This window comes from Bombina bombina, chromosome 10, assembly GCF_027579735.1.
Source record: "Bombina bombina isolate aBomBom1 chromosome 10, aBomBom1.pri, whole genome shotgun sequence".
NCBI classification, from domain to species: Eukaryota; Metazoa; Chordata; class Amphibia; order Anura; family Bombinatoridae; genus Bombina; species Bombina bombina.
Window position 1 is genome coordinate 16,568,744 of NC_069508.1, and position 268,301 is coordinate 16,837,044.

Below are 268,301 nucleotides of genomic sequence, written 5' to 3' on the forward strand. Positions count from 1 at the left end.
ATATATCCTTCACTTGCTAGGAGGCATCAAGAGGGGTGCCTCCTATTGGTCCCAATGTTTGCTGCTAATATATTGACAGAACACAGGTGGCGCTGCAGCACAGCTTTTCCTTTGACCCATGTACTGCAATGGAGAGAAGCGTTCCTGTACCTGCCTCTCCATAGCATTACATGGGGGGAAAATATTTTTTTTTTTTTACTTTTTTTTGTTTTAATTAAAATTTAATTAAGCTTTGGCCACATATGGCAGGGTAGGCACTGCCTCCCCTGCCTCCTATGAGTGCACGTCCCTGACATATACATATATATATATATATATATATATATATATACTGTATATATATATATATATATGTATATATATATATATATATATATATATATATATATATAGAGAGAGAGAGAGAGTAACAAAATACTCCCAGCACTGCTTCTTTTTAGGAAATCATCCTTTATTGAAGTGTCAAAGAATAAAACATCAGCTACGTTTCGGGCCTACATAGCCCTTACTCATGCTGTGGAATACAGGCAAAGAACCTTAATGTATAGCACCTGTGGTTAACAATTTAACTCTTACTTAACATGTACACATCATCTCCTCTAAGGCATACTGCCATCTAAAGGCTGTTAGAAGTAGATACTCCACCTGTAGATTACAATAAAAATTTGTTTAAAAACAATTCTCCTATATAAATTCTAAATTTACAGTCTCTAATCAAATCTAGGAGAAAACAGCAATACATAAGTACAAAATATATATATATATATATATATATATATACATAACATTTCTTTACAAAAACAAATGTAAATCCTAATCCCTATTTAAACCAATTGGATGTAGGGTGCCCAGATTATGGATCCACCATACCTCTCTTTTTTTTTCAAAAAAAGAGTTCCCTTTTACCTCCTCTCCTGAGTTTAGGGATGTGATCTATTACCTGGAACCTTAATTGGCTGACTGTATGTCCTGCCATGGTAAAGTAGGCTGACACTGGCAATGTCATGTCTTTATTTCTGATACTGGATTTGTGGGCACTGATTCTATCTTTTACGGGGCGAATAGTTTCCCCTACATAGCCACGCCCACATGGACACTTAAGGAGATATATCACATACTCTGTATCACATGTACAGAAACCGGTAATCTCCCTTTTTTGTTATCATTAATATGAGCAATACACTTCCCTTTAATCATTGAGTTGCATTGTGCACATCAAAAGCATGGATAAGTGCCTTTCTTAGGAGTGGTTAAATAATTAATACCTCTCAGTTTATTACTTCCCACGTCTGCACGTACTAGTGCATCTTTAAGGTTTTTTACCATTTTAAAAGACTGTATGGGTGGCTTTTGGAATTCAATGACATTAGGTAGAGATTTACCAAATATGTACTAATGTTTTTTAAGAACCGATGTGACTCTGTCACTATATTCATTGAATTCTGTACAGAAAATTAACCTGTTCTTATTTACATCCTGTTCCTTCAATGACACATTTCTATTAAGAGATTCTTGTTTACACTGTGTAACCATCTCTTTTTGGTAACCTCTGTCTAAAAATGTCTTTGACATCTTGTCTAATCTTATATGTTGAAGATCCTCACCCTTTACATTACGGATCGTCCTACAGAACTGACTCTTAGGTATAGCTTTAAAAACCCTTTGAGGATGAAAGCTTTTAAAATGTAACAAAGTGTTACGATCCGTTGGTTTACTATAGATGTCTGTTGTTAAACTATTTTGTTTATACACAGTAGTATAAAGAAAGTTCACCTTTATTATGGAATATTTTAGGGTAAATTTTAAGCTATTGGTAGCATTATTAAGATGTTATACATACTCTTGTAGGGACTCCAATGAGCCCCCCCCATACGCCAAACACATCATCGATATAGAGAAGCCATATCCTACAATTCCTACAATTCTCCTGATATAGATTATGAGTAAAGACATATTTTTTCTCAAATTGGCTCACAAATATGTTGGCGTATGAGGGGGCTACATTGGAGCCCATAGCTGTACTTTTCTTTTGCAAATAAACTGTGTCTTGAAGCAAAAAATAATTTAAATAAAGTACAATGCCCAAAAGATCCTCAATAAATTTAGACTGGGGTGGGGATAGTGTTGATTCTTGTTCAAAAAGTTCCAAAGCTGACTGTATGCCAGCTTCGTGGGGAATGGCTTTATATAAACTGACAATGTCAAGACTGAATAGAATGTCAGTGTCTTTACATGGCATCTCACAGACTTTTGCTAAAAAGTCACCAGTATCTTTTAAGAATGATAATTGTTTAGAGGCTAAGGGGTTCAAGATCTTATCTAAGAAAATTGTTATATTTGAAAAAACTGATTCTGTACCAGTAACAATCGGTCTCCCTGGGGGTTCTTTTAGGTTTTTGTGATACATTTTTTTCTATACATGTGATACAGAGTATGTGATATATCTCTTTAAGTGTCCATGTGGGCGTGGCTATGTAGGGGAAACTATTTGCCCTTTAAAAGATAGAATCAGTTCCCACAAGTCCAGTATCAGAAATAAAGACATGACATTGCCAGTGTCAGCCCACTTTACCATGGCAGGACATACAGTCAGCCAATTAAGGTTCCATGTAATAGATCACATCCCTAAACTCAGGAGAGGAGGTAATAGGGAACTATTTTTGAAAAAAAGAGAGGTATGGTGGATCCATAATCTGGGCACCCTACATCCGATTGGTTTAAACAGGGTTTATGATTTACATTTGTTTTTGTAAATAAATTTTATGTATATATATTTTTTGTACTTATGTATTGCTGTTTTCTCCTAGATTTGATTAGAGACGGTAAATTTAGGATCTATTTTGAAGAATTTTTTTTTGTTTTAAATTTTTTATTGAAATTCGTTCAAAGGTATACAAGGTATACATGTCAACAAAGGTTTTACAGAAAAGTTATTTTCACATATTCACACATTAAGCGCTCGGTTATTTAATCAAAGTGAAATTATATGGCATTGTAAACACAAATTAGGTAACAAAATTAGTGCCAGTATGGCTATGTATCTTCGAAATAACCTTAGAGGCCACTCTTGGGCCCCTTATGACCATATAAACATAGCTAAAGAAGGCAATTTCTGAAAAATAAGGAAACCACTCTTGGGTCTCCAGTAACGAATCTCTATTTTCTGATTTTATAGGGCTTAGAAACTAAAAAACTTCTATAGCAAAATAAAATCACTTCTGGATCTGCAAACACAATCTGAACAAAATAACAATAGATGTACATGGCTGAGACTAGTAAATTTCACATATCACTTATGGTATAAGTCAGGCTATAGCAGGGTAGCTAGAAAGTTATGTATATATAAACTCTGAATATTATCAGAGTCTTAATACTATTGAGCACATATTCTTATTATGTAACCACTATTGTGACCACTAATAAGTTAAAGAGAGCCAGTACTTAAAACTGGTAGTAGTCACTATGTGGTCACCTGTAAAAACATCTGCTGGGGTATTGTGCTTGTTCATTTTAAACAAATAACACATTTGCTCCTTGTGCATCTAGATTATGAAAAAGAATAGGTAATAAAAACATTCACATTATAATAAGTTGAGCAGGATATAAATAGTGACAGTCTCCCTATGAACTAACTGGGAATGCTGCCAACATAAAACATGCAAAGAAAACCCCCAAAAATATCTGAGGAGTAAAAAAATATGCCAAAACGATAACTGTTTATTTGTAACATATTTGAAGCATACAAGCCAGTCTGTGTTATTATATCAGATACCGAATCACAGCTTTACCATGAGAAGAGTCAGTAGTTTAACCCACACCTAACTTATATTGGCTGTAGCCATATATGAGGTAAATCTTCCCTTTCCACTGGTATTGAACACTGTGTCGATTCTTCAGCCAGGTTAAGAATGGTTCGATGCCATGATCTGTGAGCCACTGCGTGTTCCATCTTCTCCCTAATGTGAGGACATCCGGAGTGTTACAGACCATTAAGCCTAGCTGCTTGTCTTGAAAATAGCCCTGCATTGTCCTCATAGCCCTGTTTGCTAGGGAGTCCAGTGCGGTAAATGTCCTAAAGACTGTGCCGACTTTTGATAATAGAGATCATCCGGTGGCGGCAGAACTATCTGGCCATCTACTTCGATTTCCTCCATGTCAGTGTCTTTCTGGGGAGAAGTTGGAGTTTGTCGGAAAGTGCAATCATATGTCTCTGCCTGCACTTCAGAATTATAGCGTGGAAAGTCTGATATCTGGGATCGTTCTGTGCCTATCTCAGTGGTATTTGCAGAGTGTTCTGTTGTTAGCCGAAACACTGACCTGAGTTCACTTTCTATCTGGTTGAGAAGTTGCGTTAGTGAGTTCAGAACCGATTGTTCCCATGTTTCAACGGCCGCCATTATGCACAGCCGTCAGACTCAGTCTCCTGCAGTGATAGTGTTAGTCTGCAAGACAGCCTCAACGGTAAAGCCACCGTTAGGGTCCCTGTTCATATACAGTGCTGAAGCTGTTTAGAGTGTTGCGATCTTTCTCTGTTTATATGAAAAGAAAATGTACCCAGGATCATTCAAATCCTGGGGGGGGGGGGGAATGTGCAGCAGCCCTAGCAGCGTAGGTGAACAGAAGCATGACACAGGCCTCACTGCCATGCGGTCCGTCTCCTCGTCGCTTAGCTGAAGAGCATAGGAAGGATCATCTTTGCGAGATCGGTTCACAAACTCTCCCAGGGCTTCCCAAGAGAATGTAGCTAAAAACTTTGCTGTAGAAATCCGATTATGTGGAAAATAATTCTTTAAAACCTAGTGAGGATCAGGAGCTCCTCTAAAACATGACCTTCCGCAAAAGCTGTAGGCTCCGCCCCCTTTGGAGAATTATTTTTAAACAAATTTTTATTGTAATCTACAGGTGGAGTATCTACTGCTAACATCCACTAGATGGCAGTATGCCTTAGAGGAGATTATGTGTACATGTTAAGTAAGAGTTAAATTGTTAACCACAGGTGCTATAAATTAAGGTTCTTTACCTGTATTCCACAGCATGAGTAAGGGCTATGTAGGCTTGAAACATAGCTGATGTTTTATTCTTTGACACTTCAATAAAGGATGATTTCCTAAAAAGAAGCAGTCCTGGGAGTATTTTGTTACTCTATTTTGCATCCTGGGGACTGCAGGACCCTTTTTGCTCCTGTGCACTTTATACATAAGTTGGACTTGAACTGGCTTTTCAGTGCTGTACCTCTGCTCTTTTGTTGTTATATATATATATATATACTGTATATATATATGTGTGTGTGTATGTATACATATATATTTTACAAAAAATACATTAAACATATATAGAAATATCTCTTTAAACACTAGAATGTAAAATATTCATAACTGCCTTCGAGTTAGCTCTGTAGGTTTAACTCCTGTCAGGTTAGCGTGCAAGTGAAATTGCTAAATAGTGCGTCACTTGTGGTCGTCCCAATAAGTTTTGTACTGGGCAACCCTCTCACATGACTGGTACCATGTGGCGGTAATCATGTTCTATACAGGGCAGAAATCAGACATGGGTACATAAAAATCTGTATTGCACAGTGCAGGGGTGAACCGGCCCTTGTATTGTAGAGTTTAGGAAATCAGACTCTTTATTATACAGTGCAGAGGAGATCAGATCCTGAGTATGTATTGTATAATCTAGGGAATATTAGACCTTTGTACAGTGCAGGGGAAATCAGACTCTGTATTGTACAGTGTGGAGGAGATAAGACCCTGTATTGTAGTGTGGGTGAGATCAGACCCTGTATTGTACAGTGTGGGGAAATCAGACTTTGTATTGTACAGTGTGTGTGTGTGTGTGGGGGGGGGGGGGGGGGGGGGGGTCTTAGACCTGTATTGTACAGTGAAGAGGAGATTAGATCTTGTATTGTATTGTGAGAAGGAGTTCAGACTCTGTATTTTACAGTGTGGGGGAGACCAGACCCTGTATTGTACAGTATAGGGGAGATTGGACCCTGTATTGTACAGTGTAGGGGAGATCAGACATTGTATTGTACAGTATAGGGGGAATTAGACCCTGTACTGTACAGTGTAGATGAGATTAGACCCTGTATTGTACAGTGTAGATGAGATTAGACCCTGTACTGTACAATGTAGATGAGATTAGACCCTGTATTGTACAGTGTAGATGAGATTAGACCCTGTATTGTACAGTGTAGATGAGATTAGACCCTGCACTGTACAGTGTAGGAGAGATTAGACCCTGCACTGTACAGTTTAGGAGAGATTAGACCCTGTATTGTACAGTGCAGATGAGATTAGACCCTGTACTGTACAGTTTAGGAGAGATTAGACCCTGTATTGTACAGTGCAGATGAGATTAGACCCTGTACTGTACAGTGTAGGAGAGATTAGACCCTGTATTGTACAGTGCAGATGAGATTAGACCCTGCACTGTACAGTGTAGGAGAGATTAGATCCTGTATTGTACAGTGCAGATGAGATAAGACCCTGTATTGTACAGTGTAGATGAGATTATAGATAAATGTATCAAAGAAGAAAGAACCCCCACAAGCATAAATATCAATATTCTTGAATGGCAAAATGTTGCAAATAATATAGGCTGAGATAAAACACTATGCACAAGCACCTTTATAAAACAATTGTAGAAAATGTATTGGATATGCGTTAAAAGTCCACACAGAAACTGTGTATATACACACTCACGGATAACTGAAAGACAAGGTTAGGGATAACCTCATCTGACGCGTTTCACACCAGTTGGCGCTATACTTGTGCATAGTGTTTTAGCTCAGCCTATATTATTTGCAACATTTTGCCATTCAAGAATATTGATACTTATGCTTGTGGGAGTTCTTTCTTCTTTGATACATTTACCTATAGCGGACTGCCTGAGTTGGATTTATTCACGCTGAGTGTCGGATCCCCGGATGTGCAGCCTGCCCTACGCTGTGAGGACCACAGCGTTTAGGCTCCAAAGCTAAGTAACTAAATAGCCGTACTTTACCTTAAGTGTTTGTGCTAGATGAGATTATACCCTGTATTGTACAGTGCAGACAAGATTAGACCCTGTATTGAACAGTGTAGATGAGATTAGACCTTGTATTGTAGAATGTAGATGAGATTAGACTCTGTATTGTACAGTGTAGATGAGATTAGATCTTGTATTGTAGAATGTAGATGAGATTATACCCTGTATTGTACAGTGTAGATGAGATTAGACCTTGTATTGTACAATGTAGGGGAGATCAAACTCTGTATTGTACAGTATATATGAGATTATACCTTTTATTGTACAGATGAGATTAGACCATGTATTGTACAGTGTAGATGAGATTAGACCTTGTATTGTACAGTGTAGGGGAGATCAGACTCTGTATTGTACAGTATATATGAGATTATACCTTTTATTGTACAGTGTAGATGAGATTATACCCTGTATTGTACAGTGTAGATGAGATTAGACCTTGTATTGTACAGTGTAGATGAGATTAGACCCTATATTGTACAGTGTAGTAGAGTTTAGACCCTGTATTGTAAAGTGTATATGAGAATAGACCCTGTATTGTATTGTGAGGAGGAGATCAGACTCTGTATTGTACAGTATATGGGAGATTGGACCCTGTATTGTACAGTGTAGGGGAGATCAGACCCTGTATTGTACAGTATAGGGGAGATTTGACCCTGTACTGTACAGTGTAGATGAGATTAGACCCTGTATTGTGCACTGTAGATAAGATTAGACCCTTTATTGTACAGTGTAGATGAGATTAGACCCTGTATTGTACAATGTAGATGAGATTAGATCCTGCACTGTACAGTGTAGGAGAGATTAGACCCTGTATTATACAGTGTAGGAGAGATTAGACCCTGTATTGTACAGTGTAGGAGAGATTAGACCCTGTATTATACAGTGTAGGAGAGATTAGACCCTGTATTGTACAGTGTAGGTGAGATTAGACCCTGTATTGTACAGTGTAGATGAGATTAAACCCTGTACTGTACAGTGTAGATGAGATTAGACCTTGTATTGTATAGTGTAAATGAGATTAGACCCTGTACTGTACAGTGTAAATGAGATTAGACCCTGTACTGTACAGTGTAGATAAGATTAGACCCTTTACTGTACAGTGTAGAGGAGATTTGACCCTGTATTGTACAGTGCAGACGAGATTAGACCCTGTACTGTACAGTGTAGGAGAGATTAGACCTTGTATTGTAGAATGTAGATGAGATTAGACCCTGTATTGTACAGTGTAGATGAGATTAAACCTTGTATTGTAAAGTGTATATGAGATTAGACCCTGTATTGTATTGTGAGGAGGATATCAGACTGGGGGAGACCAGACCCTGTATTGTACAGTATATGGAAGATTGGACCCTGTATTGTACAGTGTAGGGGAGATCAGACCCTGTATTGTACAGTATAGGGAAGATTCGACCCTGTACTGTACAGTGTAGATGAGATTAGACCCTTTATTGTACAGTGTAAATGAGATTAGACCCTGTATTGTACAGTGCAGATGAGATTAGACCCTGACCTGTACAGTGTAGGAGAGATTAGACCCTGTATTATACACTGTATTGTACAGTGTATATGAGATTATACCCTGTATTGTACAGTGTAAATGAGATTATACCTTGTATTGTACAGTGTAGATGAGATTAGAACCTGTATTGTACAGTGTAAATGAGATTAGACCCTATACTGTACAGTGTAGGGGAGATTAGACCTTGTATTGTACAATGTAGGGGAGATCAGACCCTGTATTGTACAGTGTATATGAGATTATACCCTGTACTGTACAGTGTAAATGAGATTATACCTTGTATTGTACAGTGTAGATGCGATTAGACTCTGTATTGTACAGTGTAGATGAGATTAGACCATATACTGTACAGTGTAGGAGAGATTAGACCCTGTATTGTACAGTGTATATGAGATTAGACCCTGTATTGTATTGTGAGGAGGAGATCAGACTCTGTATTGTACAGTATAGGGGAGATTGGACCCTGTATTGTACAGTATAGGGGATGTTAGACCCTGTACTGTACAGTGTAGATGAGATTAGACCATGTGTTGTACAGTGTAGATGAAATTAGACCTTGCATTGTGCAGTGCAGATGAGATTAGACCCTGTACTGTACAGTGTAGATGATATTAGACCTTGTATTGTACAGTATAGATGAGATTAGACCCTGTACTGTACAGTGTAGATGAGATTAGACCCTGTATTTGACAGTGTAGATGAAATTAGACCCTGTACTGTACAGTGTAGATGAGATTAGAACCTATATTGTACAGTGTAGATTAAATTAGACCCTGTACTGTACAGTGTAGATGAGATTATACCCTGTATTGTACAGTGTAGATGAAATTAAACCCTGTACTGTACAGTGTAGATGAGATTAGACCTTGTATTGTAGAATGTAGATGAGATTAGACCCTGTATTGTACAGTGTAGATGAGATTAAACACTGTATTGTACAGTGTAGATGAGATTAGACCTTGTATTGTACAATGTGGATTAGATTAGACCATGTATTGTACAGTGTAGATGAGATTAGACCTTATATTGTACAATGTAGGGGAGTCAGACTCTGTATTGTACAGTGTATATAAGATTAGACCCTGTATTTTACAATGTAGATGAGATTAGACCCTGTACTGTATAGTGCAGATGAGATTAGACCCTTTATTGTACAGTGTAGGGGAGATTATACCCTGTATTGTACAGTATAGGGGAGATTAGACCCTGTATTGTACAGTGTAGATGAGATTAGACCCTGCATTGTACAGTGTAGATGAGATTAGACCCTGTATTGTACAGTGCAGATGAGATTAGACCCTGTATTTTAAAGTGTAGGGGAGATCAGACCCTGTATTGTACAGTGTAGATGAGATTATACCCTGTACTGTACAGTGTAGGAGAGATTCGACCATGTACTGTACAGTGTAGATGAGATTAGACCTTGTATTGTACAGTGTAGATGAGATTAGACCCTGTACTGTACAGTGTAGATGATATTAGACCTTGTATTGTACAGTGTAGATGAGATTAGACCCTGTACTGTACAGTGTAGATGATATTAGACCTTGTATTGTACAGTGTAGATGAGATTAGACCCTGTACTGTACAGTGTAGATGATATTAGACCTTGTATTGTACAGTGTAGAGGAGATTAGACCCTGTACTGTACAGTGTAGATGATATTAGACCTTGTATTGTACAGTGTAGATGAGATTAGACCCTGTACTGTACAGTGTAGATGATAATAGACCTTGTATTGTACAGTGTAGATGATATTAGACCTTGTATTGTACAGTGTAGATAAGATTATACCTTGTATTGTTCAGTGTATATGAGATTAGGCCCTGTACTGTACAGTGTAGATGATATTAGACCTTGTATTTTACAGTGTAGATGAGATTTGACCCTGTACTGTACAGTATAGATGAGATTAGACCTTGTATTGTACAGTGTAGATGAGATTAGAACCTGTATTGTACAATGTAGACGAGATTAGACCCTGTACTGTACAGTGAGGATGAGATTAGACCCTGTATTGTACAGTGTATATGAGATAAGACCCTGTGTTGTACAGTATAGGGGAGGTTAGACCTTGTATTGTACAGTGTAGATGAGATTAGACCCTGCATTGTACAGTATAGGGGAGATTAGACCCTCTATTGTACAATGTAGATGAGATTAGACCCTAAATTGTACAGTGCAGATGAGATTAGACCCTGTATTTTAAAGTGTAGGGGAGATCAGACCCTGTATTGTACAATTTAGATGAGATTAGACTCTGTATTTTACAGTGTAGATGAGAGTATACCCTGTACTGTACAGTGTAGGAGAGATTCGACCATGTACTGCACAGTGTAGATGAGATTAGACCTTGTATTGCTCAGTGTAGATGAGATTTGACCCTGTACTGTACAGTGTAGATGAGATTAGACCTTGTATTGTACAGTGTAGATGAGATTAGACCATGTACTGTACAGTGTAGATGATATTAGACCTTGTATTGTACAGTGTAGATGAGATTAGACCCTGTACTGTACAGTGTAGATGATATTAGACCTTGTATTGTACAGTGTAGATGAGATTAGACCCTGTACTGTACAGTGTAGATGATATTAGACCTTTTATTGTACAGTGTAGATGAGATTAGACCCTGTACTGTACAGTGTAGATGATATTAGACCTTGTATTGTACAGTGTAGATGATATTAGACCTTGTATTGTACAGTGTAGATAAGATTAGACCTTTTATTGTTCAGTGTAGATGAGATTAGACCCTGTACTGTACAGTGTAGATGATATTAGACCTTGTATTGTACAGTGTAGATGAGATTAGACCCTGTACTGTACAGTGTAGATGATATTAGACCTTGTATTGTACAGTGTAGATGAGATTAGACCCTGTACTGTACAGTGTAGATGAGATTAAACCCAGTATTGTACAGTGTAGATGAGATTAGACCCTGTACTGTACAGTATAGATGAGATTAGACCCGGCATTGTACAGTGTAGGGGAGATTAGACCCTGTATGTACAATGTATATGAGATTAGACCCTGTATTGTACAGTGTAGATGAGATTAGACCTTGTACTGTACAGTGTAGATGAGATTAGACCTTGTATTGTACAGTGTAGATGAGATTAGACCCTGTATTGTACAATGTAGACGAGATTAGACCCTGTACTGTACAGTGTAGATGAGATTAGACCCTGTATTGTACAGTGTATATGAGATAAAACCCTGTGTTGTACAGTATAGGGGAGGTTAGACCTTGTATTGTACAGTGTAGATGAGATTAGACCCTGCATTGTACAGTATAGGGGAGATTAGACCCTGTATTGTACAGTGTAGATGAGATTAGACCCTGTATTGTACAGTATAGGGGAGATTAGACCCTGTATTGTACAGTGTAGGGGAGTTTAGACCCTGTACTGTACAGTGTAGATGAGATTAGAACCTATACTGTACAGTGTAGATAAGATTAGACCCTGTATTGTACAGTATAGGGGAGATTAGACCCTGTATTGTACAGTGTAGATGTGATTGGACCCTTTATTGTACAGTGTAGATGAGATTAGACCCTGTATTGTACAGTGTAGGAGAGATTAGAGCCTTTATTGTACAGTGTAGATGAGATTAGACCATGTATTGTACAGTGTAGATGAGATTAGACCCTGTATTGTACAGTGTAGGAGAGATTAGAGCCTTTATTGTACAGTGTAGATGAGATTAGACCCTGTATTGTACAGTATAGAGGAGATTAGACCCTGTATTGTACAGTGTAGATGAGATTAGACCCTGTATTGTGCAATGTAGGAGAGATTAGACCTTGTACTGTACAGTGTAGATGAGATTAGACCTTGTATTGTACAGTGTAGATGAGATTAGACCCTGTATTGTACAATGTAGACGAGATTAGACCCTGTACTGTACAGTGTAGATGAGATTAGACCCTGTATTGTACAGTGTATATGAGATAAAACCCTGTGTTGTACAGTATAGGGGAGGTTAGACCTTGTATTGTACAGTGTAGATGAGATTAGACCCTGCATTGTACAGTATAGGGGAGATTAGACCCTGTATTGTACAGTGTAGATGAGATTAGACCCTGTATTGTACAGTATAGGGGAGATTAGACCCTGTATTGTACAGTGTAGGGGAGTTTAGACCCTGTACTGTACAGTGTAGATGAGATTAGAACCTATACTGTACAGTGTAGATAAGATTAGACCCTGTATTGTACAGTATAGGGGAGATTAGACCCTGTATTGTACAGTGTAGATGTGATTGGACCCTTTATTGTACAGTGTAGATGAGATTAGACCCTGTATTGTACAGTGTAGGAGAGATTAGAGCCTTTATTGTACAGTGTAGATGAGATTAGACCATGTATTGTACAGTGTAGATGAGATTAGACCCTGTATTGTACAGTGTAGGAGAGATTAGAGCCTTTATTGTACAGTGTAGATGAGATTAGACCCTGTATTGTACAGTATAGAGGAGATTAGACCCTGTATTGTACAGTGTAGATGAGATTAGACCCTGTATTGTGCAATGTAGGAGAGATTAGACCCTTTATTGTACAGTGTATATGAGATTTTACCCTGTATTGTACAGTGTAGATGATATTAGACCCTGTACTGTACAGTATAGAAGAGATGAGACCATGTACTGTACAGTGAAGGAGAGACTAGACCCTTTATTGTACAGTGTAGATGAGATTAGACCCTGTATTGTACAGTGTAGATGAGATTAGACCCCATACTGTACAGTGTAGATGAGATTAGACCCTGTACTGTACAGTGTAGATAAGATTAGACCCTGTACTGTACGGTATAGATGAGATGAGACCATGTACTGTACAGTGAAGGAGAGACTAGACCCTTTATTGTACAGTGTAGATGAGATTAGACCCTTTATTGTACAGTGTAGATGAGATTAGACCCCATACTGTACATTGTAGATGAGATTGGACCCTGTATTGTACAGTGTAGGAGAGATTAGACCCTTTATTGTACAGTGTAGATGAGATTAGACCCTGCATTGTACAGTGTAGATGAGATTAGACCCCATACTGTACATTGTAGATGAGATTGGACCCTGTATTGTACAGTGTAGGAGAGATTAGACCCTGTATTGTACAGTGTAGATGAGATTAGACCCTGCATTGTACAGTGTAGGAGAGATTAGACCCTGTATTGTACAGTGTAGATGAGATTAGACCCTGTATTGTACAGTAAGGGGTCTCGGACACTGTATTGTACAGTAAGGGGTCTCAGACACTGTATTGTACAGTAAGGGGTCTCAGACACTGTATTGTACTGTAAGGGGTCTCAGACACTGTATTGTACAGTAAGGGGTCTCGGACACTGTATTGTACATTAAGGGGTCTCAGACACTGTATTGTACAGTGTGGGGGAGATCAGACTTTGTATTGTACAGTGTAGAGGAGCTTATACCCTGTATTGTATTGTGAGAGGGAGATCAGACTCTGTATTGTAAAGTGTAAAGGAACTTATACCCTGTATTGTGAGAGTGAGTGCAGACTCTGTATTGTAAAGTGTAAAGGAACTTCTACCCTGTATTGTGAGAGTGAGGTCAGACTCTGTATTGTTCAGTTCGGGGGATTTCAGACCCTGTATTGTACAGTATGTGGCTGGTGAAAGAGAACACCAAATGTATTGCTTGACTCACTAGCTTTCAGCCTCTCCGGCAGTAAAGGGTTAAATGAGCTACCTTGAGTACAGTATGTCACAGAATATGATTCCCTGGCCCCCACCCATGGCCCTTCAGTCTCCTGCAGGGAGGGATTCAGCCAGAGAACTTTCCTCACACCCAGGGGCAGCACAGAGAGATTTCTAAGGCTGACGATGGGGCACATACACCTGAGAAGTTTCCTTCTCCCACTGCTGATATCTGCTATAGGGGTTGTAAGTAATAGCAATAGCTTTATCCATTTGTATTATTCACATTCACCTGAGAAGTTTCCTTCTCCCACTGCTGATATCTGCTATAGGGGTTGTAAGTAATAGCAATAGCTTATCCATTTGTATTATTCACAATTATTAATAATGATCACAGCAGCTGTTCTTGTTCTGAGAACTGTATAGTGTGTATTGTATCATAAGTGGAGGGTTCAGACTCTAAATTGTACAGTAGATGGGTTAGATCTGACCCTGTATTGCACATTGTGATGTGATAAGACCCTGTATTGTACACAATGGGGAGATCAGACTGTCTACTGTATTGTCTGTGGAGATCAGACCCTGTATTACATTGTAGGTGTGAGATCAGACTCTGTATTGTACAGTATAGGAAGATCAGACTCTGTATTGTACAGCATGGTTGAGATCAGACTGTGTACTGTATTGTCTGGGGAGATCAGACCCTGTATTACATTGTAGGGGAGATCAGACCATGTATTGTGCAGTGTTGGGTGATTAGACCTGGATTGTACGGGGAGATCAGACTCTCTATTGTACAGTAGGGAGATCAGACCATGTATTGTACAGTATGGGAAGATCAGACCCTGTACTGTATTGTCTGGGGAGATCAGACCCTGTATTACATCTTAGATGAGATCAGACTCTGTATTGTACAGTAGGGGGAGATTAGAGCCTGTATTGTACAGTGTGGTAGCTCAGACACTGTACTGTACAATGTAGGGATATCCGACCCATTGCACAATGCAGGAGATCCGATCTGACCCTGTATTATACATTGAAGGGAGATCAGACCATGGATTGTACAGTGTATGGGAGATAATACCCTGTATTGTAATTTAGGAAGAAAATTAGACCGAGCATGGTGCTGTACAGAGGAAATCAGACTTTGTATTGTACTGTATGAGGGAAATCAGACTCTGTATTGTATAGTGTATGGAGATCAGACCCTGTATTGTATAGGGTTAAGGAGATGATGAGATCAGAGTCAGACCCTCTATTATACAGTTTAGTGATATCAGATCCTGCATTATACAGTATGGGAATATCAGACCAGTATTATACAGTGTATTGTTATCAGACCTTTTATTGTACAGTATGGGGAGATCAGAGCCGATATTATACAGTGTAGGGAGATCAGACCCTGTATTGTACAATATAGGGGAGATCAGACCCTGTATTGTACAATATAGGGGAGATCAGACCCTGTGTTGTACAATATAGGGGAGATCAGACCCTGTATTTTACAATATAGGGGAGATCAGACCCTGTATTTTACAATATAGGGGAGATCAGACCCTGTGTTGTATAGTCTGGGGGAGATCAGACCCTGTATTGTACAATATAGGGGAGACCAGACCCTGTGTTGTACAATATAGGTGAGATCCGACCCTGTATTGTACATCATAGGGGAGATCAGACCCTGTATTTTACAATATAGGGGAGATCAGACCCTGTGTTGTATAGTCTGGGGGAGATCAGACCCTGTATTGTACAATATAAAGGAGATCAGACCCTGTGTTGTACAATATAGGTGAGATCTGACCCTGTATTGTACATCATAGGGGAGATCAGACCCTGTATTTTACAATATAGGTGAGATCAGACCCTGTATTGTACAATATAGGGGAGATCAGGCCCTGTGTTGTACAGTATAGGGAAGATCAGACCCTGTATTGTACAGTATAGGGGAGATCAGACCCTGTAGTGTACAGTATAGGGGAGATCAGACCCTGTATTGTACAATATAGGGTAGATCAGATCCTGTGTTGTATAGTATAGGGAAGATCAGACCCTGTATTGTACAGTATAGGGGAGATTAGACCCTGTATTGTACAGTATAGGGGAGATCAGACCCTGTATTGTACAGTATAGGGGAGATCAGACCCTGTATTGTACAGTATAGGGGAGATCAGACCCTGTATTGTACAGTATAGGGGAGATCAGACCCTGTATTGTACAATATAGGGGAGATCAGACCCTGTGTTGTACAGTATAGGGAAGATCAGACCCTGTATTGTACAGTATAGGGGAGATCAGACCCTGTGTTGTACAGTATAGGGAAGATCAGACCCTGTATTGTACAGTATAGGGTAGATCAGACCCTGTGTTGTACAGTATAGGGAAGATCAGACCCTGTATTGTACAGTATAGGGGAGATCAGACCCTGTGTTGTACAGTATAGGGAAGATCAGACCCTGTATTGTACAGTATAGGGGAGATCAGACCCTGTATTGTACAGTATAGGGTAGATCAGACCCTGTGTTGTACAGTATAGGGAAGATCAGACCCTGTATTGTACAGTATAGGGGAGATCAGACCCTGTGTTGTACAGTATAGGGAAGATCAGACCCTGTATTGTACAGTATAGGGGAGATCAGACCCTGTATTGTACAGTATTACAGCATAAAATTGCAGCAGCACCACTGGTAATCTTCAATAGAATCTCTTTATTTTCCACAAGGTGGGAGAAAGTATTAAAGGGACAACATTTCGGGTTACAAACCCTTAGTCATGTATTACTTTGTGGGATTTTTGCAGTAATCCTTTGACAGTGTGCACACTTCTATGGGTTTAGAGTGCTGGGTATTGAACTGTTTGTATGTATTGTACAGTATAGGGGAGATCAGACCCTGTATTGTACAGTATAGGGGAGATCAGACCCTGTATTGTACAATATAGGTGAGATCAGACCCTGTATTGTACAATATAGGTGAGATCAAACCCTGTATTGTACAATATAGGTGAGATCAGACCCTGTATTGTACAGTATAGGGGAGATCAGACCCTGTATTGTACAATATAGGTGAGATCAGACCCTGTATTGTACAATTCAGGTGAGATCAGACCCCGTATTGTACAATATAGGTGAGATCAGACCCTGTATTGTACAATATAGGTGAGATCAGACCCTGTATTGTACAATATAGGTGAGATCAGACCCTGTATTGTACAATATAGGTGAGATCAGACCCTGTATTGTATAATATAGGTGAGATCAGACCCTGTATTGTACAATATAGGTGAGATCAGACCCTGTATTGTACAATATAGGTGAGATCAGACCCTGTATTGTACAATATAGGTGAGATCAGACCCTGTATTGTACAATATAGGTGAGATCAGACCCTGTATTGTACAGTATAGGTGAGATCAGACCCTGCATTGTACAATATAGGTGAGATCAGACCCTGTATTGTACAGTATAGGTGAGATCAGACCCTGTATTTTACAATATAGGTGAGATCAGACCCTGTATTGTACAATATAGATGAGATCAGACCCTGTATTGTACAATATAGGTGAGATCAGACCCTGTATTGTACAATATAGATGAGATCAGACCCTGTATTGTAAAATATAGGTGAGATCAGACCCTGTATTGTACAGTATAATGCACAGAGGATTTTTTTATTTTGTAGAGAAATCTATTTCTGGGTTCTAGATACAATGAGTGATCTGGGGCAGTTTTGCTGTTGCAGGTGGGACATGTGAGTCAGGTGTCCTGATCTGCAGAGTCGCTGATATTGTCATTACTGTACACATCATCATTCTAATTTTATTAAATCAACACTAAGGGGCACCTAGGAATTCACATTCGGAAGGTAGAAAGTTCACTCGATGCTGTGCCAAGTCTGCCCCAGCAGTCTGTCAGCAGAAGGAAACTTTCCTGTGCAGATAAATAGACAGACTGAGCAGTCAGTGATAACCAGCCGGATACATGAACTCATCACCTGGGATTAGCTTCATCTAACTACAAGACAAGGTGCCCCTCTGGTGAGGATGGAGTTAATTAAACTAGCTGCCTCAGGACTAACACATTGTATTGACAGCTCATTAATTCCAGTGTTAATACAGTCCTGTTAGGTATACACAGCAGGCCAACAGTGGTATTGGCATTTTTTTCTTTAATAGATAAAACTGACTCTCATCTTTGGGTGTTGGACTAGTTTAGAAAACTAGCAGCCTATGCTCCACATATGTAACACCAGGATTTTAGCCTTCAGTCCATAGCTAGACAGGTACCTAGGAAGGAATTTGGTGAAGTGCTAAACGTGTAGTCTGGATGGGCTATGCTTAGGAATAGAGAGGACATTTTCTGTTTTATAACACTATATTAACATATCTGGTCCACCAGCATGTAAGTCCACAATCATTTTGACCAATGCACCAAAGTATTGGGTAACTAATACAGAAGGAAGAAACAGCAACCAATTGCCTAGATTACGAGTTTTGCGTTAGAGGCTGTGCGGTGCTAACGAGCAGTTTATGCTCACCGCTCACTTGCAGACAGCGCTGGTATTACAGGCTTTTACAAACCAGACAAGAAGTGAGCGTTGGGCAAAATTTTGCTCATTACCGCACTCCAATACCAGCGCTGCTTACGTTAGCGGTGAGCTGGTGTAACATGCTCATGCACGATTTCCCCATAGGAATCAACGGGGAGAGCCGGCTGAAAAAAAGTTTAACACCTGCAAAAAAGCAGCGTAAAACTCCTTAACACAGCCCCACCCATTGATTCCTATGGGGAAATACATTTTATGTCTACACCTAACACCCTAACATGAACCCCGAGTCTAAACACCCCTAATCTTACACTTATTAACCCCTAATCTGCCGCCCCCAACATCGCCGACACCTACATTATAATTATTAACCCCTAATCTGCCGCTCCGGACACCGCCGCCATCTACATTATACTTATGAACCCCTAATCTGCTGCCCCCAACATCGCCGACACCTACATTATATTTATTAACCCCTAATCTGCCGTCCCCAATGTCGCCGCAACCTACCTACATTTATTAACCCCTAATCTGCCGCCCCCAACGTCACCACCATTATAATAAACATATTAACCCATAAACTGCCGCACTCCCGCCTCGCAAACATTAGTTAAATATTATTAACCCCTAATCTGCCGGCCCTAACATTGCCGACACCTACCTACATTTATTAACCCCTAATCTGCCGCCCCCAACGTCGCCGCCAGCCCTCCACTATATTAAAGTTATTAACCCCTAAACCTAAGTCTAACCCTAAACCTAACACCCCCCTAACTTAAATATAATTAAAATAAATCAAAATAAAAATTGCTATCATTAACTAAATTATTCCTATTTAAAACTAAATACTTACCTATAAAATAAACCCTAAGCTAGCTACAATATAACTAATAGTTACATTGTAGCTAGCTTAGGGTTTATTTTTATTTTACAGGCAAGTTTGTATTTATTTTAACTAGGTACAATAGTTATTAAATAGTTAATAACTATTTAATAACTATTGTACCTAGTTAAAATAAATACAAACTTGCCTGTAAAATTAAAATAAACGATAAGCTAGCTACAATGTATTTTACAGGCAAGTTTGTATTTATTTTAAATACAAACTTGCCTGTAAAATAAAAATAAACGATAAGCTAGCTACAATAGTTATTAAATAGTTATTAACTATTTAATAACTACCTAGATAAAATAAATACAAAAGTACCTGTAGAATAATACATTACCTAAGTTACAATTACACCTAACACTACACTATAATTAAATTATTTTCATAAATTAAATACAATTAAATACAATTAAATTAAATTATCTAAAGTACAAAAACAAACAAACACTAAATTACAGAAAATAATAAACAAATTACAAGATTTTTAAACTAATTACACCTAATCTAATCCCCCTAACAAGATAAAAAAGCCCCCCCAAAATAAAAAAGCCCTACCCTACACTAAATTACAAATAGCCCTTTAAAGGGCCTTTTGCGGGGCATTGCCCCAAAGTAATCAGCTCTTTTACCTGTAAAAAAAATTACAAATCCCCCCCAACATTAAAACTCACCACCCACACAACCAACCCTACTCTAAAACCCAACCAATACCCCCTTAAAAAACCTAACACTAACCCCTTGAAGATCACCTTACCGGGAGAAGTCTTCATCCAACCGGCCGAAGTCCTCAACAAAGCCGGGAGAAGTCTTCATCCATGCCGGGCGAAGTGGTCCTCCAGACGGCAGAAGTCTTCATCCAGACGGCATGTTCTATCTTTATCCATCCGGTGCGGAGCGGGTCCATCTTCAAGACATCCGACGAGGAGCATCCTCTTCATCTGACGGCTCTTCTGGAATGAAGGTTCTTTTAAATGACGTCATCCAAGATGGTGTCCCTTCAATTCCGATTGGCTGATAGAATTCTATCAGCCAATCAGAATTAAGGTAGAGGATTGAGCTGGCATTCTATTGGCTGTTCCAATCAGCCAATAGACTGCAAGCTCAATCCTATTGGCTGATTGAATCAGCCAATAGGATTTTTCCTACCTTAATTCCGATTGGCTGATAGAATTCTATCAGCCAATCGGAATTGAAGGGACGCCATCTTGGATGACGTCATTTAAAGGAACCTTCATTCCAGAAGAGCCGGTACCTGCAATCAGCCAATAGGATTGAGCTTGCATTCTATTGGCTGATTGGAACAGCCAATAGAATGCCAGCTCAATCCTATTGGCTGATTGCATCAGCCAATAGGATTTTTTCTATGTTAATTCTGATCTATGAGGGGTGTAGGGAGAGGATGGGTGATGTGTAAGGGGTGATAAACTATGAGAGGTGCAGGAGAGGGTGGATGATCTGCAGGGGGAAACCTGGCCTGAGGGGTGTAGGAGAGGGTGGTTAAGGGGTGATGATCTATGATGGGTGTAGGAGAGGATGGGTGATGTGTAAGGGGTGATAAACTATGAGAGGTGCAAGAGAGGGTGGATGATCTGCAGGTGGAAGCCTGGCCTCTCCTGGCCTCCTTGTAGCAATGCCACTACTGATTGCAGGGCCAGGCGGACCCTCTAGAGGTTTGTGCCTCTGTAATTATGCCCCTGCCTGTTTTGAGTTAATCTGTTCTCAAAGATTAGCTGTTATTTATGGGTTAAACATATCCTTTGATCACTAAAAATATTACATTATCTGTATCTTTTTCTTTCCAGGTGGCTTCCACTAATACAGGTAAATCTCATTCCTAATAAGGTGAAATTAATTTAAAAGGAATTTAGAAACCTCTTTTTTGTGTAAAATTGTTTTTGTCCCAAACTCTGTAACCTGCAAATGCTGCAAATCAAGTATAAGGTTTATGCAGTTTGCAGCATTTTGAAAACCTAAGTTACGGTTATTGCTTTTCGGACTCTCTCTTAACAGCCCCCTAAATCCCCTCCTCTAACTGCTCCCTATATCCTCTACCCTAACTGCTCCCTATATCTCCTCCCCTAACTGCTCCCAATATCCCCTCCCCTAACTGCTCCCTATATCCCCTCCCCTAACTGCTCCCTATATCCCCTCCCCTAACTGCTCCCAATATCCCCTACCCTAACTGCTCCCTATATCCCCTCCCCTAACTGCTCCCTATATCCCCTCCCCTAACTGCTCCCTATATCCCCTCCCCTAACTGCTCCCTATATCCCCTCCCCTAACTGCTCCCTATATCCCCTCCCCTAACTGCTCCCAATATCCCCTACCCTAACTGCTCCCTATATCCCCTCCCCTAACTGCTCCCTATATCCCCTCCCCTAACTACTCCCTATATCCCCTCCCCTAACTGCTCCCTATATCCCCTCCCCTAACTGCTCCCTATAACCCCTCCCCTAACTGCTCCCTATATCCCTCCTCTAAATGCTCCCTATATCCCTCCTCTAACTGCTCCCTATATCCCTCCCCTAACTGCTCCCTATATCCCTCCTCTACCTGCTCCCTATAGCCCTCCCCTAACTGCTCCCTATATCCCCTCCTCTAACTGCTCCCTATATCCCTCCCCTAACTGCTCCCTATATCCCCTCCCCTAACTGCTCCCTATTACCCCTCCCCTAATAGCTCCCTATATCCCCTCCCCTAACTGCTCCCTATAACCCCTCCCCTAACTGCTCTCTATATCCCTCCTCTAACTGCTCCCTATATCCCTCCCCTAACTGCTCCCTATATCCCCTCCTCTAACTGCTCCCTATATCCCCTCCTCTAACTGCTCGCTATATCCCCTCCCCTAATTGCTCCCTATATCCCTCCCCTAACTGCTCCCTATATCCCTCCTCTAACTGTTCCCTATATCCCTCCCATATCTGCTCCCTAAATCCCCTCCTCTATCTGCTCGCTATATCCCCTCCCCTAACTGCTCCCTATATCCCTCCCCTAACTGCTCCCTATATCCCCTCCCAAACTGCTCCCTATATCCCCTCCCCTAACTGCTCCTAATATCCCCTCCCCTAACTGCTACCTATATCCCCTCCCATATTTGCTCCCTATATCCCCTCCCCTATCTGCTCCCTCTCCCCTACTCTAACTGCTCCCTATATCCCCTCCCCTAACTGCTCCCTATATCCCCTCCCCTAACTGCTCCTTATATCTCCTCCTCTAACTGCTTCCTATATCCCCTCCCCTACTTGCTCCCAATATCCTCTTCCCTAACTGCTCCCTATATCCCCTCACCTAACTGCTCCCTATATCCCCTCCCCTAACTGCTCCCTATATACTGCTCCCTATATCCCCTCCCCTAACTACTCCCTATATCCCCTCCCCTAACTGATCCCTATATCCTTCCCCTAACTGCTCCTATATCCCCTCCCCTAACTGCTCCCTATATCCCCTCCCATTTCTGCTCCCTATATCCCCTCCTATAACTGCTCCCTATATCCCCTCCCCTAACTGCTCCCTATATCCTCTCCCCTAACTGCTCCCAATATCCCCTCCCCTAACTGCTCCCTATATCCTTCCCCTAACTGTTCCCTATATCCCCTCCCCTAACTGCTCCCTATATCCTCTCATCTAACTGCTCCCTATATCCCCTCCCCTAACTGATCCCTATATCCTCTCATCTAACTGCTCCCTATATCCCCTCCTCTAACTGCTCGCTATATCCCCTCCCCTAATTGCTCCCTATATCCCTCCCCTAACTGCTCCCTATATCCCCTCCCCTAACTGCTCCCTATATCCCCTCCCCTAACTGCTCCCTATATCCCCTCCCCTAACTGCTCCCTATATCCCCTCCTCTAACTGCTCCCTATATCCTCTCATCTAACTGCTCCCTATATCCCCTCCCCTAACTGATCCCTGTATCCCCTCCTCTAACTGCCTCCTATATCCCCTCCCCTAACTGCTCCCTATATCCCTCCTCTAACTGCTCCCTCTATCCCTCCTCTAACTGCCCCCTATATCCCCTCCTCTAACTGCTCCCTATATCCCCTCCCCTAACTGCCCCCTATATCCCCTCCTCTAACTGCTCCCTATATCCCCTCCTCTAACTGCTCCCTATATCCCCTCCCCTAACTGCTCCCTATATCCCCTCCCCTAACTGCTCCCTATATCCACTCCCCTAACTGCTCCCTATATCCCCTCCCTCCCCTAACTGCTCCCTATATCCCCTTCTCTAACTGCTCCCTATATCCCCTCCCCTAACTGCTCTCTATATCCCCTCCTCTAACTGCTCCCTATATCCCCTCCCCTAACTGATCTCTATATCCCCTCCTCTAACTGCTCCCTATATCCTCTCCGCTAAACTGCTCCCTATATCCCCCCTCTAACTGCTCCCTATATCCCCTCCCCTAACTGCTTATTAGTGTCACAAGATGTAACAAATAGATTTAGTGTCACAAGATGTCACAACTAGATTTAGTCTCACAAGATGTCACAAATAGATTTAGTCTCACAAGATGTCACAAATAGATTGTTAGTCTCACAAGATGCCACAAATAGATTGTTAGTTTCGCAAGATGTCACAAATGGATTGATAGTCTCACAAGATGTCACAAATAGATTTAGTGTCACAAGATGTCACAAATAGATTTAGTGTCACAAGATTTCACAAATAGATTGTTAGTGTCACAAGATGTCACAAATAGATTTAGTCTCACAAGATGTCACAAATAGATTGTTAGTCTCACAAGTTGTCACAAATAGATTGTTAGTCTCACAAGATGTCACAAATAGATTGTTAGTGTCACAAGATGTCACACATAGATTTAGTGTCACAAGATGTCACAAATAGATTTAGTGTCACAAGATGTCACAAATAGATTTAGTCTCACAAGATGTCACAAATAGATTTAGTGTCACAAGATGTCACAACTAGATTTAGTCTCACAAGATGTCACAAATAGATTTAGTCTCACAAGATGTCACAAATAGATTTAGTCTCACAAGATGTCTCAAATAGATTGTTAGTGTCACAAGATGTCACAAATAGATTGTTAGTCTCACAAGATGTCACAAATAGATTGTTAGTGTCACAAGATGTCTCAAATAGATTGTTAGTGTCACAAGATGTCACAAATAGATTTAGTCTCACAAGATGTCACACATAGATTGTTAGTGTCACAAGATGTCACAAATAGATTGTTAGTGTTACAAGATGTCACAAATAGATTGTTAGTCTCACAAGATGTCACAAATAGATTGTTAGTGTTACAAGATGTCACAAATAGATTGTTAGTGTCACAAGATGTCACAAATAGATTGTTAGTGTTACAAGATGTCACAAATAGATTGTTTGTCTCACAAGATGTCTCAAATAGATTGTTAGTGTCACAAGATGTCACAAATAGATTGTTAGTGTCACAAGATGTCACAAATAGATTGTTAGTCTCACAAGATGTCACAAATAGATTGTGAGTCTCACAAGATGTCACAAATAGATTAAGTCTCACAAGATGTCACAAATAGATTTTGTTAGTGTCACAAGATGTCACAAATAGATTGTTAGTCTCACAAGATGTCACAAATAGATTGTTAGTGTCACAAGATGTCTCAAATAGATTGTTAGTGTCACAAGATGTCACAAATAGATTTAGTGTCACAAGATGTCACAACTAGATTTAGTCTCACAAGATGTCACAAATAGATTTAGTCTCACAAGATGTCACAAATAGATTGTTTGTCTCACAAGATATCTCAAATAGATTGTTAGTGTCACAAGATGTCACAAATAGATTGTTAGTCTCACAAGATGTCACAAATAGATTGTTATTGTCACAAGATGTCTCAAATAGATTGTTAGTGTCACAAGATGTCACAAATAGATTGTTAGTGTTACAAGATGCCACAAATAGATTTAGTCTCACAAGATGTCACACATAGATTTTTAGTGTCACAAGATGTCACAAATAGATTGTTAGTGTCACAAGATGTCACAAATAGATTGTTAGTGTTACAAGATGTCACAAATAGATTGTTAGTGTCACAAGATGTCACAAATAGATTGTTAGTGTTACAAGATGCCACAAATAGATTTAGTCTCACAAGATGTCACAAATAGATTGTTAGTGTCACAAGATGTCACAAATAGATTGTTAGTCTCACAAGATGTCACAAATAGATTTAGTGTCACAAGATGTCACAAATAGATTGTTAGTGTTACAAGATGCCACAAATAGATTTAGTTTTACAAGATGTCTGAAATTGATTTTTAGTCTAACAAGATGTCACAAATAGATTGTTAGTTTCGCAAGATGTCACAAATGGATTGATAGTCTCACAAGATGTCACAAATAGATTTAGTGTCACAAGATGTCACAAATAGATTTAGTGTCACAAGATTTCACAAATAGATTGTTAGTGTCACAAGATGTCATAAATAGATTGTTAGTTTCGCAAGATGTCACAAATGGATTGTTAGTGTCACAAGATGTCACAAATAGATTTAGTGTCACAAGATGTCACAAATAGATTTAGTCTCACAAGATGTCACAAATAGATTTAGTCGTACAAGATGTCACAAATAGATTGTTAGTGTCACAAGATGTCACAAATAGATTTAGTCTCACAAGATGTCACAAATAGATTTTGTTAGTGTCACAAGATGTCACAAATAGATTGTTAGTGTCACAAGATGTCACAAATAGATTGTTAGTGTCACAATATGTCACAAAACAACAATAAAGCAATGTCTTGCTGTTCTTTCAGATATCTCTGTATCCGTATATGATGTGACATCCAGAAGCATCTACGTCAAATGGAGTAAAGTCACAGAAGCAACATCATATAAAATTACTGCAGACCCAGTCATGACTGCAGCGGAGCCTACATTTGCAGTGTTTAATTCAGCCACAACTATAGGAACTGTAAACACTCTGCTTCCCAACACCAGTTATGAGGTCACTGTAGAAGCAATGAACAAATATGGCGTCACTATTGCTCACGCCTATACTGTTGCATATACAGGTTAGAGCATCATGCTAATTTAAAGGGACATAAATCACCTTATTACAAGGCTCTACTGTTGCATATACAGGTTAGAGCATCATGCTAATTTAAAGGGACATAAATCACGTTATTACAAGGCTCTACTGTTGCATATACAGGTTAGAGCATCATGCTAATTTAAAGGGACATAAATCACCTTATTACAAGACTCTACTGTTGCATATACAGGTTAGAGCATCATGCTAATTTAAAGGGACATAAATCACCTTATTACAAGTCTCTACTGTTGCATATACAGGTTAGAGCATCATGCTAATTTAAAGGGACATAAATCACCTTATTACAAGTCTCTACTGTTGCATATACAGGTTAGAGCATCATGCTAATTTAAAGGGACATAAATCACGTTACTACAAGGCTCTACTGTTGCATATACAGGTTAGAGCATCATGCTAATTTAAAGGGACATAAATCACCTTATTACAAGGCTCTACTGTTGCAATACATTAACATACAGGTTGTGTGTGAAAACATTCTAAACAAGTTACTTGTAACACTGCAATGCACTAAACGATTTATTTTATAATACAGCTGTGCAATAACATTACTTTATAATATAGGAATGCACTGAAAGTTTTACTTTAATAAACAGCAGTGCACAAGTTACTTGTAAAGCAGATGATACCTCTAAAAGCTGTTGCTTTGAGGAGATTTCTCTGTAAGTGCAATACTGAGTTTTGAGCTTCATAGTAAATTGTGTTTATGAAATTGTTATTTACTAATGCGCTAGCCAAATCCAGGAGGTGCTTGGCATGAAGTAGGGCGTATTATAGTAGCCCGGTGGCACTGCATTGCTGTCACATGGTTCTAATTTAATGGGTTTGGATCTTGTAATGCTGAACCCTGAATTTCAGGAAGATGAATGAAGTAGCAGCTAATAGTCTGGCTGTAGCACTGACCTTAAAGACATAACACACACAAGATACATAAGAGAATTAAACGTTACTTTATTTGAGAAGTTATTTTAATTCATCTGCTGGTGCCCTAACACTGTCTATGGCCTCATATCTCGCAGCTCCTGATGTCCCTAGTATTGACCAGGCGTACAGCAAGCTAAGCAGCAGCATCACCGTAGAATGGGCTGATGTCCCAGGGGCCACTGGCTACTTGCTGACAGCTCAGGATGGAGAGTTTTTCTATGAGACCATTGTCACACATTCCCCGGGGACCATCACTGGTTTGCAACCTGACACCACCTACAAAATCACAGTGAGATCTGTGAGTTCTGCTGGTAAAAGTCAGCCATCTCCACCCAAGATAGCAAAAACAGGTACAGGGTGTGGGTCTGTGATTGTGGCCATCATTGTCCTAGTAGAACATTTGTCTCTCATTTAATCTTATTCCCCAAATTAGTTCTCATCCTAGTGTATTTCAGCACCACTTCTATGCTACCTGCCTCTTTCCTGCCTCTCCCTCTCTCCACCCCCTCCCTCTGTCTCCATCTCTCTCTTAAATTCTATCCTTCTTTTTTCCTTTCTCTCTCTCTCTCTCTCTCTCTCTCTCTCTCTCTCTCTCTCTCTCTCTCTCTCTCTCTCTCTCTCTCTCTCTCTCTCTCTCTCATTCTCTCTCACTCTGTCTCCCTCTCTTTTACTCTCCCCCTTTCTCTCTCTCTCTCCCCATCGCTCCCTCTTTTTCTGTCTCTCCCTTTCTCTCCCCATTGCTCTCCCTTTCTCTTTACCCCCCCCTTTCTTCCTCTCTCTTTCTCTCTTCCTATGTCATATCTGACTCATTCTCCTTTTAAAAGAGTGCTAAACAATGCATTATGTATTACAGACTGTAGAGTGTAATACTATTTGTTATTGTAGTGATTGCAGGTGTACTGGCTGTGACTCTGTTTCTACTGATTGATGTGTTTTCTCTCTCTCTCTCTCTCTCTCTCTCTCTCAGTTCTCCCAGCTGTCTCTGTGGCTGTGACCTCTCCCAGCAGTGACTCTTTGAGTGTGAGCTGGCAGCCGGTTCCATCAGCCATATTATATTCTGTTTCTGTCATGAGATCAGATGGACTTGGCAACAGATGGAACCAGAATACAACCAGTTTGTCTCTGAACTTCACCATGTTGGACCCAGGCACTATATACACAATCAAGGTGCATGCTTGGGAAGCCAACGGCACACCCGGGGATGATATCACTTATAACCAAATAACACGTAAGCAGTCCACTGTCCTGTATTACGTTTACACCTCTGTGGCCCAAATGTTTTACGTTGAGCTATTTTGTGTCTACATGTAATTTAAGTGTTGGTCAACTTTAATTATGAAAAGTTCCTCATGTGCTTTTTATTTCCATTGCTTCCTAATATAGGCCCTGCACTTCCATCAGACGTTCAGATAACATTCAACAGTGGAGCTTTGGAAGCCACTTTTACTGTAAGCGGAGCTGAAGCTACAACTAACTACACTATTTTTGTTTCTGATGGAGACACCACCTTGAACTGCACAACATCTGTGTTACCCTGCTCTATATCTTCATTATATTGTGGCATGGAGTACGCCGTGTCTTTGGTGGCAAGTAATGAAGCTGGGTCCACTCTGGCACCCAACGCCAGGAACTTCAAATCTGGTATGGATTGGAGTGTGTATTGGAAAACATGTTTCCCTTACCCTTTATTGGTAAAATATATAATTCTTCTTCTTAAAAATAATATACTTGTCTGACCTGAGAAATCTCATTGGTCAATCAAGTTTAAAATGTATTTTCTTGAAACTAATATAAGTCAAATATTTATTTTCAAATCTGACATATTTAATTGGACAAGAAATTTAGACATACTTAACAAATAAACCGTAGCACACCTTTTAGAAAAAAATAAACCAGCAGACACTTGAGACCTTTCATTACAAGGAGTCATTAATAAGTTACATAAACCTCTAGATATCACGTGAGAGCTAGGTGCAATTCATTAAGGCAGATATGTCAGGGGAAAATGGTTATAAAGCTAATAAGGGTCTTTTTAAAGAAACTAATACATTTTGTTGTCTTCTAACTGTTCCTTCTTGATATTTCAGTCCCTTGTGCACCCAGTGGTATCACCATAGAAGAAGAGGTACCTGGGAACCTGTCAGTGTCGTGGTCCAGTGGGACCCTTTCTGATTATTATGTGGTTTTTGCAAAGAGAGATGACGGGTTTGAAGTTCAGTGTAACACGTCCCAGACTCGTTGCTACTTTCCAGGCGATTGTGGCTTCATTTACTTCATGAGCGTTTTTGCCTATAACAAGGCTGGTCAAAGTCCTCTAGGAGATATCTTCAACTATACCACAGGTGAGTACAGGGATGTAGGGTAGTATTTGACTTATCATACACAATACAAAAGAGTCAGTGACCACCACAAGACATATTTGCTGACTTCAACCTATGTCCTCTCTGCATTTAATAAAAAAGGGTCTGAACACAAAATGGGCCTACAAGATACAAGTTGATTCTGATGAAACAAATAGAAATCACAAAAACTCAAATCTCATTGTCTCGTTCAAATTTAAAATGGTGTCACTGGGTAATGTTTACATATTTATTGTGAAGTTAATATAAGTTAGAACACTATTTAAAAAATCTTGTAGAGACAAACGCTAATGAACTTAGTCATTTTAAATTACATTAAATGGGTTAACTATAACACTTTTAATGCTCAGATGACAAAATACATTTCATCAAATGGATATCCTTACTGAGATGGTAAATAATTAGTTTGCACTTGAAGCAACAAGTATAACATGAAGAATATGCGCAGCCTCTCTTTCCATAGAGACCTCTATGTAACCTTAAATAGGAACCACAGATGGTAATAAATGGAACCATGCCCTGACATTTCTTGCTTGATTTACTTGCTCACTTTATATTGTCATTTCACAGCTCCCTGCTGCCCGAGCGATGTCAGTGCACTGTTTGTGTCCAGTGATACTCTTGAAATCATCTGGACTGCTGTCCGAGGTGCTGAAATCTATGAGACAAAAGCAGATGATGGGGAGAATGTTATCCTCTGTAATGACACAGCTACACTGTGCTCCCTCTCAGCCCTGCAATGTAACACTCAGTATAATGTCTCTGTTTATTCATTCAGTGAGAGCAGAGGCAGCAACACGTCATGTGCCAGCAACTATATGAAGACGGGTAAGTTGTTCTGACCAGTGCTCTGACCATAAAGCTTTCTATGGGAGAACTCCAACCTGATCTGTCTGGTAATTTGCCCTTCTACAGTAGCTCAATACCAAAGTTTAAAAAATAAATTTACATTGTACTCAATCATTTTTTATCATTCATATGAAAGAGCATCATTTACACCTACTGAAAAATGTAAAGTAAACTGAAACTAATCCAGCAGTATCAGTAATATACTTTACGCTAAAGCTCATTGGCTGGTTGGCACATTCTACTAATAGCTATTGGCTGATAGACACTGCCTACTAATAACTATTGGCTGATAGACACTTCCTACTAATAACTATCGACTAATAGACACTTCCTACTAATGACTATTGGCTAATAGACACTTCCTACTAATAACTATTGGCTAATAGACACTTCCTACTAATAACTATTGGCTGATAGACACTTCCTACTAATAACTATTGGCTAATAGACACTTCCTACTAATAACTATTGGCTATTAGACACTACCTACTAATAACTATTGGCTGATAGACACGTCCTACTAATAACTATCGACTAATAGACACTTCCTACTAATAACTATTGGCTGATAGACACTTCCTATTAATGACTATTGGCTAATAGACACTTCCTACTAATAACTATTGACCAATAGACACACTTCCTACTAATAACTATCGGCTGATAGACACTTCCTACTTTTAACTATTGGCTAATAGACACTTCCTACTAATGACTATTGGCTAATAGACACTTCCTACTAATAACTATTGGCTATTAGACACTACCTACTAATAACTATTGGCTAATAGACACTTCCTACTAATGACTATTGGCTGATAGGGACTTCCTACTAATAACTATTGGCTAATAGACACTTCCTACTAATGACTATTGGCTAATAGACACTTCCTACTTTTAACTATTGGCTAATAGACACTTCCTACTAATGACTATTGGCTGATAGACACTTCCTACTAATGACTATTGGCTGATAGACACTTCCTACTAATGACTATTTATTGGCTGATAGACACTTCCTACTAATGACTATTGGCTAATAGACACTTCCTACTAATAACTATTGGCTAATAGACACTTCCTACTAATGACTATTGGCTGATAGACACTTCCTACTAATGACTATTTATTGGCTGATAGACACTTCCTACTAATGACTATTGGCTAATAGACACTTCCTACTAATAACTATTGGCTGATAGACACTTCCTACTAATGACTATTGGCTAATAGACACATCCTACTAATGACTATTGGCTGATAGACACTTCCTACTAATGACTATTGGCTGATAGACACTTCCTACTAATACCTATTGGCTGATAGACACTTCCTAATAACACTCATCGGCTGACAGGTACAATAAAGATTTGTACCTATCACCCAGTAAATATTTATCATCCAGTAACTTTACATTTATACATTATACATTTATACAAAAAAATCAACATGTTTAAATGATACTATTTAATATGAATGATAGCATTTTTTTCTCTGTAAAATGTCCCTTTAAAGTAATATTGACACAGAAAATAGCATGTCTGCATAATGTATCTTTTCTCAATACCCATTAAAGTCACATCAATATCTTCTCTGTCTCTGGCAAGATTGAACGAAGCAGATTTAACATAAATGAAATGCAATGTACATTATACAATCTGCTGTATCTCCCAACATATTATATGTTTGTCTGTCTGTGGTTCCCAGCATGTCACAGACATCTCATACTAAAACGTTCTTAATGACTTTCTGCTTCCAGCTCCGTGCAGCCCTGAAATTATAAATATCACAAAACTGGATACCTCCACCTATACGGTGTACTGGGAAGGCAACAATGAAGATGCTACATACTCTGTATCTGCAAAGTCAGACAGTCTGTGGTGGAATTGCACCGGCTCTGGCACCTTCTGCTCTCTGAGCGACATTCCCTGCGGATCTGTGTTTATGGTCAGTGTGGTGGCGACTACAGCCATAGGAAGGAGCTTGCCCAGTTACACTGTGCCTCTGGAGACAGGTAACCTCTGGGGAGTTACTATAACAAATGTCTTTGTAAGATACAATGTTCGCTCATTAAAGACATAGGGGCCGAATTATCAAGCTGCGGATGTAGCAATTTGCGTGCAAGCTATTAGGCTCGCCGGAAACGCAAGTTAAGAAGCTGCGGTCTTAAGACCGCTACTCCTTAACTTATTTGCCACCTCTGAGGCTGCGGACAGCAATCATCCCGATCAGATACGATTGGGATGATTGACACCCCCTGGTAGTGGCCAGGGAATCTGCAGGGGGCGGCATTTAGCGATGTCGGGCGGACATGATCCGCTACAGTGAATCATGTCTGCCCAACACTTGATAAATCGCCCCCTTAGGGGCCAATTTATCATAGTGCGAGCGGACATGATCTCGTGAAATTCTTGTGCAATGCCGCCCCCTACAGATTCGCAGCCAATCATATCTGATCGGGCTGAGGTGGCGGACGAGTTAAGGAGCAGCGGTCTTTTGACTGCTGCTTCTTAACTTATATTTTCAGTGATCAGGACACTACGGTGGTAGATTACAGCATCTGCTGTTCGTTAAATCTACCCCTTTGCCATTCATGGTGTGGTCAACATACAATTAAAAAACAGAGACTACCGCACTTGTAAGTCCATTGATATCTTGATAAGTTTTTAAAACTGTAATTGGCCTCCACATTATATCATGTTATAGAGAAATTATCAAGAATTCTCCTTTTATTTTAAAACTTTATTATTCATAAATATTCCAGACTATTTAATTTACCCCAAATATTTCTGTCATACATATGAAAAAAATCATTATTTAAACTTGCTCTAGCACTTATGCCTGGAAAATGTAAGTTAAAGCTGTTTAAAGTGGATTTGAAGCTACCTCAGTCTCCTTGCTGTTTCCTCTTTTAGCGCCGTGCTGTCCAGCAAACCTCAGTGTAGTCCAAGTGACACAATCAGCAACCAACCTGAGCTGGTCCATGTCCAAGGGGGCGCAGACGTACACGGCAAGGCTGGTGTCACAGAAGGGGGAGGCGAAGTGCCACACAATGCAGGACCACTGCCTGCTGGGATGTATCACATGTGGGACCAATTACTCAGTGACACTGGAACCCACCAGTGACACTGGTCTCACATCAGTCTGCATATTTCATGGATATTCTTCAAGTAAGTGGTTCATTTCCTGTATTTTGCCCCTTGCTTAAATTATTTTTGGGTCCTGGATTTTAGCTTGTGCTGTTTATTTGAGGGTAGTCTAACACTGAATAGAGAATTAGAAGACAGATACCAGCATTACTTATTGAAGGGCATCACTAAAGAGAGGATTGTCTTGCTCCTAAGGTGTCAATCACCAGAGGTAGTCTCACTTTCTGAAGAGCAGTCTCAGCTAGTAAAGTTTATTGTCACTGGCTAAAACTTCCTTGGAATGCCAGACGTACCTTTAGGAAGATATTTTATTGTATGAGAGAACACTGAAAGATGGTTTCTCTCCTGCTATCAGGGATAATTACTTGAGACTCACTGAAGCTCACTGCAACCATCCTTATATTGCACAGGTGCTTGTTGCCCATCTGGAGTGAAGCTATATAGATTGTCCAGCAGCGGAATCCGAGTGACCTGGCGGGCATCATCTGAGCCAACTAACTACAGTGCCAACATGTACAGCTCTAAAGGAAACTTTACATGCACCCCGAGTCCCGGGGTCAACTACTGTGATATCCCTGACATCCCATGTGGGGACGTATACACTGTGATGGTCTCTCCTGTCACCCACGAAGGATCCACACTCTCATTCTGCCCAAAGAAACTCTATACTGGTAATAACTTTTAATATCTCTTTTTTGACTTAGGAACCTCCATCTTGTAACCACTAAGGAGCTCAGATGAAGAACACATTGACCATGAAGCCAACCATGCTCTATAAAGAGGAATATAGTCATGGCCTGTAAACTGAGCGTGGTTCCGTTCATGGAGAATTATTACACATTTTGTGACTTGAACAAAGTTTTCTTTGGCTCTAAACATGACTGTTTTTAAGTGATGCCCCTAGAATCAGACTTAATGAGAGGCAAAATAAGTCAGCTGATCTGTAGTGTAAGAAGTCAGTCTCACTTACTAGACAACAGTTTTGTTCAATACGGAGCATGCACACGGGATGGAATAACAGTCTTATTTACTACAGAGCAGTCACACAGGATATAAGTAAGTCTCACTCATTAGACAACAGTCTTATTTACTACAGAGCAGTCACACAGGATATAAGTCAGTCTCACTCATTAGCCAACAGTTTTATTCACTACAGAACTGTTGCACAAGATGAAAGTCAGTCTCACTCATTAGATAACAGTTTTATTCTCTACAGGACAGTCACACAGGATATAAGTCAGTCTCACTCATTAGACAACAGTTTTGTTCAATACGGAGCATGCACACGGGATGGAATAACAGTCTTATTTACTACAGAGCAGTCACACAGGATATAAGTCAGTCTCACTCATTAGCCAACAGTTTTATTCACTACAGAACTGTTGCACAAGATGAAAGTCAGTCTCACTCATTAGACAACAGTCTTATTCACTATAGGACAGTCACACAGGATATAAGTCAGTCTCTCTCATTAGACAACAGTTTTGTTCAATACGGAGCATGCACACGGGATGGAATAACAGTCTTATTTACTACAGAGCAGTCACACAGGATATAAGTCAGTCTCTCTCATTAGACAACAGTTTTGTTCAATACGGAGCATGCACACGGGATGGAATAACAGTCTTATTTACTACAGAGCAGTCACACAGGATATAAGTCAGTCTCACTCATTAGACAACAGTTTTATTCACTACAGGACTGTTGCACAAGATGAAAGTCAGTCTCACTCATTAGACAACAGTCTTATTCACTATAGGACAGTCACACAGGATGGAAGTCAGTCTCACTCATTAGATAACAGTTTTATTCTCTGCAGGACAGTCACACAGGATGTAAGTCAGTCTCACTCATTAGACAACAGTTTTATTCACTACAGGACAGTCACACAGGATGGAAGTCAGTCTCACTCATTAGACAACAGTCCTATTCACTACAGGACAGTCATACAGGATGGAAGTCAGTCTCACTCATTAGACAACAGTCTTATTCACTACAGGACAGTCACACAGGATATAAGTCAGTCTCACTCATTAGACAACAGTTTTATTCACTACAGAACTGTTGCACAAGATGAAAGTCAGTCTCACTCATTAGACAACAGTTTTATTCACTACAGGACAGTCACACAGGATGGAAGTCAGTCTCACTCATTAGACAACAGTCCTATTCACTACAGGACAGTCATACAGGATGGAAGTCAGTCTCACTCATTAGACAACAGTCTTATTCACTACAGGACAGTCACACAGGATGGAAGTCAGTCTCACTCATTAGACACCAGTCCTATTCACTACAGGACAGTCATACAGGATGGAAGTCAGTCTCACTCATTAGACAACAGTCCTATTCACTACAGGACAGTCACACAGGATGGAAGTCAGTCTCACTCATTAGATAACAGTTTTATTCTCTACAGGACAGTCACACAGGATGGAAGTCAATCTCACTCATTAGACAACAGTCTTATTCACTACAGGACAATCACACAGGTAGGAAGTCAGTCTCACACATTAGACAACAGTCATATTCACTACAGGACAGTCACACAGGATAGACAGCAGTCTCACTCATTAGACTACAGTCTTATTCCCTACAGGACAGTCACAGAGGATGTAAGGCAGTCTCACTCATTAGACAACAGTCTTATTAACTACAGGACAGGTCACAGAGGATGGAAGGCAGTCTTACTCATTAGACAACAGTCTTATTCACTACAGGACAGTCACACAGGATGGAAGGCAGTCTCACTCATTAGACAACAGTCTTATTAACTACAGGACAGTCACACAGGATGGAAGGCAGTCTCACTCATTAGATAACAGTCTTATTCAATACAAAACAGTCACACGGGATGGAAGGCAGTCTTGCTCATCAGACAACAGTCGTATTCACTACAGGACAGTCACATGGAATGAAAGTCTTACCCATGTTAATGAGTTTAACTATTTTCCTATGACTGTACTGTAGGTAACAACAGAACCTGTTTATTGCTTATGATTATTCTTTTTATTTCAGTTACTTGCTCAGGGAACTCACTAGGAATGGGTAAGTGTATGTTGTGTATTTGTGTTATTCTGTCTGAGTAATTGTGTTTTATATTGTATATTTTATTCTGATTTTCTTAGGTTTATTGTGTCAGGGGCTGCTGTAAAAGGCTTGATATTGGCACAAAATATAATATTAATACATAATAAATACTTTAATGTAAAGTTGTGCGTATTCTAGTAAACTAATAAAAACTACTCACCCCCCCTTATCTCCCTCATGTTCTATAGCAAATGAAGTGCATGTGGGATAATGAAATTCTGTGCCATATTTACTGGTACATGTTAATAAGATTATATTTAATTTCTATTTTTTCAGTGATTTATCGCGGAAAGAGAAGTGTCAGATAGAGATATCATGCTGCAAACAGGTGGGTACATAAGTGACATACTGGGCATGTAAATCTGAATACCCCTCTCAAACTGATGTTATATATGACAATACATCCTGATCATATGCAGCACTGCCTGAACCTGTCCTGATAATATGTTGTCACCCCAGTAAGTCACCCCAATTAGATATACACCCTGCACTATCTGAGCCTGTCCTGATAATATGTTGTCACCCCAGTAAGTCACCCCAATTAGATATACACCCTGCACTATCTGAGCCTGTCCTGATAATATGTTGTCAGTAAGTTACCCACATTAGATAGATATTCATCACTGCCTAAGCCTGCCCTGATAATGTGTTGTCAGTAAGTCACCCACATAAGATAGATGCCCTGCACTGCCTAAGCCTGCCCTGATAATATGTTGTCAGTAAGTCACCTACATTAGATAGATATCCTGCACTATCTAAGCCTGTCCTGATAATGTGTTGTCAGTGTCACCCACATAAGATAGATTCCCAGCACTGCCTAAGCCTGTCCTGATAATGTGTTGTCAGTAAGTCACCCACATTAGATATATACCCTGCACTATCTGAGCCTGTCCTGATAATGTATTGTCAGTAAGTCACCCACATAAGATAGATTCCCTGCACTGCCTAAGCCTCTCCTGATAATATGTTGTCAGTAAGTCACCCACATTAGATAGATACCCTGCACTATCTCAGCCTGTCCTGATAATGTGTTGTCAGTAAGTCACCCCAATTAGATATATACCCTGAACTATGTGAACCTGTCCTGATAAAATGTTGTCAATAAGTCACCCCAATTAGATATATAACCTGCACTTTCTAAGCCTGTCCTGATATGTGGTCAGTAAGTAACCCACACTAGATAGATACCCTGCACTGTCTGAGTCTGTCCTGAAAATATATTATCAGTAAGTGACCTACATAAGAAAAATATCCAGCACTCTCTGAGTCTGTCCTGATAATGTGTAGTCAGTAAGTCACCCACATTATATAGTTACCCTGCACTGCCTTAGCCTGTCCTGATAATGTTTAGTTAGTAAGTCACCCACATTAAATAGATACCCTGCAGTATCTGAGCCTGTCCTGATAATGTGTAGTCAGTAAGTCCCTCACATTATATAGATACCCTGCACTGCCTGAGCCTGTCCTGATAATATGTGGTCAGTAAGTCACCCACACTAGATAGATAACCAGCACTTTCTGAGCCTGTCCTGATAATGTGTGGTCAGTAAGTCACCCACACTAGATAGATACCCAGCACTCTCTGAGCCTGTCCTGATAATGTGTAGTCAGTAAGTCACCCACATAAGATAGATTCCCTGCAGTATCTGAGCCTGTCCTGATAATGTGTAGTCAGTAAGTCACCCACATAAGATAGATTCCCTGCAGTATCTGACCCTGTCCTGATAATGTGTAGTCAGTAAGTCACCCACATAAGATAGATTCCCTGCAGTATCTGAGCCTGTCCTGATAATGTGTAGTTAGTAAGTCACCCACATAAGATAGATTCCCTGCAGTATCTGAGCCTGTCCTGATAATGTGTAGTCAGTAAGTCACCCACATAAGATAGATTCCCTGCACTGCCTAAGCCTCTCCTGATAATATGTTGTCAGTAAGTCACCCACATAAGATAGATTCTCTGCAGTATCTGAGCCTGTCCTGATTATGTGCAGATAGCGTTTATTTAATCCTTCTCTTACATGCTTAATAGCGGTTATTTTCATTTGTAAGTACTATAAACTGTGGATATTTCATTCACAGGGTCATTAAATAAACCAGGAATCCAGAAGAAAGCAGAACTCGACACAACAAAAGGCCTTTACTGGACTGTACAACGTTACACTTGCAAACCACAAATGTATATTTGTTATGTTCTATCGCCAAACGTATCAGGGGTTTTTTTTAAACGTAAGAATTTGCAGTTATAGTTTGTGTTATGTAAATGTCTGAGGCTGTAAACTTACAATGAATTCTCACACAATAAATACTCTTCAAAGGAAGATCCTTATTATTGATTTGTGATGTTAATATTTTAAATTGATGATATGGGAAAAAGTGGTTAGAGTCTAATATATTACTCTCAAATGTCAGGTTTTCCTCCCCTCTCTCATGCCTATTTCTGTGGCAAGGACTCAGCTAGGATTGGCACATTGGTTAGGCAAGTCCTGTTTAGTAATCACTGGTTTATTAGCGAGAAACTGAAAATGTCATCATGAAGCATTGTGTCCATTCTGATTGGCTAGAAAATAATTTCATCCAATCAGAATAAACTATTGCATGATGTCAGTTAGTGTCAGGTGACTACTGGGTCACCTCTTGCTGTCCTTCCTTAGTAAATCCAGTGACATCAGCAAGATATAAGGTCCGAGTCAGACAGCAGCCTAGATTTAAAGGGACACGCAAGTCAAACGTTCATGATTCAGACAGAACAGCAATTTTAAACAACTTTCCAATTTACTTTCATTAACAAAATGTGCAGTCTTTTTATATTTACACTTTTTGAGTCCTACTTTGCAGGAATTTAGAATATAAGTATATATGTTTGTGATTGGCTGATGGCTGTCACATGGTGCAGTGGGAGTGGAAATAGACATAATTTTGAAATTTGTTAGAAAAAAAATCTACTAAGTTCAGACTGAAAGCTATTGCATTGTCTTGTTATTATGTATGTGTTGTTTCTGCAAATCTACTGTATTGACTGCTGGTCATTTATAAGACTTGGTTGTGAAATATCCTACTGAATAAAACTCCTGCATCATCACAACTCAAAAATTGTAGAAGTCATTTGTACCTGCCTCTTGTCACAGAGCCGTGTAGTGAGCTCAGTGCTGTTATATTTAGTAGAGCTGCGTCTGTCTCACAACCGCTAACTTCTCGCTACATAGAGTTCTATTGTGAAACAAACCGGCAGCACAGAGACGTCTTTACCTTACTAAACAAACACATTTAAAAAAAAATCTATAAACAGCTGACTCTAACATAAAAAGTAAAAGAGAAATAAATAAAAACATCCAGCGAGACTCATTTACCATAACAAAACACACAATACAATTATAAACACATAACCCATTTTGCTAGTGTTTTCCTAAGTTTTGCTGCTTTAATTATTGCTTCTCTGCATTAATAATACTTCTCGTTTGCTGGCGAGATATCAGGTATTTGGGCACTTAGCACAACTATGTACTTTGGGCCAGAAATCATTTTTATTATGTTTAATTAATAGAAATACTTTAAATTGATATGTTCTTCACATATTTTAAATAAATATTTATATATATTGCATTTAAAAATACTTTATGTGAAGAACATAGGAATTTAAAGTATTCCTAATGTACATTCGGGTTTAGTGCAGTTGGTGTAGCGCGCAAGTGATTTCTAATAGTTTGTTTTTCATTGCGTCACATAGAAGTCCTGAAGTTAGTGCACCTGATTCTTTTGCTTGTGCGCTAACTTTTAACTTGTAATATGCGCACTAATGTGGCCGTGCTAAATGTTTACTTTGTGAGCAGTTAGCGAAAAAAAACAAAACAATTTAGCGCACCACCTATAATCTGGCCCTTTACAAGCAGGAATGCCCACTAATAAAATGCTAGAAAACGCAGACGAAGCGAGTGTCTATGAATTTCCAACATGATGGTACCTTTATAACGAGGCCATTTGGCAGACTCACAACCTTTTATAAATCTAGCTAATTATCTCTAATTCAGTATCTGAATCTAGGTCTCCCTCATTATCATCCTGTCTGTCACACCCGCTATCTCTCCCTGTATCACACTACCTGCTCCTCTCTGTCTGCACCATTTGGGAATAAATTAGACATCACTTTCTGAATTTGATAACAGAAAAGCAAATGTAATTTCAACAAATAAAGCACCAGAACAGGACAAGAAAAGGAGGGAGATGAAAATGTATTTACTGTGGAAATATTATAGCACTTACACATCTGCCATGATAATAAATATGACCTCTCTGCTAAAACCCTATGAGAATTATGTCAGAGTTGGAATTAAATCATTTTTAGTGTAAAGAAAAAAATTGCATGAAATACATAGAAATAAAGATATCAGCATTTCTACTCTGTCGGCTCGTGTCTTTTCTTAGCTACTGATTTAATTGATTTGGTTACAGAATAATTGTATCAATGGTACATCTGGAAATCTGATTTTTTTTTATTTTCAACCACAAAACCTGCCAGATACTTTGTATTCAGACACAGATTAGTATCTAATCCTTTTTCGTACCCTCCTGAAAAGGCATTTTGGCCAGTCTCGCACATCCTACAGATTTTTTCCACTTTTTGCGTGTGCAAATTACACAGTGCAATAAAAAGTTACAAATATTGAAAATCACGCTTTTAAAAAATTTACAGAAATAAAATGTAATCACCACAATGTTTGTTTATGATTGAAATTAGGCTTTTGAATGTTAAAAAATGCTAATAAATATGAACACACAACAATCTGAAATTGGTAATTTTACACATAAGTCAGTGTTATTGGCTAATGGGGTATGGGAGCTAAAATTAAACTTTCATGGTTCAGATAGAATGCACAATTGTTAAAACAAGGAACGTGCACGCTCCTGAGCATATCTTAGTATACTCTCAGAAAAAACAGCTAAATTACAACAAAGTATACCAAGAAAAAAAAGGGACCGAAATAAATAAATCTCCATACAGGCCCTTACAGGTACATTACTATGTGAATAGCTTTTGGTATCTGAAACACCTTAAGGGGACACTAAAGTAAAAAATAAACTATCTTAATTCAGATAGAGCATGGAGTGTGCACAATATACTGTCAGTAAGCTGTCCCTTGTTGTATGGTATCACAAAGTTCATTCTAAAGCCAATTAGAAAGACATACATAGAAAAATATAATGTGACGGAAGATAAGAACCAAAAGGCCCATCAAGTCTATACATATTACATGTTACTTATTACTTAGTATAGCCTTATGTATGTCCCATCAAGTCTACACATATTACATGTTACTTATTACTTAGTATAGCCTTATGTACGTCCCATCAAGTCTACACATATTACATGTTACTTATTACTTAGTATAGCCTTATGTATGTCCCATCAAGTCTACACATATTACATGTTACTTATTACTTAGTATAGCCTTATGTACGTCCCATCAAGTCTACACATATTACATGTTACTTATTACTTAGGATAGCCTTATGTATGTCCCATCAAGTCTACACATATTACATGTTACTTATTACTTAGTATAACCTTATGTATGTCCCATCAAGTCTACACATATTACATGTTACTTATTACTTAGTATAGCCTTATGTATGTCCCATCAAGTCTACACATATTACATGTTAGTTATTACTTAGGATAGCCTTATGTATGTCCCATCAAGTCTACACATATTACATGTTACTTATTACTTAGGATAGCCTTATGTATGTCCCATCAAGTCTACACATATTACATGTTACTTATTACTTAGGATAGCCTTATGCATGTCCCATCAAGTCTACACATATTACATGATAAAGTTTTCTTAGTATAGCCTTATGTATGTCCCATCGAGTGTACACATATTACATGTTACTTATTACTTAGTATAGCCTTATGCATGGCCCATCAAGTCTACCCATATTACATGTTACTTACTACTTAGTATAGCCTTATGCATGGCCCATCAAGTCTACACATATTACATGTTACTTATTACTTAGGATAGCCTTATGCATGTCCCATCAAGTCTACACATATTACATGTTACTTATTACTTAGTATAACCTTATGTATGTCCCATCAAGTCTACACATATTACATGTTACTTATTACTTAGTATAGCCTTATGTACGTCCCATCAAGTCTACACATATTACATGTTACTTATTACTTAGTATAGCCTTATGCATGTCCCATCAAGTCTACACATATTACATGTTACTTATTACTTAGTATAGCCTTATGCATGTCCTATCAAGTCTACACATATTACATGTTTTAGTATAGCCTTATGCATGTCCCATCAAGTCTACACATATTACATGTTACTTATTACTTAGTATAGCCTTATGTACGTCCCATCAAGTCTACACATATTACATGTTACTTATTACTTAGGATAGCCTTATGCATGTCCCATCAAGTCTACACATATTACATGTTACTTATTACTTAGTATAACCTTATGTATGTCCCATCAAGTCTACACATATTACATGTTACTTATTACTTAGTATAGCCTTATGCATGTCCCATCAAGTCTACACATATTACATGTTACTTATTACTTAGTATAGCTTTATGTACGTCCCATCAAGTCTACACATATTACATGTTACTTATTACTTAGTATAGCCTTATGCATGTCCCATCAAGTCTACACATATTACATGTTACTTATTACTTAGTATAGCCTTATGTATGTCCCATCAAGTCTACTTAGGATAGCCTTATGCATGTCCCATCAAGTCTACACATATTACATGTTACTTATTACTTAGGATAGCCTTATGTATGTCCCATCAAGTCTACACATATTACATGTTACTTATTAGTTAGGATAGCCTTATGCATGTCCCATCAAGTCTACACATATTACATGTTACTTATTACTTAGGATAGCCTTATGCATGTCCCATCAAGTCTACACATATTACATGTTACTTATTACTTAGGATAGCCTTATGTATGTCCCATCAAGTCTACACATATTACATGTTGCTTATTACTTAGTATAGCCTTATGCATGTCCCATCAAGTCTACACATATTACATGTTACTTATTACTTAGTATAGCCTTATGTATGTCCCATTAAGTCTACACATATTACATGTTACTTATTATTTAGTATAGCCTTATGTATGTCCCATCAAGTCTACACATATTACATGTTACTTATTATTTAGTATAGCCTTATGTATGTCCCATCAAGTCTACACATATTACATGTTACTTATTATTTAGTATAGCCTTATGTATGTCCCATCAAGTCTACACATATTACATGTTACTTATTATTTAGTATAGCCTTATGCATGTCCCATCAAGTCTACACATATTACATGTTACTTAGTACTTAGGGTAACCTTATGCATGTCCCATCAAGTGTACACATATTACATGTTACTTATTACTTAGTATAGCCTTATGTATGTCCCATCAACTCTACACATATTACATGTTACTTATTACTTAGTATAGCCTTATGTATGTCCCATCAAGTCTACACATATTACATGTTACATATTACTTAGTATAGCCTGATGTATGTCCTATCAAGTCTACCCATATTACATGTTACTTATTACTTAGTATAGCCTTATGCATGTCCTATCAAGTCTACACATATTACATGTTACTTATTACTTAGTATAGCCTTATGTATGTCCCATCAAGTCTACACATATTACATGTTACTTATTACTTAGTATAGCCTTATGCATGTCCCATCAGGTCTACACATATTACATGTTACTTACTATTTAGTATAACCTTATGCATGTCCCATCAAGTCTACACATATTACATGTTACTTATTACTTAGTATATCCTTATGCATGTCCCATCAAGTCTACACATATTACATGTTACTTATTACTTAGTATAGCCTTATGCATGTCCCATCAAGTCTACACATATTACATGTTTTAGTATAGCCTTATGCATGTCCCATCAAGTCTACACATATTACATGTTACTTATTACTTAGTATAGCCTTATGTACGTCCCATCAAGTCTACACATATTACATGTTACTTATTACTTAGGATAGCCTTATGCATGTCCCATCAAGTCTACACATATTACATGTTACTTATTACTTAGTATAACCTTATGTATGTCACATCAAGTCTACACATATTACATGTTACGTATTACTTAGTATAGCCTTATGCATGTCCCATCAAGTCTACACATATTACATGTTACTTATTACTTAGTATAGCCTTATGTACGTCCCATCAAGTCTACACATATTACATGTTACTTATTACTTAGTATAGCCTTATGCATGTCCCATCAAGTCTACACATATTACATGTTACTTATTACTTAGTATAGCCTTATGTATGTCCCATCAAGTCTACTTAGGATAGCCTTATGCATGTCCCATCAAGTCTACACATATTACATGTTACTTATTACTTAGGATAGCCTTATGTATGTCCCATCAAGTCTACACATATTACATGTTACTTATTAGTTAGGATAGCCTTATGCATGTCCCATCAAGTCTATACATATTACATGTTACTTATTACTTAGGATAGCCTTATGTATGTCCCATCAAGTCTACAAATATTACATGTTACTTATTACTTAGTATAGCCTTATGCATGTCCCATCAAGTCTACACATATTACATGTTACTTATTACTTAGGATAGCCTTAGGCATGTCCCATCAAGTCTACACATATTACATGTTACTTATTATTTAGTATAGCCTTATGTATGTCCCATTAAGTCTACACATATTACATGTTACTTATTATTTAGTATAGCCTTATGTATGTCCCATCAAGTCTACACATATTACATGTTACTTATTATTTAGTATAGCCTTATGTATGTCCCATCAAGTCTACACATATTACATGTTACTTATTATTTAGTATAGCCTTATGTATGTCCCATCAAGTCTACACATATTACATGTTACTTATTATTTAGTATAGCCTTATGCATGTCCCATCAAGTCTACACATATTACATGTTACTTAGTACTTAGGGTAACCTTATGCATGTCCCATGAAGTGTACACATATTACATGTTACTTATTACTTAGTATAGCCTTATGTATGTCCCATCAACTCTACACATATTACATGTTACTTATTACTTAGTATAGCCTTATGTATGTCCCATCAAGTCTACACATATTACATGTTACATATTACTTAGTATAGCCTTATGTATGTCCCATCAAGTCTACACATATTACATGTTACTTATTACTTAGTATAGCCTTATGCATGTCCTATCAAGTCTACCCATATTACATGTTACTTATTACTTAGTATAGCCTTATGCATGTCCTATCAAGTCTACACATATTACATGTTACTTATTACTCAGTATAGCCTTATGTATGTCCCATCAAGTCTACACATATTACATGTTACTTATTACTTAGTATAGCCTTATGCATGTCCCATCAGGTCTACACATATTACATGTTACTTACTATTTAGTATAACCTTATGCATGTCCCATCAAGTCTACACATATTACATGTTACTTATTACTTAGTGCCTTATGCATGTCCCATCAAGTCTACACATATTACATGTAACTTATTACTTAGTATAACCTTATGCATGTCCCATCAAGTGTACACATATTACATGTTAGTTATTACTTAGTATAGCCTTATGCATGTCCCATCAAGTCTACCCATATTACATGTTACTTATTACTTAGTGCCTTATGCATGTCCCATCAAGTCTACACATATTACATGTAACTTATTACTTAGTATAACCTTATGCATGTCCCATCAAGTGTACGCATATTACATGTTACTTATTACTTAGTATAGCCTTATGCATATCCCATCAAGTCTACACATATTACATGTTACTTATTACTTAGTATAGCCTTATGTATGTCCCATCAAGTGTACACATATTACATGTTACTTATTACATAGTATAGCTTTATGTATGTCCCATCAAGTCTACACATATTACATGTTACTTATTACTTAGTATAGTCTTATTCATGTCCCATCAAGTCTACCCATATTACGTGTTACTTATTACTTAGGATAGCCTTATGTATGTCCCATCAAGCCTACACATATTACATGTTACTTATTACTTAGTATAGCCTTCTGTATGTACCATCAAGTCTACACATATTACATGTTACTTATTACTTAGTATAGCCTTATGTATGTCCTATCAAGTCTACACATATTACATGTTACGTATTACTTAGTATAGCCTTATGCATGTCCCATCAAGTCTACACATATTACATGTTACTTATTACTTAGTATAACCTTATGCATGTCCCATCAAGTGTACACATATTACATGTTAGTTATTACTTAGTATAGCCTTATGCATGTCCCATCAAGTCTACCCATATTACATGTTACTTATTACTTAGTGCCTTATGCATGTCCCATCAAGTCTACACATATTACATGTTACTTATTACTTAGTGTAGCCTTATGCATGTCCCATCAAGTGTACACATATTACATGTTACTTATTACTTAGTATAGCCTTATGTATGTCCCATCAAGTGTACACATATTACATGTTACTTATTACTTAAGTTAGCCTTATGTATGTCCCATCAAGTCTATCCATATTACATGTTAGTTATTACTTAGGATAGCCTTATGCATGTCCCATCAAGTCTACACATATTACATGTTAGTTATTACTTAGGATAGCCTTATGCATGTCCCATCAAGTCTACACATATTACATGTTAGTTATTACTTAGGATAGCCTTATGCATGTCCCATCAAGTCTACACATATCACATGTTACTTACTACTTAGTATAGCCTTATGTATGTCCCATCATTTCTACACATATTACATGTTACTTATTACTTAGTATAGCCTTATGCATGTCACATCAAGTCTACACATATTACATGTCACTTATTACTTAGTATAACCTTATGCAGGTCCCATCATTTCTAAACATATTACATGTTACTTATTACTTAGGATAGCCTTATGTATGTCCCATAAAAACTACACATATTACATGTTACTTATTACTTAGTATAGCCTTATGTATGTCCCATCAAGTCTACACATATTACATGTTACTTATTACTTAGTATAGCCTTATGCATGTCAAATCAAGTCTACACATATTACATGTTACTTATTACTTAGTATAGCCTTATGCATGTCCCATCATTTCTACACATATTACATGTTACTTATTACTTAGGATAGCCTTATGTATGTCCCATAAAGCCTACACATATTACATGTTACTTACTACTTAGTATAACCTTATGTATGTCCCATCAAGTCTACACATATTACATGTTACTTATTGCTTAGTATAGCCTTATGCATGTCCCATCAGGTCTACACATATTACATGTTACTTACTACTTAGTATAACCTTATGTATGTCCCATCAAGTCTACACATATTACATGTTACTTATTACTTAGTATAGCCTTATGCATGTCCCATCAAGTCTACACATATTACATGTTACTTATTACTTTGTATAGCCTTATGCATGTTCCCATCAAGTCTACACATATTACATGTTACTTATTATTTAGGATAGCCTTATGCATGTCCCATCAAGACTACACATATTACATGTTTCTTATTACTTAGTATAGCCTTTGGTATGTCCCATCAAGTCTACACATATTACATGTTACTTATTACTTAGTATGTCCTTATGTATGTCCCATCAAGTCTACACATATTACATGTTACTTATTACTTAGTATAGCCTTATGCATGTCCCATCAAGTCTACACATATTACATGTTACTTATTACTTAGGACAGCCTTATGCATGTCCCATCAAGACTGCACATATTACATGTTACTTATTACTTAGTATAGCCTTATGCATGTCCCATCAAGTCTACACATACTACATGTTACTTATTACTTAGTATAGCCTTATGCATGTCCCATCAGGTCTACACATATTACATGTTACTTACTACTTAGTATAACCTTATGCATGTCCCATCAAGTCTACACATATTACATGTTACTTACTACTTAGTACAGCCTTATGCATGTCCCATCAAGTCTACACATATCACATGTTACTTACTACTTAGTATAGCCTTATGCATGTCCAATCAAGTCTACACATATTACATGTTACTTATTACTTAGGATAGCCTTATGCATGTCCCATCAAGTCTACACATATTACATGTTACTTATTACTTAGGATAGCCTTATGCATGTCCCATCAAGTCTACACATATTACATGTTACTTATTACGTAGGATAGCCTTATGCATGTCCCATCAAGTCTACACATATTACATGTTACTTATTACTTAGTATAGCCTTATGCATGTCCCATCAAGTCTACACATATTACATGTTACTTATATCTTAGGATAGCCTTATGCATGTCCCATCAAGTCTACACATAGTACATGTTACTTATTACTTGGATAGCCTTAAGTATGTCCTATCAAGTCTACACATATTACATGTTACTTATTAATTAGTATAGCCTTATGTATGTCCCATCAAGTCTACACATATTACATGTTATTTATTACTTGGATAGGCTTATGCATGTCCCATTAAGTCTACACATATTACATGTTACTTATTACTTTGGATAGCATTATGTATGTCCCATCAAGTCTACACATATTACATGTTACTTATTACTTAGGATAGCCTTATGCATGTCCCATCAAGTCTACACATATTACATGTTACTTATTACTTAGGATAGCCTTATGCATGTCCCAACAAGTCTACACCTATTACATGTTACTGTTTCCTTCGGATAGCCTTATGTATATCCCATCAAGTTTATACATATTACATGTTACTGTTTTCTTAGGATAGCCTTATGCATGTCACATCAAGTCTACAAATATTACATGTTATTGTTTTCTTAGGATAGCCTTATACATGTACCATCAAGCCTACCCATATTACGTTACTGTTTTCTTAGGATAGCCTTATGCAACAGGTTTTTCAGATGGCCACCAGGGAATCAGAAGGGGGAGGAAACACAGGAAGGGGCACAAGAGGAAGGCCAGGTCTAAGAAGGGGAGGGAGGGGAGGATGGAACAAATATACAATTTGAAGGTCATTAATTTGTCAAGTGTCACACCAACACCCACTGAATATGAGCTCTTGGGTTTAAGATTAGGCTTTGTTCCCAATAGTAATTTTAATTTGTTTGACATGATAGTGGATGTGAATAAAATTGTGAGGGATCTCACTCTGAGGAAGTTTTTTCTGAAACAAAGAGGAAAACAGAGATAATACTGTAGGGCCAATCAATGAAGCTGTGAATGATATTGACCCTGAGACCCCATATATCTATGACTTAGTGGATTTTAAAGAAACCTGTGATTACATTTCATTACACGAGCTAGGTGAGGAATCAGATGTACAATTGATTCCCTCAAGATCTTCACATGGGGGGGTTTAAGCCCAGATCAGTGTTCTATCTTGTTAAGGATAGGGGCCATTTCTGGAGGCTTTCCACCATAGACTTGAGGAAGATCTTACTTATCTGGCCAAAAATCACATGCGTTTTCAAATCTCACCCTTGATTCAGATAGAGCATGACATTTTAAGTAACTTTCTAATATACTCCTATTATCAAATTTTCTTCATTCTCTTGGTATCTTTATTTGAAATGCAAGAATGTAAGTTTAGATGCCGGCCCATTTTTGGTGAACAACCTGGGTTGTTCTTGCTGACTGGTGGATATATTTATCCACCAATAAAAAAAGTGCTGTCCATAGTCTGAACCAAAAAAAAAGCTTAGATGTCTTCTTTTTCAAATAAAGATAGCAATAGAACGTAGAAAAAATGATAATAGGAGCAAATTAGAAAGTTGCTTAAAATTGCATGCTCTATCTGAATCACAAAAGAAAAAATGTGGGTTCAGTGTCCCTTTACAACTAGGGATGACATAGTTATAAAAGAGTCGGACAAAGGGTTCAGCATTGTGGTCCAGAATAAAGTAGATTACATCAATCAGGCGAAAAGACAACTGCATGATGCAGATGTCTACCAAAAACTACTTAGGGATCCGTTGAATGATTTAAAATTGCAATTGTGGAGCCTTTTGGATGATGGGTTGGAGAATGTTATTTTTGACCAAGATACTATGGAGTTTCTCTTTGTAACAAATCCTATAACCCCTATTTTCCATCACCTCCCCAAGGTACACAAATTCTTGGAGAAGGTAAGGGGTAGACCCATTGTTTCGGGTATAGCATCGTTATTTGAACGTTTTTCCAGCTGGGTAGAGTTCCTCCTCCAACCCATGGTCCATCAGTTGCCCTCCTAACTTAGGAATTTGAAACATCTATTAAACAGTCTCAACAAAGTTACCTGGGAGGAAGATTGCTCCTGGCTAACCATTGATGTAGTTGGTCTATACTCGGCAATCCCACATAGCTATGGCCTAGAGGCAGTTAAATATTCACTGGACCATTACAGTGACTATGATGATTCATTCCAAGAATATATTGTTGGAGTTCTAAGATTTTTGTTGACTCACAATTATTTCCAATTTGATGGTCAGTTCTTTCTCCAGAGACGTGGCACTGCCATGGGGGCTAAATTCACCCCAGCCTATGCTAATATCTTCATGGGCTGGTGGGAGAGGTTCCACGTCTTTGGAGAAACCAACCCTTATGCATTAAGATCTATAAGAGATACATTGACGATCTACTGCTCATTTGGAATGAAACACAACAGAAAGCCCTAGATTTTGTATCATACATCAATCACAATGATGTAAATCTAAAGTTTACATGTTCCTTTGAAAAAAGATAGTATACCTTACCTAGATGTGACTCAAATAGGTAATCATATTTCCAATAGGGTCAGCACCAACATATATAGTAAACCTATTTCATCTAATGCTATCCTGGTGAGGAGTCCTAGGAGCTCCTGTATTTTAGCTATCTGATTATTATGCGAATATTTAACTAGGCTCTATATGGAAGCAGCACTTAACTGCCAATCGATTTAGCACCATGATATGCTAGAGTTAATTCCGATAAACAATCAAACTACTAGTAATACTGATAGTGTCAGTCTGTAGTACATCCATCTCGAGTACTCAAGACATACTATTTTTAACAATTTGAGAACCGAGCTATGTTCTATGCAATGTAACGGCTATATTTAGACAGAAACAGCTTCACCTTTTTGCGTGAGAATAACGCTACGATCAAGTAAGGTTATAATACAGTTCAGTATATAAACAGCTATATAGGCGCCCTTAACCTTGGGGCTACCTATTGTAAATCTGAACACCTTGTACATAATTTAGGTATAACCAGCTGCACCTTTTGTGTGAGAATGCTATGATCTAGTATAGTCACAATATAGTTAAGCATATAAACAGATATACAGACGCTTGGAGAACCTTGGAGAAACCTATTATAAAATTGAATACTTTACACACAATGGATTTTACTAGTCGCACCAATATTGCAGTTTACAAGTTCTAAAAGAGATACAGGTGTTTGTAATTTTGCTCCATCGTATTAATTCGTAAGCGTCACTATTAATATTCAAGCAGCTGTTTATCAAAGACCTTTAGTGTCTGTTGTATTCGAACACCTAACTATTTATTTGAGAGGTATCAAGCTCTATTAAAGCCAACATTAATAATTAGCTCAATTACTACAAATACAGCTACTGACAAATCCAGTAAGGGTATATTGTAGCTGAGCATATAAACTATTGAACAGATGCTCTGAATTTTCGAGCAACTTATTACAAATTTAAATGCCTGGCACATAATACATTTTACCAATCGCACTAATATTAAAGTTTACAAGTTGTAACCTTTAAAATGATACACAGGTTTGCAAATCCTGCTATATCGCATTAATATGTAAGCATTGTTACCAGTATTTAAGCAGCTAGTCAGCAAAGTCCTTCAGCGTTTACTAGATCTGAACACACAATTATTTATTTGAATTGTATCAAGCTTTACTAGAGCAACCATTAAAGGGACACTGTACCCAAAATTTTTCTTTCGTGATTCAGATTGAGCATGAAATTTTAAGCAACTTTCTAATTTACTCCTATTATCAAATTTTCTTCATTCTCTTGGTATCTTTATTTGAAATGCAAGAATGTAAGTTTAGATGCCGGCCCATTTTTAGTGAACAACCTGGGTTGTCCTTGCTGATTGGTGGATAAATTCATCCACCAATAAAAAAGTGCTGTCCAGAGTACTGAAACCAAAAAAAGCTTAGATGCCTTCTTTTTCAAATAATGATAGCAAGAGAACGAAGAAAAATTGATAATAGGAGTAAATTAGAAAGTTGCTTAAAATTGCATGCTCTTTCTGAATTACAAAAGAAAAAATTTGGGTTCAGTGTCCCTTTAACCCCTTAATGACTGAGGACGTGCAGGGTACGTCCTCAGAAAAAAGGCAGTTAATGCCTGAGAACGTACCCTGCACGTCCTCGGTGTGGAAAGCAGCTGGAAGCGATCCTGCTCGCTTCCAGCTGCTTTCCGGTTATTGCAGTGATGCCTCGATATGGAGGCATCCTGCAATAACCTTAGATGGCCATCCGATGCAGAGAGAGCCACTCTGTGGCCCTCTCTGCACCGGACATCGATGGCCGGTATCGTTGGTGGGTGGGAGCCGGTGTGGGAGGTGGGTGGCGGCCATCGATGGCCCTGGTCATGTGGAGGGGGGCGGGATCGTGGGCGTGCAAGTCCGGGCGCGCCGGGGCAGGGACCGGGTGGGGACCGCTGCACTACAGAAAAAAATGTGTCCCAAAAATAAAAGTGGGACCAGTAATTGTTTAAAAAAAACCTTATTCGTTATTTAGGTGGTGGGGGTTGGTCCGTGTGGGGGGGGGGGAAGCTACACTACAGAAAAAATAAAAACAATAAAAAAGAAATAAACATTTGATTGTGCAAAATGGGTACTGGCAGACAGCTGCCAGTACCCAAGATGGCCCCCAATAAGGCAGAGGGGGAGGCTTAGAGAGCTGTTTTGGGGGGGATCAGGGAGGTTGGGGGCTAAGGGGGGATCCTAAACACAGCATATGTAAATATGCTTTTTTTTTTTTCTTTAAAAAAAAAAAAAAAAATCTTTTATTTTAGTACTGGCAGACTTTCTGCCAGTACTTAAGATGGCGGGGACAATAGTGGGGTGGGGGAGAAAAGGGAGCTGTTTGGGAGGGATCAGGGGGTGGGATGTGTCAGGTGGGAGGCTGAACTCTACACTAAAGCTAAAATTAACCCTGCAAGCTCCCTACACACTACCTAATTAACCCCTTCACTGCTAGCCATAATACACGTGTGATGCGCAGCAGCATTTAGCGACTTTCTAATTACCAAAAAGCAACGCCAAAGTCATATATGTCTGCTATTTCTGAACAAAGGGCATCCCAGAGAAGCATTTACAACCATTTGTGCCATAATTGCACAAGCTGTTTGTAAATAATTTCAGTGAGAAACCTAAAATTGTGAAAAAATTAACGTTTTTTTTAATTTGATCGCATTTGGCGGTGAAATGGTGGCATGAAATATACCAAAATGGGCCTATATCAATACTTGGGGTTGTCTACTACACTACACTAAAGCTAAAATTAACCCTAGAAGCTCCCTACATGCTCCCTAATTAACCCCTTCACTGCTGGGCATAATACGCGTATTTTGCGCAGGGGCATTTAGCAGCCTTCTAATTACCAAAAAGCAAAGCCAAAGCCATATATGTCTGCTATTTCTGAACAAAGGGGATCCCAGAGAAGCATTTACAACCATTTATGCTATAATTGCATAAGTTGTTTGTAAATAATTTCAGTGAGAAACCTAAAGTTTGTGAAAATATTTGTGAAAAAGTGAAAAAAATTTTTTATTTGATCGCATTTGGCGGTGAAATGGTGGCATGAAATATACCAAAATGGGCCTAGATCAATACTTTGGGATGTCTTCTAAAAAAAAATATATACATGTCAATGGATATTCAGGGATTCCCGAAAGATGTTAGTGTTCCAATGTAACTAGCGCTAATTTTGAAAAAAAGTGGTTTGGAAATAGCAAAGTGCTACTTGTATTTATGGCCCTATAACTTGCAAAAAAAGCAAAGAACATGTAAACATTGGGTATTTCTAAACTCAGGACAAAATTTAGAAACTATTTAGCATGGGTGTTTTTTGGTGATTCTAGATGTGTAACAGATTTTGGGGGTCAAAGTTAGAAAACATGTGTTTTTTTCCATTTTTTCCTCATATTTTATAATGTTTTTTATAGTAAATTATAAGATATGATGAAAATTATGGTATCTTTTGAAAGTCAATTTAATGGCGAGAAAAACGGTATATAATATGTGTGGGTAAAGTAAATGAGTAAGATGAAAATTACAGCTAAACACAAACACCGCAAAAATGTAAAAATAGCCTTGGTCCCAAACGGACAGAAAATGGAAAAGTGCTGCGGTCATTAAGGGGTTAACAGTTAGCTCAATTACTATAAACACAATTACTGACAAATAGCGACTCAAATACGTAACACTTCTATGTCTACACTAGTAGGTAATATTATGTAACAGTGGCACAGATATATAAGCTGTTATATTTGCTAGAAACTTTTTTTTAGCAATTGGTAAGAGATACTGCTTCAATTATATAACTTTGCTAACTAATTGTTCAACAAACATTTCCAGTGCTAATTCGACCATACACAGTCGTTGCTTCTGCCCACCATATTTGATATTAAAACATTTCAGAAGCCCAAGAGTGTTTTTAATATTTTTGTCTCTCCTATTTTAACTAAGTGTGATATAATAAAAGTTATGTTTTAAATCATACAACTCCTCCACACTTTTAAGTCTATGACCCTTCACATTTTTTGTGCATGTCTCAGACTCTCTCTCTACACAACATGTGCAGCTATTTCAATCAAATCATATAAGGAGTATATCCCATTTGGCCCTTTGAGTGCAGAAACTGTAGTCTTTTTTAAAGATTTGGTTCCTTCACCTTTCTTTAGCCCAAATACACACTACAGAGCACCAACCTCTCTATTCCATATTATCCAATACTCATAATATAATAAGGATAGAATGACTGGGTCATTGATTAAACAATAGTAGGGCCATTGGGTTCTTTCTATCTAGCTACCACCAAAACTAACAGTTGGCTAACTACCAAAGGGCACTTTAAATACCATTATCATAAATGCATAGCATGTGGTTGTACAAAAGTTTCTCGCAGCTTTCCGTTTAAAGTAACACAAAGATTTTATAAGCGTTACAGTTACACAAACTGTCAGACAACATTTGTAATTTACTTGATTGAATGCACCTTTTGTGAGAAACAATATGTGGGTTGCTCTACTAGAGAAGCACGTACCCGCATCAGAGAGCATCTCCCAGGCATTTTTAATTCCTTTACAGTCTTTGTGTTTACCACCTCAATTAGAAGTTTATTCCATGAATCCACCACCCTTTCTGTAAAAAAATACTTCCTTACATTTCTCCTGAATCTGCTACCTTCTAACTTTAGATTGTGAGCCCTTGATTTGGTATTTCTTTTTTGTGGAAAATAATTTCAGCTTCTACTTTATTAAGTCCCTTCATATATTTGAAGGTTTCTATCATGTCACCTCTTTCTCTTCTATCCTCTAAACTATACATGTTTAGATCATAGAGTCTTTCCTTGTACGCATTTATTGTATTTTAGACCATGTACCATTTTAATTGCCCTCCTTTAGACAGTTTCTATTTATATCTTTCTAAAGATATGGCCTCCAGAACTGTACACAGTTTTCCAGATTTGGCCTAACTAACGATCTGTAAAGGGGCATAAGAACCTTGTTATTTCTGCTACTATGGGCTAGATTTATTAAAGCTGAGGCGTACAGGGGCGCGTATACGCGCCGCTGTACGCCTCAGCTTGCCTGTGGGGGGGGCGAAATTACCCGTAGGTATTTTCCATTGCACACGAGCGCAATTTTGTGCTTGCGTGCAATCCCGCCTCCCCTGCTTGCGCACAGCCAATCACGCGCGGGCAGGAGCTGTCAATCTACTCAGTCGGACTCGACCGCGGAGATTGAATTTCGCCACCTTAGAGGTGGCGAAGAGCTTAGGGAAGAAGCGGTCTTGTGACCTTGATAAATAACGGTGAGCAAGTTCTTGTGAGAACTTGCAGCCGTAGGGGCTTGATAAATCGAGCCCTAATACCTCTCCCAATGCAAACAAGTATTCGACTGGCCTTACTGGCAGCACTGCTGCATCATCCATGATTTTGCGTTCAGATCGGTGCATGTCATTCTGTGTGCCGATTTCAGCACATCTATGCGTAGTGTTCTAGCGCCTATTCCGCTATTTAAGGGGCGAAGCATCATTTTGTAATGTTTATTTCTTCTTATTTGAATGACACAATTTACTTCTCTTGTTGTGCCTCATCAGCACAGGACACGTAAGAATGGGACATTTATGTGGTTTACAGTGATATTGTGATTCACTGTTTATCATCTAACTGGGTAAAGATCAGCGACACTTCTGTTCTTCTGGGAAAACATAGGAAAGAAAGCTAAAAAATACTCACCCTATGTCACACCTAGCACTAATAGAGAGGAAACTAATTGTGACCCTGCAACAATGCTAACAACTTTCTGTGTAGCTCAAAAACCGAATCTTACTTAACATAGGAACATTACAGGTCAGGGTGTAGTTCCATTTACTGGATAAGGTTTCATGGATGTTCCTCTTCTATTTAAGATGCCGCTGGTGTTGTATTACATCAGTTTGAAATGACTGTCACTTGTATAAATCATTCTTTTGTTTATTTCCTATTACACATTAATAGTGGAAGATAATATGAATTGTTATTAACAAAGTAACAGCAGATCAGTGTGCTGGTACAGATATGGCCTGGAGCAGTGTAATCATTTTATACATTTCCGTTTTGTATCCTGATATCCTCTTGTACAATTACATCTCAAACCTTCCCTTAGATGTGGCACCCACACGGTGACTTGTGACTGTATAGCTGGTCCCTCTGTGTGCGGATACATATTGTAGTGATTGTTACAATTACTTGTGCATAGTTACATTTTTATTTTTAAAAGTTTTATACTGGATCTTTAGATCAGTATCTGTGCATATTCTTCTTTATAGAAGTATATATTGCATGCAGTTATATGGAAATTGTTGTATACTGTCCCTTTAATAAGGTTGTTTGAAGTCAGGTGTACAAATTACCCTACATCCCCTGAGCCAGGGAAGGTGAATCTATAGACAGTTGGTGCCTATAGGGTATTTTATTATAGTGCATAATAAATGATTTGCATATGAATCCGTGTTATATATCAGCAAGGAATATTTAATTGTTAATAGGTGTTATGTTTTAAAAATAAAAATAAACTTTAATGTTTTGTTAGAAGATTGTTACCATTTAACTCATTGTCATATTACACTGTGAGAAAACAGTAAATACTCTGATTATGTAAATAAAAAGATAATTTAATTGTACTCATCTAAATGTGAGTATATATCTCTTTATCAAAAACAGGCCCTGAATTCATTAACCTCATGGTTGCTAGACTGGGATTTAAAAACACTTCTGTCAGCTAATGGGTTAAGGGTGCAATGTTTACAGAAGAACCTCTCTCAATTTCCCACATCCCATTCTCAGAGGTTTTCTCACTTTCTATCAATGAGAGGTGTGGTTCTTACCCAGAATATCATTTTCAGTGCTCTCTGTGTTAGGATTGGTTAAGAATAAATATTATAGTATTTCCAATCCCAGTCCCAAGTGTTGGACACAAATTCTTATTCTATCTGAAACCTCTTCTCACAAGCTGAGCATGAAAACTCAACGCAGAATACAAGAAATGATTAAATTACACACAACTGTGTTCCTAGTTACACTCTTATGCCAGGTATTTTTATTTCTGAATATAAGTTCTACAGGTTAAATATGTTCAATATGAGTATAGAAACTGTATGGTTTAGTTTAACAGTAAGGGTCAGTGAATTATAATCTCTGCAATAATATATAACATATCCTGCATAATATAATCTCATAGAATTCAAAATGAAAATATCATAGTTGTGCAAAGCTAGAAAGCATTACAGTAATAATGTACAACTGCACACTAATGTTGTAATAATACTGTGTTTTGTTTTAAATCTAAACATATTATCTTCAAAGGATTTGTTCTGTTTTTCCTTTCAGATGTCCTCTGGGCAAAAAGGTAAGTTTATCTATCCAATGTATTTCTTATTCAAACATAATATATATTAACATATACTATTGTTTACCTATCTGTCTGTCTGTCTGTCTGCCTGCCTGTCTGTCTGTCTGTCTGTCTGTCTGTCTGTCTGTCTGTCTATCTATCTATCTATCTATCTATCTATCAATCTATCTATCATCTATCTATCTAACTAGCTATCTATCTATCATTCTCTCTGTCATCTATCTATCTATCTATCTATCTATCTATCATCTATCTATCTATCTATCTATCTATCTATCTATCTATCTATCTATCTATATCTATCATCTATTTGTCTGTCTGCATTTCTGTCTAATATATATATATATAAATTAACCCACACTCTTAAGCCTCCTAACTTCTCAATAATAACCTTTGTATTTTAAAATTTTTTAAAATGAGAGTAATATTTGCTCTCTGAAAAGTAATTTAATAAAAAGTTTTGTATATACGTTCAATTATTTGTAATTATTGTTTTTTTCTTTAGATTCAACATTTCTGCTTTGGGATATCTACATTTATGACAATTACTTTATGCAGTTTGAGGATTTAAAATTACATGATTAATAGATTACATGATTAATAGATTAAATGATTAATAGATTACATGATTAATAGATTAAATGATTAATAGATTAAATGATTAATAGATTACATGATTAATAGATTAAATGATTAATAGATTACATGATTAATAGATTAAATGATTAATAGATTACATGATTAATAGATTAAATGATTAATAGATTAAATGATTAATATCTTACATGATTAATAGATTAAATGATTAATAGATTACATGATTAATAGATTAAATGATTAATAGATTAAATGATTAATAGATTACATGATTAATAGATTAAATGATTAATAGATTAATAGATTAACATATACTATTGTTTACCTATCTATCTATCTATCTATCTATCTATCTGTCTATCTGTCTGTCTGTCTGTCTGTCTGCCTGCCTGCCTGTCTGTCTGTCTGTCTGTCTGTCTGTCTATCTATCTATCAATCAATCTATCTATCATCTATCTATCTAACTAGCTAGCTATCATTCTCTCTGTCATCTATCTATCTATCTATCTATCTATCTATCTATCTATCTATCTATCTATCTATCTATCTATATCTATCATCTATTTGTCTGTCTGCATTTCTGTCTAATATATATATATAAATTAACCCACACTCTTAAGCCTCCTAACTTCTCAATAATAACCTTTGTATTTTAAAATTTTTAAAATGAGAGTAATATTTGCTCTCTGAAAAGTAATTTAATAAAAAGTTTTGTATATACGTTCAATTATTTGTAATTATTGTTTTTTTCTTTAGATTCAACATTTCTGCTTTGGGATATCTACATTTATGACAATTACTTTATGCAGTTTGAGGATTTAAAATTACATGATTAATAGATTACATGATTAATAGATTAAATGATTAATAGATTACATGATTAATAGATTAAATGATTAATAGATTAAATGATTAATAGATTACATGATTAATAGATTAAATGATTAATAGATTACATGATTAATAGATTAAATGATTAATAGATTAAATGATTAATAGATTACATGATTAATAGATTAAATGATTAATAGATTAAATGATTAATAGATTACATGATTAATAGATTAAATGATTAATAGATTACATGATTAATAGATTAAATGATTAATAGATTAAATGATTAATAGATTACATGATTAATAGATTAAATGATTAATAGATTACATGATTAATAGATTAAATGATTAATAGATTAAATGATTAATAGATTACATGATTAATAGATTAAATGATTAATAGATTAAATGATTAATAGATTACATGATTAATAGATTAAATGATTAATAGATTACATGATTAATAGATTAAATGATTAATAGATTACATGATTAATAGATTACATGATTAATAGATTAAATGATTAATAGATTACATGATTAATAGATTAAATGATTAATAGATTAAATGATTAATAGATTACATGATTAATAGATTAAATGATTAATAGATTAAATGATTAATAGATTACATGATTAATAGATTAAATGATTAATAGATTAAATGATTAATAGATTACATGATTAATAGATTAAATGATTAATAGATTACATGATTAATAGCTTAAATGATTAATAGATTAAATGATTAATAGATTACATGATTAATAGATTACATGAAGATGTGGGTTCCTAGGTGAAGCTTCTTCTACTTAATGTGTCTTTCTGTATGATATGATATATAATGTGTGTTTCTGTATGATATAATATATAATGTGTGTTTCTGCATGATATGATATATAATGTGTGTTTCTGCATGATATAATATATAACGTGTGTTTCTGCATGATATGATATATAATGTGTGTTTCTATATGATATGATATATAATGTGTGTTTCTGTAGGATATGATATATAATGTGTGTTTCTGCATGATATGATATATAATGTGTGTTTCTGTATGATTTGATATATAATGTGTTTTCTGTATGATATGATATATAATGTGTGTTTCTGCATGATATGATATATAATGTGTGTTTCTGTATGATATGATATATAATGTGTTTTCTGTATGATATGATATATAATGTGTGTTTCTGCATGATATGATATATAATGTGTGCTTTCTGTATGATATGATATATAATGTGTTTCTGTATGATATGATATATAATGTGTGTTTCTGCATGATATGATATATAATGTGTGTTTTCTGTATGATATGATATATAATGTGTGTTTCTGTATGATATATAATGTGTATTTCTGTATGATATAATATATAATGTGTGTTTCTGCATGATATGATATATAATGTGTGTTTCTGCATGATATAATATATAATGTGTGTTTCTGCATGATTTGATATATAATGTGTGTTCTGCATGATATGATATATACTGTGTTTTTCTGTATGATATAATATATAATGTGTGTTTCTGCATGATATGATATATAATGTGTGTTTCTGTATGATATGATATATAATGTGTTTTCTGTATGATATGATATATAATGTGTGTTTCTGCATGATATGATATATAATGTGTGCTTTCTGTATGATATGATATATAATGTGTTTCTGTATGATATGATATATAATGTGTGTTTCTGCATGATATGATATATAATGTGTGTTTTCTGTATGATATGATATATAATTTGTTTTCTGTATGATATGATATATAATGTGTGTTAATGTATGATATATAATGTGTTTTTCTGTATGATATGATATATAATGTGTGTTAATGTATGATATGGTATATAATGTGTTTTTCTGTATGATATGATATATAATGTGTTTTTCTGTATGATATGATATATAATGTGAATATTATTATTAGTATCTGTGTGTGTGTATGCATGTGTGTGTGCATGTATATCTGTGTGTGTGTAAGTATATGTATGTGTGTGTATGTGTATATCTGTGTGTGTGTATGCATGTGTGTGTATGCATGTGTGTGTGTATGTATATATGTGTGTGTATGTGTATATCTGTGTGTGTGTATGCATGTGTGTGTATGCATGTGTGTGTGTGTATGTATATATGTGTGTGTATGCATGTGTGTGTGTATGTATATATGTGTGTTTGTGTGTATGCATGTGTGTGCGTATGCATGTGTGTGCATGTATGTATGCATATGTGTGTGTATGTATATATGTGTGTTTGTGTGTGTGCGTGTATGCGTGTGTGTGTATGCATGTGTGTGTGTATATGCATGTGTGTGTGTATATGTATATGTGTGTGTATGCATATATGTGTGTGTGTATGTATGTATGTGTGTGTGTGTCTGTGTATGTATGTTTGTATGTATGTATATGTATGTGTGTGTATATGTATGTATATATGTGTGTGTATGCATGTGTGTGTATGTATGTGTTTGTGTGTATGTGTATGTATGTGTTTGTGTGTATGTATGTGTTTGTGTATATGTATGTGTTTGTGTATGTATATGTATGTGTGTGTGCATGTATATGTATGTGTGTGTGCATGTATATGCATATGTGTGTGTGTGTGTGTGTGTATGCATGTGTGTGAGTGTGAATGCAAAATATTTAAAACTGCTTAGAACTTGGGAATAGACAAACTGCATTAATGGACCTTTTTGTGTTATGTTATTTAGACTGCCGGATAGTAATGCTGCTTATTTAATATAGATAGACTTCTTCCAAAATACTCCCCGAGCAACAGCATATGTAATGTGTGTATATGTGTAGAGATGTGTATAACTGTGATTGTTAAGTTCAGCTAGCCAGAGGGATAATATGCTGATGATCATTATACCAGTGGCACATTGTATAGGTGACACTTTTCTTCATTGGCAGATCTCCAGATCACTGGCATAACATGTCCCAACTCCGCTCAGCTTCAGATTTTCTGGAACTCCACTTCCAGTCAGGTGTCATATTTTATGTTGGATTTGCGAGTGGTGAACAATTCAGCCATCCCTGCTGTTAGTATTTTCAGCACTGGGTCCTCTCGGAACAGAACGGTGCAGGGTCTACGAGCAGGAACATTCTACAACGTGACACTGAAATCCTACTCTGCTAATAGTGCACTGCTGGGGACAACCTGGGCACAGTCACAGACAGGTCAGTATATTGCTGCTATACATTGTCTCTATATAGAGGCCTATACATTACAGGGCTTTCAAACTCTTATTAGTTTCTGCAATGAGTTTCATAAGCTCCAAAACTCATCCTAAATGGATGTTATAGTTACAGGAACTTCTCAGACACAAAGATATAAGTAAATACTTGTAGCCATAGCTAAACCCAGCCTGGTACTAACACATATAGGGTCAGATTATAAATGCCACGCTAATCTTGTTTCACTTGCTAACTGCGCTCAAAGTAAAAAATGATCACGTCTCAGATTAGCAGCGTGGGCATTACAAGGTAAAAGTAAAACGTTAGCGAATGAGCGAAAAGACTGAGGTGCGCTAAATTCAGGACTTTGGATATCACTAACACGTTCTCTCCATAGGCTTCTAAGGGGCACACTAAAAAATCTAACAGTTATCGCTCTCTTGCAAACCTGACACTGCGTTAGACCAACTGTTCTAAAACAGAAGTGAATTAGAAATACTTGAAATTCCTATATTCTTCACATCGAAGAAAATCTTATTTTTATTTTTAAATATATATATATATAGCAAGCTTCAACAAATTCAGAGGCAAACCAGGTTTTCTTCAAAACAATTAGTCAAATTTATTGACGTTTCGGGGAACAAAACTCCCCTTCTTCAGAACACAAATAACACACACAAACCGTGCTTAAATAGAGTGAAACACAAACAGGTACCTCCTTCTTCCTGTCAAAAAAGGCGCCAAACTGACATCATGATAAGGGCTATTGGTAGTTTAGTTTAAGGAGTGTTTATTATTTTTTATAATTTTAGATAAAAAATTTTTGTAATTTAAAGTGAATGTAAAGATTCATCAAGTAGTGCCCGGTTTTTAAAAATACTATTAAAAAACAGGTGCACTTTCATTGATGAAACATTACATTGTACCATATTTATAGAAATACTTACCTCTTCGTCTTGAAAGCTGATCCAGCGCTTTGCCAGCCCGCTGCAAGCCTCTTCCTACGTCAGAAATGACGATTCCGGCCTTCCTCTAATAACGGCGTTGCTTTAGGTAATGCTTCCCCCGGGGGGGGGGGGGAAGCCATGATTGGAACATGCCGGAATTGTCATTGCTGACGTAGGAAAAGGCTTGCGACGGCTGGAGCGGCTTTCAAGATGAAGAGGTAAGTATTTCTACAAATATGGTGCAATGTAAAGTTTCATCAATGAAAGTGCCCCTGTTTTTAATAGTATTTTTAAAAACCGGGCACTACTTGATGAAACTTTACATTCACTTTAATGTTAGGTTTTATTATTTTAATTGTAACTTAGTATTGGGGTTAATTTAGGGAGTGTTAGCTTACAAACGCAATTATAGTATAGATATATATATATACTGTATATACAGGCAGTCCCTGGGTTACAGACATCCGACTTAAGTACAACTCGTACTTACAAACGGAGAAAATGAAGCTTTAGCGCCAATCCTTCTTTCCAGCATAACCCAAAATACTCAAAATCAAATCATCACAAGGAAAGAATGTGATGTGAAATTTCCTGAACATGGGCACAGATAGCAAAACAAACTTTTCCCTATGCTATCCAAAACTAGAAAAATGTTTGGCTAGAGTTTCACCTAAAAATAGCGCCTGTTCCAACTTACGTCCAAATTCAGCTTAAGAACAAACCTACAGAACCTATCTTGTTCATAACCTCTATCCCTTTTAACTATTTTAAAACGTTTTTATTAATATTCAAATTACATATTTTTTTTATTGAAAAAATGTATATATGTGTGAAATAGTTTATTTTAATGTGGTTTGGAACATTTATTTACAGTTTACTTTAGGTCTGAAATTACGCTAAATATTTTAGCGCAGTTTTGGTTTTTGCTCGAGCGCAAACTATAACTTGTAATCTGAGAACAAGTTAGCGCATTTGTAATATTCATTAAAAGTATGGACAAGTATCAAGTTGCACGCTAATGTTAGCTCAGTCCAGAGATATTGCGTCCCGCATTATCATTAAAAGCGCTACTTATAATCTGAGCTTTAGTCATTTTTGTTTATTTCAGATTATTATTATTCTAACTATTACAGATTTTTGTTATCTGAAATGGATCACCAACACATTTTTATGCTGGCGGAGAGAGTCACGGCAACCAATAAGGCTTTGCAGGCAGTCTGTCCTATTGTAACAAACATGTTCTTTGTGTTAAACAGTTTTAAAGGGACAGTTTTACCTATTTTTTCTGTCCTTTAATTTGCTCCCAATGATCCAGTTTAGTTTTTAAAGTGTATTCAATTGTTCACAAATAGCTCCTTTGCCTTTATATCAGCATTTGAAATAGCAGATTTTGTCTGTGGTAATAATACCTATACTGAAACTTTTTATACACAAGTATTGGCTATAGAAAAGCTGTGTAAACATAGTTTGCAGAAAAAAACTCCACTCTCTGTGGGTGTGGGAGAGCTTAGTAATAAAATGCAAGTTTTTAATCATTCTCTCTAAGAACTGAGCTTTGGTATACAGACAGATATGTGATAAGGACGCATTTGTGTGTACAGAAAGTGATAAAACAAGATCTGATTTCCCTGCAAGCTAAACCCATTGTAATGAGTTGTGGTTTTAAAGAACAAAACCAGATATTTCATGTACAAACATAAACAAAAAAGAGCAATTTCTCACACATTTTACACTCTGCACATTAAAGGGAAAACAATGTTATAGTACACTGCCCCATAAATTTGACTTAGCTATAAGGGATATGAAACTCAGTATTTCTATTATCAAATTTACTTTGTTCTCTTGGTATCCTTAGTTGAACAGAACACAAGTAGGCTCAGTAAGGTGCATGTGTTCAGAGCACTTTATGCAGAATGCTTTTAACAATGTTGTACACTCATGAGACCAATAGATGGCAGCAGTGTGTGTACAAACAGTTGTAATATAGTTCTGACAATGTGCACACTGCCTACCAATGTATGCTTTTTAACACAGAATACCATGAGCACCTAACATGTTCTATCTACATCATGAAATAAAAAATGTCCCTTTAAGTGATAAATGTTCGGCACCATCTAAAACAAAGTACTTCAGAATGTATCACAGGGCTTTTTAAAAAAAAAAAAAAAAAACAGACGTTCCTGTGCTGAATAAAACTAGTCTTTTCTGTATGAGCCGTCCCTGTCAGCCAATGAACACTAGAGTCCCAGGACACAGTCATGCACTTCCTGTTAGCTTTACATTACATTTAAACAGGTACAGTAAAGTCAGAATTAAACTTTCCTGACCTAAGTATCCTTTGCTAAAAAGCAGACCTAGATAGGCTCAGGAGCAGCAATACTGGGAGCTAGCTGCTGATTGGTGTCTGCACATATATGCCTCTATTAATTGGCTCACCAGATGTGCTCAGCTAGCTCCCAGTACTGCATTGCTGCCCCTTCAGTAAAGGATACCAGGAGAACAAAGCACATTTGATAATAGAAGTAAATTGGAAATCTGTGTATAATGATTTGGCCTATTTGAATCCTGAAATAAATAAATTGTGTTTCAGATCCCTTTAACAACAGAACAAAACTCAGTACATTATTACTATTGGTATTGTGGGTAAGAGATTAGTAATTGTTTTGCCTTTATCTCTCAGTGCCAGCGACTCCCCAGATCATCTCATCCAGTGGTATCTCCAGCTCGGAGATCACAGTCACATGGGCAGCACAGGTGGGAGCCAATTACTACTTTCTGCTGATAACACTGGGATCAGAGAGCATCAATCAGACGCACAGCACCCTCAACTGTACCGTGGTGGGACTACAGCCCTCAACTGTCTACAGCCTGACATTATACGCTGTGAACTCTGCAGGATCAAGCGCAGCCAGTAAAAGCATGACGGCTCTCACATGTATGTACCTGCCTAATGTCACATGACCTATTGCATATCCCTTGATTATCATCATTTTATTAGGGCACCAATGTAGTCAGCTGAGCTAGTACTGACTCTCACATGTATGTACCTGCCTGATGTCACATGACCTAGTCACATGACCTATTGCATAGCCCCTGATTGTCATCATTTTATTAGGGCACCAATGTAGTCAGCTGAGCTGGTACTGGCTCTCACATGTATGTACCTGCCTGATGTCACATGACCTAGTCACATGACCTATTGCATAGCCCCTGATTGTCATTATTTTATTAGGGCACCAATGTAAGTCAGCTGAGCTGGTACTGGGTCTCAAATGGTGATTCATCCACAGTACAGACTTTTCTAATCATTCCTGGGTGCCGCAACCACCGATGGGAACCTATCCATAGTCGCCCCACCCACATCGGGATGTGGTACCCTCTGAATTTAGAACACTAAACTACACCTTTACCAACCTCTCTATAGACTTTACTGTAGTTACCACCAGTTTACAACAACAATGAAGTCTGGGCCAGTATTAGGTGATGTTGTATATCAGTGTAACCATCTGCACATCTCTAGAGAACTGACCAATCAGATTATATCTCTGTTTATCTGTGCAGTGACTCCCCCACCAGTCAACATCACACTAATTCCTGTATCAAGCTACTCAGTGGAATTAACATGGTCAAGTGTCAAGAATGCTCTAATGTATGGAATCTACATCTATGAACAAGGACCACCCAACATGCTGGTTGTAATCAGGAAAACCACGTCAACTAATATAATCCTAACTAACCTGCTTCCCTGCACTAAATATATTTTTGCAATGGTGTCGTACAATTGGTTTTATACAGCTGGGGAGGAAAACCGTGTGCTGCATGTGACCGGAAGTGAGTCTTTTGGTTCATCAGATCTATCTGTCTGTCTGTCTATCTATCTATCTATTTATCTAACTATCTATCTGTCTATAATACAGTATCTATCTATCTACAGTATGTATTTATACAGTATCTATCCATCTATCTATCTATCTATCTATCTATCTATGTATGTATTTATACAGTATCTATCTATCTATCTATCTATCTATGTATTTATACAGTATCTATCTATCTATCTATCTATCTATCTATCTATCTATCTATCTATCTATCTATGTATTTATACGGTATCTATGTATCTATCTATGTATCTATCTATGTATTTATACAGTATCTATGTATCTATCTATGTATTTATACAGTATCTATGTATCTATCTATGTATCTATATATGTATTTATACAGTATCTATGTATCTATCTATGTATTTATACAGTATCTATGTATCTATGTATCTATCTATGTATTTATACAGTATCTATGTATCTATCTATGTATCTATCTATGTATTTATACAGTATCTATGTATCTATCTATGTATCTATCTATGTATTTATACAGTATCTATGTATCTATCTATGTATCTATCTATGTATTTATACAGTATCTATGTATCTATACAGTACATATCTGTATTTTTCTTTTTTTTGTTCCTCCCAGCACTTGATGCCCCACGTGACCTCACAGTGCTCTACTCCAGTAATGTGGCATCTGCAGTGGTGTCCTGGCATTCCAGTGTTGGAGCTTCATTTTACGTGGCCAGTGCCAAATCAGAGCATGCGCATGAGGTGCGCTGTAACACGTCCTCTAGCAGCTGTGAGATTCAGGGACTCCTGTGTGAGCAGAAATACTCAGTCAGCGTCACTGCAGAAACTGAGAGCTGCAGTAACAACATGAGTGGAAACATAACGCTGGCGACAGGTACTTTTATCTGCACTCCAGGTCACTTAGTAGATTCTGTTATGCCCCATGTCATGGGGGGGATACATAGTTCAGACCTATTAGTGACAATATGTTTAGCAGGAGGGAGCACTGTACACATGAGCTACACATTATTTTACACACTGTTTTCTTCTGCTTAGATATAAGGACAAAAATCCCCTCCCAGACACCAATAAGTCAGTGAACACCTCAGGGTAATATGCTTATAATGTTACTGACTTAGCACCTGTTGGGACTGACCCTTTAAATCTGCTGACGGATAACTTAATAAGACCATGTCTCATTGTCTACTCACACAACACGTATCATGTTTGCTTGAGAACCCTCTGTACAATATCTGTATGCTGCTGCGAGAATGTATTAGTCACATAGAAGCTGATGACCTAAAGCTCTCCGCTCCAGCGAGATGATCTAATACGCTTCGTCAGTACCGCGAGGTCCCTGAAAGACTTTTTAAAAGGGAATTTTTTCTTGAGAGTTGTTTATCTCTCTATGCAGAGTTCTGGGTGTGAAGGAGAGACACCTATATTGCAAAATAATGTTCAGAAATAGCCCCAAAGAATTGATGAGATTTCTCTCTATACCGGCGAGTTCTTAATCATCAGGTCCAGTCGTAATGATCACATTATGCTCTGATAGATAACGATGACAGTTGGAAACCCTAGGAGAGAAATTGTATCCTACTACGTATCCTAATGTTTTATTGCACCTTGTATCATTTTAAACTGTATAAATACATTGAGGCCCATTTATCAAGCTCCGGACGGAGCTTGAGGGCCCGTGTTTCTGGCGAGTCTTCAGACTCACCAGAAACAGCAGTTATGAAGCAGCGGTCTAAAGACTGCTGCTCCATACCCTGTCCGTCTGCTCTGAGCAGGCGGACAGAGATCGCCAGAAATCAACCCGATTGAGTACGATCGGGTTGATTGACACCCCCCTGCTGGCGGACGATTGGCCGCGAGTCTGCAGGGGGCGGCGTTGCACCAGCAGCTCACAAGAGCTGCTGGTGCAATGCTGAATATGGAGAGCATATTGCTCTCAGCATTCAGCGAGGTCTGTCGGACCTGATCCACACTGTCAGATCAGGTCCGACATACCTTTGATAAATATCCCCCATTGAAGTCAATTCATGAAGTGCACTGTATATGGGCTTACAACAAAATGAAATAATTAAATGCTACAACTGCCGCTAATTAAATGAAATAGTATGGTGGAAACCCAGGGTAACGCACCAGCATTATTATTACATTGGGCGTTGGTGCCTTAGATCCGTCATTCCTGTTATTGGGCTCAAATTGCTGCTGCAGTCAGATACATAGAAAATGTCATCAAACTTCTAATCTGGGCCTGATTCTCTAAATTTCATCAGCATGGAGAGAAGTATCACGCTGACCTTCGCATGGGTAGTCCTCATTGTGTCTCAGTGATTAGCGAGATGCCTCACATAGAAGTAATGACTCTCTCTGGAATAGAAAATCTCCCAGGGGGACCAAATATGACAGGTAGCACCCACCACTAATTACATTTTTTTACACAAACAAATTTGTGTTTTTTTCTGTGTACTTTACTGAACATTTGCTACTAGTTTCATATACATTTTTTAACCAGTAATTAGTGCATTGTGTATTTTTAAAACAATCTCACCAGCTTACATTTGCCAAGATAAATCAGTGAGATCTGCAGCATAATATGCTTACAGTAAATACAATGAGACCTGTTATACATTTTAGACACGCCCCTGTTCATTCCACTCACATCAGCTGTGAGAATATTTTTTTAATAGAAGAGTAATGTAAGCATTGCTTTTTTTTACCTTCTGGTACAGTGAATACGTTTTTACTGTGTATATTAAATATAATTGTTTTTCATACCCAAACGCCACCAATCACCACATTCGGAGGAGCCAATCTTGGCAGAAAAGAAGGCTAGCCACTCTCACATTTTAGTATAAAGTTCCTTACCATTAAAGTCACTTAGGGAAACACATGTAGCAGGGTTAGCCTTGATAAATCAGCCGTTCTGAGAATAAGAAAATCCACAAGTGCTAAATTACATGAAATGAGGAAAAACATTGTTGCATTACACTTCATGCTTTTTAAACTGCTTATTTAACTGAGCTATATATAGTAATATATATCTCTTTCCATTGCAAACAGAAATGTAGGATACGCACCTTAGCGAGATACACAACTTGCAATAAAAAGTAACATTTACAGATAGAAAATCCTGTGAAAGTCCTGAAAGCCCTGGCGGATCTTTTTAGATAATTTAGCCTTGGCTAAGAGCTTTAGTGAATTGGTACCCAGGTGCAATGTTCATTTAGAAGCTGATTCTGAAAATAAAATTTAACATGAAAAGTTTGCACAAATTATGGTTTTTAGGAGCAAAAACTACAAACTTTCTCCTATAATATATCTTTAATAAAACCAATCATCTTCTGGTAAGTAGAAAAAAGAACAGCCAGTAATGACTTTTTGTTTTAATCATATTGAACAAGTTGTGTCTCATTAAGGGTTTGTTATTCTTTCAGTTGTAGTTGTTTTCGCTTTTTTCTTCTCACAGCCCCGTGCTCCCCGGAGAATGTCACCGTTGTACGTGACTGCGAGATCAACACTGTTAGTCTGTACTGGAATCCAGTTAAAGGGGCCCTTAAATATACAGCGTCTGCGCTTGCCTTGGATGGCAACAAAGTAGAATGTTCCAACCAGGACACCAACTGCTTCTTTTTAAACCTGATGTGCGGAATGGAGTATGTCATGAGTGTTTCTGCCTTTGATGGAACCACAAATGGTACTAGCAGTCCTGGCATCAAAGTACAAACTGGTGAGAAGTGCACATGCGCCACAGTCAAAGCTTAAAGGGACACTAAACCCAAATTTGTTCTTTCATGATTCAGATAAAGCAGCAATTTTAAGCAACTTTGTAATTTAATCCTATTATCAATTTTTCTTCATTCTCTTGCTATCTTTATTTGATAAAGCAGAAATCTACGCAAAGGAGCCGGCCTATTTTTGGTTCAGCACCCTGGATAGTGTTTGCTTATTGGTGGGTACATTTGGCTACTCAATAAGCAAGCGCAACCCAGGTGCTGAACCAAAAATGGGCCTTTTCCTAAGCTTTATATTCCTGCTTTTTAAATAAAGATACAAGAGAACAAAGAAAAATAGATAATAGGAGTAAATTAGAAAGTTACTTAAAATTGCTACTCTATCTAAATCATGAAAGAACAAATGTGGGTTTAGTGTCCCTTTAATCATAGATCAGGATTAAATTCAATATAAAGAGACATTAAACCCCAAACTGAGTTCCCCATAAAATATGTTTTCTTTTTATCCACAGTAAAAATAAGAATTTGTAATGAAATATTGAATATCATTTTAGTTTCATATTATTTTTATGTCATTTATAATGTAATATCACTGCACTGTAGATTTAACATTGTGTTTTAAAGGGACATGCAAGTCAAAATGATAATGTTATGACTCAGAGCAGCAATTGTAACAGACTTTTCAATTTAATTGTATTATCTCATTTGCTTTGTTCTCTTGGAATCCTTTATTGAAAATCACACTTAGGGAGGCTCAGGAGCAGCAATTAGTTGAGGGCTAGCTGATTATTGGTGGCTACACACATATGCACATTGTCACTGGCTCACAAGGTGTGCGCACCTAGCTCCCAGTAAGGCATTGTTGCTCTGTGGCTGGTTTTATCTATGTATTTAACAAGCAATAGAACAATAATAAAATGCACGAGCACATTACAGCAAGTTCTTTAAAACTGAGAAAATTTCAGGCTCTGCTGTTGAGTCGGTATAAATGGAGCCGTAAGCTACCGAAGTGGCCGACAGCTAAAAGTAGTTTACGGCTCAATTTTAGCACCAAGATTCCATAGAAATATTTTGCGCAGTCGCTCTTTTCGTGTATGTGTAAGTTAACATTCCGTTAATGCTTCCAACCAATGTCGGATTCGATAAAAAAAAGCGACATAGCAGGTTTGTTGCTATGGTAACCCGACCTGACACTGTAAAAGTTACATTTAGCACTTGTTGTTGACCAGGTTGTTTGCATTAAGCTGTGGCTTTTAATTGCAACATATATGTATTATATGTTTAAAGAAAAAACACAGATGCCTTTATCATAACTTTTTAGAATTTTTTTTAAATTCTTGTTTTTGGGCCAAACTGCCGGTGAAATATCCATTCATATGACCATTTGGCTCATGATACAATTTTCTCAGGTATGTTCCACCTTCAAAAAACACTTAAGGGCCAGCATATATCAGTCACACACTGGCCGTTTTTCAATTGCTGACTTTTGTAGGTCACAAAACAAAGATACATTAAATTTTTGAAATGTTGTTTTATTTAAGGAAAAACATATTTTTAAATGTATTGATAAATGTAATATTTAGTGCTGCCATAGGCATAGGCCTACATAGAATTCTGGAGATATGTTCTTGATTATATACATATTTATATTTAATAAAGAACTTTACTCCAACTCGTCCAATACCTGGTCCTGCGCTACAAATAACAATAAATGTATACGGTAAAACACTTGCATTGTTTGCAAACTAATATCTAAATGAGAACTAGTTAACAAAAGCTAATTTTTTTCACTTTTACACCCAGTGGAGCATGCCGTAATGTTTGCGAATTTAGCGACAGCTTCTGACAGTGTTTTACCTGTTTGGAAACCGGGTGTAATTTTGCCCTTTGTGGCTTCTATTATTTTCTATGGGACGCATAATTTTTCAGCAGCTGCCAGTAATGGTGGAAAATGCGCCGCTGGAAACTGTCGATAATAAAATGCTTTGTGACAGCAGTTTTTTTTTTTTTTTAGATAGTGTGAAAAACCATTCATGGCTCATTGGAAACGAGACCTAATTTACCTAAAGTCTGTTTCAGTTTTTGGCAGCAGCAGCTTGAGTTATAGACTTTTGCAGCCCTTGGCATTCCCCAGTTAAACTGACCTCATCTGACATTTTTTGTTGGGTGAAAAGTTACAGCTTTGGGGATAGACCTCAGAATCTTTGTTCCTTTATTGCTACAAGAATGGGTTTGGTAACATATCTCAAAACATTGCAACAGTAGCATAATATCTAAACATTGTATTTGTATTACACAGAACACAAATACATAATCATGTAAAAAACAAATATAGGATCTGTGTTTTGCCTTTAAATTACCAAAAATGTTGCATTAAAAAAAAACAACAAAAGACAAATGCTACAAAACCTCAAAGGGACAGTCTACCCCAGAATTTTTATTGTTTAAAATATAGATAATCCCTTTATTACCCATTCCCCAGTTTTGCATAACCAACACAGCAACTTTCTAATTTACTCCTATTATCAAATTGTCTTCATTCTCTTGGTATCTTTATTTGAAATGCAAGAATGTAAGTTTAAATGCCGGCCCATTTTTGGTGAACAACCTGGGTTGTCCTTGTTGATTGGTGGATAAATTCATCCACCAATAAAAAAGTGCTGTCCAGAGTACTGAAACCAAAAAAAGCTTAGATGCCTTCTTTTTCAAATAATGATAGCAAGAGAACGAAGAAAAATTGATAATAGGAGTAAATTAGAAAGTTGCTTAAAATTTCATGCTCAAACTGAATCACAAAAGAAATATTTTGGGTACAGTGTCCCTTTAATACACTTTTTACCTCTGTGATTACCTTGTATCAAAGCCTCTGCAGACTGCCCCTTATCTCATTTATATTAATATATGTTTTACCTCTGTGATTACCTTGTATCTAAGCCTCTGCAGACTGCCCCTTATCTCATTTATATTAATATATGTTTTACCTCTGTGATTACCTTGTATCTAAGCCTCTGCAGACTGCCCCTTATCTCATTTATATTAATATATGTTTTACCTCTGTGATTACCTTGTATCTAAGCCTCTGCAGACTGCCCCCTAATTCAGTTCTTTTGACAGATTTTAGCCAATTGGTGCTCACTCATAGTTAACTCCACGGCGTCAGCACAATGTTATCTATATGGCACACATTAACTAACGCCCTTTAGTTGTGAAAAAAATGTCAAAATGCATTCAGATAAGAGGCGGCCTTCAAGGGCTTAGAAATTTGCGTATGAGCCAACCTAGGTTTAGCTTTTAACTAAGAATACCAAGAGAAAAAAAAACAAATTTGATGATGAAAGCAAATTGGAAAGTTGTTTAGAATTACTTGCCGTATCTGAATAATGAAAGTTTATGTTTGATTAGACTGTCCCTTTAATTTGTTTCAAATCTAGTGCCAGAAATGTATTTAGACATATACTTGCAGGAAAAGGATAGTCCCGATATCCCAGAGAGTATATTACTGTAGTGGGCTGTGGTACTTTTTAGTGGATGTTTATATCAGTACAGCACAATGTTTCCTCCTAGCGGTTCTCAAGACCTGAAGGTCTATTTCTATCTATCTATTGGGTACTTATAGAGCGCAAACTAATCACCCGTGAGGGTCTCAAGGCGCTAAGGGAAGAGGATAGGAGGAGGGGGGAGGGGATGGGCGTTCAGCGGAAGAGCCAGGTTTTGAGGTCCTTTCTGAACTATTTAGCCGGTATAACAGAGAACAAGGAGCCACAGAGCATATTATACAAATATGGCTTTTCTAATGAGATTGAGTTTGTACTTGTTCCTTATATTGACCTATGTCCATTATCCCACACAGCTCCCTGTGACCCCTCTATCCTGATGGCCAATTCCAGTTGCCAGGACAGCAGCCTCCTTGTTTCATGGGCACAATCAGAGGGAGCCCTTTACTATATGGCAACAGCGCTGGGCAGCAGTGGGACCACATATAACTGCACATCACTGAACACCAGTTGCAAGATTATGGGGCTGCAGTGTGGGGAGAGCTTGTCTGTTGCTGTAGTCGCCTACGACAATTCATGTCCGAGCACCATGAGTAACAGCAAAGAGGTGGTGACAGGTAGGGAGAAGCTGTACCAGCCAATACAGAGATGTGTCATTAGGCATAGTATTTATACGTGTTTATAGGGAGGTGTTTTATAGGCAAAAGGAGGAGTTATAGGGAGGGTTATATAGTACAATAGGAGGAGTTATAGGGAGGGTTATATGGTACAATAAGAGGAGTTATAGGGAGGGTTATATGGTACAATAGGAGGAGTTATAGGGAGGGTTATATGGTACAATAGGAGGAGTTATAGGGAGGGTTATATGGTACAATAGGAAGAGTTATAGGGAGGGTTATATGGTATCATAGGAGGAGTTATATGGAGGGTTATATGGTGCAATAAGAGGAGTTATAGGGAGGGTTATATGGTACAATAGGAGGAGTTATAGGGAGGGTTATATGGTGCAATAGGAGGAGTTATAGGGAGGGTTATATGGTGCAATAGGAAGAGTTATAGGGAGAGTTATATGGTGCAATAGGAGGAGTTATAGGGACGGTTATATGGTGCAATAGGAGGAGTTATAGGGAGGGTTATATGGTGCAATAGGAAGAGTTATAGGGAGAGTTATATGGTGCAATAGGAGGAGTTATAGGGAGGGTTATATGGTGCAATAAGAGGAGTTATAGGGAGGGTTATATGGTACAATAGGAGGAGTTATAGGGAGGGTTATATGGTAGAATAGGAGGAGTTATAGGGAGGGTTATATGGCACAATAAGAGGAGTTATAGGGAGAGTTATATGGCACAATAGGAGGAGTTATAGGGAGAGTTATATGGTGCAATAGGAGGAGTTATAGGGAGGGTTATATGGTGCAATAGGAGGAGTTATAGGGAGGGTTATATGGTACAATAGGAGTTATAGGGAGGGTTATGTGGTGCAATAGGAGGAGTTATAGGAAGGGTTATATGGTGCAATAAGAGGAGTTATAGGGAGGGTTATATGGTACAATAGGAGGAGTTATAGGGAGGGTTATATGGTAGAATATGAGGAGTTATAGGGAGGGTTATATGGCACAATAAGAGGAGTTATAGGGAGAGTTATATGGCACAATAGGAGGAGTTATAGGGAGAGTTATATGGTGCAATAGGAGGAGTTATAGGGAGGGTTATATGGTGCAATAGGAGGAGTTATAGGGAGGGTTATATGGTGTAATAGGAGTAGTTATAGGGAGGGCTATATAGTGTAATAGGAAGAGTTATAGGGAGGGTTATATGGTGCAATAGGAGGAGTTATAGGGAGGGTTATATAGTGTAATAGGAGGAGTTATAGGGAGGGTTATATGGTGCAATAGGAGGAGTTATAGGAAGGGTTATATGGTGCAATAGGAGGAGTTATAGGGAGGGTTATATGGTGCAATAGGAGGAGTTATAGGGAGGGTTATATGGTGCAATAGGAGGAGTTATAGGGAGGGTTATATGGTGCAATAGGAGGAGTTATAGGGAGGGTTATATGGTGCAATAGGAGGAGTTATAGGGAGGGTTATATGGAGCAATAGGAGGAGTTATAGGGAGAGTTATATGGTGCAATAGGAGGAGTTATAGGGAGGGTTATATGGTGCAATAGGTGGAGTTATAGGTAGGGTTATATGGTGCAATAGGAGGAGTTATAGGGAGGGTTATATGGTGCAGTAAGAGGAGTTATAGGGAGGGTTAAACAGGGCAATAGGAGGAGCTATAGGTAAGATTATATGGTGTAATAGGAAGAGTTATAATGAGGGTTATATTGTGCAATAGGCAGAGTTATAGGGATGGTTATATGGATCAATAGGAAGAGTTATAGGGAGAGTTATATGGGGTGAGGTGAAGTTATAAGGAGGGTTATATGGAGAGAATACAATTATTTTTGTGACTGAAGCAGAAAATTGTAATAGAAATTATAGCCATAACTCACTTTCCTTGTTCCTAGGTCCTTGTGCACCCAGACATATTACAGCCCTGACTGACTGTGTTGACCACTCCAGCCTCATCCAATGGGAATACAGTGAGGGAGCCATTTCGTATACAGTTCATGCCAATGCCAAAGACTTACCTGAATACACCTGTAAATCATTTGACCTGGGCTGTTCCTTTACTGACCTGCCATGTGGTCAGATATTCAGTGTGTTTGTAACGGCATCTAATGACCAATGTGACAGTGCTCCGAGTCCCCTTACTGAGATCCGGACAGGTAACAAAATCTTCTTCCACAGACCAGACCCATGGGTGCACTATTATATATAAATACACACATAGACATATACACACATGTAGATACATATATGCACTTATAGATACACAAATGTGCATATAATACCTATATACACATAGAGACACATACACCCATATAGATAACACATATGCATATAGATACCTATATACACATAGACACCCATATAGATAAACACATATGCATATAGATACCAATACACACATAGACACACATACACCCATATAGATACAATCATGCATATAGATACAAATATAGGTACACATGCACACATATACACTTATAGATACACACATATGCATATAGATACATATATAGGTACACATACACACATAGATACACTTATAGATACACACACATGCATATAGATACACATATAGGTACACATACACACATAGATACACTTATAGATACATGCATATGTATATAGATACACATATAGGTACACACATACACACATAGATATACGTATAGATACACACATATGCATATAGATATATATTTTCAAATAGACACACATACACACATATGCACTTATAGATATATGCACATATAAACACATATACTTATATAGATAAGCATAAAGATACACAAATGTACTTATAATTACACACATACACACAGAGACACATATACACACATACATATATACACACACATATACATATAGATACACATATGCACTTGAAAATACATTGATACTTATATAAATACATAAATATATATATATATATATATATATATATATAGAGAGAGAGAGAGATAGATGCACCCATACACATATGAATGCACTTATAGATACACATATACACATATAAATACACATATACACATATAAATACACATATACACGTAGAAACACATATAAATATACATATACATGTACAAACATATATACACATATAAATACAATACACATATACATATACATATATATGTAGAAACACATATACACATATATAAATACACATATACACAAATAAATACACATACACTCATATAAATATACATATACACGTAGAAACACATATACACATATAAATACACATATACACATATAAATACACATATACACGTATAAATACACATATACACATATAAATATACATATACACGTATAAATACACATATACACATATAAATATACATATACACGTATAAATACACATATACACATATAAATACACATATACACGTATAAATACACATATACACATATAAATATACATATACACGTAGAAACACATATACACGTAGAGTCATACACATATAGATATACATATATATACATATAAACGTACAAACACATACAGTATACACATATAAATTCACATATACACATAGATATACATATTTATAGATGCTTTAAGTTTAATCACAAACGGCTAGATTTAGAGTTTGGCGTTAGCCGTCAAAAGCAGCGTTAAGGGGTCCTAACGCTGCTTTTTACCGCCCACTGGTATTTAGAGTCAGGCAGGAAAGGGTCTAACGCTCACTTCCCTACCGCGATTAAACCTAACACTACACTATCATTAAATTAATTAAATAAATTAACTACAATTACCTAAAATAAAATACAATAAAATAAACTATTCTATAATACAAACCCCCCCCCCCACTAAATTACAAAAAATAAAAATGAATTATGAGCAGTTTAAACTAATTACACCTAATCTAAGCCCCCTAATAAAATAAAAAAGCCCCCCAAAATAAAAAAATCCCTACCCTATTCTAAAATACAAAAGTAATCAGCTCTTTTACCAGCCCTTAAAAGGGCTTTTTGCGTGGCCTTGCCCCAAAGTAATCAGCTCTTTTGCATGAAAATAAAAATACAATACCCCACCAACATTACAACCCACCACCCACATACCCCTACTCTAACCCACCCAAACCGCCCTTAAAAAAACCTATCACTAACCCCCTGAAGATCTCCCTACCTTGAGTCGTCTTCACTCAGCCGAGCCGAATTCTTCATCCAAGGGGCGCTGAAGAGGTCCATCATCCGAGAGAAGTCTTCATCCAAGGGGCGCTGAAGAGGTCCATCATCCGGCTGAAGTCTTCATCCAAGCGGCAAAGAAGAGGTCTTCCATCGGGGCGATGTCTTCTTCCAAGCGGCATCTTCAATCTTCTTGCTTCAGGATCCATCTTCATCCCGCCGACGCGGAACATCCATCTTCCCCGACGCCTACTCGACGAATGAAGGTTCCTTTAAGGGACGTCATCCAAGATGGCGTCCCTTCAATTCTGATTGGCTGATAGAATTCTATCAGCCAATCGGAATTAAGATAGAAAAAATCTGATTGGCTGATGCGATCAGCCAATCAGATTGAAGTTCAATCCGATTGGATGACCCAATCAGCCAATCGTATTGAACTCGCATTCTATTGGCTGATCGGAACAGCCAATAGAATGCGAGTTCAATACGATTGGCTGATTGGATCAGCCAATCGGATTGAACTTCAATCTGATTGGCTGATTGCATCAGCCAATCAGATTTTTTCTACCTTAATTCCGATTGGCTGATAGAATTCTATCAGCCAATCGGAATTGAAGGGATGCCATCTTGGATGACGTCCCTTAAAGGAACCTTCATTCGTCGAGTAGGCGTCGGGGAAGATGGATGTTCTACGTCGGCGGGATGAAGATGGATCCTGAAGCAAGAAGATTGAAGATGTCGCTTGGAAGAAGATATCGCCCCGATGGAAGACCTCTTCTTTGCCACTTGGATGAAGACTTAAGCCGGATGATGGACCTCTTCAGCGCCCCTTGGATGAAGACTTCTCTCGGATGATGGACCTCTTCAGCACCCCTTGGATGAAGAATTCGGCTCGGCTGAGTGAAGACGACTCAAGGTAGGGAGATCTTCAGGGGGTTAGGTTTTAAGGGGGGTTTGGGTGGGTTAGAGTAGGGGTATGTGGGTGGTGGGTTGTAATGTTGGGGGGGGGTATTGTATTTTTATTTTCATGCAAAAGAGCTGATTACTTTGGGGCGAGGCGCCGCAAAAAGCCCTTTTAAGGGCTGGTAAAAGAGCTGATTACTTTTGTATTTTAGAATAGGGTAGGGAATTTTTTATTTTGGGGGGCTTTTTTATGTTATTAGGGGGCTTAGATTAGGTGTAATTAGTTTAAACTGCTTGTAATTCTTTTTTATTTTTTGTAATTTAGTGTTTGGTTTTTTGTATTATAGAATAGTTTATTTTATTGTATTTTATTTTAGGTAATTGTAGTTTATTTAATTAATTTAATGATAGTGTAGTGTTAGGTTTAATTGTAACTTAGGTTAGGATTTATTTTACAGGTAATTTTGTAGTTATTTTAACTAGGTAGCTATTAAATAGTTCTTAACTATTTAATAGCTATTGTAACTAGTTAAAATAAATACAAAGTTGCCTGTAAAATAAATATAAATCCTAAAATAGCTACAATGTAATTATTAATTATATTGTAGCTATATTAGGGTTTATTTGATAGGTAAGTATTTACTTTTAAATAGGAATAATTTAATAAATTTTAGGAATATTATTCCGTTTAATATAAATTATATTTATGTTAGGGGGTGTAAGGGTTAGGGTTAGGTTTAGGGGTTAATAACTTTATTATAGTAGCGGCGACGGTGCCGGCGGGAGATTAGGGGTTAATAATTGTAGGTAGGTGGCGGCGATGTTAGGGAGGGCAGATTAGGGGTTAATACTATTTATTCTAGTGTTTGTGAGTCTGGAGTGCGGCGGTTTAGGGGTTAATACATTTATTATAGTGGCGGTGAGGTCCGGTCGGCAGATTAGGGGTTAATAAGTGTAGTTAGGTAGCGGCGACATTGGGGGGGCAGATTAGGGGTTAATAAATATAATATAGGGGTCGGCGGTGTTAGGGCCAGCAGATTAAGGGTTCATAGCTATAATGTAGGTGGCGGCGGTGTCCGGAGCAGGCAGATTAGGGGTTAATAATAATATGCAAGGGTCAGCGATAGTGGGGGCGGCAAATTAGGGGTTAATAAGTGTAAGGTTAGCAGTGTTTAGACTCTGGGTTCATGTTAGGGTGTTAGGTGCAGACTTAGAGAGTGTTTCCCCATAGGAAACAATGGGGCTGCTTTAGGAGCTGAACGCTGCTTTTTTGCAGGTGTTAGGTTTTTTTTCAGCCAGCTCAGCCCCATTGTTTCCTATGGGGATATCGTGCACAAGCACGTTTTAGCTGCTTACTGCTACCGTAAGCAACGCTGGTATTGAGGGTTGAAGCGGAGCTAAGTTATGCTCAACGCACCCTTTTTTGAGCCTAACGCAGCCCCTCAGACAACTCTAAATACCAGCGTTGTTGGAAGGGTGCGCTGGGAAAAGAAGCAGCGTTAGCTACGCGGGTCTTTACCGACAAAACTCTAAATCTAGCCGAAAATGTTATGTTCTCTGTATATTTAGTCAGTACAGTAGTTTATTTCTGACCTATTTGCTATTTCAGCTATATCTGCTTTCACCTCCCACATGATAATAATCATTTTATTTCCTTAGTGCCATGTGTTCCACAAAATGTAAGAAGTGAAGTCATTTGTGACCCAAACGTTCTCCTTGTCACCTGGGCACAGGGCGCTGAAAATGTGACATTTGTGGCCTCTGCCCAAGAGAGTGATTCTGTATACTACAATTGTACATCCCAGGAAAACTCGTGTGAAATTAGTAATATCCACTGTGGTCAGATTTATTCTGTGTCTGTCCGTGCGGATAATGGTCGGTGCACTTCACTCTCCAATGAGACAGCTCCGGTTTACTCAGGTAACAAAGAGCTGTTACATTTGCTTTGGTTGAACCTTATATTTGTCATCTCTACATGATACATTCATTATAGTGTACACATTTTTATCTATTTTTTTCCGTTTTTTTTTTTTATGACAAGTCACTGTCTGCCAATAAGTGAGAACCCTGATGATCAGCCAGTGAGCAAGCAGTCCTTAGGGCTAAGTTGCAGTTCCTGTTTATGTAGACATTGTTTTCATGCAAAATGTAATCATAGTCATGATGGATTTTTCCCCAGCAATTTCTGTTTCTTTAGAACTTACCAAAGAAACATAGATATTGATGGCAGATAAGAATCCTAGGCCCATTAAGTCTGCCCATATTTCCTATGAAGTGAAGCTTATTTAGTATGTTTAGATAGTTGTATGCTTATCTCAGGCATTAATTAGTATATAGGATATCCTTATGCTTATCCCAGGCATTAATTAGTACGTAGGATAGCCTTATGCTTATCCCATGCATTAATTAGTATGTAGGATAGCCTTATGCTTATCCCAGGCATTAATTAATATGTAAGATAGCCTTATGCTTTTACCAGGCATTAATTAGTATGTAGGAAAGCCTTATGATTATCCCAGGCAGTAATTAGTATGTAGGAAAGCCTTATGATTATCCCAGGCATTAATCAGTATGTAGTATAGCCTTATGATTATCCCAGGCATTAATCAGTATGTAGTATAGCCTTATGATTATCCCAGGCATTAATCAGTATGTAGGATATAGCCTTATGCTTATCCCAGGCATTAATCAGTATGTAGTATAGCCTTATGATTATCCCAGGCATTAATTAGTATGTAGGAAAGCCTTATGCTTATCCCAGACAATAATCAGTATGTAGTATAGCCTTATGCTTATCCCAGGCATTAATCAGTATGCAGTATAGCCTTATGCTTATCCCAGACAATAATTAGTATATAGGATAGCCTTATGCGTATCCCAGGCATTAAACAGTATGTAGTATAGCCTTATGCTTATCCCAGGCATTAATCAGTATGTAGGATATAGCCTTATGCTTATCCCAGGCATTAATCAGTATGTAGTATAGCCTTATTATTATCCCAGGCATTAATTAGTATGTAGGATATAGCCTTATAATTATCCCAGGCATTAATTAGTATGTAGGAAAGCCTTATGCTTATCCCAGGCAGTAACTATTATGTAGGAAAGCCTTATGCTTATCCCAGGCAGTAACTAGTATGTAGGATAGTCTTATGCTTATCCCAGGCATTCATTTGTATATAAGTTAGCCTTATGCTTATCCCAGGCATTAATTTGTATATAAGTTAGCCTTATGCTTATCCCAGGCATTAATTTGTATATAAGTTAGCCTTATGCTTATCCCAGGCATTAATTTGTATATAAGTTAGCCTTATGCTTATCTCAGGCATTAGTTAGTATGCAGTAGGATAGCCTTGTGCTTATCCCAGGCATTAGTTAGTATGCAGTAGGATAGCCTTATGCTTATCCCAGGAATTAATTAATTAATTAATATGTAGTATAGCCTTTCCCAGGCATTCATTTGTATATAAGTTAGCCTTATGCTTTTCCCAGGCATTAGTTAGTATGTAGGATAGCATTATGTTTATCCCAGGCATTCATTTGTATATAAGTTAGCCTTATGCTTATCCCAGGCATTAGTTAGTATGTAGGATAGCCTTATGCTTATCCCAGGCATTCATTTGTATATAAGTTAGCCTTATGATTATCCCAGGCATTAGTTAGTATGTAGGATAGCCTTATGCTTATCCCAGGCATTAGTTAGGTTGTAGGATAACCTTATGCTTATCCCAGGCATTAATTAGTACGTAGGATAGCCTTATGCTTATCCCATGCATTAATTAGTATGTAGGATAGCCTTATGCTTATCCCAGGCATTAATTAATATGTAAGATAGCCTTATGCTTATACCAGGCATTAATTAGTACATAGGATAGCCTTATGCTTAACCCCAGGCAGTAATTAGTATGTAGGATAGCCTTATGCTTATCACGGGCATTAATTAGCATGTAGGATAGCCTTATGCTTATCCCAGGCATTAATTAGTATGCAGGATAGCCTTATGCTTATCCCAGGCATTACTTAGTGCATGGGTAGCCTTATGCTCATCCCAGGCATTAATTAGCATGTAGGAAGACCTTATGCTTATCCCAGGCATTAATTAGTATGTAGGATATCCTTATGCTTTTCCCAGGCATTAGTTAGTATGTAGGATGGCCTTATGCTTATCCCAGGAATTAATTAGTATGTAGGGTAGCCTTATGCTTATCCCAGGCAGTAATTAGTATGTAGGATAGCCTTATGCTTAACCCAGGCACTAATTTGTATATAAGTTAGCCTTATGCTTATCCCAGGCATTCATTTGTATATAAGTCAGCCTTATGCTTATCCCAGGCATTAATTTGTATATAAGTTAGCCTTATGCTTATCCCAGGCATTAATTTGTATATAAGTTAGCCTTATGCTTATCCCAGGCATTCATTTGTATATAAGTTAGCCTTATGCTTATCCCAGGCATTCATATGTATATAAGTCAGCCTTATGCTTATCCCAGGCATTAATTTGTATATAAGTAAGCCTTATGCTTATCTCACGCATTAGTTAGTATACAGTAGGATAGCCTTATGCTTATCCCAGGCATTAGTTAGTATGCAGTAGGATAGCCTTATGCTTATCCCAGGAATTAATTAATATTTAGTATAGCCTTATGCTTATCCCAGGCATTCATTTGTATATAAGTTAGCCTTATGCTTATCCCAGGCATTAGTTAGTATGTAGGGTAGCCTTATGCTTATCCCAGGAATTCATTTGTATATAAGTTAGCCGTATGCTTATCCCAGGCATTAGTTAGTATGTAGGATAGCCTTATGCTTATCGCAGGCATTAATTAGTATATAGGATATCCTTATGCTTATCCCAGGCATTAATTAGTACGTAGGATAGCCTTATGCTTATCCCATGCATTAATTAGTATGTAGGATAGCCTTATGCTTATCCCAGGCATTAATTAGTATGTAAGATAGCCTTTTGCTTATACCAGGCATTAATTAGCATGTAGGATAGCCTTATGCTTATCCCAGGCATTAATTAGTATGCAGGATAGCCTTATGCTTATCCCAGGCATTAATTAGTATGTAAGATAGCTTTATGCTTATACCAGGCATTAATTAGCATGTAGGATAGCCTTATGCTTATCCCAGGCATTAATTAGTATGTAGGATAGCCTTATGCTCATCCCAGGCATTAATTAGTATGTAGGATGACCTTATGCTTATCCCAGGCATTAATTAGTATGTAGGATGGCCTTATACTTATCTCAGGCAGTAATTAGTATGTAGGATAGCCTTATGCTTATCTCAGGCAGTAATTACTATGTAGGATAGCCGCATGCTTATCTCAGGCAGTAATTAGTATGTAGGATGGCCTTATGTTTATCTCAGGCATTAGTTAGTATGTAGGATAGCCTTATGCTTATCCCAGGCATTAATTAGTATGTAGGATAGCCTTATGCTTATCCCAGGCATTAATTAGTATGTAGGATAGCTTTATGCTTATCCCAGGCATTAATTAGTATGTAGGATAGCCTTATGCTTATCTCAGGCATTAATTAGTATGTAGGATAGCCTTATGCTTATCTCAGGCAGTAATTAGTATTTAGGATAGCCTTATGCTTATCTCAGGCAGTAATAAGTAAGAAGTGTAGCATTATGCTTATCTCAGGAATTAATTAGTACGTTGGATAGCCTTATGCTTATCCCAGGCATTAATTTGTATGTAGGATAGCCTTATACTTATCTCAGGCAGTAATTAATAAGTAGTGTAGCATTATGCTTATCCCAGTAATTAATTAGTATGTAGGATAGCCTTATGCATTATACCAGGCATTAATTAGTATATAGAATAGCCTTATGCTTATCTCTGGCAGTAATTAGTATGTAGGATAGCCTTATGCTTATCCCAGGCATTAGTTAGTATATAGGATAGCCTTATGCTTATTCCAGACATTAATTAGTACGTAGGATAGCCTTATGCATTATACCAGGCATTAATTAGTATATAGGATAGCGTTATGCTTATCCCAGGCATTATTGAAGACTCCTACAGTGTTTATCATTACCACCCTTTCTGTGTACAAGTGAAACTACCGACCTTCAGCTTGAGATCATGACTCCCTTCTTCTGGTGTGGTCTTGTTTCATTCCTTAATATAATGCTCCCTCTAAACTAAAAGTGATAAATTACAACTCAGCATTTCCTTTTTTAACAAGCAGATTAAGATAAAAAATATACATCTGGTGCATGAAGCTTTAGTCATAAAAAACGAGTACACAATGGTATCTGTAGACAAGTAATGCAGCAAATAAAACAGCAGCAAAAGCCAAGAAGAATAAATGATTTTACAAAAATCAGGAACAAACTGCGCTGCTAAGGAAATTAGTTTGTTTCTTTGTTATTGTGCAGAATTATATTTTGGGCTCAGTTAGATCTATTGTATTTTTCAGATTTTCTATATATATTTTAGATGAGAAGAGATAATAAAATCAGAATGAAAAAGTTGTTGTTCTTGATAAAAGAAGCCTTGTCTTTGTTAGCATGAGCAATAATGAGTAAATACTTAGCATGAGTGCTGTGAGAGTACTTTAGCTTACATATAAATCAGTTTTAACTTTTGTAAAGACTTACTAAGTAGTAACAGAAGGTTTATAAATACCCTATGGGCTAGATTACAAGTAGCGCGCCAACAAGCAAGCGATAAGGGGTTTATCATGGCTCCTTGCATGCATTGGAAATTCCGTGTGTATAACAAGTTGAAAGTAAACGTGATCATTTGAGTGCAATTTAATATAATGTGCGTCAGGATAGCGCGATTTCAGAGCTCTGGTTAACTGTTACGCTTGAATAATAAGCTGCACAAAAACCATTAAAATTACATTCAAAAGTACTGTTAAAATCATAATAACGTCTGATAAAAAAATATTGCAATAAATAAGTTATAAAGGCTCAAAGATATGAGGTCTCAGGTGTTAGAAAAAAGAAAAGCCCTACAAAGGACTTTAACATAAAGATTTATACATATTTAAATATGGATATATATATATATATATGTACATATGCATTTATGTATTTATATGTGTATATGTATGTACAGGTATTTATACACATATAAACACATAAATACATATGTATACACATATAGACATGTATGTGTATATTTTATATATATATATATATATATATATATATATATATATATATATGTATTTATGTATTTATATGTGTATATGTATTTACAGGTATTTATACACATATAAACACATAAATACATATGTATACACATATAGACATGTATGTGTATAATATATATATATATATATATATATATATATGCAGTATATATATATATATATATATATATATATATATATATATATATATATATATATGTGTGTGTGTGTGTGTGTGTGTGTAAGTGCATAGGAGCCCTTTGCAGTCAAGTAGTTTAAAACCTGTAAAAACATATTCATGCAATATTCAATAAAGGTTTTAACTATGTATTTACTGTAAATATTTCACATTCTAATGTTCTGCACATAGCTGAATATATTCTAAGTATTTTTAAATAGATATCCTACATATTTTTGTACATATCTATACCTATATATAATATTCTATATATAGTTATAAATATATATTTGTGCAAAAATCCATCATATATATATTTAAATATCTCTTTAAGAAGAAAAAAACAAACATATTCTGCTATGTGCAGAATATTGGATCATGAAATATGCAATATTATCTTATGTTGTGCTTTTAAATAACTGCAATCGTGTTTGAACAACATTTTTTTTGTCTCCATTGAAGTCTATGGGGGAATGTGATTTTGCGTTCACGACTTCTCAAAGTACATTTGTTACCGCAACTTTGCGAACGCCAGAGCGCAAACTTTTTACTTTCCACAGTACGAGCACAGATCTCTGAGTGCAAAATCTTACTTCTAGTGGTTTTAAAGTTCAAACTTTTCTCCTCAAATTCTCTTCTATGCAGTTTGGTGCTACTGGTGGACACTGGACAGTATTATTGTAGTTCAGGTGAATTTTGTGTCTATCAAGGTTCAGCACCCCTTTTATAGGGTATAGGGGTCAGCAAACACAAAGAATTATTTAAAAGATGAAGAACAGAAAATGTGCAGGATAGCTCTATAATCTCAGGGATTAGAAAACGCAAACACAGCTCATATGTTAATAGATGATGTGATGTCACAGTTGTGTGATGTCACAGTTGTGTGATGTCACAGTTGTGTGATGTCACAGTTGTGTGATGTCACGTTGCTGTTACCTCTTACTCCACTAATACTTCTGTTACAGCTCCTTGCAAGCCCACCCAAGTGACAGCCAGAAACATGTACACAAACGGCACTGCTGAGATTTTTTGGAGCAAAAGCCAAGGACTTGGAGTAGAAATGTATGTGGCCACTTTGCAGAGTCCCGAAGGGTCACTTCTGATGTGTCAGTCGGAATCAGAACACTGTATAATCCAGGGAACTAAGTGTGGACAATCATACTTGGTAAATGTCACCGCTCTGGGTACAGACTGCCAGAGTCCCGCCAGCACAGTCTTTGTAGATCCAGGTATGTTGGGCATAGAAATAAGGTGCATATCATGTATACAACTAACTGTAGACACTGCATAATGTCATTGTCTTGTCATAAAGCCTTGTATTGCATACGGAGTGCCTAAGTGTTGGGTGTATCGTTACATTGTATGTGTAGTGGTATAAGGTAAGTTGTATCTTCTCCAGTGATTCTGCAGACCACAGTAGATCATGTAACCCTCTAAATCACTCAGGGTCTTTGTGAACCAATCAACCACCAGGGTTACTTTGACACTGCTCTGGGGTCATTTTGATTATTTAAGATGTTACTCAACTGAAGGAGAATATAAGTAAAATCAAACCCAGATACTATTGACAATAACAATGTGTTTGTGCTCTGGTTATAGTTCCTTGCTCTCCAGGAAGTTTGGATATCCATATATCTCCTGGTCTTGTGGTTGTGACCTGGGTGGAGACACCAGGAGCTGTGAATTACACTGCAGAGATTATAGGAGCCGGTGGAGATACACACATATGTCAGACATCAAATACGACATGTTCAGTGACGGAACTCTTATGTGGTCACCAGTACAATGTATCATTAACCGCTATTGGACTCCAAAGCAACAGTAACACAAGTGACACAGTGGCATTTCACACTGGTGAGAAGATGACATTTATGTGTATAGACACAATTCTAAAACTATTTTAAGTATGACAACTCTAGATCCTTACTGAGGGCATCGCACATTACTTGCATGAACCTATGGATATTGAAACTTCAGAAAAATGAGCTTCTTGATATTGTTTGCCATTTCCAATAGATTTTGACAGCAACTAGAACTACTGACCCATGTTTTTATTTTTATTTTATTTTTAAAGAAACTAAATAATGACTTTGCAATCAAATTCTTTAAATGATCTTTATTTAATTTCTACAGCTCCCTGCACCCCCCAAAATGTCACTGTGCAGCTGGATTATATAACAAATATTGCAACCGTTTTCTGGGCCAGCAGCCAGGGCCAAGAGATATATACTGCAGTAGCAGTGGGCACGAATGGGGATACATTCATGTGCAGCGCCACTGACACATCTTGTGATATTACTGGCTTACACTGTGGGTATTTCTACTCTGTATCTGTACAAGCAACCAATGAGAATAGGAAGAGTGAACAGAGCCTGCCCATAGAAATACAGACCGGTAAGTCTTCAGTGTTTTACAGCTAGAATATCACCCAGGACATGTGAATATTCTATTCATGCTTACAAACAACAACTACTTTATACATTTAAGTATAGAGATACTAACTTAAAAGATATCTTATATATAAGTATCCATGTTTCATTCTTTCTATATCTTTTCAATATTCCTAAATAATAAATTGTTTTAACTATGTATTTACTGTAAATATTTCACCTAAGGGAATATGATCTAAGTATTTTTAAATAGATATTCCTATATATATCTGTATATATTTCTACCTATATATAATCATATATATATATATATATTTTAAGAATAAATAGAACATATACTTCTATGTGAGAACATTGGAATGTGAAATATTGGTATTTCATGTCAGGTTAGCGCATTTGAGTTAGGGCGAGAGAAAGGGTGTTAGGTTTTTTTTCAACTTTTCGCACTCCATTGAAGTCTATAGGGGAATATGTTAACATGTTCAAGATATTCGAAGTTCAGCTTTTTGCACGCACCAGGTTAGCGCTCATGTGCATACTTTTTACTTTCAACTAGTAATACGAGAGCAATCCTGATGTTCCCAAAAAAGTCTCTTTCTAGCGAAGTTAACGCACAAGCTGGAGTGCTAAGTTGCACTCCACTCATAATCTAGTCCTATATAGGATAAAGCAGATGTCGCCAGTAATTCATTATCCTTCCATAATAAAAGTATAAAAGTTAAGCAATGATGCAGAATAAAATTATTATTGTACAGACAGTGATGAAGAGGAAGAGGCTTAAGCTGATAAGGATGAGGTTGAAGATATTAATTTGAATAGTCATGATAAATAGAAACATAAAGATGATGTGGATAAGTTAACTTATGAAGAAGCTGGAGAGGATGATGATGAGGATAAACATGAGGAGTGGGAGAATAAAGATAATGATGATGATAATAATTAGTATCATGCTGAAGAACAAGATAAAGATGATAAAGATAATGATGAGGAGAATTAAAATATTTAACATGATGATGATGATTCTTATGGTGCTGTGGAACAAGATATCTATCTATCTATTGGGTACTTATAGAGCACAAACTAATCACCCGTGAGGATCTCAAGGTGCTAAGGGAAAGCAGATAGGAGGAGGTGGGGGGAATGGGCTTTCAGTTGAGAAGCCAGGTTTTGAGGTCCTTTCTGAACTTTGGAGGTGGATTGTCTGAGGTGCAGCAGGAGGGTGTTCCATGTCTTTGCTGCTATGTGGGAGAAGGATCTTCCGCCCACTGTGGATTTGCTGATGCGGGGGATGACTGCGAGTGCTTGGTCGGCCGATCGTAGTTGTCTGGTGGGGGTGTAGAAATTTACGCGGTGGTTTATGTATTCGGGTCCGATGTTGTGTAGTGCCTTGAACGCATGGCTAAGGAGCTTGAAGGTGATTCTCTTGTTGATGGGGAGCCAGTGAAGGTTCCTTAGGTGTTCGGTGATGTGGCACTGGAGAGGGATATCGAGGATGAGTCTGGCTGGGGCGTTCTGGATATGTTGGAGTCTCTTTTGGAGTTTGATGGTGGAGCCGGCGTAGAGTGCATTGCCGTAGTCCAACCAGCTGCTGACAAGGGCATGGGTGACTGTTTTCCTGGTTTCTGTAGGGATCCACTTGAAGATTTTTCGTAGCAGGTGGAGGATGTGGAAGCATGTTGAGGTGATGGCATTGATTTGCTGGTTCATGGAGAGTAATGAGTCCAGGATGAAGCCTAGATTTCGTGCATGGTCGGTTGGGGTTGGAGGGTGACCGAGGGCTGTGGGCCACCAGGAGTCATCCCATGCGGATTTATTGGGTCCGAGGAGGAGGACTTCAGTTTTGTCTGTGTTCAGTTTGAGCTGGTTGTTATTCATCCAGGTGGCGACTGCTGTCAGGCCTTTGTGGAAGTTCTTTTTGGCTGTGGTGGGATCTCGGGTGAGTGAGATGATTAACTGGGTGTCGTCGCCATAGGAGACGATGTTGAGGTTGTGGCGTCGGACGATGGCTGCGACGCCACAAGATGATAAAGATGAAGATGAGAATTAAAATAATCAACATGATGATGATAATGATTATTATGTTGCTGAGGAGCAAGATACAGGGAATTATGATGAGGTTGAAACTGAAAAGGAGGATTATGGTAATCATAATTATGATCGGTAGAAGACAAATGTGTTGATGAGAGTAATGAGGTGGATTAAAACGATAATAATGATGATGAACATGATGATGGGGTTGATAAAGATTGTGAGGTGGATACAAATTATAATAATGATGATGATGGAGATGATAAAGATTTTGAGGTAGATAAATATGATAATAATTATGATGAAAATGATGATGGGGGTGATAAAAAATGTTAGGTGGATAAAAATGATGACGATGATCATTAAAAGGATAAAGATGATTATAAAAATAAAGGATAATAGGATAAAGATGATGAGATGGAAGATAAAAATGATAGAGAATAGGTGGATAAATATGGTAAAGGTGATAATAAGCATAATGATGTGGAGGGTGAGGTAGACAAAGGTGATGTGAAGGATGATGGTCAGATTGAAGATAATAATGAGGATGAGTCATAAAAGGATAAAGCTGATAATGATGATGAGCTGGATGATTAATATGACTGTGATGATAATGAGGAGTTTTGTAATTATGTGGTTGGACAACAATTATGATTATGATGTTTATTTTCTGCTTCCAGCACCTTGCTCTCCATTGAATCTAGATGTAAATGTCTCTTCTGGCCTTGTGATTGTGTCCTGGGAAGAGGCACTGGGAGCAGTGAATTACTCTGCACAGATAATGGGGATTGGTGGAGAGACACACACATGTCAAACATCAAATACAACATGTTTTGTGGTGGACCTCTTGTGTAGCCATCAATACAATGTTTCTATAAGAGCCATTGGAAATTGGAGCCAAAGCAACACTAGCGACACTACACAGTTTCAAAGTGGTGAGAAAATAATATTGCTGTCTATAATTGAAGTTCTAAAACCTTTTGTGATAAACCCCAAATTCAGGAGATTCAAGGCACAGCTGGCATAGAATTCCCACCACAGCCAAATGCCACCTATCAATGCAGAACCCATATTTAACAAACTGCAGTATTGTGTCACAAGAATTATTGTACTCTATGCCTTAGACAGAACATCCTGGGATATATTTTATAAAATTACAGTTAACTAACTAACTACAATTTCCATACAAATTTGTAGAGAAAATCTAAAATAGATCAGTGATGGTTCTAGATCATAATATTTGGGAGTGCTAAGTAAGAGGGTCATAATGATATATATCAAGGATATATGGTGGTACTGCTGTTGCACCTAATCTTATGCTACCCATTAAATGCTTTGTTTTGAAAATAGCCTTTCTTCCTCTATTTCCTATTGCCTTCTCATTGATGAAGCACTAGATATGTAAAAAATAATCTGCCTTGAAAATGTTGGGTGTTTCGTGGTGCTTAGAAACCCCAGTGTACCCCAAAATCCTAAGTGACTATATTTACTTTAACTCAATTTAAACATTTTTCTTTTTCTCACAGCTCCCTGCACCCCTGAAAATGTTACAGTGCGGATGAATTCTCTCGCTAATATTGCAACTGTTTTCTGGCACAGCAGTGAGGGACCAGAGAACTATACTGCAATAGTGATGGCAATGGATGGGGAGGAATTTATATGTCATTCCTCAGATGCATCTTGCGATATCACTGGATTAAGCTGTGGGCAGATATACTCTGTATCAGTACAAGCAGCCAATGGAAATAGCAACAGTAAACCAAGCATCCCAATACAATTACAGACAGGTGAGTCTCCAGTGATCTGTAGGCATCTCATCAACTGCATGATATGAACCAGTTCCTTTTTTATATCACTTCTTGCTCCACTCTACTCTACTTTTCATCATTATTGAGTCCCAACCATCTAGAGTTCCCTCAGCCAATATTATGCACAGTTCTTCTATAGCTCCCTATAAAAATACATCTGAGGAAGCCTCTCGTTCATGGTTTGGCAATATTATTTACTCCTCTGAGACCTATGTTCTTGTATAATTATATCTAGAGTTACCTGTTACTATAGGACAGAGAATCTCCCCATATATATTACACAATATCCCTATCAGCTCTGCCTTTGACATCATAAGAAATGATTCTTACCAAATTCTTTCTGTTTGTATTGTAGCTCCCTGTACCCCAGTTCTACAACAACCACAACTGAGCTGTGAGATTAACACAGCCTTTCTTGCCTGGAACCCAAGCAGAGGAGCAGTCAGTTATGCATCTAATGCTACTGACACTAAGGGACGGACTCTTTCCTGCAGTACTGAAAACACCAGCTGCATTGTCAGTGAACTACAGTGCGGCCAGACATACAATTTCACTGTCATAGCAGCCAACAGCCAGGGCTACAGTCCAGCTAGTGCTGTAGCCACCATCCGAACTGGTAAATCTGCCTGTACTACATTGTGTCATTCTGCCTTCTCTAAGAATTCTGCATTAACTAATCCATTTCATAGGAATGTATCTACAATTCATTTCAACCCTTTTATGCTCATAAAGTATTAAGTTCCAATAAATATATTTTCTTTTTTGTGACAACACATTATTTCACAAGTTTATTTATTGTCTTATGAACTAAATGTAATTATAGTAATTGTAATGATAAAAATATATCCATATGATCAAATCAAAGGGAAGTGAAAGTTTCCTATAAAAGTCGTGATTGCGCGACCCCCTTTTTAAAACCTGATTTTAAAGACGCCAGTGCTGTTAGTGACAATAACAACAGTGCAAGTGTGACTAACAAGCAAATATTAAAATTAAAAATAAAAAGACCCCATTTGTATACAGTGTGGTCTAGAAGGGACTTTTCTTGCAAACCCCTTAGCTGTGCAGCAGGATATCAAATATGTGTATATGAAGCTATACGTATGTAAATGTGTACCCTGTTGACTGTATACAGCCTCTCCAATAGGTTTTAAATGAGCTTTAATGAATCGATAAACCTCTATAATGTATCCTATGGCTATTTCAAAGTGTTTTAGATAATAGACTGATGCACATAGCTGTGAAATAGTTGTCCAAAATGGCCTTTTAAGGACTTATCAATTACCTAGAGTTGTCGAATTTGAAAAGGCAAAACTGGGCTCAAAAAGTTGTTCAAAAGCCACTTGAAAATGTATTGTGATCACTGAGAACTTTTCACAAATAGGGCGTTTAGCCAGAATGCAAAAACCTGCTTGCAAGTGCGTGAAAGAGCTGAAATTGCGCTATTATGATCGTGTTGAAATGAAAGGTAGCCCTTTCAGATAGAAAAAGAGCCAAAAAGGCTGCTGATAGACTGTGATTGAGGCCTATGTTTTTATCTCTGTAAGGTGTTACTAAACAATGCAGGTAACAGAAAGTTAAACTAAATTCAGAACGTTTATCTGTAGTCCAGCAGTAATTGTAACGCACTGTAAGGCCTTTTGGTAAAACCCTTTAATAAGTGGAATATAATCTCTTCCCTTGCTCTAAATTTACATACAATTCCCTAAAAAAACCCATAAACTCTATAAGGAATAGTGTGCAACCCACATTGTGTTTACAACCTTATTTTCCTGCCATTTTACCAAATTTGCATATTTAAACTAAATACACAAGCGTTTTAAACACTGACACCATTTTCTGCTGCCTCTAATTTCAGCCATGCCAACAAATAGCTCCAAACAGACCTGCTTGGGGCACAAGATTACCTAGAATTGGTGCATATTTTTACTGTGGATGTAAAGAGGTTTAGACTTATAATATTATATTTTCTTTCTAGCACCCTGCCAACCTCAGAATGTGGTTGCACAAATGGATTGTGGCAGCTCCATGACCAACTTAAGTTGGGAGGAAGCCCCTGGGGCAGAGGGTTACATAACTAGATTGTGGTCAACGAGGGGAGAATATCTGGTGTGTAACAGCTCAGACTTGATCTGTGAGGTCAGAGGACTTCGGTGTGGTCAGAATTACAATGTGAGTGTGACGGCATATGACAATCACTGTGAGAGCAAAAGCAGTTCCCCAATGCCGGTATACACAGGTGAGTAGGGCTGGTGTCATATATGCTATGTGGATTATAGATACTTGTGAGCTAGAACAGCCAAGGGTTACATTCAGATAAGGGAGATTAGAACTGAGATAGATGAAGGTTATTTCTGGAAAGCACAGGTGGTTTAAGTTCACATAAGGTGAATCTCAGGTAAACTGGGATAGTTCCTGGTTACACATTGGGAGATCATTTCAGATTATGTCAGGTGACCATGGCTAATTTTAGGGAACATCCAGGCCATCGATGATGTCACCTACAATTTATAAATGTCATTGTTTTTTTTCTGCTTCTTAGTGCCATGTGTCCCCACTGATGTGCAGTTCAACATCAACTGTGAGTCTAATATGGTGACATTGTCATGGGCGTCAGCACCTGGAGCTGAGAATTACACCTCGGTGCTAACAGGACCTCATGGGGAGAAACATTACTGCCAAGCAGAAGACACCTCCTGTACTTTTGACCAACTCTCCTGTGGTTTGGAGTATGATGCTGTGGTTGGCGCAGTGGGACGCACATGTAACAGTGACTTAAGCACCCCCATTAAAGCTTATGCTGGTAACTAATGGTGAACCGCTGTTTATAATTACATGTAGTGTGTTTAGTGGTGCAGTAACATGCAGTATACACAGACCCTTATGTCTCTTTCTGTAGGGTAAAATAGTAGCTAAAAGAAATTTGCCACTAAATGAAAATATGAAAGTTCTACAATTTAAAGCCAATACACTGGTGATTTTCATTTTAATAAAAGTGACAAAAGAGTAATCAAAGGATGTAAGATTCCTTTAAAAACACACGGCTAGATTACGAGTTTTGCGGTATGAGTTAAAAAGCATCGTTATGGCTCTTTTTCACTAGCGCTGGTATTACGAGTCTTGCAGGTATAGCTGTACCGCACACTTTTTTGACCGTAACGCAACGTAACTACCACAGCTTTCCAAAAGTCCTTTTTCAATGGGACTTCCTTTGCGCCGGTATTACCAGTCTGCCTGGGAGGCCAAAAAGTGAGAGGTACACCCTATACCGCCAAGATCGATACCGTAAACTGAAAGTCAGTAGTTTTATGCTACAACGCCGTAACATAAAACTCATAACTAAAGTGCTAAAAAGTACACTAACACCCATAAACTACCTATTAACCCCTAAACCAAGGCCCTCCCGCATCGCAAACACTATAATAAAATTATTAACCCCTAATCTGCTGCTCCGGACATCGCCACCACAATAATAAACATATTAACCCTTAAACCGCAGCACTCCCGCTTCGCAAACACTAGTGAAATATTATTAACCCCTAATCTGCCGTCCCTAACATCGCCGCCACCTACCTACATTTATTAACCCCTAATCTGCCGCCCCTAACATCGCCGCCACCTACCTACACTTATTAACCCCTAATCTGCCACCCCCAACGTCGCCACCACTATAATAAAAATATTAACCCCTAAACCTAACCCTAAATCTAACCCTAACACCCCCTAACTTTAATATAATTAAAATAAATCTAAATAAAACCTACTATTAATAACTAAATAATTCCTATTTACAACTAAATACTTACCTATAAAATAAACCCTAAGCTAGCTACAATATAACTAATAGTACATTGTAGCTATCTTAGGTTTTATTTTTATTTCACAGCTAAGTTTGTATTTATTTTAACTAGGTAGACTAGTTAGTAAATAGTTATTAACTATTTACTAGCTACCTAGCTAAAATAAATACAAATTTACCTGTAAAATAAAACCTAACCTGAGTTACACTAACACCTAACCTTACACTACAATTAAATCGATTACATTAAATACAATTAACCAATTACAAAAAAACAAAACACTAAATTACACAAAATAAAAAAGAAGTGATCAAATATTTAAACTAATTACACCTAATCTAATAGCCCTATCAAAATAAAAAAGCCCCTAGCCTAAACTTAACTGCCAATAGCCCTTAAAAGAACCTTTTTGTGGGGCATTGCCCCAAAGTAATCAGCTCTTTTACCTGTAAAAAAAATACAAACAACCCCCCAACAGTAAAACCCACCACCCACACAACCAACCCCCCAAATAAAAACCTATCTAAAAAAACCTAAGCTCCCCATTGCCCTGAAAAGGGCATTTGGATGGGCATTGCCCTTAAAAGGGCATTTAGCTCTTTTTCAGCCCAAACCCTAATCTAAAAATAAAACCCACCCAATAAACCCTTAAAAAAAACTAACACTAACCCCCGAAGATCCACTTACAGTTTTTGAAGACCGGACATCCATCGTCAACAAAGCGGCAGAAGTCTTCATCCAAGTGACAAGAAGTCCTCAACGAAGCCGGGAGAAGTCTTCATCGAAGTGGGCTGAAGTCTTCATCCAACCTGGCAGAAGTCTTCATCCAGACGGCATCTTCTATCTTCATCCATCCGGCGTGGAACGGCTTAATCTTCAAGACATCCAGCGCGGAGCATCCTCTTCTTTCCACGGCGACTGAAGAATGAAGGTTCCTTTAAGGGACGTCATCCAAGATGGCGTCCCTTGAATTCCGATTGGCTGATAGAATTCTATCAGCCAATCGGAATTAAAGGTGAAAAATCCTATTGGCTGATGCAATCAGCCAATAGGATTGAGCTTCAATCCTATTGGCTGATCCAATCAGCCAATAGGATTGAGCTTGCATTCTATTGGCTGTTCCAATCAGCCAATAGAATGCAAGTTCAATTCTATTGGATTACTTGGGGGTTTAATAACTATTTACTAACTAGTCTACCTAGTTAAAATAAATACATTCTTGCCTGTGAAATAAAAATAAAACCTAAGATAGCTACAATGTAACTATTAGTTATATTGTAGCTAGCTTAGGGTTTATTTTATAGGTAAGTATTTAGTTTTAAATAGGAATAATTTAGTTAATGATAGTAATTTTATTTAGATTTATTTTCATTATATTAAAGTTAGTGGTGTTAGGGTTAGGGTTACCTTAGGGTTAGACTTAGGGTTAGGGGTTAATAACTTTAGTATAGTGGCGGCAACGTTGGGGGCGGAAGATTAGGGGTGAATAACTGTAATGTAGGTGGCGGCAAAGTTGGGGGCGGCAGATTAGGGGTTAATAAGTGTAGGTAGGTGGCGGCAACGTTGGGGGTGACAGATTAGGGGTGAATAACTGTAATGTAGGTGGCGGCGACATTGGGGGCAGCAGATTAGGGGTTAATAAGTGTAGGTAGGTGGCGGCGTTGTCGGGGGTGGCAGATAAGGGGTTAATAAGTGTAATGTAGGTGTCGGCGATGTCGGGGGCAGCAGATCAGGGGTTAATAAGTATAATGTAGGTGTCGGCGATGTCGGGGGCGGCAGATTAGGAGTTAATAAGCATAATGTAGGTGTCGGCGATGTCGGGGCGGCAGATTAGGGGTTAATAAGTGTAATGTAGGTGTCGGCGATGTCAGGGGCAGCAGATTAGGTGTGTTTAGACTCAAGGTTTATGTTAGGGTGTTAGGTGTAAACATAACTTTTCTTTCCCCATAGGAATCAATGGGGCTGCGTTACGGAGCTTTACGCTGCTTTATTGCAGGTGTTAGTCTTTTTTTTAGCTATCCCCATTGATGTCTATGGGGAAATCATGCACGAGCACGTAAAACCAGCTCACAGCAGCGCTGGTACCGGAGTGCGGTATGGAGCTCAATTTTGCTTTTTTTGCAATATTGCCTGCTAACGCCGGATTTTTGTAAACCTGTAATAGCAGCGCTATAGGGAGGTGAGCGGTGACAATAACTTGCAAGTTAGCACCGAGCAGCTCTTACCACAAAACTCATAATCTAGCCAACAGTTACTGAAACAAGACAGATCAATAACATTATTTAATAAATGAAACCATAAGTCTGTAATTGTATTGTTTCCAGTGTAAATAGCCTAGATTCACTAATAGTAGAGAAGGTTCACTCTTGTGTAGTAAATTTGGATTAAACCCATTAAAAGATGATGATAAGAATCTTGTACCTACAGATTGTGCCAGTGGTAAATATTCTTCATGTGAAATAGATACAAGCACAGGGAACAATAAAGTCATTTGTGTTGTGTCTATTGGAGGGGACCTGTACGTAAGCTTGTGTGGGTACCACTGCCTGTCCCTATTTGTCATGGGCTAATTAACAGAAAGTATAGTTATTGAGGCCTCGCTTCCATTGAGTCGTAATTCAGTTTGCGTGCACTCGCAAACCGTTAAATATGCTGTTGAAAGCAATATCGTTTATCGACTGTTTCCAATGTAGCGTTATCCCTCAATATCGGCAGCTGGACTCCGGCTGCCAAAAAAATCTTTGCGTCCCATAGAAAGTAAATTATACCAGGTTTCCAATGAAAGCGCAAACCGTTAATATACTGTTGATACATTGAGAAATATTACACCCAGCTCAACTAGGTGTAAAAGAGGAAAATTGTGCTTTTTGAGACCTATTTTCTATTGAAATTATAAAACTTGCAAATAATGCAAGTGTTTTAATGTAGAAATAAATTGTTATAAGTAATATTTATTGTTGTCTCATGTATAGAAATAGTTGAATTTATATTCTAATAGAAATATCAGTATATATTTAAATATAATAATATATGCAAGAACATATCTACAGAATGCACACTAGACCTATGCCTAGGGCAGCAATACACATTACTTATATTTATGAAGTGGTAAATATAATTATATTAAAAAATAGTATTTGATTATTAAAAATATGGATAAGTGTATCTTTATTTTTCTTGAGAGGTGATAACCGGTAAGGAGCACGGACGTTAAACGTAAATTATATAGCGTAAGGTCGGGTTACCTTAGCAACTAATTGATTTTCAAGAAATCCGACATCAGATGGAAGCGTTAACACAACGTTGACGTACAGCTACACGAAAAGAGCGACTGCACGCTATCCGCAAAATATTTCAATGGAAACCTGGTACTAAAATGGAGCCGTAAATTACTTTTAGCTGTCGGCTGCTTCGGTAGCTTACGGCTCCATTTTTAACGACTCAATGGAAGCGAGGCCTTAGTATCATTTTCCTTTACAGGGACGATAATTACAAGATTTGTCACCTGTCTTGCAGTACAGTAACATACCAGCTGCACATGGAAACCTTCTAAATAAATTAACACCTTGTTTGCAGGAATTGTTTTTTAGTGGCCTAAGCCCCCCATCACTTGACAGGCTTGTTACTGGCATCAATGCAACTAGCTACTGTCATTATGTTAGCAACAAATTCATTGTGCGGTATCTTATCTTATAACCTCAGTTGGGGACATATATGTAGCAGGGTTAGGCTTGGGAAGTCTGTGGTGTATACTTCCAATTCTAAGAACTGGAAAACCCACCATTTTTAGAGTTAAAGGGACATGAAACCCAAATTTTTTCTTTCATGATAATTTACGTCTATTATTATTCATTCTCTTTATATCCTTTGCTAAAAAGCATATCTAGGTAGGCTCAGTAGCTGCTGCTTGGTGGCTGCACATAGATGCCTCGTGTGATTGGCTCACCCATGTGCATTGATATTTCTTCAACAAAGGATATCTAAAGAATGAAGCAAATTAGATAATAGAAGTAAATTGGAATGTTGTTTAAAATTGTATTCGCTACCCAAATTATTAAAGAAAAATGTTGGGTTTAGTGTCCCTTTAAATTGCAGAAAAAGTGGCCAAAATAAATAATAAAAGTATATAGCATTGTTTTAACTGAGCATAATTAAACATTTTATATTGCACTCTCCTATTAACTCCTGGTTTCCTTGTTGTGAATATTCTAGGACACCTGTTCATCCCTACATTGCAGCATCTTGTTGATCTAGCTACCTATTACACAATATCTATTTCCTGTGGGTTTCCCTTTCAGCTCCTTGTCAGCCAACAAACCTAAGTGCGCAGTTGGAGTGTGGAGCGGACCATGCGTTGCTGTCCTGGGGTGCAGCTCTCGGAGGAGGGACGTACACTGCGACTCTCAGTTCGCCCAGCGGGCAGAGCAAGTCCTGCAGCACAAATGAAACAAGCTGTGACGTGTTTGGCATACAATGTGGTCAGACTTATACTTTATCAGTGGAGACCATTGGTACAATGTGCAGCAGCAGCAGAGCTGTCTCACCTGATGTTATACAGACAGGTACTGACTGCGATTTGCTGTGCAGCAGGGAGCCTAAAATATTACTGCACATACTCATCAACAGCAGCAATAATGCAATTCCTGTTTTATAGGGTGACCTAATGACAGTGACATGTTTAATGAGTTAAAGGGTCATTACCATGTAGGGAATAAATCATCTAATGACAGTGACATGTTTGATGAGCTAAAGGGTCAATCTCATGTAGGGACAAAGTCATCTAATGACAGTGACATGTTTAATGAGTTAAAGGGTCAGTACCATGTAGGGAATAAATCATCTAATGACAGTGACATGCTTAATGTGTTAAAGGGTCAAGCCCATGTAGGGACAAAGTCATCTAATGACAGTGACATGCTTAATGTGTTAAAGGGTCAATCCCATGTAGGGAATAAGTCATCTAATGACAGTGACATGCTTAATGTGTTAAAGGGTCAGTCCCATGTAGGGACAAAGTCATCTAATGACAGTGACATGCTTAATGTGTTAAAGGGTCAGTCCCATGTAGGGACAAAGTCATCTAATGACAGTGACATGCTTAATGTGTTAAAGGGTCAGTCCCATGTAGGGGTAAAGTCATCTAATGACAATAACATGCTTAATGTGTTAAAGGGTCAGTCCCATGTAGGGAATAAGTCATCTAATGACAGTGACATGCTTAATGTGTTAAAGGGTCAGTACCATGTAGGGGTAAACTCATCTAATGACAGTGACATGCTTAATGTGTTAAAGGGTCAGTCCTATGTAGGGAAAAAGTAATCTAATGACAGTGACATGCCTAATGTGTTAAAGGGTTAGTCCCATGTAGGGAATAAGTCATCTAATGACAGTGACACGCTTAATGTGTTAAAGGGTCAATCCCATGTAGGGAATAAGTCATCTAATGACAGTGACATGCTTAATGTGTTAAAGGGTCAATCCCATGTAGGGAATAAGTAATCTAATGACAGTGACATGCTTAATGTGTTAAAGGGTCAGTCCAATGTAGGGAAAAAATTAATCTAATGACAGTGACATCCCTAATGTGTTAAAGGGTCAGTCCCATGTAGGGAATAAGTCATCTAATGACAGTGACACGCTTAATGGGTTAAAGGGTCAATCACATGTAGGGAATAAGTCATCTAATGACAGTGACACGCTTAATGTGTTAAAGGGTCAATCACATGTAGGGAATAAGTCATCTAATGACAGTGACACGCTTGATGAGCTAAAGGGTCAATCCCATGTAGGAAAAAAGTCATCTAATGACAGTGACACGCCTAATGTTTTAAAGGGACAGTTCCATGTAGGGACAAACTAACATAATGACAGTGACGTGTAAGGAAAAATTAAATCCCATGTAGGGAAAAGTCATCTAATGACAGTGACATGCTTAATAAGTTAAAGAGTCAATCCCATGTAGGGAAAAGGTCATTTAATGACAGTGACATGTTTAAAGGGACAATCCCATGTACGGAAAAAGTAATCTAATGACAGTGACATGCTTAATGAGTTAAAGGGTCAGTACCATGTAGGGGTAAAGTCATCTAATGACAGTAACATGCTTAATGAGTTAAAGGGTCAGTCCTATGTAGGGAAAAAGTAATCTAATGACAGTGATATATTAGGTGGCTTAAAGGGTCAGTACCATGTAGGGGTAAAGTCATCTAATGACAGTGACATGCTTAATGAGTTAAAGGGTCAGTACCATGTAGGGGTAAAGTCATCTAATGACAGTGACATGCTTAATGAGTTAAAGGGTCAGTACCATGTAGGGGTAAAGTCATCTAATGACAGTGACATGCTTAATGAGTTAAAGGGTCAGTACCATGTAGGGGTAAAGTAATCTAATGACAGTAACATGCTTAATGAGTTAAAGGGTCAGTACCATGTAGGGGTAAAGTCATCTAATGACAATAACATGCTTAATGAGTTAAAGGGTCAGTACCATGTAGGGGTAAAGTCATCTAATGACAGTGACATGCTTAATGAGTTAAAGGGTCAGTACCATGTAGGGAAAAAGTAATCTAATGACAGTGATATATTAGGTGGCTTAAAGGGTCAGTCCTATGTAGGGAAAAAGTAATCTAATGACAGTGACATGCTTAATGAGTTAAAGGGTCAGTACCATGTAGGGGTAAAGTCATCTAATGACAATAACATGCTTAATGAGTTAAAGGGTCAGTCCTATGTAGGGAAAAAGTCATCTAATGACAGTGACATATTAGGTGGCTTAAAGGGTCAGTCTTATGTAGGACCAGAATGATCTAATAACAGCAGAATGCAAAGGTTTCAGTTTATTACTGTATGTTTGTGTAAATGATAACGTAGAGTGAGTACAGTATTTTTGTGGAAGCCAATTGCTGAGTATTTTGTGACATTAACTCCCCAGCTCCCTGTGTGCCAGAGAACCTCACCATAGTGCACACCTGCAAGGACAGCAGTGCGGTACTTACCTGGAGTCAGGTGCATGGGGCGGAGAATTACACTGCACTAGTGACAGCGGCTGACAGTCAGACTCTCACATGTCACACATCAAACAACAGCTGTCATTTCACAGCCCTTCAGTGTGGTCAGATGTATAATATCACAGTGACAGCATCAAACACAAAGTGCTATGGGGAGAGCAGCAACACCACCCAGTTTATCACAGGTACTGTTTTACAGAGCATCATGTGCCCCAGCAAACTTAACCCTTTAGCTGCTTAGATAAACCCGAAACAACTTGCTGGTCAAATGAGAAAATCATTCTTCTTGTCATTCATTTTCTTCTCCTGTAGTCATATTTAGAAGCGATAATAAATATATAAAATGAGAACCATTGTGGCAACAGAGCTTACAATCTAAACCTTCATTCCTCTTTCTTATTTTAAAAGTTAAGGTCCTTTAGTAAGATAAACTGTAAATGAGTAGAATGTATAATATGTGGGATAAAGGACCTTGTGGGGTTTATGGGCTCTTTTTCTTTAATAACTATTGGGCAATGAGGCTCTAGGAGAATTGCTAAGACTTTGTGAATTGTGTCTCCTTGTAGCCCCCTGTGCTCCTGCTAATGTTCTGGTACAGACAGACTGTATGACCGGCTCTGTGGCTTTGTCATGGGATGAGATGAATGGAGTTTTAGTTTACACCTCTTACCTAACTGCTTCTGATGGTGCGAATCGAACCTGTATCTCCGCACAAGCAAACTGCACAATCACCAGCCTGCCATGTGGACAGGAATATGTTGCAACTGTGCTGGCTGCTAACCATGAGTGTCAAGGGCCACCAAGCAGAGCTGTGACATTATGGACTGGTTAGTAGAGGAGTAAACTATTTCCAAATATGATTTATATTCCTATGTAATAAACTGTGATGTGCAATAGGTCCCCCTGTTTGGCACAAGGCGCAGGGTGATGCCAATCATGGGTTGCTAGGAGCTGTGTTTAATGTCTGTTGTGATGACTGTTATAGTTTTGGGTATTGTATTACTGATACTGCCAGGCATGACTTATTACCAGATGTAAATGTCACTTACTCACATTACCCTGATACATTTATTTGTTATAATAATCTATTTTATGTGATCTGCAGCACCCTGTGTCCCTGCAAGTGTCAGCACCGTCCTGGAATGTGCTGAGGATGCTGCACTCATCTCCTGGACTGAGTCTCAAGGGGCGGTAAATTATTCGTCATCAGTGACCGGACCCCAGGGAGAACTTTATACCTGTAGCAGCTGGAACACGTCCTGTCGTGTATCGCACCTCCTGTGCGGGGAAACGTACAATGTGTCTGTCACAGCCCAGAATACTGTGTGCAGCAGCGCAGCAACCAGCATTATTGTGCTCCAGACACGTAAGGTCGTGGGAAATCACTGCAACATATTCCACAAAAGTTATCACATTCATTTAAACTGACATGAAACTCACCAATATGTATTTAATAGGCTAGATTACAAGTGGGACACAATTGCTAGTGTAGGCAGGGTGCATTATCTTGCGCCCATGCAAATAATAGAGCACAATCTGGTATTGCAAGTAGATGGTTAAAGGGACATAAAACTCACATTTTTCTTTCATGATTCAGGTAGAGAATACAATTTAAAAAAGTTTCCAATTTACTTATTTTATAAAATGTGTTTTGTTCTCTTGTTATCCTTTGTTGAAGAGATATCTAGATAGGTAGCATGCACATGTCTGGAGCATAACATAACAGGAACAATAACATTATTATAAAACTGCTGCCATCTAGTGCTCTTGCTAATGTATAACATTATTATAAAACTGCTGCCATCTAGTGCTCTTGCTAATGTATAACATTATTATAAAACTGCTGCCATCTAGTGCTCTTGCTAATGTATAACATTGTTATAAAATTGCTGAGATCTAGTGCTCTTGCTAATGTATAACATTGTTATAAAACTGCTGCCATCTAGTGCGCTTGCTAATGTATAACATAGTTATAAAACTGCTGATATCTAGTGCTCCTGCTAATGTATAACATTGTTATAAAACTGCTGCCATCTAGTGATCTTGCTAATGTATAACATTGTTATAAAACTGCTGCCATCTAGTGCTCCTGCTAATGTATAACATTATTATAAAACTGCTGCCATCTAGTGCTCCTGCTAATGTATAACATTGTTATAAAACTGCTGCCATCTAGTGCTCTTGCTAATGTATAACATTATTATAAAACTGCTGCCATCTAGTGCTCTTGCTAACGTATAACATTATTATAAAACTGCTGCCATCTAGTGCTCTTGCTAATGAATAATATTATTATAAAACTGCTGCCATCTAGTGCTCTTGCTAATGTATAACATTGCTATAAAACTGCTGTTATCTAGTGCTCCTGCTAATGTATAACATTGTTATAAAACTGCTACCATCTAGTGCTCCTGCTAATGTATAACATTATTATAAAACTGCTGCCATCTAGTGCTCCTGCTAATGTATAACATTGTTATAAAACTGCTGCCATCTAGTGCTCCTGCTAATGTATAACATTGTTATAAAACTGCTGCCATCTAGTGCTCCTGCTAATGTATCACATTATTATAAAACTGCTGCCACCTAGTGCTCTTGCTAATGTATAACATTATTATAAAACTGCTGCCATCGAGTGCGCTTGCTAATGTATAACATTACTATAAAACTGCTGCCATCTAGTGCTCTTGCTAATGTATAACATTATTGTAAAACTGCTGCCATCTAGTGCTCTTGCTAATGTATAACATTATAATAAAACTGCTGCCATCTAGTGGTCTTGCTAATGTATAACATTGTTATAAAACTGCTGCCATCTAGTGCTCTTGCTAATGTATAACATTATTATAAAATCGCTGCCATCTAGTGCTCTTGCTAATGTATAACATTGTCGTAAAGCTGCTGCCATCTAGTGCTCTTGCTAATGTATAACATTATTGTTAAACTGCTGCCATCTAGTGCTCTTGCTAATGTATAACATTGTTATAAAATCGCTGCCATCTAGTGCTCTTGCTAATGTATAAAATTGTCGTAAATCTGCTGCCATCTAGTGCTCTTGCTAATGTATAACATTGTTATAAAACTGCTGCCATCTAGTGCTCTTGCTAATGTATAACATTGTTATAAAACTGCTGCCATCTAGTGCTCTTTCTAATGTATTACATTGTTATAAAACTGCTGCCATCTAGTGTTCTTGCTAATGTATAACATTGTTATAAAACTGCTGCCATCTAGTGCTCTTTCTAATGTATAACATTGTTATAAAACTGCTGCCATCTAGTGCTCTTGCTAATGTATAACATTATTATAAAACTGCTGCCATCTAGTGCTCTTTCTAATGTATTACATTGTTATAAAACTGCTGCCATCTAGTGGTCTTGCTAATGTATAACATTGTTATAAAACTGCTGCCATCTAGTGCTCTTCCTAATGTATAACATTGTCGTAAAGCTGCTGCCATATAGTGCTGCAGACACATGCACGCTCCTGGCCTTACCTTCCTGCTTTTCAACAAAGGATAACAAGAAAACAAAGAAAATTAATAATAAAAGTACATTGGAAAGTTATTTAAAATTGTATGTTCCATCTGAATCATCAAAGAAAAAATTGGGGGTTTTCGCCCCTTTAAAATTTTAACCAAAGCATTTTAACAGGGCCTAAACTTTTTTAGTGTGCCCTGTATGTTTAACTGATAGCACAGGGTGCGCTATTAGCCTGCCCTGTATGTTTAACTGATAGCACAGGGTGCGCTATTAGCCTGCCCTGTATGTTTAACTGATAGCACAGGGTGCGCTATTAGCGTGCCCTGTATGTTTAACTGATAGCACAGGGTGCGCTATTAGTGTGCCCTGTATGTTTAACTGACAGCACAGGGTGCACTATTAGTGTGCCCTGTATGTTTAACTGATAGCACACTGTGCACTATTAGCGTGCCCTGTATGTTTAACTGATAGCACAGGGTGCGCGATTAGCGTGCCCTGTATGTTTAACTGATAGCACAGCTTGCGCTATTAGCGTGCCCTGTATGTTTAACTGATAGCACAGGGTGCGCTATTAGTGTGCCCTGTATGTTTAACTGATAGCACACTGTGCACTATTAGCGTGCCCTGTATGTTTAACTGATAGCACAGGGTGCGCGATTAGCGTGCCCTGTATGTTTAACTGATAGCACAGGGTGCACTATTAGCGTGCCCTGTATGTTTAACTGATAGCACAGGGTGCGCGATTAGCGTGCCCTGTATGTTTAACTGATAGCACAGGGTGCGCTATTAGCGTGCCCTGTATGTTTAACTGATAGCACAGGGTGCGCTATTAGTGTGCCCTGTATGTTTAACTGACAGCACAGGGTGCACTATTAGTGTGCCCTGTATGTTTAACTGATAGCACACTGTGCACTATTAGCGTGCCCTGTATGTTTAACTGATAGCACAGGGTGCACTATTAGCCTGCCCTGTATGTTTAACTGATAGCACAGCTTGCGCTATTAGCGTGCCCTGTATGTTTAACTGATAGCACAGGGTACGTTATTTGAGTGCCCTGTATGTTTAACTGATAGCACAGGGTGCGCTATTAGCGTGCCCTGTATGTTTAACTGATAGCACAGGGTGCGCTATTAGCTTGCCCTGTATGTTTAACTGATAGCACAGGGTACGTTATTTGAGTGCCCTGTATGTTTAACTGATAGCACAGGGTGCGCTATTAGCGTGCCCTGTATGTTTAACTGATAGCACAGGGTGCGCTATTAGCTTGCCCTGTATGTTTAACTGATAGCACAGGGTACGTTATTTGAGTGCCCTGTATGTTTAACTGATAGCACAGGGTGCGCTATTAGCGCGCCCTGTATGTTTAACTGATAGCACAGCTTGCGCTATTAGCGTGACCTGGATGTTTAACTGATAGCACAGGGTGCGCTATTAGCGTGACCTGGATGTTTAACTGATAGCACAGGGTGCGCTATTAGCCTGCCCTGTATGTTTAACTGATAGCACAGGGTGCGCTATTAGCGTTCCCTGTATGTTTAACTGATAGCACAGGGTGCGCTATTAGCTTGCCCTGTATGTTTAATTGATAGCAGAGGGTGCACTATTAGCGTGCCCTGTATGTCTAATTGATAGCACAGGCTGCGCTATTTGCATGCCCTGTAAGTTTAACTGATAACACAGGGTGCGCTATTAGCGTGGCCTGTATCTTTAACTGATAGCACAGGGTGAGCTATTAGCGTGCCCTGTATGTTTAACTGATAGCACAGGTTGCGCTATTAGCGTGCCCTGTATGTTTAACTGATAGCACAGGGTGCGCTATTAGCCTGCCCTGTATGATTAACTGATAGCATTGCTTGTGCTATTAGCTTGCCCTGTATGTTTAACTGATAGCCCAGGGTGCGCTATTAGCGTGCCCTGTATGTTTGACTGATAGCACAGGCAGCGCTATTAGCGTGCCCTGTATGTTTAACTGATAGCACAGGCAGCGCTATTAGCCTGTCCTGTATGTTTAACTGATAGCACAGGGTGCGCTATTAGCCTGCCCTGTAAGTTTAACTGATAGCACAGGGTGCGCTATTAGCCTGCCCTGTATGTTTAACTGATAGCATAGCTTGCGCTATTAGTGTGCCCTGTATGTTTAACTGATAGCACAGGCAGCGCTATTAGCGTGCCCTGTATGTTTAACTGATAGCACAGGGTGCGCTATTAGCCTGCCCTGTATGTTTAACTGATAGCATAGCTTGCGCTATTAGCATGCCCTCTATGTTTAACTAATAGCACAGGGTGCGCTATTAGCCTGCCCTGTATGTTTAACTGATAGCATAGCTTGCGCTATTAGTGTGCCCTGTATGTTTAACTGATAGCACAGGCAGCACTATTAGCGTGCCCTGTATGTTTAACTGATAGCACAGGGTGCGCTATTAGCCTGCCCTGTATGTTTAACTGATAGCACAGGGTGCGCTATTAGCCTGCCCTGTATGTTTAACTGATAGCATAGCTTGTGCTATTAGCGTGCCCTGTATGTTTAACTGATAGCCCAGGTTGCGCTATTAGCGTGCCCTGTATGTTTGACTGATAGCACAGGCAGCGCTATTAGCATGCCCTGTATGTTTAACTGATAGCACAGGCAGCGCTATTAGCATGCCCTGTATGTTTAACTGATAGCACAGGGTGTGCTATTAGCCTGCCCTGTATGTTTAACTGATAACATAGCTTGCGCTATTAGCGTGCCCTGTATGTTTAACTGATAGCACAGGGTGCGCTATTAGCCTGCCCTGTATGTTTAACTGATAGCACAGGGTGCGCTATTAGCCTGCCCTGTATGTTTAACTGATAGCACAGGGTGCGCTATTAGAGTGCCCTGTATGTTTAACTGATAGCATAGCTTGCGCTATTAGTGTGCCCTGTATGTTTAACTGATAGCATAGCTTGCGCTATTATTGTGCCCTGTATGTTTAACTGATAGCACAGGCAGCGCTATTAGCGTGCCCTGTATGTTTAACTGATAGCACAGGGTGCGCTATTAGCCTGCCCTGTATGTTTAACTGATAGCACAGGGTGCGCTATTAGCCAGCCCTGTATGTTCAACTGATAGCATAGCTTGCGCTATTAGTGTGCCCTGTATGTTTAACTGATAGCACAGGGTGCGCTATTAGCGTGCCCTGTATGTTTAACTGATAGCACAGGCAGCGCTATTAGCGTGCCCTGTATGTTTAACTGATAGCACAAGGTGCGCTATTAGTGTGCCCTGTATGTTTAACTGATAGCACAGGGTGCGCTATTAGTGTGCCCTGTATGTTTAACTGATAGCACACTGTGCACTATTAGCGTGCCCTGTATGTTTAACTGATAGTACAGGGTGCGCGATTAGCGTGCCCTGTATGTTTAACTGATAGCACAGCTTGCGCTATCAGTGTGCCCTGTATGTTTAACTGATATTACAGGGTGCGCTATTAGCGTGCCCTGTATGTTTAACTGATATCACAGGGTGCGCTATTAGCGTGCCCTGTATGTTTAATTGATAGCACCGCTTGCGCTATTAGCGTGCTCTGTATGTTTAACTGATAGCACAGCTTGCGCTATTAGCGTGCCCTGTATGTTTGACTGATAGGACAGGCAGCGCTATTAGCGTGCCCTGTATGTTTAACTGATAGCACAGGGAGCGCTATTAGCGTGCCCTGTATGTTTAACTAATAGCACAGGGTGCGCTATTAGCATGCCCTGTATGTTTAACTGATAGCACAGGGAGCGCTATTAGCGTGCCCTGTATGTTTAACTGATAGCACAGCTTGCGCTATTAACGTGCCCTGTATGTTTAACTGATAGCACAGGGTGCCCTATTAGCCTGCCCTGTATGTTTAACTGATAGCACAGCTTGCGCTATTAACGTGCCCTGTATGTTTAACTGATAGCACAGGGTGCGCTAATAGCGTGCCCTGTATGTTTAACTGATAGCACAGGGTGCGCTATTAGCGTGCCCTGGATGTTTAACTGATAGCACAGGGTGCGCTATTAGCGTGCCCTCTATGTTTAACTGATAGCACAGGGTGCGCTATTAGCGTTCCCTGTATGTTTAACTGATAGCACAGGGTGCGCTATTAGCTTGCCCTGTATGTTTAACTGATAGCACAGGGTGCACTATTAGCGTGCCCTGTATGTCTAATTGATAGCACAGGCTGCGCTATTTGCATGCCCTGTAAGTTTAACTGATAACACAGGGTGCGCTATTAGCCTGCCCTGTATGAATAACTGATAGCATAGCTTGTGCTATTAGCTTGCCCTCTATGTTTAACTGATAGCCCAGGGTGCGCCCTGTATGTTTAACTGATAGCACAGGGTGCGCTATTAGCATATCCTGTATGTTTAACTGATAGCAAACTGTGTGCGCTATTAGCGTGCCCTGTATGTTTTACTGATAGCACAGCTTGCGCTATTAGCGTGCCCTGTATCCATTACTGATAGCACAGGGTGCGCTATTAGCCTGCCCTTTATGATTAACTGATAGCATAGCTTGTGCTATTAGCTTTCCCTGTATGTTTAACTGATAGCACAGGGTGCGCTAATAGCGTGCCCTGTATGTTTAACTGATAGCACAGGGTGCGCTATTAGCCTGCCCTGGATGTTTAACTGATAGCACAGGGTGCGCTATTAGCGTGCCCTCTATGTTTAACTGATAGCACAGGGTGCGCTATTAGCGTTCCCTGTATGTTTAACTGATAGCACAGGGTGCGCTAATAGCTTGCCCTGTATGTTTAACTGATAGCAGAGGGTGCACTATTAGCGTGGCCTGTATCTTTAACTGATAGCACAGGGTCAGCTATTAGCGTGCCCTGTATGTTTAACTGATAGCACAGGTTGCGCTATTAACGTGCCCTGTATGTTTAACTGATAGCACAGGGTGCGCTATTAGCCTGCCCTGTATGATTAACTGATAGCATAGCTTGTGCTATTAGCTTGCCCTGTATGTTTAACTGATAGCCCAGGGTGCGCTATTAGCGTGCCCTGTATGTTTGACTGATAGCACAGGCAGCGCTATTAGCGTGCCCTGTATGTTTAACTGATAGCACAGGCAGTGCTATTAGCCTGTCCTGTATGTTTAACTGATAGCACAGGGTGCGCTATTAGCCTGCCCTGTAAGTTTAACTGATAGCACAGGGTGCGCTATTAGCCTGCCCTGTATGTTTAACTGATAGCATAGCTTGCGCTATTAGTGTGCCCTGTATGTTTAACTGATAGCACAGGCAGCGCTATTAGCGTGCCCTGTATGTTTAACTGATAGCACAGGGTGCGCTATTAGCCTGCCCTGTATGTTTAACTGATAGCACAGGGTGCGCTATTAGCCTGCCCTGTATGTTTAACTGATAGCATAGCTTGCGCTATTAATGTGCCCTGTATGTTTAACTGATAGCATAGCTTGCGCTATTACTGTGCCCTGTATGTTTAACTGATAGCACAGGCAGCGCTATTAGCGTGCCCTGTATGTTTAACTGATAGCACAGGCAGCGCTATTAGCGTGCCCTCTATGTTTAACTAATAGCACAGGGTGCGCTATTAGCCTGCCCTGTATGTTTAACTGATAGCATAGCTTGCGCTATTAGTGTGCCCTGTATGTTTAACTGATAGCACAGGCAGCGCTATTAGCGTGCCCTGTATGTTTAACTGATAGCACAGGGTGCGCTATTAGCCTGCCCTGTATGTTTAACTGATAGCACAGGGTGCGCTATTAGCCTGCCCTGTATGTTTAACTGATAGCATAGCTTGTGCTATTAGCGTGCCCTGTATGTTTAACTGATAGCCCAGGTTGCGCTATTAGCGTGCCCTGTATGTTTGACTGATAGGACAGGCAGCGCTATTAGCGTGCCCTGTATGTTTAACTGATAGCACAGGCAGCGCTATTAGCGTGCCCTGTATGTTTAACTGATAGCACAGGGTGTGCTATTAGCCTGCCCTGTATGTTTAACTGATAGCATAGCTTGCGCTATTACTGTGCCCTGTATGTTTAACTGATAGCACAGGCAGCGCTATTAGCGTGCCCTGTATGTTTAACTGATAGCACAGGCAGCGCTATTAGCGTGCCCTCTATGTTTAACTAATAGCACAGGGTGCGCTATTAGCCTGCCCTGTATGTTTAACTGATAGCATAGCTTGCGCTATTAGTGTGCCCTGTATGTTTAACTGATAGCACAGGCAGCGCTATTAGCGTGCCCTGTATGTTTAACTGATAGCACAGGGTGCGCTATTAGCCTGCCCTGTATGTTTAACTGATAGCACAGGGTGCGCTATTAGCCTGCCCTGTATGTTTAACTGATAGCATAGCTTGTGCTATTAGCGTGCCCTGTATGTTTAACTGATAGCCCAGGTTGCGCTATTAGCGTGCCCTGTATGTTTGACTGATAGGACAGGCAGCGCTATTAGCGTGCCCTGTATGTTTAACTGATAGCACAGGCAGCGCTATTAGCGTGCCCTGTATGTTTAACTGATAGCACAGGGTGTGCTATTAGCCTGCCCTGTATGTTTAACTGATAGCATAGCTTGCGCTATTAGTGTGCCCTGTATGTTTAACTGATAGCACAGGCATCGCTATTAGCGTGCCCTGTATGTTTAACTGATAGCACAGGGTGCGCTATTAGCCTGCCCTGTATGTTTAACTGATAGCACAGGGTGCACTATTAGCCTGCCCTGTATGTTTAACTGATAGCACAGGGTGCGCTATTAGCCTGCCCTGTATGTTTAACTGATAGCATAGCTTGCGCTATTAGTGTGCCCTGTATGTTTAACTGATAGCACAGGCAGCGCTATTAGCGTGACCTGTATGTTTAACTGATAGCACAGGGTGCGCTATTAGCCTGCCCTGTATGTTTAACTGATAGCACAGGGTGCGCTATTAGCCTGCCCTGTATGTTTAACTGATAGCATAGCTTGCGCTATTAGTGTGCCTTGTATGTTTAACTGATAGTACAGGGTGCGCTATTAGCGTGCCCTGTATGTTTAACTGATAGCACAGGCAGCGCTATTAGCGTGCCCTGTATGTTTAACTGATAGCACAGGCAGCGCTATTAGCGTGCCCTCTATGTTTAACTGATAGCACAGGGTGCGCTATTAGCGTGCCCTGTATCTTTAACTGATAGCACAGGGTGCGCTATTAGAGTGCCCTGTATGTTTAACTGATAGCACAGGGTGCGCTAGTAGCTTGCCCTGTATGCCTTATTGATAGAACAGCTTGCGCTATTAGCGTTCCCTGTATGTTTAACTAATAGCACAGGGTGCGCTATTAGCCTGCCCTGTATGTTTAACTGATAGCACAGCTTGCGCTATTAGCGTGCCCTGTATGTTTAACTGATAGCATAGCTTGCGCTATTAGTGTGCCCTGTATGTTTAACTGATAGTACAGGGTGCGCTATTAGCGTGCCCTGTATGTTTAACTGATAGCACAGGCAGCGCTATTAGCGTGCCCTGTATGTTTAACTGATAGCACAGGCAGCGCTATTAGCGTGCCCTCTATGTTTAACTGATAGCACAGGGTGCGCTATTAGCGTGCCCTGTATCTTTAACTGATAGCACAGGGTGCGCTATTAGAGTGCCCTGTATGTTTAACTGATAGCACAGGGTGCGCTAGTAGCTTGCCCTGTATGCCTTATTGATAGAACAGCTTGCGCTATTAGCGTTCCCTGTATGTTTAACTAATAGCACAGGGTGCGCTATTAGCCTGCCCTGTATGTTTAACTGATAGCACAGCTTGCGCTATTAGCGTGCCCTGTATGTTTAACTGATAGCACAGGGTGCGCTATTAGCGTTTCCTGTATGTTTAATTGATAGCACAGGCTGTGCTATTAGCGTGCCCTGTATTTTTAACTGATAGCACAGAGTACGCTATTAGCGTGCCCTGTACATTTAACTGATAGCACAGGGTGCGCTATTAGCGTGCCCTGTATGTTTAACTGATAGCACAGAGTGCACTATTAGCCTGCCCTGTATCTTTAACTGATAGCACAGGGTGCGCTATTAGCGTGCCCTGTATGTTTAACTGATTGCACAGCTTGCACTATTAGCCTGCCCTGTACGTTTAACTGATAGCACAGGGTGCACTATTAGCGTGCCCTGTATGTTTAACTGATAGCATAGGGTGCACTATTAGCCTGCCCTGTATCTTTAACTGATAGCACAGGGTGCGCTATTAGCTTGCCCTATATGTTTAACTGATAGCACAGCTTGCGCTATTAGCGTGCCCTGTATGTTTAACTGATAGCACAGGGTGCGCTATTAGCGTGCCCTGTATGTTTAACTGATAGCACAGGGTGCACTATTAGTGTGTTGTGTAGGTTAACTGATAGCACAGCTTGCGCTATTAGCGTGCCCTGTATGTTTAACTGATAGCACAGGGTTCGCTATTAGTGTGTTGTGTATATTTAACTGATAGCACAGCTTGCGCTATTAGCGTGCCCTGTATGTTTAACTAATAGCACAGGGTGCGCTAAAAACGTGCCCTGTACGTTTAACTGATAGCACAGGGTGCGCTATTAGCATGCCCTGTATGTTTAACTGATAGCACAGGGTGCACTATTGGCGTGCTCATTGAACTCGTATTACAAGTGGGTAATTTTCTCTCAAACACAATGCAAAATACAGCTTTACAAATGTAGCTGTTTGAGATGCAAATATAAACACACACTAGATTATTGCTTGAGAGATAGAAAAATCACGTTAGACTTGACATATAAGTTTGGATTGCAGTTGAGCAATCTTAATGCACCATATCTGTAACATCTAGCTCTATTTGTTAAACATGAATTTCAGTTCTGTACATTTTGGAAAATTGATGTATTTATGAGATAGACAAAGCCCCCTTTAGAATTCTAGGATCAGTGACACAAAAATGACTGCCTAATATGTTTAGAGAATTGAGTTTACAAACAATTCACATTAGATGGTTTTAGAGATAGTGTCTGTGTTCCTGCTCAGTTCAGTAGTGTTGTGCAGTGTTTCTTCATCTACAAACTTATCATCACTTCTCACTTATAAAGCTTGCTTTACTGAGGTCAGAACAGTGAAATGTTACATTATAAACTATTCAAAATATCATTAACTTTATATACAATTCTGTCCCTAGGAAATCAGCTCTAGAATTCACAAGCATATGTTATTTATAAACAAAAATTAGCTTAGAGATATTTATTTTAAAATAATTATTCATTTCTGTCAGTGAAGCTATGAAATGAAGTTATAAGGTGTTTTTAGAATATGAATAGATTCAGCTAATTAAACTGTAATGGTAAAAAAACTGTGTGATATGTAATATAATATATAATATAAAGATGTAATATATAATATAAAGATATGTAATATAATATGTAATATAAAGATGTAATATATTATATAAAGATTTGTACTATAATATATAATATAAAGATATGTAATATAATATGTAATATAAAGATATGTAATATAATACATAATATAAAACTATGTAATATAATATATAATATAAAGATATATTATATAATATATAATGTAAATGTGTAATATATCATACAAAGATATGTAATAGAATATATAATATAAAGATAAGTAATATAATATATAATATAAAGATGTAATATATAATATAAAGATATGTAATATAATATATAATATAAAGATATGTAATATAATATATAATATAAAGATGTTTAATATATAATATAAAGATATGTAATATAATAGAGAATATAAAGATGTTTAATATAATATATAATATAAAGATATGTAATATAATAGAGAATATAAAGATGTTTCATATAATATATAATATAAAGATATGTAATATAATAGAGAATATAAAGATGTTTAATATAATATATAATATAAAGATATGTAATATAATATAGAATATAAAGATATGTAATATAATATGTAATATAAAGATGTAATATATTATATAAAGATTTGTACTATAATATATAATATAAAGATATGTAATATAATATGTAATATAAAGATATGTAATATAATACATAATATAAAACTATGTAATATAATATATAATATAAAGATATATTATATAATATATAATGTAAATGTGTAATATATCATATAAAGATATGTAATAGAATATATAATATAAAGATAAGTAATATAATATATAATATAAAGATGTAATATATAATATAAAGATATGTAATATAATATATAATATAAAGATATGTAATATAATAGAGAATATAAAGATGTTTAATATAATATATAATATAAAGATATGTAATATAATAGAGAATATAAAGATGTTTAATATAATATATAATATAAAGATATGTAATATAATAGAGAATATAAAGATGTTTAATATAATATATAATATAAAGATATGTAATATAATAGAGAATATAAAGATGTTTAATATAATATATAATATAAAGATATGTAATATAATAGAGAATATAAAGATGTAAAATAGAATGTAAAGATATGTAATATAATATGGAATATAACAATATGTAATATAATATATAATATAAAGAGCTTTAATGTAATATAGAATATAAAGTTATGTAATATAATATAGAATATAAAGTTATGTAATATAATATAGAATATAAAGAGCTTTAATGTAATATATAATATAAAGATATGTAATATAATATAGAATATAAAGTTATGTAATATAATATAGAATATAAAGATATGTAATATAATATAGAATATAAAGATATGTAATATAATATATAATATAAAGATATGTAATATAATATAGAATATAAAGAGCTTTAATGTAATATAGAATATAAAGATATGTAATATAATATAGAATATAAAGAGCTTTAATGCAATATAGAATTTAATGTTATGTAATATAATATAGAATATAAAGAGCTTTAATGTAATATAGAATATAAAGTTATGTAATATAATATAGAATATAAAGATATGTAATATAATATAGAATATAACAAGCTTTAATATAATATAGAATATAAAGTTATGTAATATAATATAGAATATAAAGATATGTAATATAATATAGAATATAAAGAGCTTTAATGTAATATAGAATATAAAGTTATGTAATATAATATAGAATATAAAGATATGTAATATAATATAGAATATAAAGAGCTTTAATATAATATAGAATATAAAGTTATGTAATATAATATAGAATATAAAGATATGTAATATAATATAGAATATAAAGATATGTAATATAATATAGAATATAAAGAGCTTTAATGTAATATAGAATATAAAGTTATGTAATGTAATATAGAATATAAAGTTATGTAATATAATATAGAATATAAAGAGCTTTAATGTAATATAGAATATAAAGTTATGTAATGTAATATAGAATATAAAGTTATGTAATGTAATATAGAATATAAAGTTATGTAATATAATATAGAAATAGAATATAAAGAGCTTTAATGTAATATAGAATATAAAGTTACGTAATATAATATGGAATATAACAATATGTAATATAATATATAATATAAAGAGCTTTAATGTAATATAGAATATAAAGTTATGTAATATAATATATAATATAAAGATGTTTAATATAATATAGAATATAAAGATATGTAATATAATATAGAAATAGAATATAAAGAGCTTTAATGTAATATAGAATATAAAGTTATGTAATATAATATAGAATATAAAGATATGTAATATAATATAGAATATAAAGTTATGTAATGTAATATAGAATATAAAGTTATGTAATATAATATAGAATATAAAGTTATGTAATATAATATAGAATATAAAGTTATGTAATGTAATATAGAATATAAAGATATGTAATGTAATATAGAATATAAAGATATGTAATATAATATAGAATATAAAGATATGTAATATAATATAGAATATAAAGAGCTTTAATGTAATATAGAATATAAAGTTATGTAATGTAATATAGAATATAAAGTTATGTAATATAATATAGAATATAAAGTTATGTAATATAATATAGAATATAAAGATATGTAATATAATATATTACATAAAGATTAAGGGATATTTAGACAATTACATAAAGCAATAGGATATGTAGACAATTAAACAATTAGGTAATTAACAAATAATGAAAATATTCAAACACAGTGTGGATAGGCGTTAAAAGCGGAGTCAGACCAGTCAAATAATAAAATTAAAAAGTTAAAAAAATTACAATTTAATTTTAAAATAAAATATAAAACAATTCTAAAAGATATATTTCTATATACAGTATATGGTGAAGCTAAATTCTTATAGCATAAAAACAACAGCAAGAGCTATTAGCAGATTATATAGAAATACAATCAATTAAATCTTCATACATAAAACATCAGCAAAAACTTCCAACATATTATATGGAAATACCTAAGATTAGCTCTTTGAGGCTACCCAAATAGTAAAGGTGAACATTAGTCTTGGGACGTCTCCCAAATTAACAGAGGTACTGTAAGGTATATTTTTTCCCATTAGCCATGGCAGGCTGACTCCCAAGCAGGAAGGTAATATCACACATACCGAAGATATAGAGTCAAGTACTAACTACACTAATATAATATCCACCAGCCTTATTAGGCTTATTACCAAACAAATAAGGAATATTATCTTACTCTTTGAAGTACACGGCCAAGTACCTACAGGGAAAAAGTGTACCATCTGATTTTAACTTTCTGTCTAATTGGGAGACGTTCCAGGAGTATAGTGTTCACCTTTACTATTTGGGTAGCCTCAAAGATCTAATCTTAGGTATTTTCATATAATATGCTGGACGTTTTTGCTGTTGTTTTATGTAAGAAGAGTTAAACGATTGTATTTCTATATAATCTGCTAATAGCTCTTGCTGTTGTTTTTATGCTATAAGAATTTAGCTTCACCATATATATATATATATATATATATATATATATATATAGGATGCTCAAAAAACAAAGTATTGCAGTATGCAGTGATACCTTTTTTATTGGGCTAACATAATATTTCAAAGTCAAGCTTTCAAGAGTTTTCCTCTCTTCCTCAGGTCTGAAGCAATACCTGAGGAAGAGAGGAAAACTCTTGAAAGCTTGTCTTTGAAATATTATGTTAGTCCAATAAAAAAGGTATCACTGCATACTGCAATACTTTGTTTTTTGAGCATCCTATCTACTGGACTAACAAGACTACTGCAATCTTCACTATATATATACAAAGCAGAAGCAGCATGTGAAAGAGGACTCCTGTGTATATCCCAGTACCCTCACAGCAGCATAAAAAGCCAGCACCAGAGAATAAATCAATCACCTTTATTCACTGTATACATATAAATCAATCACCTTTATTCACTGTATACATATAAATCAATCACCTTTATTCACTGTATACATATAAATCAATCACCATTATTCACTGTATACATATAAATCAATCACCTTTATTCACTGTATGCATATAAATCAATCACCTTTATTCACTGTATACATATAAATCAATCACCATTATTCACTGTATACATATAAATCAATCACCTTTATTGATACACTGTATGCATATAAATCAATCACCTTTATTGATACACTGTATACATATATAAATCAATCACCTTTATTCACTGTATACATATAAATCAATCACCTTTATTCACTGTATACATATAAATCAATCACCATTATTCACTGTATACATATAAATCAATCACCTTTATTCACTGTATACATATAAATCAATCACCTTTATTGATACACTGTATACATATAAATCAATCACCTTTATTGATACACTGTATACATATAAATCAATCACCTTTATTCACTGTATACATATAAATCAATCACCTTTATTCAAGGTATACATATAAATCAATCACCTTTATTCACTGTATACATATAAATCAATCACCTTTATTGATACACTGTATACATATAAATCAATCACCTTTATTCACTGTATACATATAAATCAATCACCTTTATTGATACACTGTATACATATAAATCAATCACCTTTATTCACTGTATACATATAAATCAATCACCTTTATTCACTGTATACATATAAATCAATCACCTTTATTCACTGTATACATATAAATTAATCACCTTTATACACTGTATACATATAAATCAATCACCTTTATTCACTGTATACATATAAATCAATCACCTTTATTCACTGTATACATATAAATCAATCACCTTTATTCACTGTATACATATAAATTAATCACCTTTATACACTGTATACATATAAATCAATCACCTTTATTCACTGTATACATATAAATCAATCACCTTTATTCACTGTATACATATAAATCAATCACCTTTATTCACTGTATACATATAAATCAATCACCTTTATTCACTGTATACATATAAATTAATCACCTTTATACACTGTATACATATAAATCAATCACCTTTATTGATACACTGTATACATATAAATCAATCACCTTTATTCACTGTATACATATAAATCAATCACCTTTATTCACTGTATACATATAAATTAATCACCTTTATACACTGTATACATATAAATCAATCACCTTTATTGATACACTGTATACATATAAATCAATCACCTTTATTCACTGTATACATATTTTGTATGCTGCTGTGAGGCTACTGGGATATGCACCGGAGTCCTCGTTCACGTGCTGCTTTTACTAGATGGATTCTTATGGCCGTGCACAGAGTTGATGGTGATGCTGGTGAGTGCTGATCTTACTGTAAATTTTATATATATAAATATATCTTTTAGAATTTTTTTATATTTTATTTTAGAATTAAATTGTGAATTTGTAAGTTTAAAGGGACACTGAACCCAAATTTTTTCTTTTGTGGTTCAGATAGAGCAGCAATTTTAAGCAACTTTCTAATTTACTCCTATTATCAATTTTTCTTTGTTCTCTTGCTATCTTTATTTGCATCTAAGTAATTTTTTTGGTTGAGCACTTGTTTATTGGTCGGTTAAATCAATCCACCAATCAGCAAGAACAACCTAGGTTGTTCACCAAAAATGGGCCGGCATCTAAACTTACATTCTTGGTTTTCAATTAAAGATACCAAGAGAATGAAGAAAATTTGATAATAGGAGTAAATTAGAAAGTTGCTTAAAATCGAATGCTCTATCTGAATCATGAAAGAAAAAATTTGGGTTCAGTGTCCCTTTAACTTTTTAATTTTATTATTTGACTGGTCTGACTCCGCTTTTAGCGCCTATACACACTGTGTTTGAATATTTACTTTTATCTTTGGGAAGGAGATATTTGGAGTGGGCAGTGAGTCTGTAGTCTAGCGCCATACTTTTTTCATTTTCTCATCAATTAACAAATAATGCAAGAAAATGTCAAGGTCTAGATGTAATACATAATGTAACAGATTATTACAGCTCTTCTCTATGTAATATATAATGTAACAGATTATTACAGCTCTTCTCTATGTAATATATCATGTAACAGATGATTACAGCTCATCTATATGTAATATATAATGTAACAGATGATTACAGCTTATCTCTATGTAATATATCATGTAACAGATAATAACAGCTCATCTATATGTAATATATCATGTAACAGATAATTACAGCTCATCTATATGTAATATATAATGTAACAGATGATTACAGCTTATCTCTATGTAGTATATAATGTAACAGATTATTACAGCTCACATCCTGGTACCCATTAATGTGGATTATGTATTTCTATAGGTCCTTGTGCACCCTTTAATCTTACAGTATCTCAGTCCTGCTCCTCTAACGTGGCTCATCTACAGTGGCTAGGGTCTGAAGGAGCAGTGCATTATGGTTCTAGCCTAACATCGTCCACTGGAGATATCTACACATGTAACACCACTGGCACAAGCTGTGACATCGGCCGGCTTCAGTGTGGGGAGACTTACAGTGTGTCCATCACTGCCTTCAGCAGCCAATGTGCCACCCACACTCCTGAGATGCTGAGCTTCCAAACAGGTGTAGTAAAGCTGCCCCAGACCATACTGAGCTTCCAAACAGGTGTAGTAAAGCTGCCCCAGACCATACTGAGCTTCCAAACAGGTGTAGTAAAGCTGCCCCAGATCATAATGAGCTTCCAAACAGGTGTAGTAAAGCTGCCCCAGATCATACTGAGCTTCCAAACAGGTGTAGTAAAGCTGCCCCAGATCATAATGATATTCCAAACAGGTGTCATAAAGCTGCCCCAGATCATACTGAGCTTCCAAACAGGTGTAGTAAAGCTGCCCCAGATCATACTGAGCTTCCAAACAGGTTTAGTAAAGCTGCCCCAGACCATACTGAGCTTCCAAACAAGTGTAGTAAAACTGCCCCAGATCATACTGAGCTTCCAAACAGGTGTAGTAAAACTGCCCCAGATCATACTGAGCTTCCAAACAGGTGTACTAAAGCTGCCCCAGATCATATTGAGCTTCCAAACAGGTTTAGTAAAGCTGCCCCAGATCATACTGAGCTTCCAAACAGGTTTAGTAAAGCTGCCCCAGACCATACTGAGCTTCCAAACAAGTGTAGTAAAACTGCCCCAGATCATACTGAGCTTCCAAACAGGTGTAGTAAAACTGCCCCAGATCATACTGAGCTTCCAAACAGGTGTACTAAAGCTGCCCCAGATCATATTGAGCTTCCAAACAGGTTTAGTAAAGCTGCCCCAGATCATATTGAGCTTCCAAACAGGTGTAGTAAAACTGCCCCAGAACATACTGAGCTTCCAAACAGGTGTAGTAAAGCTGCCCCAGACCATACTGAGCTTCCAAACAGGTGTAGTAAAGCTGCCCCAGATCATACTGAGCTTCCAAACAGGTGTAGTAAAGCTGCCCCAGATCATATTGAGCTTCCAAACAGGTTTAGTAAAGCTGCCCCAGATCATATTGAGCTTCCTTTAATCCTTTTGCCCTTCACATTTCCTCCTTTTCCCTCCCCCTCTTTGTTATCTTTCAGCCTTTTTTCCTCTCCCATCTCTCCCTCACCTCACACTTTCATCTGTCCCTCTCTCACTCACCTCACACTTTCTCGTCATCTCTCCTTCTATCACTCACCTCACACTCTCCTATCTCTCCCTCTCTCACTCACCTCACACTCTCTCATCTCTCACTCACCTCACACTCTCTCATCTCTCATCTCTCACTCACCTCACACTCTCTCATATATCCCTCTCACTCATCTCACACTCTCTCATATATCCCTCTCACCTCACACTCTCTCATCTCTCCCTCTCTCAGTCACCTCACACTCTCTCATGTCTCCCTCTCACTCACCTCACACTCTCTCATCTCTCTAATCCCATTTAAAAAACATGTTGTCTTCTTTTTTACTTCCAAAATGTAGAACCTTACATTTTCCAGTATTAAATCTCATTTTCCATTTACCTGCCCATTTTTCCATTTACCTAGGATTTAACAGTGATTGATTAGCTCAGAACAAATGCTTATTTATATTTGTGACAGACCCCTCTGTCAGTACTGGAAGGGTTAATTTTGTTCAGTTTTGAGAAACTATTTTCTGAAGACAAGTTTCCTGGCATCAGCTATTGTTTACTGTAATTAAATTTAGATGATAAGCGTTCACATTGTTTAATCACCTCCAGTGATCAGACTGCCAGGTGCCAAGAAGGACTCCATTGTTTTCTTGTGTAAAATTGTTTATTTGGTTAAGTAATATAATTCTATTCTATCCTGTAAAAGGGCGTCTTCCCTCTATCTAATGTACTATACTCTTCCAATACCCATCTGGTCTCCTAGGGAGTGTCAACCAGGTGGGAGACCTGCATAAATACTGGGCATATAGCCCTCAATAAAACCCATTCTGTTTTACCCTCAAGATGGAGCTTGGTCTCATGTTTGGGGGGAATTAACTGGGTTTGTGTGTTGCTGATCCTGTATTCAGGGCATCTTTCATCGGGTATTAACCCTCGATATCAGGGTTATACCATAACAATATTTGTCCCTAAGTTGGTCACAACTAAGGAGACTGGGATTTCACCAAGATTTTCAAGAGGTCTATCCATGATCTGCTCTTGATTTGCAAAACCTTGCAAATGTGTTTTATAATGGTGTTTAATCGTATGCTATGAGTTTAATGTCCATTTGCCCTTCAAATTTCCTCTGTTTCCCTCCCCCTCTTTGTTATCTTTCAGCCTTTTTTCCTCTCCCATCTCTCCCTCACCTCACACTTTCATCTTTCCCTCTCTCACTCACCTCACACTTTCTCGTCATCTCTCCTTCTATCACTCACCTCACACTCTCTCATCTGTCCCTCACCTCACACTCTCCTATCCCTCCCATCTCTCCCTCTCTCACTCACCTCACACTCTCTCATCTCTCACTCACCTCACACTCTCTCATATATCCCTCTCACTCATCTCCCACTCTCTCATATATCCCTCTCACCTCACACTCTCTCATCTCTCCCTCTCTCACTCACCTCACACTCTCTCATCTGTCTCTCTCTAACTCACCTAACACTCTCTCATGTCTCCCTCTCACTCACCTCACGCTCTCTCATCTCTCTAATCCTATTTAAATATCACGTTGTCTTCTTTTTTTACTTCCAAAATGTAGAACCTTACATTTTCCAGTATTAAATCTCATTTTCCATTTACCTGCCCATTTTTCCATTTACCTAGGATTTAACAGTGATTGGTTAGCTCAGAACAAATGCTTATTTATATTTGTCCCTAAGTTGGTCACAACTAAGGAGACTGGGATTTCACCAAGATTCCCAAGAGGTCTATCCATGATCTGCTCTTGATTTGCAAAACCTTGTAAATGTGTTTTGTAATGGTGTTTAATCGTATGCTATGAGTTTAATGTCCCTGCAACAAACATAATACATATCTCATTATATATTAATGCTGCATTTATAAAGTATAATTTGGGGAAACTAATTGTTTGCTTTCCTAGCCCCCTGTTTGCCCACTAATGTGAGGGCTCACCTGTTATGTGACACTGGTGATGCATCAGTGCTGTGGGATTCTGCACAGGGAGCGACTGTGTATTCAGCTGTTGTGACTGGGAGTGATGAGTGGAACAGAACATGCACCTCAGCCAATACAACATGTGACATCAGTGACCTGATGTGTGGGCAGACGTATCATGTGACCATCACAGCGTCTAACGCCTGGTGTAACAGCACAGCGCTGACAGCCCAGGTCTACACAGGTAAGAACACAGTTTGTATATGTCCTGGGACTGCCTGGTACTTATACACTCAGCATAAAGAAATGATTGCATTTAATACTACACAGACTAATATGTATACACACATTAACACACACACACACACACATATATATATATATATATATACAGTATATGTATATCCACATATCCACATATATTTACAAATGCTGCTTACTTCCTTCCTTTGCTGCGCTTAGGTTCTGATGGAAGTGTGCTCGCGTTTGCATTGCTGCTAACTTGTAATACCAGCGCACATTAGCAGCACCTTGAGACCCTTGCGGGTGATTAGCTGCACTTTACAAGTACCCAATACATGCAATATATATATAATATAAAAGTTATCACTCGCATGCTAACCCGATCCGCACAAAAAGCCGGATTTACAATATTGCACACGTGATAACGTATTCCCCTATATAAGTCAATGTAGCAAAAAGAATCATGTATTGTTGATGCGTTTTTTGACACTTTTTAGTTTTGCAAAACAGTTAACCAGAGGTCTGAGGTTGCTGTAATGATTGTAGCGTAAATAGCGATATTTCTGGGTGAGATAAGCTACAAAAACAAAAGGAACAACAGTTACAAACACGTTTAGATCATTTTTCATGTTAACTATTATAAGTTTTTTATTTGATATAGTTTGCACTGAAATAAAAACACAAAGTAAGATTGCCTATAGACCTATAATCATGTATTAAATCCCTATAGACCTATAATCATGTATTAAATCCCTATAGACCTATAATCATGTATTAAATCCCTATAGACCTATAATCATGTATTAAATCCCTATAGACCTATAATCATGTATTAAATCCCTATAGACCTATAATCATGTATTAAATCCCTATAGACCTATAATCATGTATTAAATCCCTATAGACCTATAATCATGTATTAAATCCCTATAGACCTATAATCATGTATTAAATCCCTATAGACCTATAATCATGTATTAAATCCCTATAGACCTATAATCATGTATTAAATCCCTATAGACCTATAATCATGTATTAAATCCCTATAGACCTATAATCATGTATTAAATCCCTATAGACCTATAATCATGTATTAAATCCCTATAGACCTATAATCATGTATTAAATCCCTATAGACCTATAATCATGTATTAAATCCCTATAGACCTATAGTCATGTATTAAATCCCTATAGACCTATAATCATGTACTAAATCCCTATAGACCTATAATCATGTATTAAATCCCTATAGACCTATAATCATGTATTAAATCCCTATAGACCTATAATCATGTATTAAATCCCTATAGACCTATAATCATGTATTAAATCCCTATAGACCTATAATCAGGTATTAAATCCCTATAGACCTATAACCATGTATTAAATCCCTATAGACCTATAATCATGTATTAAATCCCTATAGACCTATAATCATGTATTAAATCCCTATAGACCTATAATCATGTATTAAATCCCTATAGACCTATAATCATGTATTAAATCCCTATAGACCTATAATCATGTATTAAATCCCTATAGACCTATAATCATGTATTAAATCCCTATAGACCTATAATCATGTATTAAATCCCTATAGACCTATAATCATGTATTAAATCCCTATAGACCTATAATCATGTATTAAATCCCTATAGACCTATAATCATGTATTAAATCCCTATAGACCTATAATCATGTATTAAATCCCTATAGACCTATAATCAATCATGTATTAAATCCCTATAGACCTATAATCATGTATTAAATCCCTATAGACCTATAATCATGTATTAAATCCCTATAGACCTATAATCATGTATTAAATCCCTATAGACCTATAATCATGTATTAAATCCCTATAGACCTATAATCATGTATTAAATCCCTATAGACAAAATATACTTCACTAATGCTATTTGAATTTCCATTCCCAGCTCCCTGTGCACCACAGAATGTGAAAGCCGTGGTCCTGTGTGGCCTGAATCTGACAACTGTGTCTTGGGACCTGACACCCGGCGCGTGGAATTACACTGCAGTTGTGACAGGGGGAGAGGAGCGATCTTGCAGTACGTCTGGCTCCGCGTGTAACATTCAGGGGCTGGAGTGTGGTCAGACCTATAATGTTACAGTTAGAGCCACAGGAGAGCAGTGCAGCATCACTAGCCCTTCCCTGGAGTTTCCCGGAGGTAAGTCACCCTCAGTGGTGCCATATACCCCAGAGCACTTGTGTTGTCACCTGGGGCCAAACCCTAATTACAATGTGAAGGTGACTCTGTGCTCATATCCTCTCCAGTTCTGTGTGTTTTATTATTAGGAATAATCGTCTGTGTCTTTTGTGTCACCTTGTTTAGCTCCTTGTACTCCAAACAATGTGACAACGCAGATCCACTGCAGTGACAACGCAGCTACAGTGAGCTGGGAGCCAGCGTCAGGGGGTGTCAGCTATGTGTCAGATATTATAGGAGCTAATGGACTACACCTCTCCTGCAATAGCACAGGAACCAGCTGCAATGTGAGTGACTTGCAGTGTGGTCACATCTACCGTGTCACTGTCACCGCTGTAAATGGCCAGTGTCTCAGTGAGCCCAGCATCCCAGCTCAGCTGCAGGCTGGTAAGATCTATTATTTTCTGTGGGTAAACCAGTGGTGAGATGTTAGTGTGACTTGTCTGGGCTACTTACCTGTAATTCTGTTCAGCTAGTTACTGTTTCTCACGTGCCTAAAGTGTCCATAGTACAGAAGAGGCACATTAGACTGACTGAGAGGCTACTTACCTTACCTGTATACAGTGATATCCTCACATTAGCCCATACAGCTAGAGTCCTACAAACCTGCTCTAGACTGACTGAGAGGCTACTTACCTTACCTGTATACAGTGATATCCTCACATTAGCCCATACAGCTAGAGTCCTACAAACCTGCTCTAGACTGACTGAGAGGCTACTTTCCTTACCTGTATACAGTGATATCCTCACATTAGCCCATACAGCTAGAGTCCTACAAACCTGCTCTAGACTGACTGAGAGGCTACTTACCTTACCTGTATACAGGGATATCCTCACATTAGCCCATACAGCTATAGTCCTACAAACCTGCTCTAGACTGACTGAGAGGCTACTTACCTTACCTGTATACAGTGATATCCTCACATTAGCTCATACAGCTAGAGTCCTACAAACCTGCTCTAGACTGACTGAGCAGATACTTACCTTACCTGTATACAATGATATCCCCACATTAGCCCACACAGCTAGAGTCCTACAAACCTGCTCTAGAATGACAGAGAGGCAACTTACCTTACCTGTATACAGTGATATCCTCACATTAGCACACACAGCTAGAGTCCTACAAACCTGCTCTAGACTGACTGAGAGGCTACTTACCTTACCTGTATACAGTGATATCCTCACATTAGCCCATACAGCTAGAGTCCTACAAACCTGCTCTAGAATGACAGAGAGGCTACTTACCTTACCTGTATACAGTGATATCCTCACATTAGCTCATACAGCAATAGTCCTACAAACCTGCTCTAGCCTGACTGAGAGGCTACTTACCTTACCTGTATAAAGTGATATCCTCACAAGCTCACATTAGCCCATACAGCTATAGTCCTACAAACCTGCTCTAGACGGACTGAGATGCTACTTACCTTACCTGTATACAGCGATATCCTCACATTAGCCCATACAGCTAGAGTCCTACAAACCTGCTCTAGACTGACTGAGAGGCTACTTACCTTACCTGTATACAGTGATATCCTCACATTAGCCCATACAGCTAGAGTCCTACAAACCTGCTCTAGACTGACAGAGAGGCTACTTACCTTACCTGTATACAGTGATATCCTCACATTAGCTCATACAGCAATAGTCCTACAAACCTGCTCTAGCCTGACTGAGAGGCTACTTACCTTACCTGTATACAGTGATATCCTCACAAGCTCACATTAGCCCATACAGCTATAGTCCTACAAACCTGCTCTAGACGGACTGAGATGCTACTTACCTTACCTGTATACAGCGATATCCTCACATTAGCCCATACAGCTAGAGTCCTACAAACCTGCTCTAGACTGACTGAGAGGCTACTTACCTTACCTGTATACAGTGATATCACCACATTAGCTCATACAGCTAGAGTTCTACAAACCTGTTCTAGAATGACTGAGGGGCTACTTACCTTACCTGTATACAGTGATATCCTCACATTAGCCCATACAGCTAGAGTCCTACAAACCTGCTGTAGACTGACTGAGAGGCTACCTTACCTGTTTACAGTGATATCCTCACATCAGCCCATACAGCTAAAGTCCTACAAACCTGCTCTAGACTGACTGAGGGGCTACTTACCTTACCTGTTTACAGTGATATCCTCACATCAGCCCATACAGCTAAAGTCCTACAAACCTGCTCTATACTGACAGAGAGGCAACTTACCTTACCTGTATACAGTGATATCCTCACATTAGCCCATACAGCTAGAGTCCTACAAACCTGCTCTAGACTGACTGAGAGGCTACTTACCTTACCTGTATACAGTGATATCCTCACATTAGCCCATACAGCTAGAGTCCTACAAACCTGCTCTAGACTGACTGAGAGGCTACTTTCCTTACCTGTATACAGTGATATCCTCACATTAGCCCATACAGCTAGAGTCCTACAAACCTGCTCTAGACTGACTGAGAGGCTACTTACCTTACCTGTATACAGGGATATCCTCACATTAGCCCATACAGCTATAGTCCTACAAACCTGCTCTAGACTGACTGAGAGGCTACTTACCTTACCTGTATACAGTGATATCCTCACATTAGCTCATACAGCTAGAGTCCTACAAACCTGCTCTAGACTGACTGAGCAGATACTTACCTTACCTGTATACAATGATATCCCCACATTAGCCCACACAGCTAGAGTCCTACAAACCTGCTCTAGAATGACAGAGAGGCAACTTACCTTACCTGTATACAGTGATATCCTCACATTAGCACACACAGCTAGAGTCCTACAAACCTGCTCTAGACTGACTGAGAGGCTACTTACCTTACCTGTATACAGTGATATCCTCACATTAGCCCATACAGCTAGAGTCCTACAAACCTGCTCTAGAATGACAGAGAGGCTACTTACCTTACCTGTATACAGTGATATCCTCACATTAGCTCATACAGCAATAGTCCTACAAACCTGCTCTAGCCTGACTGAGAGGCTACTTACCTTACCTGTATAAAGTGATATCCTCACAAGCTCACATTAGCCCATACAGCTATAGTCCTACAAACCTGCTCTAGACGGACTGAGATGCTACTTACCTTACCTGTATACAGCGATATCCTCACATTAGCCCATACAGCTAGAGTCCTACAAACCTGCTCTAGACTGACTGAGAGGCTACTTACCTTACCTGTATACAGTGATATCCTCACATTAGCCCATACAGCTAGAGTCCTACAAACCTGCTCTAGAATGACAGAGAGGCTACTTACCTTACCTGTATACAGTGATATCCTCACATTAGCTCATACAGCAATAGTCCTACAAACCTGCTCTAGCCTGACTGAGAGGCTACTTACCTTACCTGTATACAGTGATATCCTCACAAGCTCACATTAGCCCATACAGCTATAGTCCTACAAACCTGCTCTAGACGGACTGAGATGCTACTTACCTTACCTGTATACAGCGATATCCTCACATTAGCCCATACAGCTAGAGTCCTACAAACCTGCTCTAGACTGACTGAGAGGCTACTTACCTTACCTGTATACAGTGATATCACCACATTAGCTCATACAGCTAGAGTTCTACAAACCTGTTCTAGAATGACTGAGGGGCTACTTACCTTACCTGTATACAGTGATATCCTCACATTAGCCCATACAGCTAGAGTCCTACAAACCTGCTGTAGACTGACTGAGAGGCTACCTTACCTGTTTACAGTGATATCCTCACATCAGCCCATACAGCTAAAGTCCTACAAACCTGCTCTAGACTGACTGAGGGGCTACTTACCTTACCTGTTTACAGTGATATCCTCACATCAGCCCATACAGCTAAAGTCCTACAAACCTGCTCTATACTGACAGAGAGGCAACTTACCTTACCTGTATACAGTGATATCCTCACATTAGCCCATACAGCTAGAGTCCTACAAACCTGCTCTAGACTGACTGAGAGGCTACTTACCTTACCTGTATACAGTGATATCCTCACATTAGCCCATACAGCTAGAGTCCTACAAACCTGCTCTAGACTGACTGAGAGGCTACTTACCTTACCTGTATACAGTGATATCCTCACATTAGCCCATACAGCTAGAGTCCTACAAACCTGCTCTAGACTGACTGAGAGGCTACTTACCTTACCTGTATACAGTGATATCCTCACATTAGCCCATACAGCTATAGTCCTACAAACCTGCTCTAGACTGACTGAGAGGCTACTTACCTTACCTGTATACAGTGATATCCTCACATTAGCTCATACAGCTAGAGTCCTACAAACCTGCTCTAGACTGACTGAGCAGATACTTACCTTACCTGTATACAATGATATCCCCACATTAGCCCACACAGCTAGAGTCCTACAAACCTGCTCTAGAATGACAGAGAGGCAACTTACCTTACCTGTATACAGTGATATCCTCACATTAGCACACACAGCTAGAGTCCTACAAACCTGCTCTAGACTGACTGAGAGGCTACTTACCTTACCTGTATACAGTGATATCCTCACATTAGCCCATACAGCTAGAGTCCTACAAACCTGCTCTAGAATGACAGAGAGGCTACTTACCTTACCTGTATACAGTGATATCCTCACATTAGCTCATACAGCAATAGTCCTACAAACCTGCTCTAGCCTGACTGAGAGGCTACTTACCTTACCTGTATAAAGTGATATCCTCACAAGCTCACATTAGCCCATACAGCTATAGTCCTACAAACCTGCTCTAGACGGACTGAGATGCTACTTACCTTACCTGTATACAGCGATATCCTCACATTAGCCCATACAGCTAGAGTCCTACAAACCTGCTCTAGACTGACTGAGAGGCTACTTACCTTACCTGTATACAGTGATATCCTCACATTAGCCCATACAGCTAGAGTCCTACAAACCTGCTCTAGAATGACAGAGAGGCTACTTACCTTACCTGTATACAGTGATATCCTCACATTAGCTCATACAGCAATAGTCCTACAAACCTGCTCTAGCCTGACTGAGAGGCTACTTACCTTACCTGTATACAGTGATATCCTCACAAGCTCACATTAGCCCATACAGCTATAGTCCTACAAACCTGCTCTAGACGGACTGAGATGCTACTTACCTTACCTGTATACAGCGATATCCTCACATTAGCCCATACAGCTAGAGTCCTACAAACCTGCTCTAGACTGACTGAGAGGCTACTTACCTTACCTGTATACAGTGATATCACCACATTAGCTCATACAGCTAGAGTTCTACAAACCTGTTCTAGAATGACTGAGGGGCTACTTACCTTACCTGTATACAGTGATATCCTCACATTAGCCCATACAGCTAGAGTCCTACAAACCTGCTGTAGACTGACTGAGAGGCTACCTTACCTGTTTACAGTGATATCCTCACATCAGCCCATACAGCTAAAGTCCTACAAACCTGCTCTAGACTGACTGAGGGGTTACTTACCTTACCTGTTTACAGTGATATCCTCACATCAGCCCATACAGCTAAAGTCCTACAAACCTGCTCTATACTGACAGAGAGGCAACTTACCTTACCTGTATACAGTGATATCCTCACATTAGCCCATACAGCTAGAGTCCTACAAACCTGCTCTAGACTGACTGAGAGGCTACTTACCTTACCTGTATACAGTGATATCACCACATTAGCTCATACAGCTAGAGTTCTACAAACCTGCTCTAGAATGACTGAGGGGCTACTTACCTTACCTGTATACAGTGATATCCCCACATTAGCCCATACAGCTAGAGTCCTACAAACCTGCTCTAGACTGACTGAGAGGCTACTTACCTTACCTGTATACAGTGATATCACCACATTAGCTCATACAGCTAGAGTTCTACAAACCTGCTCTAGAATGACTGAGGGGCTACTTACCTTACCTGTATACAGTGATATCCTCACAAGCTCACATTAGCCCATACAGCTATAGTCCTACAAACCTGCTCTAGAATGACTGAGGGGCTACTTACCTTACCTGTATACAGTGATATCCTCACATTAGAGTCCTACAAACCTGCTCTAGACTGACTGAGAGGCTACTTACCTTACCTCTATACAGTGATATCCCCACATTAGCCCATACAGCTAAAGTCCTACAAACCTGCTCTAGACTGACTGAGGGGCTACTTACCTTACCTGTTTACAGTGATATCCTCACATCAGCCCATACAGCTAAAGTCCTACAAACCTGCTCTATACTGACAGAGAGGCAACTTACCTTACCTGTATACAGTGATATCCTCACATTAGCCCATACAGCTAGAGTCCTACAAACCTGCTCTAGACTGACTGAGAGGCTACTTACCTTACCTGTATACAGTGATATCACCACATTAGCTCATACAGCTAGAGTTCTACAAACCTGCTCTAGAATGACTGAGGGGCTACTTACCTTACCTGTATACAGTGATATCCCCACATTAGCCCATACAGCTAGAGTCCTACAAACCTGCTCTAGACGGACTGAGATGCTACTTACCTTACCTGTATACAGCGATATCCTCACATTAGCCCATACAGCTAGAGTCCTACAAACCTGCTCTAGACTGACTGAGAGGCTACTTACCTTACCTGTATACAGTGATATCACCACATTAGCTCATACAGCTAGAGTTCTACAAACCTGTTCTAGAATGACTGAGGGGCTACTTACCTTACCTGTATACAGTGATATCCTCACATTAGCCCATACAGCTAGAGTCCTACAAACCTGCTGTAGACTGACTGAGAGGCTACCTTACCTGTTTACAGTGATATCCTCACATCAGCCCATACAGCTAAAGTCCTACAAACCTGCTCTAGACTGACTGAGGGGTTACTTACCTTACCTGTTTACAGTGATATCCTCACATCAGCCCATACAGCTAAAGTCCTACAAACCTGCTCTATACTGACAGAGAGGCAACTTACCTTACCTGTATACAGTGATATCCTCACATTAGCCCATACAGCTAGAGTCCTACAAACCTGCTCTAGACTGACTGAGAGGCTACTTACCTTACCTGTATACAGTGATATCACCACATTAGCTCATACAGCTAGAGTCCTACAAACCTGCTCTAGACTGACTGAGAGGCTACTTACCTTACCTGTATACAGTGATATCCCCACATTAGCCCATACAGCTAGAGTCCTACAAACCTGCTCTAGACTGACTGAGAGGCTACTTACCTTACCTGTATACAGTGATATCACCACATTAGCTCATACAGCTAGAGTTCTACAAACCTGCTCTAGAATGACTGAGGGGCTACTTACCTTACCTGTATACAGTGATATCCTCACAAGCTCACATTAGCCCATACAGCTATAGTCCTACAAACCTGCTCTAGAATGACTGAGGGGCTACTTACCTTACCTGTATACAGTGATATCCTCACATTAGAGTCCTACAAACCTGCTCTAGACTGACTGAGAGGCTACTTACCTTACCTCTATACAGTGATATCCCCACATTAGCCCATACAGCTAAAGTCCTACAAACCTGCTCTAGACTGACTGAGGGGCTACTTACCTTACCTGTTTACAGTGATATCCTCACATCAGCCCATACAGCTAAAGTCCTACAAACCTGCTCTATACTGACAGAGAGGCAACTTACCTTACCTGTATACAGTGATATCCTCACATTAGCCCATACAGCTAGAGTCCTACAAACCTGCTCTAGACTGACTGAGAGGCTACTTACCTTACCTGTATACAGTGATATCACCACATTAGCTCATACAGCTAGAGTTCTACAAACCTGCTCTAGAATGACTGAGGGGCTACTTACCTTACCTGTATACAGTGATATCCCCACATTAGCCCATACAGCTAGAGTCCTACAAACCTGCTCTAGACTGACTGAGAGGCTACTTACCTTACCTGTATACAGTGATATCCTCACAAGCTCACATTAGCCCATACAGCTATAGTCCTACAAACCTGCTCTAGAATGACTGAGGGGCTACTTACCTTACCTGTATACAGTGATATCCTCACATTAGAGTCTTACAAACCTGCTCTAGACTGACTGAGAGGCTACTTACCTTACCTGTATACAGTGATATCCCCACATTAGCCCATACAGCTAGAGTCCTACAAACCTGCTCTAGAATGACTGAGGGGCTACTTACCTTACCTGTATACAGTGATATCCTCACATTAGCTCATACAGCAATAGTCCTACAAACCTGCTCTAGCCTGACTGAGAGGCTACTTACCTTACCTGTATACAGTGATATCCTCACAAGCTCACATTAGCCCATACAGCTATAGTCCTACAAACCTGCTCTAGAATGACTGAGGGGCTACTTACCTTACCTGTATACAGTGATATCCTCACATTAGAGTCCTACAAACCTGCTCTAGACTGACTGAGAGGCTACTTACCTTACCTCTATACAGTGATATCCCCACATTAGCCCATACAGCTAGAGTCCTACAAACTTGCTCTAGACTGACTGAGAGGCAACTTACCTTACCTGTATACAGTGATATCCTCACATCAGCCCATACAGCTAAAGTCCTACAAACCTGCTCTAGACTGACTGAGAGGATACTTACCTTACCTGTATACAGTGATATCCCCACATTAGCCCATACAGCTAGAGTCCTACAAACCTGCTCTAGCCTGACTGAGAGGCTACTTACCTTACCTGTATACAGTGATATCCTCACATTAGCCCATACAGCTAGAGTCCTACAAACCTGCTCTAGCCTGACTGAGAGGCTACTTACCTGTATACAGTGATATCCTCACATTAGCCCATACAGCTAGAGTCCTACAAACCTGCTCTAGCCTGACTGAGAGGCTACTTACCTGTATACAGTGATATCCTCACATTAGCCCATACAGCTAGAGTCCTACAAACCTGCTCTAGCCTGACTGAGAGGCTACTTACCTGTATACAGTGATATCCTCACATTAGCCCACACAGCTAGAGTCCTACAAACCTTCTCTAGACTGACTGAGAGGATACTTACCTCCTCTTGAGCATTGTTACCTATAACTATTAGTATTGGCCAGGTGCATCTCCAGTCATCGTAAGTCAGATGTGCTACAAATGGGAGCATTGTGTTCTGCTACTAAAAAGGACATATACCTCTAGTTCCCTTTGAATATGTGACTTATGCACGATTATATTATTATATAAGTAGCATTATAGACACTTTGCATGTCTCCCACCTCTCTCTAGGTCCCTGTGTCCCTCAGATTGTAGATGTGACACCTACATGTTCCTCAGACCACGTCACACTGTCATGGGGCAGTGCTGCTGGTGCGGAACGCTACCTGGGAATTATACGCGAAGGGGAAGGGACCACGCTGACTTGCAACACCACTGAACAAAGTTGTGGTATCTCTGCAGTGGAGTGTGGCCGATCGTACAGCGCAAGTGTAGAAGCGTTTAATAATCAGTGTAGCAGTGGGGCCAGCTTCCCTTTTACTGTGACCACAGGTAACTTGAGAACCCCAAATCTGTAGTTATCAATGATTATTGTAATGCATAATACAATCCCTAACTGAATCTGTGTATCCCAAAATCTATGCTTCTAAAACTGTAAGAACCAGTAGGAGTTTAGCAAGTCATTTACAGGCCTAGATCCTAATCCGCTAGACATGTGTGGGTGTGCGTGTGTGCTCCCAGCACTGCATTATAAACTAGGCCAACTGAATTTGGGAGATTGTTCTATGGCATGATCCTGTGCTCTACAAATCTTTAATTCTATTAAAGGGACATTTAACACTAAATAAATCATTGCTTGAATGATGTAGTCGTTCCATTGTTCTTTGAGTATTCAGTGAGAGATAAGATAAGGTGGTATATTGTGTGTATATATAGATATATATGTATATATATGATATTAAAGGGACATGAAACCCAATTTTTTTTCTTTCGTGATTTAGAAAGCGCATGTCATTTTAAACAACTTTCTAATTTACTTCTATTATCTAATTTGCTTCATTCTCTTGATATCACTTGCTGAAAAGCATATCTAGATATGCTCAGTAGCTGCTGATTGGTTGCTGCTCATACAAGCCTTGTGTGATTGGCTCACACATGTGCATTGCTATTTATTCAACAAAGGATATCTAAAGAATTGAGCAAATTAGATAATATAAGTAAATTGGAAAGTTGTTTACAATTGCATGCCCTATCTGAATCATGAAAGTTTAATTTTGACTAGACTGACCCTTTAAGGTCTGCTCTGCTTGCAAGCTCAAGCCATTTGTTTGGGTTGTGATTTAAATACAAAAAAATGCTATTTTATTTACAAAAATAAATAGAAAGGACACATTAATGGGAAATTACTTTTACACCACTGACTGAAGGCTTTTCAGTTGAATTATAACTTTTGTTTGATTTCCAGCTCCCTGTGTCCCAACTAATTTCCACAGCTCTTTAGACTGTGACTCACACAAGGTATCAGTGTTGTGGGATTCAGCGCGTGGGACGGATAAGTACACAGTCAAAGCTTATAATGGACAGAATGAGACCTCATGTGTCACAGCAAACACCTCCTGTGAATTTAATGACCTGATGTGTGACAGCAGCTATGAAATTACAATTATCAGCTCATCTGAAACCTGCAACAGCACCAGAAACGGCTCTCTCCAAGTGAAAACAAGTATGTGTCAAACAAAACATGCTGCAGCATAAAGCTGTACTGAGTATGACAACCGCAGTCTTTAAAAGCAAATGTGTTTTCTCTCATTCTGGGGCCAAAGAATTCTGCTTTATCATGGGTTTTAAAGGGGCAACATACTCATTTAAAGATGATTTATTGACCTAAAATAAATAAGTGGCAGCAGCTGTTTAAATTTAACTGAAGTGTGCATCTACATATTATTATCAGGGTGATCTTTGCTTTGAATAAATTGTTCTGTCTGGTATTTATTTAGATTACTAGTGGTGCATTATTGCGCATGAGCGATAAGGGGTATTTTGCAGCTATTTGCCTTGTTATTCAAGTAAAAAAATTGCACAAAAACAATACATTTTTACCAGTACAGCTACACTCATAACAACAAAAAAAATATTGCATAACAAAGTTATATTAAGGCTCAAAGATATGAGGTCTCGTGTTAGAGAAAAAAAGCAGGCAAAGGACTTTACCATAGAGATACTGTACACAGGTATAAATGTCTAAATATTCATATGTGTGTGTGTTTATATATATATATTAACACGCGAGCGAGAGTGCTAATTTGCGCTCCACTAATAATCTAGCCCTTAGTGTTCAATGCCCCTTTTATTATTACACTGATAACTGAACCATTACAGTAAAAATGATATTTTTATTTTTTTCACAAGTTCCTTGTGCTCCCCATGTCCTGGAAGCTTTTGCAGCGTGTGAGAATAATTCAGCATTTGTCTATTGGGATTTGAGTTCTAATGCCCGGTCGTACACAGTCAGAATGGAGGAAGACAGCACAGTGTTCTGCAATACAACTGACACCGTCTGTGAGATCCAGGGATTGCATTGTGGGAGCAATTACACAGCAACTGTCTGGGCTGATGATGGGACATGCAGGAGGCCGAGTAGCTCTGGAATGGCGTTTAGAACAGGTGAGGTTTGTCCATTGAGGGAGAGACAGATGTGGGGACTATGATGAGCTGCATGTAGTGGTAGTGACATATGTAGGTGTTATGGTAAGCTGTATGTAGCTATATTGAAAGGTGTAGGTTTTATGGTGAGGTGTAAGTAGCAGTAGTGACAGGTGTAGGTGTTATGGTGAGATGTATGTAGCAGTAGTGACAGGTGTAGGTGTTATGGTGAGCTGTATGTAGCAGTAGTGACATGTGTAGGTGTTATGGTGAGCTGTATGTAGCAGTAGTAACAGGTGTAGGTGTTATGGTGAGATGTATGTAGCAGTGGTAACAGGTATAGGTGTTACGGTGAGCTGTATGTAGTGGTAGTGATATATGTAGGTGTTATGGTGAGCTGTATGTAGCAGTAGTAACAGGTGTAGGTGTTATGGTGAGATGTATGTAGTGGTAGTGACATATGTAGGTGTTATGGTGAGCTTTATGTAGCAGTAGTGACATGTGTAGGTGTTATGGTGAGCTGTATGTAGAAGAAGTGACAGGTGTAGGTGTTATAGTGAGCTGTATGTAGCAGTAGTGATAGGTGTAGGTGTTATGGTGAGATGTATGTAGCAGTAGTGACATGTGTAGGTGATATGGGGGGCTGCATGTAGTGGTAGTGACGTGTAGGTGTTATGATGAGCTGTATGTAGTGGTAGTGACAGGTGTAGGTGTTATGGTGAGCTGTATGTAGCAGTAGTGACAGGTGTAGGTGTTATGGTGAGCTGTATGTAGCAGTAGTGACATATGTAGGTGTTATGGTGAGCTGTATGTAGCAGTAGTCACATGTGTTATGGTGAGATGTATATAACAGTAGTGACGTGTAGGTGATATGGTGAGATGTATGTAACAGTAGTGATGTGTAGGTGTTATGGTGAGCTGTCTGTAGCGGTAGTGACATGTGTAGGTGTTATGGTGAGCTGTATGTAGCAGTAGTAACAGGTGTAGGTGTTATGGTTAGATGTATGTAGTGGTAGTGACATATGTAGGTGTTATGGTGAGATGTATGTAGCAGTAGTGACAGGTGTATGTGTTATAGTGAGCTGTATGTAGCAGTAGTGACATGTGTACGTGTTATGGTGAGATGTATGTAGCAGTAGTGACAGGTGTAGGTGTTATGGTGGGCTGTATGTAGCAGTAGTGACATGTGTAGGTGTTATGGTGAGCTGTATGTAGCAGTAGTGACATGTGTAGGTGTTATGGTGAGATGTATGTAGCAGTAGTGACAGGTGCAGGTGTTATAGTGAGCTTTATGTAGCAGTAGTGACATGTGTAGGTGTTCTGGTGAGCTGTATGTAGCAGTAGTGACAGGTGTAGGTGTTATAGTGAGCTGTATGTAGCAGTAGTGACAGGTGTAGGTGTTATGGTGAGATGTATGTAGCAGTAGTGACATGTGTAGGTGATATGGGGAGCTGTATGTAGTGGTAGTGACAGGTGTAGGTGTTATGGTGAGATGTATGTAGCAGTAGTGACAGGTGTAGGTGTTATGGTGAGCTGTATGTAGCAGTAGTGACATATGTAGGTGTTATGGTGAGCTGTATGTAGCAGTAGTCACATGTGTTATGGTGAGATGTATGTAACAGTAGTGACATGTGTAGGTGTTATGGTGAGATGTATGCAACAGTAGTGATGTGTAGGTGTTATGGTGAGCTGTATGTAGCGGTAGTGACAGGTGTAGGTGTTATGGTGAGCTGTATGTAGCAGTAGTGACAGGTGTAGGTGTTATGGTGAGATGTATGTGGCAGTAGTGACATGTGTAGGTGATATGGGGAGCTGTATGTAGTGGTAGTGACAGGTGTAGGTGTTATGGTGAGATGTATGTAGCAGTAGTAACAGGTGTAGGTGTTATGGTGAGCTGTATGTAGCAGTAGTCACATGTGTTATGGTGAGATGTATATAACAGTAGTGACGTGTAGGTGTTATGGTGAGATGTATGTAACAGTAGTGATGTGTAGGTGTTATGGTGAGCTGTCTGTAGCGGTAGTGACATGTGTAGGTGTTATGGTGAGCTGTATGTAGCAGTAGTAACAGGTGTAGGTGTTATGGTTAGATGTATGTAGTGGTAGTGACATATGTAGGTGTTATGGTGAGATGTATGTAGCAGTAGTGACAGGTGTATGTGTTATAGTGAGCTGTATGTAGCAGTAGTGACATGTGTAGGTGTTATGGTGAGATGTATGTAGCAGTAGTGACAGGTGTAGGTGTTATGGTGGGCTGTATGTAGCAGTAGTGACATGTGTAGGTGTTATGGTGAGCTGTATGTAGCAGTAGTGACATGTGTAGGTGTTATGGTGAGATGTATGTAGCAGTAGTGACAGGTGCAGGTGTTATAGTGAGCTTTATGTAGCAGTAGTGACATGTGTAGGTGTTCTGGTGAGCTGTATGTAGCAGTAGTGACAGGTGTAGGTGTTATAGTGAGCTGTATGTAGCAGTAGTGACAGGTGTAGGTGTTATGGTGAGATGTATGTAGCAGTAGTGACATGTGTAGGTGATATGGGGAGCTGTATGTAGTGGTAGTGACAGGTGTAGGTGTTATGGTGAGATGTATGTAGCAGTAGTGACAGGTGTAGGTGTTATGGTGAGCTGTATGTAGCAGTAGTGACATATGTAGGTGTTATGGTGAGCTGTATGTAGCAGTAGTCACATGTGTTATGGTGAGATGTATGTAACAGTAGTGACATGTGTAGGTGTTATGGTGAGCTGTATGTAGCAGTAGTCACATGTGTTATGGTGAGATGTATATAACAGTAGTGACGTGTAGGTGTTATGGTGAGATGTATGTAACAGTAGTGATGTGTAGGTGTTATGGTGAGCTGTCTGTAGCGGTAGTGACATGTGTAGGTGTTATGGTGAGCTGTATGTAGCAGTAGTAACAGGTGTAGGTGTTATGGTTAGATGTATGTAGTGGTAGTGACATATGTAGGTGTTATGGTGAGATGTATGTAGCAGTAGTGACAGGTGTAGGTGTTATGGTGAGATGTATGTAGCAGTAGTGACATGTGTAGGTGATATGGGGAGCTGTATGTAGTGGTAGTGACAGGTGTAGGTGTTATGGTGAGATGTATGTAGCAGTAGTAACAGGTGTAGGTGTTATGGTTAGATGTATGTAGTGGTAGTGACATATGTAGGTGTTATGGTGAGATGTATGTAGCAGTAGTGACAGGTGTATGTGTTATAGTGAGCTGTATGTAGCAGTAGTGACATGTGTAGGTGTTATGGTGAGATGTATGTAGCAGTAGTGACAGGTGTAGGTGTTATGGTGGGCTGTATGTAGCAGTAGTGACAGGTGTAGGTGTTATGGTGAGATGTATGTAGCAGTAGTGACATGTGTAGGTGTTATGGTGAGCTGTATGTAGCAGTAGTGACATGTGTAGGTGTTATGGTGAGATGTATGCAACAGTAGTGATGTGTAGGTGTTATGGTGAGCTGTATGTAGCGGTAGTGACAGGTGTAGGTGTTATGGTGAGCTGTATGTAGCAGTAGTGACAGGTGTAGGTGTTATGGTGAGATGTATGTAGCAGTAGTGACATCTGTAGGTGTTATGGTGAGCTGTATGTAGCAGTAGTCACATGTGTTATGGTGAGATGTATGTAACAGTAGTGACATGTGTAGGTGTTATGGTGAGATGTATGCAACAGTAGTGATGTGTAGGTGTTATGGTGAGCTGTATGTAGCGGTAGTGACAGGTGTAGGTGTTATGGTGAGCTGTATGTAGCAGTAGTGACAGGTGTAGGTGTTATGGTGAGATGTATGTAGCAGTAGTGACATGTGTAGGTGATATGGGGAGCTGTATGTAGTGGTAGTGACAGGTGTAGGTGTTATGGTGAGATGTATGTAGCAGTAGTAACAGGTGTAGGTGTTATGGTGAGCTGTATGTAGCAGTAGTCACATGTGTTATGGTGAGATGTATATAACAGTAGTGACGTGTAGGTGTTATGGTGAGATGTATGTAACAGTAGTGATGTGTAGGTGTTATGGTGAGCTGTATGTAGCAGTAGTAACAGGTGTAGGTGTTATGGTTAGATGTATGTAGTGGTAGTGACATATGTAGGTGTTATGGTGAGATGTATGTAGCAGTAGTGACAGGTGTATGTGTTATGGTGAGCTGTATGTAGCAGTAGTGACATGTGTAGGTGTTATGGTGAGATGTATGTAGCAGTAGTGACAGGTGTAGGTGTTATGGTGGGCTGTATGTAGCAGTAGTGACATGTGTAGGTGTTATGGTGAGCTGTATGTAGCAGTAGTGACATGTGTAGGTGTTATGGTGAGATGTATGTAGCAGTAGTGACAGGTGCAGGTGTTATAGTGAGCTTTATGTAGCAGTAGTGACATGTGTAGGTGTTCTGGTGAGCTGTATGTAGCAGTAGTGACAGGTGTAGGTGTTATAGTGAGCTGTATGTAGCAGTAGTGACAGGTGTAGGTGTTATGGTGAGATGTATGTAGCAGTAGTGACATGTGTAGGTGATATGGGGAGCTGTATGTAGTGGTAGTGACAGGTGTAGGTGTTATGGTGAGATGTATGTAGCAGTAGTGACAGGTGTAGGTGTTATGGTGAGCTGTATGTAGCAGTAGTGACATATGTAGGTGTTATGGTGAGCTGTATGTAGCAGTAGTCACATGTGTTATGGTGAGATGTATGTAACAGTAGTGACATGTGTAGGTGTTATGGTGAGCTGTATGTAGCAGTAGTCACATGTGTTATGGTGAGATGTATATAACAGTAGTGACGTGTAGGTGTTATGGTGAGATGTATGTAACAGTAGTGATGTGTAGGTGTTATGGTGAGCTGTCTGTAGCGGTAGTGACATGTGTAGGTGTTATAGTGAGCTGTATGTAGCAGTAGTAACAGGTGTAGGTGTTATGGTTAGATGTATGTAGTGGTAGTGACATATGTAGGTGTTATGGTGAGATGTATGTAGCAGTAGTGACAGGTGTAGGTGTTATGGTGAGATGTATGTAGCAGTAGTGACATGTGTAGGTGATATGGGGAGCTGTATGTAGTGGTAGTGACAGGTGTAGGTGTTATGGTGAGATGTATGTAGCAGTAGTAACAGGTGTAGGTGTTATGGTGAGCTGTATGTAGCAGTAGTCACATGTGTTATGGTGAGATGTATATAACAGTAGTGACGTGTAGGTGTTATGGTGAGATGTATGTAACAGTAGTGATGTGTAGGTGTTATGGTGAGCTGTCTGTAGCGGTAGTGACATGTGTAGGTGTTATGGTGAGCTGTATGTAGCAGTAGTAACAGGTGTAGGTGTTATGGTTAGATGTATGTAGTGGTAGTGACATATGTAGGTGTTATGGTGAGATGTATGTAGCAGTAGTGACAGGTGTATGTGTTATAGTGAGCTGTATGTAGCAGTAGTGACATGTGTAGGTGTTATGGTGAGATGTATGTAGCAGTAGTGACAGGTGTAGGTGTTATGGTGGGCTGTATGTAGCAGTAGTGACATGTGTAGGTGTTATGGTGAGCTGTATGTAGCAGTAGTGACATGTGTAGGTGTTATGGTGAGATGTATGTAGCAGTAGTGACAGGTGCAGGTGTTATAGTGAGCTTTATGTAGCAGTAGTGACATGTGTAGGTGTTCTGGTGAGCTGTATGTAGCAGTAGTGACAGGTGTAGGTGTTATAGTGAGCTGTATGTAGCAGTAGTGACAGGTGTAGGTGTTATGGTGAGATGTATGTAGCAGTAGTGACATGTGTAGGTGATATGGGGAGCTGTATGTAGTGGTAGTGACAGGTGTAGGTGTTATGGTGAGATGTATGTAGCAGTAGTGACAGGTGTAGGTGTTATGGTGAGCTGTATGTAGCAGTAGTGACATATGTAGGTGTTATGGTGAGCTGTATGTAGCAGTAGTCACATGTGTTATGGTGAGATGTATGTAACAGTAGTGACATGTGTAGGTGTTATGGTGAGATGTATGCAACAGTAGTGATGTGTAGGTGTTATGGTGAGCTGTATGTAGCGGTAATGACAGGTGTAGGTGTTATGGTGAGCTGTATGTAGCAGTAGTGACAGGTGTAGGTGTTATGGTGAGATGTATGTAGCAGTAGTGACAGGTGTAGGTGTTATGGTGAGATGTATGTAGCAGTAGTGACATGTGTAGGTGATATGGGGAGCTGTATGTAGTGGTAGTGACAGGTGTAGGTGTTATGGTGAGATGTATGTAGCAGTAGTAACAGGTGTAGGTGTTATGGTGAGCTGTATGTAGCAGTAGTCACATGTGTTATGGTGAGATGTATATAACAGTAGTGACGTGTAGGTTTTATGGTGAGATGTATGTAACAGTAGTGATGTGTAGGTGTTATGGTGAGCTGTCTGTAGCGGTAGTGACATGTGTAGGTGTTATGGTGAGCTGTATGTAGCAGTAGTAACAGGTGTAGGTGTTATGGTTAGATGTATGTAGTGGTAGTGACATATGTAGGTGTTATGGTGGGATGTATGTAGCAGTAGTGACAGGTGTATGTGTTATAGTGAGCTGTATGTAGCAGTAGTGACATGTGTAGGTGTTATGGTGAGATGTATGTAGCAGTAGTGACAGGTGTAGGTGTTATGGTGAGCTGTATGTAGCAGTAGTGACATGTGTAGGTGTTATGGTGAGATGTATGTAGCAGTAGTGACAGGTGCAGGTGTTATAGTGAGCTTTATGTAGCAGTAGTGACATGTGTAGGTGTTCTGGTGAGCTGTATGTAGCAGTAGTGACAGGTGTAGGTGTTATAGTGAGCTGTATGTAGCAGTAGTGACAGGTGTAGGTGTTATGGTGAGATGTATGTAGCAGTAGTGACATGTGTAGGTGTTATGGTGGGCTGTATGTAGCAGTAGTGACATGTGTAGGTGTTATGGTGAGCTGTATGTAGCAGTAGTGACATGTGTAGGTGTTATGGTGAGATGTATGTAGCAGTAGTGACAGGTGCAGGTGTTATAGTGAGCTTTATGTAGCAGTAGTGACATGTGTAGGTGTTCTGGTGAGCTGTATGTAGCAGTAGTGACAGGTGTAGGTGTTATAGTGAGCTGTATGTAGCAGTAGTGACAGGTGTAGGTGTTATGGTGAGATGTATGTAGCAGTAGTGACATGTGTAGGTGATATGGGGAGCTGTATGTAGTGGTAGTGACAGGTGTAGGTGTTATGGTGAGATGTATGTAGCAGTAGTGACAGGTGTAGGTGTTATGGTGAGCTGTATGTAGCAGTAGTGACATATGTAGGTGTTATGGTGAGCTGTATGTAGCAGTAGTCACATGTGTTATGGTGAGATGTATGTAACAGTAGTGACATGTGTAGGTGTTATGGTGAGATTTATGCAACAGTAGTGATGTGTAGGTGTTATGGTGAGCTGTATGTAGCGGTAGTGACAGGTGTAGGTGTTATGGTGAGCTGTATGTAGCAGTAGTGACAGGTGTAGGTGTTATGGTGAGATGTAGGTAGCAGTAGTGACATGTGTAGGTGATATGGGGAGCTGTATGTAGTGGTAGTGACAGGTGTAGGTGTTATGGTGAGATGTATGTAGCAGTAGTAACAGGTGTAGGTGTTATGGTTAGATGTATGTAGTGGTAGTGACATATGTAGGTGTTATGGTGAGATGTATGTAGCAGTAGTGACAGGTGTATGTGTTATAGTGAGCTGTATGTAGCAGTAGTGACATGTGTAGGTGTTATGGTGAGATGTATGTAGCAGTAGTGACAGGTGTAGGTGTTATGGTGGGCTGTATGTAGCAGTAGTGACATGTGTAGGTGTTATGGTGAGCTGTATGTAGCAGTAGTGACATGTGTAGGTGTTATGGTGAGATGTATGTAGCAGTAGTGACAGGTGCAGGTGTTATAGTGAGCTTTATGTAGCAGTAGTGACAGGTGTAGGTGTTATGGTGAGATGTATGTAGCAGTAGTGACATGTGTAGGTGATATGGGGAGCTGTATGTAGTGGTAGTGACAGGTGTAGGTGTTATGGTGAGATGTATGCAACAGTAGTGATGTGTAGGTGTTATGGTGAGCAGTATGTAGCGGTAGTGACAGGTGTAGGTGTTATGGTGAGCTGTATGTAGCAGTAGTGACAGGTGTAGGTGTTATGGTGAGATGTATGTAGTGGAAGTGACAGGTGTAGGTGTTATGGTGAGCTGTATGTAGCAGTAGTGACAGGTGTAGGTGTTATGGTGAGCTTTATGTAGCAGTAGTGACAGGTGTAGGTGTTATGGTGAGCTGTATGTAGCAGTAGTGACAGGTGTAGGTGGAGCTGTATGTAGCAGAAGTGACATGTGTAGATTTTATGTTGCGATGTATGTAGCGGTAGTGACATGTGTAGGTGTTATGGTGAGCTGTATGTAGCAGTAGTGACAGGTGTAGGTGTTATGGTGAGATGTATGCAGTGTAAGTGACAGGTGTAGGTGTTATGGTGAGATGTATGTAGCAGTAGTGACATGTGTAGGTGTTATGGTGAGATGTATGTAGTGGAAGTGACAGGTATAGGTGTTATGGTGAGATGTATGTAGTAGTAGTGACATGTGTAGGTGTTATGGTGAACTGTATGTAGCAGTAGTGACAGGTGTAGGTGTTATGGTGAGCTGTATGTAGGAGTAGTGACAGGTGTAGGTGTTATGGTGAGCTGTATGTAGGAGTAGTGACAGGTGTAGGTGTTATGGTGAGATGTATGTAGCAGTAGTGACAGGTGTAGGTGTTATGGTGAGCTGTATATAGAGATAGTGACAGGTGTAGGTGTTATGGTGAGATGTAGGTAGCAGTAGTGACAGGTGTAGGTGTTATGGTGAGCTGTATGTAGCAGTAGTGACAGGTGTAGGTGTTATGGTGAGCTGTATGTAGCAGTAGTGACAGGTGTAGGTGTTATGGTGAGCTGTATGTAGCAGTAGTGACAGGTGTAGGTGTTATGGTGAGATGTATGTAGCAGTAGTGACATGTGTAGGTGTTATGGTAAGATGTATGTAGTGGTAGTGACAGGTGTAGGTGTTATGGTGAGATGTATGTAGCAGTAGTGACATGTGTAGGTGTTATGGTGAGCTGTATGTAGCAGTAGTGACAGGTGTAGGTGTTATGGTGAGATGTATGTAGCAGTAGTGACATGTGTAGGTGTTATGGTAAGATGTATGTAGTGGTAGTGACAGGTGTAGGTGTTATGGTGAGCTGTATGTAGCAGTAGTGACATGTGTAGGTGTTATGGTGAGCTGTATGTAGCAGTAGTGACATGTGTAGGTGTTATGGTGAGCTGTATGTAGCAGGAGTGACAGGTGTAGGTGTTATGGTTAGATGTATGTAGTGGTAGTGACATATGTAGGTGTTATGGTGAGATGTATGTAGCAGTAGTGACAGGTGTATGTGTTATAGTGAGCTGTATGTAGCAGTAGTGACATGTGTAGGTGTTATGGTGAGATGTATGTAGCAGTAGTGACAGGTGTAGGTGTTATGGTGGGCTGTATGTAGCAGTAGTGACATGTGTAGGTGTTATGGTGAGCTGTATGTAGCAGTAGTGACATGTGTAGGTGTTATGGTGAGATGTATGTAGCAGTAGTGACAGGTGCAGGTGTTATAGTGAGCTTTATGTAGCAGTAGTGACATGTGTAGGTGTTCTGGTGAGCTGTATGTAGCAGTAGAGACAGGTGTAGGTGTTATAGTGAGCTGTATGTAGCAGTAGTGACAGGTGTAGGTGTTATGGTGAGATGTATGTAGCAGTAGTGACATGTGTAGGTGATATGGGGAGCTGTATGTAGTGGTAGTGACAGGTGTAGGTGTTATGGTGAGATGTATGTAGCAGTAGTGACAGGTGTAGGTGTTATGGTGAGCTGTATGTAGCAGTAGTGACATATGTAGGTGTTATGGTGAGCTGTATGTAGCAGTAGTCACATGTGTTATGGTGAGATGTATGTAACAGTAGTGACATGTGTAGGTGTTATGGTGAGATTTATGCAACAGTAGTGATGTGTAGGTGTTATGGTGAGCTGTATGTAGCGGTAGTGACAGGTGTAGGTGTTATGGTGAGCTGTATGTAGCAGTAGTGACAGGTGTAGGTGTTATGGTGAGATGTAGGTAGCAGTAGTGACATGTGTAGGTGATATGGGGAGCTGTATGTAGTGGTAGTGACAGGTGTAGGTGTTATGGTGAGATGTATGTAGCAGTAGTGACAGGTGTAGGTGTTATGGTGAGCTGTATGTAGCAGTAGTAACAGGTGTAGGTGTTATGGTTAGATGTATGTAGTGGTAGTGACATATGTAGGTGTTATGGTGAGATGTATGTAGCAGTAGTGACAGGTGTATGTGTTATAGTGAGCTGTATGTAGCAGTAGTGACATGTGTAGGTGTTATGGTGAGATGTATGTAGCAGTAGTGACAGGTGTAGGTGTTATGGTGGGCTGTATGTAGCAGTAGTGACATGTGTAGGTGTTATGGTGAGCTGTATGTAGCAGTAGTGACATGTGTAGGTGTTATGGTGAGATGTATGTAGCAGTAGTGACAGGTGCAGGTGTTATAGTGAGCTTTATGTAGCAGTAGTGACAGGTGTAGGTGTTATGGTGAGATGTATGTAGCAGTAGTGACATGTGTAGGTGATATGGGGAGCTGTATGTAGTGGTAGTGACAGGTGTAGGTGTTATGGTGAGATGTATGCAACAGTAGTGATGTGTAGGTGTTATGGTGAGCAGTATGTAGCGGTAGTGACAGGTGTAGGTGTTATGGTGAGCTGTATGTAGCAGTAGTGACAGGTGTAGGTGTTATGGTGAGATGTATGTAGTGGAAGTGACAGGTGTAGGTGTTATGGTGAGCTGTATGTAGCAGTAGTGACAGGTGTAGGTGTTATGGTGAGCTTTATGTAGCAGTAGTGACAGGTGTAGGTGTTATGGTGAGCTGTATGTAGCAGTAGTGACAGGTGTAGGTGGAGCTGTATGTAGCAGTAGTGACATGTGTAGATTTTATGTTGCGATGTATGTAGCGGTAGTGACATGTGTAGGTGTTATGGTGAGCTGTATGTAGCAGTAGTGACAGGTGTAGGTGTTATGGTGAGATGTATGCAGTGTAAGTGACAGGTGTAGGTGTTATGGTGAGATGTATGTAGCAGTAGTGACATGTGTAGGTGTTATGGTGAGATGTATGTAGTGGAAGTGACAGGTATAGGTGTTATGGTGAGATGTATGTAGTAGTAGTGACATGTGTAGGTGTTATGGTGAACTGTATGTAGCAGTAGTGACAGGTGTAGGTGTTATGGTGAGCTGTATGTAGGAGTAGTGACAGGTGTAGGTGTTATGGTGAGCTGTATGTAGGAGTAGTGACAGGTGTAGGTGTTATGGTGAGATGTATGTAGTGGAAGTGACCGGTGTAGGTGTTATGGTGAGCTGTATGTAGCAGTAGTGACAGGTGTAGGTGTTATGGTGAGCTGTATATAGAGATAGTGACAGGTGTAGGTGTTATGGTGAGATGTAGGTAGCAGTAGTGACAGGTGTAGGTGTTATGGTGAGCTGTATGTAGCAGTAGTGACAGGTGTAGGTGTTATGGTGAGCTGTATGTAGCAGTAGTGACAGGTGTAGGTGTTATGGTGAGCTGTATGTAGCAGTAGTGACAGGTGTAGGTGTTATGGTGAGATGTATGTAGCAGTAGTGACATGTGTAGGTGTTATGGTGAGATGTATGTAGTGGTAGTGACAGGTGTAGGTGTTATGGTGAGATGTATGTAGCAGTAGTGACATGTGTAGGTGTTATGGTGAGCTGTATGTAGCAGTAGTGACAGGTGTAGGTGTTATGGTGAGATGTATGTAGCAGTAGTGACATGTGTAGGTGTTATGGTAAGATGTATGTAGTGGTAGTGACAGGTGTAGGTGTTATGGTGAGCTGTATGTAGCAGTAGTGACATGTGTAGGTGTTATGGTGAGCTGTATGTAGCAGTAGTGACATGTGTAGGTGTTATGGTGAGCTGTATGTAGCAGGAGTGACAGGTGTAGGTGTTATGGTAAGCTTCATGTAGCAGTAGTGACATGTGTAGGTGTTACGGTGAGCTGTATGTAGTGGTAGTGACATATGTAGGTGTTATGGTGAGCTTTATGTAGCTGTAGTGACATGTGTAGGTGTTATGGTGAGATGTATGTAGCAGTAGTGAGAGGTGTAGGTGTTATGGTGAGATGTATGTAGCAGTAGTGACAGGTGTAGATGTTATAATGAGATGTATGTAGCAGTAGTGACATGTGTAGGTGTTATGGTGAGATGTATGTAGCAGTAGTGACATGTGTAGGTGTTATGGTGAGATGTATGTAACAGTAGTGATGTGTAGATGTTATGGTGAGCTGTATGTAGCGGTATTGACAGGTGTAGTTGTTATGGTGAGATGTATGTAGCAGTAGTGACAGGTGTAGGTGTTATGGTAAGCTTCATGTAGCAGTAGTTACATGTGTAGGTGTTACGGTGAGCTGTATGTAGTGGTAGTTACATATGTAGGTGTTATGGTGAGCTTTATGTAGCAGTAGTGACATGTGTAGGTGTTATGGTGAGATGTATGTAGCAGTAGTGACATGTGTAGGTGTTATGGTGAGATGAATGTAGCAGTAGTGACAGGTGAAGGTGTTATGGTGAGATGTATGTAGCAGTAGTGACATGTGTAGGTGTTATGGTGAGCTTTATGTAGCAGTAGTGACAGGTGTAGGTGTTATGGTGAGCTGTATGTAGCAGTAGTGACATGTGTAGGTGTTATGGTGAGCTGTATGTAGCAGTAGTGACAGGTGTAGGTGTTATGGTGAGATGTATGTAGCAGTAGTGACAGGTGTAGGTGTTATGGTGAGATGTATGTAGCAGTAGTGACATGTGTAGGTGTTATGGTGAGCTTTATGTAGCAGTAGTGACAGGTGTAGGTGTTATGGTGAGCTGTATGTAGCAGTAGTGACATGTGTAGGTGTTATGGTGAGCTGTATGTAGCAGTAGTGACAGGTGTAGGTGTTATGGTGAGCTGTATGTAGCAGTAGTGACATGTGTAGGTGTTATGGTGAGCTTTATGTAGCAGTAGTGACAGGTGTAGGTGTTATGGTGAGCTGTATGTAGCAGTAGTGACATGTGTAGGTGTTATGGTGAGATGTATGTAGCAGTAGTGACAGGTGTAGGTGTTATGGTGAGATGTATGTAGCAGTAGTGACAGGTGTTGGTGTTATGGTGAGATGTATGTAGCGATAGTGACAGGTGTAGGTGTTATGGTGAGCTATATGTAGCAGTAGTGACATGTGTAGGTGTTATGGTGAGATGTATTTAGCAGTAGTGACAGGTGTAGGTGGTATGGTGAGATGTATGTAGCAGTAGTGACATGTGTAGGTGTTATGGTGAGATGTATGTTGCAGTAGTGACAGGTGTTGGTGTTATGGTGAGCTGTATGTAGCAGTAGTGACAGGTGTAGGTGTTATGGTGAGCTTTATGTAGCAGTAGTGACATGTGTAGGTGTTATGGTGAGATGTATTTAGCAGTAGTGACAGGTGTAGGTGGTATGGTGAGATGTATGTAGCAGTAGTGACATGTGTAGGTGTTATGGTGAGATGTATGTAGCAGTAGTGACAGGTGTTGGTGTTATGGTGAGCTTTATGTAGCAGTAGTGACAGGTGTAGGTGTTATGGTGAGCTGTATGTAGCAGTAGTGACAGGTGTAGGTGTTATGGTGAGATGTATGTAGCAGTACATACATATCACCATAAAGCTGTGCTGCTTGTATCTGACTGTAACAAAGACAATCGGCTAGATTACGAGTTGTGTGTTAAGGTAAACAAGCAAGTTAAGAGGTCCTAACGCTGCTTTTTTATGCCTGCTGGTATTACGAGTCTTATTGCAAATATATTGATGATGAGTGAATGGTTTAAAAATGAGACAGATACTGCACGTGAATAAACAATAATGTCACCTGATTAGTAAATTAGTGGGCACCATTCTTCTCTGGGACTTAGAAGACCTAACACGTGTCACATATGATCTATCTCTTGCTTCCAGCACCGTGTGTCCCACAGATTGTTACTTCTGCAGTGATGTGTGAGCAAGATGAGCTATTAGTGTCCTGGAATGCCAGCTCTGGTGCCACCAGCTACTGTGCCACAGCACTGGGACTTCAGGGTCACCTTATTTCAGCTATCACAGAGGATCTCAGCTCTGTACTGAGCACCCTGCAATGTGGGGAAACGTATGATGTGACTGTAGTGGCCGTGCACGAGGAGTGCAAGAGCCCTGACAGCCGAGCAGTGACCATCACAGCTGGTAAGTAGCACTTGGGATGAGTCCGAAATGTTTGTTGCACAAACTGACAATGAAGAACTGTCTGACTGCACAAAATGTCTAAAGAAGCTATAGGATGTTTTCAATTGCACCTTGTATTGTGCAGTGTGTTGAAGTAATACGTTGCACTATGTTACACTACGTTGCACTATGTTACACTATGTTACACTATGTTACACTATGTTACACTATGTTGCACTATGTTACACTATGTTACACTACGTTGCACTATGTTACACTATGTTACACTATGTTACACTACGTTGCACTATGTTACACTATGTTACACTATGTTACACTATGTTGCACTATGTTACACTATGTTGCACTATGTTACACTATGTTACACTATGTTACACTATGTTGCACTATGTTACACTATGTTGCACTATGTTACACTATGTTACACTATGTTGCACTATGTTACACTATGTTGCACTATGTTACACTATGTTACACTATGTTACACTATGTTGCACTATGTTACACTATGTTGCACTATGTTACACTATGTTACACTATGTTGCACTATGTTACACTATGTTACACTATGTTACACTATGTTGCACTATGTTACACTATGTTGCACTATGTTACACTATGTTACACTATGTTGCACTATGTTACACTATGTTGCACTATGTTGCACTATGTTACACTATGTTGCACTATGTTACACTATGTTGCACTATGCTACACTATGTTGCACTATGTTACACTATGTTGCACTATGTTACACTATGTTGCACTATGTTGCACTATGTTACATTATGTTACACTATGTTGCACTATGTTGCACTATGTTACACTATGTTGCACTATGTTACACTATGCTACACTATGTTACACTATGTTACACTATGTTACACTATGTTGCACTATGTTGCACTATGTTACACTATGCTACACTATGTTACACTATGTTACACTATGTTACACTATGTTGCACTATGTTGCACTATGTTACACTATGTTGCACTATGTTACACTATGCTACACTATGTTACACTATGTTACACTATGTTGCACTATGTTACACTATGTTACACTATGTTGCACTATGTTACACTATGTTGCACTATGTTACACTATGTTACACTATGTTGCACTTTGTTGCACTATGTTACACTATGTTGCACTATGTTACACTATGTTGGGCTGCAGCACTGACTTTATTCTGCTCCTGTAGACTGGTGTTTTTCAACTTAAGTTCTCAGGGAGCACTAACATGACAGATGTTCACGATATCTGCACTAGAGCGGATACAAATTAACTGATGGATGAGAGCAGGTTAGTAACCATGGTTACTGATTAGCTGATTAGTTCACCTGTGCTCTAGTTCAGATATCATTAAAATATGGCCTGCTGGTGTGCTCTGAGGACTGGAAATGAGAAACACTTTAGACATTCATCTTTAAAGGGACCTTCATATATTAGAAATCACATTTCAACCTCAAAATGTATCAAATATCAAAAAGTAGATACCCAGACTGATTGATTCAGCGCATTGCACTTAGTGTACTAAAGTTGTTGTAGTCAGTGCCATGTCCCTTTAATTCATATCATTAGAAGCATTTCCCTTTTATCACAAATAGAGATCATTATCATTTATGGGCATCTTATCTCCCAGCTCCCTGCAGCCCCCTGCACCTCACGGCAACACCTGACTGTGGTGGAAACGCAACGTCCGCGTCCTGGGTGTCCAGTGCTGGAGCAAAGTCATATGAAGCTGTTTTTAAAGGTCCAGAGGGTGACAAAGCTTCTTGCAACACAACTGCCTCCTGGTGTGCAGTGTCTGGACTTAACTGTGGTCAGGTTTATAATGTCACTGTCACAGCTTTTGACGGTTTGTGTGAGAGCGCAGTCACAGATGTCACGCAGGTAACTACAGGTAAGTGGTGCTGACCTTCCTTCACAGACTTCATATAGTAAAGACATAGGCTGGTGCATGAGTGTGTGAAGTATAGATTTATGCATGTTAGTTATGGATACACAGAAATACAATTGCTTCATTGTGTAACTGTCTTTCACATAAACACATAAATGTGCACAAAGTACAAGCAGCAAACAGCTGAATAAGAAAGAAAAATATAAAATACAGCAAAATGTATCCAATGTTCCATAGATCTATGTTAAATGGAGATGGGAGTGAGAATGAAGCTTTCATGATTCAGACCAAGTGTACAATTTAAAAAAAAGAAATAAAAAAACTTCCCAATTAGTTTTATTTGTCCTTTAAGCCTTATCTCCTTTCCATCAGAGCATACTGAGGTAGGCTCAGTAACGTGCCCAGATCTTGTGCTCATGCTCATACAACCGCTGCTTACCTTAACATTCTCCCATCACAGAGATTATACCTGGGATAATTGACAAGGATGCGCAATAATAACTGTGTATAGTAAATACAGCCTCACTTGCCCCAAACGTGGGCAGACTGGTTCCCTGGTTGGGAAGATTTATCCACCCACTAGTTATTGAATGACACCCAATATATATGATATTGTTACAAACATTGTTGCAAATACAGCTGCCATACAGTGCTGAAGACATATGCATGACCTTGAGCCTACCCCAGTATGCTCTCATGAAAAGTAAGTACGTTTCAACAAAGGACACCAGGAAAAAGAGATACATTTAATGATATTTTTAACACCATATTTGAAACATGGAAGTTTAATTTTGACTTCCAGATCCCTAAAACAGGCATATAAATGATCTAATAAAAGTCCCATTTGTACTGTCTACTTATCCCCTAGCTAAAGGGTTAATTACATAGGCAAAGTCACATGCCCACCCATTTTCCATGGTGTCCCCAGCAAAACATATGTGGATATCTCCAATAAACACAAACATTCCAGCTGCAGATGTTGATTGGGAGGATGCATAAGCTTTATTGTGGGTGGCACAGGGGCATGCTGAGTCACATATTTTATTATGTGTTTAACCTTTTAGATAGAGATCAATTCTCAATAAACAATAAATAAAGAAAATAACTTTCTAGATACATTCTCTGTTATTACTATTACTGTGACTTTACTGGTCTTATGACTGCTGGTGAGGTAGACAAGGGGTTAATTAAACAGTGTGTGACCTAAACTGTGTATGTTGACTTGCCAGCACCGTGTATACCCACCAGTGCCGCAGCTTGGGTAGAATGTGCTACTGATCGTATAAATGTCACCTGGGCACCAAGCAGAGGGGCTGTGTCATATACAGTCAGTGCCACTGGAAGGGACAATCACACGCTCACATGTAACACAACCACCAACGGATGTGCCATCACAGGAGTCCTCTGCGGAGACAGTTACACAATCTCACTGGTGGCTCTGGGCAAAGACTGCACCAGCTCTGTGGTGTCTGTGGGATCTGCTGAGACAGGTGAGTCTGATATCTAATGCACATAACACATCACACACCCTGTATATATACACACATATATATACACACACACACACACACACATATATATATATATATATATATATATATATATATATATATATATATATATATACACACACACACATATATATATACATATATATATATATATATATATATACACACACACACATATATATATATATATACACACACACACACACACATATATATATATATATACACACACACACACACACATATATATACACACACACACACACACACACATATATATATACACACACACACACACATATACAAAAAGGTCAATATCTAAAAATCTTTGTATTATTGACAACTGCAGATGTATTAAGCACATCACTCTGAAATTGGATTTTTAGACTAAGCTAGTGCTGGAGAAAATATGTTACTGACCTTCTTCTTCTTGTGTATAGGCTTTGCTTTATATCTTCCCTGCACCAGAGACAATGTAATTACTATCCTTAACACTGTAGCTCACCACAATCTATTTTTCCTTTGGCGCGGACCATATTTATATGATATATATGCCACCTACACCTTGTCATATAGCACACCAATATAAATCTGTTTGTCAATAAGGGTTTAGAAGGAATATTAGGAATATTCCTAATATATTCCTAATTTTCCTACAGTGAAAGCCAGAAAGTTGGGGCTCTGGATTTTTAGAGAGGGCTGCAAAGCGTTTATAAAGCAACAAATTGTTACCTACTCTGGCATCCAAATAGTTAACATAATACTGTTGGCGGCATCATTGCTACGGTTGCCACTTCTCCTACATAAAAGATATTAATTAGACAATGAGCAGTGGAGAAAGACCTCAGATTTCCTCACATTGTCTACAGCCCCAATACCAGCACTGGCGTCACATGGTAGTAAACATACCTCCGTTACCAAGGTGTATGTGACAATAAATATATAATACAGGTTCTTAACCAGTATTTAGCAGTATATACACAACATCTAGACATACATCTAAAAACATTCTCTTTTCCTAAAATTAGTGGAATTTGTAGCCATATTTTTCACCATTTTATAGAAATATAGAATTTGATGGAACCAGTAGGCTCATTAAAGGGACACGAAGCCCCAAAAAATAATTTCTTGATTTTGGTAGAACATACTATTTTAAACAACTTTCCAATGTACTTATATTATCAAATTTGCTTCATTCTCTTGGTATCATTTGTTGAAGGAGCAGCAATGCACTACAGGTTGCTAACTAAACACATGTAGTGAGCCAATGACAATCAGTATATATAAACAGCCACCAATCAGCAGCTAGAACCTAGGTTCTTTGCTGCTCCTGAGCTTACCTAGATAAACCTTTCAGCAAAGGATAACAAGAGAAGGAAGCAAATTAAAAAATAGAAGTAAATTGGAAAGTTGTTTAAAATTGTATGCTCTATCTGAGTCACAAAATAAATGTTTTGTGTTTCGTGTCCCTTTAAGTAATTCAAGTATAGCTTTATGTATATCCCAGACATTCTTGCAGTAAGTGTACTTACCACCTCTACTGAAAATCTCATCCATGAGTCAACCACCATTAGAGTTAATCTGTCATGTAGCAGAAAGACAAATAGACAACCTTTTCACTTTGTAGCTAACAAGTAAATGTTTGTTATTCCCAGCTCCGTGTGTCCCTGGTCCTGTGGTGGTGCAGACTGAGTGTCTTACAGACAGGGCCCTGGTGTCATGGGAAGAGAACAATATCAGACAACCTTACTACACAGTGGTTGCACACAATGCATCAGAAAGTGAGCTCTCTTGCACAACCTTTAACTCCTCCTGCAGTATTTGGGGTTTGGAATGTGGGCAGCAATACAACGTCACTGTATCTGCCTCCAACCGGCACTGCCACTCTGCTCAGAGTATAGTGCACAAGATCAGCACAGGTCAGTTGTAACTTGTGCCTTCATACTGCTGGTAGATGACTGTAAACTTGCACCATAATAGCAGGGAGAACATGTATTTATAATGATGGATATTTATGTATTTCTGTGTATGATCATAGTAGTGTATGGTACATAGGTGACATTTGGGACAACACCAGGAGATGACAGGGCAACAGGTGAGGAAATTAGTGGGTGTTACTTAGTTATCAGTTCCCTGGGTTTGGTGACTATCTACCATAGTAGTTCAAGCCAGCCAGTTAAACTTGAGGATTAATTTAAAGGGACATGAAACCCAGATTTGTCTTCCATGATTCAAATGGCACAATATTCACATTTAAATATATTATCAATTTTGCTTCAATCTCTTGGTATCATTTGTTGAAGGAGCAGGAATGCACTACTAGGAGCTAGCTGAACACATCAATAAGCCAATGACAAAAGGCATATATGTGCAGACAGCTAGCTCCAAGCTCCTGAGCCTACCTAGGTATGCTTTTCAACAACGGATAGCAAGAGAACAAACAAATTAAATAATCTAAAGCAAATTAGATAATAGAGGTAAATTGGAAAGTTGTTTAACTTTGTTTTCTATATCTGAAGGAAGATACATTTTTGGATGTTATGTCCCTTTAAGTAAATAGTTAGCAAGGAGAACTAATTAAATCATCCCTGTCCTCAAGTCACTATAATGTAGCAGTCTTATTTTAGGATGCAGTATGCACTTTAGTTAATCTGTAGATAAATTATTGTGATTTATTTACCTCTCTTTAGGTTGGAATTTATCATTTGCCTCTTAAGGAACTGTGACAGCTAGACTTGAGATAATCAGAATGTTATACAATCAAACGTCTCTCTGTTATTACTTGCAACAAATCATTTAGAGGTGCATGAGTAACCTATGAACTTGTGCTGAATCAAACATACTGCTCCTCCCACCCTTTGTGGGCAGTAGGGTCAGCTTCTTAATAAATAAACTTCTGTCAATTCCAATTACAGTCTGCATCTCTCATCCCTTCAACACAACAGGATCTGCTCCACCCTCCCTCCCTAGACTGTAAATAAGTTTGGGCAAATAAGGGCGATCCCTTATAATAAGGATGAGTTGGCAACTCTATGATAATGAGGCCTTAGTTTATAATACACAACATTTATCTTTTATAACATAACAAAAAATATGTATTTTCAAAGTACAACACCAAAATCACTCAGAGGTTGAGAGACAGTCCCTTAATTTATGGGTTAAGTCGTGTTTTGTAATCTGAGGGTTAAGGAGATGCGTCTATAAATAACATCTTGGTAAATAAAGCTAAAGGACAGTATAAATATGTCACACTTTCTACTGCTGATTTACCCACTGGTCTCACCATTATATAACAATTTATTGTGTGCTCTTGTGATACAGCCCCATGTAAACCCCAAATGTTGAGGACAAGCGTGGACTGTGCGAGTAATGATGCTCACTTGTCGTGGGCCAAGAGCACAGGAGCCGGGTATTACGTGGTCACCCTGTATGGCAATGACACCACCCAGATGTGCAACACCACAAACACCAGCTGCGTGTTCCCTGCCTTGCAGTGCGGTCAGACGTACAACGCTTCAGTGGTTGCTGTGGATGAGCAGTGCACTAGCGTCTTATCATCTACAGGCACCTTTCAGTCAGGTAACCGTGAGCCACATTATAGCGTTTTACGTCTTCTGTCTATAACTGGATTTACTGAATTTCACCTGAAGATTGTACATTAGAGTTTTCTTTGCATAAATGTTTTGTAGATGATACATTTATATAGCCCATCAGGGTGTGTTTTTGTACAAATGTATAGTTTTACTTATTTTTTTTAAGAACATTGTGCTGATTTTCAGACTCCTAACCAAGCCCCACAGTGCCAGATGTATACTGATGTCTACAGATTCCTGCTGGCTCATGTTTATGTTATCTGTCTTTTCATATGCAGCTTAGGGGGTAGGGTCTGCTCTTCTTGTTTAACCAACCCCTTTCAGTGGGTGTCCCTGCCTAACCTCATCAACAGTGCTAAACTGGGAGCTTCTAAGTAAATTTTATACTGGATTTTTAGATCAGTATCTGTGCATATTCTTCTTTATATTAGTTTCTATTACATGCAGTTATATGAAAATGAGTGTATACTATCCCTTTAACCAATGGACTGCTGATTCCCTTTCTCAAGCAATTGCTTATGGCTGAAGTACCAGGTGCCATTATTTCTTGTAAGTTTCAGCTTTTTACCAATCCTATTTAGTATAGAGAGTGGATGTCTGTAAATCTTTAAGCTACTCTTGCAACAAAGGACATCAACCTATTCATCATATCAGAGACTTATTATTATCATTTATTATAAAATACAGAGCGTCTCTATGTTGTACTTCTGGAGTCCATAAAAAACTTTTATTTTTCAACAAGAAAAGTGCAGAATAAACCTCCAAACTAAATGTTAAAATCCTCCTTGCAGCTCCGTGCCAACCTATAAATCTACACAGCCAACTTGATTGTGCGACCCACGGTGCAGAGTTATTTTGGGACCCCAGTAAAGGGGCTACTGATGGGTACAGTATAGAAATATGGATTGCTAATGTGACTGTCACTTCATATATCACCACAAATACTTCCTTTATGTCTGAAGCTTTTCCTTGTGGCCAGACATACGGCTTCACTATGGTGGCACTTGGTGGGACATGTAACAGCACCAGAAGTGGAATTCACTACCAGAAAACAGGTACTTAAATGCCAAATCATTTTTACCAAAACTTGTTGTGCAATATTGTTTAATATGGGAAACTATTTTACAAGAACATATAAGAACAACTAATACACTTATAAATGAATGAAGGCACATAGGTGAGTTACATCTTTAAATAGAAACATAATTACAATATACAGTACTGACAAAAATGGTTCCAGTAAAAGTTATCCGTTTAATCGTTGCTATTTTTCTCTGCACATGCATGTGAAGCATAGCTAGGTAGCTCAGTGCACCAGCATTTTAAATATTGCAGCTGCTCAGAGCACCAGTGGGGCTTGCATCATGTCAGCAATTAATAAATACCAGATGGTACAGGCACCTCAGGCTCTCTTTGCAAGTGCTGTGTTTAAATGCTGGTGCACGGTGCATACTTAAATACACTTTTGAAACAGCTATAGCTTTTATTAGAAGCATTTTTTCTAATACAAAAATGTTTTTATTCAAAACTGAAATGTATCCATGCAGATTTCCATTTTGGCTGGAATGTCCCTTAAATCTTTTGTCTTATAGAGTTTTATTACTGGTGACATATTTATAATGTTACTGCATTTATTTAGATCCTTAAATGAATTAATAGCGAGAAGAAGAGAATAAAGGTCTATAATAGGTCTGATCTGGCAGTTTCATTATAGAGCAGATTGTGACATCAGGGGGTTTAAGGAACATACAATTTTAAACAACTTTCCATTTTAATTCTTGCAATTTTGCTTTGTTCTCTCTGTATCCTTAATTCAAGGAACAGCAATGCACAACTGGGTGGTAGTTGAACACATTGGTAAGCCAATGACAAGAGGCATATATGTACAGCTGCCAATTAGCAGCTAAATGCCAGCCCCTGAGCCTACCTAGGTATGCTTTTCAACAAAGGATAGCAAGAGAATAAAGCAAATTAGACAATAGAAGTAAATTGAAAGTTAATTAAAATGATGTTCTATCTGAATCTTGAAAGAAAGGTTTTGGGTTGCACGTCCTTTTATTGAGTAGAATAATATATACATCTAAATGCAAGTGAAGCACATATATGTGTAGGAACTACTAAGATGTATATTTGTGGGTGATCTTCAGTTAACATTACTGTGTATAACACTTCTCCCCTTGTCGTCTAGTTCCCTGTACCCCGGAATATATTATGTCAGCAAGTGATTGTCCCACTGGTGCCGCTGAGATTGGCTGGTCTCTGAGCAGAGGAGCGTATGAATACCATGTAGTGGCGTCTGTAGACGGTCAGGTGATGGCGTCCTGCAATAGCACCAGTGGAAACTGTTCTCTCGCAGACCTGGAGTGCGGCCTGTCCTATAAAACGGAAGTGAAGGCTCTAGACTATGTCTGTAGCAGTAGCTACTCTACCCCGGGCTACATAGATACAGGTAACACAGAGTGCAGACATTAGAACCTGCTGCTATGTCAGTACTATGTAACCTGCCTTATACTAACAGACACAGATGAAAACCGGAACCAGGGTGCCAGTGCAAGGATAGTTTATTCAAGCTGTTAACAGTAGGTCATGGAAGCACCTACTAATCTGACATTTGCAAAGGCAAAATTAAACTCTCGCAATTCAGACAGAATATACAATTTTAACAACTTTACAATTTATTTCTATTATCAAATTAGCTTCATTCTCTTGGGATCCTTTGTTAAAGGAGCAGCAATGCACTACTGGGTGGTAGCTGAACATATCTGGTGAGACAATGACAAGAGGCATATATGTGCAGCCAGCTCCCAGTAGTGCATTGCTGCCTGGGTAAGGATGACAAGAAGCCAGCAATGTGCTTTATGAAAACGTCTTTTTGCTTCAGTAGTTTAATTGGGACCTAGTACCACTCCCTAGTGAGTACAGATTATTTTATAGATTTATATAAACTACTGTACATCTAAACTATTACTACATAACAGGGAGATAGGCAATAGCCTTTGCTTTGTGATACAGTATGTATTAAACCTCCCAGCAGTGCATTGCTGCTCCTTCAACAAAGGATACCAAGAGAGTAAACTGGAAAAGTTGTTTAAATGTTTATGTTCTCTCTGAATCATAAGGAATAATTTGTGGTTTTATGTCCCTTTAAGACTGGCCAAGTGAGTGATGTTGTTTTCATACAATACCAAGTGAGTGATGTTGTTTTCATACAATACCAAGTGAGTGATTTTGTTTTCATACAATACCAAGTGAGTGATTTTGTTTTCATACAATACAAAGTGAGTGATTTTGTTTTCATACAATACCAAGTGAGTGATTTTGTTTTCATACAATACAAAGTGAGTGATTTTGTTTTCATACAATACAAAGTGAGTGATTTTGTTTTCATACAATACCAAGTGAGTGATTTTGTTTTCATACAATACCAAGTGAGTGATTTTGTTTTCATACAATACCAAGTGAGTGATTTTGTCTTTTTTCATACAATACCAAGTGAGTGATTTTGTTTTCATACAATACCAAGTGAGTGATTTTGTCTTTTTTCATACAATACAAAGTGAGTGATTTTGTTTTCATACAATACCAAGTGAGTGATTTTGTTTTCATACAATACCAAGTGAGTGATTTTGTTTTCATACAATACCAAGTGAGTGATTTTGTTTTCATACAATACCAAGTGAGTGATTTTGTTTTCATACAATACCAAGTGAGTGATTTTGTTTTCATACAATACAAAGTGAGTGATTTTGTTTTCATACAATACCAAGTGAGTGATTTTGTTTTCATACAATACCAAGTGAGTGATTTTGTTTTCATACAATACAAAGTGAGTGATTTTGTTTTCATACAATACCAAGTGAGTGATTTTGTTTTCATACAATACCAAGTGAGTGATTTTGTTTTCATACAATACCAAGTGTATCTGTACAGCTATTTTGAGATTCTCGTTCTGCCTTTTCCAGCCCCATGTGTCCCACAAAATCCTGCAGTGCGGATGGAGTGCACGAATAATTCTGCCGTGTTCACGTGGGAGAGAAGCAGAGGGGCTCTGTATTATATGGCAGCGGTAAAGCATGAGGGAAATCTCATGTACACATGTCAGACAAATGACACAGTCTGTGAAGTTTCAAACTTAACCTGCGGACATGTATATTCTTTTTCTGTATCAGCGAATAGCTTACGGTGTGAGAGTTCCTATACCGAACCTATAATGGCTGGCGTCGGTAAGTGTATCGGGGATTACTGGACTTACTGCACAGTGCACGGGGGAGGGGGGTTACTGGATTTACTGCACAGTGCACGGGGGAGGGGGGTTACTGGATTTACTGCACAGTGCACGGGGGAGGGGGGTTACTGGATTTACTGCACAGTGCACAGGGGAGGGGGGTTACTGGATTTACTGCACAGTGCACTGGGGAGGGGGGATACTGGATTTACTGTACAGTGCACGGGGGAGGGGGGTTACTGGATTTACTGCACAGTGCACGGGGGAGGGGGGTTACTGGATTTACTGCACAGTGCACGGGGGAGGGGGGATACTGGATTTACTGCACAGTGCACGGGGGAGGGGGGTTACTGGATTTACTGCACAGTGCACTGGGGAGGGGGGTTACTGGATTTACTGCACAGTGCACTGGGGAGGGGGGTTACTGGATTTACTGCACAGTGCACAGGGGAGGGGGGTTACTGGATTTACTGCACAGTGCACTGGGGAGGGGGGTTACTGGATTTACTGCACAGTGCACGGGGGAGGGGGTTACTGGATTTACTGCACAGTGCATGGGGGAGGGGGGTTACTGGATTTACTGCACAGTGCACAGGGGAGGGGGGTTACTGGATTTACTGCACAGTGCACAGGGGAGGGGGGTTACTGGATTTACTGCACAGTGCACTGGGGAGGGGGGATACTGGATTTACTGTACAGTGCACGGGGGAGGGGGGTTACTGGATTTACTGCACAGTGCACGGGGGAGGGGGGTTACTGGATTTACTGCACAGTGCACGGGGGAGGGGGGATACTGGATTTACTGCACAGTGCACGGGGGAGGGGGGTTACTGGATTTACTGCACAGTGCACTGGGGAGGGGGGTTACTGGATTTACTGCACAGTGCACTGGGGAGGGGGGTTACTGGATTTACTGCACAGTGCACAGGGGAGGGGGGTTACTGGATTTACTGCACAGTGCACTGGGGAGGGGGGTTACTGGATTTACTGCACAGTGCACGGGGGAGGGGGTTACTGGATTTACTGCACAGTGCATGGGGGAGGGGGGTTACTGGATTTACTGCACAGTGCACAGGGGAGGGGGGTTACTGGATTTACTGCACAGTGCACTGGGGAGGGGGGGTTATTGGATTTACTGCACAGTGCACGGGGGAGGGGGGGTTATTGGATTTACTGCACAGTGCACGGGGGAGGGGGGGGTTATTGGATTTACTGCACAGTGCACGGGGGAGGGGGGGTTACTGGAGTTACTGCACAGTGCACTGGGGAGGGGGGTTATTGGATTTACTGCACAGTGCACTGGGGAGGGGGGTTACTGGATTTACTGCACAGTGCACTGGGGGGTTACTGGATTTACTGCACAGTGCACTGGGGGGTTACTGGATTTACTGCACAGTGCACTGGGGAGGGGGGGTTACTGGATTTACTGCACAGTGCACTGGGGAGGGGGGGTTACTGGATTTACTGCACAATGCACTGGGGAGGGGGGTTACTGGATTTACTGCACTGCATGGGGAGGGGGGAATTACAGGATTTACTGCACTGGAGAGGGGTGGTTACTGGATTTACTGCACAGTGCACTGGGGAGGGGGGTTACTGAATTTACTGCACAGTGCACTGGGGAGGGGGGTTACTGGATTTACTGCACAGTGCACTGGGGAGGGGGGTTACTGGATTTACTGCACAGTGCACGGGGGAGGGGGGTTACTGGATTTACTGCACAGTGCACAGGGGAGGGGGGTTACTGGATTTACTGCACAGTGCTGGGGGGGGGGGGGTTATTGGATACTGCAATTTTAAGCAACTTTCAATTTACTCCTATTATGATTTTTTCTTTGTTCTCTTTATTTGAAAAAGCAGGAATGTAAGCTTACGAGCTGATCCATTTTTGCTTTGGAGCCCTGGGTAGCGCTACATTTAGTCACCAATCAGCAAGTGCTACCAAGGTGCTGAACCAAAAATGAACTGGCTCCTAAGCTTACATTTCCGCATAAAAATAAAGATACCAGAAAACGACGAAAATTTGATAATAGGAGTAAATCAGAAAGATGCTTAAAATCACCGCTCTATCTGAATGATGAAAGAAAAAATGCGGATTTCCTATCCCTTTAAAGGGACAGTCTACAATAGAATTTTTATTGTTTTAAAATATAGATAATCCCTTTATTACCTATTCCCCAGTTTTGCATAACCAACACTGTTATATTAATACACTTTTTACCTCTGTGATTACATTGTATCTAAGAATCTTCTGACAGCTCCGTGATCACATGACTTTTTATTTATTATCTACTGACTTGCATTTAGTATTGTGTTGTGCTATATCTTAAATAACTCCACGGGTGTGAGTACAATGTTATCTGTATAGCCCACATAAACTAGCAGTCTCCTGTTGTGAAAAGCTAATAAAAAAAGCATGCGATAAGAGGCTGTCTGTAGGGGCTAAGAAACAGGCAGAAATTTAGAGGTTTAAATGTTATAAAGTATATTAATATAACAATGGTGCTTGTGCAAAGCTAGGGAATGCGTAGTAAAGGCGTTATCTATCTTTTTAAACAGACTGTCCCTTTAAGTTTGGTAACACTTAAAATCCAGAAACTTTTGGACTTTATATCTGTTTTCACATCATGAGACTGTTTAAAATGAATGGGAAACTAACATTTTAAACCCAAAAGGGAGTGTGAGCTCCCAAGAGACTGCATAAATAAGTCTGTATTGTTCTAATAAATTGATTGTTCTCCCCAGTCCCCTGCCCTCCTGACCAAGTGCAAGCCTCAATCTACCACCGCACCAAGAAGCCTCAGGAGGTTCAGGTTTCGTGGAATGGGAGTTGGTGTGGAGCTGATTATATGGTAACTGTGCAGGGCGCAAGCGCAAATGACCCAGAATCCTTGTTCTTCCTGAATTCCTACTGGACATCATACACAGACTTCTACATTCCTGTGCCGTGCAGCTCCTCTTATAATGCCACAGTAACTGCGAGGAACCTGGCTGGGGAGAGCAAAGCTAGTCATCCGATAGGTGGTTACACAGGTATGTGGAAAGGTTTTTAGTCTGTAATGTATGTCTCTAAATAGGAGCCTAAATATGTTTTTCTTAAAAATAATTATGTAACACTGGGGAAGTACTGAACCCTCAATAGCACTGGATGTTGTTTGCTCCTGCACATAAAGTGAATGTGTAATCTGCTGCACCTTAGCTCAGGAGTGTCTGGTTCTCTGTCTCAACGCGTTTCACAATCCTAGCTGTCACTTTTTGTATGGCAATATGCCTGCCACCCCTGAGTAGTACTGCACACTGATTGAATACAAATGAGTGGTGATGTCACAGAGAGCCAGCGTAACTGCTAATCTGTAATTGGTCTAAGCAAAGGCGGCACACGATCCAAATGGAAATACTTTGTAACCACTGGATAACGATCACCACGGAGGATGGCGGAGGAGAGATTGTGCTACGGAGCACAATCGAGCTTAGGATACTGTAAAAGATTACAGTGTAAGAAAGAAGACCTGTTATATTGTGAATTATAATACTGGTGACAAGGGACATTTCTGATTTAGATGTAAGTGTCAAGGAGCATTTGGATTATTAAAAACTGACTCTTATTCATAAGCATTTTTATATATGTTTTAATGTAGTTTATAGAGAGATTGCAAGTGGTTGTATATAAAATATATATATATATATATATGCTATTTCTTTTGCATTTTGTGTGTTCAATTATAAAAATACAATTTACTGCACTTTAAGCCCACTGCTTTTTATTAGGCTACTCTGGTAGCGCAGCCCCTAAGTGTTGGGATAGTGGAGAGCAGATGTTTTCAAACCTGTCATCAGGCCTCACCAACAGGCCAGGTTTTCTGGATTACCTGGGATGAGAGCAGGTAAAATAAACACGTTTACTAAAAAGCAGATTATTTCACCTGTGCTCCAGTTCAGATATCCTCAAAATGTAGCCTGTTAGGGAGGCCTGAAGACCAGTGGATTAGAGTGTAAAGGTGAATGTAGGGCACTAGAGGAAGCCTGATCATAACAGCCGCTTTATATTATCAGTGAGATACAGCACTGTTTAGCCAGTGATGGGGAAACCAGGGCTTCTTGGACAGGAAAGAGAGCATACTTTACTTTCAGTGAGCCGTGTGGCTAAGAAGACAATTGGATAAGCAGGTCAACCATCACACATTAAAAACAAACACACACGTTAGAGGGCTGGCAAGGAAAAATAACTGTTTATAGAAATGTTTTAGATAAATTACGTGAAGGAAAACACAAAAAGAGATTTCTATGTTAAAAAAACTATCATTTTCAGAAATGCACTGTTTGACTTTACTATTGCTTATTTTGTTCAGCTCCCTGCACTCCACAAGTAAACCCACCAGTCTTGTCTGAAGGAACCATATTTGTTTCATGGGTGATGACCACAAATACAGACGAGTACAGAGTCGTGGAATCTGGTGGTAATGTCACCGTGTGCAGAACTACAGAGCTGGCCTGCTCCTTCCCCCTGACCAACTCTACTCTGTATGTCATTGCGGTGAATCCTTCAGGAGAGAGTGAGCCAACAGTTGTTACAGGTCAGTTTCCTCCCAGAAGCGGCACAAATAGATGATTATCGATTAGCAACTTGTTTTCCTTGCACAGCTGAAGACGACCACAGAACACTATTGGGTGCTGACAGGAAGGGTACATGTGCAAATACATTTAGTGGAAGATTAATTAAAGGGTTAATTGGTTAGGCTTTTGAGTGCTCACAGGAGACCCTTAGAGCCCTTAAAGGGACAGTATACACACATTTTCATATAACTGCATGTTATAGACACTACTATAAAGAAGAATATGCACAGATACCGATCTAAACATCCAGTGAAAACCTTTTAAAAACTTACTTAGAAGATCCTAGTTTAGCACTTCTTATTAGGTTGACTGGAACACCAAGTGAAAGCAGACACTCCCCCTGCATATGAAAAGACCCTTTACACTAACAGGAGCAAACTGGCGGAGGTATACATCAGTATTCTCCTAAAGCTTTGGGGCTTGGTTAGGAGTCTGAAGAAATACAGAAAACAAAATGAAACTTTCATGGGTCACACACAACACCAGAATTTGTGTTGTTTAAAAAGATAGATAATCCCTTTATTACCCATTCCCCAGTTTTGCACAACCAACACTGTTATATTAATACACTTGTATCTAGGCATCTTCTGAAAGCCCCCTGATCACATGACATTTTATTTATTATGTATTGACTTGCATTTTAGCCAATTAGTGCAGTGTCTACCACAAGCCATGGGCGTGAGCACAATGTTATCTATATGGCTGACATGAACTAGCTCTCCCTTGTTGTGAAAAGCAAATAAAAAAGCATGTGATAAGAGGCGGCCTTCAAGGGCTTAGAAATTATCATATGAGGCTTCCTAGGTTTAGCTTTCAAATAAGAATACCAAGAAAAAAAAAGCAAAATGGGTGCTAAAAGTAAATTGGAAAGTTTACCCTATTTCATGCACTTTTTGAAACATGAAAGTTTTTTTTGGACTTAACTGTCCCTTTAAGAGACATTCCTATTTTCTCCTACATGGGTAAGTTCAGGAGCAGCATACGGTACTAGGAGATAGCTGGTTGGTGACTACACCAATGTGCCTGATGTCATTAGCTCCCCAGATGTGCTCAGCTAGCTCCCAATATTGCATTGCTGCTCTAGGCCTGACTGTTTAACCACTCACACTGTTATCTCCCATTTCAATGGGAAAATAAAAACCAGATAAAATAAAGTAATTTACAGCACATTTCTTTGGCACGTTTATTTACATCTATAGATTGTGCTTTCTTAATGACACGGTGAGTCCACAGATCATCTAATTACTATTGGCATATTCACCTCCTGGCAAGCAGGAGGCGGCAAAGAGCACCACAGCAAAGCTGTTAAATATCAGCTCCCTTCCCTCCAACCCCAGTCATTCTCTTTGCCTATGTTAGATTAAGGAAGTGGTAAAGTTAGGTGCTGGAAAGATTCTTCAATCAAGATTTTATTATTTTATTTGCAGTACTAGTCTGTGCTGTTTTTACTCCAGGGTGTAGTTGTAGTCCATTTCAGTGTCTTCAGTAGAGCATTGGTGGCTTTTAAGCAAAGGGAACTTGTGGGACATAATTCTCACTGCGCCTCCCTCATATTTAAATAAAAGTTGCTACCCTTATTATTATTTTCCACAGGTCCATGTGAGGTAAAGGACCTCTCAAACCTAGTGAGCTGCCTTGCTGCCAGACAGATTTATTGAGGTAAGTGCTAATTTATTTTCTTAAGCAGCTTTAAGAAAAAACCATGGCACTTTACTATTTCCCAAACAGGGATATTTAATACATTACTCCTAGTGTTGTAAGGGGGATTATGTATGGCAGTTTTTCAGGCATTGGGGACTTGAGGAGAACTTAGCTCATTTTGGTGGTTTTATTAGGGCTTGTGTGAGGTAAAAAAGTATCTGTTGCACACTTATTTTTTTTTCTTTACGTTTTTCAAATCAAACTGTTATTCGCTAGCCTGACATTTCTGAAACAGCTCCATTTTGAATTTAAGAATCAGTTATTTTGTTATCCTGTCGGGATAGGCACCTCAGCAAAGCTATAGCTGATGTGTAGAGGCTGTTTGAGGTGTTATTAAGACGTTTTTATTTCACATATCTTGAAAAATAAAGCAGTAATGTTTTTGTTTTTATTAAAAAAGTAAAGCAGTTTCTTTTTTGTATTGCATCAAAAATAAAGCAGTTTCTTTTTAAAATTTAAAGAGACAGTAATGTGTTTTTCTTTATTAAATTTGTTCATAATTTAATTATTTATATTTATTCTGTTAAGATGGACAAAGACTCTGTTATAGATTACATATGTCCTTTATGTTTGAATGCTAATATTGAACCACCAATTCCTTTTTGTTCCTCATGTGTTGAGAGAACTTAAAATTTTAAGGATAGACTTTTTGAGCCAATATTGTCTAAGACAGATGCTGTCCAGCAGTCTTCTGACAATGTTCAAAATATGCCGCATTTTTCTCCTCAGGTGTCCCAAATTTTAGTACCCATTAATTCAGTGCCCTGCGCTTCCTCTCAAGCTCCGGCTGGGGTCTCCTTGCAAGACATTGCTTCTCTCATGTCTTCTGGAGTTTCTGATGCATTGTCTGCTTTTCCCATGCTACAGGGAAAGCGCAAGAGGAAGTCTAAAGAATCAGTGCGTAAGGTGTCTGACTCGGTCGTGGCTATTCCGAATATTCCCTCTCATTGATCTGATGGCGAGGATTCTTCGGTAGCATCTGAGGGTGAGATCTCAGATTCTGACAGTGTAATTCTTCCCTCTGATGCTGAAGTTTTATACATCAGGTTTAAGCTAGAGCACCTCTGTTTACTACTCAAGGAGGTTTTGGCTACTCTGGACAACTCTGACACTACTGTCATTGTCAACCCTAAAAAATCTAGCAAACTTAACAAGTACTATGATGTACCTTCCATGCTGGAATGTTTTTTCCCGTATGAGATCGGGCTACTGAAATTATTGTTACAGAAGTGAGAAAGGTTTTTCTCCTTCTCCTATTTTTAAGATGTTTCTCATTGATGACTCTATTAAGGAGTCTTGGCAAACGGTCCCCAAGGTGGAAGGGGCAATTTTAACTTTAGCTAAGAGAACTACTCTTCCCATAGAGGAAAGCTGTTCTTTTAAGGATCCTATGGATAAGAAACCGGAGGGTTTTCTTAAGAAAATGTATGTTCACCAGGGGTTACCTGCGGTGGGTATTGCTACCGTTTGTAGTGCAGCGGCATACTGGTTTGATGCGCTGTCTGATTCCATTCAAACAGACACTCCCCTTGAGATTCTGATGCTTCCCTTTAGGTTATCAAATTGGGACCAAAGATTTCTAGTTTTGCCATTCTGGCTCGCAGAGATTTATGGTTGAAATCTTGGTCTGCAGATGTGTTGTCTAAGTCTAGGCTTTTGGCTATTCCTTACAAGTGTAAGACCTTGTTTTGGCAAGCCTTGGCTGAGATTATTTCTGACATTACAGGAGGAAAAGGACATTTCCTTCCTCAGGATAAGAGAAATAAGCAGAAGGGACTTCAGAGTAATTGTTGTTCCTTTCGAAACTTCAAGGGTAAACCTTCTTCTCCCTCTACAAAACAGGAACAGTCCAAACCTGCCTGGAGACCCAATCAATCTTGGAATAAGAGAAAGCAATCCAAGAAGCCCGCTAATGAATCAAAGTCAGCATGAAGGGTCTGCCCCCAATCCAGGACCAGATCTTGTGGGGGGCAGACTTTCCTTTTTCGCTCAGGCTTGGGTTCGGGATGTTCAGGATCCTTGGGGCGATAGACATCGTGTCCCAAGGATACAAACTAGAATTAAAGACCTTTCCCCCCAGGGGCAGATTTCTTCTCTCAAGATTATCTGTCGACCAGATAAAAAGAGGCGTTCTTACGTTGTGTTCGGGATCTAACCGTACCTTCATGTTCCCATCCACAGGGATCATCACAAGTTTCTGAGATTTGCCTTTCTCCACAAACACTTTCAGTTTGTGGCTCTTCCCTTCGGACTTGCTACAGCTCCCAGAATTTTTCAAAAGTTCTGGGATCGCTGTTGGCAGTGCTCCGGTTTCAGGGTATTACAGTGGCGCCTTATCTGGACGACATTCTGGTTCAGGCCCAGTCCTTTCAACTAGCACGGAGATGCCTTTATCCTTCCTGCGTTCAAACGGTTGGAAGGTGAATCTGGAAAAGAGTTCCTTAATTCCATCTACAAGGGTAGTCTTATTGGGAACCATAATAGATTCAGTTCTAATGAAGATATTTCTGACAGAGGTCAGAAAATCCAATATTTTCGATTCTTGTCTGTCTCTTAAGTCCTCTCCTCAGTCATCAGTGGCTCAGTGTATGGAAGTAATAGGTCTGATGGTAGCCACCATGGATAGTATTCCTTTTGCTCGTTTCCATCTCAGACCTCTGCAATTATGCATGCTCAGGAAGTGGAACTGGTATTATGCGGAGCTGTCTCCGTGAATTCATTTGGATCACATGACAAGAGATTCTCTTCCTTGGTGGTTGTCTCAGGATCATCTTTCCCAGGGAACCTGTTTTCACAGACCTACCTGGGTGAGTGACAACGGATGCAAGCCTGATAAGAGGCCCCAGACTGCTCCCCAACCTAAGGGCTCAGGCGATATGGACTCGGGTAGAATCTGTTCTCCCCATAAACATTCTAGAGCTAAGAGCGATCTTCAATGCTCTTCTGGCCTGGCCTCAGCTTCTGCCCGGTTTATCAGATTTCAGTCGGACATCATAACCTCAGTGGCTTACATCAAACATCAGGGTGGAACTCGGAGTTCTTTGGCCATGAAAGAGGTGTCCAAGATTATTCATTGGGCAGAGACCCACAACTGTTGTCTATCTGCGATCCACATTCCAGGAGTGGACAATTGGGAAGCGGATTTTCTGAGCAGACAGACCTTTCACCCGGGACAATGGGAATTACATCCGGAAGTGTTTTCCAACTTGATTCTCAAATGGGGACAGCCGGATCTAGATCTCATGGCATCTTGTCAGAATGTCAAGCTCCCAAGGTACGGGTCGAGGTCCAGGGACCCTCAAGCAGTTCTGATTGATGCTCTGGCAGTTCCTTGGAACTTCAGTCTTGCATACCTATTTCCTCTGTTCACTCTCCTTTCTTGAGTCATTGCTCGGATCAAGCAAGAGAGAGCATCAGTGATTCTCATTGCACCGGCGTAGCCTCGCAGGATTTGGTATACAGACCTAGTTCAAGGGCCCTTCCTTCATCCAAATCTAGTTTCTCTGACGCTGACTGCTTGGAGATTGAACGCTTAATTTTATCTAAGCGCGGTTTTTCGGATTCGGTCATTGAGACCACGATTCAGGCTTGCAAGCCTGTTAACAGGAAAATTTACCATAAGATATGGCGAAAATATCTGTATTGGTGTGAATCCAAAGGCTACTCTTGGAGTAGAGTTCTGGTTTCCTAGGATTTTATCTTTTCTCCAAGAAGGTTTGGATGTTTTTATCGGCAAGTACCTTGAAGGGTCAGATTTCTGCCTTGTCTATTTTGTTACATAAACGTCTGGCAGAGGTTCCAGATGTTCAATCGTTCTGTCAGGCCTTTGTCAGAATCAGGCCTGTGTTCAAACTTGTTACTTCTCCCTGGAGTCTTAATCTTGTACTTAAGGTTCTTCAGCAGGCTCTGTTTGAGCCTATGCATTCCTTAGATATTAAGTTGTTATCTTGGAAGGTTTGTTTCTTGTTGCTATTTCTTCTGCTCGTAGAGTCTCTGAGCTCTCCGCTTTACAGTATGAGTCTCCGTACCTTATTTTTCATTCGGATAAAGTTGTTTTACGTACGAAATTCGGTTTTCTTCCTAAAGTAGTTTCAGATCGTAACATTAATCAGGAGATTGTTCCTTCTTTATGTCCTATTCCTTCTTCTCATAAGGAACATCTTCTGCACAACCTAGACGTGGTTCGTGCTCTGAAATTTTATTTACAGGCGGCTAAGGATTTTCGTCAGTCTTCTGCTCTGTTTGTAGTTTTCTCTGGGAAATGTAAGAAGCAAAAAGCTATGGCTACTTCTCTTTCCTTGTGGCTGAAGAAATAATTCGCTTCGCCTATGAAACTGCTGGACAGCAGCCTCCTGAGAAGGTCACGGCTCATTCTACGAGGGCCGTTTCCTTTTCCTGGGCATTCAAAAATGAAGCTTCTGTGAAACAGATTTGCAAGGCTGCAACTTGGTCCTATCTACAAAGTTTTTCAAAATTCTATAAGTTTGATACTTTTGCCTTGGCTGAGGCTTCCTTTGGGAGAAAGGTTCTTCAAGCAGTGGTGCCTTCCGTTTAGGTTCCCTGTCTTGTCCCTCCCTTATCATCTGTGTCCTTTAGCTTGGGTATTGATTCCCAATAGTAATTAGATGATCTGTGGACTCACCATGTCATTAGAAAGAAAACAAAATTTATGCTTACCTGATAAATTTCTTTCTTTCTTGACACAGTGAGTCCACAGCTCGCCCTGTTTTTGATGACAGTGTTATTTTGTTATGTTATAAACCTCAGGAACCTCTGCACCTTGTTGTTTCCTTTCTCTCCTTTACGTCGGTCGAATGACTGGAGTTGGAGGAAAGGGAGGTGATATTTAACAGCTTTGCTGTGGTGCTCTTTGCTGCCTCCTGCTGGCCAGGAGGTGAATATCCCAATAGTAATTAGATGATCTGTGGACTCACTGTGTCAAGAAATAAATAAATTTATCAGGTAAGCATAAATTTCGTTTTTCTACCCCTCCCAGAGGCTGCAGTGAGTACTACATGCGTATGCACCATACAGTTTGTCTAATTCATGTAAAGCATTGTTTAAAAAGATAATCCCTTTATTACCCATTCCATAGTTCTGCACAACCAACACAGTTATATTAATATACTTTTTACCTCTGTGATTATCTTGTATCTAAGCCTCTGTAAACTGCCCCCTTATTTCACTTCTTTTGACAGACTTGCATTTTAGCCAATCAGAGCTGGCTCACCTGAACTCTACGTGCGTGAGCACAGTGTTATCTATATGAAACACATGAACTAACACCCTCTAGTGGTGAAAAACTGTCAAAATGCCCTGAGAGAAGAGGCAGTCTTCAAGGGCTTAGAAATTATCATATGAACCTCCTAGGTTTTGCTCTCAACTAAAAATACCAAGAGAACAAAATTGCTGATAAAAGTAAATTGGAAAATTGTTTAAAATTACATTCTCTATCTGAATCATAAAAGTTTATTTTGGACTAGACTGTCCCTTTAATGTAAAGCACAAGCTTATTTACATCTATAGATTGTGCTTTTTCTACCCTTCCCAGAGGCTGCAGTGAATACTGCATGCGTATGCACCATACAGTTTGTCCAGTTAATGTAAAGCACAAGCTTATTTACATCTTGCCTCTGATTGGCCATAGTTAACTTTTTCAATGTACATTTCCATTTTCTGTGGGAGCCCTTTTAATCATGTGAAAGATGGGCAAGAGATACACTGATACATAATTTTATATTTAGGAATTTTGTCCAGCGCTACAGAATTTTGTGGCGCTATACAAGTAAATTATGATGATGATAATAAGTGTGAACCTCCCTAAATCAGGGGAAGGGATACAGGAAAGTGATAACCCTACCTATGTATATTTCACACAAACTGCTCTTCACTACTAATCATAGTGTAGTGTTTTTAATTTCTCTGCAGCAGGGCAGTTGCGGTTTATCCCTTTATACCCCATTCTGCTTCAGCCGAGGGTAACATCAGTGAATGTCAGTTACGCACATATGCTTGCTCATCCTTTTTATTTTAACCCTTTGCATGGCTTAAACACATAATAAAATAATTTGCTAAAATAAACCAGTTTTCCACTGGATTTTTCTTTGAACTCTAATAAAGAAAACTGCAAACGTGTCTCTCTTGCAGGATATAACGGTGTGTTTTGCAGGATATAACTGTGTCTCTTTCTCTTACAGGATATATCTGACCATAAATCTAAAATATTTAGAAACATCTCCAGCTGCTCATAGCAGTGAATAAACACAGAACGTGTTTCATCAGCTCTGCAATGTACATAGGCACCACTGGTCCTGAGAAGATAATGAATACAATGAACAGACTGCACCGCTAGGTGTTCTTTAGCACATACATGTATATATTTTATGAGTCATATTTTTCTCGCAAGCTTAACCAATATCATAAATATGCTGGTGTTTAATAAAATCATTTGTTTGCACTAACTGATCCTGTTACAATGTAAATTTATAAGTGTCCGATTGTAGAACATGGCTGTTATCTGCAGATAACATTCTCTACATGTCCTACACCTTTATTGGATCTGCTGGAGTATATTAAAATGGTTTATACAGTTTTGACTTTTTTTTGTCACTTGAAATAGCTGCTGAAGTTGTCAAAATTATATTGTTTTATATTGCTCCCTCTCTCAAGCCTCAGTATGTGCTCATAGACAGGAGATACGTATTACATAAAGATACCAAGAGAAAGACACGTTCTCTCTCAAGCCTCAGTATGCGCTCATAGACAGGAGATACGTATTACATAAAGATACCAAGAGAAAGACACGTTCTCTCTCAAGCCTCAGTATGCGCTCATAGACAGGAGATACGTATTACATAAAGATACCAAGAGAAAGACACATTCTCTCTCAAGCCTCAGTATGCGCTCATAGACAGGAGATACGTATTACATAAAGATACCAAGAGAAAGACACGTTCTCTCTCAAGCCTCAGTATGCGCTCAAAGACAGGAGATACGTATTACATAAAGATACCAAGAGAAAGACACATTCTCTCTCAAGCCTCAGTATGCGCTCATAGACAGGAGATACGTATTACATAAAGATACCAAGAGAAAGACACGTTCTCTCTCAAGCCTCAGTATGCGCTCAAAGACAGGAGATACGTATTACATAAAGATACCAAGAGAAAGACACGTGCTCTCTCAAGCCTCAGTATGCGCTCAAAGACAGGAGATACGTATTACATAAAGATACCAAGAGAAAGACACGTGCTCTCTCTCAAGCCTACCTCAGTATGCGCTCATAGACAGGAGATACGTATTACATAAAGATACCAAGAGAAAGACACGTGCTCTCTCTCAAGCCTACCTCAGTATGCACTCATGGACAGAAGATACGTATTACATAAAGATACCAAGAGAAAGACACGTGCTCTCTCTCAAGCCTACCTCAGTATGCACTCATGGACAGAAGATACGTATTACATAAAGATACCAAGAGAAAGACACGTGCTCTCTCTCAAGCCTACCTCAGTATGCACTCATGGACAAGGAGATCGGTATTACATAAAGATACCAAGAAAAACTTGATTTGGAAAGTTTAGCTACCAATCAGCAAGAGCTACCCAGGTGCTGAACAAAAATGGGCCCGCTCCTAAGCTTACATTCCTGCTTTTCAAATAAAGATACCAAGAGAAGGAATAAAAATTAATAGGAGTAAACTAGAAAGTTGCTGTGCTATCTGAATCATGAAATACAATGTGGGTTTCATATCCCTTTAAGGCCCCAAGACGTCTGAAACCCCCACAAAAATATACATGCTGCTCTGAAAGATTAGACCAAAAATAAATGTTTTTACACTTTCTAAAAAGTGATATTAGCTGTAAAAGTATTAAGCAATAAATGTAAAGTTTTATTTTAGTAATGGGCGGTACACTGTTATAACTAAGGTAAGGATAATTAGTGATGGTTGCACATTTATCTCCGGTTTGTAATGTCTGGGGTATGAACTTCTCATAGAAATGGGAAAACCCAGCTCTCACACTTGTATCACAGAAAAGAGGGCAAAAGCAATTATGAAAGTATTACATAGTAGATAAGGTTGAAAAAAAGACTGAAGTCCATCGAGTTCAACCTATACAAATCTAAAATACTTACAAAAAGCTCTAGTTAAGCTTAAATTACCCCACTAAAAGGTGACTCATTTAATACTATCAATCATATCCATGAATTTTGTTTACATACAGAAATGTATCCAGACTATTTTTAAATGTATCTAGAGTATTGGCATTCACTACCTCCTTTGGTAATGAGTTCCACAATTTTATTGCTCTTACAGTGAAAAAACGTTTCCGTTGCAGGAGATTAAATCTCCTTTCCTCCAACCTTAAATTGTGACCTCTTGTCAGAATCAATTTTCTAGGAATAAACAGAGATTCTGCCAGAATCAATTTTCTAGGAATAAACAGAGCTTCTGCCATCTCTGAATATAGGCCTTGAATATATTTATATAAAGTAATCATGTCACCTCTCAAGCGCCTTTTTTCTAAAGAAAACAGACTCAGTTTGGCTAGCCTCTCCTCATAGGTTAATTTCTCCAATCCCCTTATTAGCTTTGTGGCCCTTCTCTGAACCTTTTCTAGTTCTGCAATATCTTTATTTGCGATTGGTCCCCAGAACTGCACTCCATACTCCAGAATTATGCTTTCCTCCCTTGAGTCAATGCCTCTTTTAATACATGCTAGTATCTTATTAGCCTTTGAAGCTGCTGCCCTGCATTGTGCACCCATCTTTAGCTTGTTATCTATTACTACTCCCAAATCCCTTTCCTCTTCTGTTTGGCCAAGTCTTGTCCCATTTAAATAATACGTTGCCTGCTTATTTTTACTTCCAAAATGTAGAACCTTGCATTTCTCCGTATTAAATCTCATTTTCCATTTACCTGCCCATACTTCTAATTTTTGCAGATCCCTTTGTAATGAAAGTTCATTCTGCTCTGACCTAATGACCTTACTTAACTAGGTATCATCTGCAAAAATAGAGATGTCGCTATTTAATCCTTGCTCCAAGTCATTTATAAAAATATTAAAAAGAACGGGGTCCAGTACTGATCCCTGTGGGACTCCACTGATTGCCTTTGTCCAATCTGAGTATGATCCATTTACTACTACTCATTGCTCCCTATCTTTTATCCAGTTATTTATCCATGAGCTAACATTTTCAGCTATTCCCAGTCCCTTAATTTTGTGCATTAATCTCTCATGTGGCACAGTATCAAACACCTTTGCAAAATCTAAGTATATCACATCAACTGATTCCCCTTTATCTATATTTTTACTTCCTTGTAGAATCTAATTAGATTAGTTTGACATGATCTATTTCTCCTAAAACCATGCTGATTAGAACTCATAATCTTGTTTACACGAATATGCTCATCAATATAATCCCTTCAAATATCTTCCCCACTATTGATGTCAGACTAACTGGTCTATAGCTTCCTGGATCATCCCTGCTTCCCTTTTTGAAGAGTGGCACCACATCAGCTTTACGCCAATCCTGGGGTACCATGCCTGAGGATGAGTCTTGAAAAATTAAGAGTAAAGGTTTGTCTATAACAGTGCTAAGTTCCCTTAACACCCTTGGGTGTATTCCATCTGGGCCTGGAGTTTTATTTACCTTAATATTATAGTTTTTTCCTAATATCCTCTAAACATAACCCATTTAATGGTATGGACTGGCATGTTCTATTTTGTTCCAAAGTATCATCCAATGGTTCCTCTCTTGTGAATACTGAAGTTTAAAACTGGTTTAGTACCTCAGCCTTCTCCCTGTCATTATTCATCATGCTACCCTCAACGCATTTTAATGTACCTATATTATCCTTCTTAGATTTTTTTGCTATTTATGAACTTAAAGAACCTTTTAGGGTTAGACTTAGAATCCTTTGCAAGTCATTTTTCATTTTCAATTTTGGCTAATGCAATTGCTTTTTTTGCATGCATTGTTACATTCCTTATAAATATTGTATGTTGAGTCTGTACTATTTTCTTTGATTATTTATTTTTATAACCATATGGTATTTGTTGATATGTATATTTATTTAACAAAGTTTTAAATATTATCCATTTATCCTCTGTATTTTTATTAGAGAATACATTGTCCCAACTTATATTATTTAATGATTTCCTTAAATTGTTGAAATTTGCTTTTTTGAAGTTAAAAGTCTTAGTTAAAACTTTAAGACACTGCATATGAAGAGACTTCAAATGTGACCATGTTATGATCACTGTTACCCAAATGTTCTTTGACTTCTGTTTGATATTATATCTGTATTATTTGATAGTACTAAATCCAATATAGCGTTAATCCTAGTTGGCTCCTCTATTAATTGTGACAAGAAGTTATCCCTAAGAACATTTAAAAAATCTACCCCCCCCCTTAGATGAATTACTAGTTACAGTGGCCAAGTTTATATCAGGGTAGTTAATCTCCCATAATTACAGCACTGTTATTAGCAGCCTTATCTATTTGCAGTAGTAGCCGAGTTTCCTCCAGGTCACTAATGTTAGGGGGCTTGTAGCATGTTCTTAGTAATATATATATATATATATATATTTTAGGATTTTTTTCCTCCTACTCTTTATTTCAACCCACAGGGTCTCTTCATTGTCACTTGTATCATAAATATCTTCCCTTATTGTAGGTTTAATATACATGCATATTCCTCCACCCCTTTTATTATTCCTGTCCCTCCTAAATAAAGTATACCCCTCTAAGTTAACTGCCCAGTCATGTGAATCATCCGACCAAGTTTCAGTTATACTGATAACATCGTAGTCCTCTTCTGCAACTAAGAGCGTCAGCTACCCCATTTTACCGGTCATGCTTCTTGCATTTGTTGCCATACATTTAATTTTCATGTGCTTTCTGCTGCTACTTGGTGTGCTTTCCCCTATACTTTCTAATGTGACATTTCTTAAGTCACCCCTTCCTTGAGATATTAAGGGAGTGACATATTCACAGACTGATCTCTCTGTTCTTTTGTGTTCTAACTGACCCTCCCCCCCCTTTGCCTAGTTTAAATGATTCTCTAAGCATACTACCATCCTTTCCCCCAACACACCAGCACCCATGTCATTCAGATGCAATCCATCCTTACTGTACAAATTGTACCCAAGTGAAAAGTCAGTCCAGTGCTCTAAAAGTCAAACCCCTCATTTTTACTCCATGTTTTTAACCATGGCTTAACAGACCTTAGCTCCTTCTGCCTTACTGAGTTAGCACACGGCACTGGTAATACAGAAAATATTACTTTGGAGGTCCTTGCTTTAAGCTTGCTACCTAACTCCCTGAAGTCATTTTTTTTAAGACTCTCCATCTCCCACCGATTCCTTCACTAGTACCAATATGCACCATGACTGCAGGATCAGACCCACATCCCTCTAACAATCTATCAATACGCCTAACACGATCCCCTGGAAGACAGCAAACTGTTCTATTTTAAGGGTCAGGCTGACAAATTACCCTATCAACCTTCCTAATAATAGTCACCTACCACCAACATCTGCCTCAGGCCCTGACTTGTATGCCCCTTTACCATATTTGGAGGACTGCCCATCATAGTATGCTGCTCTTCCACAACTAAAGGACTGTTCACTATACTAGGCAAACCAGCCCTCTCTGACACTGCCACCCCCAAACTGATATCCCCAACATCTTCACTTAATCTGGCAAATCTATTGGGGTGTACCAGCTCAGAACTGGCCTGTCTCTTCCGCTTACCTTTACTTCGCCCTCTGTGACCCAGCTACATCCTGGAGTCTCCTCATCTGAATCATCCCCATTCCCACTGCTAGAATCATTAACAACCAGCTCAGTCCTATCCCTTTCAAGTGTCTGAATTTCATGCAGTGTAGCAATTCGTTCCTCCAGATCTCAAATACGAGTTTCTAAAGAGACAATATGCTCACACTTGCCACAAACATAATCCCAGAAGTGGCTGCTCCAGTGATGCAAACATGTGGCAAGCTGTACACTGAATGAGATTCTTACTAAAAGGTTTAACTTAAAAATATAAAATAATTATATTTCCCCTTGGTTACTCCAAATCCTTGTTTGCCTAACTACCTTGGTTAGCTAACTATTATACTTGAACAGAGAATCAATACAGCAAGACCCACTTAGAGCTGTTATAACTAAGGTAAGGATAATTAGTGATGGTTGCACATTTATCTCTGGTTTGTAATATATTGTGCAATTACATGTTTTTACTACACATAAAAGTGCACTTACAAGCCCAGGACATGGGGGAAATTTACAATCGCATACATATTGTAAAAACACATACACACAGATCGTTTTACAATCACATACTGGTGTACTGTATATACAGATTGTTAAAGAAACGTATACAAAGTCCTACTTGACTCTGTGTATAGAAAATCATGGCTAAGGTACTGATTTGTTAACAGATATCTGTGGCTTCTTCTAAGTCCAGTATGTCATACAGCTATAAGTAATATTCCCCTGCCAGCCACCAGTATAGTTAAGCAACAGACTTGCTCACACTATATCCCCAGGGGCACAGCAATGTGGTCTGTTTTCTGCTATTCAGCTATTTTACCCCACACTTTCTTTAGTTAAGTACATTTGTACCACATTTTGTAAAACAGGGTATTATATACACTTAAATGGAAAAAAGTAATCTATTTCCAATGTTCATTTTTAACTATAATCTATTAAAAAGGGACAGTCTACTCCAGAATTTTTTATTTAAAAAGATAAACCCTTTATTACTCATTCTCCAGTTTTGCATAACCAACAGTTATATTAAATGGGAAAGTCTACACCAGAATATTTATTGTTTTAATAGATCGATAATCCCTTTATTACCCATTCCACAGTTTTGCATAACCAAGTTATATAAATATACTTTTTACCTTGTATCTAAGCCTCTGCAGACTGCCCCCTTATCTCAGTTCTTTTGACAGACTTGCATTTTAGCTAATAAATGCTGGCTCTTAGGAACTCCACGTACGTGAGTACAGTGTTCTCTATGACACACATGAACTAACACCCTCTAGTGGTGAAAAACTGTCAATGCTCTGAGCTAAGTTGCAGCTTTCAAGGGCTTAGAAATCAGCATATAAAACACCTCGATTTAGCTTTCAACTAATACCACCAAGAGAACAAAGCAAAATTGGAAACTTAAATGACCTATCTGAATAATAAAAACAATTTACACTTCCCTAATAAATATATTTCTTTCTTGACAAGGTGAGTCTGCGGATCATTTCCAATAACTATTGAGAATATCACTCCTGGCTAGCAGGAGGATGCAAAGAGCACCACAGCAAAGCTGTTAAGTATCACCTACCTTCCCTCCAACCCCAGTCATTCGACAGAAAAAAAAAAAAAAAAAAGAGAAAGGAAGTAACACAAGGTGCAGAGGTTTACAACACAAAAACTGTCTAAATAAACAGGGCGGCTGTGGACTCACCGTGTCAAGAAATAAATCAGGTATGCATAAATTTAGTTTTTGCTTTCTAATGACACAGTGAGTTCACGGATCATCAAATTACTATTGGGAATCAATACCCAAGCTAGGGGACACAGATAAGGGAGGGACAAGACAGAGAACCTAAACGGAAGGCACCACTGCTTGAAGAACCTTACTCCCAAAAGAAGCCTCAGCCGAGGCAAAAGTAACAAATTTATAGAATTTTGAAAAAGTATGTAGTGAGGACCAAGTTGCAGCCTTGCAAATCTGTTCTACAGAAGCTTCATTTTGGAATGCCCAGGAAGAGGAAACAGCCCTCGTGGAATGAGCTGCAATTCTCTCAGGAGGCTGTTCATTTCATAGGCCAAACAAATTATACTCTTCAGCTACAAAGAAAAAGAAGTAGCTGCAGCTTTGACACTTGCGTTTTCCAGAGAAAACAAAGCAGAAGATTGGCGAAAATCCTTAGTGATCTGTAAATAGTATTTCAACGCATGCACCACATCTAGGTTGTGCAGCAGACGCTCTTTATGAGGAGATAGGACACAAAGAAGGAAGGATTTCTTGAATAATGTTCCTATACAAAACCACTTTAGGGAGGAAACCTAACTTAGTATGCAGAACTACCATATCCAAATGAAAAATAAAGGTAAGGGGATTCACACTGCAACTCCAGGAGCTCTGAGACTCTACAAGCAGAAGAAATTGCAACAAGAAACAAAACTTTCCAAGATAACATCTTAATATCTAAAGAATGCATAGGCTCAAACGGAGCCTGCTGAAGAACTTTAAGAACAAGGTTAAGACTCCAGGGAGGAGTAACCGGTTTGAACACAGGCCTGATAAAAAGTTTGCAAAACTGGTACATCTGCCAGACATTTATGCAACAAAATAGACAAGGCAGATTTGACCCTTCAAGGTACTAGCAGATAATCCCTTCTCCAGACCCTCCTGGAGAAAGACAAAATCCTAGGAATCCGAACTCTACTCCAAGAGTAACCTCTGGATTCACAACAATACAGATATCTACGCTATCTCTTATAGTAAATCTTTCTGGTAACAGGTTACGAGCCTGAATCATGGTCTCAATGACTGGCTCAGAAAATACACGCTTAGATAAAATTAAGCGTTCAATCTCCAAGCAGTCCGCTTCAGAGAAACGAGATTTGAGTGAAGGAAGGGCCCTTGAAGCAGAAGATCCTTCTTCAGTGGAAGTCTCCAAGGTGGGAGAGATGACCTATCCACTAGGTCTGCATACCAGATCTGCAAGGCCACGCCGGTGCAAAGAGGATCACCGATGCCCTCTCCTTTTGATTTGAGCAATGCCCCGAGGAAGGAGAGCGAACTGAAGAAATAGTTATGCTAAACTGAAATTCCAAGGGACCGCCAGAACATCTATCAGTACAACCTGATGATCCCTTGATCTCGACAGCTTGGCATTCTGTCGAGATGCCATGAGGTCCAGTTCCGGCTGTCCCCATTTGAGAATCAAGTTGGAAAACAACTCCGGACGGAGTTCCCACTCCCCCGGGTGAAAAGTCTGTCTGCTCAGAAAATCCGCTTCCCAATTGTCCACTCCTGGAATGTGGATCGCAGATAGACAGCAGTTGTGGGTCTCCGCCCACTGGATACCTCCGTCATGGCCAAGGAACTCCGAATTCCTCCCCGATGGTTGATGTAAGCCACTGAAGTTAGGTTGTCCGACTGGAACCTGATAAACAGGGCGGCTGATGCTAACTGAGGCCAGGTCAGAAGAGCATTGAAGATTGCCCTAAGCTCTAGGATGTTTATGGGGAGAACCGACTCCTCCCGAGTCCATATCCCCTGAGCCTTTAGCGGGCCCCAGACTGCTCACCATCCCAGCAGGCTTGCATCCGTTGTCACAATCACCCAGGAAGGTCTGCAAAAGCAGGTTCCCTGGGAGAGATGTTCCTGAGATAACCACCAAGGAAGAGAATCTCTTGTCGCCTGATCCAGATGTAAACGAGGAGAAAGATCCGCATAATCCCCGTTCCATTGTTTGAGCATGCATAACTGCAGAGGTCTGAGATGGAACCGGGCAAACGGAATTATGTCCATGGCAGCTACCATCAGACCAATTACCTCCATACATTGGGCCACTGATGGCAGAGGAGAGGACTGAAGGGCAAGACAAGAATCAAAAGTCTGTCTCTGACCTCGGTCAAATATTTTTTATTGATAAGGAATCTATTATAGTTCCCAAGAACACTACCCTTGTAACTGGAATCAAGGAATTATTTCCCAAATTCACCTTCCATCCGTGAGAACGCAGAAAAGATAAAAACCATCTCCGTGTGAGTTTGCTTGTTGTAAGGATGGCGTCTGGACCAGAATGTCATCCAGATAAGGCGCCAGTGCAATGCCCCGCAACCGGAGCACCTCCAACAGGGCTCCCAGGACCTTTGAGAAAATACTGGGAGCTGTGGCAAGGCCGAATAAAAGAGCCACAAACTGGAAGTGTTTGTCTAGAAAGGCAAACCTCAGAAACATGTGATGATCCATGTGGATGGGAACATGTAGGTACACATCCTTTAAATCTACTGTTGTCATGAACTGACCCTCTTGAACCAAGGGAAGAATGGAACAAAGAGTTTCCATCTTAAAGGACGGTACTCTGGGGAACTTGTTTAGACTTTTGAGATATAAAATTGTTCTGAACGTTCCCTCTTTTTTGGGAACCACAGACAGATTGGAGTAGAATCCCAGACCCTGTTCCTACATTGGAACAGGAACCATCACTCCTAGGTCGGAAAGGTCCCAGACACAGTGTAAGAACGCCTCTCTATCTGGTCTACATATAATCTTGAGAGCAGAAACCTGCCCCTGGGAGGAAAGGTTTTGAACTCTAGTTTGTATCCCTGGGACACGATGTCCACCACCCAGGGATCCAGCACATCCCGAACTCAAGCCTGAGCGAAGAAAGAAAGTCTGCCCCCCACCAGATCCGGTCCCGGATCGGGGGCAGACCCTTCATGCTGACTGAGTCACTAACAGGATTCTTAAATTGCTTCTCCTTGTTCCAAGACAGGCTGGACCTCCAGGAAGGCTTGGACTCTTCCTGCTTGGCAGAGGGAGAGGAATTTTTTTACTCTTGAAGTTTCGAAAGGAACGAAAGTCACTGACGTCCCTTCTGCTTATTCCTCTTATCCCGAGGGAGGAAATTACCCTTTCTACCCGTAATGTCTGAAATAATTTCAGTCAAGCCTGGCCCAAACAAGATTTGACCCTTGTAGGGAATCGCCAAAAGCTTAGACACATTCGCAGACCAGGATTTCAACTATAAAGCTCTGCGAGCCAGTACTGCAGACCCAGAAATCTTTGCTCCCAACTTAACTTGTAGGGAACCTTCCGTAAAAAAGGAATTGGCCATTTTTAAGGCCTTGATCCTATCCTGGATCTCTTCAAGGGGGGTATCTGTGTGAATAGATTCAGACAACGCATCAAACCAGTATGCTGCCGCACTGGTGACGGTAGCAATACATACTGCAGGATGCCATTGTAAACCCTGGTGTACATACATATTTTTAAGTAACCCTTCCAACTTCTTATCCATAGGATGCTTAAAAGAACAGCTATCCTCTATGGGGATAGGGGTTCTCTTAGCCAAAGTGGAAATTGCCCCCTCCACCTTGGGGACTGTCTGCCAAAACTCCTTGATAGAGTCAGCTATTGGAAACATCTTCAAAATTGGGGATGGAGAAAGGAAATACCTCCACCGTGGAAGGTACATCAAAGTATTTGTTTAGCTTACTAAATTTCACAGGATTGACTAAGACAGTCATGTCTGAGTCATCCAAGGTGGCCAAAACCTCCTTAACAAAACGGAGGTGTTCTAGCTTAAACCTGAAAGATACAACTTCAGCATCAGAAGGAATTGAGTCTGATATTTCACCCTCAAATGCCAACGAAGTATCTACCTCCTCAGACTTCTGGGAGGGAACATTTGGAATAGCCACAACTGTCAGAAACCTTACTCACTGATTCTTTATATTTCCTCTTGCACTTTCCCTGCAGCATGGGAAAAGCAGACAGCGCATCAGTTACCGCAGAGGATATGTGGGTAGCAAGGTCTTGCAAGGTAACTCCAACCGGAGTGTGAGAGGAAACACAGGGCACTGCATGTGGGGACGATAATGTTTGAGACACTTGGAGAAAGCTGCAGCATATCTTGAACTGGAGACCCCTGAACAGCATCTGCCTTAGATAATGATGGCTCAGAATAAAAAAAAAAAAAAAAAAGTATATCCCTGTAGTGTAATGTTCTCTCAATACATGAGAAACAAAAAGGGATTGGTGATTCAACATAGTTATCAAAACACAAGCTACATGTAACGTTTTGCACTGACTCTTGGGTATCTTTACCCCCAAATTAAATAAAAATATCCTTTTTTTTTTATTATTTTAAAATTTAAATAAGTTACCGTCTCTTTAAATTTTAAAATGAAAGTTTATATTCAAAATCACAACCGTAAAGCAGCTGCTCACTCAACTCTTTGCTGAGGTGCCTACTAGTCCTGCTGAAAAAAAAAAGGAAATTTTAACGATCTGGACCCAGAGCTGCTCAAATAGGCTACTAGCCGACGAAGATCCTTGCTAGCAGAGCCGCAACAAACCCCTCTATACCGGATCGCACAGAAGGAGAAACCGGACGTGCGCAACGCTATCTTGCCGCCTCAGAAAAGCCTGCCCTCCTAATCGTGGGCGTGACTAAACTGAACTCCCGGTCGCCATTAGCCTCCTTGTAGCCGACACATAAGTAAAGCATACAAAACACATACCACCAAGTCCAGAATTAAACCGGAGCTGAGCCTCTTATAACGAGTTACCTCTCACATAGCAGCAATACCAGCAAATATGCAACTGCTCCTCAAGCCCCCAGTGCCTGCATATCTGCCTACCTTAATCCCATTAAGCCTAAATAGGATTGTATTAAAATAAAAAGTCCCATACAAATTTAACTGTAAAAGTGCCATATTCTCCTGACCCAAGAAAATTAAAATTAGGCCCTTAACTGAATTCAACACTACCCGGCAGCAGGGCAGCTCACTTGGTTTGAGAGGCACACCTCACATGGACCTGTGAAAATCAAAGACTAAATAATCCTACTCAGGCTTTCAAGACAGGGCAGCAGCAACAACTGTTTGGGACGCGCAGCGAGGATTATACCCAACAAGTTCCCAATTGCTTAAAAGCCACCACTGCTCTACTGAAGAGACTGACATGGACTACAGCTAAACCCCAGGAAGGAGCAGAGCAAACTCGCTCTGCTTCAAAATAATAAAATCTTGATTGAAGAATCTACTTTTAGACACCTAAACTTTACCACCACCTTGCTTTTAACGTAGGCAAAGAATGACTGGGGTTGGAGGGAAGGGGTGCTCTTTGCCTCCTCCTGCTGGCCAGGAGTGATATTCCCAATAGTAATTAGAGATGATCCGTGGACTCACTGTGTCATTAGAAAGTTTGTTTTGGACTAGACTGTCCCTTTAATACACTTTTAACTCTGATTACCTTGTTTCTAAGTCTCTGCAGACTGCACCCTTATTTTAGTTCTTTGGACAGACTTGCATTTTAGCGAATCAGTGCTTATGTCTAGGTAACTCCACAGGTGTGAGCACAATGTTACTTATAGGGCACACGTGAATTAAAGCCCTCAAGTCCTGAAAACTGTCAAAATGTATTCAGATAGGAGGTGGCCTTCAAGGGATTAGAACTTAGCATATGAGTCCACCTATGTTTAGCTTTCAACTAAGAACAAAAAAAAAGCAAATTTGATAAAAGTAAATTGGAAAGTTATGTAGAATTACATGCCCTGACTCATGAAAGTTTAATTTGGACTTGACTGTCCCTTTAATCAAAGAACAAAAATATATGGAGAAGCACTAAAAGAAGCTAAAGGTGCGGCAGTAAATAAAGATAGATATATTACTGGCTATGCCAATGATTTAATCGAACAATTAAATAGAATACATAAATGTAAAGATAGAATGCAAAATTGTAAAGATATTAAAATCGGACGTCTCCAATATAGTAAAACACACAGCGGTATATAAAAACACAAAATCTAGATAGACGTCCGATTTTAATATCTTTACATTTATGTATTCTATTTAATTGTTCGATTAAATCATTGGCATAGCCAGTAATATAGCTATCTTTGTTAATTACTGCCGCACCTTTAGCGCTTCTCCATATATTTGTTCTTTGACACTATCCTTTCTTCCCTATTTACTAGGGACTATAGGGTTGGAGTAGTTTGGTGCTCTCTTGCGCACACTTTTTATATTAACACTTTCATGTCCCTTTAATCAATTGAGGCCACAGATGTGGCACAATACCATAGAGATGGATATATATTGTCAAGCAGTTATTAGATAACTTTCTAGACAGATTTATCACTTAGGAGACCGATTTATAGCTTCTTGTGCACAAAAGCCAGAAAGCTGTCTGTGAAAGGCTGTGGGCACCTAACTAAACACCACTGATGAGCAAATGTCATGAGATTAAATAGATGTATGCAAAAAAAAATTTATTAATCCAGAGCAACTTTTTGCCCAATTTGACACAAACAAGTTAAAGGTTATGATCTGAAAGGTTACCGTGGAAAAGCAGAATTACAATTTGGAATGTCCTTTCAATGGTAACGTAAAAGTATGCTAAATAAATAGACATGGGCATTACATAAGTAGGAAGCAACTCGTTGACTTAGGGGCCGATCCATCCGTTTCCGCACAAGCCTTCAGGCTCGCCAGAAACAGGAGTTAAGAAGCAGCAGTCTTAAGACGGCTGCTCCTTAACTCGTCGCTTGCTCTGAGGCAATGGACAGCAATCATTCCGATCACATACGATTGGGTTGATTGACACCCCCTGCTAGTGGCCGCAAATCTGCAGGGGGCGGCATTGCACAAGCAGTTCACCAGAACTGTTTGTGCAATGATAAATGCCGACAGCGTCTTCTGTCAGCATTTATCGATGTGTGGCGGACATGATCACTATAGCAGATCATGTCCGTCCGCACTTTTCAGAGCTGGATTTATGCTACTAAAAAAAATAAATCACCAGACCAATATTTGGATTTGCACAGATCTTAGTGTAGTGATTTTTCACAAGCAAAAGTCTAGCTCCGAAAAGAGCAGAAGTCAAGAAGGGGCTGCCTACTTCCACATTCAGCAGCAAAATGCCCACATCTAATTTTAAAAACTAAATATACGTTATATGTTAGACATTTGTATCCAAAGCAAAGATTAGCCTGAGAATATGCAGATGTAGGTTTCATGGTATAAAATATTCACATTTTGAAGAAATAAGTATAATGTTTTAGTGTCTATTAAGTTAAGGGCACTAATATGTAACATTTTCCCCTAAGTTTAAAAGCATCTTATCTTTGTTCATATTTAATGTCTGTTTAAATCGTTATTTCACAGCATCATGGCAAGTATTGCTATGTTTTTTTCCCCTCTCGCTATAAAATGTTCTAAGGTTTAATGCTCCCATTCCACAGGAAGAGATAGGAACCTAAATAAATAAAACTCATCCCTCGTAATAGATCAAAATGTATTTTTGTTTTTTTTAAAAAAAGTTTTACATTTGGACAATAACACAAATTTCAAATTCCATATCAGCATTCGTATCAGTTTTAGGAAAAACAAAAAGAAGGTCATATACCCTAACAAAAATGTCAGCTAAGCCATGCATTCTGTGTCAGGAGGAAAATCTCAACCTCAAGAGCTTCAGAACAAAAAGCGGCAAACATTGCCCCTTATAAACTGAGGCTCCAAGGCTAATGTAAAAAAGGGCATTAAAACATCAAGGTTTTCATGTACTGGCTGTACACTTCAGAACACTGAACCAATAAAAACATAACTGTAGCCGCACTGGGGTGTTTAGATGGAGAGATAATGTCCGATTCTCTAGGGATCCCCAAAAGGCACTTCCCTATTCAGTCTTTGCCTAAGAATGTTCTTAAGGGGAAAAAAAAAAAAAAAAATAGTGCTAAAGAGAGGGCAACGACTTAGGACAGAAAAAATAAAAATGGGAAGAGGGACTGGGAATAAACACCCCAAAAATTTGGATTCAATGTGATCCAGGAAATCTGTGTGTCACAGAGTCTCATCTTTGCCTCTCTGCTTTTCTTCCACATCTGAGCTGTGGTCCTTGCCATCGTGGTTTCGCCTGTGCGTTCGCTCCTTGCTCCTACTGCGCTTGCGTGGTTTCTCCCTGCTGGTGCTGCGCTCCCGCTTTCTTGATTTTTCAGAGCTGTCTGTTCTGTCACGGCTGGTGCTCCGGCTTTTCTTGTTTGTTTTCTCTTTGTGCCTGCCAGACTTCTCCCTGCTGCGGCTGCGCCCACTGGCATTTCTGCTCGGACTTTTACTCTTCCGCTTACGGTCTCTGCTTCTGCTCCGACTGTGTCTCCTTTCTTTGCGAGAATCTCTGTCCTCTCGGTGTCTCTTGTCATCCCGGTCTCGTCTCTCTTCACTCCTTTTACGTTCCTTTGACCTGTCACGTGTTCGGTCAGTCTCCTTCTCTCGGCCGTTGCCTTTTTTCTCATGTTCTCTTTTTCTGCTCCTCTCATTTTCTTTCTCTCTGTCCCGATCCCTTCTGTCTGTTTTACGATCTTTGCTTCGGCTCCTTGTTCTGTGACGATCTTTGCTCTTGCTCCTCCTTCGATCGTTGCTCCTTGATCGTCTTTTGTCTTTGGTTTCTCGCTCTAAACGCTGTCGTTCCTTTTCTCTCTCAAGCTCTCTGTCGAAGTTTGTTGTTCCATGGTGATCTCTATGATGGCTCCTACTTCTCGATCTCCTGGGGGATCTGCGAGGACTCTTTGGAGTCCTAAAAATAGAAACAAAATATTTAAGCAGGGTTTTAAAGGCTTGACACATGGGTAAAAAATTATGCAAGCAAAGTCATATTACAATGCATTAACGAAACTCAAAACAATTACAGAAAAAAAAAAAAAAGATAACTTAATTAACCTATTCTTTAGGCAGGGTAGGGTTCAGTAGAATAGGTCTATTAGAACAAAACTAAGATCACAATAAACAGCATAGTTATCTCTTATTACCTAGATCTTCTCCTTTCTGCATGACGGTCAACTTCTTCAGCCTCCTCAGCACTTTCTTTCTTAACTTTCCTGGGCCTGGTTTTGATCTGCTGGTCAATGTGTTTCTGAACGGGTACTGGGATTCTAGGGAAGAGCGTGGAAAACCATTCCAGCTTGGTTAGGAATGACCGCAGCATCTCCCCAATAGTCATCACACAGCCGCCCCCGGCCTTTACATCAAGGTCCTGAAAAACACACAGGGCGGGGAGAAGACAGCTTGTGGTGAACATGAGGAACTCTTGTGACTGTCACACACGCAGATCTCTCAGAGGGCTTATTGCTCATCTAAATTCCAATGTGCATTTAGATAGAAATTACTGTAAAATGAGATCTAATGGATATGGGTTGGTGATAAAAGGCTTTTTGCATTTACTGGCCAATTAACGGCTTTACTATTTTGCAGAGACACAGTGGTCATTGAAAGAGAGGAAACCTGTAATTCATTTTTTTATTACTATTTCAAAGCAACACGTACAGATATGAATATTTTTTCTATATAGTCACACTGCACACCCATATTAGATTGTTTTTTCAGGGGGTGGAGAAAGCAAATCTCCTTTATCCTAATTCAATAAAAGGGCACTAGGAAGAAAAACAAAAAAATGTTCTATGTTGGAAGTGTTCTTATACATAACATGTACGGCAACTGTGTGTTCAGTCTGTCTAGGTGACTAAAGTGCATGAAGGAATGTGTTAAGGGGCCGGTGTGGGGGTGCTGCAGAAAAACTTTAGGTGGCCAATCAGCCATCTGCAGGATTTGTAGTCTATACACTTGCCCCTTGCCCTAGATATTCCCAGCCCTGAATGCAATTAAAGGCAGATTTAAGAGAATCTTGATGTAAAACTGCTTGCACTCACAAACACGAATGTGTTCAGATTAATTTCGCCCAAAACAATTGCTGCAGCACAAAGATCTAGACAAGAAAACAGTAGATTAGCTTAAATAAACAGAACGACTTGTTACATACTGAGCTAGCCTGGGAAAACGCCCCCTCTACAAGGACTCACAGTAACATTTCACTGAGATACACAAACAGTTCTCTATAAAGTGCAGGTTCTTTCACTGAGGCATGAATATGTCAAATACTACATTAACGTTTACTTGGGGCAGATATGAATGTAGAGACTTTAAACTTCAGTGTAGTAATCACGTGAAAAGAAAGGGAAGATTTGACTATTTTTGCTGTACAGAAGTCTGAACCAGAGCAGCTTGATTAGGCCCCATTGATATACAATTGGATTAGACTCTAGTTCTCATGCCTTGAGCATCAACAACTACATTGTCATTTCTGTGGGTTAACCCCTCAGCTGCCACAGAGGGCTGCAGCATAATGAAAAGCAAAGCCATCTATAACAACCTAGGGGTTATGGGTAATCTGCATCAGAATCATGCCGGTAAGTTTAGAAAAACATAATCTTAGCAATAATTGTAACAGTAGGAATAGTAAAAGCAAAACAAATCAAAAGTGAATTATTACCCTTGCGGACATACCTCTTCGTCATCAAGAAAATCTTCATACCAGTCCCATAAATCTGTAGGAGGCTGTGTGTATCTGAAACGGCAAGGAACAAATGTACAGTGGTTGAGTCCGTAGTTATGCAGGGTTTTATACTACAGGTCACTTAAAAGGATGCGGCTTCCTATAATGCAACATTATATGCGTCTTGTGAAAGCCAGAAAATATCTTTGGTGATTCAGAGAATACACTTAAAAATGCCTCAAATTTGTTTTGTTCCTATGATATTCCTTGTTCCCATGGTTGGAGATACCTAGGTAGGTAACTGGCAGGAAATAGTGCAAAACTGTCATACAGAGCACCAGACGCATGCACATCCCTGCCTTTTTAACAAACTATATCAAAAGAAAACTTTATAATAGAAGTACATTGTTTGGAAGCCGTTTAAAATCGCTGCTCTATCTGAATTATTAAAGGCAATGTTGGGTTTCATGCCCCTTTAACAAGATTACGTATATTTGTTTTCGAATAATTATCTTGTACAAAAATAGTTCCAATCAACCAGGGCACAGAACCAAGGAAAATGCTTAGTGCTCTTAAAGGGATATAAAAAAGCTCTTTCATGATTCAGGTAGAGCAGCAATTTAAAAATAACAAACTTGCTAATTTACTTCCATTAATCATTAGTCTTTGCTCTTTTTATATCTTGTTGAAAGCTGGGCAGTAAGCTCAGGAGTGTGCACGTATATGGAACACTATATAGCAGCCCCATTTGCAAGAGAAGAGACCTAGATGGCAGCACTGTTTCCTGCTATGTAGTGCTCCAGACACCTACCTACATATCTCTAACAAACAATAGGAACAAAGCAAATTTGATAATAGAATTAAATTGGAAAGCGTTTACATGAACAACTTATTTCCCCTCGGAGGGTGGGAGTGCCAGTTATGTCTTTAGGTGATCTGTGAACCTTTAGTTTGCCGTTTCGCTCTGCGCCACAGGGGACAACTCACCGTATATACATGAAACCAAGAGCTCTGATGTAGGGGGAGTCTGTGTGCGTAATGAGACCCATCACTTGCTTTCGGGTCAACTTCAAGGTAAACAGCTTGTAAAGAAGACAGAATGCAGTGGACACAATACCCCCTGTGCCCACCCCACGCACCTGAGAAAACAAAACATTACAAGTTACGGCTCCCTCATGCGACACTCACTGCACAGATCATATGTTATCCTGATCACTAATGTTTATCCACCAGTATTTAATGTTACAGCAATGCTTTTCACATACAAAAGTGCCCCATCTACAGCTGCAGCGCAGGAAACAAACAAACACCAGAGCACAAATAAATCACCTGTTCAGTGTACAACTCAGGTAAACAACATATATAATAATATTCACAGCCTGCTCCCCACTGTGCACGTTATGGCTTACTGCTGTTATTGTATCATTCAGGGGAAAAACCTGTAATCAGACAAATCCCAATCCGCCCAAACTGCGCAGCCCTTGGAAGGTTTCCCCAAGTAAAAATAAATATGCCCAGAACCAATGGGGGACAAGCCCAGTAATTTACATGAGAGTCTCTGCACAGCTGGCTTCTGAATCATTGTGAAGGAGATTAGAAACAGTGAAATTGTCTATCAATAGGACAATAGCAAATCTGATTTTCCAGTGAGAAGTCAGGCCTTAAAGGGACAGTGTATTGTAAAATTGGTTTCCCCTACCAGCAGAATAAAATGATTAAGAAAGTGTTCATTTGGGCTTATTTTAGTATATGAAATAGCCAGTTTTGTTCTTTGATACTACAACCCATTACAATGGGCTGAGCTCCAGAGGTTGACAAACCTGTTTTAAAACTTAGGAACCAGACAGTAGTATTTGTATATAGATATATGGAAAAATAACCCAAAGTTAGGAACCAGGGGTAAAATTCTAGGAGTCAGTGGCTCCTTGGCTTCTGGGTTTGTCGAGCCCTGGCTTACAGGGAAATCAGTTTTTATTATCACTTTCTATACATACACATGCTTCCTTGTTTTCTAAAGCCCTCTACTACGAGAGAACTATTTTATTACTTCTCCCTCCTTCCTAGGAATATAATCTCTTCTGATAACTGTTAACAGAGATATTGGCTATGTATTGACATTTTCAGTATAGGTGAAAAATAGGCAAATGCTACATCATAGGGAACAAATTAAAAAGGGTTGATAATGTTACAGGCACAGTTACACTACATTAAATACCAAATTTAAATAGCTTTTCTTCCACATGCATGGCATTTCTACAGTTTTCTCTGTCCTGAAATCAGACCCATACTGAACACATAGTGCGCTTTAAAATAAATAAAAACGGATTTCCGGCAAAAGGCCTATTCTACGTAAATTATAGATAAGTGGAATTCTGTGCCAATAGTAGTTTACGGGCATAATCACACAATCTCTCACTGAGCTCCGTAACACATGGCACGAGCCTACAAAACCTGTAGGAATAAAATGCATGAGCTGCCGTTGTGTGCAGCAGTTATAGCATCAAGATGAGGTAGCACGTACTTGTACTTACCCCCCCCGCACATGCCTGTCTGACCCGCCGTTTTTCTGCTTCCTTTCTCCCAGGGCTCAACATGCGTCACCTGTACACAAAATAAAAAACAATGATTAGTGGTGTCTCAGTACACACTTATTACAAGACATGCCTGTTGTGTTGCTATAGGACAACATATCAGACAAGTCTTAACGGTTTTAAAACAAATTAACATCCTTTTTCCTGCAATTCTTTATCAATAGCCAAACTTCACCTACTATATCCCTTTAATTCTAATAGTTAATTTGCGCTTTAGTCCTCAGAACACAAGGAGTGCATTGTTTTGCAGTTTTCAGTTAAAGCCAATTAAGGACATATTTTGAAGGTTAGATTTAAGAAGTTAGCAAGTGTTCTGGGAAATAGAAAATTGCTTAATTTTGAGAGCTAAAACTACATGAAAAAGGAGACAAAATACGCATAACAGTTTATATAACAATCAAGATGTTTATTGTCCCTTTAAAACGTGCATAAAAAAGGATAAAAAAAAATAAAATATCAATAATAGAACATTCAAATACCCCACGCTCAATTTTTCTGTGAGCCAAAAGTTTGAATTGTTCTCCAATCAGTGCTTTGCCCATATGGCACTTTTGTTATAGCTAGAGCACTGATTGGAGAACAATTCAAACCGTTGGCTCACAGAACAATTGTCTTTTGAAGTGGGTGGCTGAGAGTGAGGTATATGAATTTCATATCTATATTAAAAAGTAAGTTATAGCGCAACTGATGAATGGAACTCCATCTAAAATATCAGATATGCTGGATCTGATTTTATAAAGGGGAGAGTTTAACGTCATCGCTTTAACCACTTGCCCTAGAGCTGCTGAACATTCACTGTAGCAAAGGGATTAATCTATCAGGATGGCATCTTCATCGGACGTCCGTTCCAAAGCGCAGTTGTTTTGTTTTTTATTTAATACAAAAAAGTATGAGGAGCACAGATATAGCACACTGGCTGGCACCGTCTCTGATCCGCTCATAAATTCCCAAAGAATCTTAGAAGCAAATTACAAATCTTAATTAAAAAGGCTCACATTGGCTAGCTGCAAAATTTTACATTCACTGCTCGGAAAATCACAAGAGCTACAGCGTCTAAAATAATGCCACACCAAGAAACCCCCCCCCCCCCCAATATCTATCCGCAGATTTTATCAGAATCGTCACGTAATAAGACCATACAAGTAAAACGTCCATTCCCAAAACCCTTTTCGAGCTTAATGAGACGTTGCCAATGACATAGGTTTGCGCATGAACGCCAACTTTTCTAAGCGTCAGCAACAGGACACAGTAAGACACCAGCACAACAAGAGGGAGCACAGAGTTAATGGTGCAATAAAGACAAACTGAAGACAGAGCATGAAGTTTTACAAACTTCCCAATATTGAATCTGGATTTGCTGAAGAGTAAACCTAGGTAGGATCAGGAGCGTGCCCATGTTGGAAGCACTTCAGCTGTAGCAACTGACAGATCAAGATAAATATATAATAGTGTTCCCCACAGACAAATGTGCCCGCAGGATGGCAGAGAGGCAACCTACATTTATTTAATGACAAGGAGTTCAATAAACATTTTAACATTAGCTCATTTCAGTTTAAAGGAAATGAATCCCAGATATTTTCTTTAGGTTTCCAATTTACTTCTGTGTTTGATACCTAGGTAGCATCTGAAGCAGTACATGGCAGTGCCGACATCTAGTTGCTCTTGATAATGGATAACAATCTTGCAAAACGGCTGCCATATAGTGCTCTACACACGTGCACGAGTTATCCCTGTTTTTAAAAAAAGATAAGAGTGAAGAAAATTTGATAAAACAAATCAGCTAGGTGGTGCATCCATTAAAATGGTCCTGGGGAGAATAAAAAATATAAAGTGATTGGTTTCTTTAGGAGTTTCTGGCATCACAAGAGGGGTTTATCGTTGTTTGAACGCAACAGTTGTTACATACCACGTGATGGAAACACTGACGCTTATGTCCCTTTCCTAGTGTTTGACTGACTATGCAACCCAGAGTGATTTTGCCGCAATAAAAATGCTCATTTTTTATTTTAAATAACTGTCCTGTTTATTTTGGGGACAACTTTTTCAATTTAACCAGAGGTCTAATCTGTGGTTAAGTGCACTTAGCACAAAGTGAAACCACAAGCAATGGCTGGTTATTTAACGTCCCCCTGTAAATCGGGTTCATCTGTCCCTTTACGGGCCCACACTAAAATAGCGCTCCACTCGTAATCTAGCCCTATTTGTGTTCCGATATTTTACACAGAACTTTTTGTATTTTAATCCTTGTAATGTTATACATAAGTACTGAAGACACATACACGCTCCAGAGCCTAAGTGGCTGGCTCCAAAAAAAAAAAAAATGTCTTATTGTCTCCTAAATTTGAAACATCCTTGTCGACCCCTGCACTCATCGAAAGGAGCGAAGTTTAAAAAAAAAAAAAAAAAAAAAGGGATACCAATAGAAAGACAAACTGTAAATTAAAAAGTTTCTTCCCCTTTAAATAGCACGCTTTATGAAAATCATGTAAGTTGCACTGTCTGTGAAATACCTTTAAATAAGTGATTCTAAGTCATCTTTTCATTCAACCTATTTTCCCTCCCTCTAGGAAACGCGGCCTCTATGACCCAGCAGTCACTGGTGCCACAATTTAATATAAAATACACATTTATATTGCAAACAAGAACAGCAAACAAAGGTGTTAACCCATTCAGAAAGCATTCATACAGTTTATTAACCAGGGTGTTTAATGTCTCTCTGAGAACATCAGTTACATAACGTGCGGGGCTATGTTCATTACAGATTTAGATATGATCAGTTCGGCTTCTCCTTATGAAATCTGAATCTGCTTTTATAAACTTGTAAAACAGGACAGGTATAAGTAGGTTGAGGGAAAACAAGTGTGTGCGATACCAATAAGGATTTAGATAGGATGTAGGTTAAAAGGACAGTAAACATTAGTTTTTTTTTTATATATATTTACAAATTTTGAAACTGGCACTAGGAATAGTGGGTTTAGGGATAGGTAGATAAATTATCCGGTGCTGACCCTAAATATATATATATATATGCAAGAGGGGTTAGGTAAGGGAACCAAAAGGTTTAGGGTTTATTTAGCACTAGGTTGAGGGAAAACAAGTGTGTGCGATACCAATAAGGATTTAGATAGGATGTAGGTTAAAAGGACAGTAAACAGTTTTTTTTTTAATATAAAATGTTTCATTTTGTATTTAAAAACTTTGCAATATAATCTTGCAATCCATTGTATCTGCTGGAGTGTATTACACTGTTTGCAAATAGATCATTTACCTTTTTTTGTCATTTGCAATATCTACGTTTGCCAGATATAGCCCCACCTATACTGAAAATTAAATATGGCAGTATTGGCTATAGAAAAGGTATGTAAACAATAGAATGAATCACTCATTATGGGAGAGATATATGTTCATCCTTGATTGCTCTAAGTTTCAGCTTTTGTCTATACATAGAGATAAGAGTGTATATAGAGAGATAGATTTATCTGCTTTCCTTGCAAGTTAACCCCATTTAAATGAGTTGTAGTTTCAACAAACAGCTATTTCATTTACAAAAATAAACCCAAATTATCAACTCCCCATACATTTTACACCAGGCAGATGGTTTAACTAGTCATTGTAAACTAATTATGGGGATTTTTTTTTTTTTAAACAATAAACCGACCTATTAACTCTAAAAATGGAAGGCACTCATTATCCAAACAGGAAAAAACGTACTGACTTCACAAGCCTAACCCTAATCGGCCTAAGTAGGGGAGAATTACATAAACTGTTTAACAGAGAGCTCACAAACAAAATCACTGTAGCTAGATAGGTCTACTCTAGTAGCAAGTCTAGTAACCCAAAAACACAACTGGTGGAGAGAGTCTCACTAACAAAATCACTGTAGCTAGATAGGTCTACTCTAGTAGCAAGTCTAGTAACCCAAAAACACAACTGGTGGAGAGAGTCTCACTAACAAAATCACTGTAGCTAGATATGTCTACTCTAGTAGCAAGTCTAGTAACCCAAAAACACAACTGGTGGAGAGAGTCTCACTAACAAAATCACTGTAGCTAGATAGGTCTACTCTAGTAGCAAGTCTAGTAACCCAAAAACACAACTGGTGGAGAGAGTCTCGCTAACAAAATCACTGTAGCTAGATAGGTCTACTCTAGTAGCAAGTCTAGTAACCCAAAAACACAACTGGTGGAGAGAGTCTCACTAACAAAATCACTGTAGCTAGATAGGTCTACTCTAGTAGCAAGTCTAGTAACCCAAAAACACAACTGGTGGAGAGAGTCTCGCTAACAAAATCACTGTAGCTAGATAGGTCTACTCTAGTAGCAAGTCTAGTAACCCAAAAACACAACTGGTGGAGAGAGTATCGCTAACAAAAAGTGAAAGGGATTATCTATTACCCATTCCCCAGTTTTGCATAACCAAGAAATAAATTAATATACGTTTTACCTCTATGATCACCTTATATCTAAGCCTCTGCAGACTGCCCTTTATCTCAGTGCTTTTGCATTTTAGCCAATTAGTGCTGGTTCCTGCATAACTTTATGGGAGTGAGCCCAATGTTATTTATAAGACATGAACGAGCACTCTCTGGCTTTAGCGGAGTGAGCACAATGTTACCTATATGGCACACATGAACCAGCACTGTTTGGCGGTAGTTCACAGGAGTGAGCACAATGTTATCCACATGGCACACATGAACTAGCACTGCCTAGTGCATGGGAGTGAGCACAATGTTATCTATAAGGCACACAAACTAGCACTGCCTGGCTGCTGTGCGCTGGAGTGAGCAGGGTGTTGACACACATGAACTAGCATTGCCTGGTTGTAGCACACAAGTCTCCACAATGTTATCCACATGACACACATGAACAAGCACTGTCTGGTTGTAGTGCACAGGAGCACAATGTTATCTGTATGGCACACATGAACTAGCACTGCCTGGCTGTAGTGCACTGGAGTGAGCACAATGTTATCTGTATGGCAAACATGAACTCACAGAGTCTGGCTGTTGTACAAGATTTAAAAAGCACTGAGATAAGAGGTGGCCTGCTGGGCCTTAGAAACAGATTATATAGAATATTGATATAACAATGTTTGTGCAAAGCTGGAAAATAATGTAGTAAATTAGTTCTTTTTAAGCAATACAACAAATATACCATCCCTTTAAATGGATATCAAACCCAAATTATTTATTTCATGATTCAGATAAAGCAGCAATTTTAATCAAATTTCTAGGTTACTCCTATTATCATTTTCTTCCTTCTGTAATATTTTTTTGAAAGAGCAGGAAGGTAAGCTCAGGAGCAGGCCCATTTTGGTTCAGCACCTGGGTTATGCTTGCTGATTGGTGGCTAAATGTACCCAATCACCAAGTACTAACCAGGTCGCTGACACAAAAATGGCCAAGAGAATGAAGAAAAATTGATATCAGGAGTAAATTAGAAAGCTGCTGCGCTATCCGAATCATGAAAAAAAAAGTGGCTTTCATATCCCTTTAAAGGGACAGTCTACAATAGATTTTTTATTCTTTTTAAAGATATATAATCCCTTTATTACCCATTTCCCAGTTTTGCATAACCCACACTGTTATATTAATATACTTTTTACCTCTGATTACCTTGTATCTAAGAACCTGACAGCCCCCTGATCACATGACTGACTATTATCTATGGACTTCCATTTAGTATTGTTTTGCGCTAACTCTTAAATAACTCCCTGTGCATTAACACAGTGTTATCTATATGACCCACATGAACTTATCAGTCTCTTGTTGTGAAAAAGAATAAAAAAACATTTGATAAGAAGCAGTCCTTCAAGGGCTTAGCAATTAGCATATGAGCCTACCTAAGTTTTGTTTCAAATAAGAATACCAAGAGAACAAAGCAACTTTGATGATAAAAGTACATTGGAAAGTTGATTAAAATTACATGTCCTATCTGAATGATGAAAGTTTAATTTGGACTAGAATGTCCCTTTAAGTATGACTGAGGCACTATAGCTACACTGCAGGAAGTGCAACAGCTGTCAGAGCTTCCTTTAAGTGAAAACAAACTAAGTAAATAACAGGTGACTGCTATGTCGTTTTATTTCCCTCAGTTACATAATGTAATACCGCAGTATACAACTACCCACAATGCTTTGCCTCAGTGGGATTCCCTCAGTATCTAGAGAATGGGACACACTGGGATGCTCATTTACATATTACCCAGGATCCCTAGCACTACAGCGGTGGGTACCGTCTCCCGGTACAGGTGGGGAGAGCACAGGGAAGCCCCCCGCCCCAGAGCTCTTGCCTTGAAGTAGATCTCGTCCACCACCTCATGGTAGGTCTTGAGCTCGTACAGCTGCACCTTGAAGTAGGGCGAGGACAGGATGTTGGTGAGAATCATGGGGTTCAGGTTCATGGTCTTCTCGTTGCCCCATAGCGGCAGTACGTTACCGGTTTTCCCGGAAGACGCCGGCTTGCTGACTCCCCCGCCTGTCTGAGGAGGCTGCGGGGTCCCGGCCAAGGCGGCCGCCGCGCTGTTGTTCGCCATGACACACCGGAGCAAAAATGGCGGCCACCTCAGGAAGGACAGGAAATGACGTTAGAAGCGGAGGAAACCTGTGAAGACGCCGGGAGTGCGAGCCAATTAGATTGCGTATAATGTAAAGCCAATCACCGCTCTTGTACCAAACAGCCAATCAAAGCTTTCGGACGACAAATCAAAGGCGCGGACACATGGTTTAAATGTTTTCATCCCTGAATAGAGCAAACTTTATTGACAAACACTTTGATTTAGAGACAGAGTAAGTGCGTACAGCAGCCATATAACAATTATATTATTTCAGACCTCCCAATTGTACAAATGTTGGAAGATATGTTATTGTACTGCAGCTTACCGTACACAGGGGTCATGTGTCACTAGCAGGGCCATAGTAAAGCTACGGTTTGTTCTGGACCAAAGTGCCCAGGTCAGAAGCAGTGCATTCTGGGTATCCTTAGTCTGAACAAACCAAGAGTAAAGCATTATGGGTGATTATATTTTGCCCAGGTCAGAAGCAAAGCATTATGGGTACAGCCAGGGTTTGGGGTGGATCATTACAAAATATACATAATGTGCAATGGTATTTACATCAGTACTATAGATATATAAGCACTCAGGATAACCTGCTCTATGGCAGAACAATGTCTGATACTCACTATCATTATTTGCAAACCTCTTTCCCAATTAGTTTAAGGTGATCACATCTCTCAGACCCAGTATTCAGGGCACCTCATACATTAGAAGCCAGAAGTTTGTACTCAAAGGCACTTAGAATTCCTTTAAAATGATAGGCTCTTAAAGGGACATTAAACCCCACATTTTCTTTGATGATTCAGATAGAGAATACAATTTTAAAAAACTTTTCAATTTACATCTATTATCTAATATGCTTCATTCTCTTGTTATCCTTTGTAGAAAAATCAGCAATACACTTCTGGGAGCTAGCAGAAAGCCAATGACAAGAGGCATATATATATATATGCAGCAACCAATCAGCAGCTCCTGTGTCTACCTAGGTATCCATTTCAACAAAGGATATCAAGAGAATTTAGTAGAAATGTTTTTACATTATCTGTGAGGCATTTAGATCTGCATTAGTGAAATTACTGCAGTATAAAGTAATTAGAACATTATCCAACACTAAATATGGACCTTTTTATACAATTTAGCTATACAAATTAAATGTATTATTCTGGTAAGAAAAATGTGTATTTGTGTCACATCAGTTCCTAGGGGCCTTAGAAATAGATGTGCAGTTGTAGAAAATGTATTATAAATCACTTCTCCCACATAAATAAGTAAATATAATTCATATTATATTGCAGTAACCGCCCTGTGCAAGGATAACTGGGTAGAGTTATGTGTAAAGTAATGTACCAGTGATTGGAAGCTGGGCTTGTGCATTTGTTAGCATCATCATTAGGGTTGCCTATTCGGCCATGTTTTCCTGGACATTTATGAGTCACACATACTGCAGGGGGAACATGTTTTGAGCCCCTGGACATCACATGAATACAAAGCACAATACATGTCCCTCCCTGCAAACCCTACAGCATGTGTAACTGAGCACACTCTGACCTCATGATATACAACTAATTAATAATGCAAAACATGATATTACAGAAAAGTGAGAAATGAATGCTCTATTCTCGCACATCCTTCAAAAACCAGGACTGTCCCTTCAAGTGTGGTATTGATGGTAAATCAGTCACATGGTTCCATGATCCAGCGCACACAGTGATGTTGCAATTTGGTCCATAGGGACATGACTTATCATAAGTCTACCTAAATTCTCCTCTTGTCTTCTGCTGAGCTGCATAACTCCCCCTGGTGCTTGAAAGGTTACAGGAAGATTTGTGTAATTTTTATGCCAGTCTGGGTTCCGATGAGGCGAAACCTGTTGTTAATACTGACATCTCAGGGTGCACAGAGCAAGCACACAGCAGCTCAGCCCATATACTAAGTACCCTACTTTCACCATGTGTGATGCACCGTGATTGGTAGCCCCTGCAGCCCCCGTAAACATAAAGAAGTAGAGATAATTATAAAACATAAATGATACTTTCACCTTGTAGGGACAAGTCATACAGTCCCCACCCCCCACAACAGTAGGTAAAATGTAGTTAAGTGGTTCTTTATTCACAATTCTATTTCTCTTATACCCTTTAGAGTTGTCCTTAGAGATGTCAAATTGCCGCAAGGAGCAAATGACGTCCGCCTTCTTCCAACCTCCGCTGTATAAGCAAAGATACCAATTTGTGAGGACTTATGTGGACACGTACAAGCCTCAAAAGGTCAGTTTTACATATTTATTTTCTCTGTTCATCCATGTATAAGGTATCTGCATTTTCAAAATGTACAAATCATCATAACGTCACAGACACCATTATTTATGTGTGTAATAAAAACTTCTGAATAAATGCAGAAAACATTTTTGCATTCTAGAAAAAAATGCATCTTTCAAAACCAATCAAATAGCAGTATTTATATTTTGTGATAACCTTGACCCTATCTAGTTCCAGTTGAGGCAGTTGGATTTCTGCAACCGCTCTGTGAGCAACATTTTTTTACACGCCTCTGCTATAATAATAAACTGGCCCCTATTTACCCCGCAACTGGTATCCGAGCTTTGTTGGGACATACGCCTCAGCAGCACGATAACTAAACATTACAGAAGCTTTTATGCTAATACAAGTATACAAATATGCTTCTATTAAAAACTGAAAAGCACCTGTGCTTTTGTAATTTTGTCTTTTCTATCCCTTTTAGTTGAATGCATCACTTTCATTTACTTATGAGGACTGTGTTACAGGAAGTCCTTTAAAATCTGCATGTTTTGCTTATATTCATTTATTCAGCTGCCGATTTGGTGAATTCCGAGAGCGAGCGCTGAAAAAGAGAAAGGCGCTAAATAAATACTAGTTATTATTATTTCAAATGAGATGTACCATACCCCTGCAACCTGTATCCAGCCCAGTGCTGCTGCTTAACAAAGCCAGTGAGAGGCCGTATTGACAATTTAACATTTGCAGTGGAAAGTTCCTATTGACTCAGTGCAGCATATGTGCTGTAATCTTCCTAACTAGAGGCACATTGACCAGCAGTTGATTATTAAAGGGATAGTCTAGTCAAAATTAAACTTTCATGATTCAGATAGAACAGCAATTTTCTAATTTACTCCTATTATCAATTTTTCTTTGTTCTCGTGGTATCTTTATTTGAAAAAGTAGGAATGTAACCTTAAGAGTCGACCCATTTTTCTTTCAGAACCTGGGTAGTGCTTATTGATTGGTGGTTACATTTAGACACCAATCAGCAAGGGTTACCCAGGTGCTAAACCAAAAATGGCTGGCTCCTTAGCTTTCATTCTCTCTTTTTCAATAAAGATAGTAAGAGAACGAAGAAAGATGGATAATAGGAGTAAATTAGAGCAGCAATTTTAAGCAATTTTCTATCTGAATTATTAAAGAAAAAAAATTGAGTTTAGTGTCCCTTTAATATTTAAGAAATGGTAGAAGATTCTCCAAAGTATTTATGTAATCAGCTTTGTTCCTGTATTCTCCATAGGGTGCCTGTTACAGGGTTAATACATTTGCTATTTGGGCATCATTATTAAGAAAGTATCTTTATGCGAAATGCGTCTGATGTGTAGAGTCCTCATTTTACCCACAGAGTTTTTTTGACGTATGTTTACCTCTTGTTATAAAATCGAATACATTTCTGCAGCTTTTCCTCTATTACTTTGGATAATAATAAAGCGCTTTGCTCTGCAGGTGGCAGATCTGGGCTGCGGGGAGTGTTCTCTGCTCTGTAGCCTGAAGTTTTGGGACTGTGTTGAGCTGCTTGTGGGCTTGGACATTGATGAAGACGTTCTGAGAAGTAAAATGTAAGTATATTGGATTTGTTTATTGCAAATTAATGCACATTTCTTAAGGATAATATTTTATTCTAGGACTTGTATCATTGTCCATCAGAAGGTACTTTTTGTAGATTTCTATAAACAGAGTTTTCACAGGCAGTGCTTGTGGCTCTGGAGTGATATTTAAAGGGACACTGAACCCAAATTTTTTCTTTCATGATTCAGATAGAGCATGCTATTTTAAGCAACTTTCTAATTTACTCCTATTATCAAATTTTCCTTGTTCTCTTGCTATCTTTATTTGAAAAAGGCATCTAAGCTATTTGTTTGGTTCAGAACCCTGGATAGCACTTGTTCATTGGTGGATGAATTTATCCACCAATCAGCAAGAACAACCCAGGTTGTTCACCAAAACTGGTCTGGCATCTAAACTTACATTTTTGCATTTCAAATAAAGATACAAAGAGAATGAAGACAATTTGATAATAGGAGTAAATTAGAAAGTTGCTTAAAATTTCATGCTCTATCTGAATCATGAAAGAAAAAATTTGGGTTCAGTGTCCCTTTAACTGTCTGTTTTACCCCTTTGCAGGAGTTAAAGGGACAGTCTAGGCCAAAATAAACTTTCATGATTCAGATAGAGCATGTAATTTTAAACAATTTTCCAATTTACTTTTATCACCAATTTTGCTTTGTTCTCTTGGTATTCTTAGTTGAAAGCTTAACCTAGGAGGTTCATATGCTAATTTCTTAGACCTTGAAGCCCACCTCTTTCAGATTGCATTTTAACAGTTTTTCACCACTAGAGGGTATTAGTTCACGTATTTCATATAGATAACACTGTGCTCGTGCACGAGACGTTATCTGGGAGCAGGCACTGATTGGCTAGACTGCAAGTCTGTCAAAAGAACTGAAAAAGGGGCAGTTTGCAGAGGCTTAGATACAAGATAATCACAGAGGTTAAAAGTTTATTATTATAACTGTGTTGGTTATGCAAAACTGGGAAATGGGTAATAAAGGGATTATCTATCTTTTAAAACAATAAAAATTCTGGTGTAGACTGTCCCTTTAAGATCTAGCACAAACCAATGCTAAATTTAAGACAATAGGTAATAAACAGTCACAGTCATGTGATCAGGGAGCTGGAAGAAGGTTCCTAGATACAAGGTAATCACAGAGGTAAAACGTATATTAATATAACTGTGTTGGTTATGCAAAACTGGGGAATGGGTAATAAAGGGATTATCTATCTTTTAAAACAATAACAATTCTATGGTAGACTGTCCCTTTAAGCACACAATAATACACAATAGCTGGGTGGGGGCAGTGTAATACTCTCTAATATTATAGATTACTGAGAGCCAGTCAACAATAAATTATCTGCTGCTTTGCAGCGCTGCTCCATATCTGACTATTCTCTTCAAACAGCACATTGCTCTGGATGCACTGTGTTAAGGAAAACTTACACAGTGCAGCCAGAGCAAAGCTCTGTTTGAAGAGAATAGTCTAATGTGGAGCAGCGCTGCAAAGTGAAAGTGCTAAGAGTTCCTGTATGTGTCCTATTCTTTCTGCAGACCTGCTGCCTTTTTTTGCGATGACATCTCAGATCACAGCATGTTCTGCTTGGGGATTATAACATCAAAATCCAAAGCACAAAATAATTGCATAATTTAACATACATTTTATTTAATGATAATTTGTGCAATAAACAATGACAAATGTTAATATTAGCTAATTTAGCTTAAAATTGGCCTGGTGGTCAGTAAATTCAGCCGGGTGGTGCACCCTTTAAAAAGGTCCTGGGGAGAACACTGGGGTTAGTAATACACAAACGACGTGCTGTAATGAATACGTGCACACTCATTTTGCATTTTAATGCCCTCTTAAATATAATGTTCTGTTTTGTGCACAGCAGAGATTTTTTTAGCATTAAAAAAGTCTTGGCTTTATTTCATTCCCATTAAAAACACTCACGGTGGGATGTCTTGTAGAAGAAGGTGGGATAGAGCAACAACAGCTTACGCGTTTCACCTGTGAGCCGTAGTCATAGCCTAGTTACTGACCACCCAGCTAAAATGTAATCCAATGTCAAGCTAACATTATAAGAAAAAATCAAAGAAGGCGCCACATAGTGTAATACAGTAGGGTTCAACAATGATAAAATTGTGAATCAAAGTTCACTCACATTTTGTAAAGCACAATAAAGTGCTGTATGTGCAGGCCGGATCTTTAAGAGTAACCTGGTTAAGTCGCCTCCCGTATCAGAAACCGAGGGATGTGGGTCAGTCCGGTGTTCAGCTGTAATCGATGGATCCTGGGTTGGGATCTGCAAATGTCCCAACAAATGTGCAAAGAAGCAATAAAGTTAAAATAATGTGTTTATTGATAAAAACAGTAATACATTGACACGTTTCTCAGTTAAACACTGTTTCCTAAGGCTGATCAAGCTAACAAGGGACACTCGGGTTAAATTAAATGTTCATGATTCAGATACAGCAGTAATTTTAAACAACTTTCCAATTTACTTCCATTAAAAAAATGTGCACAGTCTATTTATATTTACACTTTTTGAGTCACCAGATCCTACTGAGCATGTGCAAGAATTCACAGACTATACGTATATGCATTTGTGATTGGCTGATTGCTATCACATGGTACAAGGGGAGTGGAAATATACATAACTTTGAAATTTGTTATAAAAAAATCTACAACTCATTTGAAGTTCAGACTAAGAGCTATTGCATTGTCTTGTTATCTTGCATTTGTTGATTATGCAAATCTAATGTGTTGACTGGTCCTTTAATATTAATAATAAATCACAGAAAATGTAGTATTACACTACCCCCAACTCGGTTACTATTCTGTGGAGATCACAAAGGTAGTATTTAGTAGCGGTGGCGCATGATTTCTCACATTCGTGCAATCACTGTTTTACTAGTCCTTTATAACAATGCTGGTTTTCTCCATAGGAACATCCTGTCCCCTCTTGTGACCCATTACCTGGAGCCCAGGAAGCGCTCGTTAACTGTAACGCTGTACAAGGGTTCTGTGACTCAGAAGGATCCGGCATTACTGGGGTTTGACCTAATAACCTGTATTGAACTGTGAGCACCACTCGGTATCCCATTCTCAAAAGCTATTTTTTAGTTGAAAGGGGAATAGTACTTATTATTTTTATCATGTATAGGAAAGTGCAGCAGTTTAAAATGTTACTATATTTGTGTTGCATGAAAAAGGTTAAAGACAGTAAACACCTTTAGGGTAGATTACAAGTGGAGCGCCAACAGTTGCGTAAGTGAAAAGGGGTTTATCGTGGCTATTTATGTGCATATTACAAGTTGAAAGTAAATACGTTGAACGTGAAACAGGATAGCACACTTTCAGAGCTCCGGTTTACTGTTACGCAAGACAAAAAAGTTGCAAAAAACATATAAAAAATACATTTAAAAGTACAGTTACATTCATAATAGCACTGTCTGATACATTGTTTAAAAAAAGTTATAAGGGTTCAAAGATACGAGGTCTCCATCAGAAATATTTATAGAAATATGTATTTATGAATAAAAAGAACATATTCTGTTATACGAAGAACATTGGAATGTTAAATAATTCATATTTCATGTGGGGTTAGCGCACTTGCTTAAACCTGATCGGGTTTACACGCGACTAAGGGTGTTATTCTCCCCCCACACACACATTTCGCTCTCCATTGAAGTCTTTGGGGGAATCCGTTAACGCGGTTGCAATATTCGAAGTTGGACTTTTTGCGCACATCAGATTAGTGCATGAGCAAAACATTTTTACTTCCACCTTGAAATACGCGTGCTACCCGATGCGTGCAAAAAGCTTTCTTCTAGTGGAGTTAATGCGCAAGCTACAGATTTACTCATAATCTGGCCCTTGTAATTACAAGACATTTCTGTTGTGTTGCTATAGAGTAACTGACTAGCCAAGTCTAAACACTTTAAAACAAATTAACATCTTGTTTACAGCAACTGTATTTCAATAGCCAAACTCCATGGAGGAGCTAATAAGAGCTTGAGTTCTCAGAGAGCAGGGCTAGTTACTGTCATTATGTTAGTATAAAGTGCTTTGTTTTGCAGTTAGATACAGATATGTAGCAGGGTTAGCTGTGAAGTCATCAGGTGCATTTTAAGTTTTTAGAACTAAAAAACCCACAAGTTTCAGAGCTAAATTACATGAAAATGAGGCTAAATACATAATGGAAGTATTTTTAATGAAGATAACTAAAGATCTTATATCAAAATCTATGGGTGTTTTATGCCTAATTAAAGGGAATATTACTGCGCAGTCCCTTTATAATACAATGAGAGAGGTTTCATTTGCGCCTCTCGTCTTTCTGCTTCTTGTTCTTCAGGATCGAGCATCTGCAAGAGGATGATCTGGAAAAGCTTCAGGATGTTATTTTTGGCTTCCTGGCGCCACGTTCTGTAGTGATCAGCACCCCTAATGCTGAGTTTAACCCTCTACTTCCCAACCTCACTTCTTTTAGGCACCCAGATCATAAGTTTGAATGGACGAGGGAACAATTTCAGAGCTGGTGAGAGGTTCCATTTCTCTCTATTGTGTACTCTGTGGTTAATGAGTCTCATTTTATCTGAACAACATCTGGCTTAAAGGGACAGTCTAGTCCAAAAACACACTTTCATTATTCAGACAGGGCATGTAATTTTAAACAATTTTCAAATTTACATCTATCACCAATTTTCCTTTGTTCTCCTGGTATTCTTAGTTGAAAGCTAAACCTAGGAGGTTCATATGCTAATTTATAAGCCCTTGAAGGACGCCTCTCGTCTCAGGGCATTTTGACAGTTTTTCACCACTAGAGGGTGTTAGTTCATGTGTTTCATATAGATAACACTGTGCTCAGGCACGTGGAGTTCCTAGGATCCAGCACTGATTGGCTAAAATGCAAGTCTGTCAAAAGAACTGAAATAAGGGGCAGTTTGCAGAGGCTTAGATACAAGGTAATCACAGAGGTAAAAAGTGTATTTCTATAACTGTGTTGGTTATGCAAAACTATGGGTAATAAAGGGATTATCTATCTTTTAAAACAATAAATATTCTGGTGTAGACTGTCCCTTTAAACCAAACTTTATTATTCATATACCTCATAGGTCTTTTCTTTAACTACACATAAAGACATAATCTAGCTGTGCATTGTGTGACTGTAATAACACATGGGCTTTTATTATGAGCAGCATGGAAGAAAGTCAGAGGATCTTATATTATTTTTCTTGCTTCTGCTAAGGGCACTAATACTAGAGAAAACACGACTGGTGACAGTGGTCAACCTTGATATGTTTAAAATAATAAAAAAAAATGATTTAAAGATACTATCTGCTTTAGCTAGAGGGATACTTTAAAGTTACGCATTTTCTTAAAGATGTGTTATTTTCAGATATATTATATTGAGTTAAACACATTTTTGGGCCAGATTACAAATGGCGTGCTAACAGTTACACACAAGTGGAAAGGGGTTTGGTGTTTACGCTCGTCGGGTTTAGCGCTTGTATTCTCTTACAAACTTATGGGTAGATTACGAGTTTTGCGTTATGAGCGGCTCGGTACTAACTTGCAAGTTATTGTCACCAATCACCTCCGTATAGCGATACTATGACAGGTTTTCATAAACCTAGCGTTAGCAGGCAATATGTGAGCTTTGAGCAAAATTGAGCTCTATACCGCACTCAAATACCAGCTCTACGGTGAGCTGGTTTTACGTGCTCATGCACGATTTCCCCATAGACATCAATGGGGAGAGCCGGCTAAAAAAGCCTAACAATTGCAATAAAGGAGCGTAAAGCTCCGTAACGCAGCCCCATTGATTCCTATGGGGAAAGAAAAGTTATGTTTACACCTAACACCCTAACATAAACCCTGAGTCTGAACACCCCTAATCTGCTGCCCCCGACACCGCCGCCACCTACAGTACACTTAATAACCCCTAATCTGCTGCCCCTGCCACCGCTGTCACCTACATTACACTTATTAACCCCTAATCTGCCGCCCCTGATATCGCCGCCACCTACATTACATTTAACCCCTAATCTGCCACCCCCGACATTGCTGACACCTACATTACAATTATTAACCCCTAATCTGCCGCCCCCGACATCGCCGACACGTACATTACAATTATTAACCCCTAATCTGCCGCCCCCGACATCGCCGACACGTACATTACAATTATTAACCCCTAATCTGCCACCCCCAATGTCGTCGCTACCTACCTACACTTATTAACCCCTAATCTTCCGCCCCCAACGTCGCCACCACTATACTAAAGTTATAAACCCATAAACCTAACCCTAACACCCACTAACTTTAATATAATTAAAAAAAATCTAATGCAAAATTCCTATCATTAACTAAATAATTCCTATTTAAAACTAAATACTTACCTATAAAATAAACAGGCAAGTTTGTATTTATTTTAACTAGGTAGACTAGTTAGTAAATAGTTATTAACTATTTACTAGCTACCTAGCTATTTACCTGTAAAATAAAACCTAACCTGAGTTACACTAATACCTAACCTTACACTACAATTAAATACATTACATTAATTAAATACAAGTAACTAAATTACAAAAAAACAAAACACTAAATTACACAAAATAAAAAAGAAATGATCAAATATTTAAACTAATTACACCTAATCTAATAGCCCTATCAAAATAAAAAAAAAACCCCAAAATAAAAAAAACCCTAGCCTACACTAAACTGCCAATAGCCCTTAAAAGGGCCTTTTGTGGGGCATTGCCCTAAAGAAATCGGCTCTTTTACCTGTAAAAAAAATATACAAACAACCTCCCAACAGTAAAACCCACCACCCACACAACCAAACCCCCCAAATAAAATCCTATCTAAAAAAAAACTAAGCTCCCCATTGCCCTGAAAAGGGCATTTGGATGGGCATTGCCCTTAAAAGGGCATTTAGCTCTTTTTCTGCCCAAACCCTAATCTAAAAATAAAACACACCCAATAGACGGCATCTTCTATCTTTATCCATCCGGCGCAGAGCGGCTCCATCTTCAAGACATCCGGCGCGGAGCATCCTCTTCTTTCCACGGCTAACGAAGAATGAAGGTTCCTTTAAGGGACGTCCCTTGAATTCTATCAGCCAATCGGAATTCAAGGGACGCCATCTTGGATGACGTCCCTTAAAGGAACCTTCATTCTTCGTAAGCCGTCGTTAGAAGAGGATGCTCTGCGCTGGATGTCTTGAAGATGGAGCCGCTCCGCGCCGGATGGATGAAGATAGAAGATGCTGTCTGGATGAAGACTTCTACCGGCTTGGATGAGGACTTCGGCCCGCTTGTATGAAGACTTCTCCCGGCTTCGTTGAGGACTTCTTGTCACTTGTATGAAGACTTCTGCCGCTTCGTTGAGGATGGATGTCCGGGCTTCAAAAACTGTAAGTGGATCTTCGGGGGTTAGTGTTAGTTTTTTTTTAAGGGTTTATTGGGTGGGTTTTATTTTTAGATTAGGGTTTGGACCGAAAAAGAGCTAAATGCTCTTTTAAGGGCAATGCCCATCCAAATGCCCTTTTCAGGGCAATGGGGAGCTTAGGTTTTTTTAGATAGGATTTTATTTGGGGGGTTTGGTTGTGTGGGTGGTGGGTTTTACTGTTGGGGGGTTGTTTGTATTTTTTTTTACAGGTAAAAGAGCTGATTTCTTTGTTAGTGTAACTCAGGTTAGGTTTTATTTGACAGGTAAATTTGTATTTATTTTAACTAGGTAGCTATTTACTAACTAGTCTACCTAGTTAAAATAAATACAAACTTGATTGTAAAATAAAAATAAACCCTAAGATAGCTACAATGTAACTATTATTTATATTGTAGCTAGCTTAGGGTTTATTTTATAGGTAAGTATTTAGTTTTAGTTAATGATAGTAATTTTTATTTAGATTTATTTTAATTATATTAAAGTTAGTGGGGGTTAGGGTTAGGTTTAGGGGTTAATAACTTTAGTATAGTGGCAACGATTTTGGGGGCAGCAAATTAGGGGTTAATAACAGTAATGTAGGTTGCGGCAATGTTAGGGACAGCAGATTAGGGGTTAATAATATTTAACTAGTGTTTGCGATGCGGGAGTGTGGCGGTTTAGGGGTTACTATGTTTATTCTAGTGTCAGCGATGTCCGGAGTGGCAGATTAGGGGTTAATAATTTTATTTTAGTGTTTGCGATGCTAGAGGGCCTCGGTTTAGGGGTTAATAGGTACTTTATGGGTGTTTAGTGTACTTTTTAGCACTTTAGTTATGAGTTTTATGGTACGGCGTTGTAGCATAAAACCCATAACTACTGACTTTCAGCTTACGGTATGGATCTTGACGGTATAAGCTGTACCGTTCACTTTTTGGCCGGACAGGCAAACTCGTAATACCGCCGCTATGGAAGTCCCATTGAAAAATGACTTTTTGAAAGCTGTGGTAGTTACGTTGCGTTATGGCCAAAAAAGTGTGCGGTACAGCTATACCTACAAAACTCGTAATACCAGCGGTAGTGAAAAAGAGCCATAACGCTGCTTCTTCACCCATAACGCAAAACTCGTAATCTAGCCGTTATTTATTTAAAACTTGCGCCAAAAGTTAAAAAAAAATATTGACAAAGGAAAGGCATAAAAAAATTAAATAATTAATAATAATTAATATATAATTTTATTTAGAGCTGCAACAACTAATCGGCATAATCGATAATAATCGATTATGAAAATAGTTGTCAACGAATCTCATAATCGATTAGTTGGTTTGCAATTAGTTGTTCTGTGCACAGCACCAGCTGCTTCACTCCAATGAGCTCCTGCACAGGGTATTGTGTTTTATGGTTATGTCCTTAGCCTAAAGGACGTCTACAGACATTTTACTTTTTCAGGACACTAAGTTTCTTTTTAAGTTTACAACTACTCCTGTGCAACCCAGAAATAAAATAGGAGTCATAATTTGTATTGTTTATATAAAATCAGGTGATTTATTTATATATATATATATATATGTGTGTGTGTGTGTGTATAGATAGATATATAGATATAGATATAGATATACATTTTTACCAAAATACCATCAGATATATATAGAAATATGTATTTATGAATCAGTAGAACATATTCTGCTATGTGAAGAACATTGGAATCTGAAATATTTATATTTTCATTTCGGGTTAGTGCACTTGAGAATATGCGATCGGATTTGGACGCGAGTAGGGTGTTAGGCTTTTTTTCCACTTTTCACTCTCCATTCACTTCTATGGGGAAATATGTTCGCGCACAAAAAACTTACTTCGTGCGGGAACGTTAAATAACGCTCCACTTGTAATCTGACCCAATATGTTTCAACATAAAAGTTCTTCCTTGGCTGTATCATTTTGGCTTCCTTTTAGAAGTTCATAATGGAAGTTGTTTGTATAAAGTAATCTGCATATGTTCTGATTTTGTTAGCTATCTAATAAGCAAAATGACTGTATCTAACATATTAAGGCACCATTTTTTATACCTTTCTATTGTCCTGTATATTCTTTCAATGCAAAATATATAGGTGTTCAGGATCCTTGATGGAAAAACACTTGCTGCTGATTCTGTGAATATTTTTTGTAGATACGGAACAGAAGCTTAGAAAATTCTGTAGCCCATGGAGACCGATCTCCTACAATTTTACCTCTGTCTCCTAACTGTTCTATATATTCTGCAAACAAACAGCTTAAGGATATGTCTATGTGTCTCTTTAAAGGGACACTGAACCCAATTTTTTTCTTTAGTGATTCAGATAGAGCATGCAGTTTTAAGCAACTTTCTAATTTACTACTATTATCAATTTTCTTCGTTCTCTTGCTATCTTATTAAAAAGAAGGCATCTAAGCTTTTTTTTTTGTTTAGAACTCTGGACAGCACTTTTTTATTGGTGGATGAATTTATCCACCAATCAGCAAGGACAACCCAAGGCGTTCAATAAAAATGGGCCGGCATCTAAACTTACATTCTTGCATTTCAAATAAAGATACCAAGAGAATGAAGAACATTTGATAATAGGAGTAAATAAGAAAGTTGCTTAAAATGGCATGCTCTATCTGAATCACAAAAGAAAAAAAATTGGGTTCAGTGTCCCTTTAAGTTTGCTATAAACTAAACCACTTCTGAACTAAAGTATATTTTCATTACTCTAATTATGCTGTTTATGTTGGTAGATTTTACAATATTTAAAGGAGGGAAACGACAAAATTAAAGGAAATAATACCAGCTGGATAACGATGAAAGTAATTGTGAGCTTATACGGCATTATGTATTGGGATTTCAGGGCCACAGCTGTTTCACAGCGCTATAATTACTCTGTGGAGTTTAGCGGTGTCGGGAGGCCGCCAGCAGGCTCGGAGGATGTTGGGTTCTGCTCCCAGATAGGAGTGTTTACTCGAAATTACACTGAGTCTGAGGACTTCATAAACAAGAAAAAGGAATGTAAAAGTGTTTATAAAACTGTAAGTATTGTCATGTTGGTGTTTTATTGTATAAAGAGGAATAATCAAATTGGCATAATAGGGCCTCTTTTAGTTAAACACACTGTGACATCAAACAAAGAAGCAGTGACAGATATCACTATCATTAGAACACTGTGACCCTAGCAGGGACTGATCCCATGAACATGTCACTGTCATTAGTACACTGTGACCCTAGCAGAGACTGAGCTATAAATATGTCACTGTCATTAGTACACTGTGACCCTAGCAGGGACTGATCACATAAACATATTACTGTCATTAGTACACTGTGACCCTAGCAGGGACTGAGCACATAAACATGTCACTGTCATTAGTACACTGTGACCCTAGCAGGGACTGATCACATAAACATATTACTGTCATTAATACACTGTGACCCTAGCAGGGACTGAGCACATACACATGTCACTGTCATTAAAACACTGTGACCCTAGCAGGGACTGAGCACATACACATGTCACTGTCATTAGTACACTGTGTCCCTAGCAGGAAATGAGCCCATAAACATGTCACTCTCATTAGTACACTGTGACCCTAGTAGGTACTGAGCACATAAACATGTCACTGTCATTAGTACACTGTGTCCCTAGCAGGAAATGAGCCCATAAACATGTCACTGTCATTAGTACACTACCCTAGCAGGGACTGAGCCCATAAACATGTCACTGTCATTAGTACACCGTGACCCTAGCAGGGACTGAGCACATAAACATGTCACTGTCATTAGTACACTGTGACCCTAGCAGGGACTGAGCACATAAACATGTCACTGTCATTAGTACACTGTGACCCTAGCAGGGACTGAGCACATAAACATGTCACTGTCATTAGTACACTGTTACCCTAGCAGGGACCGAGCACATAAACATGTCACTGTGGCCCTAGCAGGGACTGAGCACATAAACATGTCACTGTCATTAGTACACCGTGACCTTAGCAGGGACTGAGCACATAAACATGTCACTGTCATTAGTACACTGTGACCCTAGCAGAGACTGAGCACATAAACATGTCACTGTTATTAGTACTCTGTGGATGTAGCCTATATAATTTAGGTATGGCGTAAATTTTTCTTGTAGAATTTGCATATAGATTGTATATGTTTTTCCCCTGAGGTTTACAACGTGGTGTACCCAAGCCTTGTGGAAGAGAAGTATCTCCGCCAGGCAGTGTTAAGATCAGCTCTGTCAGAAGCTTACACCATGAAGTCAACTCTACTTGAGCGACTCTTTCCAGAAGAATATGAACCAGAAGAAAATTTTACAGAGACACTAAAAGAATCTGGAAGGACTTTGTTGTGGCCTCCCAAACAAAACACCATATCAGAGCCAAAGGAGGATAAGACTATAGAACCTTCCTACAAGGAGACATTGTACACATCCCTCTTAAAAAACTCTTCCATGTGCCAAAAGTGAAGGAACTTTGTGGCAGTTTAGATGTTCTGAGAAAAATGTTGGATGGAGAACCCCACATTTAACCACGACGGAGACGCAATTTTATATCCTCTAGATTAAAAAAAGCTTCTCTTATGATTTTGTATTTTACAGTTTGCAGTCAGTGTTGTGGAGTCCTCCACTTCTTTCTTGCGTCAATATTTTAAATATACCTTTTTGTTGTCCATTTGATGAGCTATCAAATGATTGATTGTTTTGTTTTTGTAACAACGCTGTTTTCTGTGCTGTGCAACAAAGCATGAGTGTTACGGTAATGGCTTGATCAAGTCGTTACATAAATAAATGCTTTGTGAAGTTTTTGTTGGCAATTCCGTACCTGTCTGACTTTTGGATACCCTTAGTACGCCTTTGAAATTCACCTGACTTGTCACAGTTTGTCTCTTTTGTTGGAGCTTATCTTCTTTTCATGAGAGCATACTGAGGTAGGCTCAGGTGTGTCCATGTGTCTTGAGCATTGTATGGCAGCAACTTTTAAAACAATGTATGTAGCAATGTTATAGTGCTCAACTCAAATGCAAGTCCCTAGGCCTACCTCGGTATGCTTTCAATGGAATTAAGCTAAGGTTCCACAAAGGAGACCAAAAGAAATGATAAAAGGAAACTGCTTTTTTTTTTAAGTGTATAATCGATCTGAATTATTAAAGTTTCATTTAGACTTCCATGTCTAATGTTTGCATCTAATGAAAACCATAATGCCCTGACGCCCCAAAAACCTGTTGTTTTCAAATCTAAACTCTTTCCATGACTCTATTAAGATACAGAGTCCTTAGGTATATGAGTTGTCCCCATAGTATCTAACATATTTGCACGTGTCCCTTGTTATATGTATCCTGACCTGTGTGCTTGTATAGAGGGGTATTCATGAATATGGTGCTACAACAAGAAGACATGAGGCTCGATCACAATACTTCAGAAAAGTTTATCAAATGTTTTATCCACAAATCTGTTGATAATCATTAGATACGTTTATTTAAAGAATTGTTATTGGCCCACGGTTAATAGAACACATTGGAAATGCAAAGATTTATGCACAGCTCCCATAAACCAGTTTGGACATTTACAATATTCTTTGCTGAAGGCTACAGACTAGAACCCAAATATCATGTTGTGGGAATCATTACTACTGCCCTTTGATACAGCCACTACGGTGAAACGCGTCAGTGGCGTCCCCCTCCCCCCCCCCCTTTTTTTTAACCCCTATTCTTACTTATATACTTTAAGTATTTAACTGGTATTAACAGGTATAAAATTATAATCTTTTATGAGGGTTACCCTCATCACTTGATGGAACACTAATGGCTCCCTAACATGAGCCTTGATATTCTCAATAGTAATATTCGGTAAACTAATAGGTATAGTCCTCTGGTATTTCCAGCGTTATAACTACTTATATTTACATCTATGTGCTTCATTATTTGGCAAACTACAAGGTGCCATATGGTAAACTAAAAGGTAAAGGTCTCTGGTATTTCCAGAGAGAGCTGGTATTAAAAGGTAATTTATTATAAATAGCTCTGAGGTTTCTCCTCACCATACTCTAAACGCCATTGGCTCTCTAACATGGGCTCTGAATGTTCCCAAGGTAGCACTTGGTAAACTAACAGTTATAGGTCTTTGGTAGTTCCAGAGAGAGCTGGTATTAATAGGTACATTATTATTAGGTCCAGTTGATACTCCATAAAGAGTATAAATCAACGTTACTTCTGCTAAAGCAACAATATATATGGTCTGCAGAATGTACACTGCTAACACTAGCTAGAGTAGGTTTATGTGTACAGTTAAGCTTGATATTATGCCATGCTCATAATAACCTCTTTAATTCTTTGACAATCTGCTCACCTTGTAGCTGAAGATTGTGTGTTACTTGGGGTCACTGTAGTATAGGTCTTATTTTTTTATCTTATTCTGTAGATTCTAATGTTTGAAGTTGGTTATTTATATGTTTTAATATTCTTTGATATTAGTTTTTTGTTTTTATCTTAGTTGTGCAGCTTATACCAGCCAGTTACCATATGAGACACCCTTACATGGACAATTTGCTTCCATCTTCAATGTAAGCCCTGGTTGATGAATGTTTTAATTTTAGAGTTTGAGTGAATGCCCATATATATATATATATATATATATATATATATATATATATATATATATAATATATATATATATATATATATTATATAGAAGAGGATGCCCATATACAGAGGAGGGTGCTCATATACATAGGTTGCCCATATACAGAGGAGGATGCTCATATACATAGGTTGCCCATATACAGAGGAGGATGCCCATATACATAGGTTGCCCATATACAAAAGAGGGTGCCTATAAACATAGGATGCCATATACAGAGGAGGATGCCTTTATACACAGGGATGCCTATATATAGAAGGGGTTGTCCATATACAGATGAGAGACCTTTATACACATCACTTCCTCTGCACACATGTTGGGTATTTCAGCTGCCCGTTACTGCACTGGGCCCTTATTGCAAACAACATGGTGGGCTGGATGTTCTGGAACCCATCTTTACATATGAAATCAATAAACTCTCCATGAAAGAAATAATTGCTCTCAACTCTCCACTTCAGTACAATATGGTTCCTGTTCATCTCTTCTTGAGACAAGACACACGGTTCTGTGAAAATAAAATCAATTTCCAAGTAAAATTAAGAATCCAAATAATTGTTAGCTTTACTAATACTATCTAGTTCTTTCTCCCTCATATCCTTATATTGCCGTCTCTTTTGTCTTACACTTTCTCCCTTCTTTTAAACACGCTCCATCCCCCTCCCTCAGATAGCTCTCTCACATCCCCATCTTGCTTGTCTCTGTCTCTCACTCTCTCCACTCCTGTTTCCTCACACACCCCTCTCTCTTTTCTCCCTATCACACCCTCTATTTCTCCTTTGTCTCACATCACCTCTTTTTCATATCATCTCTCCTTCCTTTCTTTTGTGAATCCCCTCACCCACTTTCTATCACATCCCACTCTCCCTCCTTTCTCCCTCACATCCCTCTCTCCCCATTTCTCCCTCACATCCCTTTCTCCCCCATTTCTCCCTCACATCCCTCTCTCCCCCCCCATTTCTCCCTCACATCCCTCTCTTCCCCCCATTTCTCCCTCACATCCCTCTCTCCCCCCCATTTCTCCCTCACATCCCTCTCTCCCCCTTTTCTCCCTCACATCCCCCTCTCCCCCATTTCTCCCTCACATCCCTCTCCCCCCCCCATTTCTCCCTCACATCCCTCTCCCCCCCCCCATTTCTCCCTCACATCCCTCTCTCTCCCCCATTTCTCCCTCACATCCCTCTCTCCCTTATTTCTCCCTCACATCCCTCTCTCTCCCCCATTTCTCCCTCACATCCCCCATTTCTCCCTCACATCCCTCTCTCTCCCCCATTTCTCCCTCACATCCCTCTCTCCCCCATTTCTCCCTCACATCCCTCTCTCTCCCCCATTTCTCCCTCACATCCCTCTCTCTCCCCCATTTCTCCCTCACATCCCTCTCTCTCCCCCATTTCTCCCTCACATCCCTCTCTCCCTCCCATTTCTCCCTCACATCCCTCTCTCTCCCCCATTTTTCCCTCACATCCCTCTCCCCCATTTCTCCCTCACATCACCCTCTCCCCCATTTCTCCCTCACATCCCTCTCTCCCCCCTTTCTCACTCCCTCTCTCCTTTCTCTTACAACCTCCTCTCACACCCTCTTTCCCTCCTTTCTCTCACATCCCCTCTCCCTCTTTATTCTCTGTCATAGCCCCTCTCCCTCCTTTGTCTCTGTCATACCCCCTTTCCCTCCTTTCCCTGTCTCAACCACCCCCATTTCTCCATCTCTCACAACACCACCCTGTTTTACCTATGCACGTTGGTGGCATTTCCCATTCTCCATCAGAGCAACGCACAACACTTGTGCCATTGAGGAAGTGATAGTCTTTGCACTGGTATGCAACTGTTGAGCCAATCATATGGAAATCCTGCGTTGAGCTGATCCTTGCATTCCTAACCACGGGAGGAGGACCACATCCCTTCAACGCTTCTGTGGAAGTTCAAGGTTATCTTATGTGAAACAGAAAATTGTAAAATCCATAACTTCAAAACAATAAGCTAGACAAGATGACTCCTGAAAATAGATCAGTAAAAGGTTATTACCTGTCTTACTGCATGTGGGGTAAAGGATTTGGCCCCTGTCCACCGCCCCTTCAGTTCAGAGTGCTCTGACATGTCATATCCATCGCTACACATGAATTCCACTAGGTCACCATGCAGAAAAAATAGAGTTCATCTCAAAACTCCATTTGAACTTAAGGTTTCTGGATCTCATATGGTCCGAGGTCACAGTGCAGGGCTCTGTCATAGAGATCACAAAGGTGAAAAATACAGTAATACAGAGAGAAACAAGTAGCTGATCTGTATAGCAGACGTGTCTATTAAATATTTCCTTTGGATTATTCTTGAAATCTGTACGGTGCTGCACCTTTTTACAGACAAACTGTTGGCCTAAACACGAGACTAAAACTATCTTCTAATGAGCGGATCTGACTACAAATCAGGTCACCTTCCTCAATGTGACTGTAAAATAACGAAACTCAAAATGTTAAACAGCACATAAAATATTTCTTTATTTATAACATTATTGCAATATATATTCATTATTTATTTTGCTGTAAAAATACATTTTTCTACTTTCTTCTAGGAAGGTTTAGGTTAATACGGTTATCTACTTATCTGTGAACTCGTGTTTTTCTCGCTCCTCTCCTTCAACTGTTCTCTCTAATAATTTGCTCTCTTAAAGTGATGGTAAACTCTCCCCCTTTCTAAAAACAGATCCAGAATTTAGTGATTATAGATGGAGTTTAATTCAGCAGTTGCAATTAAGATGCGCTATAACTTACTTTTCAATGTAGATATGAAATGCAAATGCATTTTTCTGTGAGCTAAAGGTTTGAATTGTAGTCCAATCAGCTCTCTAGCTAAAACAATGGGCGCCCCAAAGGGGAGAGCGCTTATTGGACAACAATTTAAACCTTTAGCTCTGAGAAGAATTATTTAAAGTGGGCGGCGAGGGCGGGGTATCTACATTGAAAAGTAAGTTATAGCGCATCTTCATTACAACTGCTGAATTAAACTCCATCTAAAATATCACGAATATTCCGGATCTGTTTTTATAAATGGGAGAATTTACCATCACTTTAAAGGTGGATAATCAGTTTTGCATCAACAATCTTGATAGGAAAATAATTACTTGTAATAGCAGTGGGCATGCTGGGTAGTTTAGGGGGCCGTTTTATCAATGGTCTGTCTGACATGATCCGCTCTGGTGAACTGCTTGTGCAATGCCGCCCCCTGCAGATTCGTGGCCAATCAGCCGCTAGCAGGGGGTGTCAATCAACCCGATCGTATCTGATCGGTTGATTGCTGTCCGCCACTCAGAGGCGGCAGGCAAGTTAAGGAGCAGTGGTCTTAAGACTGCTGCTTCTTAGCTGTTTACGGCGAGACTGAAGGCTCGCGCAGAAACAGGAGGATCAGGTTCCATTTGGCCCTTGATAATTCGTCCCCAAAGTGTCTATATTATTGTGCATGTATATTTAGCTATCAGATGGAGATTAGAAAAGAATACCTGTTTAATAAATTATTAATTACTATGACAAATCAGTGCTAAACCACTAAGTGATGGTAAACGTGAGCAGAAATAATTAATATATTTAATTTTTTTGTATGAAACACTTTCTCTCAAAATGGAGGAGGAAGTTATTGTTTTTTTATTCTTTATTTTTATTTCCTGGCCCCTTTCCTCCCCCCTCACAATGCGCTTTTTTAAGCTTCTGGATTTGGAGGCAGCACATCCTATCTCAATCCTGCCACAGAGCCTGTTATAGCTAAAGGAGGTTCGCTCCCGGAGACATCTTGCGCATGCGCAGGTCTGTTATCCATTTAGCACGACTAATCACTGATAACTGATGCTGTAAATAATCTTGTGAGCCCTCTATACTTCAGACTTACCTAAACATGTTGGCAGCTCAGACCAGGCACCTCCTGTACATGTCACAGCTTTTGGGCCCCTCCATTAAGTAGTAGCATTGACACCTGTATTCCACAGAGGAGCCACCTCTATAAGAGGCCAACGGTGCATCTATAAGCTCCCATTTTTCACTTCTGGGGGAGTACTGCAAACCTCTGTTTTGGCTGAACAAAAATGCAAACTGTTTACATAGATAATCTCATCCTAATGACATCTGTAAACCGGACTGAGCACACAAACATGACACTGTCATTAGTACACTGTGACCCTAGCAGGGACTGAGCCTATAAACATGTCACTGTCATTAGTACACTGTGACAATAGCAGGGACTGAGCACATAAACTTGTCACTGTCATTAGTACCACTGTGACCCTAGCAGGGGACTGAGCACATAAACATGTCACTGTCATTAGTACACTGTGACCCTAGCAGGGAATGAGCCCATAAACATGTCACTGTCATAGTACACTGTGACCCTAGCAGGGACTGAGCACACAACTTGTCACTGTCATTAGTACGCTGTGCCCTAGCAGGGACTGAGCACATAAATATGTCGCTGTCATTAGTACACTGTGAGCCCCAGCAGGGACTGAACACATAAACATGTCACTGTCATTAGTACACTGTGACCCTAGCAGGGACTGAGCATATAAACATATCACTGTCATTAGTACACAGTGACCCTAGCAGGGACTGAGCACATAAACATGTCACTGTCATTAGTACACTGTGACCCTAGCAGGGACTGAGCACATAAACATGTCACTGTCATTAGTACACTGTGGCCCTAGCAGGGACTGAGCCTATTAAACATGTCCCTGTCATTAGTACACTGTGACCCTAGCAGGGACTGAGCACATAAACATGTCACTGTCATTAGTACACTGTGGCCCTAGCAGGGACTGAGCCTATAAACATGTCACTGTCATTAGTACACTGTGACCCTAGCAGGGGACTGAGCACATAAACATGTCACTGTCATTAGTACACTGTGACCCTAGCAGGGACTGAGCACATAAATATGTCGCTGTCATTAGTACACTGTGAGCCTAGCAGGGACTGAGCCCATAAACATGTCACTGTCATAGTACACTGTGACCCTAGCAGGGACTGAGCACATAAACATGTCACTGTCATTAGCACACTGTGACCCTAGCAGGAACTGAACACATAAACTTGTCACTGTTATTAGTACACTGTGGCCCTAGCAGGTAATGAGCATATAAACACATCATTGTTATTAGTATACTGTGGCCCTAGCAGGGACTGAGCACATAAAAACGTCACTGTCATTAGTAAACTGTGACCCTAGCAGGAACTGAGCACATAAACATGTCACTGTCATTAGTACACTGTGACCATAGCAGGTACTGAGCACATAAACATGTCACTGTCATTAGTACACTGTGACCCTAGCAGAGACTGAGCCCATAACCATGTCACTGTCCTAAGTACACTGTGACCCTAGCAGGGATTGAGCACATAAACATATCTATGTCATTAGTACACTGTGACCCTAGCAGGAACTCAGCCCAATAACATGCACTGTCGTTAGTAAACTGTGACCCTAGCAGGGACTGAGCCTATAAACATGTCATTGTCATTAGTACACTGTAACTCTAGCAGGGACTGAGCACATAAACATGTCACTGTCATTAGTACACTGTGACCCTAGCAGGGACTGAGCCCATAAACATGTCACTGTCATTAGTACACCGTGACCCTAGCAGGGACTGAGCACATAAAACATGTCACTGTCATTAGTACACTGTGACCCTAGCAGGGGACTGAGCACATAAACATGTCACTGTCATTAGTACACTGTGACCGTAGCAGGGACTGAGCACATAAACATGTCACTGTTATTAGTACACTGTGACCCTAGCAGGGACCGAGCACATAAACATGTCACTGTGGCCCTAGCAGGGACTGAGCACATAAACATGTCACTGTCATTAGTACACTGTGACCCTAGCAGGGACTGAGCACATAAACATGTCACTGTTATTAGTACACTGTTACCCTAGCAGGGACCGAGCACATAAACATGTCACTGTGGCCCTAGCAGGGACTGAGCACATAAACATGTCACTGTCATTAGTACACCGTGACCTTAGCAGGGACTGAGCACATAAACATGTCACTGTCATTAGTACACTGTGACCCTAGCAGCGACTGAGCACATACACATGTCACTGTCATTAGTACTCTGTGGATGTAGCCTATATAATTTAGGTATGGCGTAAATGTTTCTTGTAGAATTTGCATATAGATTGTATATGTTTTTCCCCTGAGGTTTACAACGTGGTGTACCCAAGCCTTGTGGAAGAGAAGTATCTCCGCCAGGCAGTGTTAAGATCAGCTCTGTCAGAAGCTTACACCATGAAGTCAACTCTACTTGAGCGACTCTTTCCAGAAGAATATGAACCAGAAGAAAATTTTACAGAGACACTAAAAGAATCTGGAAGGACTTTGTTGTGGCCTCCCAAACAAAACACCATATCAGAGCCAAAGGAGGATAAGACTATAGAACCTTTCCTACAAGGAGACATTGTACACATCCCTCTTAAAAAACTCTTCCATGTGCCAAAAGTGAAGGAACTTTGTGGCAGTTTAGATGTTCTGAGAAAAATGTTGGATGGAGAACCCACATTTAACCACGACAGAGACGCAATTTTATATCCTCTAGATTAAAAAAGCTTCTCTTATGATTTTGTATTTTACAGTTTGCAGTCAGTGTTGTGGAGTCCTCCACTTCTTTCTTGCGTCAATATTTTAAATTTACCTTTTTGTTGTCCATTTGATGAGCTATCAAATGATTGATTGTTTTGTTTTTTGTAACAATAACGCTGTTTTCTGTGCTGTGCAAACAAAGCATGAGTGTTACGGTAATGGCTTGATCAAGTCGTTACATAAATAAATGCTTTGTGAAGTTTTTGTTGGCAATTCCGTACCTGTCTGACTTTTGAATACCCTTAGTACGCCTTTGAAATTCACCTGACTTGTCACAGTTTGTCTCTTTTGTTGGAGCTTATCTTCTTTTCATGAGAGCATACTGAGGTAGGCTCAGGGTGTGTCCATGTGTCTTGAGCATTGTATGGCAGCAACTTTTAAAACAATGTATGTAGCAATGTTATAGTGCTCAACTCAAATGCAAGTCCCTAGGCCTACCTCGGTATGCTTTTCAATGGAATTAAGCTAAGGTTCCACAAAGGAGACCAAAAGAAATGATAAAAGGAAACTGCTTTTTTTTTTTAAGTGTATAATCGATCTGAATTATTAAGGTTCATTTAGACTTCCATGTCTAATGTTTGCATCTAATGAAAAACCATTAATGCCCCTGACGCCCCCAAAAACCTGTTGTTTTCAAATCTAAACTCTTTCCATGACTCTATTAAGATACAGAGTCCTTAGGTATATGAGTTGTCGCCATAGTATCTAACATATTTGCACGTGTCCCTTGTTATATGTATCCTGACCTGTGTGCTTGTATAGAGGGTATTCATGAATATGGTGCTACAACAAGAAGACATGAGGCTCGATCACAATACTTCAGAAAAGTTTATCAAATGTTTTATCTACAAATCTGTTGATAATCATTAGATACGTTTATTTAAAGAATTGTTATTGGCCCACGGTTAATAGAACACATTGGAAATGCAAAGATTTATGCACAGCTCCCATAAACCAGTTTGGACATTTACAATCTTCTTTGCTGAAGGCTACAGACAAGAACCCAAATATCATGTTGTGGGAATCGCTACTACCGCCCATTGATACAGCCACTACGGTGAAAACGCATCAGTGGCGTCCCCCTTCCCTCCCCCCCCCTTTTTTTAACCCCTATTCTTACTTATATACTTTAAGTATTTAACTGGCATTAACAGGTATAAAATTTTATTCTTTTATGAGGGTTACCCTCATCACTTGATGGACACTAATGGCTCCCTACCATGAGCCTTGATATTCTCAATAGTAATATTCGGTAAACTAATAGGTATAGTCCTCTGGTATTTCCAGCGTTATAACTACTTATATTTACATCTATGTGCTTCATTATTTGGCAAACTACAAGGTGCCATATGTAAACTAAAAGTAAAGGTCTACTGGTATTTCCAGAGAGAGCTGGTATTAAAAGGTAATTTATTATAAATAGCTCTGAGGTTTCTCCTCACCATACTCTAAACGCCCATTGGCTCTCTAACATGGGCTCTGAATGTTCCCAAGGTAGCACTTGGTAAACTAACAGTTATAGGTCTTTGGTAGTTCCAAGAGAGAGCTGGTATTAATAGGTACATTATTATTAGGTCAGTTGATACTCCATAAAGAGTAAAATCAACGTTACTTCTGCTAAAGCAACAATATATATGGTCTGCAGAATGTACACTGCCTAACACTAGCTAGAGTAGGTTTATGTGTACAGTTTAAGCTTGATATTATGCCATGCTCATAATACCTCTTTAATTCTTTGACAATCTGCTCACCTTGTAGCTGAAGATTGTGTGTTTCTTGGGGTCGCATGTAGTATAGTCTTATTTTTTTTAATCTTATTCTGTAGATCTAATGTTTTAAGTTGGTTATTTATATGTTTAATATTCTTTCATATTAGTTTTTTGTTTTTATCTTAGTGTGCAGCTTATACCAGCCAGTTACCATAAGAGACACCCTTACATGGACACTTTACTTCCATCTTCAATGTAAGCCCTGGTTGAAGATGTTTTAATTTTACAGTTTGAGTGAATGCATATATATATAATATATATTATATATATATATATATATATATATATATATATATATATATAATATATATATATAATTTATATATATATATATTACTATATAATATATATATGTATATATATATAATATATATATATATAAGAGGATGCCCATATACAGAGGAGGGTGCTCATATACATAGGTTGCCCATATACAGAGGAGGGTGCTCATATACATAGGTTGCCCATATACAGAGGAGGGTGCTCATATACATAGGTTGCCCATATACAGAGGAGGATGCCCATATACATAGGTTGCCCAAAGAGGGTGCCTATAAACATAGGATGCCATATACAGAGGAGGATGCCTTTACACACAGGGATGCCTATATATAGAAGGGGTTGTCCATATACAGATGAGAGACCTTTATACACATCACTTCCTCTGCACACATGTTGGGTATTTCAGCTGCCCGTTACTGCACTGGGCCCTTATTGCAAACAGCATGGTGGGCTGGATGTTCTGGAACCCATCTTTACATATGAAATCAATAAACTCTCCATGAAAGAAATAATTGCTCTCAACTCTCCACTTCAGTACAATATGGTTCCTGTTCATCTCTTCTTGAGACAAGACACACGGTTCTGTGAAAATAAAATCAATTTCCAAGTAAAATTAAGAATCCAAATAATTGTTAGCTTTACTAATACTATCTAGTTCTTTCTCCCTCATATCCTTATATTGCCGTCTCTTTTGTCTTACACTTTCTCCCTTCTTTTAAACACGCTCCATCCCCCTCCCTCAGATAGCTCTCTCACATCCCCATCTTGCTTGTCTCTGCTCTCACTCTCTCCACTCCTGTTTCTCACACACCCCTCTCTCTTTTCTCCCTATATCACACCCTCTATTTCTCCTTTATCTCACATCACCTCTTTTTCATATCATCTCTCCTTCCTTTCTTTTGTGAATCCCCTCACCCACTTTCTATCACATCCCTCTCTCCCCCATTTCTCCCTCACATCCCTCTTCCCCCATTTCTCCCTCACATCCCTCTCTCCCCCATTTCTCCCTCACATCCCTCTCTCCCCCCCATTTCTCCCTCACATCCCTCTCTCCCCCCATTTCTCCCTCACATCCCTCTCTCCCCCATTTCTCCCTCACATCCCTCTCTCCCCCCCATTTCTCCCTCACATCCCTCTCTCCCCCTTTTCTCCCTCACATCCCCCTCTCCCCCATTTCTCCCTCACATCCCTCTCTCTCCCCCATTTCTCCCTCACATCCCTCTCCCCCATTTCTCCCTCACATCCCTCTCTCCCCCCTTTCTCACTCCCTCTCTCCTTTCTCTTACAACCTCCTCTCACACCCTCTTTCCCTCCTTTCTCTCACATCCCCTCTCCCTCTTTATTCTCTGTCATAGCCCCTCTCCCTCCTTTGTCTCTGTCATACCCCCTTTCCCTCCTTTCCCTGTCTCAACCACCCCCATTTCTCCATCTCTCACAACACCACCCTGTTTTACCTATGCACGTTGGTGGCATTTCCCATTCTCCATCAGAGCAACGCACAACACTTGTGCCATTGAGGAAGTGATAGTCTTTGCACTGGTATGCAACTGTTGAGCCAATCATATGGAAATCCTGCGTTGAGCTGATCCTTGCATTCCTAACCACGGGAGGAGGACCACATCCCTTCAACGCTTCTGTGGAAGTTCAAGGTTATCTTATGTGAAACAGAAAATTGTAAAATCCATAACTTCAAAACAATAAGCTAGACAAGATGACTCCTGAAAATAGATCAGTAAAAGGTTATTACCTGTCTTACTGCATGTGGGATAAAGGATTTGGCCCCTGTCACACCGCCCCTTCAGTTCAGAGTGCTCTGACATGTCATATCCATCGCTACACATGAATTCCACTAGGTCACCATGCAGAAAAATAGAGTTCATCTCAAAACTCCATTTGAACTTAAGGTTTCTGGATCTCATATGGTCCGAGGTCACAGTGCAGGGCTCTGTCATAGAGATCACAAAGGTGAAAAATACAGTAATACAGAGAGAAACAAGTAGCTGATCTGTATAGCAGACGTGTCTATTAAATATTTCCTTTGGATTATTCTTGAAATCTGTACGGTGCTGCACCTTTTTACAGACAAACTGTTGGCCTAACACGAGACTAAAACTATCTTCTAATGAGCGGATCTGACTACAAATCAGGTCACCTTCCTCAATGTGACTGTAAAATAACGAAACTCAAAATGTTAAACAGCACATAAAATATTTCTTTATTTATAACATTATTGCAATATATATTCATTATTTATTTTGCTGTAAAATACATTTTTCTACTTTCTTCTAGGAAGGTTTAGGTTAATACGGTTATCTACTTATCTGTGAACTCGTGTTTTTCTCGCTCTCTCCTTCAACTGTTCTCTCTAATAATTTGCTTCTTAAAGTGATGGTAAACTCTCCCCTTTCTAAAAACAGATCCAGAATTTAGTGATTATAGATGGAGTTTAATTCAGCAGTTGCAATTAAGATGCGCTATAACTTACTTTTCAATGTAGATATGAAATGCAAATACCCCGCCCTCGCCGCCCACTTCAAATCATTTTTCTGTGAGCTAAAGGTTTGAATTGTAGTCCAATCAGCTCTCTAGCTAAAACAATGGGCGCCCAAAGGGGAGAGCGCTTATTGGACAACAATTTAAACCTTTAGCTCTGAGAAGAATTATTTAAAGTGGGCGGCGAGGGCGGGGTATCTACATTGAAAAGTAAGTTATAGCGCATCTTCATTACAACTGCTGAATTAAACTCCATCTAAAATATCACGAATATTCCGGATCTGTTTTTATAAATGGGAGAATTTACCATCACTTTAAAGGTGGATAATCAGTTTTGCATCAACAATCTTGATAGGAAAATAATTACTTGTAATAGCAGTGGGCATGCTGGGTAGTTTAGGGGGCCGTTTTATCAACGGTCTGTCTGACATGATCCGCTCTGGTGAACTGCTTGTGCAATGCCCCCTGCAGATTCGTGGCCAATCAGCCGCTAGCAGGGGGTGTCAATCAACCCGATCGTATCTGATCGGTTGATTGCTGTCCGCCACTCAGAGGCGGCAGGCAAGTTAAGGAGCAGTGGTCTTAAGACTGCTGCTTCTTAGCTGTTTACGGCGAGACTGAAGGCTCGCGCAGAAACAGGAGGATCAGGTTCCATTTGGCCCTTGATAATTCGTCCCCAAAGTGTCTATTATTGTGCATGTATATTTAGCTATCAGATGGAGATTAGAAAAGAATACCTGTTTAATAAATTATTAATTACTATGACAAATCAGTGCTAAACCACTAAGTGATGGTAAACGTGAGCAGAAATAATTAATATATTTAATTTTTTTGTATGAAACACTTTCTCTCAAAATGGAGGAGGAAGTTATTGTTTTTTTTATTCTTTATTTTTATTTCCTGGCCCCTTTCCTCCCCCTCACAATGCGCTTTTTTAAGCTTCTGGATTTGGAGGCAGCACATCCTATCTCAATCCTGCCACAGACTGTTATAGCTAAAGGAGGTTCGCTCCCGGAGACATCTTGCGCATGTGCAGGTCTGTTATCCATTTAGCACGACTAATCACTGATAACTGATGCTGTAAATAATCTTGTGAGCCCTCTATACTTCAGACTTACCTAAACATGTTGGCAGCTCAGACCAGGCACCTCCTGTACATGTCACAGCTTTGGGCCCCTCCATTAAGTAGTAGCTTTGACACCTGTATTCCACAGAGGAGCCACCTCTATAAGAGGCCAACGGTGCATCTATAAGCTCCCCATTTTTCACTTCTGGGGGAGTACTGCAAAACTCTGTTTTGGCTGAACAAAAATGCAAATGTTTACATAGATAATCTCATCCTAATGACATCTGTAAACCGGACTGAGCACACAAACATGACACTGTCATTAGTACACTGTGACCCTAGCAGGGACTGAGCCTATAAACATGTCACTGTCATTAGTACACTGTGACAATAGCAGGGACTGAGCACATAAACTTGTCACTGTCATTAGTACACTGTGACCCTAGCATGGACTGAGCACATAAACATGTCACTGTCATTAGTACACTGTGACCCTAGCAGGGAATGAGCCCATAAACATGTCACTGTCATTAGTACACTGTGACCCTAGCAGGGACTGAGCACACAAACTTGTCACTGTCATTAGTACGCTGTGCCCTAGCAGGGACTGAGCACATAAATATGTCGCTGTCATTAGTACACTGTGAGCCCAGCAGGGACTGAACACATAAACATGTCACTGTCATTAGTACACTGTGACCCTAGCAGGGACTGAGCATATAAACATATCACTGTCATTAGTACACAGTGACCCTAGCAGGGACTGAGCACATAAACATGTCACTGTCATTAGTACACTGTGACCCTAGCAGGGACTGAGCACATAAACATGTCACTGTCATTAGTACACTGTGGCCCTAGCAGGGACTGAGCCTATAAACATGTCACTGTCATTAGTACACTGTGACCCTAGCAGGGACTGAGCACATAAACATGTCACTGTCATTAGTACACTGTGACCCTAGCAGGGACTGAGCACATAAATATGTCGCTGTCATTAGTACACTGTGAGCCTAGCAGGGACTGAGCCCATAAACATGTCACTGTCATTAGTACACTGTGACCCTAGCAGGGACTGAGCACATAAACATGTCACTGTCATTAGCACACTGTGACCCTAGCAGGAACTGAACACATAAACTTGTCACTGTTATTAGTACACTGTGGCCCTAGCAGGTAATGAGCATATAAACACATCATTGTTTTAGTATACTGTGGCCCTAGAGGGACTGAGCACATAAAAACGTCACTGTCATTAGTAAACTGTGACCCTAGCAGGAACTGAGCACATAAACATGTCACTGTCATTAGTACACTGTGACCATAGCAGGTACTGAGTACATAAACATGTCACTGTCATTAGTACACTGTGACCCTAGCAGAGACTGAGCCCATAACCATGTCACTGTCCTAAGTACACTGTGACCCTAGCAGGGATTGAGCACATAAACATATCTATGTCATTAGTACACTGTGACCCTAGCAGGAACTCAGCCCAATAACATGCACTGTCGTTAGTAAACTGTGACCCTAGCAGGGACTGAGCCTATAAAAATGTCATTGTCATTAGTACACTGTAACTCTAGCAGGGATTGACATTTGACTGATGGAGGACTTCCGGTGGGGGCGGAGCCGTTAGACACGCTGTACGGCTCACGGTGCTCTAGAGAAGGGAGCTAGGAAATCTCCCCCGGCTAAAAGTTGCTTGCACTATCCGGGAATCCTTGGGACCGGCTGCAAGTTCCACAGACGCTGTCTACGTCTGAGCTGAGGAAGCCCTTGACTGGCGGAAAAGCCTGGCGGTGGATACCGCAACTACCGCAGAGGAAAACCGGCAGACCGAAGGAAAAGGACAGTAAAGTCGGGTAAGAGAAATATTACCCGTGAAGTGATTGGCCTTGCTGACGGGAGTAGCCGCTTGTAGGAGGGGGTAGCCTGCCTGCAGAGAGATCTGTAGGGAGCCCGCGCCCTCCTCGCGGTGAAGAGTGTCACAGCTGCATATTTGTTTGGCCTGACTGCCCCGATAGCGGGAAGGAACCCCCGGCTTTACCCTTACAAGGGTTTTCAAAGCGGACTGCCAAAGGTTTCTCTATACCCTATAAAGGTACACCTGGTTACAGGGCATAGCGTGTACATATGGGATATTTTAGGCTCCTATGAGCTGAAGATTCACAGGAGGTGGTGAAGGCTAAGTGATTCATTGAGGGATTGAATTAACACAAAGTCCTAGGGAGAAGTGTTATTTCCCCTATTCTGTTGAACTATCCTCCCGCCCCCCTTCTCCACCGTATTTATCACCCTGTTGATGGTTTGGGGGGGTAACAGGGAGCCTGAAGCGTCCGGGGGGGGGGGGGGGGCCTAAAAAAAAAAAAAAAAAAATTTAGGAGTACCTCTCACAGCAAAAAGTGCCAAAGTACAACTGTCTGGTTTATAACCGATGGTACTTAAAATTGCCACAATTAGCTTATAAAGCTGGACTTTATCTCAAGATACAAGACGCAACAGTACATCGGTCCCTGAGTATTTTGAAAATTGGTGTTTCTTATTATCCAGGTTATTTCTACACTTCCTGCAGGCTTATAGAGAGCCAAGAGACTAGGCCTGGGCAACCTGGCTTTTTTTTCCCTCAAGCTGCATATTCCTCAAGATTGGTGCATTTATCTGCTGTTTAACAGACTCCCTCTTTAGGAGAGAAGAGAGAGAGGGATTTAGATGGTTAATTAATGGCTAAAATTGAGTTAAATATATTGACCCTGGTTTTTCTTTTTCTTTTTTTTGTTTTTCTTATGTCGATATTGATGGGTATATGCAATTGCTCTTCTGTTAGCATAAGCTCATTAACTGCTTTTGAGAAATGATTCACTATAACACCATAGATATCTTGGTTAAATTATGAATGTTTAAGGGATATGGCCCTTATTGATTAATTGCTGATTTTTACAGGTGTCCGCTTCTCATAATTATAATTTGGGTGAGATATTAGGCCGTAACTACACTAACCCTTATGAATATACACTCACAGTCTTTAGTTTAATACACATTCACGCTTATAATAAAAAAAAAAAAAAAAACACATACACACACTCGAACCAGAAAATTAACTTGGTCCCTTTTGGATTTGTTCACTTTTTCTTTTTCACATTTTCTTTCATTTTTTTGCTTCTCACATTCACTATTAGTATTCACAAAATATATGGAAAGATATATTATACACACGAAACAGAGTTCTCCCATAATGCCACCCAAGGGCAAGGATAGAAAGGTTAGGAGTGCGGATACCTCATTGGACCCCGTATCAGAGGGGGCTATATCCCATGTGGACATTGGTAGTTTAGTATCTCAATTAACCGATGTTTTTACCCCACAATTTGATATCATTAAGAAGGAGCTCAGCAGTATTTCAACAGATATTATCTCTCTATCAAACGAGGTTAAGCAATTCGCTTCAAGGATATTAGAGGCGGAAAATAGGATCTCTGACTTAGAGGACCGGGTCAATGTACAAGATAAAGTAATCCAAGATTATGATGGCAAGATTACTGGTTTACAATTCCGTCTGGAGGATCTTGAGGATCGCTCCAGACGGAATAATATAAGAATCATTGGTCTTCCTGAGTCCCCTGAGTATGAAGATCTTATAAAGGTTACTTCTTTATTATTACCCAAAGCTTTAGGTTTCTCTGAACAACAATTACCCTTAGAGGTAGAGAGAGCTCATAGGGTCGGATATAGTAGAACAAATATGGCTAGGGGTGATAGAAGCAGAATGTGCATTTTTAAGTTGCTTAGATTCCAGGACAAAGTAAATCTGTTAAAAGCATATAGAAAGATGGGCGAATTTGTATTTGAAAAAAACAAGCTATTAATGTTTCAAGATTTCTCAATAGAAACATCTACCAAAAGAAAACAGATGATTCCGCTATGTACTAAGATTATTGATAAAGGGTTTAAGGCCTGGGTTGTGTACCCCGCAAAGATATGCTAGACAGAAAATGGGGGTTAGACGAATCCTCAATAATCCCCAAGAGGCCCACGAATTTATTAGTACCCTATAATATACTAGGGGAAAATAATTCCAGGTTTAGATAGGGGAATTTATGCCAAGTAAGATGGATATGCAATGTGTTTGGGTACGCGCTGATCTTTGGTGCGTTTTTTTTTTCCTCTTATTATTACTTGTGCTTACTATACGAGGATTATAGATATGTTTTGATATCTGTGGGGCACACTGATAACGTTAAATGAAGGAAAGAATCTATAATTGTTGTTGAGCACTTACAATTTTAAAATTGAAATTATGTAAGTAAGAATAGAAGCGCTATGTGTCCCTGGGTAAGCGCTGATTTTTCTGTGTGTTTTTTCTTTTTTTTCCTCTTTATGTAACCTTATGATGATTATAGATATGCTCTTGAGATTGCAGTGGCGCATGGACAGAGTTAAATGAGAAAAAGAATTTATATTGTTGTTGAGCACTTAATTATTTTTAAAATTGAATTTCTCACAGGTATAGAACGAGCAGTTTTCCTTTTCATTACGTAGGGTTTCCCTTTTTTCTCTTTTTTTTTTTTTTTTTTTTTTTTTTTTTTCTTCTCTCTCTCTCTCTCGCCGGCCTCTCTCGCCCCTCTCTTCCCCCTCCCACACTGGGGGCTAAAGTTAATTTAGACCATAGCTAAAAATAGCTTTTAAGTGTACCTATATTTTTAATATGTTTAATGGCCAGTTAGGATCAATATGCTTTCTTGGAATTGTAGGGGGCATTACGTCGCCCAAGAAAACGCAAATTGATTATTAAACATCTGCCTGAAGTTTAGTCCCAATATTGTGTTGTTACAGGAAACACATTTGAATCTGCAGAAGCTATGAATTAAAGTGTAAAGGGGTAGGGGAATGTATTGCAGCTCCAGGGAGTTAAAAGAAAATCAGGGGTAGCCATTTTGTTTCATAAAATTTAGAATTATAATATTGTGAAGAAGGAGACTGACCCAGAGGGAAGATACCTGATACTACATATTCAGATTAATAGATGTAATTTTATCATCTGTAACATATACGGTCCCAATTCTTTTTCGCCCATTTTCTGGGAAAATATTAGAAGTAAATTATTTCTGTTTTCAGCAGCTAATTTAGTTTTAGGGGGGGATTTAAATATGACGTTATGCCCCATTTTAGACAGATTGTCCTCAAAAAACCTACGAGAAAATAACAAAGTAGCAAAATATTTTAAGTCTTTTTGTCATGAATTGAAATTAATTGATATATGGAGATTTAAAAATCCAGAAGTCCGTAGCTTTTCATGTGAGTCTAAAACCCACATGACATTCTCGAGGATTGATATGTTTCTAATTTCTAAACCGCTTGCCTTATGCAGATCAGAAGCAAATATCTATGATATTGCTATCTCTGATCATGCGGTAATCTCTTTCACTTTGGTGGCCATCTCCCCCCCTAAGGCCCAAAATACGTCTTTTTTTTTCCCCCGATTTTTGACGGATAGTCCTAAGTTCAGCAACTGGTTAAAACAGAAGTGGAAGGATTATGTTACCTTCAATATAGGACAATTTAGTAAACCAGAGGTATTCTGGGAAGCAGCGAAAGCTGTATTAAGGGGGGAAATTAAGCTTTATTTATCTACTTGGAAGAAGAAAAAGCTGGAGCAAGAATTACAGTTAACAGCACAAGTTAGAAATGCGCTTAGAAAGTTTTATCTCGATCAGACAAGAGATAACTGGGATAGATATTGCAAATTGAAAAGGGAAAGAGATATCTTCTTCAAACAAAGGTCACAGGAAGATGAATTGAAAATAAATTATCAATTCAGAGGTCATTACGGGGCCTCAGCTAAATTTCTGGCTAAAGTAGCTAAGGTGAGAAAAAGTAAGAATATTATCTCGACTATTAAAAGGGGGAATATAAAATATACTAATACAGAGGATATTAGTCAGACATTTTTTAACGTATTCCAACAGCTTTATGCAGAAACACAGGTTAATGCGGACAACGCATTAAATTTCTGGGCGAGTGTCAATCTCCCCAATATTTCGGAGGAGAGTTTATCAGAGCTTAATAGACCTATTTCAGAGGAGGAAGTTCTTGAGGCTATACAATCAGCCAATCTTAATAAATCACCAGGACCAGATGCTATTCCGATAGAATTTTATAAAATTCTGAAGGAGGAAGTAAAATTATCATTAGTGAATCTGTTTAATTATTATTTTTCTGCTGGTAATTCTATGTCTAATTATTTTTCGGCTGCCCGTATATCTCTGATTCTAAAGAAAGGTAAGGACCCGGAAGATCCAGGGTCATATAGGCCTATATCAGTACTCAATGCTGATTATAAATTGCTGACTGCTATTATTTCGATTAGGCTGGCCAAGGTATTAGACGGGATTATCCATCCAGATCAAACTGGATTTATGAGGGATAGGAATTCGCTTAAGAATATACGTCAAGTGACTACATTTCTAGATTATGCATGGAATTTAGATCCCAAGAACGAACAATCTAAAAAGATTTCTGAAGCAGCTATCCTAACAGTAGATGCTGAGAAGGCCTTTGATGCAGTGAACTGGAACTATTTATTTACGGCATTGGAACGATTTGGATTCAAGAAACAGTTCCTTGAATTCGTCAGGAATTTATACAAAAATCCGATTTCATTTCTCTGCATCAATGGCCATTCCTCCCCTTATATCTCACTTAAAAGAGGGACAAGACAAGGGTGCCCCCTCTCCCCTTTACTCTTCAATTTAGCTTTGGAGCCTTTTGCTATCTTATTGCGGGATAGGCTACTAGGGGTTCAACTCGGTTCCTTTAGTTTAAATACTCTCTTATATGCGGACGATCTGTTAATATTCTTGGACAAGGCGCAATATTCCATCCCCATATTGTTACAATTATTTAAAAAATTTTCCTCCTTCTCAGGTTATAAAATAAATTTTGATAAGAGTGAACTCCTCTGGGTAGATAAGAAAGGATCCAACTGGAAAGATCACCCCTTTAAAGTGGTTGAGTTCTTTCGATACCTAGGTATTACCTTTCATAGAAACCCAACAATTTGGTATAGGTTAAATTTCCCTCCGATATTACAAAAAATTAAAAATGATCTCGAAAACTGGGCCTCGCTTCCCATCTCATTGTCTGCTAGAATTAATCTGATTAAATCTATTATCTTTCCTAGAGTTCTATATCTGCTCCAGAATCTCCCGTTATTTATGACCAATAAAGATATTGGTAATGTACAGTCCTGGGTATCTAAATTTATATGGGGTAATAAGAAGCCAAGGATTAGTCTTAGTAAACTGATGCAGAAACGTCCTAGGGCAGGCCTGGCCTTGCCAGACTTCAGGCTTTACAATTTGGCTAGCTTGGTCAAACTGGCCCTCGATTGGATCACAGGGGTAGATAAGTTTGTGACAACAGAGCTAGAATTGTTCCTCATCTCCCCCTTTTCATTGAAAGCGGTTCTTCATTGCCCGGTACCAAAGTTACCCTTAAATCTTAGTAAACTAATTTCCCTTAAAAATGTTATTATAGCTTGGCAAAAAACTTGTCGAATATTAAAAGTCTCCTCATCCTTTTCTGAATATCTCCCTATAGTAGGTAACCCTGAATTTACCCCGGGCTTAAATCAGAGAGTGTTTAGACTATGGGCCGAAGCTGGACTGATTTATGTTTATCAGTTATTTGATGATAATCAGTTACTACCCTCAGAATTATTATTTCAAAGGTTTAATCTACACTGTTCGAATTTATTTGCTTATTTTCAACTAAGGCACTACATATTCACACAAAAATGGAATGTGGAATTTCTAAGAGATTGGATAGACATTAAAAATATTATCCGGCAATTCTCTCTGGGTCAGTCTTCGATATCACTGATCTATGATATCCTCCTGGCTAGACAGGGTGAATTAGGTGTAGATAACCTATATAACTTCTGGAAGAAATATTTGCCAGAACTAGGGGAGAACAGGATTGAGCGAAGCTTCACAGAGTTAGAAAAATTACAAGTTTCTATATCATGGAAAGAAGCGCATTTAAAACTAGTCAATAATTATTATCTCTCCCCAGATAAAATGGCCAGATTTTATCCTTCTCAGAATTATGCTTGCCCAAGATGTTCCTTGGATAGGGCGGATATTTTTCATATGTTTTGGTCTTGTCCAAAGATTCAACAATATTGGCAAAAGATAAGATTCTGGTATAGTAAAATCTATAGAGATATGGCATCATTCACGGCTGATGAGGTAGTTTTTCTAACTAATGCTGAGTTACGCCCTAAGAGGGCGATAAAGATATTTAACACAATTATTATAATTGCGAGACAGTTAATCACTAAAGGCTGGAAAGATCATACAGCTCCTAGAATCACAGGGTTCTTGAAAGAAATCCAGTTCCAAATTTTATTTGAATTTGAATCCTTTCATACTAAATTCACAGCTGAACGTAAGGTCAGGGCTTTTCTTCTGGATTGGTCTCCATTAATTATTTCTTACCCATTACAGATTCAAAGACGTATTTTACAACCCTTCTTAAACTCTATAGCTTTTTTGGAATTGGTTATATTAGAAGTATTCCCGTCAACATGGATATCGGGTCCCCGGGAGATAACACTATGAAATAGTAATTGTGAAATAATAAGTAAAGAAAGAGAAGAGGTGGGGTTAGTAGGGGAGGTGGGGGTGGGTGGGGCGGGCGAGGGAGAGAGGTGTATAGAATAGAGAATTTTTTCTTCTTTTTCCCTTTTTTTTTTTTTTTTTTTTTCTCTCTTTTTCTTTTTTCCCCTCCTCATTAGTGGTTTAAATATTTATAAAATTTCCAGCGATATAATTGACTAGATGCTAAAAAGTCAGGTATTAGTATTCACTTGTTTCTTTGTATGTTTGCTTGATATTATTCATTATTGTCATTATTGTATTTCTGTTTTTCTATATGTATGATGGCCTTGCATGGCATAATGAAATACAATTCGACATATATTTACTTTTTATGTTCTTTCTGTTGCTGGAATCAATAAAGATATTTGAAAAAAAAAAAAACTCTAGCAGGGATTGAGCACATAAACATGTCACTGTCATAAGTACACTGTGACCCTAGCAGGAACTGAGAACATAAACATGTCACTGTCATTAGTACACTGTGACCCTAGCAGGGACTGAGCACATAAACATGTCACTGTCATTAGTACACTGTGGCACTAGCAGGGACTGATCACATAAACATGTCACTGTCATTAGTACACTGTGACCCTAGCAGGGACTGAGCACATAAACATGTCACTGTCATTAGTACACTGTGACCCTAGCAAGGACTGAGCCCATAAACATGTCACTGCCATTAGTACACTGTGGCCCTAGCAGGGACTGTGCACATAAACATGTCACTGTCATTAGTACACTGTGGCCCTAGCAGGGACTGAGCACATAAACTTGTCACTGTCATTAGTACACTGTGCCCTAGCAGGGACTAAGAACATCAACATGTCACTGTCATTAGTATGCTGTGCCCTAGCAGGGACTGAGCACATAAACATGTCACTGTCATAAGTACACTGTGGCCCTAGCAGTAACTGAACACATAAACATGTCACTGTCATTAGTACACTGTGACCCTAGCAGGGACTGAGCACATAAACATGTCACTGTCATTAGTACACTGTGACCCTAGCAGGGACTGAGCACATAAACATGTCACTGTCATTAGTACACTGTGACCCTAGCAGAGACTGAGCAAATAAACATGTCACTGTCATTAGTACTCTGTGACCCTAGCAGGGACTGAGCACATAAACATGTCAATGTTATTAGTACACTGTGACCCTAGCAGGAACTGAACATATAAACTTGTCACTGTTATTAGTACACTGTGGCCCTATCAGGTAATGAGCATATAAACACATCATTGTTATTAGTACACTGTGACCCTAGCAAGGACTGAGCCCATAAACATATCACTGTCATTAGTACACTGTGACTCTAGCAGGGACTGAGCATATAAACATGTCACTGTCATTAGTACACTGTGACCCTAGCAGGGACTGCGCATATAAACATGTCACTGTCATTAGTACACTGTGACCCTAGCAGGGACTGAGCCTATAAACATGTCACTGTCATTAGTACACTGTGGCCCTAGCAGGGACTGAGCACATAAAAACGTCACTGTCATTAGTAAACTGTGACCCTAGCAGGGACTGAGCACATAAACATGTCACTGTCATTAGTACACTGTGACCCTAGCAGGGACTGAGCACACAAACTTGTCACTGTCATTAGTACACTGTGTCCTAGCAGGGACTGAGCACATAAATATGTCGCTGTCATTAGTACACTGTGAGCCCAGCAGGGACTGAACACATAAACATGTCACTGTCATTAGTACACTGTGACCCTAGCAGGGACTGGGCCCATAAACATGTCACTGTCATTAGTACACTGTGACCCTAGCAGGGACTGAGCACATAAACATGTCACTGTCATTAGTACACTGTGGCCCTAGCAGGGACTGAGCACATAAACATGTCACTGTCATTAGTACACTGTGGCCCTAGCAGGGACTGAACACATAAACATTTCACTGTCATTAGTACACTGTGGACCCTAGCAGGGACTGAGCACACAAACATGTCACTGTCATTACGTACACCTGTGACTCTCAGCAGGAAGGACTTGAGCACATAAAACATGTTCACTGTCATTAGTACCCTGTGACCCTAGCAGGGGGACTGAGCACATAAACATGTCACTGTCATTAGTACACTGTGACCCTAGCAGGGACTGAGCACATAAACATGTCAGCTGTCATTAGTACACTGTGACCCTAGCTGGGACTGAGACACATAAACATGTCACTGTCATTAGTACACTGTGGCCCTAACAGGACTGAGCACACAAACATGTCACTATCATTAGTACACTGTGGCCCCAGCAGGGACTGAGCACACAAACTTGTCACTGTCATTAGTACACTGTGCCCTAGCAGGGACTAAGAACCATCAACATGTCACTGTCATTAGTATGCTGTGCCCTAGCAGGGACTGAGCACATAAATATGTCACTGTCATTAGTACACTGTGAGCCCCAGCAGGGGACTGAACACATAAACATGTCACTGTCATTAGTACACTGTGACCCTAGCACGTACTGAACATATAAACTTGTCACTGTTATTAGGTACACTGTGGGCCTAGTAGGTAATCGAGCATATAAACACATCATTGTTATTAGTATACTGTGGCCCTAGCAGGGGACTGAGCACATAAAAACGTCACTGTCATTAATAAACTGTGACCCTAGCAGGAAGCTGAGCATATAAACACATCACTGTCATTAGTACACTGTGTCACTAGCAGGTACTGAGCACATAAACATGGTCACTGTCATTAGTACACCTGTGACCCTAGCAGGGGACTGAGCCTATAAAACATGTCACTGTCATTAGTACACTGTGACCCTAGCTAGGGACTGAGCACATAAACATGTCACATGTCATTAGTACCACTGTGACCCTAGCAGGGACTGAGAACATAAACATGTCACTGTCATTAGTACACTGTGGACCCTAGCAGGACTAGAGCACATAAACATGTCACTGTCATTAGTACACTGTGACCCCTAGGCAGGGACTGAGCCTAATAAAACATGTCCACTGTCATTAGTACACTGTGACCCTAGCAGGGACTGAGCACATAAACATGTCACTGTGATTAGTACGCTGTGACCCTAGCAGGGACTGAGCACCATAAACATGTCACTGTCATTAGTACACTGTGACCCTAGCAGCACCTGAGCACATAAACATGTCACTGTCATTAGTACACTGTGACCCTAGCAGGGACTGAGCCTATAAACATGTCACTGTCATTAGCTACACTGTGACCCTAGCAGGGACTGAGCAACATAAACATGTCACTGTCATTAGTACACTGTGACGCCTAGCCAGGGACTGAGCACATAAACACATGTCACTGTCCATTAGTACACTGTGGACACCTAAGCAGGGGACTGAGCCCTAATAAACATGTCACTGTTCATTAGTACACTGTGACCCTAGCAGGGACTGAGCACATAAACATGTCACTGTCATTAGTACGCTGTGACCCTAGCAGGACTGAGCACATAAACATGTCACTGTCATTAGTACACTGTGACCCTAGCAGGGACTGAGCACATAAACATGTCACTGTCATAGTAACACTGTAACCCTAGCAGGGACTGAGCACATAAACATGTCACTGTCATTAGTACACTGTGGCCCTAGCAGAACTGAGCACATAAATATGTCACTGTCATTAGTACACTACCCTAGCAGGGACTGAGCCCATAAACATGTCACTGTCATTAGTACACTGTGGCAATAGCAATGACTGAGCACATAAACATGTCACTGTCATTAGTACACTGTGACCCTAGCAGGGACTGAGCACATAAACATGTCACTGTCATTAGTACGCTGTGACTCTAGCAGGGACTGAGCACATAAACATGTCACTGTCATTAGTACACTGTGACCCTAGCAGGGACTGAGCACATAAACATGTCACTGTCATTAGTACATACTGTGACCCTAGCAGGACTGAGCACCATAAACATGTCACTGTCATTAGTACGCTGTGACCCTTAGCAGGGGGACTGAGCACATAAAAACGTCACTGTCATTAGTAATCTGTGACCCTAGCAGGGACTGAGCACATAAACATTCACTGTCATTAGTACACTGTGACCCTAGCAGGGACTGAGCACACAAACTTGGTCCACTGTCATTAGTACCACTGTGTCCCTAGCAGGGGACTGAGCACATAAATATGTCGCTGTCATAGTACACTGTGAGCCCAGCAGGGGACTGAGACACATAAACATGTCACTGTCATTAGTACACTAACTGTGACCCTAGCAGGGACTGGGCCCATAAACATGTCACTGTCATTAGTACACTGTGACCCTACAGGGACTGAGCACAGATAAACATGTCACTGTCATTAGTACAACTGTGGCCCTAGCAGGGACTGAGCACATAAACATGTCACTGTCATTAGTACACTGTGGCCCTAGCAGGACTGAACACATAAACATTTCACTGTCATTAGTACACTGTGACCCTAGCAGGACTGAGCACACAAACATGTCACTGTCATTAGTACACTGTGACTCTAGCAGGGACTGAGCACATAAACATGTCACTGTCATTAGTACACTGTGACCCTAGCAGGGACTGAGCACATAAACATGTCACTGTCATTAGTACACTGTGACCCTAGCAGGGACTGAGCACATAAACATGTCACTGTCATTAGTACACTGTGACCCTAGCTGGGACTGAGCACATAAACATGTCACTGTCATTAGTACACTGTGGCCCTAACAGGGACTGAGCACACAAACTTGTCACTGGTCATTAGTACACTGTGGCCCCAGCAGGGACTGAGCACACAAACTTGTCACTGTCATTAGTACACTGTGCCCTAGCAGGGGACTACAGAACATCAACATGTCACTGTCATTAGTACACTGTGAGCCCAGCAGGGACTGAACACATAAACATGTCACTGTCATTAGTACACTGTGACCCTAGCAGTAACTGAACATATAAACTTGTCACTGTTATTAGTACACTGTGGCCCTAGTAGGTAATGAGCATATAAACACATCATTGTTATTAGTATACTGTGGCCCTAGCAGGGACTGAGCACATAAAAACGTCACTGTCATTAATAAACTGTGACCCTAGCAGGAACTGAGCATATAAACACATCACTGTCATTAGTACACTGTGGCACTAGCAGGTACTGAGCACATAAACATGTCACTGTCATTAGTACACTGTGACCCTAGCAGGGACTGAGCCTATAAACATGTCACTGTCATTAGTACACTGTGACCCTAGCAGGGACTGAGCACATAAACATGTCACTGTCATTAGTACACACTGTGACCCTAGCAGGGACTGAGCCTATAAACATGTCACTGTCATTAGTACACTGTGACCCTAGCAGGGACTGAGCACATAAACATGTCACTGTGATTAGTACGCTGTGACCCTAGCAGGGACTGAGCACATAAACATGTCACTGTCATTAGTACACTGTGACCCTAGCAGGCACTGAGCACATAAACATGTCACTGTCATTAGTACACTGTGACCCCTAGCAGGGACTGAGCACATAAACATGTCACTGTCATTAGTACACTGTGACCCTAGCAGGGACTGAGCACATAAACATGTCACTGTCATTAGTACACTGTGACCCTAGCAGGGACTGAGCACATAAACATGTCACTGTCATTAGTACGCTGTGACCCTAGCAGGGACTGAGCACATAAACATGTCACTGTCATTAGTACACTGTGACCCTAGCAGGGACTGAGCATATAAACATGTCACTGTCATTAGTACACTGTGACCCTAGCAGGGACTGAGCATATAAACATGTCACTGTCATTAGTACACTGTGACCCTAGCAGGGACTGAGCACATAAACATGTCACTGTCATTAGTACGCTGTGACCCTAGCAGGGACTGAGCACATAAACATGTCACTGTCATTAGTACACTGTGACCCTAGCAGGGACTGAGCACATAAACATGTCACTGTCATTAGTACACTGTGACCCTAGCAGGGACTGAGCCTATAAACATGTCACTGTCATTAGTACACTGTGACCCTAGCAGGTACTGAGCACATAAACATGTCACTGTCATTAGTACACTGTGACCCTAGCAGGGACTGAGCACATAAACATGTCACTGTCATTAGTACACTGTGACCCTAGCAGGGACTGAGCACATAAACATGTCACTGTCATTAGTACACTGTGACCCTAGCAGGGACTGAGCCTATAAACATGTCACTGTCATTAGTACACTGTGACCCTAGCAGGGACTGAGCACATAAACATATCACTGTCATTAGTACACTGTGACCCTAGCAGGGACTGAGCACATAAACATGTCACTGTCATTAGTACACTGTGACTCTAGCAGGGGACTGAGCATATAAACACGTCACTGTCATTAGTACACTGTGGCACTAGCAGGGACTGAGCACATAAACATGTCCACTGTCATTAGTACACTGTGACCCTAGCAGGACTGAGCATATAAACATGTCACTGTCATTAGTACACTGTGACCCTAGCAGGGACTGAGCACATAAACATGTCACTGTCATTAGTACACTATGACCCTAGCAGGGACTGAGCACATAAACATGTCACTGTCATTAGTACACTGTGACCCTAGCAGGGACTGAGCCTATAAACATGTCACTGTTATTAGTACACTGTGACCCTAGCAGGGACTGAGCCTATAAACATGTCACTGTCATTAGTACACTGTGACCCCTAGCAGGGACTGAGGCAGACTCACCTTTACATTTTGGGGGTTCTGGCCATTTTCCTAATTTACATATTATTTCATTTGATCCTTCTATGCCATAACCCTCTGCACAACGGTAAAGAACTCTGTCACCGCTGTGATAAAGCTCTGATTCTATAACTGCTTCTCCATTTTGTGTAGCAGGTGGTTGGTCGCACTTCCACTTTTGTTTGAGTTCTGCCAGAAACCATAAGAATATATCTCAGTTGTCTTATTGCCAGCTGTAACATTACACCCCAGTTCCATATCTCCCTGTTGTTATTTCTCACAGTCATCTTGTTCCCACGTATTCTGCCTCACCCTCTGTTCCTCTTCATTAGTTCTGGTCCTGACATTCACAGTCAACCACAACTCCACCATCTAACATTAAATACTTTATCTACAGATGCCAATATAAATTCTCTTTATTACAATTTCATTTTATTTGTACAGTAACATATCTCTGAAATGTAGTGTTAAATGTAGGGTTACCATTTTTTTATGACCGAGTACAAGTACCGATACTTGTTTTCAAATACTCGCCGACATCCAATTACCGATACTTTTTTTTAATGTCATGTGACAGTTTACCAAGCACAATACAGACTAATTATTTAAGATTCCTTCTTTATAATTTATAAAGGGCTGTAATTCAAAAGACATTATGAAATAATAAAAAAGTTCACTGAACATGTTTATAAATAAAAACTATTACAATAAAATATTAAATTTAAAGGGGTGATGCAATTGGGTTGTAGGGCTGTTATATAACAATCAATCTGACATTTGTATGGAGGTGTCGACTCTAAGTTGAACAGTCTTTCACTTTCCACACTACTGCATGGGGCAGAAAGATATTTTTGGGCCATTTTTGCCAGAGCTGGAAATCTGTTTATTAACTGCCCAGTACTTCAGGGGTTTGTCTGAACAAGGTACAGTGATCTCTCCTACAATAATACATAATAACAGCAAGTTTGTATTGGCAGAAGAGTAGTAAACAATTTTTTGTTTAGGTCTCCACTCCAGTTTAAAATGAAATGGGAACGTGCAGTTTGAAAAAACGCCACAAGATAGCATATGGGTAGGAAGTAGAGGTATCGGTTTAAGTATCGGTGCATTTGCACGAGTACAAGTACTCATGCAAAATACGTGGTATCGGTACCGATACCGATACTAGTATTGGTATCGGGTGCATCCCTAGTTAAATGTATCAAGTTATTCACCTTGTTTTATCAGACACTACTTTACAATTTGTATACAAGCTTTACTAATCTAAAGACAAAGAAACTAGAATTAAGTTGACATTGCCGACAATACAGTAAGCCTAATAACACAATGCTTACAATTAATCAGTCATAACAGTTTAATAAAGCAAAACTAACTTGTGAATGGATTTCCATGAAATGTGATAATGAAATATTTAGGTATTATGAGTTGTGTGCCAATGCACGGTGCAAAAAGCTAACGGCTGTAAATCACACGCACATGAATGTGAATGCAGTATAATAATCCGCTCTGCAGCCTGACATCCAGTGCTATATAAGATTAGAATAGACATATATATTTCTTTTAAAGGGACACTCAGGTTAAATTAAATTTTCATGATTCAGATACAGCAAGTAATTTTAAACAACTTTCCAATTTACTTCCATAAAAAAAATGTGCACAGTCTTTTATATTTACATTTTTTGAGTCACCAGATCCTACTGAGCATGTGCAAGAATTCACAGACTATACGTATATGCATTTGTGATTGGCTGATTGCTATCACATGGTACAGGGGGAGTGGAAATATACATAACTTTGAAATTTGTTATAAAAAAATCTACTACTCATTTGAAGTTCAGACTAAGTGCTATTGCATTGTCTTGTTATCTTGCATTTGTTGATTATGCAAATCTAATGTGTTGATTGGTCCTTTAAATCCCCAGAAATAAAGTTGTACGTGTTTGTGTAAGCCTAAGCTTCTTTTTCCACAATAATAACTTTTGGTTTACATTAGGAAACCTAGGAAATGTTATAAATAGCAGATAAAATAATACATTGTATTTATCATTATTCATCTTGTAATTGGACTTATGTGAATGTTTTCTGGCAGAGATAACCCTCCAGGGAAGTGAGTTGCATATAGAGCTCTTTAGTGAAGACTTTCAATTGGGCATACAAATGGGAGAAATGGTAAAAAGCTATCGGCTAGATTACGAGTTTTGCAGTATGAGAGGTGCGGTGCTAACTTGCACGTTTTTGTCACCGCTCCCTTCCCTACAGCGCTGGTATTACAGGTTTTCATAAACCAGCAGCGTTAACAGGCAAGAAGTGAATGTAGAGCAAAATTGAGCTCCATACCGCACTCCAATACCAGCGCTGCTGAAAGCTGCGGTGAGATGGTTTTACGCGCTCGTGCACGATTTCCCCATAGACATCAATGGGGAGAGCCGGCTGAGAAAAAGTCTTACACCTGCAATAAAGCAGCTTAAAGCTCCATAATGCAGCCCCATTGATTCCTATGGGGGAAACTAAATTATGTTTACACCTAACACCCTAACATGAACCCCGAGTCTAAACACCCCTAATCTTACACTTATTAACCCCTAATCTGCCACCCCCCGACATCGCCGACACCTACATTATACTTATTAACCCCTAATCTGCTGCGCATCAACATCGCCGACACCCTACATAATGTTATTAAACCCCTAATCTGCCGCCGCCCAACGTCGCCGCCACTATAATATACATATTAACCCTTAAACTGCCGTACTTCCGTATCGCAAACACTAGTTATATATTATTAACCCCTAATCTGCCGCCCCTAACATCGCCGCCACCTACCTACATTTATTAACCCCTAATCTGCCGTCTCCAACGTCGCCCGCCACTATATTATATTTATTAATCCCTAAAACCTAAGTCTAACCCTAACACCACCTAACTTAAATATAATTAAAATAAATCTAAATAAAATATACAATTAATAAATAAATATATAATTCCCTATTAAAACTAAATAATTCCTATTTAAAACTAAATAATTCCTATTTAAAACTAAATACTTACCTATAAAATAAACCCTAAGCTAGCTACAATATAACTAATAGTTACATTGTATCTAGCTTAGGGTTTATTTTTTATTTTACAGGCAACTTTGTATTTATTTTAACTAGTTAGAACTTCCTAGTCAAAATAAATACTAACCACCCAATAAACCCTTAAAAAAAACTAACACTAACCCCCTGAAGATCCACTTACAGTTTTGAAGATCCGACATCCCATCCTCAATGAAGCCGGGAGAAGTCCTCATCGAAGTGGCAAGAAGTCCTCAACGAAGCTGGGAGAAGTCTTCATCCAAGCCGGAGAAGTGGTCCTCCAGATTGGGCAGAAGTCTTCATCCAGATGGCATCTTCTATCTTCATCCATCCGGCGCGGAGCGCGGTCCATCTTCAAGACATCCGGCGCGGAGCATCCTCCCGGCTTTGTTGAGGATGGATGTCGGATCTTCAAAACTGTAAGTGGATCTTCAAGGGGTTAGTGTTAGGTTTTTTTAAGGGTTTATTGGGTGGGTTTTATTTTTAGGTTAGGGCTTTGGGCATTAATAGAGCTAAATGCCCTTTTAAGGGCAATGCCCATCCAAATGCCCCTTTTCACGGCAATGGGGAGCATAGTTTTTTTAGTTAGGGTTTTATTTGGGGGGTTGGTTGTGTGGGTGGGTGGGTTTTACTGTTGGTTTTTTTTGTATTTTTTTCAGGTAAAAGAGTTGATTTCTTTGGGGCAATGCCCTGCAAAAGGCCATTTTAAGGGCTATTGGTAGTTTAGTTTAGGGCTAGGTTTTTTTATTTTGGGGGGCTTTTTTATTTATTTTTATTAGTATTAGGTGTAATTAGTTTAAAGATCTTGTAATTTGTTTTTATTTTCTGTAATTTAGTGGGGGGTTTTGTAATTTAGCTAATTGTATTTAATTTAGGGGAATTTATTTAATTGTAGTGTAGTGTTAGGTGTTAGTGTTACTTAGGTTAGGTTTTATTTTTATTGGGAAAATTGTATTTATTTTAACTAGGTAGTTAGTAAATTAGTTATAAACTATTTAGTAACTATTCTACCCTAGTTAAAAATAAATACAAACTTTGCCTGTAAAATAAAAATAAACCCTGAGCTAGTAAACTATTAGTGTATATTGTAGCTAGCTTAGGGTTTATTTTACAGGTTAGTATTTAGTTTTAAAACAGGGAATAATTTAGGTAAAAATTGTAGGTTTTATTTATATTTATTTTAATTATATTTAAGTTAGGGGGTGTTAGGGTTAGACTTAGGTTAGGGGTTGATAAATATAATATAGTGGGGGGGCGGCAGATTAGGGGTTAATAAATGTAGGTAGGTTGGCGGATGATGTTAGGGACAGCAGATTAGGGGTTAATAATATGTAACTAGTGTTTGCGAGGCTGAAGGTGCGGGTGGTTTGGGGGTTAATATGTTTTTAATATAGGTGGCGGCGATGTTGGGAGGGCAGGCAGATTAGGGGTTAATAATTTTATTTTAGTGTTTGCGATGCTGGAGGGTCCTCGGTTTAGGGGTTAAAGAGTAGTTTATGGGTGTTAGTGTACTTTTTAGCACTTTAGTTATAAGTTTTTATGCTACAGCATTGTAGTGTAAAACTCATAACTACTGACTTTAGAATGCATTATGAATCTTGATTGGATAGGTGTACCGCTCATTTTTTGGCCAACCCAGGACAAGCTCGTAATACCGGCGCTCATGAAGGTCCCATAGAAAAAAAGACTATACGCAATTTGCGTAAGATAATTTTGCCGGTACGCCCAAAAAGTGCGCGGTGCTCCTAAATCTGCAAAGACTCGTAATCCAGCGGTAGTAAAAAAGCAGCGTTTATAAAGGCATTAACCTGATTTTTTACTCCCATAACGCAAGACAGTCGTAATTCTAGCCGTAAAAAATATAAAACAAGGGTATTTATATATTTTTGATAGTTAAATCTTAATCACCATTTAATTGAACTCCATTTGGAATTAAACCACTTATATATACCAGAATGCGCTTATCAGTGTCTTTTGTCTTTTTCGTGACTTGAAGATGAGCAGGTTCAATTCACCTCATTTTTATTTTATTTTATTTTATTATAAACACTTAGAAATGGAATACACAAAAGCCAAAGTTCTGAAACAAATACAAAAAGCCACGCAGCTCCTTGGTTTATGTCACGATAAATGATAAAATCACATTCTGTTTTTCCTTTTTAATATCTGAATACATTTTTTAAAGGGATCCATGTAAGAGTGGTAATCACTATGCTGGTCCTTGTAAAGTACTGTCTGGTAGGGAGACAAAACTAAATGTAAAAAATCTTGATTTTTTTTTTTGAGTATGAACTAAGGCTTTATATAAAAATGGTTACCAATAGCTTGTACTTATGCTATAAATGTAGTGTTATTATACTGTACCTAGTTTAGCAACATACTATTATAACTATAGACTTATGGTCACATACTTTGGGTAACCCTCTCAATAAACGTGCCACAGTGGTAAATGTCATGTGACTCATTTGGATATAACTGACCCCCCGAAAAATTAACTTGGCTCTTACATTTACTATTCACTAGTTTCTCTTGTTTTTATTCTTATTTGTAAATGTCTTGTTAATTTGTTAATAATATATTGATTGTGTTATCACAAATATAATTTCATGGTACACGTTGCTATTGATGTACATAAAATTATACATTTTAAAAGTAATATCAGTTTTCAGATTGTGCCATACTCACCCACACAGCTTGGGTGGCGCTGTCCAGTAACCTTCCTCACAGAGAATCTCTTCAGGCCCTAGTAGCATGTAGTTATGATCACATTCATAGCGTACAGAGACCCCAGCTCGATGCTCGGTGCGGTCCTGTGAGTGGGGGATGGTATGTGCAGGTCTTGGGAGGAGGGGGGCACTTATCCTTCTCTCTGACATTGGGCCAAAAGATCATATTTAGGTCAGCAGAAGACATGGACAAGAAAAATATTTTTACCATAAACTATTGAATATTGAGTTACACATGGCAACAGGTCTTGGGCTGACAAGTAGTATTGTGAGAGGGGCGCTGACACCGGCTCACCCAGAGCACATGATGTTAGATATAAAAGGCTCCCACAGAGACTCAAAGCTTATCAAGGAATATGAGACTAGGGTTAAACAGATTGCAAAGAGCCGTCAAATGCTTATGTACGTGCGATATATTACAATACAGGCACATGTTTAACATCTTCACATTTTTACAACTTCTTCAGACTTTTGCAGAAGTCAGTACCTTCACAAGTTGGGGCTCAGGATACCATCCGAAGGAATAACACTGAATCAGTTCTGAACCATGCAGAGAAAACCCTTCTCTACAGAAGAATTGCACTACATCCCTGTCATATAGCTCCCCCTTTATAGGGTGAAAGCCCACCATTATCCACAGGTTCCAACTTTGTACCAGATCAGTTCTGAAAGAGGAAAATTATCATTTTGAAAATAGATTCTGATACTTTTAAAAATGAAATAAATGGTGTTGAAGTGTAGTTTTTCATTTATTTCAGTGCCACCCCATCATTACAAATAAGCCAGTCTTGTTCTCTGCATCCCTCATAAATAATCAATCCTTACAGATCATACAACTTCCCCTGCATCCCTCATTCATCATCACTCCCTTACATAGCATACAACTTCCCCTGCATCCCTCATTCATCATCATGCCTTACAGATCATACAACTTGCCCCTGCATCCCTCATTCATCATCACTCCTTACAGATCATACAACTTCCCCTGCATCCTTCATAAATTATCATGCCTTACAGATCATACAACTTATACCTGCCATCCCTTCATAAATCATCATGCCTTACAGATCATACAACTTCCTCTGCATCCCTCATTCATCATCAATCCTTACAGATCATACAACTTCCACTGCATCCCTCATTCATCATCATGCCTTAAAGATCATACAACTTCCCCTGCATCCCCTCATTCATCACCATGCCTTACAGACCATACAACTTGCTCCTGCATCCCTCATTCATCATCACGCCTTACAGATCATACAAATTCCGCCTGCATCCTTCATTCATCATCACTCCTTACGATCATACAACTTCCCCTGCATTCCTCATTCATCATCACTCCTTACAGATCATACAACTTCCCCCTGCATCCCTCATAAATCATCAATGCCTTACAGATCATACAACTTCCCCCTGCATCCCTCATTCATCATCACTCCTTACATATTCATACAGCTTCCCCCTGCATCCCTCATTCCATCATCATGCCTTACAGATCATACAACTTGCCCTGCATCCCTCATGTCATCATCACTCCTTACAGATCATACAACTTCCCCTGCATCCCTCATTCATCATTGCTACTTACAGATCATACAACTCCCCCCTGCATCCCTCATAGATAATCACCTCTTACACAAATCATACAACCTCTCCCAGCAACCCCTCATAGATCATTACCCCTTACAGAGGTCATACAACTTGCCCTGCATCCCTCATTCATCATCACTCCTTTCAGATCATACAACTTCCCCGTGCATCCCCTCATTCATCATCACTCCTTAGAGATCATACAACTTCTCTCTGTACCCCTCACAGATCCTCACCCCTTACACAGATCATACAACTTCCCCCTGCATACCTCATAGAGGCATCATAGGTCATCACCCTCTCCCTCCAATCCTCATAGTTATTACCTTCTACAAAACATATAACCTCTTCTCACAAACCTTTTAGATCATCACCCCTTACAGATTATTCACCCTCTCCTGCTAGACTCACTCATCATCACTTTTTACAGACCATGTTCATGTTTTTACCTCAAGAGTCAAAACAGTAATGTCAATTTTTTGATGTATTTTGGAATAGAACAGTCTGATTTTAATTTTAAGCAGAAATGTAATGTCCTGTCAGCAAATGTTGCATTGCAAGCTCTTTTGAAAGCCTTAATATCTATACATCATCATTTAAATAATTTAGAAATAACAGAGTGAACCATAAACTCACTAGTGCACCGTGGAACATAAGACCAACCATGGGGAAGGCATTCAACCGATTCCTTCCTGCCCCCACCAGTGGTGTAATGGCCTTTCTCACATTCATACTGCAACCTCTGATTCACCTGGAAAACTCTCTCTGCTGAGAGGTATTGTCCATTATCCAGAAAGGGAACTTCACACCTGTCTGTATGCAATACAAGAAAAAATATCATCAATAGACCAGTCCTGCCATTTACCATAGAAAGTCTTTGTTTTACAATATAGAAAATAAGGAGGTGAGTGAAGTATAATAGTAATGTGAAGATGGAAAGTAATTGCTGAAGGAATCAAAATTAACTTGGTATAGACTTCCCAGCAGTGGCTATATTCTATTTTTATTTATTCAACATTGTAAAACTATCCTCCAATATTCTTAGACGATATATATATATCAAAATGGTAGTAGTTGATGTATCGGGAAGCAGATAATTAATTTGTTAAGATACATTCTTTTTTAATCTTTCTTCTGTCTGTGTGTACTAAAATGATGCCCCTTATTACTAGAAAAATAATAAATTAGGTACATGTGATCTCTTTTACTATCATATAAAAGGTAGCAGAGGTTTCTGGTACAAAAAGCAAAAATGTGTAACTAAAGATATTTCAAGATAAGTAAAACATAGGTCCCAAAGAAAGATACTCTGAGAATATTGATTCATTTTACCAACATAAAAAATTAATTTTCCAATGCATTTACTCTAGGGCCGTCATGTTGTTTAAAGTATATATATTTGGTTTGTATTTTCATAGTATATGGTAAGTTACACACCAGATACTTTATGGCATCCTGGCTGTGGATCCCATCCTGAGGAAGAACACACAGTCTGCTCCGTTTTGTTTCCACTTTGAGCTGTGTACCCCTCATAGCAGACATATTGTATATTTTCTAGTACTTTATAAGAGTCCTTTAAATTCTGTATAACTCCATTTTCCAAGGAAGGTTTGTTGCACTTTTCTGGTAAGCAAATAAAAGAGAATGAGTGGTCATCAATGCAGGGTTAAAGGTATTGACAGTTAATGTTTAGTTTGTCTGCCAAACAATATTTGACAGACAGTTCTAACCTTCTCTAAAACCCATTACTATATGAAAACTAGCTAAAATAATGTTAATATCTTAATGATAACACTGTATCATATTTGTGTATATATGTATGTGCGTGTATATATATATATATATATTTATTATTATTTATATACATTAGTGTTTGTGTAAAATCAGAATTGTATTTATTTTATAATATTATTTAGAAATTACACCTCCAATTAAGGAGTATTTAGGAGGTGTGGTCTTGGAGGGTGTGACTATGGGAGTATGGTGCGAAACCACTTTTTATTTTTGGCTACTTTGAGATTTGAGCATGTACAAGACTCTCAGGGACCATCACGGATGGAGAAAATCTAAAAGTACTGGCACTTTTTCCTCATCCCAAATGGCTTTGTCTCCTGTATGCTCAGACAACCCAGAAGCCATCAATGGCAGAAATAAGTTGTGGTTCCACCTAAATAAGCAAAGAAGTTAAACTATAAAAAATGAACAGTAAAATAACATTGTAGTGCAAAAAAGACATTCTCTAACTTGCAAGATCTATTCCCAAGAAGAAGCACCGACCTCTTCAGGGATTAAGTCAGTGGATTGTCTGTGTCTATCACCGGTAAACTTTGTACTTGAAGAACCGACAATACTGCAATATGCTAAAAAGACCAAAGCGCATACTAAAAGGAAAATACTCACAGGAGAGAGTCAGATATTGAAGGAAGTCCAGATTAAAAAACTCCAGGTTTACTTAATGGGATCCTAACACTAAATACGTCACACACCTCCCTCTAATCATGGGGGTTGCCATTATGAAACTAAGGTTACACCTCAGGTGTCTGAAGGAGAGTTACTGCACATGTGCAAACACATCAGCACTGGATTGTAGTGAAAACTAGATTACAACATGGCGGCTCCCATTACTAGAGGTGGGAATAGCCCCAATACTATGCTTAGTAAATGTCTTTAGTGCTTATTGTCCCTTACTCCCTTTAAAGAAGTTAAACGATCCAGCTCAATGTGTTCCAGCAGTGAAAACAGCCTTTCTCAAGAACATATAACATAAAAAATCAATAAAGATCTCTAATTGGTTAGAGTATGTCATTTATGCACTACTTGCTGTGGGGTTAAATACATACTGTAGGTAAAGTCACTTTTGAAAGCAGCAACCACTGCAGCACTGAAATGAGCCTGTGATTGAGGGGTTGTGTGACTACAATGTTCCTTTAAGGCAATAGTATGGACAGCTTAAAAGTCACCTTCAATACATAATATCTATTGTCCTTCAGTACCTGAGCCTGCTGGGCGTTTTGTTGTATACATTTTTGTAATTGCAGGAAACGTTTATAAATATCAGCCAATCCCACACTGCATTAGCTGTGACTGATGTGTTATGCAGTAAAATAAGGTTCACATAAAATTACCGTAAAGCCCGGCACCTTCAGTGTAGCACATTGGTTCAAGGACGCTGCAAAAGCCTTTAATCACATAAAAGGGTCAACAACACTCAAAGATAAAATGACCTTTATTGCAAACTGTGGGATATGCTGTTATACAGTAACTGATGTTTTTGTGTGATTGCTGGGGGCTGACCTAGCCTGTATATACCACGGGGTCACATTACTGTAGTTGGTGCAGAAGCCTTCATTAGTGAGTCTCTCTGTCTTCCAATTGCTAACAGTGGCACCTAGCCTGTATATATCACCTGGGGTCACATTACTGTAGCTGGTGCAGAAGCCATCATTAGTGAGTCTCTCCATCTTCCAATTGCTAACAGTGGCACCTAGCCTGTATATATCACCTGGGGTCACATTACTGTAGCTGGTGCAGAAGCCATCATTAGTGAGTCTCTCTGTCTTCCAATTGCTAACAGTGGCACCTAGCCTGTATATATCACCTGGGGTCACATTACTGTAGCTGGTGCAGAAGCCATCATTAGTGAGTCTCTCCGTCTTCCAATTGCTAACAGTGGCACCTAGCCTGTATATATCACTTGGGGGTCACATTACTGTAGCTGGTGCAGAAGTCATCATTAGTGAGTCTGTCCGTCTTCCAATTGCAAACAGTGGCACCTAGAATGTATATATCACCTGGGGTCACATTACTGTAGCTGGTGCAGAAGCCATCATTAGTGAGTCTCTCCGTCTTCCAATTGCTAACAGTGGTACCTAGTCTGTTTATACCACCTGGGGTCACATTACTGTAGCTGGTGCAGAAGTCATCATTAGTGAGTCTCTCCATCTTCCAATTGCTATCAGTGGCACCTAGCCTGTATATATCACCTGGGGTCACATTACTGTAGCTGGTGCAGAAGTCATCATTAGTGAGTCTCTCCGTCTTCCAATTGCTATCAGTGGCACCTAGCCTGTATATATCACCTGGGGTCACATTACTGTAGCTGGTGCAGAAGACTTCATTAGTGAGTCTCTCCGTCTTCCAATTGCTATCAGTGGCACCTAGCCTGTATATATCACTTGGGGGTCACATTACTGTAGCTGGGGCAGAAGCCATCATTAGTGAGTCTCTCCATCTTCCAATTGCTAACAGTGGCACCTAGTCTGTATATATCACCTGGGGTCACATTACTGTAGCTGGTGCAGAAGCCACCATTAGTGAGTCTCTCCGTCTTCCAATTGCTATCAGTGGCACCTAGCCTGTATATATCACCTGGGGTCACATTACTGTAGCTGGTGCAGAAGACTTCATTAGTGAGTCTCTCCGTCTTCCAATTGCTATCAGTGGCACCTAGCCTGTATATATCACCTGGGGTCACATTATTGTAGCTGGTGCAGAAGACTTCATTAGTGAGTCTCTCTGTCTTCCAATTGCTATCAGTGGCACCTAGCCTGTATATATCACTTGGGGGTCACATTACTGTAGCTGGGGCAGAAGCCATCATTAGTGAGTCTCTCCGTCTTCCAATTGCTAACAGTGGAACCTAGCCTGTATATATCACCTGGGGTCACATTACTGTAGCTGGTGCAGAAGCCATCATTAGTGAGTCTCTCCATCTTCCAATTGCTAACAGTGGTACCTAGCCTGTATATACCACCTGGGGTCACATTACTGTAGCTGGTGCAGAAGTCATCATTAGTGAGTCTCTCCGTCTTCCAATTGCTATCAGTGGCACCTAGCCTGTATATATCACGGGGTCACATTACTGTAGCTGGTGCAGAAGTCATCATTAGTGAGTCTCTCCGTCTTCCAATTGCTATCAGTGGCACCTAGCCTGTATATATCACCTGGGGTCACATTACTGTAGCTGGTGCAGAAGACTTCATTAGTGAGTCTCTCCGTCTTCCAATTGCTAACAGTGGCACCTAGCCTGTATATATCACTTGGGGTCACATTACTGTAGCTGGGGCAGAAGCCATCATTAGTGAGTCTCTCCGTCTTCCAATTGCTAACAGTGGCACCTAGCCTGTATATATCACCTGGGGTCACATTACTGTAGCTGGTGCAGAAGCCATCATTAGTGAGTCTCTCCGTCTTCCAATTGCTAACAGTGGTACATAGCCTGTATATACTACCTGGGGTCACATTACTGTAGCTGGTGCAGAAGACTTCATTAGTGAGTCTCTCCGTCTTCCAATTGCTAACAGTGGCACCTAGCCTGTATATATCACTTGGGGGTCACATTACTGTAGCTGGGGCAGAAGCCATCATTAGTGAGTCTCTCCGTCTTCCAATTGCTAACAGTGGCACCTAGCCTGTATATATCACCTGGGGTCACATTACTGTAGCTGGTGCAGAAGCCATCATTAGTGAGTCTCTCCGTCTTCCAATTGCTATCAGTGGCACCTAGCCTGTATATATCACTTGGGGGTCACATTACTGTAGCTGATGCAGAAGCCTTCATTAGTGAGTCTCTCCGTCTTTCAATTGCTAACAGGGGCTCCCTCTTAAAGGGACATACAATTCAAAACGTTTCATTCATGATTTAGATAGAGCATGCATTCCATTTAAACAACTTTCCAATTTACTTCTATCATGAAATTTACTTAATTCTCTTTGTATTCTTTGTTGAAGTAGCAGCAATGCACTGCTGGGAGCTATCTGGTCACATCAAGGTAGCCAATAGCAAGAGGTATATATGTGTAGCCACCAATATGCAGATAGCTCCCAGTTGTGCATTGCAGCTTCTGTGCCTATCTAGGTATGCTTTTTAACAAAGGATACCAAGAGAATGAAGCACATTATATAATAAAAGTACAATCTAAAGTTGTTCCCTTTAACCTTTACATTACAAGAGAGACAAAATAATGAGAACATCCAGGCAGGCAGAGTTTTTGGAAATTGGAGTTCTGTCTAATCAGGGGTGCGGTCTGGAAAAACTGTGGGCGGAACTGGGTGAGGGAAGATGGGGATAGGCAGAAGAAAGTGAAGTAAGAGTGACTAGCTGGTCCAAATCCGGATTTTTCTAAAATACTGGATTGTTGTGACTGTGACAGTGAGAGTACCATGAATAAAAATAATCACAATGTTGCTCCTCATTTAAAAAGTCTGGACACTCTGTGAAATGTATTGATCAAATGAAGCACTGATAATTCACATGTAACATAAGACTTACTGAAACAGACTGCAGCTGGGAGCCACTCCCCCGCGGAGCACGTAATCTGCTCTTCTTGCTTTCCAGACAGACTGGTGTACCCAGCTGTACATGACACCGTCATCTTCTTACCTTCTTCCATTGGAAAATAAAACTTTTTGAAAATATAAAAGTACTGAGCAATTTTTCCATTCTCCACGTTGGGAAGACTACATCCCTCTATAAAGAGACAAGAACAGGTTTATTTAGATAATTGTATTGTAGGACACAATCCTTATGAATCCAAACAATGCAATACAAAGATAAAAACATATCTATCTGGATGAAAAACAAGCATAAGAGTTCTTAAAGGGACAGTACAATGTGAATTTTTTCTCTCCTTTATAGTGTTCCCAATGATCATTTTACCTGCAGGAGAGTGTTAAATTGTTACAAATAGCTCCTTTGCCTATCTTTTACCTTTGTTTTGTCATTTAAAATATATGCTTTTGCCTCTTGTATCTCTATCTATACTGGAAATATCAATACTCATGTACTGGTTAGAAAAGTTATGTAAACAAATAGGTTTAGAAGAAATCACACTCCCCATGTGTGTGTGTGCGGGAAACAGAGATATTAAAATGTTCATTTTCCATTGTTCTCTCTATGGGCCTGATGATCTTTAACTCTCTCTGCTAAGATGAGGATGATGTAAAATAATCTTTCTACACTGCAAGATCTCTCACAAGATTCTAGACAGGCAGATTTTGCTATATTTGTCTAAAGAGCATTTTTGGATTAGAAGGAGAGAAAAGCTCTGTGCAATATAGCACTGCATTATATGAGAGTTTTGTTATGTTTACAGGTTGTGCTTTCTGTTTTATGTTACTTTAGACTTGAACTTGAGTCCTTTAAAAGATTTGCACCTTCTATTTTGTATTTTAAGGCATTTAGATTCTGTATACAAGAGTATATTTAGAATTGGGATTTTACAAATTCTAATTATGCTTTGACAGTTTCTGTGTCACTTTAACAAATTAGGATCATGCTTTTTATATTTCTGTGTATATTTTACAAATTACATTGTACATTGTGGGCCAGATTATGAGTGGAGCGCTATTTAGCGCTTTCACTAGAGAGCTAATTACGCTAGAAGTAAACTTTTTGTGTATGTCGGATTGCGCTTGTATTATGAGTTGAAAATAAAAATGTATCGCTCCCGCGCCAACCAGATACACGCAAAAGCCTGAACTTAGGAAATCTTAGAATACCTATTCCACCAAAGAAGTCAATAGAGAAAAAAAGTGGAAAATACACCCAACTTGCGCTCAAACCCGATCACATATTCACATGTGCACTAACCCGACATGAGAATATGAATATTTCACATTCCAATGTTCTTCACATAGACGAATATGTTCTATTTATTTATAACTACATATTTCTACATTTTTAAAGTCACAGCGGTACAGTTATACAGATTTGGACCATATTAAGAACATGCATGAAGCGATAGATGCTTTTTATTTGCTGTGTAGGTGCAGCTGTATATACTCTTATCAGTCTTGCTTATGGTATATTGCAAAAGTAAAGGGTATACAGACAAATAAACTTACCTTCCCCAGAACAAATCATAAAAACCCCTAGAAGAATCCACAATGTATAGGTTATCATGTTCTTTGCTTGACTGTCGTCTGTTACACAGTTTCTTTTAGAAACGTTTGTTAATTATTTACAAAGGGGCATGAACTGTAACTTGTAACACTGCCCTAGCTTATACCTTTGTTTGTGAGGG

At 39.0% G+C, this 268,301-nt stretch overlaps 6 protein-coding genes across 6 annotated transcripts; 4 read left to right on the forward strand and 2 right to left on the reverse strand.

Annotated features, from left to right (window-relative positions):
• Window positions 1-14,369: 14,369 nt before the first annotated feature.
• Window positions 14,370-40,159, forward strand: FNDC7 (fibronectin type III domain containing 7). Its single transcript, XM_053693822.1, has 14 exons — window positions 14,370-14,458; window positions 21,448-21,466; window positions 26,402-26,659; window positions 27,717-27,971; window positions 28,589-28,849; window positions 29,005-29,262; window positions 29,709-29,963; window positions 30,552-30,809; window positions 32,590-32,844; window positions 33,746-34,000; window positions 34,390-34,650; window positions 36,998-37,027; window positions 37,346-37,397; window positions 39,149-40,159. The coding sequence occupies exons 1-13, from the start codon at window positions 14,399-14,401 to the stop codon at window positions 37,375-37,377; spliced, it is 2,457 nt and encodes an 818-aa protein (XP_053549797.1). The 5' UTR covers window positions 14,370-14,398; the 3' UTR covers window positions 37,378-37,397; window positions 39,149-40,159.
• Window positions 40,160-58,857: 18,698 nt separating this feature from the next.
• On the forward strand, window positions 58,858-180,722 carry LOC128641237 (uncharacterized). Its single transcript, XM_053693824.1, has 40 exons — window positions 58,858-58,962; window positions 59,259-59,277; window positions 63,646-63,912; window positions 67,537-67,791; window positions 68,418-68,687; window positions 69,339-69,599; window positions 72,183-72,443; window positions 76,298-76,558; window positions 78,450-78,710; window positions 83,248-83,508; window positions 89,894-90,157; window positions 90,528-90,782; window positions 91,062-91,322; window positions 94,027-94,281; window positions 94,873-95,133; window positions 95,510-95,770; window positions 97,133-97,393; window positions 97,697-97,957; window positions 103,253-103,516; window positions 105,886-106,146; window positions 106,528-106,788; window positions 107,067-107,327; window positions 125,110-125,370; window positions 128,310-128,567; window positions 130,504-130,755; window positions 130,921-131,181; window positions 139,992-140,252; window positions 141,166-141,423; window positions 142,110-142,364; window positions 156,323-156,583; window positions 158,232-158,492; window positions 159,719-159,979; window positions 161,656-161,919; window positions 163,322-163,579; window positions 164,385-164,648; window positions 165,782-166,042; window positions 167,556-167,816; window positions 170,564-170,851; window positions 172,168-172,392; window positions 180,331-180,722. Exons 1-40 carry the CDS (start codon window positions 58,888-58,890, stop codon window positions 180,339-180,341), a joined length of 9,738 nt encoding a protein of 3,245 aa, XP_053549799.1. The 5' UTR covers window positions 58,858-58,887; the 3' UTR covers window positions 180,342-180,722.
• Window positions 180,723-195,168: 14,446 nt separating this feature from the next.
• PRPF38B (pre-mRNA processing factor 38B) lies at window positions 195,169-207,336 on the reverse strand. Its single transcript, XM_053693826.1, has 6 exons — window positions 207,094-207,336; window positions 200,730-200,813; window positions 199,200-199,351; window positions 198,224-198,284; window positions 196,693-196,916; window positions 195,169-196,460 (listed from the first exon to the last, which is right to left on the reverse strand). The coding sequence occupies exons 1-6, from the start codon at window positions 207,334-207,336 to the stop codon at window positions 195,731-195,733; spliced, it is 1,494 nt and encodes a 497-aa protein (XP_053549801.1). The 3' UTR covers window positions 195,169-195,730.
• A 26-nt stretch (window positions 207,337-207,362) lies between these two features.
• Window positions 207,363-223,463, forward strand: LOC128641238 (small RNA 2'-O-methyltransferase). Its single transcript, XM_053693825.1, has 7 exons — window positions 207,363-207,589; window positions 209,497-209,621; window positions 211,101-211,213; window positions 214,156-214,290; window positions 215,565-215,747; window positions 221,503-221,680; window positions 222,817-223,463. The coding sequence occupies exons 2-7, from the start codon at window positions 209,511-209,513 to the stop codon at window positions 223,114-223,116; spliced, it is 1,020 nt and encodes a 339-aa protein (XP_053549800.1). The 5' UTR covers window positions 207,363-207,589; window positions 209,497-209,510; the 3' UTR covers window positions 223,117-223,463.
• A 5,362-nt stretch (window positions 223,464-228,825) lies between these two features.
• On the forward strand, window positions 228,826-232,121 carry LOC128641194 (small RNA 2'-O-methyltransferase-like). The gene is made up of 2 exons (XM_053693761.1): window positions 228,826-228,834; window positions 231,471-232,121. Exons 1-2 carry the CDS (start codon window positions 228,826-228,828, stop codon window positions 231,867-231,869), a joined length of 408 nt encoding a protein of 135 aa, XP_053549736.1. The 3' UTR covers window positions 231,870-232,121.
• Window positions 232,122-234,223: 2,102 nt separating this feature from the next.
• LOC128641195 (coagulation factor XIII B chain-like) lies at window positions 234,224-268,193 on the reverse strand. The gene is given in 14 exon segments (XM_053693762.1): window positions 234,224-234,541; window positions 235,414-235,593; window positions 235,707-235,904; window positions 237,571-237,753; window positions 252,885-253,070; window positions 254,818-254,879; window positions 258,644-258,801; window positions 258,803-258,823; window positions 259,172-259,349; window positions 260,549-260,606; window positions 260,914-261,090; window positions 261,715-261,900; window positions 266,549-266,746; window positions 268,123-268,193. Coding segments are annotated over 14 exon segments (2,052 nt in total). The 5' UTR covers window positions 268,181-268,193; the 3' UTR covers window positions 234,224-234,332.
• Between the last annotated feature and the right edge of the window lie 108 nt (window positions 268,194-268,301).

Excerpts from the sequence above, each read along its gene's own strand:
- LOC128641237 (XM_053693824.1), top strand. The coding sequence starts at position 58,888 with ATGAAAACTCAACGCAGAATACAAGAAATGATTAAATTACACACAACT. Across the intron at positions 91,323-94,026 it reads GCCCATAGAAATACAGACCG|CACCTTGCTCTCCATTGAAT; the intron begins GTAAGTCTTCAG and ends TTCTGCTTCCAG. Across the intron at positions 97,394-97,696 it reads CCCAATGCCGGTATACACAG|TGCCATGTGTCCCCACTGAT; the intron begins GTGAGTAGGGCT and ends TCTGCTTCTTAG.
- PRPF38B (XM_053693826.1), bottom strand. The coding sequence starts at position 207,336 with ATGGCGAACAACAGCGCGGCGGCCGCCTTGGCCGGGACCCCGCAGCCT. Across the intron at positions 199,352-200,729 it reads GGGGGGGTAAGTACAAGTAC|GTGCGTGGGGTGGGCACAGG; the intron begins GTGCTACCTCAT and ends TTGTTTTCTCAG. Across the intron at positions 198,285-199,199 it reads CTTGGTTTCATGTATATACG|ATACACACAGCCTCCTACAG; the intron begins GTGAGTTGTCCC and ends TTGCCGTTTCAG.
- FNDC7 (XM_053693822.1), top strand. The coding sequence starts at position 14,399 with ATGGGGCACATACACCTGAGAAGTTTCCTTCTCCCACTGCTGATATCT. Across the intron at positions 26,660-27,716 it reads CTATACTGTTGCATATACAG|CTCCTGATGTCCCTAGTATT; the intron begins GTTAGAGCATCA and ends CATATCTCGCAG. Across the intron at positions 34,001-34,389 it reads ATTTCATGGATATTCTTCAA|GTGCTTGTTGCCCATCTGGA; the intron begins GTAAGTGGTTCA and ends TATATTGCACAG.
- LOC128641238 (XM_053693825.1), top strand. The coding sequence starts at position 209,511 with ATGTCAAATTGCCGCAAGGAGCAAATGACGTCCGCCTTCTTCCAACCT. Across the intron at positions 214,291-215,564 it reads CTAATAACCTGTATTGAACT|GATCGAGCATCTGCAAGAGG; the intron begins GTGAGCACCACT and ends CTTGTTCTTCAG. Across the intron at positions 221,681-222,816 it reads GTAAAAGTGTTTATAAAACT|GTTTACAACGTGGTGTACCC; the intron begins GTAAGTATTGTC and ends TTTTCCCCTGAG.